The following is a 238346-nucleotide window of genomic DNA, read 5'->3' on the forward strand; positions in this document are numbered from 1 at the left end:
TAGTGTATGATTATTAATATTATTATGAAAACACACATATAAATAGAGAAATCCCACTAGCTGCTTACCAGCCATGTATTTATTACTGCAGCTACAAAAGATGGAAGAAATGAAAATATTTAGGGGAAGAAATCCATACTCATCTCCCTCATATTGCTATCTAAAATCATGTTTCTAAACAGCTATACCAGTTCTTCAAGAATTATAATGTGGTATTACTGAAATATATATATATATATATATATACACACACACATATATTAAAGAAAAACAGAAATAAGCAAAAGGTATTTAGAAGTTAACAAAAATATTTTACTATTCGGTAACTTCGCACAGTTTATGTCAAAAGCTGACAAGTTTCTTGCTACAAAATCATATTTTAATGCAATGTTAACTATGGGAAAAATAACTGAGTAGTAGTTACAAGCAACAAAGAAAACACTAGAATGTTTTGCTAAATAAAATATTAATAAATCTAAAAGCAGAAAGACAAACATGAGAATGCTACTCCATTATAAAAGTTTTTATTATTTAAAAGTAATTTAATAGTTGGGTTCTTGAATTACACAGAAACAGAATAGGTTTGACTTAATCTTACCAACGGCATAGGTGACATTGTACTGCACGGTGATAAATATGATGACGTACTTGGCTGTGACCTGAAATTTAAAAAGAGACAAGATATCAGATATTTCAAACTAGCTAGACCATAGACACCCCAAAGTAGACAATTATGCCATCAACAAATGTTCTCCCACACATGATTTAAATCAAAGGGTTCCCAACACTGCTATTCATCTCTCAAAACCGCAGAGGCTCTCACCATGTTGCAAATCCTTTAATATTTGTTGTGTAGGGTCAGAACTTGATTTATGTTCCCTTAGCTAAGGCTCAAATTACTCTCTGATATACTAAATAACATCTTAAAAAAGTGCAAATGTCTTTCATTTATTTCAGAAGTTAAAAGATCCTTTACACTAACATAGGGGGAAAGCTCCACTTAACCTTGCAAGGTACTTAAAACAATGATATATTGGCTAAGAGTGTGTACAAACAGTGCATTCAAAGCAAGACAGTAAAACCAAAGGACACATCCATAAATTTTCTTGTATAATAAATATAACAAGAAAAAGCAAACTTTTCCTAAAAACTACAGCATACTCCAAGTAGCTCATGGCATACTACCATATTATTTTTTCTCCAGTGGCAAAACTAGTTAAAAAGTTTTATCAGGAGACAAAGATGGCTGAAATTCTTCCCATTCCCACGCTTCAGTCTATTTAACCCTTAGCTATGGCAATGAACCTGCTTATGATCTGGCTTACAATATGGCTTATAGGGTCTATAATTAAGTAATAAGGAATAAACATATATTTAAGCTTAATTGAAAACATTTCATTGATTTGGTTTGCAGGACTTCAAAAACCACTGTACTCATCTAACAGAAAAATCGATAAGCTATGATGTGGAAATAAGTGAGGAAAGGGGAAAAACTAACCATTTTCATTGCTAAAGAAAATGCAACATGGAACTATATTCTCTGCTGCCAATGGTAAATACATTTTTGATTGCAAGCACTCCATTATCTAGGGCATAAAACAGAGATGAAAAAGAGGCATTGACTGAAAAAAAATCAACATGAAGAATAACTTCTTGCATCTTTTACATTTTCCCTTAAACTGTTTCATAGGGGCAACTTAAAAAGAAATATAAGCTAAGAAAAAGAGTTATTTTTCCTCGTATATTTCACAGTCTAGTCTAAAGGTGTAATATCAGAACATAGAGGAACACGTAAAAAAAGCACAAACATAACCAGCTACAAAGTAAGCAAGTGGCACAACAACACCCTTTTTGTTGGGTGTACAAGTACATTGCTTGGGAGTGCACCTGTGAAACTAAACTGCAGAGCAGTCATAATACTGAGGAGCACTTTTAAAATGAATTCTCATTAAGAGAGAGAGAGAAAAAAAAAAAAAAAGAAGTTTCTGGCATGCAAAATTGCCTGCCTGCCACTGCAGTTCACAAGCAAACTAAGTCTGTACAAACCAGCACTGTCATCAGAGGAGGGATCTGGCCTTTCCTTTTATTGCCCCTTGGTTCTTGACTCTGTACCACATTTGTCATCACAAGCAGCTGTATGGTGAATTGTGCAGGTGAATTACATAGGTTATAACACTAACCTAGCAAAACAAGGTGGAAGATAAAGTATTCACTTTAACAAAGATGAGTTTCCATATCTGCTGCACTACTTAGCTACACAGATTCTTGTGTCTGCTTGAGGAGGAGAACTTGCAACTTAAAAACAAAGAAAAATAATTTAAAAAACGGAGCGAGAGTGCAAAGAATTCATTGTCAACTTCTTTCTTGAAGTTCCCTGCCTTGAAGGCAGGGAAAATCTAAATAGTTGCATAGACATTGATGCTATCAGCACCTTGTCAAAACAGAGATGCTGCTGTCAGCCAGGTAGGAGTTGGGACCCCAGTAATAGTCTCCTTTGTAGCAGAGTACTCAGCACCATGGAAGGTCCTCTCCATCAGGGGACGTGCCCGCTTGCTGCCACAGCCCATGCCAAAAGGGAGCTCTCTGACAGCCTCAGCACTACGGAAGTGGCCAACACCTCTGTCCTCGCTGTACTGTTTTTTGAGACTACAGGCTGTGCGAGAAGCCTGGTTACAAAATCTGGAACAACTCAAATTACAAAAACAACAGAAGGAGGAATCTGTAAGTCAACAGAAGTATTGGTCACAACTCCATAACTCTGAAGCCTGCACTTTATTAAAGTATACAGAATACTCATCATTACTTAATTAAAATAAATCCTAAAGTATAGGAACAAATCTCAAACTTGCAAGTAAGTTAATAAGATTTTTTATATATACATATGCGTATATATATATTTGGAAATCTGCCACTGACAGCTGCAGTTGAAATCACAGTAAGCATAAAATGCTGTGAAGAGCATTAATAAATAAGTTTTTTTTTAAAGTAGTAATTCAGTGCCCAAACTTAAAGCCTAAAAATAACTTCATTTTAATACAAAGAGGAAGTCAAGACCAAAAGGATAACAGCTGTGCAGGGTAAATTCTATAACATTTATGAAACACCCAGTATTTTGTCATTAAAAATGTCACAAAATATACTTAATAACCTTGAGATTTATTCAGAGTAGAAATGAGATTTTCTGCTAATTATGTTTGAATTTAACTAACATTGACTCACTCCTCTTCCTATTAAAAAGAAAAAGCTTCATAACCAGGACAAAAACATGCCGGGACTCTGCACAGTCCCTCCTAGTAGTTGTTGACTTACAGAAGCACAACTTTTGTGTTCATACAAGGCCTGAGCTACGACAAATGGAATTTTGAAATTGAACTACAGAAAAAAAAATATTGCTTTTAACAGTAGAGACACACAAGGCAACCTCACTACAAAGCAACATATACAGGAGACGTATAGTTCTACACATGTAGAGGCATCCCCCATTTGTTTTATCCGAGGTACAACCAAGCTCTTTTCTCCTTCAAAGCAAACTAAAAGCCTGTATCACCTTACTTGCCAAACTCCTGGGTAATTTATTTTGAAACCAAACATCTGTATTTCACACATTAACTTGTATACCACAGAAACAATAACGTGTCAACACTGGATTTGTCTATCTCTTTGAAGGAAATTGACTGTCACTCAACAGTCAACTCCTTTCAGCTGAACTCAGCTCTTTATTCTATTCCTGCACAGTATCCTTTATAGTTTCAGATACGGTCAAGATAAAATTTTAAAAATACACTCATAGAGAAGTATTTTCTCTCAGCATTTAAAAGTAGTTTTATTTTAAAATGGTCTTATTCACCTGACAAAAAAAAAAAGTTGAAATATTTTAACCCATTCACAAAGCCCTCCCTCTCATGCATCGCCAGCCTAACAGAGCAACAACACACAACTCTTGTCCCAAAGGCAGGGAAAGGATGCCTGAAAGGGAACACTTGGTACCAAGAAACAGGCAAGCAGCTTGCATATAAACTTTATAGTAACTTTTAAATACAAAGGGAAGCAGGAAATGAGCCCCAAACGGAAATCCTGCATTTTTCCTTCAGGCTACCCAGCCCTACGGGGCTGACGGCAGCAAGTGGCTCTTGGTTACCACTTGGTTTGAGCCTGCTCTAAATATTAGGGCTGTTGAAACTGTCTTTCCAGCAGTGCTCCTAACCAAGTGGACTTCGCAACAGGGAAAAAAAACATAAATATACACGTGTATGTATACACTCTCACAGACGGCCAAGAGACACACGAGTCTGCGTTATGCAAAGGGGCAGGGGAGTGAGGAGCGTTTTTTATTCAAGGGAACGGAACCAAGTAAAGGAGAGTTTAGCGGGGCGAAAAGCGCGGGGACGAGCGAGCAGAGAGGCAAGGCGGGAGCGAACGGAGCCGCAGCTGCGGGTGCGCGCGGGGCACGGCGCCGGGCCTCGGGAGAACCGGGAGCAGCGAATCGGGGTGAGGGCCGGTGGAGCCGCGTCCCGCCCGTCCGCGCCCGTACCTCGAACATGAGCCCCAGCAGGAGGCCCACGGCCAGGCAGGACACGGCGTCCGCGTGGTTCTGGATGAGGAACTCGTGGCTCAGCACGGGCGGGCTCCTGCTCTTCCTGCGGAGCCCCATGGCGGCGGCGGCCCCGTCGAGGGGAACGCGGCGCCCCGACCCCCTGAGGGGCCGCTCTCCCCTCACGCGCAGCAAAAACGACTGGCCCCGGGACACACCCCCTGCCCTACCTCAGCCAATCAGCCTGCGGGAGCCCCCTAACTAGCAGCCCAAGTAACTAATCACCAGGCAGAGCGGCGCCAGGGGGCGGGGCCTCAGCGGCGCTCACGATGGGAATCCGTCAAGACGGGCTCCGATATGAGTGACGCGAGCTCCAACCAATCCCCTGCGTGGGTGGGCGGGGCTTCTCGGCAGACCCGCCCCGCAGTGGGCGGGGCGCGGACCCTGCCGGGGGCGGTTCCTCCGGGCGGCGGTTGTGGGGAGCGGGCGAGGCTGGTTCGGTGCGGTCTGGCCCGGCCCGGCTCGGCCTCGTTCGGTCTTTGCGGGGCCGCGCTCGCCAGAGCGAGGAGCGGCGTCTGGGCTCTCGCCAAGCCTGCGAGATGGGAGGCACGCTGGGCGGTCGGCTGCCCTCGCGACTCCGCGGAGCGCCGCCTGCGCAGGTGCCGCCCTTGGATCGGCCTCGCGGCCCCGCGCCGCCCGCCCCGCCTCCGGGCGGCCTTCACCACCGCCCCTTTCGTATCCCTTACCCCAGCGTGGAGGGAGAGGGGTCGAAAGCTGATCTGAAGGTCTAGGAATGTGCGGATCTGCCCATCCGCAGGCTCTAGCTGGAGCTCGGGACCGAAAGTGAAACGAATCGTCAGAAGTCTGTGAGGGAGGCAGAAGGGGGAGGCTGGAGCAGCAGGTGGCTTCGTAGAGAAGAGGGTTGAAAGGAAAAATAAACCTTAGGCTGCGTCTTACAAGCACCTGCCTCCCCTGCCTGCCTCCCGTGTGGTGGCCGGTGTCGTGTCGGCTGGTTCTGGAGGAGGGATGATTTACCCGGATCCAGGTGCTAAATAGGACCTAAAATGCAGTTCAGTTTAAAGGTTGTTCTGCTACTTGTCGATTGTTAAATGGTTTATGGTCACTGAAAGAGTTTTCTTGTATTCCACAATTTTCTTTCTGTTACTTTTTCCTAGTTATTCAGTCTGACAATGCTCACATTCCTCCCCCCCCCCCCCCTTTTTATTTTGAGTTTCAGGCTAATGTGTTCAGGAAACTGGATTTTCCTGGTGATTTTAAGCGTTTGTATGGCTATTTGGGGAAGCAATGACCATGCACGTTTCTTACCTCAGCCAAAGAGAGATATTCTAAATAAAAATATTTGCAGTAAGTCATTTATCAATGGTTATTTTTTTTCTGAAAAGGAGATGATAAAGTTGTAAGATTTTCATAGTAGACTTACTGTTTTTCTTTTTTCCTAAGTTCATAGTTCTTAAGCTAGAAAAGTACACCCAATTGAAAACTAACTGTGATTCAAAATATTTTACCCATTTTCTTCTGGAAACATACTAGAGATAGAGGAAGGTAATGCTAGATAGGAATGGGAACTTTCAGTTTCAAGAAACACAGACTTGGAGGGTGATTTTGTAGGCTAGAGTATACCCATTCAATGTAAGTTGAACCATCTTTGTCCCTTACCAGGGAGCATTAGTTAGATTTCTTCTATCCAACTAGTTACATATATAGTTCGGATTTTTATTGGCTTTCTAGAGAGAAAAGAAAAACTGTAGGGGCTTAAGAATTGATCTATATTTGTATGGCTTCTACACTTATAGCTTTGCAGATAATCTCACTTTCAGTATAAACTTCATCTATCATAGATTTGCTTAAATTTCAAACGAGCAGTATTGATTAACTTTTTATTTTGAAACAAAACTAAAGAAATTTAGGAGCAGCTAACTTTTATCATCCATTCCTCACTTACAGAGGTAAATGTTTTCTTACACGAGATGGAATTTTAACACGTTACCTGCATTAACAATTTATAAATAAACTAATAGTTATCTCAGAAAAGTGAATCAAGGTAGATTTGCTAGGTATAAAACTCAAAGATTTAGACACTAAGATACCACAAGGCAATGGGGTATGATAATTTACAGTAATATTAAACTGAAATTTGAGTTCAAGTACCTACTTCCAGAGATACTCAGTGACTTAGGGCTTTCTACATGCACAAATTTAAATTTATAGTATTGATGTACTCTGTATGCACAGGAGGAACTAACAGCTATCTAAACTGACTGTTTTGAGTTGATAGAGGTGTTGAACCTGTTTTTGCATTAAAACATTGTGTGTGGAAGGCAAAGGGGAAAAAAAAGATTTAAGTCGTAGACTACCTTTTTACATATCAGAACCCTCTGGAACTCTGTGTTCAAGTTCTTTTTTTCTCTGGCAGTTAATGGCAACATCATGTTAGGGTAATGGAGTCACCTGTTCTTCCTGCTGTGTGCATGATGTGCTTTTTCAAGAAGACTTGAGTTTGCTGGAGTCTGTCTATGGCAACTACATAAATACATAAAAAGAGACTAGGGGAATGCCATGCTTCTGTTACCCGAGAAAAAGTAGTAAATGTAAGTATCTTTCCTGAATTTACATTATTTAAGATTTAGAAACTGAGAAAGCTGTATGTACTTCCATAGCTTTTGTTTGCTTGATTGTTTGTTTTGTTTTTTTTTTGTTACCTAATTTCCTGCCCACTTTGTAATTCAGTGTCTGTGTTACTTAAGCTCTAGGTTGCAGGTTTGGAACCCCAAATATTTTGCCTTCTGTGTTATACTTGGGCATCTTCTCATCACTGTTTCTAAATTACATAAAGGTCATAGCAATAGCCTTTCCTCTTTGTTTCTTTTTCCATGTAGTAGAGCAAGTAGGTTTTCCTATAATATTGATGAATACTTGTCCAGCATTAGTTGGTTGGTAAGGTTGCTTCAGTTTTTTCTACCTCCTAGTGGGCCATTTCCATTGTCCTATGCTTTAAACAAATTAACTTAGCCAAGAAGGCTATTCCTTGCAATTTTACTTGTTTTCATGGATGTTCTTTCTGCAAGAAAAGTAAATAAATGCAAAAGCTTAACCTGCAGTTATTTTTTTTTCTATAGATTTATCATTGTATGTATTAATGCCATTCGCAGAGCTGTAGAAATTGAGCAGAGATCTGACTGACCACGCTGAAGTAGCTAAGAGTGACCACCTTCATTCCTTTATTTTATGCTTCAGTTAAATAAAATGAATTAATTCAGAATTTGAGTAAATTCAGAAAAGGAGATCCAGCCATTTTCATGAGGTGAGTAAACCCGATTTAAAAGTCATTAAGCAAATACATTCAGTTTGACTGCATGATTTGCTTTTGTGTGTGTGAGGGGGGCAGCCAATATTTATTTATTTATTTCCTTGTTGTACTAGACATTTTATAAATAATGAGTAGCATAGAGACCTCCTTTAGGATAATTTAGTATCTAAAAAGACAAGATAAGTTCACTGTGGGGAAGAAACAGGCAAATGTCATGTTACCACTTTGCTGCTCCTGCTAAAGGCCTCCTAAATCACCTCTCTAGGTGATTTCTCCCTAGTCTTCAGCTGTAGTTGTGGAGCACAAGGAGAGGAAGCACCATTTGGATGCGACTGAAATGAGGATCATTTCCCTTGACCTGTTTTGGACCTAGAAATATTTAAGGGTGAGGAATTAATCTATTTTAGCCTGTTTTGTCCTATTCCTATTCTCAGTATACAGGATTTACAAGTACAAAAGGGTCAGGACTTCTAGGCCATGCTTTGTAAAGTATTCTCTTTTCACCAGACTTTCTGCTTGGACTGAATCTTCCTGAAGTTACTGAAATTCCAGCTTATGTGGCAGGAAAGGTCCCAACTTAGTTTGAGAAGGATAATGACAAAGTTTAACAGTTCATGTCTGATGTTTTCACCTATTCCTTACCTACAGGAAAACACTTGAACAGGACAAGCTTATTTGAAACATTTGGAAATTAATTACAAGAAAAATAATATTCCACTACAAGAAAATTAATAGCGAATAAGCAGACAAAGAATTTCAAGTTAAACAGTTGTAGCTGGAATGAGGATCATGGTAGCCCACCATCATTGCCGATTGGAGGATAAAATAATTAGCCGAGCTTAGAGGAGGGTTTTTCTATTACAGTATGATTTTTCACAACTGAAGCTAGAGTTTTGGCCCATTCTCCAGTATTGTTGTTTGGCATATTGTTATTATTATCATTGCAGAGTTAGGCTTCTAAACGGGGTGAATGATTAATATGTTTCCATGTGATATTGCTGGCTTTTCATAAGCCGCTAGAAAACAAATGTTTTACGTTGTAAAGATTGAAATTCAAGATACAGTCACTGAGTAAAAGTGCTACTTGGTTTTACAAAAAAATAATTGTTTGAAAAAAGGAATAGAAGTTTTGTGTTGACTTAAAAATAGTGAATTCTGCATATTCTGTGCTGCAATTTAAGAACCATCGGCCTCTTTCTTGAAGCTCTCTTATCTCTGCCAAAAAAGAAAACAATTAATAATGTACAGGGTAGGTCATATAGTTGTGTGGGGGAAGTGGGTATGGATTTGTGCCTCCGCCCTATAATTAAAATGCTCAATGCGAATCATATATCCCCCCCAAAAAAAAAGAAACCCAAAATTGTTGAAGTAGTTGAAGTCATTTTAGTATAATATGTAATTGAATGGTAATTGTAGAATATTAAAAAGGCAGATAATGCGCTAGATTTTAGGTAGGATATAAGAGTGAAAAGCTATCTTGCTCTTATGCAAAAGGCAAAAGTAGAAATCCAGTTCAATGTCTGCATCTGGTAATCAATGGCTGTGTCTTATGTAATGATGTGCAATTTCTGTGGTGACTGATTGCAGTTTTTATTTAGAATCTATTAGGCAAATGAATATTATACTTGCAGAGCAGGTGGAACAACTGCTGCATGCATTAACATGGTGCATTCTTAAAATACAGTGCTTCTAGGACAAGCTTCTAGATCTCTGGTTTTATAATATTTGCTTTGTTTTGAGGCTGTCTTTCATAGACAGAAATCCTATTTAGCTTAGTATCAATCCTTTGTTTTAAGGGTGCCTATTAAGTGAGGAAAAGCACAAACAAGTTTATAATACTGTATTTTACTGTATTTGGAAGATTTTTGACTTTTTCGTCACAGAATGAGAGGTTCTCTACATGGAAAAGAGGTGGTGAATTTGAAGTAAAATGATTTGTTTGGTGGGAGTTAGTTATATTTAGAAAAGTCAGATTATCTTTTTTGTATAAAATTTTCAAGTTTATTTTCTGAATAATGAACTATACAGTTAAAGACAAGTTGAATATAACTTTCAGATTACAAGAAACACCGTTTTTTTACTGGTGTCACTTTCTGTGGAATGAAGGGACAATATCTAATAACGCTTAAGAAGTCTTTGGGCAAGGCTTCGTAAATCGACTGTGTATAAAGACTAATGAGAAGGAGCCTGCAGAGCTTTTAACAGTGCCAGAATGTGGTACTTTTTATTAAGACCTAAATTTAACCTTTTACAGCAAAATCTATGTGTACCAGAAATAAGTACTGTCCAGCCTGGCTTGTTTTTTTTTTTTTTTTTTTTTTTTTTTTAAAAAAAAAAAAAGGTTATGACCTCTTGCTACAGGTCATAACTAAGTTGATGGAGAAGTTTCTCCAATTATTTAGGTATACCTGAACTCCCTATGATTAGCCTTATTTTCTCCCAAAGTCTTTGCCCAGTGTCAATGTATTTAGTCTTGTTCACACAGTTCAGTGTGTGTCTTGTAACAGTCAAATAAAGGGAATTTTGTGTGTGTGAACAATGCAGACCTGTATGTACTGATGCTAATAGCACTGTGAAGAAGCAGTATGTTCTGCTTGTTACAGAATGGACTTTGAAGTCTTAGTTCTGTCCCAGATCTCTCAAAATGCTTCTCAGATCCTTTAGTTCCTGAGAACTGATATTGTCTAACTTCATTATTTTGTCTTGAAGATAACATATAGCTTTACAAAGGAATGAATAGGCTCATGTTTTTAGTGCTTTTTTCCTATATCTAATGGATCATAAAACTGGAAATCAGATGAAGAAATAACTCGACCTTTTCCTGTATCTTTTGGATATTTAAACTCGAAGGAAAGAGAGAATGCTGCCCTTTTCTTCGGCCTGGTGTGCCTCCTCTTTTATTTCCCAGCCTGATCACAGAGGACTCGTAACATTGCATTTACCTTGGCATATATGGTGGGGAAAGTAAGTTACTCTCCCTGCCTTGTTTTTCCCATTTATTTATTGGACTTGGTAATGCTTTTATGGAGTGTCTAGAGAGTTGCAGAAAAACAAAATATTGGAATTGCAGAGTAGTAATAGTAATATAGGAAAACACAGTAATGAAAATTAATATATGAGGCTACTGTATGGAAAAATCTCTTCCGCATACCTCATACCCTTTTTAAATTTTTAAATTATTTTTTTTAAATAATTTAAACAGATTTTCTTGTCCTGAAAGACTAATTTCCATGCATTGAAAAAGCAGATGAACGTCCTGGGTGAAACTCTGGTCTCCCTGGAAATAATAGGACATAGGACCTGGTTTTCACCCTAGGGTTTTATTTAATGAGCTATTAAACTGACATTTAAATAGATGACCCTGCAATGCAAAGACAAATATTTCATTCATGAATTGGTACATTAAGTATTCTGTTGAGGAACAACTAATGACTAGAAATAATTGGACCTGGAAATAAACAATAAACTTTTTTTAATTCATTTTTTAATCTGTTGTTTCATTATCTTTTGTCTGGATGGATAATCTGCCTTTATTTCTTAGTATTCTAAAGATGGTTCTAATGAATCATTGCTTATAATTACATTTAATACATTATTGGAAATATTCTTTTTCTACACTTGCGCTGCTGTCTATTTAGTGGCGTGTGAAGACATTACATTAGTATTTCTCAGCTATGGAAATACCTAGAAGCAAATTGCCTAAAATGAGTTAAAAATGGAAGAAAAAAGGCTCCTAAAAGTGCAATAAAACATAAGCTATAATAGGGAATAAAGAAGAGAATTTTTTTTTGTTTTGGATATATTGTCATAATTAAGTACTATTCACATTACAAACTGAAAGTTTGTTTTAAGACAATTGAAAACTATGAGACTGAGATCGTGCAAATGCAGTTTGCACATAGAGCCAGAACAGGGCAGCTAATATTGGTTAATTGTCAGATGCCCAGTAACCCTTCTTTTTTGGGAACAAGGAGGTTTTTTTGCTTGTTAGATTTCCTCCTATGAGAGAGAATATTCATTCACAGCTGCTGGCTGGTAATATGTCTTCTACCAGCATCTGCTCTTACTCTTCAATAACAACAGCATCATTTCTTTTCTGTGCAATGGTCACACCAATTAAACACTAGGGAAAAAATGATAATTAGTAAATAGAAGCATTCAAATAAATGTTCTTGTAAATAGAACTTTTATAATCTAAACCCACAAAAGAAAACATGGAAAAAACTATGTATATAGTAATCTATATAGTAATGGGTGTGTGTGTGTGAAGCTTGTATTTGAGGGGTAGTAATGTAGCAGAGTGGTTTATTTATTTCCAAAGTACTGCATGTACATGCAATTATACTTACATTGATTAAAACTGTCTGTCTATTTTCTGTTAAAATGAGAAGGATGAATTATGCTAATGTATTTGTGCTGTATGGGAAGTTTCCCGTAAGAATTTCTCAGAGAGGTAGTTTGCATATTGTGTGTTCACTGTTATCACAGGCGATTTCCTTCCATCCCCAAGAAGAAAAAAAGTCTTTAAAAGATTTTCAGAAAGAGCAGAGATTAAGAAAATATATTAATGACCGAATATTTTTTAAAAATCTTTATAGCAAAACTCTGAGTTTAAAATTGATATATTTGACATATCAAAACCCATAAAATCAAATGTGCTTTGTGCAAGACAAAGCTAATTTTAAATGTCATCTTGGGCTGACATGTTTTTGAAGAAATTCGGTGATGATTTGTGATGAAGAGAGATGTGTTTTGAGGGCTCATATGTCTTCCTTTTCTCAGAAAATGTTTTCATGGGTGCATATATTTCTCGGGGTTATGTGAGTGTCCCCTCGTGGTGGTACTTTCTTTCCTTGCCTGATCCATTCTGTGAGAGGAGCCCCAGTTGGCTATACTGTGTTCTTGATGCTGCAGTGTGTAAGACTCTCTTCTTTCTTCCAAGTTTGCTTCTAGCTTTTGTCTTTTTAATTCATGCTTAGCAAGATTTGCTTATGTAGTCCTAGATATTTTACCCTAAACTTGTTTCTATTACTGCAGAAACATGTTCTGGCTGAGACATGGCAGTAAAACCTTTGCATTGCACTCGTTTGACTTCTCAGAGTTAATTTAACAAGGGCTGGTTGATGTGGCTGAATTATCCTCTAGCACAGTGAGAAGTGTGTGAGCATTTTTTTCCATCCAAGTGCGGGGTGGTCTGTTCCAAGCTACTTCACAAAGAAAACACTGAACACTCAGCTGCCCAGAGTTCCTCACCAGGGCCAGAACATCGAGTGCTCACCACAGCAGCTTGGTCTGGGATGGCTCAGCCTTGGTGTTGACACCAACCAGTAGATGCAATCTGAGTGTAAGGTATAAACATATTTATGATATCTTCATGGTGCCACGGCGGAGAGTTTTCTGATTTCCCTTGAGGAAGCTTCACCTTCAAATTGTGGTTATCAGGCCGATCAGCGAAGCTCAGTTCATGATGAATGATTCTTCCAGGGTCTGGAGTCTTATTTTGCGGTAAGCATTTCACATAATTCTGTAATACAAATCTTAATTTCTACATCTGAGGTCATTAATGAATCTTGCGTCAAAAACTGTCCCGAATGGCACTTTCTATGTGCCCATCTACATGACCATCTTTTGAATATCTGTGTAATGACGGGTAGAGGAACACCAGGGGGTGCTACACTTCTACCGTGGCTCAGAACCGGTGTAATCACACCAGCCCGATCTGAAACCATTACCATTTCCTTCCACAGACAGAGTGAGGAAAACAGCTTTGGGGCATGGGTTTAATAGGGGTGTTTCATCGCAGTGTATCCAGCCGAGTAGAAGTACATCATTTTAAAAATTATTTTCTAAGATAAATTTCAGGATAAAATGTCTTTAATATTTAGACATAAAGAAGTTTGTTTTTAAATATTTGCGCTATAGCAATATCCAAATCAAAATCAGGACTCCATCTCATTAGGCTTCATGCAAAAGTAGGTGAAGAACCGTTCACATATTTTATCTACAGAGCTCCAGAGATGTTTAGTTTAGGCCTCCAGTCTTAAAAACTGACCTTTGACAAAAATAAGGAATGGTTTGCAGGTTTGAAATTTTAAGTTTAGAGGACAGGACTGATTCTTCTGCACTATTACTTGTTTTTCCTTTAAATAGTTTACATTGTTCTAATGTATTTATTAAAAAAAAAAACTATGCAGAACAAATATTTAAATGTTTTTGAACAATTACATAAACTTTCATCATATTAGCATGAAGAACAATGCATGTAGAAATGAATGCAGATTACTACTCTAATTAAAAACACATTCTAGCAACAAGCAGGCATGACAAGCCTAACTTGGAAAGAAATTTCTATTTAGAAACTGTCTGTTAAAGCATTTGCTTTACAATTTTTTTTTTTTTTGCAAATAGAAGCAATGTTAAAGAGGATCTTTTAAACAATTATACCCAAGCCATGTAGAACCTGTTTTTTATGGTTTGGATTATGCAGTCAGTTGTATTTCAGGCTTCGTGCTGCTGGTCATGCCTTATACAGCCATGCTGCTTCGTCCTTAAAAAGAGAATAGTGTTCACATAGTGTCTCGTTGTTCACATTCATGATTCATGGTCCTTTCTTCTTTTCTGGGCTGTCAGAAGAAATGTCAATATGGATTTTTGGGTGCAATCTGAAGTGCTGGTGGTATTCTATGTTATCCTTCCATTGAGATCTAAACTTTTCTAAGCAAATGCATACACATTCAAATAAATCAAGGAGTTCCCTGCAAGTATATTGTAGGGTTTTTGTTTGTTGTGTGTGTGTGTGTATATGTGTGAGTGGTCTTTTAATATAGATTCTCCCAGAGTGAAGTAAGTCGAAGTACTGAAAGGTTTGTTTTATTCGCAGGCATGCAAAGTACTAAGCTCACCCAAAACACTGTAGCTAAGTGACAGGGGTTATGTAGGAATATTTGTAGCCTTGTGAAGTCATGGTACAGAAAATACAAAGAACTGGCTAATGTTTCTCTGTAGTTTTCTTTTGGTAGCAATGTCTTTGGGGAAAAGAGGAGACAGGGATGATTTGAATTGATCCAGCAGCCTGCAGCTGCTGATTGAGCCCACTGAACTGACTCACTGCAGGGTTACACCAAATAATCCCCTGCAATGGAAGGAGTGGGAATATGTGGCTGGGAATTCAGAGGTCAATAAGAGAACCCTTTTCAGGAGCTGTAAGCTCTTGTACAAACTTAGCCTATTGCCTAATTACATACTGCGAGCTCATCTGAGTGCTGAACCTTAAATATATGTGAAGGTAATGCCGTGTTTTGATAAATTTGCAGTTTAGAAAGCATATTCTTATCTTCATGTATTTGTTACCTTTTGTGTAAGATTTACAAGCATGGGATATCCACTAGTGGTCAAGGAAGTAATAGAATCTACTTTGGACTGACTTGGTGGGGTTGACAACATTTCTTTTGGCAGGCTTTGTCTAGTCATCTACTTTATCTTGGATTGCATCCTAAAATCAGTATTGTCACTATAGTTTTTTCTTGTATTTTAAATACTTTTTACCATAGTGAAGGCAATGCAGTCTTAAATGTGGTGTTAAAATAGGTTCTTATGTGGTTGAAATGTTGTCACCTTTGAATACTGTGAACTATGATATCTGTATACTCTAAAGTCATCCAAGGATATTGTGGCTTTAAAAAATGTACTGAAGTTCAGTTAATAATGAGTAAGTCTCATAGCTGAGACTGTGTACCTAGTTAACACCCAAGGTCATAGCTAGGTGTTGCTTCTTCTCAGAGATGTGATTATATTTCAAACACTTTCTTTCCTCCTGACCTTTCACCAATTTTGGAGAGGCAAGGACAGATCTGTAGTGTCATTTAAGTATGAAAAACACCGAGATAGTAAGAAGGATTCTGTAAAACAGAAATTTAAATACAGTGCTTCACCATGATGGTTTAAGTTATCTTCAGTTGCTAATTTCTGCTCTCTCAGTCATGTACTTTAAAAGTTTTTGTAGCAGCAATGTGAACTATTGTATATTATTGCCTGTCTTGGGTTAAAGGTAATCAAGTAGATTAAAAAAAAAAAAAGAAATGTTTAATTCACTAATCCTGTTCTACATAACCATGCAAAAAGTTCTGCTAGTTGTGTGTCTGAATGAACTGTTGTGGCTGGGAGGGATGTTGAGATGCTTAAGCTGGTATTTTTGGTAGAGTAAATGTTTGTGAAACTGTGAGTTAAGCCTTTGTGAAAGTGATTGCTTGTGTTTTTGTAATGGAAAAAGAAATAGACTTTGGTGAAAGGCAAATCAGAGTATAAAAAGGAGATGAGTATAGCAATGGAAATAGCTGATAGGAAGGAGAAAGAGGTGTGAGTATGCAGAGCCTTAAACCTGAGGTCAGACTGTAAATTTACTGTGTTTAGGAACAGAAAGCTGAAAAATAAGAGTGATATTGTCTAGATGCGCAGTGCTGGGTTGTGAGGAGTTCTCGGTCTAGAAGAGAGGACAAGTATTCCAGCAACAGTATTTTTGTAATTCCATCACTTTTAATATTTTGTTCAAGCTTTACCTGAGAGTGTCTTCTGTAAGATAACCAGCTTTTGTTTTAGTGTCTTGTATAAGAAAATAATAACCAATCGATTCCTGATTGCAGGTGGAAAATGAGAAAAGAAAAAGACACCATGGCAGTGGGTTTAACAGAGGGTTTAGTGTTATTCATAGGCATTCCCGGGTAATTCTTCCTTAATAGTAGAGTCTGTCGTCTTGGGAAGAATGCAAGGTCAGAATAAGCACTGAATGAGGAATCTCTCACACTTGGAATTAGACTCATTTGCTACAACACAGACTGCTTTCCGGATTTTGTATGTAATTCTCATGCAGGATCTCTACAGCTCTATACCCACAAATCTGTCTGGTGAATGGGTTGGACGTGTTACCAGGTTATCACATATCAGAGTGTGTGTGATAATTCCACTTGTGCTGCAGGTGCAGTTCAACTGCATGGTGAATGTGCTTTAGGTTGGGCATGCAGTATATCTACAACATGTATCTGCAATATATGTCCCACAGCTGCTCTCCAGGTATCTGAAAAAGTATTTGTTTGCAGATGAAATAGGATATGAAGTATATGCTAGATTTTTCATATAGAACATATAATTTAAATATATAATAATGAAAATACTGTTTTGTGCAGGGTATCTTATAGCCTTGCTGCTAGCTGTTGAATCTTGGAGAGATCATTTCAAACTGTGGGTGAAAAGGCTGAAAAGCATGGGTTATGCCTTAAGATGACATGGTCTGTTAACCAAACTAAAACAAAAAGCTCAGGGAGGCTTTTGTTTTATTAAGGTATTTTTGACAGAACATGAATCGAGATTTCTTTTAGGAGGAAATGTACATGAAATACATTAGGCAGTGTACTAAAAATGGCTGTCAAGAAGACTTTCGTAACACCAGATATTCAGTGTGTATTATAAACAAAATCAGCTTTTTCAATCTGCAGACAATGAGTGATCAGTGTGAGTCAGAACAAATAAACTGAAGCAGAAGTATTCAAAGATACTGTTCACCAGGACAAATGCATGCGTGCATCTGGCCACAAAGCCCTTTATAAGCTTAGATCAGTTAACTTGGCATAAACATGTTCTCCGTTAGAGCATTTGATAATTTACAGATTACCAACCTTCTTAGGCAGTGTGCTCAGCATCCAGCATTCAAGTACTCTTTTTCTAGATCGTTGCTGTTGGATTCTATATCAGGTGGTAGTCATATCCCGTGGACTCCAAGCTATTAATGATACCTTGGCAGATTCAGAATTAAGGAGAGAAGGTGTAACAAACTTCTTAAAGGGAGGAAAGGAACTGAATTAAAATAACATTCTAGAAATTAGGATTCTCGGTCATTTGGAAATCTGGGGCCAAGCTATAAGCCACTAATACACTTTTTCTCTCTCCCCCCCAACCCCACCATTTTCCAATTGTTCTTAGGGAATATGGCTTTCCTCCTTTCCTTTTGCCTATCTGTCCAAAATGTTACCCTTGGAAGTTGGACTTTTGTCCATTATCTACTGTTCCCTCTTTGCCAATGGTGTTTTCACCCCATGGTGTTTTTTATTCTCTGTGGGTTCCTTTATAGGCCTTATATACAAACTGCCTCTTCAAACTAGTGTTTATTTAATTTGGGGGCTTTTCGGTGTGTGTTAAGTAGTATAGTTCCTTATAACATTGTTTTCTGCCTGTCTTTTGGCAGTGATGCTTGGTGGATGTGTCTTCTTGCAGATTTTGCACAATGGTGCAGTTATTTGCAAAGGACCCTAAATATAGTAGGTTGCACTTTTAACACTGTTGTCTTTTAATTTATTGTGACTGTATTCTTGCTTTCCGTCTTTTCTTGGTTTTCTTTCTTTTTCTTTTTTTTTTCTGCTTTAAACCCCTGTTGTTTCTTAACATCTCCAAAGCATTGAAAAGGTCAAATACTAGCTAATCTAATCTCTCCGCCCTCTTTTCTGCTTTAACAAAGCTTTTTAGCTTCCCCTCTCTCTCCTTTGTTTTCTCTTCCTTCCCTTCCCCCTCCAAAAAAATTCACCACTCCTGTGTAAAAGAACTGCTCAGGCTGCAGTAGGAAATGCATTAATTGTGGCTTTCTGTTGAAAGAATCCACCCAGTTTGCCACAAGTACCTGTGTATTGTTTTACAGGATTTGTACCTCCTGTTTAAAATGTGCGTATGGGCAAGAAAACAGGATGAAAGTTCAAGCTTTCTCCCCGATTTGTTTCTAAAGGAGCAGATAGACTTCTTTTGTTAATTTTAGCAGAGTAACCCAGTGGCTGAAGATACAATTGCTATATTTTGTCTGATACACTTTCTATTTTTTTTGTCCCTGTTCTGCAGCTAATGACTGAAGGTTTGTAAACTTTTGGTGTGTATTTGGGCCACCATTTTCTTGAATGAAGAGGATAGGACCTTAGACCCTTTCTAGGGCAGCTTCTGCTTCCGTCTGCTTCATGCTGATTCTTTCCCTTAGGTCCAAGCGTGTCAGTTTGGCAGAGTTCCCAGTCACCATCAGCATTACTGCATTCCCAGAGCCGGGTCTTGGTTAGCACAAAGCATTGACAAATACTCTGTGTTTGGTTTTACTCCCTTGCTGTGTTTCATAGGGATTAGGATTTTAGTTTTTTTGGATAGAATAATATTAGAGTGAAACAGTCAATGGGAGTAAATATTAAATGGCGATATTCCTCTCTAACATACATTTACTTCTTGGAAAATCAAAATTTGGGTGTCTTTGCATTAGAAGCTTATGTTTGTTTTGTGAGTGGCACAGGATTTTAGATCTACAGTAAAAAAATAAGCTATCTTGAATCGTCTGAACTATTAAAACAGCCGCAAGTGTTCAATGTCATGCAGTTCCAGTGTGTTCTTGCTGCTGTAGTGGTCTGTACGATTCCCTTTATAGCAGCTACATTCCTAAAACAGAACAAACTGCCAGTGTAATCCATGAGCCTTCCTGCTCTCTGCCCTGAAAAATGGTGCCAAAGCTAAAAAGGGAAAATGCTTCCAGCGGGGGCTACAGAATTACTTATGAGATGAACGTTTATACCCTGGGCTCTTAAGCCACTGGTGCAGACTAAGGCTCAAATACACAAAAAATTATAAGCAGAGTGATATGATGGTTTGGCAGTTTCTCTGAGATGATCTGAATTCAGTATGGCACAATGCAGAGTAGGATTATTAACGTTATTGAGCTGCATGGGTATGAGTCATGTCAGTTCACAAGCAAAGAGGTTTGTGTGTTAAAATGGTCAAATCGTGAAAGGCGCTGGTGGAAGCTGGAGGAGGGGATTATTTTTATTTTTGGGGGATCATTAGCACTCAGGTAAAGTTAGAGACGGTTTTCTATGTTGCTTTTGCACTATCCTAGATTCTGCATCAAATCAATTGAGTAGTGTGTTTTGCTTTAGTTATTTTAGCTTGTTATTTGCTAAATACTATATTAATATTAAATCTCTCTATAACTTTTTTCTGCATAAATAATTCTCTGATAAAAGGCAACATGTTTCAGAATCAGCTTTTTCATCTGCAGCGTCCATTGTAATTTGCTGATGGCTGTAGAATAATGCCTAACTACTTAACAAATGTAGCACATACAAATACAATGTACATACACATAAAAATGTAAAGGCTGGTCGGGGCCTTTCTAAAAATTTGGCCTTTAAAATGTCCGTCTAGAGATACGGCTTTCTTCCTTCTTGGCTTAGTGATAAATACTCCTACTTTCACTGCATTAGGAAAATAAACTGAATCACAGGGTTTTGAAGAAAGAAATGAAAGCATTTTTGAATATGATGCTTGGGAATTGGCCCAAGATCAAACTGGTTGTTCAGATGCACTGTATTTTAATTCAAGATTACATGCCCTTTTCTCGTTCTGTTTCATTTGCAGATCTTTAGAAGAAGATAAAAGCTAAAGCAAAAAATACGAAGCATTAAACTGCTGTTTGTGTGAAAACACGCTGATGCTGTACCACGTAGAGAAATCTGTTTGTTTTCAGGGCCCATGTCCTAAAAAGTGCCAACTCCTACAGGGTTAATAGACAGGAAGCTGCAGCTGCAGCCGACTCACACGGAAGTCAGATTTTTGTTTAACTGACAGCCTTAGCAGAGGCCGAAAGGTGGGGGCCGGGGAGGGGGGGAACCGGAGAATACAGTATCTGCTGCCATACCGAGATTTTTGATTTGCCTCTGCAGCATTTTTGTGAACAGGGAAAGCATGCATTGAATGCCAGCACTGTATTTGCTAATGCAATACCAATAGGTTTTGTATAGTTTTTTTGTGGAAATCAGATGTGATCTTTTTTTTATTTAACATTTCACTTAGTATCTAAACTACACAGTGTCTAAAGAAATTACATTGTAGGTGTATGGTTGCTACAGTAGGTATTAACATATTTATATTCTGGGATAGGAGCATTCTCTCTAAAATTTCAGTATTTAATTTTGCCCAGTCCTGTGTCTGTTCAGTTTCAGCATTTCCTTTCCTTTGCAGAGCCTGTCTCTCCCTCCGAGCCGCACTGCAGAACAGCCGCGCAGCGAATTTAGCTTTTCATTTAGGAAGAATCGCTTTTGTGACCTGGGCAAACTCTCCCTTCCGCAGGCTTAAAATACCCAAATGCCTTCAGCAGGGACACGTTGAAACACATCTGCTCGGGCAGGCAGCTTGTGATCGCTGCCCTCTGCGTGAAAATCTGGGCGTTTGGTGCGGGCAGCCCGCGCCGGGGCTCCCCTCGCGCGTTCCCCGGGCTGAGACGGGCCTAGCTTAGCCTGCCTGCTCTGCGCGCAGGATGGCTCCTGCTTGCCAGAGCCGCACAAAGATAATCGCTCAGGAAGTGTTTCAGCCAATCCCCTGAAGCTTTACATTCGGATTTACCGAAGTAGCCAATCCAGGATTAGCTTTTATTAGGAAGACAGATCATCAAGCTGAAGTGCCAAGCCCTTTCTGTGTGAGTACTGAGAGCCTGTCCTCCATGTTTTATAAGTATTGACATAACACTGTGTTAACAATGCATCCACAGAGGTAAGCCTTACTTTTTACATTTTTTTTTCTCTAAGACCTATGAGTTGTGGGTTGAGAGTGTGATTCTCTGTGATTTGTTGTGCAAAACTCACACCACAGCACTTTATTAAGTTGAAACTGTTTAAATTTGCTTTCTTGGGTCACATGGTTAGTAGCCATTAGCCACAGCTTTATTTTGCAGACTGGCAAAGCCTTGGCATACCTACTTCTTCACAGGAGGACGGTGTTTTTAGAGTTTATCAAGATCCTGGTATTCCAAAGAAGCTTTCTGTCTCTGAGCAGTTTGCCAGCACTATTGTCTGTTGTGTCACATGCCTGCTGAAGAGAAAATGGAAGCTAGGGAGCAGATGCATTTAACTGCCCTACAGGGAGTCAAGCAGGGATAATGGCAGACAGAAGAACAGGCAAGTTTACCTTTCTAAACAGTGAATGGAATAGCTAAGATAAGTTATCTCTGTGAAAATATGGGATTTTTAAAAACCTAGACATCAGCAAAAAGTGCTAATGGCAGATTGTAGATATTGGGCCTAGGTGGTGGTGTGCTGTTGCATCATGTTTTTTGTGCAGTTTATCTTAACTTAAAATGATTATTGAACTTTTTCTCTTGCAGGAATAATTAATACAGCGTGTTTCTCTTTCTGAGGGACAATGTATGGTTAATATTTTGTTCCTTTAAAAGGGAGTTTTTATGCTGCAGATTTTGGAAATAGGTTGCTGCTCAGTAAAAAGCAGCAATACATCTGTTTACAAATCTGTTTCTTTATGGAAAATGTTTTTGAACTCTTAGCTTTCTTATTTTACATAGTTCAAATAAACTAATGTACCTTTTATCTGTGCCTTTTTGTTTTACACTGTATCAGCCACTGTTCTGTGTTGTGGAGTCCAGAGGATATAAAATCATATGTGGTTCATGACAGTAATACATGTTATTCGTTCTTGTTTTTTTACCTTTTTTATTTTTTATTTTTTTTTAACTTTTGGTTTAATGCTGCGTAATTATTTCAAAGAATTCCTTTTTGATCAATTCTCAAATCTGCCAGCCTGTTGTATCTTCTTAACTGGAAAAATGAGATGGGTGCTTGAACAGTTGGTAAGTAAGCAGCATGCTGCTCTCTGAACATTTTTAATAGTTTTCAAAACATTTTGTTTTTAGTGGGTCATATAGTCCAGAACGTGAAGTAACATTAGTCGTTAGTCATATAAAAAAAAATTGGAGATCTGTTTACTATGCGTTTTAAGGGACCTTTTTCAGGTAAACTGTTCTATTTTGAATGCACTGGGGGTTTTTATATATATATATATATAATTTACTTCTAAAGTTTGAAGCTTATACTTCCTGTTTACCTAAGGCCAGTGAAAAATATTCTACTTGGTCTTTGTTCATAGATCCTTAATTACCATGCTTGTAGGGCAGAGCACGGTTTGGTTGTTCCTTAGGCTTTTGAGGTGTGATGAATGTGCTAGTTCTCAGCAGTGAAATGATCTTAAACAGTTAAGTAAATAATGCTTAATGAGCATGTGTTTTTGATAGTATATGGAATATAATCTGAGATAAACTTGCTTCATTTATAACTAATTTTAAACATTTTGTGCCCTTTATCGACATTTCAGTTGTAACACTTGCATGCTTGTTTTAACAACAGAATGCTTTTCACTGAACACCAGTACAGTTATGAAAGCAGAGAAGAGATGCTCTCTGGTGCTTTTAATGTAATTTTTGTGTAGTTGTAACCCACATGCATTAATGATTTTAAGAAAAAACTTTAAGGTGGCTTTGCAAGTGACTGTTACAAGGCACTAATAATTACATCGCAGCCTTCTATGAAAGTTGTATTTGAGACCATTCTGTAACCTAGCCATATACCTCTGGTTACTTGTTTGCCAGGATGAATGTATTTCTTTGAAGATTTCACTTTTCTTCTTTCTGCTTCTTCCCTTCCCCCCCCCTCCCCCCCCCGCAAAGGATTAGATGATAGGAATGTCTTGTTCAGTTTGCAGCCTAAAACACTGCAGGTTTGTACCACTGAGTTGCATGTGTTAGGAGTTTTATATGCACCTTTATTGCATTTTTCTGCATAGAGATAGGTGCTAACCTGGTGAGGAAGTTAATTCTGTTTTTTTGTTCTTCAGTTGCTAAAAACAGAAATTACATTTGGACATAATTTTGATAGCAGTAGTTCATACACATTAGCAGTTTGCTGTGAGTCTTAAATATTGTACGACATCATGTTTGTTTAATATGAGGAAGCAGGAGCAAGTGATCTGCAATCAAAAAGCTGGTATTAAAATGGCTCCCCCAGGTTTTGTTAAACTAGGATCTGTTTCAAATCTGCACCTCCAGACACATTGCTGACAGTGCAGCATATTTGTATAAGCTGCCCTTGTTCATGTAATGAAACAGAGCATCATGAGTCTGTTGAAGTTCACTATTTTTAATCACTCAGATATAATTCTTTTATAGTTCACAAAAAAATAAATGTCTGCATTGCAGCAAGATGTCTGAGCAAGGTAGAGACAGCAGTGTTGTTTTACAGACCAGCCCAATCGCGCTGCTCCAGGGAGTGCTCGAGCCAATAGAAGCAGAGGGTAGGTTAAAGATTGACAATTGCAGTGGCAAGACTGAGAAAGGCCTTCTGGAAATTTCTACCATCTTTGTTCCATCTAAGTAAAGCAAATTCAGCCAAGCTGAAGAATTTCTTATATTTTTGGTGCTTTGTCAAGGTATGATGTTATCACTTTCCTAGATTGCATAATAAGACGCACTATGTGCTGTTTTCTACTGTTCAGGACAGAGAATGGGGAGTTTTGTTTAAGCGATAGGCACAGGGGAAGAAAAGAGCACGTATTTTCTACTCAAGATTTTACAGGACAGGATCTTAATATCACAATTAAACAGAACATGTATGAAGCAATGTACCTGAGGTTTATTCAGCTTATAGTAAATGGCTGTTATTCTAATGTAACTAGGAGTTAATCGTATAATTGCACTTTAAATTTTCTGGCTACTAAGGAGGAATTTGAATTGCCCAGGCTGAGTATGATTAGCCATTATTATTTAGTGCCAACATCCAGTTACTTTTGTAATTAGCTGGGCAAAGAATGCAGAGGGGGAAAAACAAAGGAGTGATCTGGATTATAAATTACGATGAAAACAGTAGCTTTTTGAAAGCTACATGCCTCTTTTATTCTTTGCTGACAAACTGTTTTAGTTGGAAGCTAAATAGTGTTAGGAAAAAAACTCAGTGACTTTTAAAGCAAATGACACTACTTAACATCCTGAGAATGGAAAAAGTGCAGAGTATAAACCACTGCAAATGTGACACTTCCCCCTACTTCCCCACACTCTTAGGCAGGAGTATTGAAATGTATACAAACCCCTAAAGTGAAACTAAATAGGAGTATACTGAAAGGGACTTCATGTTCTAAAATCAGAAATTTATATCTCTATATTAGTGCCCACAACTTCATTTGGCTCTTCTGTATGAGCTATTTTCCATTGTGGGATATCAGTATTGCATGATTTTTTTTTTCTTTGTTTTCAAGCGTATTGGCCGTGTGGATCCAATAGCTGAAAAGAAATAGGTCATGGTCAATTTTCCATAGTAATAGGGCAACTCCAATGTAATTGGCTAAGGAGTGATAAATCTCAATAAAAGATCCCCTCCTCCCAGTCTGGAATTCAGAGTATTAATTTGAATCTTTAAATATCTTGAAGGCTGGGCATAAACCTTTGTCCAAATGTAATGTTGTACTGTTCACTAGGCCAGCAGTTTTCAGATTTTGTTGTTTGTGGGTCCCTAACATTTTTCTCATGGGCATATGAATCCCATTCTAGTGAATTTAAGCCAATTAGAATAGGTTTATAGGTTTGATTTACTTAATTATTGTTTGCAAACCCATTAGAAATAGTCTGTGGACTTGGGGGTCTGCAAACCACAAATTGAAAACCAATGTATTAGGCTATCTAGCTTGGCCCTTTAATTTTTTTTTTCTTTCTGTATTTATTAACAAATATATGTTGTAGGCATGGGTTAAAGTCTGACTTAGAAATAGCTGCATAGGAGCTGAATTCTTTTTATTTTGATAGAACTTGTCTGTCATTTGGAAGTTAACCCCTTACTGGCAGTTGTTGTGACATCTGGGTTTCATACTTAGGGATTAAAGCTATGTTGTAACAGGATGTTAATATCCTTAATATATCCAGTATAAAACTATGTTTTCAAACATGATTGTTCTCAAATTAAGTTGTTAGGTTCTGAAATCTTTAAATGTTCTTGTTGCCTTGCTTGGGCCTGAGCTCTATAGTTGATTGCCTATGAAAGAATGAGTCTCACCAAAGGTTTCCCTCCTTTCCCTGATTTTTTCCCTGATTTTTTTTTTTAGTTAGTTTAAATGTACATTGAATAGGAATAAAGTTTTATGAAAATTCTAAGTGATCTCTAAGTTGAAAAAAAACTTTGCATTTTATCTGAGATAGCTTGCTTAAACATTGTTATATGCATATAGCTGAACAAGCATTTTGTTTATGTTAAATTAATAATACAAATTGAGCATTTTGCAGGGGCTTCTGCAAAAGGAAACATAAAATATGAGACTGAAACCGGAGAGTGGATCTAAAATTGAGCGATTTCCTTAGTAACCTGTGACTTCACAGAACTCCCTGTCTTGTGCCTTTTTAGTTAAACATTTGGATGTCAGGTGTCCTTTTGTCATACTTTACCATTTCTGATATTTAGATGCTTGCTTCGAATATAGCGCTGCTGTTTAAACAAGAGATACTGTTATTGAATAAACTGCTACCATTTTAGCTACAGTACAGGAATGAGGCAGTGCAGTGCTGTCAGACGCCATTTTAAGAATCCTGCATAAATAGCATAGCTACCGATGAGTAAGAGACTGTTATAGGTGAGTGCTTATACAAAGCTGCTATTTATTCAGCAATGGCATGCAAATATTTTTTTTCATTTTTTTTTTTGTAATTGAATGCAGTTTTTGGAAATCATTATTTGTATTTGCTGCTCACAAATGTGATGTGGGAGAGACAGGAATTATCTGAAGGATGAAATTCAGCTTTAGTGCTGATAGTCTTAAATCAGTAGTTTTTGTTTTATGTTAATTAAAAAGAAAAGAATAATTCCATAAATATATAGCTCTTAAATTTAAATTAACATGTTTATTCCCATATGTAGATCTAGTCTGTGTTTGTGGGCATTGGCTGTTTTGAGTGGTTTTCCATATCTGTCAGTTTTTTCTTGGTTAAATGTCAAGGTGCAGTAGTTCATCCGCAACTTTTAATTGCTCTTCATAGCTAATATAAATTAGAGCAGTTTTAAATATTTTTATTCATGTACATTTTTTCAGGTATGTACTACTGCTGCAGGAATGATTTTCCTAAAGAGAAATGCAGGAATGATTTTCCTATTGCTCTGAGATTTGAAAAAATGGATTTCATTAGAATAAAGCTGTTTTTACTTTAAAGGATAAAATGTTTTAAGTATCCTGCAGATAAGTTCCTTTTGCATTTAAAGACCAATAAATCCTGTATTTTTGAAATCCTTTTTTTTTCCTTTTTGTACCCAGATATCCCTCAAAACAATAATCTGCACCCCATCTCCCCTCATTCAGATGTGCTAAAATTTGTGTGAAACAAGTTAGTATTAACATTAAGTAACAAAATTTAATTTTTAGTAAATCCTGTCAATTTGATTATTGGAAGTTTTACATGACTAATGTGTGTCAATTGACAGTGAAACTGGCAAAGCTTGAATTTCAGTTATTTTCTTAAAATATGTACCTCTGTGTACATTAATTTTAATAGGGAAATAAGGGCAGCTCTCAGAATGATTTAAACTCAGCTAGGTGCTTAACTGAGTATATACCAGTATCATTTCTGATCCGCAAACTCAGGGCATCACATTGAGGATACACATGCATGAGAGTCATGCATCCTGACTGGAAGAACAGCTCTCAGTCCTGCAAAAAATGAAATCTCTTCCAAATGCAACTCTATGGAATTGTCTACTTGAGCACACAGTTACTGTTTCCATAGAACTATGTTTTTGCGCTTATTTTGACACTCTTTTTAAATTTATTTTGTTGTGGGTAATAGTAGGCTGTTGTTATGGGCCTGTCTTTTTTTCTTGAATTATTTCACTTGAGATCTTTAGATAATGAAATTTCTGGGTTCAGAAGTTTGTGATTAAAGCATTTTCAGAATATTGCTCTTACTGGCGAGAGGTGCAAAAGTGAATAGATCTTTCAGCTTAGGAAAAGTTAGTGTAAACTTGCTCTGAATTGCTAGCGTAAACTTCAGCCCTCAAGATTATTATTACAGTCATCACTACCCCCATTCAAACTGTATCATGTGCAAGCTGTAGTACATTAAAGCACTAAAACAATGGGAGAGGCTTCTGAAGGCCAGGGTGAGTTTTAAGTGTCTTTTGTAATGGTATTTAATACATTTATTTAGCTCCTCTGTCTCTACAACTCTTTGAAGTTTTCAGAATAATCTCAGTAATTTTCTTACATACTTAAGAACCCAGTTTGTACCTTTAAAAAATCGAGTGAGATGGTGCGTAACAGAAAATCTAGGTGCTGTCTGTTCTCTGAGGCTCAATTTTCATAATATAGCAGGTATTTGTTGACTTATGTTTTAGTTATGAGTGAAGCAGGGGAGTGTATATGTTTGCATATGATATATGTACCACCATCACAAACTGAAATGAAGAGCGCTTGTGTGTAGTGGAGAATGCATTTTTGGTTCTTTTAAACTTAACACCTTGGAGAAGCTATTTTCAGACATCACATATGTCTGACTTCTATATGATACATCAGAAAAGTGTCATGTTAAGATGTTTTGTTAATCTGTTCATGAATATATATATATATATATATATATTTGAAATAACGCTTTAGAAGGTGATAAAGAAGCTGATTGAATTTCCCATCTTAGATGGTGGAGAATCAGATGCAGAGCTGAAGAAACCTTACATCCAGCAATTATTGTGGAGGAGTCCTGGCCTGTAATATTCCCCCAGTGCTAGATTTGGACCTCAGGGGCAAAACTCCTGGGTCAACTGTGTAACATCCACTGCTACTTCAGTCAGGGAGGTGCAAACAGCTTCTGCTACTCTGTTGCTGTATTGATCTGGCAGTTCTTCCCAGCCGACAGGCTTGCACAGCCCTGATTGTAGCAACTACTGTATCCTCCTTGTATCACCTTCCAACAAAATACTACCTGCTGCATTTGGGTGAGTTTGTAATGTCATGATTCGTTTAATGAAACTTAATATGAGCTGCTGTCAAAGGGGTTATTTCTCTTTCCTCTCACCCCCTTCCCCACAGGCAGTGCACTCCCATTTCCTTTTTTTCTGTATGGCACTGTCGTTCATACAGCTGCACAGAGAGCTAGTCACAGTACTGATTGAGTTAAAATTAGCACTTGGTTTTTGGAACATAAACTCAGGGTTTGGGGAGTCGATACCAGCTAGAAGCAACCTGTGTAAAATGATCCTGAGACTTTTCAAACAGTCTTGTAATTTGTGTGTTGTGATCTGTGGCTGAACCTGGATCTATATCTTAAAAGCAGGTAATGAGTACAGCTAACTTACCTCTTTATTGATAGGATTAGTGTATATTGTTGTATATTGACAAGTTAATTTTTTTTTATTACAATTTGGTGGTAATATTGGGTTTTAAAGGGATGCGGGGGGTGGAAGAGAAGGCACCATGGGAAGAGAATGGTCAACTCATCCTGTAAGACCATCCCTTTCCATTTCTTAGGAACCCTTGGAAAGAGAAGGGGCAGAGGCAAGTGGTGCATGAAATGTTTGGTGTCTGCAATCCACTGCCAGGTTCTCTTGCTGGAGGCCTTCTGTGAAAAGGTGCAACAAATGTGCAAGTAAAGTTGATCTGTCCATGCATTGTAAATTGGGAAGCATTGTAGTGTGGTCAGCTCTGCTATGCTTTTGCCAGAGCTCTGGTCATATGGGTGCCCTTCCTTGCTCTTGGAAGAGCTGCAAGGCCCACAAGTTGGGAGATATGATAACAGCAGACTAGGATTTCACTTTGTTGTTTTATGACTCTAAACAGCTTAATTTGTAGATTATTGATACAGATGCATTAGAAATATAGAATAATGCTTGTGGGGTTGATGGACATTCTCCACTGTGGGTCTTCCATACGTTGAACTTGATTCACGTAAGCGTAATCATTTTGCTGGTGTAACTGTCCTGTATAGAAGTGTGAAAGTAGTTCAGCCCAACCCCTCTGGTACGTTATAGCTGACTAAAAGTAGTTTTGACAAATGCCAGTCAAAAAAGTCTTTCTGTTGGTAAGTTTTACATTTTTTAGGGAACTGTTTTAACTTAAACAAAACTCTTGCTAATATAAACTGTTTGTCCACCTGGAGAGTTTTTCTGTTTTAAATATAACCAAATGTTCAGTGTTCTTTCAGAGCCTTGATTAACTGTCTCAGGGAGGTTTAACCACAGTGGCTGAAGCAGAGGTCTCTAGCTGTTTTCTTTGTCCCTGTGCTAGAATAGCTCTCCCAGTAGGTGAAGAGTCTCCGTCAGCCCCACAGCAGCAGTAGTTTGCAGTCTGACATGTTAATGTAGATGGTATTTGTGACAATTTACGTTAACAAACTAGACAGTAAATTTTCGCTTCTGAGGATAAGGTCTACATCCTACTTGACTGTTTTGCTCTTGTAATTTTAATGGACAGCTGTGATACTTGCTTTAGGCACCATAACTGCATTTGCCTATGATTTTGAGTTTGGGCTTATTTCCATCCTTTGCTTTATCTTTCATCTATAAGAGTCAGCTCTCAAAAACTGTTGAAGTTTTTTTCTTCTCCCTTCCAACTTCCTTCTCCAGAGTTACTGAACTAGCAAAATATGGATAAGTATTCTTGACTGGTGTCACTGGCAGAAAGCAGAATATCAGCTAGTCAGTTGTCATGTGCCATCTCATTGTTCTTTAATCCTACCTGAAATAAAATAAAACTGGATGTTTAAAATTGACAAATGGTTGAATGATAGCAAGTCTGTTCTATTTATTCTGTGCTGCAGATAATAATTGTTGTGATGTCAGTAAGTTATAAATATTTGTGTTTTTTTGTTATGCAGTCTAATTTCAAAATATTTTATACTATTTAATAGTTGTTGGAACTGCATGTTGCATTCTAATTTTGCAAGTTGTTCCATGCTGATAAATTGTTCCTTTTGCTAATTTGTTCACTGATGCTGCTGAACATTTAAACATGATCGGGAGTCTGTCTGCACAACTTATGGAGACCATTATGAAGTATAAGGAACCCAGGGTCTGTTCGTCTTAATCTTCAGTACGTGTTCTGTATTATGAAAATGTTATGTTTATAACAGGTAACATGCAGCGTGCGTGTGGACCAGGACTGTTTCCCTACATGACTAAACTCTAGGAAATGAAAACCTTTGCTTTCATCTTAACATTCTTGTGTTTGACACTGTTATTTTCAAACTTCTATATATACATTTGGACATGGGAATAATGCAGTCCAACACTGTTCTGATTCATTCTTTTAATTTTTGCAGCTTGGCTGAAGAGGAAATAAAGGCAGAGCAGGAGGTGGTGGAGGGGATGGATATCTCTACTCGATCCAAAGGTCAGTGAGGAGGAATATGTTGTCTGTTCTATAGCACAGAAGAATTATGTGTAAAACAAGATAGTGCAACTGTGTAATTTGCCATGGCAAAATCTGGAGTAAGGACTTGAATTTTTGCAACAGCTATTGGCCTAGTTAATGGAGAACAATATTATATCTTAATAAGTTTTTAAATTTTTTACCTAGTTTTTATTATATATTGTGATTTACTCCCACTTCCCCATAATATTATTATTTTTGTTTTATGAACAACAGACTTTATTTATGTCTCTGAAAAAATGTCAGCGTCTTATGTCATCTTTCTGATAACTGATTTCCTTTGAAGTACTTCTAGATTTGCAATGTAGGAGTAAATAATAACATAATAAGGTAGCATTTTCTATAGTAACTAATCCTAACTACCTTCAGAGCAAACAAAAACACTAACATTTCTGTTTCCACTGAAATGGTCCAGTGAGTAGTACTTACTTCAAGGACTGCCATGGATTCATTCTATTAGCCTGACATGAGCTATAGATGTTAGATTATTTTGTGGGCTTTTCCATGTGATTGAACTACTGTAGCAAATGCTGTTATGTCTCAGTACAGAGAAAGCCTAATATATAACTGCTTATATCAATATAAATAATCCCACTGTTTTTTGGAGTGGGCACACAGAAATGCAATTCAACCAGAATGTTTGGACCTTGGGTGTCCACCTCAGTGCATTGTAATTTGCAATCAAATGTCTTTCCATATGCCATTGTACTTGACTTTTATGGCTCAGTTACTTGAAAAGCTATTTCTGTAAAACTATAGGAATGTACTCCTATACTGTAAGGAGTAATACAGTTTTGTTTAAATTCTGGCACATACCCACTTATTCTTCACATTTCTACTGCAGAGGTCATAGTCTTGTTAAAGTCTTGCCCTTATGGCCCCTTTCTTCTTGTTCCTTTCTCCTTGCTCTGCCTCTTGGTCTTGTTTGTCAGTGTCTTATTGCTGCTAATAGGGGGAATTTGAGGTCCTTCCTACGCCCAGGATTGTACTCGCACTACCTCCTCTTAGATGCCTGTCAAATTGCAGCCATTTGAATTTTCTAAGATTTTAAAAACATACTTTGGCAGAAAATGTCTTATGTTTTATATTGTCCATACAGCTCCCTGAACCGGTTTACAGGCAGGCCCTGATTGAAAAGGAAGTTTTGGAAGGAAAAGGCAGAATCATCACAATGCTAGTTTAGATTTAGTGCTCGTTAGTGTTTGCTGGGCAAATATCACTAAGGTAAAGATGAAGACTAACAGAAGTGGAATTAATGGAATGATATTAATGGAATTGATAGAATAGCTAGTTATTTAATTAGCTATTGATTTGTTTTAATTACTGTGTTAACTTTCACATGTATGTTGGGCAGAAGTCATGTCAGCACCATTGGAACAAAAACAAACCGACCCAAACACTCTTGGTTTGTTTTTATTATTTGTCAGTGAGGAAGTGATGCGCATTCTAAAGAAATCTTTAGACTTACCTATAAGCCTTTTTTTTTTTTTCTATTTTATTTTATGAATTTGTGGTAGAACTTTTTATGAACATGTAGTTTGGTAAGTTTGGTATATAGAAGCTGGTGAGAGTTGATCAGATAAATGTCATTTTCTTTAAATGATAATTGGTCACACTATATGCCAGCTAGAATGAATCTCTCTGGGATTCTGTAACTTGAATTGAGGTAAGTTTCTGCTAGTTGAGAACAGTGTTTCTGCAGTACAAAAGTTAAAAAGAGAAATTTGAAACAGGTGTTATACAATATGTAAGGCAGAAGTGCAACAAGGTTCTAAAGGTTCTAAACCTATATGACAGGAAACTTTGTTTCCTCTTGTAACATTAGACTTGTTAAGAATTCTTTCTGAGAAAGAATGTATATGATGATTATTGACAAACCTATAAGGGTTGCATCACATACTGCTCTGCTTGATTTGTTTGCATTTCTTGGTGCTCTGAGAAGCTTGCTCAGGAAGTAAATCAGTGACTGATCTGCTGCAAGGTTGTAGCCTAACTTGCTCAGCAGTAGTTTATTCATGCATTTATGGAAGGTCACTTCAAATTATTTTTTTGCAATTTTCTTTAGAAGTGCTTTAAAATGAGTTAATCGGATGGAGACCTCTTCATAAACATTCCTGTTCAGGCATAAGCAGCTTAATTTTAATTGATACAAATCAATTCCAACTCAATTTAAGTTAAGCTGAAATGTGCATTGTTTGATGTTTACCATAAGTAAGGGTGTCAACATAGCCTTTTGAATTGGTTTGAGTAAGGTGGAGGTTTCAAAGCAGCCTAAGCTAGTTGAAGTGCTGGATGCTGCAGGTTTGTCTACTTCCTTCCATAGCTAAGCTGGCAGGAAACTAACCAAACCATAAAATGCAAATAGTTTTCTATTAGCTCAGTGTACTGAATGGCTTGATAAAGTGCCAGAGTTGCTGTAAGGGAGAGGGCAGGAACACAGCAGTTAGGCACAGGAAATGCAGAGCTTTGTCAGCCAGCGTTGCTGTCAGCTGAGGCATAATGAAAGTGAGCTTGGAGCCGTGGCTAAGGCCTCTTGCGTTTTAGAATGTGCAATACAAGAGCCATTCTAGGGAGAGCAGTGCAGTCCTACACCTGTATACTTTTATCTCTTTCCTATGCTGGCACTGATGCTTATGCTGTCCCATTAAGAAGCCGCTTAGTTGAGAATTAGTCACTTTTTGTAGTATTAATTTTTGTCTGCAACATGAACTGATTAATCATGTAATTACAAGCAAGTGCTTGTCTGCAAAAAGTTGTATGTATAGACATCTGATGGGGTGAGGAAGGGAAGAGGGGAATGCAGGTTACTATAGCAGCTCTGTTTTAGATCTGCTTAAGCTGTAGATCAGCAGTCTTACTCAAGGTGAGATTTTAAATTCTGTTAGCTTGGATGAAAATAAGAAGGCATAAATCTGAGAATAGGAAATGGGGAATGATGGCTTAAAGAGAATATAAGGAATCTGAAAACACAGAATGAGCAGATGATAGCTATTTAGCAAAGAATAAAGGCCATGGATATGTTAGTATATTTAGTCGTCTGCATATGGTGTATTAATTAGTCTGACAAGAGGCATCATGCTATGGTTCTGTTCCAGTTCTATGGACTTCTTTTTAACCTTGTTATATAAATATGTTAAGATGGGGCTTTCAAGGCTTTCTGGAGAACTCTTTGAGTATTTCCAGATTATACTTCCACAATCTGACCAGCTTTATTTTTGGCTGATGCAATTCTTTCTTCACTCCCACTTGCTGTCTTTAGAGAACAGTAGAATCTTCACTGAGCTCTCTCAGTCTATTAATTTGGAAAATATTTTTTTAATTGGGTCAGTTTTCTCTGCTAGTTTATCTGGTTACCTGTTTACAGCATTTAGCTGTGATAGATGATTGACTTCCATGTAGGGTTTCATTTCAGATGTCACTAAAAAAGGAGCTTTTTCACTCTCCCCTTCCTCAGTTCACGTTCCCTTTGCCACAGTGCATCAGTCCTGTTACAAGTTGGTTAAGAACTTGTTGAAGCAGTTTTCTACCTGCCTAGCTCCCTGAACTAGACTACTAAGGAATTGGATAGACATCAGGGCCGGGAGCAGACTTACCCCTGTGAGTGACAGCTAGTCGTGGAGATCTTTCTAGCTGTATGAAAAAAAAAAACAAACATATACTGCAAGACTACTGCTTCATGGTGAGAATTTGACTTGTACAATGTGTGCATTGCTGTAAGTTTGTGTAGGTTTTGGTCTTTTGGGGTTTGTCACAGTTATAAATGGCTGCATGTTCAGATATTCTGAATGTAAATAGAAAATGATTTTCAAAATGAGATTTCCAGAATGAATTACATATTTTATAACAATTTCATAATAGTAGCCTGTGTATCAATTTTTTGTGCAGTGATACCAAGTATTTAATCACACAGAGATGAGATTCTCACTCCCATGTGAAATATAATTTGAGACTGCTCCAGTGAAAAGTAGTACAGCCTGAGGCTTTCGTCTCTAGCGCAGAGGCCTTGTTATTTAGTTACTGACAGGAGTCTTCAAGAGTACCTTGGGGCAGTAAGTCTCCCTGCAGCTGGGGGAGAGGGCTGTAGTTATAAACAGTTTATTTCTCCTGTATTGGAAGAGTTTGCCACTTTCCTTTCTGTTCCTTCATTTTCTTCAGTGGCTTTTTACATTGCCTCAGGAAAATTTCTGTACATTCCAGTAACTTTGTCAGTTGAAAAAATATACGTATTTCAGGTTTGTTCTCATATATTGTCCATGAATCATCCCTACTCTATCTGAAAATCTGTAGTATTCTCAGGCTTTGGCCACGCCATAAAATTACACTGGTTGTGAATACAAGTAGACTTTAAAACTAGTTACTGAAGCACATATATCCGTGTGATCAGTATTACTTCGGTTTTATTACTTTTGCAATGGTACTTTTTAAATTTGGATTCAGCTGTGACTAAATCGTAGTTCAACAGGAGAAAAGTCACATTATAGAGGCAAGCCAGTGGTGAAGGACTGAAACTTTAGATCCATTTTTCCCCATTTTCTTCTTTCCTACAAGAGCCAAATCACCATATGCAGTGTCACAACAGCTTTTTTGTAATCCCCACAATCCAAGGGGAAGCTGCTCTGCTGAACTGGTGGCAGCTTTGTGGCTGGCAATAAGAAATGAAAGTGAAATGGCAGAAGGTCCAAGAGTACTTTCCTGTTTCCCCTTTAGGGTTAAGTTGTGCATGGATATGGGCAGTCAGCGAAGAAATGCTCAGGTATGATAGGGGTCTGCAAGTACTTTCAGGATTCTGTTTGCAGCAGAGTAATTCGGCAAATTTCTGCTTTGGGAAAATGGGGATTAAAGGCAGGGTTAGCACTTCACAATAAGAGTATTTTAGTTATGACTTCACTTAGGAATGTGCAGAATGTCCCTCTTGAGGACTGCAGATTACAGTGAAGAAACAAAGACTTATAGCATGCTGTTTTGTGCCACGTGGTAATGGAAAGTCAAGAAAAGATATGGCATGATGCTGTTCTTGCTGATCACTCTGAATTCAAACATTCAAACAGTTCCCATGTTGAATAGTCTGTGTTTCAATTTGAGGAGAAAGTGAAATCCAGAACTTGTTTTGGTTTTCAGTTTGATCACTTTGGTTATGTGGCAGCTTTTGGTTTAGCTGACACAGATGCTGAAGCGTTTCTTTCAGTAAAGCTCTCTTGGCTTGGCTCTCTAGGAATATATGCAGGCTGTACCAGCCAAGGGAGAGGTTCTTCTACCACCTTCTGTACATGCTTAGCTAAACTGAACCAAGCAAGTCTTCTGTCAGCATGGTCATGTCTACTCTAGGATTCTCGTTGATGTAATTGTTTCGGGGAGGAAGGGCCCAGACATCATGTTTTTTACACTCACAGGTGACATAGTTCATCTGATAACTCTTTTATGTTGTCAGATTAATCTAAATTTTGGCCCTGAAGGAGCCATTTATTTGAACTTGAACTCATTCAAGTAATAATATCGGTCTCAGCCTTCAACTGCCAGTGCAATAGGAGGTAAGTCTGGAGATGCTGACAGTGTCAGTCATGCTCTGCCTGTACCACTCTTACACCAAAGGCTGCATAGGCAGATTAGGGGCATCTTCTACAGACCTGGGAGCTACTTGAGATTAATACAGGCAGTAGGGAACTGTGCTGCCCAGGAGGAATGGGATCTAGGAGGAGATGGCACACTGGGCTAGTCTGGCCTGCTGACAGAGGGCCCTGTCATACATGTGGCAGTGGATTAAAATCAGATGCCGGAAATTTTACCTTCTCAAACCATCTGCCAGTTCCGCCAGTGAGCGTTGTTGCTTCTGAGGCAGGCATCCGATTCACTTCTAAATGAGCATCTGAACTGCCTCAGTTTTCAGCCCAAACTTGATTCAGAATCAGGGTTAAAAACTACTGCAGTTCCAGGACATCTCCTATAGGTGAGGGAGAAGCTGGGAATGTTAACGGCCTCATATGCTTAAGCTGACAAAAGTACAGTTCGGTTAATGAGCTGAACCTTTCGGGGTGTTGTTGTGTTTTTTTTTTTTTTTTTTTTTTTTTGTTTGTTTCTTAAAGAGGACATAAATTTAGCATGAAACAATGCTTTTCTAAACTACAGAATATAATTAATATGTTTTTAAAGATGCCAAAATGTAAGATGAGATGAATAGGCAGAATTTCTTGGGGAAAGAAAACATGTTAATCTGAATGATTGTGGAGAATTTACTTAAAAGGAGTGCTTCCAGTTTTGTGAGTGACTGGGTAAAAGGCAGTTGAGATTGGTTTAGTTTGCTCAGTGAAGGAATGTGAAGGACAAACAATAACTCTGGCCTTTTTTTTTCCCACAGAATAATTTTCCCTGGATTATTGAACACCTTAATTATATTGTTGTATCTGTTACAGATCCTGGCTCTGCTGAACGCACAGCACAAAAAAGGAAGTTTCCCAGCCCTCCACATTCCTCCAATGGCCACTCCCCACAAGATGCATCAACAAGTCCTATAAAAAAGAAAAAGAAGCCTGGTCTATTGAACAGTAATAACAAAGAGCAGGTAAAGGAAGTCATAGTCTTGATGTGCTAGGATATGTGGTAATGAAGAATATAGAGATAGCTTCTTTTTAGTAAGCTCCGTATTTGCAGTATAAGAAGTATGTATTTGTTGAATATGGTAGCTGTAAGAGTTGATGTTATAAGTTGGATTTCTTCTTTTTTCTTCCTGTATGAGAAATAACACTTGTGTCATTTTACACTGATTTCATAATGCTAAAGGAATACCTGTGTTCAGTAAATGAAATTTTGAGCAAAAGGTTTATTGAGGAGAGTATGTATAATTCTAATTTTAATAATAGCTGTTACTAATTAAAAGCATTAATAAGGAAATATTCAGGGATTTGGTAGCCTCGATTAAGACACAACAATGGAAAAGGCTATCTCTTATCTACTCTCATTCCTATTGCAAAATATTAACAAAAGTCCATCTGCTCTCTTGATGCTCTGTAGATTTTCCTCCACTTCCTCAAAATTACTGCTGTTACCAAAGTAGTTTAATCAGAGCATCACAGTAGTGTTTTTTTCATTATATCTGAAACCACTGTTTGGTGTATTCTGAATACTGAATTTATGTTGTAACTCTTAAAAGAAGTTGACTCCAAAAACCTTTGCTGATTCATTGTATGATGAGAGTGAAAAGATTTTTATGAGTTGTGTTGAATAGTGGATGCTCTAAAAGATCTGGGTCATCTTGGAAGTGGTTACATACAAAGAAATTTTTAGTCCTGCTGAAATAGTTTTTAATGTGATTTGTAGGTGGCATGCCTGTGTGTTCTTTGAAGCACTTCTGTGTGCTAAAGCAATGCATTTTGCAAGTGTCATGTAGACACAGAATTAAACGCTCCAGATTGAAGGCACCTATTCTCAGTATAATAGTTTCCATGTTAAATGTTACTAGGATAGAGTTGCACTGGTTAGAAAACCAAAATGAGATTCTTAATTACTACAGTTATTCTGGAAGAAAGCCTGTGGAAGATCACATGTGGAAGATCAGTGTCAAGAGTTTTATTTAAGGATAATTGAGAGGTCTAGTGTGTGCAGTGAACTAGTTCAATGGGGCCAGATTTTACTGAGCTTCATTGCAGGCTGCATAAACCCTTCACCTGGGTGAAGGGTGTTCACTGTGAGGATGTTGCCCTGCTGGAAGTCTGAGCTTCTACCTGTGCAGTGTAGAAACAATTTTATGAACATATATATATACTATAGGTATTTAAAAATTTATGTGAAAACACAGTTGGAGGTGTTGAAGATTAATCCATTCCCTTCAGTAAATCCTTTTCTGTTTTCCAGGTATCTCATATTTGAAATAGTATAGGATAGATTGAAATAGTGTATTTAATGACAAAAAAACACAGACGTATTTCTTTTTTTATATAGGTTAGCAGTAAAGCATATTGTGTTTTGTTTTGTCTAGCTTACCAGTTGCTTTTAATTTATGTATCCTCTTGCATGTTTAGTCTGCATGCCTGAAATGAGCATACCTGGAGACAGAACGCTGTTCTTTGTGGTACTTGAAGTTGCTGTAAAGACTAAGACAGGCTGCTGTGGACAGACTCTTTTACTACTGAACAGATGTGAGCAAAGCAGAGTGGCTTTGCTGTTAAGTTAGACTTCTGATCTAATGGAGCTGTCAGCTGTGATTCTCATAGGCCAGTAAATCCTTTGAGGTGGATCACTAAAACATCAAGAGCACTAGAAATCTTCACCTTAATATTCTAATTCTGAGTATTTCAGGCTACAGTCAAAATTATAGTTTCATGATATTACATTTTATGGATGCAATGGTACATCTTCAGAGTGGTGCCAACAGATATTTAAAGTGTTTAGAAAGTGAAGAGTTAGTGATTGAAGAATTTTGCTAAAACAGGTTAAGAGTTAGGAAAATCTGACTCTTAATTTGAGATCCTAACTTCTAAGCTCTCCAAACACTTTACTCTGACTAGAACAAGTGAAAAAGTCTTTTCATGCAGCTGAGTCATTCATTTTTAGTCCTTCAATTTTATTGTTTGTGTCTTGAATCTTACTTCTAACCCTTTGTTTTGTCCTTAAACCAGTCTCAGATGAATTAAGGTGATAGATGTTTAAGAGATGTGAGCATCCTCAAACTGAAAATGAATTCCTCTCTCCTTTAGTCTACTTAGAAATAATGATGCTCATTTCTGTGTAGTAGATTTATAGTATATTTGTTTTAAAACAAGATCTTTGATTTTATAAATTTCATACCCACATCAAAGTCAGAATAAATATTAAATTCCCTTTTTGGTGAACTGCAGACAAAGCAAATTACTGTTCCCCATTGCTGCACCACTAAGTACATCCCACTGAGATACTGATTTCACACCTGTGGTGCATGTAACTGCAAGCAAAACCACTGTAAACTGCAACCTTCCATTCTCTACCTGGGGTTTAATTGTGCTTTTGTATCTAGGTTTTAATGACTGGCATAGTAATAAATTTGAAATGTGGCCTTAAGCTGTCCAGCTGATTGCACAGGATCTTACAGAACCTTCCTTCTGAAAGGCCTTTTCCTTTGTAACTAGTGGATAGTGGTTTCTGGTCAGTTTTATGTCCTGTGAAAACTGAACATCTTAAATTTCAATATATATTTGTATGTGGATTAAATCTCTTCAAGAGTTCGTGTTTCTGTGACAGAACAGGATTTTAATCTGCTGTTGTGTCATCCTATTTGTGTCACAAATTGCTTTATCGACCAAAATTGGCACTTTCCTAAGTGTAGAAGATTCTAAATTACTGCTGTTCTAGGTTCTAGGTATTCAATTTCTCATTTGAAGACTGACTAGCTTCTTCAGTTATCTCAGGTTTAGCCACCACAAAATATTTTGCAATATTATGCTTGCAAAGCCTTGTGGAATTAAGAATTTTAGGACCTATAGTCTCTGAATGCTGTATTTGCTTGAACATAAAAACGTCTACTGATTTTGTTTGTTTACATGCCTTGCACTCACTTGCATAATGTTATTTTCAGTCTTGAATTAGCCAGTTTTGGGCACCTAAATATGAGAGTGATTTTTGTGAAATAAATACTATATATTGTACCTGCATAAATGTTAATTAAGCTCTGTAAACTGCTTTTTCTGTATATATTGTGAATATTATTATTTGAAAAATGCAAATTTGTTTTGAAACCAAACCTGTTTTTCTTGCCTACATTTCAGTCAGAGCTAAGGCATGGTCCGTTTTACTATATGAAGCAGCCACTCACCACAGACCCTGTTGATGTTGTACCACAGGATGGACGGAATGATTTCTATTGCTGGGTTTGTCATCGGGAAGGCCAAGTCCTCTGCTGCGAACTCTGTCCTCGGGTTTATCATGCTAAGTGTCTGAAACTGACAGCCGAACCAGAGGGGGATTGGTTTTGCCCAGAGTGTGAGGTTAGTTTGATACAAGGAATGGAATTCCCTTTTTGTTCATGAGATTTAAGCAGCTTTTTTAGACTCCCAGATTTTTCTATTTTATTCTTATAATTGCCTTTCGACAAGGAACAAAAAAAAAAAAAAAAGGATTTGTACAAGAAAGGAAACATCTGTTGCTGTATCCCTACTGTGTGTGCACACATGTGTGTGCATGTCTGCCCACATTGTGCTTGTCTTCTTGCCGTAAATCTTCACATTCCTTTTCGTTGCCATCTCTAAAGAAGGCACCTTTCCAGCAGGTCATCCCTTCGTCAGGCACCTCTACTTCTGAAAACATCCTGTACTTCTGAATAGTTTAGTTCATGTTAGCTCAATGTTTAGTTCACCTTTCCAGCAGGTCATCCCTTCGTCAGGCACCTCTACTTCTGAAAACATCCTGTACTTCTGAATAGTTTAGTTCATGTTAGTTTATGCTTTTTTTAGTGGACTGATCAGCTCTGCATCAGTGCACAAAAAAGTGCACTGTACAGTCTGCATAGACAAGAGGATATTGTTATTACTGGATTTCTTTTTCAGGGATAAGGAAGAATTTAACCTTTCATTTTCAGTGATTTTGAGGGAAAGAATACTTTGCATCATAATATCCTCAGTGGAAGTAACATCGCTTAGTCACTTCCCCCCCATTTAATGTACTACTGTCAGCCTTCATTGCACTTGAGATTTTCTTGTATTTCACACATTCATTTTGTGTGAAAGAAGATGATTGCAATTCTTCTTTTTCTTTTCTTTTTCTCTCTTTTTTTTATTTCTTATTTTGGCTGACAACCAGAATTGAAATTGAGTAAAACACATTTCTGATGATGCAGAAGTTCTTCAGATATGTTGAATTTCTTACATGATAGATACTAACATCCATTTGAATAATGCTGGAATATTTTAATGGAAAAGAAATGTTTAATAATAAAATATTTTGTGATTTTATTTTTTAGAAAATCACTGTAGCAGAATGCATAGAAACACAGAGTAAAGCTATGACAATGCTCACCATTGAACAGCTATCATATTTACTGAAGTTTGCACTACAGAAAATGAAACAGCCAGGGGTAAGGAGTATTTTCTTCTCTTTTTCTCCACCTCCCCCCTTTTCCTTTTTGCATCTGGTTTTTGCTCTACTTTCTGGATCATCATCCTATGTTATTTTATCAGCTTTCAAAGCCTCATAGATTATAGGCTATGCTGCTTGCCATTTGTCTGTTACAGACCAATTAATTTAGACTGTATGTACTCAACTGGAGTGCATTTAAAATGTATTTTTTCATGCACTTTATGGAGAAATGTTATGATCTGGCTTGGCTCATCTTTGTAGTAGTAGTATGACTCTTCTGCCTATTTAGTCTGCTTACACTCCTTCCCTTAAATTGTAAAGAATGAACTGATTTGTCCTCACAGTGTAGGTTGATCTTAAATCTCCTTACATGTCCTTCCCTTTACTGATTGGAAATACTGCCACTGAGAGATAAAGTAATTTGTTGTGGTTGCTCAGGATGTCTGTGACGTTGGTTCCCATCCTAGGCAGCCGAATTGAACATTGTTCCTGTACCAGCTATTGGCATTAACTGAGCAATCGAAGAAGGACTTGGGCAATATATCAGTGAGCCTAGTGAAAACGCGCTGGCCCTGTCCAGTGTGACATTGAGCGGACAGGGCCATTTCCCTGATCCAAGGGGCGTTGACATAACAGGAATGCAAAGACAGGAGCTCTTGCCAATCTGCTTACGTGGCCAGGAAGATTAGGTGCACAGATTGCTGTATCAGTGGTTATACCAGTTGAAACCCTCACTCCTGTTTGTCAGTAGCAGTTGTGTTTAGCACAGAAGCTACAATACACTTGAGAAGTAAAATATATTTGTGAAACTGAAGAAATTATCCTTGATGTGCTGAAGACCTGTGCCATCAGCTTTCATGCAGTTGGCTGTTCTATGATTTTAATTTTTTTCATGCAGGCAAAATTGGCTTAAGCTTTACATCTGACTTTTATGTTTCTCCTCATATCTGTCTTAGATTTATTCCTTAAAATCACCATGTGTGTGCATTTCTAATGTTCCCTTCCCCCGTTATTCACTATGAAAGTTTTGTTTAGTTTTCATATGTGAAGGAAAAGGTAAATCAAAGGGAGATGTTCTTGTGATGAAGTGCCAAGAGTTTTCCTAACTCTTATTAATTTGTCTTCTTGTTCAGGCCAGGGGAGGAAAAGCAGTTTCTGCCTGCTATGTAAAAGCTATCTGTGAAAACCAGATGTGCAGACTCATGGCCTCTTTGCAATTCTGATCTCTCTATGATAAGTATTTTAGCAGAACAATAGTGACAGTTTTAGAGAAGGATACTCTTAAGTACTGATAAATTTTGGCTCTTGGAATCCTTTAACTCTGGAGTGGTAAACACTGTGCTATTGGAACGAGCCATTAGAAATTTTAAGTGCTGTTTTTCAGAAACAAAGAGTTGGTGTTAGTTTATACTGAATTTGCAATCAAGGTGTTTGAAAATGCAATTAGAAAGATAATGTGTAATTAATGCTATTGAGGGTTTTCTTTTTTTTTGCTTTAGGTGCTAAACTAACAACCACTTTTTTCCTCTACGGGGCACTTTAATTGGTTATCTTCAGAAAACTGCAGTCCCCTCACATTAATAAAGAAAATCCAAGAGCCCCACTGATAAAAGTTGGCAGGATTTGTGTTGCCAAACACCATTGTCCTGAAAGTTATGATTCCAATGAGAGTCTGAAAAAGAGGTGTTGTGAGCCTAGTTAATCAGAGATTCAAAAAGATATTTTCTTTCTGCTAAAATCTTTTTTCTCCTGCAAGAAGATGATTAAGAGACTGAAGCATCTGTCATATGAGGAGAGGCTGAGAAAGCTGGGACAATTTAGTCTGGTGAAGAGAAGGCTCAGGGGACGTCTTATCAATGTTTATAAATATCTGTGTGAGGAAGACAGATGCAGACTCTTCTCAGGGGTGCCCTGAGATGGGACAAGAGGAGATGAACACAGGCCAAAACAGGAAATTCCACCTGAGCAAAAGAAAACACCTCTTCCCTAGTAGGGGACTCCACTGCAGGTAGCTGAACACTGGAGCAGTTGCCCAGAGGGATTATGGAGTCCTGGAAAACCTGCTCTACCTGACCCAGCTTGGGCAGGGAGGCTGGCCCAGGTGATCTCTGCCAGTCCCTTCCATCCTGAACTATTCTGTGATTTGATGCTCTGTCCTCACCAGATCATTTTACAAAATGCCAAAATTTGTAATTCCTTACCTTCACCATATATTTAAATTGGTTAAAAGACACCATCTAGTTTCTCTTTTTCTGCCTGCATTTTTTTTTTGTATTAGTTTTCCAAATTTTTAATTAACTTAACAAAGAATTTCCTCTGACACACCCATTGGAAGTTGTATTAGAAGAAGAATACCATGTGGTTGGTGAAACAGTTCAGTTTTAATAAATAATTTGCCTTTTTTTTTCTCAAACAGACAGAGCCATTTCAAAAGCCAGTTTCACTGGATCAGCACCCAGATTATGCAGAATATATCTTTCATCCAATGGACCTTTGTACATTAGAAAAGGTTAGTTTGAAGCAAAAAGAGAGTTCCCTGAGTTTTATTTCTGCTGTTAAGATTTCTGGAGTGTTTGGTGTGGAGGGGAGAGATCCTGCTTGTAATTATTTTGCTATTATTTTTTGGTTTTGTGAAAGTTAGTTCCATTATAGCTTAAAAATAATCATTTGCCAACTAAGTCCCTGATTTTGTCTGAACTGGTAGCAAATGCTCAGTAAAAATAGCAACTCAGTAAAATGTTTGGTTAAAAACAAACACATTTAGATTGATGATCTCCACCTCTATAAATCCCTCTGATTCCTGTATTAGTTTTGTGGGGAAATTTCATTAACCAAAGTTTGCATGGGAATGTGATGTTTACTAGCTGTTAGTAGATCATAGTTCCATTAACTTGTCTTAAAAATATTTGAGTATGTGTATGCAGAAACCATCCCAGGCTCATCTTACTGATCACTCAGCAAATACCGCCTGGAGCTGTGGGAGAAAAGGGAAACAGTCAAGAGATTGACCTATGGGAGTTTGATTCTCAGTCCAATAGTATGTTAAAAGTTTCAAATTATGAAAAAGTCCTCCATTCTCCATTGCCTTAATGAAGAGAAGAGTATTGCAGAGCTTTGTTTTGCGAGGACCTGGTGAAAGTTTTCCTTTTCCCTGACCTTACAAGCAAGATTGATGTCTTTGTTATAAATGTGTAGACAACTGTACTGATTTTGTCTTACTGAGACTATTTTACCCAGTATCTTATGCAGAATCATAATTCTCCTTGAGCATAAGTAATCCTATCGATAATATAATTGATGAAATTGAGGAAAGCTATTCAGGAGGGTGATGTCACTTCTAATTCATTTCTGGTTCCTAATTTTTTTTTTCTTTTCCAGAATGTTAAAAAGAAAATGTACGGTTGCACTGAAGCATTTTTGGCTGATGCCAAATGGATTTTGCACAACTGCATTATTTACAATGGAGGTAAATATTGTTATGAACTTATTTCCTGGTGTATAAAACTTCAGAATCGGTATAGTCATAGAGCAACTTGTAGATATCCAGTTAGCTGAAATTATCTTCCTATTATCTACTGTAGCTGTTAAGCACAGGTGAATTTCTTAGCAACTGGCTTATACGTATCTGTTGGACAAAATACTGTTTGTGCCATCACTTGCTCATTCCACCTTAAAAAAATTCACATAGAAAATATGGGTTATTTAAGTGTTTCACATCGTGCAGTGCTTTAGGAAAATTAACTGAGGAAATGAATGATTCCAACATGTTGGTCCCTTAGGAGCATAGCAGCGATGAGCAGGCTGCACTAGAAGGCTTAAAAAGTGACATTTAAAGATTAGTTACTGTGGATGGACCTACCAATTACTTTAATACATTTTTTTTTTAAATTATCTTTTCAAATATTCTCTTTTTGTCTTTAATGTAAATCTTTTTAAACAAATTGATGTTTTTGTAGTTTTAACATAGTTCTCTTGATGATTTTTTTTTTTCTTGTGACCTCAGGAAATCACAAGTTGACACAAACGGCAAAAGTTATCATCAAAATCTGTGAGCATGAGGTATGTGTATCCCAGTCAACTTATTTGTTCTATCTGTATTTTTAAATAATTCTATTCCATATATTTGAACGAAATATAGGCTTAGATCTTCTGATTCCTAGATGCATTTTCGGTGGTTCATTTGCTGCAACAATATGCAAAGTCCTATTACTGAATACAAAAATGACTGAATCTGTTTTTAACTGATCCTTTGCAGTGCTGATTTTCATTCAGTGATAATCCATACTTTATTTTATAGAAAAAGTGCAATTCTAAGTGTAGTTTTTTTGAATTATATTTCATTGATGTGAGTTAGCTGATGATCTGACCCTTTCTATTTATGCAAAATGCTTTCCTGACCATGATTCACATAAATTATGAAATATCTCTGTTTTAATAGTGCAAATTAAAAATATAACTAGAGCTCAATTTCTTAACCAATTTATATAATATGAGCATGAAGAATAAGCTGTTTTCGATGCTGCACAAATTTTTATGGAATTAAATGCCCAAAGTGAGGTTATATTTTTGTCACAGGAATAAACACAGTATCAAAGTAAGGATGTATTTTTATTTTTATCACTGTCATAAATGGCAGAGTATAGTCTGAAGAGGGGTGTAAAAATGTTACTGATTTACAAACTGGAATACACACCTTGTGTAGAAACAGATGGGTGTCACTCAGAACCCCATGGATTTCCCAGGAAGTAAAACTCTGTAGAGGTCTATCTGTGGCCCCGAGCGTGTGGAAAATCGATGTCAGTAATCTGAACAGGCTACGATAATACTAATTGATCATGCCTTTGACTGTGCATAAGCTCTTCAATAACTGTTTTTTTCTTTTCAGATGAATGAAATTGAAGTATGTCCGGAATGTTATTTAGCTGCTTGCCAAAAACGAGAGAATTGGTTTTGTGAGCCTTGTGTAAGTTAGAGTATGGTAGACTAGCTAATACATTAAACAAGCTTCCATTTGAATCCCATTTGTTATCCCTCCATTGTTTTAAAGCTGTGGTGGTTACTGAGTTAAGAAAAATTGCTCTAGTTTGCAAGTGGCATCAAATTGTTCACTTTGGGGAGTTCAGAGAGCCTCTCAACATGTTCAGCTGTCAGAGTACTCGCTCTGTGAAAGCCATCGATTCAGTCAGAAATGACTGTGTGCAGAGGATGTCAAAAACCAGTTGTCAGTTAGTTTCTGCCTTCAGATGTAAGGTAGCTACTCCTGGGTTTGTAGGTGGTACTTAGGATAAGAGTGGTGAAATATGAATGTCTGTTTCTGTAGGTGTGGATCTGAGAATTTAGACCTTATTCTGTTTTATGACCTACTAAGGGGCTGCTTGATCTTAATAATGTGCCAGACTTGGAAAGGCTTCTTAAAATTCTTAAACAGAAGTGTATCCAATCAGAAAACAGAATCTATCCAATCATGTTGTACTTAAGTAGAAATTAAAAATTTTGAAAGATTAGGCCAAATTTAGGTTAAATTTTTAAAAAATTGGGGGACTAAGTAAAAATAAAAAGTGTTGTTAGGATGTGTTTATTTGAGATACTATGTGAATATTTTAGAATTTTTTTCCTCCCTCTATATATTAAATATAGATAATGTATAAATTAAAATGATGTCTTGTATTTGAGAAATGCTTTGCATCTGTTGTGTCTTGATTCAAGTAATACATACAAATTTTTAAAAATCACTTCATTTTTGAAGTTAAAACTATGTTTGCTTTCTTAGTGTATATTTGTGTCTTCCTCCAGAGCAATCCTCACCCTTTGGTCTGGGCTAAACTCAAAGGCTTTCCATTCTGGCCTGCTAAAGCACTGAGGGATAAAGACGGGCAAGTTGATGCCCGTTTCTTTGGCCAACATGACAGGTGGGAATTTAACCAAAGGATATCTTTATGCTTAAGAAACTGTAATTTAGTACTCTGTACTAGTACAGTACTAGTTTTTGATGGTTTTGCACATGTATAATCTCATAATTACACATTTTATATCAAATAAGCTATGTTAATTCATTCTTTAGTTTACCTCTTTATTTGTTTGCCTTTTTAGAATAAATTTTTCAAGACACGATAGAAAACATATTTAAACATTTAGTTGATATTTATGCACATTACTTCCTGTGATCGTGGTTTTGTGCTACAGGGAATTTTATTTGTAAAAATGAAATATTAGTCAATAATGTAATCTTTGTTGCAAGTGCCAGCTTTACTCTAAAGAGGAGTCTGTATTTTCTGTACTTGTCAACCCTCCGCTTAAATCGAAGTAGCCATGATGAATACTAATTCATTTATCATGAATCAAAAGCATGAATCTATACAGTTATTCAAACATGTACTTTAAGACTATATATGGCCATGATACATTTAGATCAGAGTTCCTGATTTTTTTTTATCATGAATTTAGAGTTTTAGAATCTGACTGAAAAAAAAAATCCATCCAAAATTGGATGATAAAAAATTTCTTAGTGTTGTGGAGCTTGGTTACTCTGGCATGGATTGTAAAAATAAAACTTGCAAGTTTTGAAAAATATCTTTAGAAAGTCAGCTTTTTCTGTTTTTCTGTGAACTAATACATCTGAATTGAAAGATTGTTTAGTAGTGGTGGTCGTGCAGTTGTGCAGAATATTCTGATTAGTTGTGTCTTGTCACTTTTGACCAGTGTTCTTTCATTTTGTATTACTGGAGCAGAAGTAGTAAGCTGCTGGTCATTAAAGACATGTAGTTTATATGTTTACCAAGACTAAGCAATGAGTTATTAAAATAAAACCAAAGACTTGAAAGTCCTTTAAAAGAATTGAACGTGTGCATATCCTTCGGGTTAGGATAAAAATAAAGTATGTGCAGGAAAGTTAACAATGTCAAGTCATTAATATTAAATTTGCTTATCTTTCCGTTTTATACATAGGGCCTGGGTTCCAATAAATAATTGCTACCTCATGTCTAAAGAAATACCTTTTTCTGTGAAAAAGACGAAAAGCATCTTCAACAGTGCAATGCAAGAGATGGAGGTTTATGTTGATAACATACGAAGAAAGTTTGGGGTATTTAACTACGCACCTTTCCGGACACCATATACTCCCAACAATCAATACCAAATGTTATTAGACCCTGCAAACCCAACAGCTGGAACTGCAAAGACAGACAAACAAGAGAAAATCAAACTCAACTTTGACATGACGGCATCGCCCAAGATTCTAATGAGCAAGCCCATGCTGAGCAGCAGTACCGGTCGCAGGATTTCATTGACAGATATGCCACGGTCACCCATGAGCACAAACTCATCAGTCCACACCGGGTCTGATGTTGAACAGGATGCAGAGAAAAAAGCAACATCCAGCCATTTTAGCGCAAGTGAAGAATCCATGGACTTTATTGACAAAAATACAGGTAAAAGGGGAGACCTGACTACATTTGGTTAATGAACTGGTTTTATTAAATATATTTTTTGAAGACAGATATTGCTATTAATCATTTTCCAAAGAAATTTTAGAAAAAAAAAAGGCAAACTCAACTTTCAGTTTCACACATAAGAAATAGCTATGCTTTCTGCTGTAGGAATAAATAATCTTGAATGATGACCCAAAACCTCTAGTTTAAATGGCAGGAAATAATTGTAACTGTTAAAGTAAATGGAGACTGGAAATAGATATTAAAACGTTTGTCCTACCATAATTAGGAGTGTTCTATTCACTGTTTAACTGAATAGTCATTTTTGAAGACCATGAGCTTACAGGTTGTTCCCCTATGTGGTACTTACTGAGAGCTAAAATATGGTAGAACTACAGTTCACACAGTGGTAAAGAGGAAAAAGGACCAACAATGTAGTCCAAATCAGCTGCTGGCTAATTTTGTGACGTTCAGGCAAATCTCTTTATCCAAGTGGGCCATACGTTTGTTGTGCATAAAATAATGACCATCCACTTCTGAAAAGAAGTGATATAATAATTAATGTAACTGTTAATAAGACTTTATTTTTGGATAAAAGTATTTTTTGTAAGGCAAGCGAAATCAGTCTGTTGTTAATTGTATTTTTTAAAGACAATACTGCGTTTGTGTTTTGTTTATTTTTTTGCTAAAGCATTTAAAATTAATCGAAGATAAACTTTTGCTAACTCTGCCTAATAGATAGTTTAGTTCCAAATAATTGCTTCAAACTGAACATACTTTTTTGTTGCATATATTTTGAATGGTGATAACCAATAGTTTTCTTACAGCTTTTGTCAGTCAAAGTTTTTGACTTTGCGAATTGATAGAGGAAACTTTTAAAACCACATGTAAAGGGTACATCTAAATATATATAAAAATCTCAAATCTGGAAAAAATAGTTTGACTTGCATGAGAGTGAGCAAAAGTTTCCTAAATTAAACCTTGTTTGATGTGAAAAAAATTACAGAATTTATTTCCAGTTCTTATTATTTGAAATTGTAACCCAAAGAAGAATCAAGCCATGACATACTTCTTTTTCCTTTTGTGTAACTCTTCAGAGCACTCCTTTTTCTTTTTTCTTAGAAGTTTTTGTTTTAGACAGTTTAATATTAAAGTAATCTCCATGGAAATCGTAGAAGACTTCTTCAAACTAGTGGATGTACCTTTTTAGGGAGGTGGTGTCTTACAATAGGAACATGGACCAATTTGTTCAGTTTCTGTGTAGGACCAACAGTATAGTTTCTGTACGGATGCATGTGAAAGGGAAAGATCAGGAACAGCTTGAGATATAGTTGACTTTTGCTTTTGAGGTCCGTAGTGCAGCTAGACAAATCAGAACCAAAATACAGGTACCTTTGGACAAGTCTAATGTTAAAAAAATGCATAATAAAACTGTTGTGCTTATTCCTTTGAGCTTCAGTGTTACATAATTGCTTCTTAAAAACAGACAAACACAAAAATCCAGTTGGGCCTCTGTCCACTAACTTCGGGCACAAAAAGTGTCTTGTGGCATGAAATTTGCATTCAGAACTTTTTATTCTTTTTATTCTTTTATGAAAGTAATATCACAGTAACTGTAATGAATTTAAATATATCAAAATACATGGATTTCTCTACTAGAGAATACCAACTCAGTAGGAGTGATTTCTATCAACAATCATCAAAATTTTCATGTAACAAAGAGAATCTCTAGACTTATGTCAGAAAAAACTCTTCCAATTTATACCATTTTATAGACAAATTATTGTGAGCTTATGTGTGCTTTCGTATGTAAGATTTAGCTGTCAAGTAGTGTTTACTTGTCCTAAAATGTAAATTGTTATTTCTTTGTCGTAGTAGAGAGAATCCTGGAAATACATATTAAAGTTAAGAGAACATGGTAGCTATTACCTATTCTTTGGCTTCTTGACTGTCATGGTAATTCTGGGGATTTATTGTGACTTTTTGTGAGGCCTTAGTGACACTTTTACGTAGAACATGGAAGTGCTGGGTTTGGCTTGACAGCAGTAAACTAATTCTCACCTGGCATTTCTACCTGAATATTGCTTTATACATGCTAACTTTTGCAGTACTTACATTATATTTAAACTCAGTTGCCTCAGCACTGGAATCTGTGGGTTTTGAGTAAAATTAAAATGAAATTACTTCTTGATTGTGTATTAAAAAAAAAAAGTGTCACTGCCCTACACTTCAACATTTGAATACGGTGCCATTGGTAGGTTTCGATGTCTGTTGTGTGAGTGAAAGGAAGAAAATAGCTTGGAAATAGTTACAGAAACAGCAGATAACAGCTCCCTGTTAGGTATCTGGAAATACATAGACGATGCTTTATATTTACTAGGAAAGAGCAAGAGTTCAGCAGTGAGTTTAAGATGACATGCTCAAAGCATTAGGCTGAGATTAAACAGACAGAAATGAGTCTTGCTGGCAGAAAGGATTTTTTTTTTAAAGGTAACAGCCTACAGATGCTTCTTTTTGTAGCCTGCCTGGCGGATCGCAGGTCATGTCTTTCAAGCATTACTTCATGGATATTTTGAAAACCTTTCCTTATCCTGTGTGTGTATTTAGGAATATTCCATTACCCTATCTGAGAGATGTGGTCACTGGTCTTGAGCTGTTATCATGAAACTTGCTGTTATTTGTGCTTTTAATTCTCTGTTAAAGTATCTAGAAACTGGAGTAGGTGAGGTTTTTTAATATTTATCCACATACATGAAATAAAAAGGTGCCAATTCAGGGTGTCAGGAATTTATTAATATTTAAAATAACCAAATCTCAAAGGCTTGGAAACTCTCAGTAACTTTTAAGAGTGTTTTTCAGGGTCAACACACATCTGGATTTACAAAGAAGCTGCAATAAAATTATTCTCAGTACATTTTTTTTCTATTAAACTAGTATTAAAGCAATAATTACCACTTATAAGGGAGTAATAATACAAAGTTAAATTACTAAACAAAATCCTTTCCCCTGCGTGTTCCTACAGGATTTAAAAGCTGTTTTGTCCCAGTGAGTGTCTCCATTCTGATTATTTTAAATCTGTCTTTGTTAATTTTGTGCTTTTTCAGCTTCTCCAGCACCAACAAGAACGGGTCAAGCAGGGAGCTTGTCAGGCAGCCCCAAACCTTTCTCTCCTCAAGCTTCAACACCAATTTCTGCTAAGAACGAAAGAACTTCCACTCCAGGAAGCATTCTGAATCTTAATCTTGGTTAGTCTTGATCTTTGAAAGTCTAATACTGTTATAGCTGAGTAAATTACAGTGGTGTCAATACAAGATAATATGAGCAAACTTTCTTGTATATAGTTTTAAATGAACAAATAGCTTTAAATGAAGCATGTGTATAATTATGGTTTCATCAAATAAGCTATTCTTTTTTTCTTTTTTAAAGTGGAATTGAAAGTTTCAAGTTACTTTTTGTTGATGAAAGGAAGCAATTTAGGGTTGATTTTTACTTGGACTGTACAAAGTAATGTTTGTAAATAATGGAAAAGCTTCTAAAGGCTGTACCCATTGCCACTCTTCACCCCTCAGTCTCTTTAGTGTATTGGTGGCAGTGGTGTTTTCTTGTTAGGACTTAGGATTTACTACAGTGTCTTCTGCCTTGCCACATTCCCATCATTTCCTCACTGGACTTGGTAGAGATACAAATGAAAGGAGTTATAGATGTCTTGAAACTCTTGGAAAGTAAATATAGGGTTTCCATTCCTTTGAAGTCTGGGATGAGTAAGTACTAACTACGTAAAATAGTTCTGAAAACCAGCAGGTTTCGTTAATCATGTTGCATACTCATTCAGTGGTTGAGTACTGGCTACATTTTGTATTCTTGCAATATTTCTTGAAGAGGCAGGATTTTACCCCCTGATCTTAGACAAATCTGAGAAAATTTGAGCTTGAAAGCTGAATTCATGCTTTTGATGAGCTACAAATCTTTCCACTGTGGATACAAGTTTATAGTGTGTTTTCAGTGTTAAGTGTCTGTTTGACATAACCATAGAACCATTTCTTCTGCTGTACTACAGCTGTTATCTGAGGTGGGATTTATTTGCAACAAATCTTAAGAAATAATGTAGTGCTGAATGAGTGTGAGTCACAGATGGGAGATATTAGCTAGTACATAAAACAGTTTGAATAAATGGGGTGAAACTGAAAATCTGGTGTGATGATTCCTGAGGATCACTGTAAAACAACAGCACGTTTTTTCAGATAGAGTATTAGTTATTTGTTCAGCTTTAGGGAAGCTTCTTTTGCTAAATATGCTGGTTTTGATAGGGAATAAAAAAGTCAGCCATTTCTCATTAGATGATGAGCGTCAGTTGTGCCAGATAGATACATCTGGGAGTTGTATGGTTTTCAGATAGTAAAGCAGAAGTGAAATTCCGGAATAGAAGGAGACTGGGATACATCGGCAGAGAGCTGGAAGGGCTCCTATGATTGTCCTCCAGTTCAGCAGTAAGAAAAGAAAAATAATGGATGTGAGCCAGCTGTAGTTACTGGCTGAAGTGAAGAATGGACTATGCAAATGACAAAGATACATTTTACACAGATTGGTTGGAAAAGATACATATATTCCTGCTGGTATGCAACCTGTCCCTGTATGAAGGACAGAAAAGGCAGAAAAAAATAGAAAAACAAGTCTGACACAATAATGAGTGAAAAATTGTAGAGGACAATGGGAAAATTGAAGAGTTTAGAGAAGAAAACCTAAGTATCTCTCCTCAGTAGGTTTCTCTGCCCTTAATTCTACTTTCTTTCTACTAATAGGTTAATGTTAATATGGCAAATTGGAGGTCCACATCTTTTCAATGAGAAATTTTTATTCTCTATGAATTGCACATCGTGAAATGTCCTGCCTATATGTTTAAAAGAAAAAGGAAAAAAAAAACAACACTGACCTTGACCGTCTGTTTGCCTGATGACTGTTTTGGCAAAGGGTAGAGGATAGGACTGTGGAGCAGAAATATCACCTGTGAGGGAAAATGGAAATAACAAAGGCGAAACTTAGACGTTAAAACATTTTTAGCTTTACCATTCTGGTTTGTATGTTTAAGAGTAAAAACACAAGCATATATGAGAGCTCAAGAGAAGGTGGTTTTTTTTTTTTTTTTTTCTATATATTGAAAAAATTTGAATAATTAATTTCTGGTGCAACCATCCACCTTTATATTTTTCTTCCCCTGAGCTTTCAGACCTTAAATTCTGACTATAAGGACTTGAATTTTCAATTTCTTGATCCCTACAAAAATGTACTACTAGTAGTACATAACAGCAACAACTTAGTGGAAGTACTGTCAGATGAGTGACAAACCTAGACTGGTGTTTTCTCGATAATGTCGTATAATAGAGACAGCTTCCATATAATGAATGCATGCAGTTTGAATGTGAAATATGTAGTATCTGACAGGAGAAAACCATTGCTTGTTTTAAAGGCATGTTAGAGTTGTTGTGTAGGACTTGCAAATCATAGTTAGAAAAGAAATGAAATATGTTTCAATTTGTCTACATTGCTGCTCAGTAAAATTTTTGTCTTAGATAGTGTTTTTTTTATTATTATTATAAATCATTTTTCTTAATTCCTTTTTCAGATCGCAGCAAAGCTGAAATGGATCTGAAAGAGCTAAGTGAGTCAGTCCAACAACAGTCCACCCCGGTGCCACTCATTTCACCAAAACGACAGATACGTAGTAGGTTCCAGCTTAATCTCGACAAGACTATAGAGAGTTGTAAAGCACAACTTGGTAAGTATGTTGCAAGAATACAGAACACATCTGCAGGAAATCTGAGGAAACTTGAATTTAAAGTTTTCAAGTTCTAAAACCTTGAATATTTTATTCATAAACACAGAGAATGTTTGAACTGTTCAGGGCAAATAGAATATACTTAGCTAGTTTGAATTTAAAGCATAGTAGGACCTAATTTTTCAAATTTTAATCACAACGCTTTCATCTTTTAATGTGATTTTTGTGCTATTCTGATTTAGATAGTATGGCAGAATTGCAGCCTTACTTAAAATTTAAAAAAAAATCAAGAATGAGCTCATTCCAGGTACACATACTGATATATCCAGTTGTACAGGAGCCAGGTGTTGTTAGAAAACATTAGTGTTGTATAGCACTTGGCAGGTGTTAGACTTTGTAGGCACTAAAAATATAGTGTCTTCTAAAAAATAAAATGGATCTGCAAACATCTATATAAGTAACCTCAATCAGGTAAATAGATTTCAACTGTTAAAACTAACTATAAAAAATTGATTTTTATGGTGGTTTCACATGCATAAAAATACCCATGTGCGTATTTGCCAGCATTGGTCCTACGTTAAACAAATCTGGAACTTTCAAGTAATGGAAAGAAAGCAGTAAAAGGAGAGCTGTTAAATCTAATAGAAATGTGAGTTGGAGTATGTGGAAGGTGATACTTGCAAAATCTGATACTGAGATAGGGCACTAAGGGAAGTGTTGATAGCTTAAGGACTGGCAGTTAAGATAACAGTATGTATGTACTTACTCCAGTATGTTTTTTGGTAATGTCAGTCAGTGTGATGTCAGCATGGAATATACTTTCCTTCCCACAATTAGGAATAAATGAAATATCTGAAGCTGTTTATACTGCAGTAGAACACAGTGACTCTGAAGATTCTGAAAAGTCTGACACAAGTGACAGTGAATATAGCGATGAGGATCAGAAATCAAAGAATGATCAAGAAGATGGAGAGGACAAGGAAGGTGCAAGAAGTGACAAAGAATCATTGACATTGAAAAAAAAATCTAAGCCCCCATCTCAGAATGAAGACAAGGAGGAACTTAAATGCACAAGTCCAGAAGTGGAGAAAACAGATGATCCAGTTAAAGAAAAGGCAATTACAGACACTGAAAAAGAGTTTTCTGAAAAGGGAAAAAGTTTGCAACATCCTGCAAAAGAAAAACTGAAAGGTAAAGATGAAACAGACTCTCCAACTGTGCATCTAGGACTGGACTCTGATTCCGAGAGTGAACTTGTCATCGATCTTGGAGATGATCATTGTGGGCGTGAAGGACGGAAAAACAAGAAAGAATCTAAAGAGCCACCTTCTAAACAAGATGGTAGGATTAAATGTTTTCTTTTTTTTCCCCCCTTACTTTAGGAGTATTATCTAATCGAAGTTACAGAATGCCTTAGCTTTTCACTTTATTTTTGCATTAAGATGCCTCTCAAACAGACTTTTTTTTTTTTTTTAATATTATCAAAGACAAGTTAAATGAGGCCTCTAGCTGTTAGCATCATTAGTACATGAAAATATTTACCTAAACAAGTTGTGTGACTTTTTGGTGTGATTTTTCTTTCTTTTTGACTATGAAGAAAGTGTTTTCAGTCCCTGTTATAATTTTTTTTTAAATAAGAAATCTTTCATTGAGTTTTCTTTCTGCAGCATAGAACCATAAGCATATGTAATGTGCTCTGCCAACAATTTAGAGTTCTTTTTGCAAATTTTTATGATGCTCAGCTGAAACTTAGCATTTTCTTCTTCAAAAGAAACGATGGGGAATTACAGATCAGATGTGATGAGGGAAAGCTCCTATTACATTTTACCTCTGTTTAGTTGCAGGTAAAACTCCACCTTCTTCCAGTGCAAGCACTCAGCCCCCATCAGAAAGCCCAGTACTTACCCGCTCTTCAACGCAGACCCCGCCAGCTGGTGTGACAGCGACTACTAGTGCTACTTCTACTGTGAGTGCTCCCTCTGCAGCCACTGGGAGCCCTGTGAAAAAACAGAGGCCTCTCCTACCTAAGGAAACTGCGCCCGCTGTGCAGCGAGTAGTGTGGAATTCCTCAAATAAGTTTCAGACATCGTCTCAGAAATGGCACATGCAGAAGGTGCAGAGGCAGCAGCAACAGCAGAACCAGCAGTCTCAGTCACAGCAACCTCAGTCCTCTCAAGGGACAAGATATCAGACAAGACAAGCAGTTAAAGGTATACACTTTCTAACTCAATGTGCCCGTGATGCCATAATTCCCCAGTAGTGATCTCAGTGCTGCAAGGCTGCCTAACCGGGAATTCCTTCATATAAACAAAATCTCAAAGTGTGGTTCTTCTCTGATAAGTGACTTTAAAAATACAACAACTTACTCACCATACCTGCTCTTTCTGGTGTGTATTTAGAGTCATGTCTGCTTATTATAATGACGAAAAGTTTGTGTGTGTGTCTCTGTGTGTGTATGTATATTTCTGCCATTATCAGCCACCATAGATTTGGGAGAGTGAGCGGGATTATTTTCTAGATGAAATGATAAAATCATTAACTCTGTTCCAGTTGCATGATTACTACTCATATCTCATTATGTACCAACTGGATCTAGTTTTATCTGACCAGAAGCTGATTAGTTCAGTCTTTCGTAAAGCTTAATTTGAGGACAAAGAAACTACCCAGACTAGGCAGATTTTTGAAATCCCTGTTACTAATGAGAAAAACTTGTCAGGACTGTGCTGCTAGTTCACTGAAACAGCAATAGCATTTTGAAATGTTTCCACAACTGTTTTCTTATCCTCCCTTTGCCAGAGGTTTCCCTAGTACTATGATGTAAGTCCATGCCTTAACTGCTTCACTTCACAACCAGTAACTTTATGGAAATCTAGCTTGCTTAGTAGTTTCAGGTTAATAGACTGGACTGTCGACTGGTGTGCCTGGTATATGCAGGTATTTTCCGTTCTGCTAACAGTGCTGTCAAGGCAGTAATTTGTGACAAAAGAGAGATACAACAGGAAGCACATACAGACTTGTATCAGTAAAATCTGTCTGTTCCCAAACTACTTTTAGACAGTCTCTAAGAAGCGGTATCTTTCTACGTGTAGACTATGTGACTTTGACACAAAGTATTCTTTGAGAAAAATAAATATCGAACTCAGAATTCCTATTTTACTAGATTCATACACTTACATAAGAGCATAATGCTATGGACCGAACTTTAAATATTCAGTATATAAGTTTGCTTTATAAATATATTGACTATTCAGTGCATCATAGCTATGTTCTGTCCTAAGTATTATAGGCCAGAAATATTTCAGATGGAAATACTGTAAAGTATATAGTTTTCTTATATATTAAATCAGTGTAAATGAAAGAATACGGCATGCAGATATTTTGAAGAACTTTTACTTAAAAAAAAAATCTCTTTTGGGGATGCAAGGCCGCTTATATTATGAAAATCAGATTTTTCTCATTTTGATTTTTACTCTCATTTTTGAAATACCCAGTGCAGTCTAATCTTGCGTGCCTTGCTCTGCAGCTAACCAAAGGCTAATGTTGAGCTAGATTTATATAGCAAACATGTCACAACAGAAAACTAACGATAATAATAGCATTAATTATAGAAATAACGTCAGGAAATAAGACTAAAAGGCGTTTGTTGAACAGTGGGTGACAAAATCTTGTTTCAGAATGGAAAAAAAAAAACCCAAACTTTAAAAGCTGCAACAAATGGAAATATCAAAAACTTCACCTGTGCTAATATTTATGATAGTGTTTGGGAATTACCCAGGTTGAGAGGTTAGGAGGTAAATTCCTAGGAAGTGGAATGAAGAAGTCAAAAAAATTCACATTCAAGGAAAGTTTTATATTAGCTAGACTACAAATTTTGAGTTTGGAAGTTGTGTTTACTAGTTTTAATCCTTGTAACTGTTTGTGTGTTCAGAGGCTGGGTGCTGATTATTTATTCATAACTGATTAAATGGCGTTATTTTATAGATAATACAAGCCTTATAAATGGTTGTGTGCATATATTTAATAGGTATTAAAGTTAGAAGTTTGCCTTTTCATTTTCATATTCGCTATGTGATTATGTGGTTGATCTGTGTGTTTTTCTCTTTGTAGCTGTGCAACAAAAAGAGATCACCCAGAGCACCTCCACATCAACCATAACCTTGGTTACAAGTACTCAGCCTATTTCTATGGTTACGAGTTCTGGATCTGCAAGTACACTTTCTTCACTTAATGCAGATTTGCCAATAGCAACAGCTTCAGCAGATGTAGCTGCAGATATTGCTAAATACACTAGCAAAGTAAGTTCTTGAGCAATTTTTTTCATGAAATTTTCTCATGAAATTTCAAAATCTGAAATAAAAATTTTGTTTTGATATCAGTGAGCATTAGGTGGTTGTGTCTGGCAGGTTTATATCTGCTGGACAGTATCAGCAGGATGTTGATTATCGAGGTGAGCCATTCTTGTACAGCTGGCTCAATGCTGCCATTTTATGCCATAGATTTTACTGTAGACTTCAGTTGCCCAGGTATTTTAGATCTCTTCCCTGTCTTGTTTCCCAGGCGTTGTTGTTGTTGTTGCATTGCACTGTGTTTTAAACCACTTTCTGTATGTAAGAATTGTCAAATTTATAGTAAATGTTAATATTTCATCATTTGTTTTCAGTAATATACACAAAAGCAGTGCTGTTTTAAAACAGTGTGCAGCTTAATCAGATGGGAACTTATCACAAGGGTATGTTGACGCTTTAGAACAAGCCAAGTTGTAAATGGGATGTTTTAAAATACATGCATCGTCCTAATGAATAGTGACAGTGAGGGGAGGGAGATCAGCTTTGGAATGCTTTCTTAGGTCTTAAAATTAAAAAGTCTGAATGCTATATAAGGTAGTAAAGTTGAGAACCCAGAAGTAAAAAAAGTAGCAGAATTAATCTCAACTATCAACTCCCAGTGTCCTCAACAGTACGAGTTTGTTGGGATCGTCAGTGATCAGAATTATCAGTAAATGTCTCTTTCTTCTTCATCTTTTTTTTTTTCTGTTGTTGTACTGCATTTCTTCCCTAAATTTACAGCTGTTGTTTGTTCCTATGTTGTATCCATGCCAATATTCTTGGAGGGAAGGAGGTAAACCAGATTACTAGCTCAGGATTGTGATGCAACTGTCAGTCTTGAGAGCATCGCTTTAAAAATCAGAGTCCCGATCTAAAATTTTCTGTGTTCTAAATAAATTCAGCCAAATAGGTGTATGGGTATGTGGCATTGTTGATGCTAATAGTATGTTCATATTGGAGTGTTTAAAAGCAGGATGAAATGGGTAGCTATACCCGAAACATACCCCTAATAAACTTTTTTCCTTTTGTCTTTTAGATGATGGATGCCATCAAAGGAACAATGACTGAAATATATAATGATCTTTCAAAAAATACCACTGGAAGTACAATAGCTGAGGTTAGTCTAAGATTGAAAAAAATAATAATAATACTACTTATATTTAACTTAGAAACTAGTAAAATAGTATAATATATATAAATTCTGTAATCAGTAACTAAATTGTGATACATGCCTTATAGCAAAGTTATCTAAATTAAGACTGTATAAAGATCCTAGTTCCCGTGCTGTTGTATAAAAAATGACTAGTCTGGAAGAGAAGTACACTGAAAAAATATTGGGGTTCTACACATTAAGGAGAAAAAAAGCAGTAAGCCATCAAGTCCAGATCCTTATGGATATTTAAGTGTGGATTTAAGAGTAGTATCAGAAATGAAGTAATGTTAAAGTATCACTTCTTAAAGCAAGTATTTATCTGCCAGAGTAAGAAAATTTTAATTTACTGGTAGTATAATAGCTTATCCAGCTATGTAATTATGATATATTTTTAATACTTCTTCTTCAGTTTGCTGACCATATTATCATCCTTTGTTTGCTGTTCACTGCATATGAAGTGCAGATTGACATTTTCTTCAGGAATGATAGCTGCTATCTTAAATATCTCTTAACTTAGGGAAAGCTGATGATACAGTATGAAACTATGTTGACCCAAATGTGACAATGTATTTCCAGTCCACAGCGAATGAAAAACATACTTTCCTAAACCTGTTCTAGTTAAAAATTATAATAGCATCCAAATGAAAAGAAAGAAAACCTGAGGGATGGGATTTGAATTCAGTCAGAAAAATTCTCTCAATCAGAGAAATTTCAGAAGAAGAAAGAGTGAGTTTTGTAGAAATGCTTTGTGTTTTCAACAGGCTTTGTACTTTATATGATAGGAAAATCTAGCAAGCAGAAATAATTTAGACTTTTTTGGTTGACTCTTGTTCTCCTACTAATGAAAAGGGCCCTTAGTGTAAATTATAATCAGGCTTTTTATTTTGGGCATACTTCACTATGTAATAATTAAGTGTTATATGCTGCACATTGTTGTTATTAAATCTTAACTCTTTAATATTTAGATTCGTCGTTTGAGGATTGAGATAGAAAAACTTCAATGGTTGCATCAACAGGAGCTCTCAGAAATGAAGCATAATCTAGGTATGAAAACAGCAGTCCAAAATAGTTTGTCAGTCTTGGTCATAATAGAAAATTTAAATACCTGTATGAAGTTACCCATATGAAGGATACAAAAGGTTACAGAATGTGCTAGGCTCATATTAATAGACACGTTTCCAGTACATATTCTAAGTCACTTTTATCTTTGCATCTTAGTAATAAACGGAGGTTGTTTTAGCGCTGAGAGAGGAATTTACCTCTACATTAACTGAACTTTATGGGCAGGAAAAATGATGCCCAGATTATATTTATTGAGTACACTGGCTGTGGGAAGAAGATTTTAACTGAGAAGTTAGTCTCCTTTAACCTACATGCCTTAGGATTGTCTCATGCTGTCCTAGTCCACCTTTTGCCTTTTTTTGCAGAGCACATCTGGAATGGAAGGGAGAGTAAGGGCTGAATTTTTGCAGCTGAGTAGGTCCTTATGCTTTTGTTTTGTTCATAGCATTTTGCTCTTTCAGTTCAAAGCAGGCCAGTTTCTCCAACTCTGCAGTGCAGTTATAGCACTCTTCAGAAATACTTGAGTATGGCAACAACTTGGCTGCATCTCGTAGAATGAGTGAATGTCTAGGTGTGCTCAGACTTTAAAAAAAAAGATTAAAAAAAAACACATTTAAATAATATTTTGAAAGTATGTCAGCTTTCAGAGTGTTTCACTCTAACATTCATCCTAAGACAAGGTAGCTGCAATTGCAGTTCATACTTGCCCACTCTCTTAAGTTTTATATCAAGCTTTCTTTCTCTCACTACTCATGATGATTTAGGTATCCATTTACAGATAAATCAGTAGTAGATACCTCTCAGAAAAATCCTAAAATGAGGCTCAAATTTACATGTGGTGGTATTGTTCTTACGTTTTTATCAGTTTCCCTCTTGCAACTTCCATGTTTTCCTTTGTAAGGAAGCCAAGGTACAGTGAAGAAGAAATCACCTGTTACTTATTCCTAAGGAGAGAGAATAAATAAGATTTCCCCTAAGGATGTTTTGGTCTTTCAAAGATAATGTTGGTTAATAGCAACTTTCTGTGTTTATGCTGCATATGGTACACTGGCATTCTGAATCTTTGTGGAACATTTAGGAAAAAAGTGTTAAATAAATGGTAGGTAATGATTAAGAGTAAAAATGATGGTGGCAGAAGAAAAGGGGGTGGAAGATGTTTTTTTTTCTTGAAACATGAATCAGAAATTCCCAAGCTCATGGAGTCTGAAACTGCAATTAACTGCAATTTCGTATTGACACTTAAACTTTAAAAAGCTATTGCTTTGCACATTTCTTTTGGGAAAATATGCAAACTCCTCTTTCCTTTTATCCTGAGTAGAACTGACAATGGCTGAAATGCGTCAGAGTCTAGAACAGGAACGAGACCGTTTGATTGCTGAGGTGAAAAAGCAGCTGGAATTGGAAAAGCAGCAAGCAGTGGATGAAACAAAAAAGAAGCAGTGGTGTGCCAATTGCAAGAAAGAGGCCATTTTTTATTGCTGTTGGAATACCAGCTACTGTGATTATCCCTGCCAACAAGCTCACTGGCCTGAGCATATGAAATCCTGCACGCAGTCAGGTAATGTTGCTCTGGATTGATTATTTCACAGAGGAGGAAATTAGGGGGGATAGAATTTATAATGATCCAGTAATCTTCATTTGCTTGAGCAGTGACTATATTCCACCTTTTTTTTCCTCCTTTATTTTAGCTACTGCAACACAGCAAGAAACAGATACTGAAATTAGCACAGAAACATTAAATAAATCATCCCAGCCCAGTTCAAGTGTGCAGTCTACACCCACAGAAACAGCCAGCACCCCCAAGGAAAAGGAAGGTTCAACTGATAAAAGCAAAGAGAGTGTTACAGTGAGTATCATTGTAGTCACTTTAAACAAAAATAATATGTAAGATATATCTTATATGTACCCTTAAAGATATCCCTGGATCAGCCAGGAATTTTTAACCATTTGCGTATTTCAAAAAGTGTTGTTTTTGGGGAGTGAGATAGGGAGTTGTGGTTTTATTTTTGTTTTTGTTCATCTTGGCAAAAAAACCCTCCTTCTGTCCTCTGGGAACACCCTTTCCCCTCTGCTCATTCCCAATAAAACCTTGTGTTGCCTTGACTCATCCTTCCAGCCAAGGGGGACTGGACCTCTTTCTCTCTCTCTCTCCAGGACCCATCAGTGTAGCTTCTGATCTGGATCTTTCGATACAAGTTGCCTTCTGATAAGCAATACTGACTGCAGCACTTCCAAGCCCTTCTTGCCTGGGGGTTCAGAGGCCAAGCTCAAGACCTGCATTCAAATCAACTTACTTTATCACAACAGACTGCCATTAGGGTACCACAATGTTCCATAACACTGATACAGCAATTCACCTGGATCTACAGTTAACGGAGCAGTGTGCAGTTACGAAAGCCTCCATAGCATCTACTCTGATAGCATTCAGTAGGCAAGGATGAGCAAATGCTCTCATAAAAGGGACTTAACATTGCATATACAGAAAAATGTTTATAGAAAAGATTCTGCTTCATAGGTAGGGCTTGACTATTACCAATGTCAGCAGCATTTTTCTTCTGCCCTTGCAAGATTTATTAAATGCAAAATTTCACAGGGCTCTGATCTTTCAGACCCTTTCACATGATCCCTCACATCAGTAGGAGCCTGTTGTATTTTTAAATATTAAAAGCAAACTCATGTTTTTCAATAGTATTGTGATTCCAGCATGATGTCTCATTGAGATAGTCCTCTAGAATTGGGAAGCATAGTAACCTAGAGAGCTGTGTTCATTTCTTGACACTTTTGGTACTGTCTGGTGTTAGAGCTCTGGATATAACATGTCCTCCAAGGGAGTAACTCGGGAAACAGTTTTGAAGAGGCAAAGAAGGATGTGCTGTTCCACCGGAATGCGTTGGTGAAGATAATTGAATTTCTCTGGCTCGGTCAATGTTCACGTGCATTGTTTGTGGCTGCACATCCTTTGTATTTTGGGGGGAACAGGGGATGGGAGAAAGCCAAATTACCAGGACTTCTGCCAGGGATTATTCCAATTATACAAATCTGGAATTGCTTTCACATAGGCTGAAACATCATGCTGTATACATTGATCATGTTCATAATTTGAATTTTGTTTTATTAACAAAGAAGTAACCTGTGAATTCATTAAGATGCAAATTTTTAACACAAACCAAACATCCAACATAAATTTCATATAATAATAATAACTAGGTGGAATTTATGTAAAAGCTGAGACTTCTACTGAGGTTGCCTGTGCTGTCTCTGCAGATAGCAACAGGTGTGACAAGCAACCAGCCTATAAAACTGGTCCAGGTACCGCAGACCACCACCTATATTCCAACTACTCAACCCACAATTGTAAGTACAACATCATCATTTAAAGTCTGCAGTAGCACTGTTCCTGGCATTAAAATTGCTCAGTATTTCTGGGGGGTTGTCTCCATCTGCTGTTCTATCCAGATATGAATTCACTGGTGTAGTCTCAACTTGCAGTGCAAAATGTCTTATTTTGCTGTGCAACATTCCACCCTTGGCATATCTTTCATTTCATCGTTGATGATAACAGATTCAGACGTTGGCATTAAGTAGAGCTAAGGGGCTGAGGACAGCCAGACCTCCATTGGACATTATTGTGTTAGTTATTTGTCCGTTTCATGTACTTACTTGACCACGACATCAATGTAAATATATAGGATTCATTTAAAATATCCTTTTATCTGTGGTATCCTAAAAAAAAAATTTGCATAATCCTGACCTATGCTTGATATTTCTGTGACATCTCAGTACCTATGAGGGAAAATACACATTTATCAGTAGTGCATCTCCTAGGCAGCCTTGTACATTAGCATTATGAAATTATGAAAAATAACATTTAGGATCAGTCGTGTTTTTTCCATTGAAAAGTAACCAAGGACACTCGAATTACCTAATGTCAGTGACCGGTGATGGGACAGAGTAAGTTCATTTTTGTGTTTTAACGCACTGAAGTATCACATTTTTAAACTGGTCGTGTTCTGCAGTGCTCAGAGGCAGTATGGGATCTGAGCTGACATTCTTTCCAAAAACAAAAATACTCATATTGCACTGGTAACTCACCTGCACGGCCCCTCTCAGCAGTGGGTTCAACAGGAGAAGCCCATTTTTAGGTAACTTCAGTTCATCTTCTGGCTGAAGTTAAATAGTTTTCATACTGTGATTGTGAGGTCTATTGTGCTATAAAAAGTTACTATATACATATATATATATATGTATATATGTGTGACATATATGTATATATGTGTGTGTTTATACACACATATATATGTGGCAGGTGTAACATACATGAGTGGATGTGTATATATGTCTGTGTACACACACACACACATGCACATTTAGTACTTCATAACCATCACACTCCATACTAAAATGTTAGTGCTTTTAGTGGGTATCCTGATTTTTTTCACATTCCTAACAGCCTTTTAACTCATTTTATCTCAACTGAGAGCACTATGCATTCACAAGACAGGCCCTAAATTACTCGGACTGAGTTGCTGTAACAACAAGGTTTTTATGTATTTTTAAATCAATAGCAAGCATCAAGCAAGTTAGGTTCTTTGTGAATAGCTGAGAGGTTTTATGATCATAATGTGGTTTCATGTAATATTCAGAAATATGGCCATTATCTTGATCAGTTTTCTGTAATACAAAGCATATTGAGTTTATGTAAAACATAATTGGAAAGTTTGAAAGGTTTCAGCTTTTATTTGTGCATGTTTGAAACTTTGTACACATATTTGCATAAGTCTTGCACAGCTACAGACACCTCTGTATGCTAATGATTGCACGTGCAATTTAAATACTTTTAAACCTTAGTGCATGTTAATATGTATGCAGAATGTACATTTGTGAAAAACTGGCAGAGGTGGAAAAATTACCTCTCAGGGAATGATCCTAATACATTTAAGGAGTCTTGCACATTCCATATCCTGATCACTATAAGAACTGAAACTTATTTTTTCATTTGTCTGAGTGTGTATATTTAAAAGATCACTGTGGCAACCTTAAGTTCCCCACGTGTAGTGCTATAATGGCTTATATAATGGCTTCTGTAGGCTTCAGCTTGCACTTTGTTTCCGACTAGGAATTCCTTTCTCTGAACAACTTCCAGTAAATCTTCTTTGTACCATTTCCATTGATCCCTCATTACACATCTGAAATCCTTTGGTTAACAAATAGCAGTAGTCTTGAATTGATCTAGAAAATTGATTCCATGTTTGTTTTTTACTCATTTTGCAGTTAAAATATTGTCAAAATACTTATTCTTCATCTTTGCATTCCAGGGCATGGAATGGTAGGCTTCTGGAAGACAAAGACTTTGTCACAGAGGCACCAATAAACACTCTAGGCTGTAATATCAGTAGGAATAGCCACAGCCTTTGTTGAACTCCATCAAGACACTAATGTAGTTCCTTAATACAGTGTGGGGAAACATTAGGCTTCAGTGAACTTGTATTTCTTCTTCCATATTCTCTTGGGAATTTTACACTAACATCATGGGAAAGGCCTGTACATCCCTTTCAGATTCCTCAAAATCCCACTTCTTGATTCTTCCACATTAAAACACGTGAACTGAAATGGATGCATTTGTTTAACCACCAGTCGTGCATCAGTGGAGCTGTATCAAGACATACTTGCAGTGTGTATGGTTTAGAATTGCTGAACTTCCTCAAGGTTCTGGAGGTTCAGTCTCAAGAGTCAATAAATCCTTTTCCAGATCTTCCAGAGTGATGTGACCTCGACCGGATTGTTTAACATTCTTGTGCCTTTGTCTCTCCATCTGTAGAATCAGTGCTATAGAGTGAATCAATTACTGTGGAGATGTCCTGAACTTCCATTGTTAACATTTCTAAATCATGATCTGTATGATGAAAGCGCAAAGTTTATTCTATATTAGTATTTTTGCAGGGAGTACAAGACAGCTTCCAGTGATGCTGATGGTTTTGTTAAGATTTGTGCAAAAGTTAACTTAAAGTACTTTTTTGTTCAAACAAATGTTTTATGTTCTCTTCTATGTCAACTGAATGCATGGAGGAGTTCCTTTTGATGAAAAATATTTAAGTAATGTGTAATGAGAATATACTTTTAAATAAGGGTATTTTTGTACTCCAGTTTGATTTGTCAAAACTCTTTTTCAAATGACAGAGCATTTTCTTAGCCCTTTCTCTTTCCTTGTGTATTAGTTTTGAGCAAATACATAACTGGATTTAATAACTATGAAAACATAATTCTCCAAGCATAGGCAGAATATGTACAGTACCTATAGGACCACCTTCCCCTGTAATTATAAGGTAATAGTAATAAAAAAGAATTGGTATATAAGGAAAGTCAGTAAAACACTACTTTCTGTCTTGGACTTAGGTAATACTGCGGTAATAAAGGTATTAATTCTTGCACAAAATTAGACCTTGCTCTGGATTTTCCATGGAAAATAAATCTCTATTTCTGTGGTCATGTTTGTGTGACCTTTAACATAACAATATGTCTCTCTTGGTTTTAATCCACAGACCATTCCTGTAGTGGTAAGTCCTTCTGCTGGGACAGTGGCAATGAGAACTGGAGTTCAGTATGTTCAGACCACAATGCCAGTCCAAGTACGAAGAGTCTAACTGCTAACGAGAAGCCCATACAATTGTTGGAATAAATAAATCTAATAGAAATGTGAAAAATAAACACAGTTCTTTGGATTAACCTCAAAGGTTCAGACTTTAGCTTTGTATATGTGTACAAAGCATTTACTACACTACATTAATGTAAAGCATTAGCACTGGCTTAAAAAAGCAGAGGACAGGTAAGATCCATGTTAAATCTATGCTTCTTTTGTAAATAATGTACAATTTGTGGATGTCATTAAAGTTAGAGTACCATCTCCTTTTTATATTTGTATTGACTTTAACTTATAAAGAGTGTCTGAAGTTGGTAAAGGAAGGTTTAAAAGAGCCTTATCAGAAGCTAACACTGAAGACTGGTCTGGGGAAATTGCAGCTGTGCATCAAATCACTTCATGTTTGGTAATCAGGAGAATCTGAACAACTTGATTTGCAATTGGATTGAGAACAGTTTCTGCACTTTGAAACTCTATTAGAATTTCCTTTTGTGCAACCAAATGATGAAGTGTAACCTTCAGTTAATTGTCTTAGGCAAATTATGACATTTCCAATCTGTGGACCTGCAATGCATAAAGAAGGTATTTACCTTGTTTTTTTTACAGTGACCAGAGTGTTAAAATTTATATTGTTTACAGGAAACAAAATTTCATTCAACCTAATATCAGAAAAGTGGGAAAGAGTAACACCAGCTGGTGGGTAGCATGTTCTGATCAGCGGTATCAAAGACAAGAAAAGTAGAGCTTTTTCCTATGCTTCACAGTTCAGTGTTGTTGGGTTTGTTTTTTTGTTTTGTTTTGTTTTTGTTTTAATCCTCTAGAAAGGACTTTGTAGCGTTTTTCAGATGGAACAAGAACTAGGTGTGGAGAATATAATAGATCAGGAAACATGGGCAAAGGACTTTTGATGCTGGGCCAGAGCATGTATTATTTATATGATGGAATTTATGTTTTTATGTAAGCATGAAACAGTACAGTATGAGAGAAAGTAACCCATGAAAATGCTGTCTGTTACACTTATACTGTAGTACCATTTTGTATGTTGTGTAAAACGAAAGCATTGAACAAAGAAAAGGTGATGTATGTATATGAGAAAAATAACTGTATGATATCATTCCAGTACATTTTGTTGTACATTTTAGTCATGTTGATTTCTCCCATTGTTTATAAAAGAATGCGGTTTGTACAGTCTCCAGCTAGTACCCATATTAGAGGGAAAAAAAGTATTAGAAGAAAAAAGCGAGAACAGAATATTCGTGAATTGCAGTTGTGTCAAAAATAGCCTAGCTGGCCTTATTTGTGAAGCATAATTGCTTTTAGCATATGGAAGTATTTTTTCACATTTTCTTTGTATAAAATTTGTATTAAACTTAAATATCTTTTTCGATGATTGTGTTTCTTTGTGACTGATACAGGTGACACACACAATATGCTTTGGGTTTCTCCGATTTTTCAAGAAACTTCACGATTTTTTATTAAACTGATTTAGAAAAATGGTTTGTGTTCCTGGATTTCCAGTTTCCTTCGGTCTGGACACAGATGTATTTCTGCATAGTCTCCAGATCATAGTGCCCATCAAATTGAGAAGGATCAAAGCAGTGTGGGCAGTCTGTAAACAAGTCACGTAAGCATAGAACTCGGTAGCGCTCATGTTCTTGTTTAATATCGGCAAATATCCGGTGTTTTGGTGTAGCATTTCACTTGGTGTGATGTTTCTGCAGTGCTTGGTTTATGGTTGTTTGTTGGATACGTGGGTTAGAGACAGGGGATTCTCGGCCTTTCAGTGAGGAAGGGAGGGGACACCGACACCAGCATTGCTTATGAGGGCCCCTCAGCTCGGGGTCGATGGCTCTAGGCAGTATTTTCTGAGCAGAGGGAAAAAGCTGCAGTGAACTTGAGCGATCCTGCATTGTTCAGAAAATACGCTCTGCATTCAGGGCGCCCTGAGGGTTTGTTGCAGCTCGCAGAAGGGCACGATCTGGATGCCCTTGCGCAGGGTGATGTTTCAGAACAACCTGGTGTCGAGGTGCCGGTGTGGCGCCGCGGGAGGCCTCACAGGAGCCCTGGTACTCGCGGTGCCGCCGCGGCCGTCACCTCCTGCTGCTGCTGCCGCCTCCTTGCGCTCCCCTGTCCCCAGCCCTGGCCGGGGCCGCGTGGTGGGAGTGTGGAGCAGGCACGGGCAGTGCCAGAGCCGCAGGCTGGGGATGCGCCGGTGCAAAGGGAGCGCTGTGAGCTCTGCCGCCAGCGCTGGGGCTGGGCTCCTGTCCGCCCTGTGCCTTGCACGAGAGGAAGAACCAGAGACCACCCCCCTATGGTAATGCTGGTGCTGTGTGCGTGAGGGTGGCCCATAGCAATACGCAGGATGGGGCTACCCAGCTTCAAAAGTGCCTGCAGAGCTGCCCCGTAATTGACAAAGACACTTGGGCAGTGCCCTGGTACCTGCATCCTTGCGCTTGCCAAGCTGTCCGGTGCCAGTCGGCTCCTCTAGGCTTGCCTTGTCTGTCCAAGTTTCATAAAGGAAGTGCCAAACACTGAAGTTCTTTTTTTGTTTGTTTTGTTTTGTTTTTTAATGTAACATTCATTAAGATTGTTGTGACATGGACTTTACTAAATGAGTGTTTTGCTGCACAGCTCTGGAGCAGGACGGAGGTTTGTCCCCATTGCCACAGTGTGTGGTTTGCTATGAAGACCAGCTGCCCTCGGGTGGTTAAAGAAAGAAGTGCGGGGAAAGATTCAACATAAGCAATTGCTAAAGCAGAAAAATTACCATGTGGGTTTTTTTTTTTTTTTCTTTCCCCCCATCCTCATTTGTGAGGTGCATTTCACAACTATTTTCTTTGCAGTTTTCTAGTAACTTAGCAAAGTGCTATTATGTTGTGTTTTGGTTGTTGGGAGAAGTGGAAATTGAGAGTGGATGGGTGGAGAAACTTAAGGACCAAGTCAACGTGACAAAAATATTTTTTAATTTCAGTTTTGCACCTGCAGTGGCTGTGGGGAAACCAGCCCCGTGATGAGGATTACTCATGCTGGCCAGACTCGGAGTTAGGCCTCACAGGAGAGCTGCGTTAGGAGGGTGAAGTTTCCCAACAATATAGGGAAGAGGCTTAAAGCTATGGATGGACACAGGAATACTGCTGATCAGGTAAAGCACGTAGAAGTAGGGAATGTAGCTTGCTGAGCTGTAAGCATGGGCAGAATTAAAATTCGATGTACTGAGAACAAGGTTCTCTTGGAAAAAAAGGAGCAGCGTGAGCAATTCCCTGCTGACTGTCTCCTGTAGGGTCTAGCGGTGAAGGGAGGAGCAGCCGTGCCCAGGAAAGCCCGGTGCTCCACTGGGAGAATTCCCTGGAGCCTCCTTGCCCGTGGCTAGACCTAAGTCATTACTGTCTCCATTTCTGAATATTTTGTCTGGGTTGTAGTTTTCCTCAGCCATTGCTATTCTGTTAATTCTCTAAGTATTTCGTGTGTTCCCTCTTCACAGCTGAAGTTGTACGTTTTCCAACAATATACAAACCACTGAAACTTGAGAAAAGGTGATTAATCTCCAGGGTTTTCCTCTACTTAATTTTTACATACCGATATACATGTCTTGCTTTCTATAAAATTTATTTGCTAAAAACAAACTCTTCTTATTTAGCGCCCTGGCACACAGGAAAACATCATTGTGCAAAGTGGCAGATCAATGAGGCTCTGAGCTACTGTGATAGACTTTGGCGCAGTACTAGCAACGTAGCAATGACTCTGTTTCCTGAGGTAAAGGTGTTTTTAGAGCCTTGGAGCATCACTCAGTGTGTCGCAGTGCAGCACTGGGGTAGCACCAGCAACTTCTTGTTCACACGTGATGGGCAGGGGGATTAGGTTACTCACTGCCTCTCTATTGCCTTTACCAACAAGGCCCTGTGCCTGCGGAGGTTACTGGGTGCCCAGCAAGCCAGAAAGAAGTTTTGAAAGGGATTGAGAGATTCATCCAGGCCCAAAGAGCCAAAATGTTTTCACAGCAGGGATTAACCAGCCAGCTCAGCAAAAATCCTAGAGCTGAATCTTATTTGTAGATGCATTTATTTACACAGAAATAAATACGGACAGCTGCAATAGTTGCTTGCAGTTTCTCTTCCTTTGCAAGACGAGGAGGATTTGCTGACTGTCCCGGTCCTCTCCCACGGGACACGGCCCCCACGCGGCTTCACGCTGCTCCGCCACGAGGCCCTGCACTCCGAGGGTCCCTCCAGTCCAACCCAGCTTGAAACGGGGAGCGCGAGGCCACAGGCATCCCTAGATGCAGAGGGGCTGCAGAGAACGCAGGTAATCCAGTCCCCCAAAATGTAAACACTTTTATTTAATGCCTTTCACTCATCACAAGGTATTTTTTCCCCTACCCCAACCCGCACACCCACAATGGCAGCATAAGGCACCGTGTAGGCACATGCACAGTCCACATACCATCGATGCAGGGTTTTAAACACAGCTATAGTTCTTACCGACAATTCCATGTGTCATTAATGTACACGACAGGATTTTTCTCCAGAGTTGTCCTGGAGAAGCTATTTAGGATGGCAGGACTTTCCCTACCCACCCACCCCAAAAAGCCAGATTAAAAACACAGGTACAGAGTTTAATACCAGAGTAATGAGATTAGTTCATAAATTAAAAAATACAAAAAAAAAAAAAAGACACAGTTTCACTCTTATTTTCAGAAGGTCCCATGTGCTGCAGAGCAGTGTGCACAGAGCGTGCTCGGGGATTCCTTACTACATCCTTGCCCCCTTTTGGGGCAATAAAACAGGCGAGCAGACCCCAAATTTCTAGTCTTTCGTTTTGTTGTTGAGGCTCTGTGGATCCAGCAAACCAGAAACCTGCTGCATCCCCTGGGGGTTGCCTGAAGACTTCTCCTCTGTTCAAAGGAAGAAAGACTTGACACAATGTTCTTTGGCTGCAAGTTCTTAAGGGCTTCCACGGAAAAGGCTCTCCTTCCAAAACAAAGAGAAGCTGCAGGTGCTGTGGGACTTTTTAGTAAGGAAATGCCGCGGAATAGGTGGAACCGACGTGCTGGTTTCGAGTGAAGCCCTCACAGTGCTAAGGTGTTTGGGTCAGCTACAAGTATTCAAGTTCCAGGGCGTGCCGAAGCGCTTCCAGGTCAGCGTGACACGAGATTCTCCAGAAGGGCATGTTGTGCTAGAGCGAAACCAAGAGAGGGGTTTGGGTTTTTGCTTGTTTTTATTAAATAGCGAGAGCAAAACAGCCCCCCAGGCGCAGAGCTGCGCACGGGGCCCTGGCGGCTCCTCTGGGCCAGGCCAGGCCATGTCCTGGATGGACGGCAGGATGGGCCGTTCGGACGCACCGTTAGGAACGCGCTGGCTGCTGCACTTTGCCCCCTGATTCCTTCCTGCATTAATTAGGAATGTTTCTAGAGTTACATCGCTATTAGAAATGATTTCCATGCCACGTAACGCTACACTGCCTACAGGAATCTTCAATGACTCTCCAGCAAGTGCCAAAATCCTTTCCTATAACCTATACTCCGGTGCTGGTCTGTTTACTCCTCTTGAAAGCTGTTGTGAGTGCTTCGTAAGACCAGTAAACTCTGTGCATTTGTGTGCACATATACAAAAAGAATCATAAAATACTGGAATGTAAACCAAAGCTGTAATATCAGACAAAGCCAAAATGCTTTCTAAGAATTAATTTCCCTTCCAAGTTAAACAATAGCTCAGAATGTATTTCTGGTAATGTAGAAATTAGTTATCTGCTCAGAGCAGTTGTTCAGGTGCAATAGAATAATATGATAACCCATCTTCCAGGAAGGCAATGAGGTATCACTGTTAAGAAACTCGTATGTGCTTCCCAGCCTGCCAGTTCTTCAAATGAAATTTACTCTGTTAAATCTGGACTCACGTATTAGCAAATGCTAATCAGCCACTTCCTCCTGCACTGCCTCTGGTGGCTGGATTAAATCTGGAAAGGGCAACGATCTGGGACCTACGACCTCTTCTTTATAGTAGTAGTAGCTTGACTCAGTTCAGGAAAAGTGTGTAGATGCTCTTGGAAAATAAGACTTGCATCTGAAAAGGAGGAAATATCAGCTTTTTTGTGAGTGCTGTGAGGTGACTGAGGGTCAGTTACACCGGGGAGCTGAGGCAGAAACAGTCATCTAGAACCCTATGGGCAGAATGCTAGAGATGCAGCTCTGACCCGCATGTGCAATTTGTAACAACATTTGGGATTTCTCTTCCTAAAAAGCTGGTGTCTGTATGCAGTTATAAAGGTATGGAAAGCCTTAATCAGCAGATGTTATTTTTCTTCCAGGGTAGGAATCATTTCTCTCCCCCCACTTTTTTTTTTAAATAAAGACTAATTAAACTATAAGCATACCGCCACCAGTAAAAAGCCTGCACAAGGCTTTGGACAATATGTATTTCCTAGACAGATGATTCTGCTGAAGGAAGCTCCTCTTCCAAGTGCACCTACCAGTGCTTCTAGATGCCGAGTTTACAGCGTGTCTGTTGACACAGCTCAAACCTCCCTCTGCTATGTTGCCTATCAGTAAACAAGGATTTCCTTGAAGCTACTTATCAGTGAGACAGCAAGCAAACACCGACATCTGAAGTGACTGGAATCCACTGCTCCATAATTTCACTTTAGAGAGAAGTTATTTCCTTCTCCCATGCCTTTCCATGGTGGTTATTAAACCCATTCCATTAAATTATCTATTTTTCTCTCTTTAAAGAGAAGAAAACTTGCCCTCCCAGCCACTCCCATTGTTCTGCTTTTACAGATTTATCACTCATCAGACAGGTGAAGAAAAATGACCCACTAAAATGGAGATATTATCAGTGCTGCCGGCAGAACAGTGAAAGGCTCTCAGCTTCTTTTTTGTACAAAGCTCAGGTGTGTGGCAGCCTTGACTAATGATTGTCATCAATCAAAGGAAGCGATAGCCCAGCAAGGAATGTGCTCCATTAACGGGAGAGCCGCTCAGGCCAGGAGACACAAGCAGGAGGGCTCCTGAAATCCTGCCCACAGAAGATCACTGAACCTTCCCACTTCTTCCTACTGCCCCAGAGCCTGGCAGCCTTTGATGCCCTCCTGGTCACTGACCCACTACCTTTGAAGCAGGCCCTGGGCTGTCAAAAGCAGCAGTCTATTATCACTTCATTCCCAGCCAGGCACTTGGGATTCTTCTGAGGACTCCTTAACCCTTCATGAACTAGAGAACCAGCTACAGCTGTGGCTAACTCTCAAAAGGGAGGTTTATTATCCCCATTTTCACTGACAAGAGGAAACAAATACACAAAAGAGAGTGTTTCTGATGCTTTAAAGATGAGGTGAGATAGAACTCTGGGGACAGGACAGGTGCTTTTTGCCCTGCTTGCTGGGATCCCACCCAATGGGACTGCCTTTCTTGGCAAGCGCTTGCAGCAGCTTCACTCCAAAGGGCCTTTCAAATCTTGCAGCACAAAGTTCAGCTGCACCACTCGGCTGCGGTGATAAAACTGTCACACATCACCTGAGCTGCAGCAGCTACCTGGGTGCCTATTAAAAAATATAACTCGCTTGCTGGAGGAGAGGTTCACGCAGTCGGTTACTGCATCCCAACTTACGTGCAACACGCACTGCACAGTGAGCAAATGCAGCTCAATCACCTTCCCACAGTCATGTCAGCAGCATAAGACCCAGGATGCACAAAATAATCCTATGCTGCAAATGCATTTACTCTAATGACTTTAGGCCCTGTGACCCCACTGAGCAATATACATCTATAGTATGAGTATGTACATATAAATACACATATATTTTTAAAAATCACCAAAAAAATCCAAAGGTTTGGAATTTATAGGAATAATGTGTATAGAGCAGAAGCTGACCCTGCTTGCTGACCTGAGATCACACACATGGTGTGTTCCTTTTCGTATGTTCAAAGCCATGTTTATTAAGCAAGAATAAACCCTGGAACACATGGCAGGATAGGGACCACCTGAAAAATTGCACTAGCTGCTGAGGTGGGGAGATTTACAGTAAGAAATTTCTCCAAAAGTTGTTGAGTATTTTGCATATGAAGAAATGCGACCAACTGCAAACTGTTTCAAAGGGAAGGAGGTTTTTTTAAAACTTAAATAAAGACAGGGCCACTGAAATGAAAACTTGGAAGAATCCAGGATGGCATCCACAAACTGTACCTTTTTTGCTCCCTGTTCCTCTTCAACACCATCTCCTATTACAATATACACGGCTTTTCTTCCAAACCTTTGCATTATTCTTTCAAAACAGCTCTCTTTGCCTGAGCAACAGAAGAGAAGACACATTTGTTACCCGGACACGTGTGGCAGGTGGAGCTGGCACTGAGCTGGAGCTGGGAGCTCGTTAAGTTTGCCTCTACATTCCTCATTTTCTGTTGAAATGAGGACCTGACTGAATCTCCACGTGAGAGGGAGCCTCTCCATCACGACAGCTACTAGCACTTTCTTTATCAATTAAGGACTTCCAAGTGCTGCTGGAAGTTTTCCGTAAGCTAAGGGACACCCGATCCTCTGCTTAGCCCTACAGTTGGCAGCGTGAAGTGACAGTCATGGCATTCAGTCTGGAGAGACCTTTTCAGTTCATTCCAGTTGCAGCCAACCCTGCCAATGTTCAGCACTCACACAAGTCTTCCTAAGCTCGCTCCATCCCTCGCCCTCAGTAACAGGATCCCGTCTGTGCTTTTGCAGCAGGTTGAACCCGACTGTCTTCCTCCTAGCTGGATGCAGCGGGGCATCCTGCATGCCAGAGGTGCTCCCAAGGCTGGTTGTTGTTAAGGCTCTCTTACCCACAGAGATATTTGGAAAGACTTAGATTTTCGGCAGTCTGTATTCAGCTTAGGTATGAGTGGTCAGGCTGTGAATTATGCACGTGCAAACAGTGCCAAAAACAAAGCTCATATGTCACTTGTTGCAATCAACTTGGCAGACATGTCTCATTCAAGGACAAAACTTCAATCAGTCATTGGCTGAGGCCTTAATTACTTTGCTCTTACCTGTTTTTGTTGCGCTGTAAATATTTTCAATGGGAAAGACAGTGCCCAGTCCATAGAGAAGCACTTTCGCAAGAGCTGGTATAAGCTGCGTTGTGGTGACCAACACATTCACACAGTTAGCCCTAGAAGACAGAAACGTGAGCAGAGGTGGCAATCCATGTCCCTCTTCTGCTCTGAGCTGAAGGATGGCAGGGAGCAAACCCCTCCTGCAGCGGGAGGGACGTCTCCCAACCACTGCGGATTTTGCAGCTCAAGGCAGACCCAAGTACTGGCCATGTCACTTTAATAAATTAGTGGAATGAAAAAACTCACAAAAGAGAGCAGCAGTGATGATGCAGTCTTACTGCTTGCATCCATTTTGTGGGAATTCAGACACTGCAAAGTTATGTCCATGCTTGTTTCTTTGAATGAACATATTCAGGGACCTTTCCTCCCTTTCTGTTCTCTTGGAAACCTGCTCACATGACAGGTGTGCCACAAATAATGTAGCCAAAGACAGGCAGGAAGCAGGACTGCTTTTTCTTTTGCTCAGTTCATCATCTCGAGCTCACTCAACCCTTGATAATACAAGTCTGGCAAACACGTGCAGACAGGCCTCCCACAGGTTGGGCCAGCAAAGTCCCATAAATGTGTCTCGATTTGTTTAGACGGGGGAAAAGAAGGGAAGCAAAGGAGATCCTGGATCAAGCCTGGAGGCAATACTTTAAGCTGTTCTTACCGGGAATGTATCAAATTCAGAGCCTTCAGAGCATGTGTGAGCCAGAGATCAGTCAGCGCTTCAAGCTCTGCTCTCAGCTGCAGCCAGGTTTCCCTCTTCGGAGCACCTATTAAACCTGCAGGCAGGAGAGCCCTTTTGTAGGCACAGACCAGCACGAGGCTGCGCAGGGTGACGGCCCCCGGCTCCCCCCGGTGACGCTCCGTGCCCGGCCTTTCCCACCGCCCTGCTCCCGATCCTGGGGCAGGAGCTCTGCCCACCCCAGCACCCTCCTACGCTACGAGTTCTCCTGTGGAAAAACCATTAGAATTGGCTTGGGACTCCTTGTGTGTTTACTAAGCAGCTGGGAAAACTGGGAAAACTGGGAAAGGGTGCTTCTCTGCCGAAGGAATTCTAAGCAGCTCAGGTTTTGCTCCTTCTCCACGCACCGCAGCAGGCACCAGTGGGCAGCGCTGATTTAAGGCTGACGGCTGCAATAGTTGCCCAGCTCAGTGGGCAGTGTCGGCCCGGCCGCCCCGGTGCCTCCTCCGGAGCTCCCAGCAGAGCGGGGCCGGGAGTCGGGAAGACAAGAGGCCGCGGGGCGCCCGGCGGCGACACTCACCGCCCACGTTGTTTTTGTAGGTGTTGTACATCTCCTTGACGCGGCGGTAGCGGAACGCCAACTTCCTCATCCAGTCGACTCCCCCGTGAACGCCCGAGCCCAGGCACAGGTTGGCGCTGGCCGTGGAGCTGTGGAAACCGTCCGCGGAGAAGTTGTACGTGCTGGGGAAGGGAGAGGGCACGCGGTCAGCGCGACGGCAACGCTGCTGCCCCCGGGCTCCTGCAAGGCCCCGCGAGGCGCCCTCTGAGCCGAGGCCTCCACAGCCTCATTTACTGCACGGCAGCTTCCCCGGCCAGGAAGCCCTGAGGCCGCTGTATTTCTGTATTAGGGAATTCGGGCAAGAGTTTAACGTGCTCAACACACTTCAGTCAGCTCGGCTTCATTTCCCACGCCGACCAGCCCTAAGCAGCTAAGGAGCACTCCTGAAATGACTGCAGCCATTTAGGCTGGGGTTGTCACAGGATCTAAGAGCTGCTGTTAGATATTGCCTTTTCTCACTTGCTCAGCGTGGGCAAGCGCAGTGATTTATTTGATGGAAAACTCAAATTATTGTTTTAATTACTGGCTGAAGAGATATCCAGACTCACAGGCTGCCAGAGCCAGTGGAACTGAGCACAGACGAGCAGCTTCAGCACGTGGCAACGCACAGACCTGCACTTCAGTTACACTCAAATCCAAATGACGTTCCCTGCAGGAAGCCTTTTCCCTAAAACACTTATGTTGCTTTCTGTGCTGCTTCTGCACTAATTTATATATCCAATTTTTATACCAATTATACAACCATCCATAAAAACCCAAATCATAAAACTATATTTGAGCTCTGCACATCTCACTCCTGCACCAGCTACCACGACGTTGCAGGAAACATTGCAGGGAAAGGACTATGTAACTGTACAGAAGTAGCTTTTGCTTACATGATGAGCTTAGTTACACACAAAATATTCGGTGCAGTTTTACTACAAGTTCCTCCCATCCACAGCAACCCGCCTTGGCAAGGATCCCCACACCTTAGGAGCAGCCGTTCCCAGAGAGCTGGGGAGCACCTGAGCTGCCTGGACCAGGCTGGACATCCCCTACCTCAGATCCTGTCCGTTGTCATCTGACGACACATCATCGATGTGGATCTGGTCACAGTCCTGAGAAGCATATGAAAAAAAAGCACACACAGAAGTAAATGATTTGCAAAAGAAAACCTGCAAGAACATGTTTCATTAATGAAAGAGACTTCCAGGGTCATATTGAGAAGAGGAAGCCTTACACACCACCAGTACTGCCTAGTGTAGTCCAGCTGCTTCCTTGTTACAAGCAGCACACAGCTTGTGCAATCAAAATTTGTATGCATGATAAGGCATGGATTTCGCAGCCTCTTCCCCTGGGAGACAGGCACATTGGAGAGGAAGTGTTTGCCCAAACAATTTCAAGATTCGTTCCACAGAAATTTCCAGAGGCACCTGCCCTGCTGGCATTTCCCCTGTCCTGAGGAGGGTGTTGAGCACCCCTTGATGTGCCGAAGCACTGAGCAAGGCACCTTTCACAGCCCTGCTCCATGGACAGAGCTAAGAAGCCGTGTGTGACAGCAATGAGGAAATCCACGCACAGGAAATTTAAACTGCTTTTCCCCGCGGTGCTACGCCTGCACGAGGCACGTCCCGGAGATCTTATCAGCCAAAAATCCTCATCATTTGAATAGGGGAGGCCTTACCTCAAAAACTTGAGATATTTTTTCTATGGCTTCTTTGTAGAAAGAGAAAAATCAGGAAGCTTCCCCTAGCACTTAATCTCCCTTCTCCGTGACCCTTGCAGGTAAGGACACAACGCTGACACGAGCTGCCCTTCACTTGGGTTCACTTTGGGGGACGATAAAAGCACCAGGTGCCCCAGGCCGCCTCAGCCAGGACAACTGCTAACCAGCAGCCACGGCCTTCGCCCCTTTCAGTGCCCTGTAAGCTACAGATCTGCTCTCCCTAATGAGGAATTTTATGATTTACTTTGAATAAGGCCCTTTCCAAAACAAAAAAATCCCCAAACAAGCAACCAAGCCTGACATCCAAAGCACAGTGCCACAGGTGCCTGTGATCTAGCTCTCTCCACAACACGACATTTGCTGCAGCACTTACATGGGGTAATTCTCAACAAGACGCCCAGTTTTACCCTCGTCCTCTTCAGCCCCGCAGGGAGCCCGCGCGGAGCCGCTCTCGAGGGCACCCCTCTCTCCTGCCCCTCATCTGCAGGCGCCTCCTCCGCTGCGCAGGGCCCCGCCGGGGCAGCCCCCTCCGCGCGGTTGTGCGTCGCAGAGCACTGAGTCAGGGGAAAGGTATTTGCGGAGGGATCTGCTTTTCTCATTTGTGAATGAATTGTTCTGTACACTGAAGTGTGACAACAGTAGCTATCGCATTTCTGACTTAATAAAATACCGTGACACTCGGTGAGACGCTACCTCATAGCGCGGCGGCTGAGCCGATCGTGTTACCGGCCGAAACGCAGGGAAGCTGCTTACAGGAAGGACGCGGGCCGCGTTTTACTACCCGGTTACGAGACTAATTTTTCATTCCTGCCGAATTTCCCTGAGCTCTCAGCGAGCGGGGAGCCGGGGCGGACACGGGGGCTGCCGAGAGGCAGGGCCAGCCCGTGGGAGCGGTGTCAGCAGCGCTGCCCCCGCGCGAGGGCCGGAGCCCTGGGCTGTTCCCCCTTGGAGCACAGGGCAGCAACTCAGTGTGTCCTCACGGCTACACAAGTGCTGAAGAAGTGATACACAACTGGGGTAAACAGTGGTGGAAAAACGTATATGATTTGAATTTGACAAATATAGGCCCTTGCTCACCTGGGTTACGCTGATAAAACCCTCCAGGATGGGGCAAACCTTTTGCCGCTGCCTGCCCCACAAGTGCTGCACAGGGGCTGGCCCGTGCCCAGGTTTGGGGGCTTTTGGAGTTACCTTGCGTGGCACAGGAAGCTCTGGAAAGGCCTGTTGTCAGCTTGCCAGCACCTGCTGAGCGGCCAGGCTGTGCCCCTCGCAATCACCCCTACCCTTGGGTTTGCTAATTTGCAGTATGAGAGCAGCAGTGCAGGAGGCTGCCTGGCGTTTTCAAAGACAAGCACCAGAAACCGCTGGCAGTGCCTCCTGCTTTGCGCAGCCCTGCAACCTGCAGCCACCACAGTTAAGCTGCTGCTCTGTTGCTAAAACAAGCTGCAAACTGACTTCCCAGGCCGCGTGCGTTGCCGGCAGGCGGGAGTGACATCCCCCCCCCACTGCGAGCGGGGCCAGCGGCGCTGCCGGCGCGGCAGGGAGGGCTCCTCGGCCTCCGGAGCTCCACAGATTCGTGCCACAAAAACATCCTGGGTGTGTGTCGGTCCCTAGCAGGAGTCCTCGTGCTCTGGCCTTGACCAGGGCAACTGTCCTGCTGCCTCCTCGCTGCAGCCTGTGCGTGTACAGGGCAGTGCTGGACCACACGATGGTGCTAACGTGTAGGGCAACCTCCGAGGTCTAGCACTGCATCAAATCCTCTGCTGTTTTTGCTGTTTCTAGTTTTCCTTTTTTCAACAATATCATTCATTGCATCTTCTTCAAGCATGACACTTAGTGACCTATCATCCTTAAGCAGCCCTCGCTAATGCTGCACCTTGAAAGCCTTTCATTTATCATCCAAAGCGAAGGCGCTGGGTGGCTGCTGGACAGAGATGGATGAACGCGCTGCTGCTGCTATGGCTGCAAATACTTCCAAGCAGAAATGGCCCTTTTCTGAATGCATGATTTTGTAGAGGACATTCACTTTGCAATTCTCCTTCATCCCCCATTGCTTCATTGAAAACACTCAGGTAATACAAAACACCTTAATTTGGTTTTGGTTTGGAAAACCTATCAAGCACAGGCAAAAGGGGAAAAATGAAATTTTGGAGTAGAAGATGCTCTTCTCTTTCCAGCTAGATGGACAAGGCATATTGGCTGAGGACTGAACCGGTGCCAGAGTTGAGATAAAGCTGTCTCACGAGGCATCTTCCCGGCTGCCTTCTGCTGTGGCTGGCTGCAGAACTATCTTTTCTCAAATTTTTTTTCATCATTTTGAACCATCCAGGTCCAGTGGGGCTTGTTCTCACCCCCGAGGTGCCTGTGCTGCCACTTTACTCCCTCTGGAAAGTCCACTGGGGTTATGCTCAGCTGCCTATCCAGCTGCCCCATTTTGTGCTTCCTCCACTTTTTAGGAACAAAAGGCAAGCTGATAAGAGACTCCAGGACAGCAGCAAAATTGCTTCCATTTCTCATGCAGCAACAAAACAGCACTAGAAACAGAAATGTTATCTAGCATCTTTGTAGCCCAATCTACTTAGAAATGCTCCCCCTTAGCATTTTGGTGAATGGATTTGTCTTGCAGCACCTGCCTCTCCTCCTGTCCTGGATATGGAGCCCAGAAATTTTGCATTTTTTTCTGAATGCTACTGGAAGAAGCAGTGCTAAAATTTTGGTCTAGTTTTCACTCAGCTACCTAGGCCTGCTGGATGAAAAAGTCCCATTTCTCAGTGAATTTTTGTGTAGCTTTTGCTGCTTAAGGTTTAGAAACCACAGAAGAAAAAAAAACTCAAACCAACTTTTTATAATTAAAAACTTTGCTCTGCTCCAGTGGTTAAAGAAGAATTTGAGAGGCCTTGGGAGACAAAAGTGACCTAAGGAGTCTTCTAGCAGCCAAAGCTGTTACTGACTGACAAATGTGCAGAACTTGACTGAGGCCAGACAATCTGCTGCCTTATTTCATGTTTAGAGTGATAAGTGAAGCCAGGAAAAAAAAAGTTGTTTTAATATGATTTGCACACTTAAATCTTTTATAAACAGAGGAAAAGTCTAAATTGGCATAGGGTTTCTGAAGAGGCTTTGGGCAAGACACTGAGATCTCACGGGTGAAAAGTGCTGCATTTTAACACACACTCAAAAAGGTTTTGGCTTTGCAGACAGGGCTGTCAGACCTAACACTGCCCCAGACAGAAGGGCTTTTTGCTCCTGCTGTTTAGTGCATGAACTCACCTCAGCTCAGCCTCTCTGCAGAATTGAGCAGTGGTCACTGGAGCAATGACCAGTTTTCAAACCTCTGCACTGGCTCGTAGTTAATTGCTACGTGCCCCCTAGGATCTATGCTAATTTAGCTTAATAAACTTATTAAAGAGCAAATTTCAGGAGAAGCAGCAGCAATGTCCTCATTATTAGATTTACTAAAACTGCCAAAAGCCATCATTGTTACTCTGAATTTAGAAAAAAAAACCCTTAACAGAATGAAGATGTCAGAGGGACACACAAAGGTATGCTTCCAGAAGGGCCCACTTGTTTGGGGTCACTAATGAAAGTTTCTCGGCCAGAAAAACAAGTTTGTAGACCAGATGCAAATGATTAGAAAAAGAAATGTTAAAGAATATAAGCAGCTACATACCTCCAGGTCATTAAAGAACAGATGCGTATCTGCAAGGTTGAAGATCATTTCTTCCATCATAAGGCCTATCCGCACAGACGTTGTAGTGTCCTGTTAGGAAAAAAACAGCCTTTTTTTTCCAGTCACTGGGATTTTCCTTTTTGGGGGAGGAGGCGGTGGGGTGGGATGTCTTAGAGCAAACACAGGATCTACGGATTCCTGTTTCTATAGATTTGTTCGTTAAAGCCGTTTATTTCTCAAGTATGTCTTAACGTGATTTCCCACCCTTTCTTTTGCTCTTTTAGATAATCCAATTCTGCTCTTTCAAGGATGCATATGACCCTCCTTGACCTGGAACAGGCCTCCCGTTTCAGAGGCGGATAACAAGAAGCTTTAAACACTTGGAAGAACTGCTTGGCAGGTTGGAGCAAGAATAGATTTCCAATAGCATTGGCGGTGAGCGGTTATGGGGAAAAAAAGAGCCACAGAGCCCAGCTGTGCCCTCTCGCCCCGTCCTCCAAGGCTGCCATAGGAGCTTGGCATGGCTCTTCCCACACCAACACGTCTTTACTGTCCAAGGGCTGTAACTGCCCGGCAGCAGCAGGGGCTGCTGGAGCCAGAAGCGCCGGCCGTTACGGCCAGGTCAAGCGCCCCAAGACACCAGGGGCTCATTGGAGGGGCAGCTCGGCCAGTTCGTCCCAGGCGGCCGCCGCGTTTGCCCTTCCCGTGGGTTTGTGGCGCCGACGGCCCTGTTGGGCCCCGCGGCGCCCGCGCTGCCACCTGCGGCGCTTCTGAAACGCTTTCTTCAGGATTAAAATAACGTGGAAATGGAGGTATGAGCTGCCTCAAAACGCCTTCCACACGCCCCTAAGCGTGTGTGAACTTCCTCACATCCCGGCTTGCTCCTACCCAAGCTGGTGGTAGAACCGCAGCTGCATTGCCCCGTAGGGCCGTGCTACCTGCAGGACTTCAGGACGCGGCTCAGGGATGGGGATCCCCGGGGGAGGTACAGTTCTGCAGAGCTGCCAGATGGGCTCTGCACGTCTGTGGTCCCACACGTGGGAACGCTCCCAAGAGCCCTGCTGCATCCAGCCTCTCAGCCCAGGTGCTCTGCTTTTTTCAGTCACTTTTCCAATCTGTCATGCCTAAACGCGACCTCCGGGTAACTCACCTCCTTCCTACGCCCGCTGCAAAAGCCCAGAAGTGCCCTGATGCAAACAGGCTCTGCAGCAGCACGTTGGCTTAAGCATTAAGTACTCCAAAAATGCAAGGAAAAATAATCTGTGGTTAATAATCTGTTCAACCCCAGTGCAAAAGCCTTGCGCCTGCTCAAACTAAACAGACAACTCGAAAAGGGCTCCCACCACAGGCTTTTATTTGCAATTCATCTTCATTAGGACAGGGATCTCTCATCTTTATGTTTATGTGGGTGGTTTCCCCTCCACGGCAGTTACAAGCTCTGCTAAAACGAGGCAGATTTATATGCAGTCTCTCCTCTTAATTTTTTGCAGATTTCGGCAGAGCTATGTTGTTTTATGGCAGGACAGTAACACACTAGCCGAGGAGCTCTAGCAGGGCACCCGATGCAGGACGAGGACATTTCAATCGATGTATTCGTTTGCTCTAGGAGGCTCCAGGCTTAACCTTCACTTAACCCTCTCCAAATCTCCTGTGAAGCCCAAACGCGCTCGCCGACGAGCATGGGGGCACCGGGGGAACCGGGGCACCCGCCCGTGGCCCCTGCAAGCCGCACTCCATCAAGTTTTACTACCCAGGTGTAGTGACACGGGGGAGCTGTTTGGGGGAATATCTGCTGCTTGGAAGGAGTGACTTTGTAAAATAGTTTTTAATGAAGCAATTTATTTTTATACATTTCAAGGATCATTTGCTGTTAAAACCTCTTTTAGGAAGTCTCACTGGTTGGTATCTGTTATTTGTCCTCTAAATTTTGTCTTTAGCTTTATTGGTATTAATCACTAATGGAGAGTAGAGAATGTTTCCACAGTGTATGAAGTTACCTTCTCTTAAACCAAACAATATGGGGATTAAACTATAGATGAGGGAGAAAAAAAAAGTCTCTCTCTTGAGATAGAGAATGTGATGGAATGAAAATAAAACAGAAAAATGCACTTTACCACCCAGAGGGGAAGCCGTCTGGGGAGATGATTTGGCCTCGGTGCTTTCTCAGTATGGACGTTTCCTCTAGAGCGAGGCACGTTTCCAAGCCTTGAATGGGCTGATAAAGTTAAAAGCAACTCGGTGCTCTCAGTACGCGAGAGGTGTCGAGCGGCACCGGTCGGGGCTCCGGGGTCGTTATTTATGGGGTCACCGCTGCATCGACAAGCCCTTGTACCAGGCTTGAGCCCCCGGCTGCACCCGCACAGGCCTCAAACCCCGAGCGCGGGGTAAACAGGAGAGTCGCACCGGCGGGAAAGCACAAAACCACTTGAGTGTTTCAGTCAACAGGCTGTCAAATTTCTCCGTGTGGTTCGTAAAGGGTTTGAAAGAGATCTGCGATGCTGTTCAGACGGATAAGGGGGACAGAGGCCTTCCGAAGGGACCGTCCTGCAGCACCGATGGCTCCTTGGCGCCGCAGGGGGATGCCCTGGCAGGCAGCGGACACCCATGCTCGAGCAATGAGCTCAGCAGCACGCGCTGGCTCCGTCCCCGCTGGTCACTGGGACCTGTCCCTGGGCAGAGGTGCAGTCCGCAGGAGCACAAACCAAGTGCAGGAGCAGAACGAACATCTCCCGCAGCCACCGCTCGCCACGCAAAGGGATTCACTGTAAACAGCCCCGAGCGCCTGCTCGGCAGCATCAGGAGCAGGGTCCTACCCCTGGCTAACCCCCCAGACGACGCGAGGCAGGGCTGGAAAGCTGCTACTAAACCCCTTCTGCAAACCAAACCTGCTGTGAGCCCCTGCGCCCCTCTCGGCCATGCACTGCCCTCGGGGCTCGCTCCACAGCACACTCACCTAGTGCTTCCAGCCGATAACATTTCAAAATGGCCATTTGAGACAACGTATCTCCCCAAAAGCTAATAACATCCCACCTAAAATTAATTTTGAAAACACAAAATCTTCCATCAAAAGCTTACTTCAGCTCTGCAAATGTAGCTTTTTATCAGTAGCTTAAAGGAGAAAAACCACCATGGAATTGCTTAACCCAAAGCACACCAAGCAAGCGCTCCAAGGAGCGTGTCTGCACCGAGCCGCAGCCCGGGGCTCGCGGGAAGGCCCCGCGCAGAGTTCGGGTTCAGGCCTCCCCCTGCCCTCAAAGAATAAAACACAACAATAAACAAAATAAAGCCCTACTATTTTAATAAAGCCCTACTACTTTAACCCAATCAGTCTCTCAAAATCCCTGCCAAATACCTGTTTGTGCTGTGAGCAAATAATTGCTTTTCTACAAGGAAGTAGGTATTAATTAAGAGCACTTGTCAGACTGCCATCCTGCAGGCTTTATCTGGCCCAGGTGTCAGCCAGGGGTGAGGGCCAGATTAGGGAGCAATCACGGGATTTCCCAGCCAAACCCCACGCTCAGCCCTTGATAACAACATTGTCACCGAAGGGGAGAGCTTAAGAGTTTTAATTGAGTTTAATTACTTGGAAAGGCCTGGAGAAAAAAACAAAAAAGGCAGACATTTTTATCAAGTAGTAGGAAAAGTTCAAGCCCTCAAATTGAGAAATATTTTCAAAGAAATGGTGGGAGCTGAGCCCCGGGCTCAGTGACGTGGGTAGCCCTGTGCCCAACGGCCCCGCAGGACAAGCACAGGCGTTTGCTCCTAAAATACACGCTGGGCACAGCCGAGTGGCTGGGGTTATTTACTTCCCTATCTCCAATAATGAGCTAATAATTAATAGAGCAACATGTCTAAAGTAACAATCTTTTTTTTTTATTACTACCTGCGGTGATTGAATGCTGTTTTAATTTAATTTAAAAAGGCATTAAACACGAGGTTTAGCCTCCAGCGGGTGTAAAAATCTCCAACTTCCTCAGAAAATCCCTTCCAAATTGGATTCATCTCGACTTAATCCACGATGTGCTGAGTGAATTAGGCCCTGTTTGGTTTGCAGCCCCGCGTTACGGCGTCGCAAGGCCCGCATTCCCCCTTGTGCTGTTGTGCTGCCCGCCGGCAGGCCCACGTCCACCCCTGCGCCTCGCAGCGTGAGCAAACACGGCTGGGCCGGGCACAACGGGCCGGTTTGCCCCGTGGAGAAGCCAAACAAACAGAGGTGCCGCCGCGCTAGGGCTCGCGGTTGTCTGAGGGACGGAATCGCCTCACGTGAGGGCAGGCCGCAGCAGGGCGCGCGGAGCTACGTGCCCGGCCTCACGGACGGCGCCTTCCAGCCCTGCGACACCCGAACGAGCCCGCGAGGGCCCCGCAGGGAAACGGGGCCTTCTGCCGCCTCGGCTCGCGCAGGGCTGGCCATGAGGGGCAGGAATCGCCCTCCACCGCGATCCAGCCCCACGGTGCCTCTGTCAGGCACCAGCGTGGGGGTCTGGGAGAGAAAGGAGCAGGGAAAAGCAGGAGCAGCTTTAAGTGTTCAGTGAGAGCAGAGAGAAGGGATTTTTGCCTTTTTTAAAGGAAAAAAAAAATCGGTGAGAACCTATCCCTGCCAGACAAATTTTGGCAGGAGACAGTTTCTTACACAAAATTTTCTTAAATTCAAGTCAACAAAAGATGCCGAATGATGTCAGAAAATGCTATGCATAGAAAGGGGAACTTTAGAGATCATAATCCTGGGGCTGGCCTGCATTGTCAAAGGGCTAATAAAGATCCCACAAAATCATGTGTTTACACTGACTCCGTATTCTGTTCTTTAATTTGGTGCTAAAATTAAATCCTTTCCATTTGGTTCCAGGATTTTAGAATATCAGTTTCACCAAAATATGAATTTGAGTTCTACACTTCAATCACAATCCAGTTTGACACTAAAGTTTTGCTCGGCAGTGTAACAACACAGAGTGAAACAGCACATGCTGGGGAAGCACTGGGAAAAGTACAAAATACTAAGGAGAATCTGCACAAATCCCTCAGCAAGGGAAAACAATAGACTTGGTGCTCCCTTTCTTCTCCATTTTACTCCTTTTAAAAGCATGAGACTGAATCTGTCATACAATACATAATTTTCCTTGACTCAATGAGATGCAGAAATATATTTTTTAAATGCTTCGACAATGAAGATTACGGAGAAAGCTTGCAGCAAAGTGCTCAGGAGTCAGGGAAAGGGGAACAGACTTGTGGTTTTCTTTGGCACAGGAGGGCTTGCAACCTCTTTTTATTGTGTCTGAAGTTAATACCATAAAAAAAGGCCTTCCGCGCTGTGTCTCGCTGCCTCAAACAAAGGGCCAAAGCCCCCTACGCGCTCCGGCTCGGGGAGAGCGGCGCTGTGAAGCCTCTTCTCTGTTTCTGCCATCGCGTTTTGTCCGTGGCTCTTTGCAGACGTGGCAAGGTCGGAGTCACCCCTTGTGGAACAGGCATCCCTACTCAGCACAGCTCGGGGGATTAACAGGGCTGGGGGGGCAGTACCTTAAGCCACAATAGCGCCCGATGTCTGTCATGGTCTGCAGGCGCAGGGTAAATATTCTGCACCCATACAGCAATGGGAAGCCTGCAGAACAGGTTCCTGAACATAATATCCAGGGCTAATTAGATCTGGGACATTTTCTTCTTCTTTTTCCCCTTCTCTTTGTCAGAGGGCCTCCCGTCGAGGAGCGGAGGGGGAGGCATCGCCAGCGCGGCCGCCCTGGCCAGCTCGTGCGCGACGCGGGTGCCCGGCAGCTCCGCGGCCGCCACAGGGGAACGTAGCAGGGCCGCTCTGCAGAAAGGCCTCCGCACCCAGCACAGGAGCGTCCTCCTCCCCAGAGAAGGGTTGTCAGGACAGCCCCCTAGTGCCAGGGCCACCAAGGAAGGGACAACAGACAGAAACTTCAAGAACGCAGTCCCAAATCTTGGAAACCACAGCTACCTCCCTGTCTCCTCCGCCCAGAAAACCCCTCCAGAAACGTTCAGCTTCACCAGCTGCACTGCCCGGTTCAGCGAGCAGCTGCATGGTGGCTGCAGAAGCACGATGGAGAGGACGATATAGGGGCTTACTATGTATTTAACGTACACCCACCAGAGGAACGGTGAAGATCACATAAGCTGTCACTTCTGAAGGAACACGCAGGGAACCTCTACACGCGAGATTGGATTCTAAGTAGGTACTTGTCTAACTAGAGGCATGTGAAGCCATTAAGGAAGAAAAAAGTAGGAATTTTAGGCCCTGATATTAAGACTTTACTTTGAGATTAACACTTCCTACATGATTCAAGCACGAAGTTCGGAAACTCTCTGAAGCTCTGGCTCACGGCTTCACCTGTGCTTGATGATTCAGCTCACTTAAACATTTCTGAAGTGCATTTACTCCCTAATGGCTCCCAGGACAGTCTACCTGAGCAGCTCTAGTTCCCTCTTGGTTTAAGGGCTGCTCCAAAGCCCGCTGAAGTCTCAGGTTGTCTTTGGATCAAGCTGTTAGCCTATAATGCTTTCATAACACAACCATTTCCCTTAGAGAAAAGCCCCGTGGAATTTAATACTGATGAAACAAATGAAGGAGCAAGAAAAATCCTTCTGCGGAAGTTTCTCCAAAAAAAGCTCAAATGAAAAAATAACAGCCTACAAAAAAAAAAAAAAATCCTTCTTTGTACCATTCCTTGCATTTGTGTAATGCAACCAGACAGGACAAGTTTGTCACTTCTCAGCTCTGAGAGGCTCCCAGCACAAAACCCCGAGCTCCCCTTTTCCCCTCTTGCGGGCAGCTCCTGCGGCCTCGGCCCGACCCGGCTCCCCGGCGCACGGCTGGGAATTCCCGGCTGCTGCCTCCGCTCGGCCCCGCGGCGCCCGCGGAGCTGCGCTAAGTCACACCAGTTTGTGCTTCCCAATCGGCCGTGTTCTTGCTACTTTGAGCCGGCAGCTCGCTCCGAGCATGCACGTGTATGCTCATCCTTAGGAAAAGGAACCACTGCAGCCACCCTGGACAACACGGCCTGAGCAAAGCCCTGCTCGGAAACACGCGCCTGCTTTTCCGAGAGCCCTGCTGGAAGTGTTAGCAGCCTTCCCAACGCCGCAGTAACTTCCACACCACAAACACCCTCCCATATCCTTTACAACCGCGCACGCCTAACAGCAAACAATAAATCTATCTCACTAATTACACGTTCAGCTTGTTATAACCGTCGTAAAACAGGTACAGCTGGGAAAGCCATGAAATGATGTCAAATCATATTTCTGCTTTCTCGAGAGATGCAGGGTTATTTTCCAGCCTCTGACTGTTCAAAGCCATGTGTGGAAACAGCTGCCAAACAGGTCATCCACCTTTAATTAGGTAACGATATTGTCTTTTTTCCTACCCATTTTAAAGTGTTTGACATTCCGTAATTCAAAGTGACTTAAGTGTTTATCGTAAAAAAATGCTGTAGGAGGAAACTGAAGCACATAGTACTAAAGCCAAGCGCCAGTGTTTTCCCTGTAGCAGCCAAGTTCAGTCTGTTCAGCCACAGAGTTGCCTAAAAACTTCACCTTATCCAAAACACCCAAAGGGGACAGTTGAGCAAGTCCCACCTAGCAGCCCTCCAACAACACCGGCTCTTGGAAAACAAGGGGCTACTTGCAGCACGAAGGGGAAGCAAATTAAATTTTCACATGTCAGGAGGAAATACCACAGGACATATTTATATGAGTGTGTCTGAACAGGATTGGCAGCCTCTGTTTGAAAAGCTGCCTTATTAGCTGCCCCCACAGTTCCCGATGTGATTTGGCTGGACAAGCTGTAATGGTAAAAAAAGAGACAAATCAAATATTACCTTCCCATATCTGGATGCAAAGGTTCCCGTGAGTAAGGAGTGAAAAATAATTATCGTCTCATCCAAGTCCCACACAAACACACGCTGCGATGAGAGATGAGGTGGGGGGAAAAAAAAGAAACAGTGGCACGTTAGGCATTTGCAGGAAGCAGGTCAGTGAGGAAACACGTATGGCAGCTTTGGGAGACATCAGACCACAGGGAGCACCAGGCAAAGGTGCCTCCTGCACACCCACCTGGGGGGACACGGCAGCCCCGGAAAGGGCCCAGAGGGGAAAAGAAGAAACAATTTACATGTGACAAAGCGCCCAAGATGTTGCTCCTACAGACACCAAACCACGATGCTGGTTTCCCAAGTTCTCCCCCTTGCCCGACGAGGCCGGCAGGGCCGCGGGGCCCTCACCTCGATCTCGCTGTCGGCGGGAGGGCAGGGGTCGGTGCTCCTTTTGGAGCGCGTCCGCACCTTGCCGTCCGCCCCGCGCTGGTGCCGCTCCGCTTCCGCCTCCTTGGCTGGCGTCGTCGCGTACTCCCCTGTTGCAGAGACCAAAGGCTTTAAATTTGCACGGCGTCAGTACAATTAAAGCGGGGAATCTGCCAGCAGACAGCAGCAGATGCACAAGAAAACACGCTCAGGGAAACCTGCCCTGTGCATCCCACAAACATCAGAGAAACCACTCAGAACGGCTTGTCATTCATTTTCACTCATTCATTCCAGCTAATTTTTCATTGCAAAGGTTTGTGTTAAAATAAATTCAAAAATAGCTGAGATTACACGCATAATTTCAAAATGGCACATTAAAAATAACCGTCATATTTTTCAAATGAAAAAAGCATCTTTTTAAATTTTATATCCCACATCCGAACTTTTCCAAGAGAAAAATTAGATAGTAGAAAAGAATACTAGTAACCCTTACATTTTTGTATTTTTTTTTTAAATTTAATGAACATTTATGGCTCGAAAGATATTTTCAACTTCTATTTCTATGTAAAAATACATAGTCCTAAATAACAATTTCATAGGGACAGTAGTCTAGAAATAACTGCGAAGAAACAAAGGTGAAGTTCCCTGTATAACGTATCTGTTTTTGTTGGCTTGGGTTTCACAAACCTGTCCATATCTCACTTACCTTCCACCACACATCCTTTTCAAAGAAATTTTTCTTTTCGCCTAAGTTCCGATCTCCCAAGCTTCCTAACACAGGCATACACTTCTTCAAAAGAGCCTGGGTTGGGGCTAAGACGCCCAATTTAAATGTTCCTTCCTCAAAAAGCCCGAGATAAGATCTCAAGACTAGAAAATCCTCCAACTGCTTTTAGAGCAGTCAGTGATCACTTATTAAAAAAAAAAATAGCTTATTTTTCTTTTAGAGCAACCACAGATGTTCAGATTTGTTCCATAAGTCAGCAGACCTGCAATGGGTGTCTACCGTGCTCATCTGCAAGTTATGTGGTGTTTGACACAAATGTTACTGCCTGCCAATGAAAACCTCAGTAGGGAAACGATACGTGAAGGCCGCACTCCAGCGGTGCATAGGAGGATAATAATCCGTCAGTAATTCCATAAACCATTAAAGCCTTGAGACTTGCAAGAGTTAAACACTCAAAGGCCAAAAATGTTGAAGGTTTAGGTGCTTCTCCGTGTGGAATTCATACCAAGCTTTCAACTTAGACGGTGTTGATTTTTTTTTTTTTTTTTTTAAGAAAAGCTTTCTCTTCCTGTACTTATTTATGAACACACAGATTACACACAGTTGTTAGAGGTGAATGTAAATCTTGATGGAGATGTGGGCTCCAAAGTCAGCATGCAGTAACATGTGGGGCTTTTTCAGAGCGTGGACATTTGTTTTGAGCTCCCCTTTGCCACACACAGTACTGATCTGCTTTTGTTTTATATTTCTGTACTGCTTTTAAATAGAGGAGATCAAGCCATGGGTACTCATGAAAACCACGCAGGTTGGCCTTAGAGAGCCTCTATTTTCTACTCACTTCCCTACTCTGTGATCTGTTAAGTGTCAGTAATAAGAGCTGGGAAAATTGGTTTATCTAGGTAAATACTTACAAAAATCCAACAAATAGAAAAAATACTTGCAAAATAATCCAAGAGCAGACATTAGGGGCACCTACCAGAGAGTGATTCTGTGCTCTGGCTGGTGATGGTGTGGGATGAGTCCTGCAGCGAGTAAGCGGACGTGGGGATGGCCGACGGGCTGATGCTGTTTGCCGACACGTAGGGAGAGCTGTAGGAAGAGCTGTAATACTGAGAGTACTGGCTCTGCGGAAAGCTTGGGTAGGAGGAGTATTCCTTCGGGGAAAAAAGAGACACGGACCTTCTGCATATCATGGTTTTCATCTCAGAAACAAACGAGCCAGGCCCTGCATACAGCCAGGCAGTGTTACCCAAGCACGCAGCAAGGCAAGGCTGAGGAACCCTCTCGCCAACGGACTGTGTTTTAGTCACTTTGGAAATTACATTTCTGCCTCTCCTAAATACACTTCTGCTTTATTCAGATCAGCTGAATCAACAAGAGGTCAAAAATCAGGAAAGTCTGTTTTTTCTGTAGGATTTTATTTATCACCGCTGACACGTTTGGCACTACAGGGTTTACCAATTTCATATAGGAGCGAGGCAGGGTGGTATTTTGAGAAGGACAGCAAGCAACGTGCAATCTCCACGACAACACTACACCTAGAAAACCGGCATGAATAGCTGGTGAGGGAAGGAGCAATCAGGCTGCATTTTCCCATGATCAGCAACTTTTTCTGATCAGCTGTTTGAACGGGTTAGAAAAGTGAAAAAATAAATGCAGTAATGGTTTTGCAGAAATGTTCATGCTTGAGATTTTCCAGCTAGCTCAGCAACAACTAAATGCCCAGATGAGTGTCCTTGCCTATAGAAATATGAGCTAATAACAAGAGGTGTGAGGGAGCTTAAGAGACCTGCAGTAGCTGAACCGAGGCAAAATGGGGTGTCATGATGCCCTTGTCTTGATTTTAAGGATCTCGAGAGTGAACTTCACACCACACCCCGCGGGCAAACACTATGTGTGGCCATACCTGATGCACAGCGCCGAATCCTGCCGAGTTTGTCAGGCCATTGGCTCCTTGGTAAATCCCTGTTGTGCCTAAGAGGAAGAATATTACGTTCACAAACTATACCAGGAATCAAAGTTGCTCTATAGATTTATATAAAGAATTGACAAGAGTAGGTAAAGTATTTGTAATAGTTTTGTGCGACAAAGATAAACTACAAGGATTTGGGGCTATTACAGGGGTCTGCTTAAAATTATTCAAAGACAACCATCACATACATACGCTAAAAAAGTACTGATGGAGTTGCAAATCAAAGCTGCAAAACAAGGATTCAAACTGAATTTAAAGCTCAGTGCTTTCCTCTTTCCCGTAAATAATGGAACATTTTTTTTTGTTCTTCCCATGTTGGAAACTCCACAGATTACACACTGAAGTGCTCATGTATCCTGTCACATGCAGGCACGTCCTTATGCAGGCAAGCACAGGAGAATTTCAAAAGCCATTTGAAAATTTGTGCCCTGGTGCTGTTATCCCAAAGAATGGCATTGCAGAGGTTTCTGGGGAGCTAAAGCAGCCGATGCGCAGCCAGCCCTTCGCAGGGGCTGCAGACGCTCCCCCCGGCCCCGCTCGCTTGTTTTTCTTTCAAGGCACCAGATGAGCTCGGGAAGGGGCAGCTGAACAAACTCCGCGGCTACGAAGCCCACGGGACCAGCCATAAAGCACATGCCCGGGAGGAACTAGGGGCAGGAGGACTGAATCTGCTGCCACATGCGGCCCTCGAGGACTGGGCACACAGCAGGGAACAGAGGGGACACCAGTGGGGACAGGTAGCCAAAGCCAAGTCCTCCTCTTTCCACCCCAAAAGGTAGTCATAGAAGAGCCCCTCAGGGCAGCATCCTCCCTACCTGCACCGGCCTCCCCTTTTCTGCACTCTTCCCAAAAAGCCCCTGGGAGGCAGCAGGACGAGCACGTTGCTGCGGCACCTCCGGCTCCCGGCGCGGGGGAGCCGGCCCCGCCGCGGCTCTCGGGCACAAACCACTTTGTGGTACTCGAACACCCGCGCGCCAAGTGGCATGGGGGGACCGCGGAGCTTCCCGAAGCGCCGCTCAGGAACCATCCATCATCCTTTATTAAAGCTGTCAGGAGGCGGATGAGTTACCTCGAGGGACTCACGCTTTATGTGTAAATTGTGATGAGAACATGTTTATTGCTGTGCTACCTGCACTCAATACTGCCGCTTCCCAGTTTCCAAACAATTCAAGATAATTATATAAAAAAACCCAACAACACTGCAATTTTGTGGGGTATCTTTGCAAAGGCTCCCCAGTACGAACATGTCCCAGGAGGGCCTCCCCCACCGGCACATCCGTTGTGTCTCCCTCTGCCCAGGCAACTGTGGTGAGGAGACAAAATTCCTGTATTTTTACCCATGTATTTAAATACTGGTGAAGCAGGTATTTCTGAAACCTTAAACCCAGGGTAGGCAGAGGTACAGATTTTGGCAACGCAGATTTTTCATATATAGACTATCTCCTGTCGTTGCATCCTGATCCAGTGGAGTACTTGGTCTTGGAGAAAGGACGTGGTGGATCTGACAGGATCCGCGTGCAGCTTGGGCAAGACGCAGCACGAAACACACACACGCACCAGGCTGCCTACCTGGATGCTGAGGGGTATCTGACCCAGCAATCAAACTCAGAAACACAGTCCCGGACTGGACATCTTGTCAAAACCGAGATCAAACAGAACCACTTTTCTCACCCCTACAGGACTGCATTCCGGAAGGCAACGCTGGGCATGAAAATTCAGTTCTGCATAGGTAAATTTTACACTCAAAAATGCTGCAAAAATATCAATAACCCTCTAATACTGGCATTTTCAGTTTATGCCTATCCTCCACAGCTGTTCCAACCATTTACCCACTCATTTTCCATTCTTTCCCAGGTACCAGCACTTACTGTAATAATTGGAGGGCGCCTTGAATGGGAAAAGCAGTGCTCATTCAAGATGGGGCAGTGCTAGGAAGCCTCTGGATGAGTGATGCACACACTCCCTCCCATTTCTGAATGCACACTGCCCATTTCCATAGGACTTCTGCTTTCCCAGGCCATGACATTTCTTCCTGGCCTCTAAAGACAGCCCAGCACCCCAAGCTGCAGCCACATTTTACATTCACTCTACTGCAGAGGGGCCAGCGAGCGATTTGTTTCCATCTACGTTGGTAGCGCCGTGTCAAGCAGTCGTATTCAAACTCCTGCTTGCAAATCAGAAACAACCCTGGGATCTTTCCCCTTGGATCTTCTCCATATGGAATACGGTTCACATCTGTGTTCAATCAAACCAGTTGCTAAATGTCACAATGCCCTCATTCACAGGTAGCTTAAAGAACATTTAGCTGGTAATAAAACAATCTGGATCCCAGAGAAGAATAGCTCTTCAGATGTACGGCACTGTAAATGTTCCTGTAAAGAATATATATCACAAACACACTTGCACACATAAAGGCCATGCATATGCTGCACATATTCAGCACCACAGCCTTTCCCTGCTAAGTAAATGTAGCCCTTCTCTGAGTGTCTAAGGGCAACATTTAGAGAGAAAATTTTGTGAGCTGATTGATGTTATATTCCTGTTCTTCATAACAGATGGATTTCATTTGCCATTCTTCCCCTCATCCCCTTTTTAATTCAAGCACTTTGTAATCTTTGCCATGGTGAAGGACAGTTTCAATGGTGTGGGAGCTGCACTGTGATCCTGCAGAACCTTTCATGACATTTTCTCCTTCCTCTCAGTTTCTCCATTTCTTTCTTTCCATCACTGCAACAACAGGCTACACTTCCCCGAGCAACCCTCCCTCTTTTCAGAGGAAGAACACAAAAGTTCAGGGTTATTTTCACTATCTTCAGGACTAAGTTTTGGCATTGCCAAAGAAAGCTTTCTTTCAGCAGCAGCGTGTGAATGCAGAGCGCACACGAGTGTCTCGAGGAGTCGTGGGATGGAGAGAGGACAGGCTTGGGGCAGACTTCACGTCAGCCTCGTAGGAAGCTCTGAAAACTGGGTCTGGGCCTTCCTTGCATTTCAGAGGTCCAAGAGGATCTGCCATGAGAGAGCTGCTCCCTCAGTCTCCCATGCCACTCAAAAAAGAATAAATGGCTATACTTAGAACTCAGAGTTCACATTTACATTATTCAATGAAATATTCAAGAATCAGAGCGGGGAGTAGCCATGTCTCAATGCTGTTGGACAGCAGGACACTTCTATGGCCACTGGGGTAGCCAGCAGTAACCAAAAGCCCAAGAACACCCAAAAGACAGAAAGCTGGGCTGGGGCTAGGGAATACAGTGAGCGGCTACCTCGGACACTTCTGAATATGCCTGAAATGAAACAGTGAAGCTATGACCCAGGTGTTTCTTCTAACTTGTGGATGAATCATACAGCGGTTCCAGTGAGAGTTCTCTCAAAGGATTGTTTGATCACTTAGCACTAATAAAATAAATGCCTACAGGGTTCAGTTGAATTGCATGCTATTTTATAAGCCTGCCTATAATGGCTTGTATATTCTTACATTAGCAAGCTGTTCCTACAGGAAACAAAGTTGACTATGAGTGATGCAAGGAAAGGCCCTCGTCTAACTCCCAGCAGAGCGTACATTACTCTACACTATGAACAACATCTGGCTGAAGACTTGCATGGTCATTCAAAGCTCTTTGCAATGCTTTAGCTCTCTGACAAGCTAATGTTTCCTGCAGTAAATATTGCCTTCTTCAAGCTGCTACTTTTTTAGCTAGAGGTTAAGCACTCATCAAAACTACCTCCCACCAGCTATACTCCTGTGCCTTGTAAGGTTCCAAATCCTACAACATCTGCCTGCATTTATTGGGCAAGAAAACTCATAAAATGTTGCATGGCTGTCAGCTGTTGAGGTATTTCAAGACTATCTGACCTGTGAAAGGAGAAGAAAAACTCAACCCATATGTACATTGCGGCATATTGCTCAACTGTTTGCCATTAGGCATAATGAACCCTTCCCCAAAAACAGTCTTGTATTTCTGTCTGGAAAGGCTCAGGCAGGGAAGAGCACACTCTATTAACCCAGATAAAAAGGGTGGTGCTGCAGTGTTGTGGCACAGGACATGAGCACTGTCTATTAATGCATATTGCTCCCAGAAATGCATGCGGCCCCCCTGCAGATAACACCCTCCATAGGTCCCCTTTTAAAATACGTCCTTGGGTCTCCCCTGCAATCGCGCTCAGCCCTGCTGGCCTGAGCAGGTGTTTGTGGGTAGTTGGAGTTGATATAAACCACATTTCACAGCATGATCTTTCTGATCCAAAGCTCTTCCACCGCTGCCAGGAGGACTCAACCCCCAGAGCCTCAAAGAGCCTTAACAAGTGATGACCAGAACGCTGGGAAGGGCCTGGCTTTTACCATCCTTCGGAGCCCGGGCACCTGTACAGCTCCATGCAGCTCAACAGCGGTGTTGAAAGCGCTGCGAGGGTTTATTTTTACTCTCAGGATTTGAGCATGGGGAAAGCATTTCTGGTTTATTATTTCTGAGAAAGTGCTCCTTTTAACCACTCCTGTCAAAGGATGCTGCAGCTATAGAAGGAAACCACGCTGGATTGCCTTTAAAAACAAATTGCAAGAAAACACTTTGGGCCAAAAAGTGAACATTTCAAGTACATAATTTGTTTCTGCACAGTGCCCTATTGACAAAACAATCAGCAAACCTGACTTTGAGAGGCTCCTTGGAGGCAAAAAAAAATCCTCCAGCTGCTGTTTCACCCAGCCACAATCACCCGTCAGACCCACTGACAGGTAATGGGACACCAGGAAGGCAGGTTGGATTTGCCGCTTTCAACCACTAAACATGAGACAGCACAGAGAGAGTCCAGTTCCCAGGTCAGTGTTAAACCTATCCAGCCCTAGAACTTCTGCTGTCGTGGGCTTTCGGGGGTCAGACACCGGTCTGTGCATACCCAGGTACTTAGCAAGTCTGAGCAAGGAGGGTCCCTAAATACAACGTGAGGGGGACAAGGAGGGAGCGAGCTGGGCAATGTGCCCCACTCTTCCACTCCTCACTGTGGAGCAGGTTAACTCTGCTGAGCACCCCCTGCAGCCCCATGACTGCTCCAAGCCTTTCCTTGCCCCCCCAGGCACTGCCTCAGGGACAGAAAACCAGCTGCCAACAGTGGGTGCTTAGGGAAGGGTAGAGGACAGGACAGGAGAGCTTTCCCTGGCTCCTCTGCCCGTTGGAGACTTCCTAAGCCAAGGCTGCATCATCCTCATCTTTATCTTCAGTAACCCTCAATGGTCTTTTCAGAGAGTGCAGGTATTCCCACAGTTCTAAATGTCAGGGGGTTTGCCAAAGTTTCAGCGTCTAAACCCTGCCAATGCCAACAGAAACTGCCTACAAACCACCCAAGGCCACGCGGGAGGGTTTCCCGGCACTAGAACATCAGCCCCCGAGGCGCGACCGAAACGGGCTCAGCGCTCGCTCGCACACGAGCCCCATCGCAGCCTCTCGGCGCATCGCTGGGCGCTGCAGTTCCCCCCAGACCATTATCGACACAGAGCCTGGAAATGGGATACAGAAATCCCCAGGACCAGACCGTGCGGCACCAAAACTCTGACATTTCCCAACTTCCAAGTGTTTGACTATGCAGGGTATGTTTTTTGATGCAGTTTTTTATATGTAATTTTATACTAGCTTTTCTATTGCCTGCTAGACATTTTCACGAAAGCATTATTAGGTGTACCAAATCAATTATTCAGTGAAGCTCCTGTAACATTTTAGCATATTCCATGCCAGCTTCATTTTATGCTGAATTACCAAAACCAAGCTACTAATTTCCCTAGCTGTTAACCATCCTTCATTGCTTTTTCTACTGCAAAAGTGATAAAAATAAAACCACAAAAAGTGCCCCCAAACACCTCTGCAACATGACTTCTATGCTGCCATTACAACTGTATGAAAGAGGATAACAGAGAATTTTAAAATTTGCTGCACATCCTGCATGCAATATATATTGCACAGCATGTAGTACACATTGTATTCCAGCTTCCCCATTTTTCTTGGGGATGATTCCAAAAAAGCAAAACATTCCATCGAATTTAACTCCATATTTAGAAATTAAGGCAGTTCTCAGAATTCATTATCATACAGTACTGCTCCCTCCATTACATAGCTTTTCTAAAGCTGCCTTGTGAATTGCAAACACAAGCTGACACAAGAACATGCCTGATTCTTAGCTACCAAACTTCCTCTTACACATGAAAAATGTTCTTTTTCCTCATCTACTTCTTAATAGCTATATAGCTCTACTCACTTGAGAGGTTGCACTATGACTTAAGATTGCATACCAGAGACTTACTGTTTCCTGTGAGGTAATTTAAGTGTGAAGTTCAACTATTATTCATAAATTTTCCTAATCTCTTTCAATGTACAGGTTTAAACGTATTAATATGTCCAAAGCAGAACCCAGAACTAGGAATGCCACAATCTTCCTAGGCCTAACTAGACTCTTGGTTCTTCCTTTGCACATGTCAAATCATTAAATAAAGCTCAAAAATAGTTAAAACAGAGACTTTAATTATCACCTCTTGTACCCTTCTTCCTTAATCACCAAGACTATCATTATTATTGTGCCTCTCGCTCAGGACGATTCCTGGGAAATCTCTTGCAGCCATCTAGGCTACACCAGAATGAAGCTGTGTTTCTGCCTTAGATATTGTCTGTCCGAGCGATCCAACCCCAAGCTTCTCGATGTGATCCCGCGTCTCGAGTGCTCTGGCAGATCTCCACACCTGCAAACTTCATCTAACGCTGCCCATCTCAGCTGCTGCTCCCAAGGGAGCCAAAGCAGCAGGCCAAGGAAACGACATCACTTCTGACTCCCACCCCCTCATCAGGGCACTATAAACTGTATTTCCTTCCTCCAGCTCCTTCACAATTCTCCCCTCGTTGACTCTCTCTCATTCACAGCTGTGATGCCTGCTTCCATCTCCCTGCTGCCAGCCACACAGCACGCATTCACCCAAACTTCCAAGCTGCTTCCCATGCTGTTCTGCACAGAAGTGTTCCTCCTAAATATTTGCAAAGCTAACGCTTTAAAATTCTCCTCTTCCATGATTCCTCCAAAACTCCTCACTTTTATAGGAAACCAGGATGCCCAAAGTGCTGCTTTTAATGCAGTTTAATGTTGCTGTTGTTCTTCCTTTATGCTTTTCCCATTGCCCTCGCTGTCCCAATCTGTTTGCTCCTCTAGCTCTAGGAACGCCCACACCAGTGCCTATTCCTTCCCATGTCCATTTTGGTTGAGTAACGGTCTAAAAACATATTTTAATGTCAATGCCAGGATTTCTGAAAGGATGCACCAAAAAAGAGTCCACATAAGCAGCAAACGGGACATCTCAGCACAGAGCTTTGTGGGAGCAGCAGTGGCACAGATCCTTGCAGCTCACAGTGCATCACTGTCAACACCTTCGCCTCTCCCCAGGAGTCCCCTCTCCTGGAGGAAGGCTAGTTTTAAACTAAAATAAATGCATCACGGTCAGTCCCTGGGGTTTAGAAATCTTTGAAAGGGCGACTGCGCTGTTACTCTGGGGGAACTTGTATTTACACTGTAAAAAGTGAGGTCTGACCCCTCCTGAAGAGGGGCCTCTCCCCGCTGAACTCACCGTGCAGCAGAGCACAGCTCACAGCCCCGGGTTCAGGCTGCCACTAATGCAAACCAGCTGCGGAGCACGAGCTCCGAGCGGGGCTGCTCAGGCTCCACCGACATTGTAATTTTGCCCATCAAAAGTGTCTGAGTGACAGTTCGGCGAGAACATTTTCTCCCTCTGTGTTCTGAGGCTTCGGAGGGACTGACTGTCTGTATGCCAAAGTGTAATCCACATTTCTCAAGCGTAAATTGAAATTTCCCCATCTTGCACATTTCATCACCAAGTTCTTAAAGAATCAAGCTTACAATTAAACATGCCACTTCCTTTGCAAAATTCATGCATGCAGAGCTAATCACTTGTGCCAAATGGTTATTTATGGATTCATATTACATATGTAGCACACAAACTGGCACACAATTACAAGAAATTCAGGCATCTCTGGAAAAAAAGAATATCTACACTATCCAGATATTCACAAGAGCTGAAACGTTCCCAGCGTAAGAGAACGTTTTGATTAATTAAATATCCAACCTTATTTTTTCTAAAGCAAAGAGAACAATTCATTGGCAATTCATCCCACAAACATAAGCAACATATGTAATTCCACTTCAGATCAGCACTGCACATAAAAAATTCTGCTTTTTACTTATTATTTGACAGATGATCAAAATGCACTCCACAAAGAAAACAAATGCTCAGTAGCAACAAATTTCAGTGCATAGGTCATTGGCCCCACATTTATTGCTGCACTGAACTCAATACTGCCTTGCAATTCCTTGGCCAATGTGAGTTATCCCAGTTATGCAACTGAGTTTTCCTTTGTCATTTAAAAAGTATTTTGTGGGTAAATGGATTTGGATATTAAAAAGAAAGAAATAAAAAAAATAATAAAAAACCTACGGTGGTCAAATCTTTTCCTGGCCAAAGACAGTATCTGCAGCGGTCTCTCGCCACAGTTGTAGCTGTTGTGCAATTTCATAGTTTCATACCAGCTGCCACTTCAGCAGTAACAACTGAGGAGCAGGGAATTGTGCAGGAATTAGTGACAAGCTGAGAAGCGATGGCCTGATGTGCAGGGAAGGGATAACACATGCGCAGGCAACCACAGGAAGGTCTCCCCTGTGCTGGCAACGCGCTCTCTCTGCAGAGCTCATGGCTTTCTGCTTTAGCTAACACGCTGGCAGAGCGTCCTCGTAGTATTTTATGCAGCTGATTAAATCATTTCCTTAAGCATTTGATAATAATCTTGCCCCTTTATATAGCCAAATTCTGTTCCGTTATACTGGCTTGAAGCTTCTTGGAAATACTCCTTCCAAGTCAACAAAGGACCAAAAGTGAGAACGTTCATTAGTCCCCTCTTCATAATGAAATGAAGGATGGTCGAAGTACCAGGGGACAGCAAGTGAACAGATGAGAGACGTGGCTGCTTACTGGCAAGCCTGCACAGAAATGCTGCTTAAAGCTCCCACTTTTAGAGCAGTTTTCAGCCCCAAGAGCCTCCTCTAGGAATCAGGGTACATACACATACCTGGAAAAGTTTTGTAAAACAGGTAAGGCTGTTGCTAATGTGCAAAGGGTGCCATAGCCCAAAGGCTGGAGGGGGAATGGGCAAAAAATGTCTTTAGGGCAGCTATAAAAGGCTCAGGTTTTCCAAGAAAAGTATTTTTAACCAAAACATTCATTTCACGTTCTGAGTAGCTATTTAGAGCTTGTTAAAAAATGCATAAAAATTAAGAATTACCACAAGTTGCAGGAGCGTGTGGTTTTATGAGTCTTTCTGATCAGCTCTACAAGGCACAGTACCACAAACAAGGAGATACACAAGGGAGATCTGGTCAGAAAATATTAGAATTTTCTTTCTTTGAGGCATGGAACTATTCAGGTGCAATCGGCAATTAAAATCATTACTTTTGCCCACAGTTTTACATCTTTTTTTAAACTACATAACTCGCCAATCTCATCTTTTATATGTGTGTATGACCTGTATTAGATATTTGGCTTCTAACCCGTCTACATTTCATTTATTTTCATGGTAGGGAAGCATGAAAATAGATTTCCCCTTCTGGCTATCTGTAAAATATATTTTTTCCTATTTACCACTCAGTGACCATGAGAATGTCCTATTCTCATTACTGCTGTTCAGTGGATTCTGTTCCAGCTCAAGATCCAGAATACAACTGATAATGCGGTTAAAGATGAAAAGCTGAACCCAACCTGATTACACCTGCAGCACCTGTTTTTGTAGTGGAAACGAACAGACATAAAGGAAAAAAACAGACATAAAGGAAAGCAGATCCTGGCTGGAAAAGCACCATCTTACCAGAAACGGCCACCAAGGAGGAGAGGCCTCAACCTCACATGTGTATCTTGGCCAGGACTTCTGCAGGTACCAAAGAGACAGGAGAGCAAAGCTACCAGCACCATCTACATCTGTACTTACGGAAGCAAATTTGTTCCGGAGTCCCATGGGACCACGTTCCTGTCACCCAAGGGGTCACTTGGTGCTCTGGCTGGTGTAACATGCTCATGACGTGCCTGTTCACTGGCTGCACCACAGAATTCTCACCTAGAGGGACTGGGAGGATCTGAGGCCCTGCAGAATGAGCTGGAGACTTGTGGTCTAAGCAAACGCTCCTGCCTGCAGATGACTGCTGAAGTTAGCTTGAGAAAACAGTTTTTCCTCCTACATTAAAAGACAAAACTGACTAGCTCAGCCTCCTGGAGATCCCTTTCCTTGCTGAGCCATGACACAACCCTGTCCTCAAGATCGCTTCTCTCCCTGGACAGGACACAATGAACATTTTGTCCTTGAAGCGGGGCGAAGACTGACTTTTAAAGTCTCCCTGAAATCAGATTTTACAAAAAAAGACATAAATAAAACCTTTCAGCTGCTCCAGCCCATAGTCCAGAGTAGTTTCCTGGGGTCAGCAACAGGGTGGCGAGGACCTGGTGAGGGTGGACATGGCGCTGGGCAGGGCAGCAGGACGAGCGGTGGGGACCGGTGCCCGCGTTGCTCCAGCAGCCGCGGCGTGGGAAGCGCGGGCGCACATTCCTCGGAAGCAAGCGGTGCAGGAAGCCTCCTGCCTTCTCCTGCGGGCCTCTCAGCAGCACTCAGCAGGGTAAATAAACCGTACGGTCAGGGCGCTTCAGCCTTTTGCTCTTGAGCAAGGAGAAGCAGGGTGGGAATGTTTGTTTACAACACGGAGACACATTTAGTCCTGCTCCGTTTGCCTTGGCATAGGCAGCTGCCACTTGCAGAAACTGTTTTCCTTTGTTTTCCTTTTGCATTAAGGGCTTAGGGAGCTGGCTGAAATGATCTGCCTGACATAAAAATCTGAACGAAATGAAGTGATTTCACCTAATACCATAGCATTGCCCTAGGGAACATTATCTGGAAGCACTTGGAGCGTGTTCATGCTCATCTGCGTGTGCGTGAAGCTCCTCCCGGGCTGTTTTACAACACACGTCGTGTCAGAAGTTTCTGCCAGTGTAACGTTTTCAAGTGCCGAGGCACAGAATATACTTCTGTAAACCCCTTGATTGAACATATGGGCCATCTTCAAAAAACTCCAGACTCAAGCGAGCCAAGAGTTTGTCTCCTCAACCAGCTCAGATTCTCCCAACCTAACACAAAGCACATGCAGAGCCAGAGCATTTTCTGGGGAAACAAAACCCAACAGAAACCTAGACAGGAATATAGCAGTGGTAGAAGGCTGCAGTAGAAGATGCCTGTACTTCATCAGTCGTGGTGTTACAGCCAGAAGGATCTGATCAGCTGGTAGCTGGCCAGGAAAGAGCACAGCTGCTGGGGCTCCAAGAGCCCACAGACGCAGCACCGCAGGCCTTAAATGAAGCAGCAGCAACCCAGGACACCCCAGAACTGCTGGTAATTGCAAGCGACAGTTTTCCCAAAGAGGATTTCCACTGCTAACTGAGCGTAACATGGTCTTGAGACAAGGAGGAAACATTCAAGGAGTGAAATTGAAGCCAAAAATCAAACTCTTTGGGACAGGATGGAAGCAGCATGCGGGAGGCAAGGTGAGGAAAATCATAGGCCCCACTTTCTTATTTCTGTGACACATTCAACCCAGCTGCCTCCAACATATTCTGTTAAGGACTCAAGGCCCAAGAATCACCTTGTCTGGGATAATAGACATGAGCTCTTGATGATATTAGCACACCAAGTATCAGCAGCAAGTCACCTTGCCGTTCTCAGCTTTCCAAAATCACTTCCAGTTTAAAATGCTTTTCACTTTTTTTTCCTCGGTCAAATAACTATTCTATTCACATCCAGTATAAGGCACTTTCAAATGCAATGTGCTGAGGCATAGCAGGAGACAAAAAGCTAATTTTTACTGTTTATTAAGCAAGTCCAATCCAAACATCGATGGGAATATCAAGGCATGAGCAACAAACCTGCCCTGCCTCAGACCAAAGGTAGAGAGACAGAGATGAAGTGGTATTTTAAGGCCTCCTCAGAACAAACTCATTACACTTCTCCAATCTAAAGCATTGATAAAGCTATGGCTTTGCTCAATAAAGCATTGATCATGCTATGCTTCTTCTCATCTGTCATTATGCTAGAACCGGTCCTCACTCCTTGCAGGAATCTAGGTTCCTGACCAAAAGGCACCAAAATGCTCAAAGAAATCAAATTCCATCCTGCTATAAATGGGCTAAAATAAATAAAACTACATCATTTTTATTTATTTCATATTTCAGCTCAGTTCAGATTTAAACCCTTTCATAATTTTTGTGAAGTTGGCAACATAGCATTGATTTTCAGGAGATTCTTCATATGGCTGCTGGAATTAAATCATCAGAGAACTCCAACTTTTATTTTTAGGAAAAAAAAGTGCATTTTGACCTTCCAAGGTTGTACAACAAAACAGGAAAACGTGTTATAAACCTCAAAGCACAAGGCACTGTCCTTGAAGCCTCGAGGGGTCTCACTTCATTATTTTATAATCAATTATTATTTTGACAACAGTAAAAAATAGTTATTCTAAACTTACTAAAGCTCAGGAACCTTGGGGGAAAACAGCTGCCTTCAGCTCTGCTGAACTTCACCTCAATAACCTTTAGTTATTTAATGGTGTTGGTATTTTGGGGGTTAAAGCAGGCCAATATATCTTGACAGTTATTACTTATATCTGAACAGTTGCAAAACTAAATGTTCTTATATCATAGTATTATCTTGCTTTTAAGCTTCAGTGGTCACCACAGTTCTACCGGGGAACAATTTGCTCAGGACATCTTAGGGCAGCAGCTGGCACTGCTGTTTGTGTGAGGCTGAAAAGCATCTCTGCTTTGTTTCCACTGAGGACCCAGGAATTTACACTCCCACACAGCAGCAATCCCTGGTAGACAGTCAGAAAAGTCATTTAAAAAGAAAAAGAAAAAAAAACCTTCTTCCTGCAGAAAGGCAAAGCTTGAAGTGGTTGTATGGGAAGCTTTTTAAGGCATGCTGCTGCTCAATCCAGTACCTCAACCCGGAATTAATGCCCTAACAAGCAAAACCCCAAGGCTCCCACTTCCCACCGCCCCGACTGCCTGCACCACGCTGATTTTTGCTCTAATTGCAAAAGACAACGACCAAGTGCAGCGCCGTGCGGGCGCTGGGGCCTGCCAGCCGTACTCACCGTGCACCTGGTAGGTGTAGGGGGCCTGGCCGGCCGCCGGCGTGCCGAAGCCGGAGCCGTAGCTGAGGAAGCCGCTCTGGCCCGGGGAGTGGCTCAGGCCCTCTTCCGTTTTGATGCCTTTGGAGGATGCAGCAGGAACCAAGGCAGAACGGGAGGTTTGGACACACAGAGATGCAAGAGAACAAGTTTAGGAATTTACAAGATTTCAGCTGGGTTTCAGCCTAATAGCTAATCACTTTTTTCCACAATTTCTAACTTAAAAAATATGTATCAGAATTACAGAAAGAACTGTCTCAAATAGCATAGCCAAATATATTAATCACAAATTATTCAAGTCAGCTACAACCTGCATCCATAACTGAGTAACTCTTGCTAATAACCACATCTAATACTGTTTTCAGAAACAACTTTCTTTTAGAATTTATTGCTTTAGAATTAATTAAACCCAATTAAACCCATTAATTAATTAAACCCATTCCTCCAAACAATTTTCATGCAAGCAATGATTTAGAAGACAACAGACACTACAGTGAAATAATCTCAGTTCAGATCAGAGCTATCACTTTAGTTCCACGGTACTTTCAGCTTTTGCAACAAAATATTTATAAGTCATACAGGAAGATTATCACCTATTCAGTTAGATGCAATATGCAGTTCAGGAACAAGAGGTAAATCCCGAGGCCACAGAAGCTTCTCGTTACAAAAATCAGGCAATTAAAAATCCCAACAAATTACAGGTGGAGAGGCAGTAGCTGAATTAAACATTGCAAGATGAAACCTTTGCTGGTAGTGAAAGGGGGCTGATATTTTATCCCGAGGCACTGCTGAGATCCTACAGCTGTATTTTTAAAACGAACAGCTGAAAGGTGCCTCTTGTTATGAGCTCTTTGGGCACGATCCTGAACTGCTTTGCATGCACATTTGCACAACACAAGAAACAGCCACGGTGCACGGGCTGAGCAAAGATCCCAGCAAGGAGTCTGCTCCCTAATCTACGCTCTTTCCAGGCTGTTGTCATCTTTTATTATTTTTTAAGGCACATTTGCCAGTAGACAAGCCAAATACACCTGCCTGTTGCCAATCGTGCTGTTTTCTAGCTTAATGAACCTTAAAAGCAACAAGTCTGCATTTGCTCAGGTGAGGAATAAGGCTCCCAAATAATCTTCTCTACTAAAATTGCTTATTTTGGCTTCAGGTGGAATTAGCAGCCACACAGTTTAAGTTGGACCTGCAGGAGGCAGGCGTTTCTGTGCCCAGCCAGGGGAGTTCACGAGAGCAGGTGGAGAAGCCTCTTCCCGCAGCATCTCCTGCTTTTCACACACATCAGCGCCGCGTGCTAAAGCTCGACCTGCCCCGACTACAATCAATCTGGGCATTTTTGGAAGCCCACAGATTGTTGTCAGACAGTGAAATAATTCAGCACCAAATTAATTTCCACACACGGGTCTGTTTTGTCTAGAAAATGGCCCTGTTTTATTTTTGTGCCAAAAAACAATACTGCTTCATTGTTCTTGGTTGTCAGCCAGGTGGAGTCCCTCATATGTGCTGGGCGTCCCCGTGAGGGTATGCGGCTGGGGGTGGGAAACGCTGCCCAAGGATGCTAGGAGGTCACCACAGGATTTAAAAGCAGCATATGGACTTGACAAAAGCATGGCCCTAAATCCTCTGGGCCACAGCAAATGGCTGCGATTTCACCTGCTCAAGCAGGACAACTGCTATGAGTTTGCCTTGGAAAGCAGCCAGGGGCTGCAAACACAGCAGGAGCTGCAGGAAAGGGACCCGGCTCACGACTCACCAGCCCTGCCCGGAGCGCTAGGCCTCTGCCAAGCCCATTTCCCCGGCCTGGAGGCAGCAGGGAATTGCCCTCTGGTGACAACCTGTCGATGACTCCGGAAAATCTTCTTGCTGGGAAGTGATACTGTATTTGCAGAGCAAACAAAAGTGTTTTGGAGTTCAAGAGCGACCAGGAACCAGCCACGTTAACGCGTCAAGGCTCAGCATGCACGAAACAGAAGCCCAAAGCAGCTTGGCAAGAGAAGCCCCTCTTTGGTCTTCAAGAGGACAAATATCTTCCTGGTTCTTGGCATTTCCACACAGAGCCACCATCTAAATACAAGGTGTCTGCCAAAACCAAGGCACTTTGCAGCATCTCATCATGCCTTGCTCTCTTCTGAGCTTGTTTTTCTGTATTACTACACAGTTAGTTCTTTGAAGTAGCTTATATCATTGAAACTCAAGATGGATTCAATGAAGGCAAAGTGTAATTTACCTAAATATTGTATTTATTACAGGAGACTGTCATGGCAACAAGTCACAGGGTCCCTCACTAGACACTAATCTTCAATGGTATGTCTTTCTAAACGTGAGTTGCTCATGCTGTCTCCTATCTTACTACTGATTGCTTCCAAATCTAGTTTGCAAAACTACAGCTCAAGACATCAAAAGCTGATGGACACCTTCACAAAAATCATATATACACATGTGTGTGTGAATATATATATATATATATATATACACACACATATATAGCTAACAAATTCAGATTTTTCTCTAAGCCTAAGAAGAGATCATTGCTAGGATAGCTATGACCTTTCACTTTAAAGTAAAAAGCTTCAAGCGTACTCTAGGAGGAAGGGGAAGAGGATGCACTCAAGGATAAGGGGATGCTGGATACTCACTGTAGGAGGGAATCCCATAGGGCTGCCCCGGAGGAGGGTAGGCCGTGTAGGCAGCTGCTTGCTGGAGTCCTGCGCTGTACTGAGTCTGCCCGTACGCTGCCATGGCTGGGAAGGGTGGCACCGTCACTATATGGGGATAATGTCTATTCAGAACAAGAAAACAGAAGGTCTAAGGCAATAATCACCATACTTGGTCCTCTAGAGCACAGGTAAGACGCTTCTAGTGACATTTTCATAAAATAGTACTCTTGGGGTGATGGGGAGAATTTGGGGAACTCTCAAGTTACTAGAGAGGGGCAAAGGTTTGTTTCTGTGTACAGCTCCTAATATCATCTATGAAGATTCAATTACCTAAATGCATGAGGATTTAAGGACTGTGCAAAATACGTGCAAACTACTTAAAAGACAACCACAGTCTCATCTGGACTCTTCATTTTGTTTGCCAAACTAGTGTCATGGGAAACCTCTGACATCTTAACATATTCCACTATGGTTGCTCATACACAAACCTATATTCACAGTGATTTGTATCCTCCAGGGCCTGAGTGTAGAGCACATGGTTCCTCCAACCTTCTCTTACTCCATACATAACAAGATTAAGAAATGGCTGTTTCCCAGAGATGGGACATGCAGGGAAACAGGTGGAAGGGCTTACAACACATGCATTTAAGATGATAGCAGTCCCTGCAAAACGGCTTTTCAGAGAAACAAGGTTTTTAAATCAGAGAACTTGGCAGGAGCACTCACTTTGTGGAGTACAGATGGAGAGGACACTGTGCTGCTGCTTTGCTGTTACCTGGAAAGCAAAATTGAAAGGTCTTAGATTTCCATCATAGTCTGTTCTACCGCCAAGGTGATACCACCACTTTTACAACTGCTGGACTGCAAGATTTAGACAGTTATATGGAGACATTGTTTTGCAGTGAATCTCCAAAGAGCTAAAGTAGATAGTGAAGTTATTTTCCACTCACCAATGAATACAACTTTATTTTTTAACGGAGGTTGCTGGTCATTGATGGAGCTACCAGGTTCTGCTCATGAGTTGGGTAGCAATCCTGAAGCTGGACTTTGGTGGAGTAACTCATACCGTGAGTACTGACTCATACACTGAGTGACTGAATTTAGTTATACATTTACTAAAACTATATCAAAGATATTGAAAATATATTGTTGTAGCTCTCCTTACTCTTGAACTTTTGGAATTTGTTATAATCTACTTTAGTAATCTAGCAGTAATCAAAATATTAAACTAGGAGAATATGTATCACACAAATAAGTTAATGTGCAGGATGCCTTCTAATGTACCATACAGTTATGTACAACCACACCAATGGAAAAAACATGACACTACGTTTGTTTAGAAAGGAATTTAGGTTCAATTTATTTAAAATACAATAAAAAAGAATCTAAATTAAACCTGAAAGTTTCCTGAAGCAGGTTGTATCAAAAAACCTAGTGTCTAGATGCCATCATCAGTAGTATACAGTAGTTGCCTCCATAATGCCAACCAAATATTGTTTCTCAGGTCCTAGCTGGAGCCTTTAGATGTTATAACAACTGCATAAATATATATAACTGCATAAATAACAAAACACCTTCAGAAACACCAGTAGGATTTGCCAGTAGTAATAAACCAGCACACCAGTTTAATTGCTTAGTGTTTCTCCATGCAGGGAGAACATCGGTATCAGACCATCCTTGCTGGCACCACTGCCCCTTGCATCAGCTGGTGCCACCATCGTGTGACTTTTTCGGGGCATGCAAAGCCCCGGCCAGGCACAGGAGATGGTCCCTCCACAACAGGTGCAGAGCTGGGGGGACAGGGAGGCTCTGTGGTGCCTCCCCAGGCCGCAGGCCCCCACGCAGGCACGGGAGCATCCGCAGGGGAGGAATATTGGCCCGCGGAAGTCACCCGAGGCTGTGCCGCTTTCTTCCTTTAGCAGTTCATAAAATGGTCAATGAAACGTTTGAAGCATGTTTTACCTAATGAAATATGCACATACCTATATAATCTCAATATATGGAATAGTCCTATGGGTTTGAGTAACTTGGGATATCAGAAACATGGGGAGAATTTCCAAAATGACCCAGCATGCTTACACAGGAAAAGTTCATTCTTTCTGGTGTACCTCTTTAAAAAAAATTACCCTTTCCTCCACAATCTTTTTTTTTAAATTTATTTATGCAATAATTTATGTAGCTTTATAATTTTATGTCATAAAAGAGGTACATCGAAGTATTTTTAAAAACACACTTTTACTCTGATATGATTTTTAACTAAATTTAGACACATGCTTACATCTGCTTTTTTTATTGGAAAAAAAATCAATGGTCATGTATGAGCTTTTAACTAAAAATATTTAGTATGAGATATTCTCTTTTTAGAACCTTAATTGGTGTAACGTCTACTATCAGTAATGATACCATGGAAAAAGGGCTCCATTTCCAAGGAAACAATTACATCTGATTAAAAGATGGAAACATTTGAAAATGGACACAAGTCCTTTTTTCACAACACAGAAGTATTCACACATAACCGCACTCAAAATTAACAAAATTCAGAAAATATCCACAAACTGCTTTCTCTGTTCTCCCACATAATTGGGAGTCTGCTGCTGTCTGCTACCCATGGCACAACCTCCCACTATTAGCAAGGGAGAAATTCCCGCTGGGATACACGTATTCCTGGTGCCTGCTGAATTCACTGCAGGTGCTGAGCCCCAAACTGTTAGGGCTCCCTCTCTGATTTTGGACTGCTCACCAAAGTCAAAAGAAGCTCCTAAAAAACCCACCCCCAAAACCAACCAACCAAACCAAACCCAAACAAGCCCAACTAGGCACTCGACAAACATCCCTGCCCCAGATCCTCTAAAATGTGGTTACACTAAGTTATTCTCCCAGCAAGAGGCTGCAAAGGTTTGCATTTTTCCTAAAAATCTTTTAAAAATGCAGGAACGGGACAGTGTTATATATAAATGTACATTTAGATTTATACATACAGGTACAGAAATAGCAGATATACAAAAAAAAAAAAAAAAAAAAAAAAGAGAGACTGTCTTTAAATCCAAGGGTGGACTTACCTGACTCACTATCAAACTCTCTAGGGAAAATATGTTTTGTCTTACCTGAAAGAAAACAGTTAAGAAAATTAGATTTGTGGATTGCAAAAAACTAAAAAAGCACTATACCTTTTCTGTCAAGCTGTTCCTCATTACCAAGTACAATTGCATTCAAAGAATATGCTTTTTGTTTTCATTATTTTGGCTTTTAAACTTGAAAAACAGAAGGAGAATGGACAGTTTGAACAGAGCTTGATTTTCTTTATAGTTGAAAATTACTGTATCTTCAAGTTCTTAATTCTAAGAGAGGTAAGTATAGAATAAATGTATTTGTTAAGAACGCCAAATGGGGATTTTCCAGGTATCGATAAGCAATGTGCTACTGCCGGTGCCAAAAACAGGCAAGCTAAAATGTCAAGCGTTTCAACCCAAATGGCTAGAACTGAGAGCAAACCGTAGATTTGAAAACTGATATACATTGATAGAATTTCGTATCTCATGACAAGCATCCATAAATACAATACACGTTCCTTAATCACGCAGTTGCTAATGCCTCACAAACATGCACCAAAACACCCCTCGGGCTTCTAGGAGCCTGGGAAGGAAGGGTTAAGCATACTCTGAAAAACATAATAGCCAGGGCCTTCTGCTCGCTCCCCTCCACCAGGAAGGCTGACAGATCCCGACCGCAGCAAACAATAGCTGGGATTGTACTAGCAAGAACTAGTTCAGCTGCATCACTTGCCAATAATTTTTTTAACAGATTTAACATTCTTCTGTTTCCTTCACTGGAAGAGTACGATGGGGGGCAAAGGCAGCATCAGGAGGAGAGAAACAGATACGTTTCCATCAGAGCCTCCCTGAGCCACCAGAAGATTTTGTCCCTGGTACCTGCCAAATGCCAAAGTCCGGAGCACAGACCGGAGGGCTGCCCGGGGAGGACAGCAAGGACCTGCGGCCACCTCCTTTCGCTAAATATATAGGTGCATCTACGTTACACTAATGAACAGCAAGCCGAAGAGGCAGCCTACCTTCTATGTCATCTGGAGCCGCGGCATAGGCGTTAGAAAGGTTGAGCTTCAGTCTGTCGGGGCACTCTCTATTTACAGTCAGGCTGGGTGATATCACTAAATCTAGCATTTCCTTATACCTGAAGGAAAACAAAGGAAAAATATAATTTATTCATTAATTATGCATGCTTACTAATGATTCTTTTTTTTTCCCTAAGAGTATAAATATTAAAACTGATTACCTAGACCCAGGCTTCATATAAATTCCACATAATAGCATTCACTAAAGTTTTCATCAAAGGGAAATGTGGAATTAAAATGAAGTACTTGTTCCCTTGGAGATTACGCCCATCTGATTAAGGTTGTGCTCTTTTTCTTGGATTTTGTCATCACAAAATTAAATTTCCTTATCTCTTAAATACCATCAGAGCAAGGAAGGGCACACGAATGCCCATACAGGCTCCCGAATGGAGTATCACAGACTGAAAAGAAGGCTGAAGGCAGTTAGCAACATTATCTGTCCCCACAGCAGTAAGAAAACTCCCACAGGTGGTGCGAGTGGTTTAGGGGGTCCGTGCTGACCTGGTAACTTTCTAATTTCCCTTGGAAAACTGATCCCAAGTAAAATGTCCTGGCCATTAGGAGGCAGTGACACAAGGACAGCCCTTTTCATACAAATAGCCTCATACAATTTAGCTGGAAATCTCAGAGGAACGACCTGTGTTATGTGGGACTCATATTCCCAGAGAAAACCACGCTTTTCTGAAGCGCCCATCCACGACTTTCACAATATCAAAGGCGCACAAGCAATTCACCACGCAACCCAAACGGAACAGCCAGGTCACTATTTCAGACCCTACAGGCAGAACAAACAGGTCTATTCATCTAAAAACCACAGTGCTCAATACATGTGTATAAGTCCACAAGGACACCTTTTCAGAAGAGGGCTGCAAAGACATCTCTTTCAAAGAAAGTTGCTTGAAGTGTGAGATGTTTTGGGTGCAATCCAAAACATGGCATTAAGAGTGCAGATTTGCATACCTGTGCTTGAAGTTTGGGAGGAAACTTTGGGTCATATTAGATACGCACGACAGACGGGCATGATGTTTTTATGCAAGGCAGGTTTTCCTGGATAACTTCGCCCTCAAAATATTCTGCCCTTGTTCGCTACACAGTCAACTTCAACTTGAACCACGCAGAACTCCCTGTCCAAAGACAAGCCGCAGCTAAACTTGCCAATTTTTCTTGTTTTCAAGCACACACAGTGCCATGGAAACCTGCATGGATTTTTTTTAAGGCTACACCCATGCAGCTTTTGGTTCAGATCTTGAACAAACCATGAAAAGCAGAGGATTCAGAGATGCTACTTCTTCCTCTGGCTTTCTGCAGCCAAGTCACACGTGTCCTCACCTGTCCCTCTGCTGAACACGTCCCACAGCGAATGTGGCCGGGACCCCCTGCCCTCATCCAGGGACACAGCCACCCTTCTGCACCGCATTTCTATGCTTCCCATTGCACACAATTTTTTGTCACCCTCAGATGACATTTGCTAATCCGGGGACTTTTTGCCAAGAGTGACAACCGTTGGCAAGGGTAATCAATGTTGTCTGATTAGGTGCTACAACAACAGGCAATGCAGTAGAAATACTGCAGTCAGGACAGTGTTTGGGGGATCCAAACGCTAGAAATCTTTTAGGAAAATAGCACTAGCGTGGCAGCGAGGCCGCTCCGCAGCTGCCCTCTCACTAGAGGATCTCAAAGTGCCCCAGCTTCTGACACGTCCCTGCAGGACCCACACAGCTCCTGCCCCGGGCATGGAGCACAGCAAGGCATGGGTGAAATGGAGGCGCGCAGGGGCCTTTGCACCCACAACCGTGGTGCATGCTATCGACTGCGCCACACGCAAGGGGGTGACTGAACTGTACAGAGGTTAAAAAAAAAAAAAAAAAAAAGCTTCTTGACTTTGAAAATTCCTCCCGAAGTAACTCAATCTAATGGCCAAAGAGAAAACTGAGGAGCCCTGACACTCACTCTAAATAAAACACACCAGAAATCCTACCCGGGATCCCAAGGATGGACGCTGCTGCGCCGCTAGAACTAACAGCAACGGAGCCAGCTACGTATCTACCCGTTACCTACGTGACTCTGCGCATCCACGTGGCCACCTCAGCGGTGCTGTGCTCTGTTCAGTTATATTTACTCACAGGAGCCCAAAGGCGAGCGCAAAAAGGGCTCCTCATGGTGGGAAGGAAGATGGACGAGGAGGTCAAAGAGTGCTGCCCTCTCCACAGGGAAGGGCGGCAGCCAGCACAAGCTCCCAAAGATGGCTGAGGCGCAACAGGCTGCCCGAGTCCCCATCGCTTCAGAACTCCTCCAGGAAAGCTGGCAGGGCTTGGAAACCCACGCTGGCCCCAAAGGGCTGGGAGCAGGAGAGGGAGCCCTCCGTTTCAGTCCCATCTGCGCGCGGCTTCACGCGTCTCCGCTTCATAGCGGGCTCCGGGCCCACTGGATTACTTTGTTCGAATCCTCTGGCACCAAAATTAAATTTTCCCCACGCTGTAGAGCAGGCTGGGTTCAGACTTTCTGAAAACCAGGTTTTCCTTTCCACTGTGAGCGATGTTCTACCTTCCCCCCCTTATTTCCTTAAAGCTACACCTGAACAGGAGAAAAGCAGCACAATCCCAGATCCTGTCAGGCCGGGAAGGCCGACGCTGTTTCTCAGATAACACATGCCCGTCAGCGCAATCCCATCACTCACGACACTGCCCAGGCGGCTGCCAAGTGAAGGGGAGCAGATGTTTAAAGGGAAACGATCTTTTATAATGATTAATGAGCTCTAATTACATCATTGCTCAGAGATTTCATTTGCTACTCTCTGACTGATGATTTTTCTATTAGTTTTGTTCACTTTTGCATTCACAAAGTCATGACACACTTCCCTGTATTTGTCTTCTACTCTTTTCCTACTTTTTTCAGCTTCCATTTTACTTCAGAGTATTATTAGTTGCATGTGCAAACAGGTAACCTGCCTCAAAAATGCCTGTCTGGCTGCATGTGTCACGTACGTGTTAGCATTAGCAGCTCTGCCTGGTTTGCACGCACCATTTACCGATTTGTTCCTGTGCATTTCTTGGTCATGTCCTTCTCTGCAAGAGTTTCTAAAATTCCAGCTTTAACAATGGCAATCTAGAGAAAAATCTCTAGTGAAATAATGGAACCTGGATGGCATTTAATACAGTAAATGACATGCTGGAGCGCAATCAGTGAACGGATTAGGTCTTTGTTTGCTAGCTTTTTAGAGCAAAAATATTTGCTGGCTTGAGTAGTGTACAGTAAATCAGTAATAGTTTGCTGAATATGAGCTTTTATTAAAACCAGCAATGGCAGCATCCAGCACGTTGGGCTGACAGACATCTGGAAGAGCTTTTGGCTTCTACAATTAAGAACCTTGTGTGAATTTGGTGCTCAGCTTTTCCATTAGAATCCCCTACACAAAACCCAATATTTTGCCCTGAAAGTTGGCCTATAAAACCTCTGCCAAGAACAAATTTTTTTCTTTACTTTAGGAAGGAGAAAAGGGAAAAAGAAAAGCCTTTCCAGTCATTCTGAAGTTAGGAATGCTAAATTAAACATTTTAAGGTTTCAAATTTTTGATTGAGGTTTCAGGGTAACCTACAAGTCACATTTTCGTTCACTGCAAACTTGTGAAGACAGCGACTCCCAAGACCCAACTCAAAACACTCAGTCATGAGCCCAAGATCAAACCGGAGAGCAAGCCCTCTCACAAGAGCGATGCCAACATGGGACCTGCCAAGCACTGGGTGTTGACGGCAATGAGAAACAGAGGGCAACTTAATGAATATTAGTTTGAAAGGCTGAAGCAGGACCCCAGCCTCTGTGTTGTGGGCAGATGCCACCACACGTCAGGGATCGTCTCACGAGTCTGCTCTGATACCTGGCTAGAGGCCAAAGACAAGCTCAAACCATTAGATCTTCCCAACCATAGGCACATGCCAGCACAGAGCCCTAGGCAGGACTGGTACAAGCCAAGTCCCCTGCTTCAGCTTTGCTGGGAAGGGCAGGAGAAGAGACAGAGGTGGCAGCCTAACTACAAAGGTGGCATCTTTTGTCTTGCTTCCATGTCTTTCTGTTTTTAATTGTTTAATCAACTGCTTTCACCTTTATTCTCCTCATGCATAGATCACCAAGTAGAAAGCCGCAGTGATCTCCAGTGGGTTTCATCAGAAAAAAAAAGATGACGGCCTCATTTTCCACTTAGCCCACTGCACTTCTGGAAAGTGTCAAAAAACTTGCTCCTTTTTCAGTACCTTGGGTAAAATTTCCAAAGGAACATGCTGATTATGTCGCACTAATTCTCATCAGAAATTATGGTTTTTAACATTTTAATCCCTTGTGAAGCACAGCAGCTTAGCCAGCTTTCCAGACACGTGGCAGATACAAAACCCCATCCCCCTTCACCCTGCTCCTGTCTCCCAGGGAAAAGCCCTGCCATCTCCAGCCACCTTCCAGGCTGCACAGTAACTGGGAATGCAGTCTAGACTCTCCTGCACTGAAGATATTGGCTGCTTCCATGCACATTTTAAAGCAGAGGAAGGAATTTTTGTTTTCTCTGTCTTTGCTACTTGACTTCAAGGACTCAAAAATGCCTCAAAAATCACTTTTCATATTAACAAGGACTTTGTCCTAAAGTAATGGCATTTCTGACATTTCAACCAACAGGGCCAGCTGCTAAACTGCGACTTTTCCATGCTGCAGATGGAGCATGGCACCGTGGCACCTGGGTGGACACCTCACCATATGGTCCATGATGCTGCCCCCTCCTGCCTAGCCCACTCTGCAAGGGCTGAACACGAGACACAGTTAATAACAGCTGTGATTCTAACCAAGAAGGAGAATAAAAAAAAGAAAAAAAAAAAAAAGATATCTTCATAGCGCTTCAAGTTGCACAAAAAGCTTCAAATAAGAGCTCAAGTAGCCAAATAAGGAATGTGCTTAATTCAGTAACCAAAATAAAAACAATTTTTCCTGCAATGAAAACCAGCCCTTCTCCTTCCATATTAATGCCATGCAAATCTAAATAGAGTCCTGTGATGTAAGGATATTAAATTTGGTTTGGGTTTACATTAAAATTTTCACATTTATTTTCCTCTCCCTTAATGTGTCAATTTCTAAACAATTTTAAGAAAAATAACTGCGAAAATAACAAACTGGATCATTTGTCATGCTTCGGAAACCGCTATTGTTTTAAAAGCGCCCAGAGCAATTTGACAGCTTTAAAAATCCTTCCCCATGATTTTTTTTTTTTTTTTAAATGAGACACTTTTTTTTTTGATAGAGATTTTACTTTCACTGGACGTTTTCTGTCTTGCCCTGACTCACAGACCAGACGGTAAAAAACAGATGAAAAAACCTGCCTTACAAATTTTGAGCCAATTTCATGCCTTTTTTTTTTTCTCTGAAGGAAGCCTTATGCTTTTGGAGCACGCGGGACTGGCAAGGGCCATCATACGCCTTGTTTCTCTGCAAATTCGGCATTTCCAGAAGCCCTGGCTTGCTTTGCTGGCCTTCATCACCTGCTCTTCTAGGCTGCTTTTCAATGATACACATGCTTACATATATTCCTAAGTATATAAAGACCGTTTTTTCCTTGCCTTAAAGCTGTTGGTTTAAACAAAGGCGGCTCTTTTTGGGGAAAACAACGTGATTCCCCCTCTCAGCAAGGCTCCCTCCTCGTGCCCTGCGCCGCTATGGATGAGGCTGCGAGGCCCGGAGCGATGCCCTCGCGCTTCCTGCAATTAACCCGGGAAGAGATCCAAGACAGATAGGCCGGAGGAAGCATCAGCCCAAGGTAAACCTGTGGATAAATACCTGAAAAGGAGCGAGTGCCCATACAAACAAACAAGGCAAGCTGTCTGCCTGCTGCAAGAAGCACACCTGATGGATGAGAGGGAGCTTGAGAACGGGATGGGGATAATAACAGGGTTTGCAGCAGGGGCTTCCAGTTTGGCAGCCGAACCAGGAAATGTGTGATTGCTTTGAGTTTGTTTTTTTTAATCTAATTACTTTTTAATTAATTTCAGTGTTAGCATTTCACTTAGAATAAGTCCAAATGGAAAAAGTAAAATGTTTAAAATGCCTTTTTTGTTTCTTCTATTGAACCTGTTAGCTAAATTGAGCAACGTTTGCAAAAGGACCGACCTCTTGCCAAAAAGTGAATAAAACCACCTCGCACTCTCGCTGCATACAGTCAGGTGCCTCCTGGAACACACCAAGCTGATAAAGAAATACTGTGAGCTCAGAGCCTGCAGTTATCTGAAGATTCAAACTGTTTGTGTGTGTACCACATAAATATACCACCTACATATATATATTTACTATATATATACTATATATATATATATGCATATATTTACTATATATATACTAGCATGCACACTGTCACTGTCCACCAGGTGATGCTTCAGAAGGACAGTTCTCAGCAGCACGTTAAGAACTGGCACCAGCCGAGCACACAGTGCATGGGCCCAGGTATCTTATTCACCCTTGCGGCCACGTTACGGGAAGGGGCCTGGGAAAACAAGACACAGCGAGGGCTCCCACAGCATGGCCTCACTCCTGCCTGCTGAGGGACGCGTAGGCTTTGCCGGCAGCCAAAGCCGCTCTCGTGCGCGGGGCGCTGCGCGTTACAGGGCTGCAGGTGCCCTACCAACGACAGGGTATTGAGGGACATGTTGCCATAGGGCCAGCTCTGAAGCCAGCTGAGGAGAATGGAGTTTGGCTGTCGAAGGAGGCAACCAAAAAACTGCAATTCTGGTTTTGCTCCTGACCTCCGTCACTAACAGACTGGGTGAGTTTCTCACCTCTGCGTTGAGGCCTCAGCAAAATTGGGAAACAGAGTAAGAGCTGCAAATTAAGCTCTTTTTAGGGGCTGGAAAGTGCTCTGAGATCTCCAAGCGGAGTTTGCTGCAATCTTGCACTGTGAGTAACGAATATCCCGAACATGAGCCACCCCAGAGGAGGTGAGGCACGAGAGCTGTCCGTCGGCGCATGCTCTCGCTCCTTCTCGGCCCCGGCGCTCACCATTCCCAGGTTAGGAGCATTTCCTCGCCCCGCTGATTTACGCCGGCAGCTGTCAGAGTCCTGAGGCGGCTCCAGCTCGCTGGCGAGGAAGCCGGGGCTGCCCCTTTACAACGGGCCTGCGTCAGCACCTCTGCTCTCGCCCCGCCAAGGCCCCGCGCTCGGGGAACCATAACTCAAGAGGAGCTGTGGGAAAAGTCCTCTGAAGTGGAAGCTAGTAAAAAGGAAGGGAAAAGTTTAGTGAAAGAGTCCAGGTGAGGCGGGAGCGGGATGACAGGCTCCCTCCTTGGCAAAGCCTCCCCAGCAGCTCCCACGTGGTGGGAGACCAGCACGGAGAAGGTCTGCTGTGTGCGTGCAGGTCTAAAAACATCTTCCTTCCATCTAAACTCTCTTCTTTCCTGCTAGCAAGGGAAAACTACCTCATCTGTCTGCAGGGATGTCGGACAAAATTTAGACCATTCTGTGGTCAACACAAAGTTTCTGGTTGGAACATCTTCAGCTAGTTTGACTCAACCTAGTTGAAGTCTAATAGCACAAGAGCTGATCTCCTCCTTTTGACCCTGCTTAACACATCCTTCACATATGCTGCAGGCAAAGCTTGTGCAGCATTTAACTGCTATCAGGATTACTTTGCCTGCAGCTGATTTTCTAGTACCACTTGACCCTGAAGCATCTCTCTCCAAGTACAAGGTCTGTACAGCTATTTTGTTCCTAAATTATGAGCCAGCTGTACTCAGATATGCTTTCCTGCTGTGATTTCAAGCAAGGCAAGATACCAATCTGGATTTAGTGAATACTGTGGTGGAACACTTTCCCCTGCCTCCCAAAATTAAAAACTTCTGATGTTCCCTTAGTCACAGCCCTTTCTGTTTATTTGAAAAGACAACATGGTGGTCTTGGAAGAGAGAATATCACCCAACTAAACATTTGGAAGATTTAACCTTAAAAATGAAACCTCCTCTCTGGTCCACTGATCTAGTTAAACCATCTTTAGGTTTTGACTGACTCTCTCTCAGAAAAAGAAAAAAATCAAGTCATGAATAACCACCTGAAAAAGTTTATCTGAAGAGGGAAATATTTTCTGCAGGTCATAGCCAGGAAGTCAAAGGTTTTTCACTCCTGAATCTGGCACTCACTCCGGTGCCATGCACAGCACACTGCCACTACCAATTCTCTAGTCTAGGGCTGTAAAGTTTATTTAAAATTGTGAGCTAGCAGTTCTGCTCACCTGTAACTTTTGGTTACTGGACTTTGGGCAGCAATTTCCTTACTACCCATCCCATTAATATTCATCTGTCCTGAAAGTGTGACTACTTTTGTGGATTTTTAGGAGTTAGGTAAACTAGCAGCATGGAGAGAGCAAATCAGGAACAGCTTCACTCCATGGGCTCAAGTGAATTGAGCTCTGATTTCCCAAGAGCTGTGTGACAGCAGGACCCAGATCTAAGCAAGAGCTACCCTGGGCCTGGGATCAGAGAGCTGTTAGTGTTAGCAGCTGGCTTATTTTCAGCCCAGAAGGAAGGGATTTTGGCAGGCAAGACCAGAGGGTGTTATCGAACCCTCTGCGCTGCCCCGTTGTGTGATCCTGCCATGAAGCTACTGAAGCCCCACAAGGCAGTGAAGGAAGTGAAAAAGCCAAACGACAAACAACCCAGCCCAAACCCATTCGAACAAAAGTCTTTGCTTTTCTTTGCAAAGTCTCATCCGCTAAAAAAAATAAAGAAAAAAAGTACTTCCTGAAAATGCCATTTTATGACATTAAACAGGCCTCGAATCACTTACCACAATACAGAGGGACACTGACATTTGAACTGCAGGAGTTTTGTTTGTAGCCTGTTTTTTCCCCCCCTGTGACCAGCACATTTGAATAAGTGGAATTTTAAAAATCCCTTTTCCTCCTTTCCCCATGATGTAACGCGACTGCTGCAACGGCCCAGAGATGCAGCACTCCCAGCACCCGGCCAAGTTTGGCACCGACCGCCTGGGCTGGCACCAACCACAGGGATCTTTTAAATAAATTTGGCAGAGCCGGGGGAAAGCTCTGCCATTGCTGCCATAAACAGCCCACAGCGCGGCAAGTGGGAAAGCACTGAAAGAGACCACAGCTTGGTTACGGAAACAAAGGTGCCCGTTAGCTAACCGTTCAATCTAGCACCTACTTCCCGAGGAAAAAGAGAGGGTTTTGCAGTGATGTATCAAAACCGAGGCCACTAGCAGGAACAGAAGCATAAGAAAACAGTCCAGCATACCAGAGCAAGCCTGCAAAGTCAGCAGGTAGCTCTTAGGAGACGCTCTGCGCATGACTGCTCGTTCCACCAGGTCATTCTGCAAAAAGTACTTGTTCATACTGGAGCGATGTCTCAAATTCTTCTTTGTGGCACTTTTCAGCTGTGCTTCCTTGGGAATTTTGTTCCTAATGGATGACGCAGGAGCGGGCACAGATGTGTATGCATGAAGTGAAGCTACATGACCGGATCCTCAGTACAGCCATGCAGTTATCCCGCGGGTCGGACAGGCACTCCTAACGGGAATCCCAAGCTGTGGTAGCATGGGCAGGCAGCAGGCAGACAAACTTCTATGATTAATGCGACCCATCTTTTCCCCCGAAGGTTTAAAATTCTGCAAACAAAACTGACAAATCTGAAATCTGAGAACAGCCCCAAATGACCACAAATTCTGACACCTTACTGCAAGATGCTTGCATCTTCACTAGCAAAACCAGCACCCTAAAGCCCATTTAGTTTCCCTGGAGAGCAGTTTCCTCCCATCACGTTATCCCCCTCGGCAGCAGCCCCCGAGCCCCAGGCAGAACCACGGGAGATGGGGCTGACCACGAGCACAGGGCTTCAAAACGGCCCCGGGACGACAGCGGCCCGTTTGCACAACCCAAGCAGAGGGTACCACAGTCCTTAGCTCCTGGTGATCCAAGAAGCTCACCCTGCCATTAAGAAGGTGGCTGCCTTAGACTGCAAGATCGGATTTGATCTGCAACATCCCTAGCTTGAGGGCAAAATTCTCTCCCCCACACAGGGCTTCAAAGTAGCAGCAGCCGCCAGGCTTCCTGCCTTTGCATCACATTCACTGCCATTCACCTCTGCTGCTTTTAGGGAATGGCTTCTACAACAGAAAAAATAATAATTTCCTCCCTCTGGTTACTAGGGGATGACAGAGATGCAACCAGTTCACTCACTCTGCTTATCCTCATTGCTGGCAACAAGGACAACCGAAAACCAACAACGGTGCAAAATGGAGCTCTGTGGCTCCCAGAGGAAACAGGACTGCTTGCCTCTGCCCCGTCCCAAAGCGAGCAGCAGTTGGGGCAACTCCAATAAAGGAGAGTGCCTGTTTTTTTTAAGCTCCTGCATATACAAGAGTAAAATAGAGTTTGGAATAAAGGGGTTAGAGCTCAGATAAATTGTCAGGCTGTTTTACAGGGCTGTGAGAACTTCCCCAAACTATTAAAAAGTCATCTAAAAATAATAACACCAATAAAACTGTAATTAGGAAATACTATTTTTTGTCCTGCTCTCTGAAGCAGAATAGTCAGAAATGGTAGATCTGAGGCCACAGACCACTGGTTAGAACTCTCATTAGGGAGACTTGGATATGGTTCTGTCCGCATAGGTTTTCTTTTACTGAGCATTTTAAATAACCACTCATCTTTAATCAGTTTGCCTCTTTCTGTCCCCTGGAAAGTCAGGCTATAACTGCGTTTTTCAGCTTCTGGCCATGCCGAGCTCCAAGCCATGGAGACCACGTGCTGCTCCCAGGCGAGTCAGCCCGAGGGGCGAGGGAAAGCCCCACGGATGCCACAGACACGAGAACCGCCCCACAGAAATGACACTCATTTCTGATGTTCCTTAACACTTCGCAACCCATTCCTGATCTTCTGTCGCGTGAAAGAGTTGACAACTCCCGTACTTGCCTACACAGAAAGGAAACAGTCATAAATTGCTATATTCTACAAGACCACATTACACTCTCTCCTTCCTACACTCAACTTTTGCATAGCAAAATTTTCCCTTCAAATTCACATTTGATTGAAACTCTTCTCAGCTTGTGTGCCTGCTGCAGGGATGCAGCTTCTTCAGGAGCCCAGCAACTGAATGCATCCAGTTTGGCAGCAAAATGAGGCAAGGGGTTGAAGGGCCACAATGGGAGAACCAGATTCACCTAATTTATCTTCTTATCAAAATTCAACATTGGGACTCACTGGACATCTTAAAATCCTGCATCTCATTTCTGACCTGGATCCCGAGTGCTACAAAGGTGCATTTTCAGAAGTAAATACTGCAGAATAAAGGACTTATGGACCCCAAATCACAACCTTTCACACAGCAGGACAGTCTATACCAGAACTTCTTTCCTAGAACTGGGCTAGGAAATACTTTCTCGGGCCTTATGTGCATGTGGCAGAACAGGGGAAGCTGAGACACAAAACTAGCGAGAAAAATGACACCAAACTGCAAGTGGGAGATGAAGTCAAGAAGCCTCCTGGGACATGGCCCTGAGAAGAGCCCACTGAAACACCCAGGAGCGCTACTGCAAGACCCAGCCCTGCGCAGGGAAGAGGGACTCTCAGGAGTTCCTGTAAACCAACCAAACACTTCTCTGCTAGAATTGCACTCCGTTTACCTCCCTTTACCATGGGACTGGCCTCAAGAATTCACGTTGCTACCTAATTACTGCCTTGTTGGGGAAAAGATTAGCAAAAACTATTTGAAACGGGCAACCTTCTCTGTCTGCTGTCAAAAACCACTCTGTGACTAGGTATGTGGGATAGATGCTTTGAAAAGCATCTCCACACATTTGAACATGTATGTAAGAACCCAGGTTTTAAAAACAACAGCCTGATCCTGTGAGCTGCAAGAGTTAAGATTTTTCCTCCAAGCCAAGTATGCATTTTTCCATAAAAGCAGCTGATTCATGGATATTTTTAAAAGTAGTTTATTAAGCACAATATAGCATACCTTGTACTCAGCTATATAAAACGTGGCCAGTGTCATACAAAGCACTAAAAAGCATTTAAGTTTGGAGCTTGCTGGCACCCACTGGCATAGCAGAAGAATCAGGACTGACCTGCAACCTGGCCTGAAACACAACTGATTTAATACAGCAGCACTGCAGCTATAGCAGAACACAAAACGAGGTACAGTAGTCTCCAGCCTAATGCAATATATGGCAACACCCGAAATACCCCCTCCCAGGTGTCCAGATTTGCTCCATTGCTTCTTAGTGGAAGCATTCCATTTTGGTTACCACAAAAAAAGAAAATGTAGCCAGAGGAAAAAGCCAAAATAAAGACTACCTACCAGTTTACTGACCGCCTAGATATGGACTGATTCTGCTGGTCTTCTGCACTGCTACAGCACCAATCTGCAGGTTATACCCAGTGATTAAGTAGTCCAGCATTTATTTCATCTGTAGTTTGGAAGACGGGAAGGGGAAGGAAAGCGGCAGCAGGATAAGCGTTATCCTTAGTTGCCTGGAAGCTTTAGTCAGAGCCCACCGTGCCCATGTTCCAGTACCTAATACCCTGGAAACACTACAAATTGGATTTCATGTGCAAAACAGGGTTCAAAAAGCAAGCTCGACAAGGTCAAGGGAAAAGCAGCCACCCAGGCACCAGCTGAATTCAAGAGTAACTGAAGAATAACTGTGTGCATATATGAAATTGTAAAAAGGTTGGCAAAATTATTCTGCATCAGGCCAAGACTCTGGGTGTTTGCCAAGAAAAGCTCTAGGATTTGGGACAGGAGAGCTCAGGTGGGCAGAAGTTTGGATTTAATTCTCACCCCAGAAAGGGGGTTCTCTCATGGTCTATGTTAAATATTGTCATGCAACCTTCGACCATCTCTGCTCTCCGCACAAGTCAAGCTGCGGAGCAGCTTTCCACTCATTTATTTAACTACATTTGAAGGCTGCTATCAAGGGGAACACTGAGGCAACACGAAAGCCGAGGTCTGGCTTCTCCTCCACCTCCCATCCCACCAGCCCCTCTCTACCTCCGCAGGCTGTTTGGCACCAGGCCGCGCAGGGTCTCATCCAACGATACGGGGGTGCTCCTGAACATGATGGATTTGCTAATGATACAAATCTGCGAGCGGCACGTTAGTGCCGCTGATGATTTATGAAATGCCAGAGATGGTTCTCTCAGCAGCGATAAGCTCCTGCAAGCTGGCGGTTTGCAGGAAATTTCTTGCGAATGTTGGGAACGTTCTGGTCCCCACATCGCCCCCAGCCAGGGGAAAAGCTCAGGGCTGCGGTGAGGATTTCTGTAATGAATCGCAGGTTACGCACACACACGCATGATACCAAGGGGCAGATCCTGAGCTTTGACATGCAGGAAGGGCAGCGTTTGCTTTGGAGCGCGGCCAAGCCTCGCTCTTCCCCCAGGATGCCAGCGGCTACCAGCAGTTGCAAAACTCGGCATCGCGCTTCCTTCTTCACTGCGCTGCCCTTGGCAGCCCACTGGCCTGAGATACAGTCAGAAAGACTCCAGCCTCAGAAACGCCTGTAGTTCTGCAGATCTCTCAGGCAGGGAGTCCCTGCACCCCACAATGTACCCAAGCCCCGCGTGCTATCCTAGCCCAAACTGCCCTAAGCCTTGACTTGAGGGCTCTGATCCGCGACCTTCAGGAGATGTTTTCCTTCAAGCAGCATTTGCAGTCAGACTGCGGTTTCCTCGTGTTTACTCAAATCTATGCAGATTATGAGTTATTTTTACCTGTGTGGAATAATCACAGATAGCTCAATATTTAACACCTGAGATCTTCACTGTCACTGGCCAAAGTCCTATGGCTGCTTCTCCTATTCCAACTAGTTAGACCTTGCATATCAAGAATTTCTCAGAAGTGAAATAGCGTGGATTTATCAGACACTTTTGGAACTTGTCCTGAATTTCTAACAGCAGTTCACAGGGCTAAGTCCTAGAAAACCAGGCTCCGGTAAGACACCATTGCTGAAAGCGATCTGAGCTGGATTTTCATTTGCTGTTTTTGCACCAGTGTGCTGGGTTTTGAAGGGTGCAGCCCCAGCTCTCCCCAGCCTGCTTAGCTGTTGCTGAAAATGGGAGTGCTGAAGCAAAGCTGGAACTTTGTCCAGTTTCATTGTCTATAAAATAAACCATTACTTTATAAGCATTAACAAGCACAACATCTCCCTGGGCATTCGCGTCCAAGATTAGTTGGTGGGAAAAGCCAGACGTTTGCACCACCTTTGACGCCACAGAGTCACTCTGGGACCGTGCTGCGTGTTTTCCTGGCACAGAAACAAGTTAATCTGGTCAGACTTCTAAAGAGTAAACAAGTGATTTTTTTATATATATAGTTAAGGAGAGCTTCTCAGTCCTATCACATTTCCTCCATCCATTCTTCACGTACATTCATTTCACTGAAATATTTCAAAGAAATCCCCCCAGCAATGCCATGCAAATCTCTGCATCTCTATCAGAGCTGCACCGAGACCATCTCAAACCACCTCCGAGCTGCCCTCTCCAGAAGGCTGCGTGTGCAAGAACCAAATTCAGAAGCAGAAAACAAAGACAGGCAACAAGACTGGGGAATTCAGTATGAGATCTCGCTCTTACTTTCATATCGTAACCAAAAACGACAACCCAGAGCTGAACTGTGTTTATTCTGTCTAGTGACTGCCATGACTGTTTAAAAGTACAATTACTTTCGCTTTGCTTTAGCACAACTGATTCATATGTGTGCGTGTAGCATTAATATCACTTATAAAACAAGAGATGAATGTTCAATGGAACAGGTGCCCTAAACCTGTAGGGTTATTTTTTTGTAAATCAGTGCAATTCTAGTCGCATTTAGTAGGCAGGAGAAGAGAATTTTGCATAGACACTTTTATACACGCTTCTGTTTTTGCAACAATCAAAACTGAGCTTGTGTAATTCCACTGTTTTATCCACAGGATGGCAAAGCCATTATTGCCACAGGGACCTCACAAAAGCAATAAAAAGACCCCAAACACCCTATCTTTGCTTGCATGTACACTGTCTTACTGAAAGACACGCACGCAATTAAGCTGCAATCAGCTCTGAACACTCATACAGGCCATGCGCTGGGCAGTGCATTAGGCTTTTAGAAACTACTAAACGTTTCTTTCAACTCCAAATGTGCTCTGCTTCCAGCCCCAGATGATTTGTAACTTCATTCGCCAGAGCAAGTCTGGAGCAGCAGCGTCTCGGCACTGCTGGAAGCACAAATGCTTGAGCAGGGGTGAGGAGGTCAGACAAGGGCAAAGTCCAAAGCAATTTTAAGCAGTTCAGCTAAGTAGCTAAAGCTAATGGGAAACCATTCTAATTTATTACAGTCATCCCTGGTGAATATAAGGACAACGTTTTTCTTCAGCAGCTTGATTACAAAGCAGCAAATTCCTCTGTGTATATAAAAGAGCTATAGACAGTATAGCTCAAATGTCAGAAAAGGTCTGCACTATATGTTGGGTGTGGGGGAAAGCAGAGTTTGGAATAGCTTTTTTTTTTTTTTTTTTTTTGAAGAGTGAGAATGCTCGTTCTTTCTTTCATTTTTATGCTTTCAAATATACATACTCTATATATGAACACATACGTACTTCAACTTTACCGTCCCCATCTATAAAAGACACAAGATAACGCAATTGCTGCAGCACGTATTTTTGGAGCTTCCCATTCCAAACTCTTAGCAAGAAACAAGCTCTGCCTTTCTTGAACATACAGAAACACAAACTTTCCCTTCTGACCCTGCCCCCAAACACTTTCTGCCTCTTGCTGGCAAAAACATCCCATGTGCCGCTTCAATTACCGGCACCAATTTCTACTTTATAGACCATAGACTGCAGTAAACAAACAAAACGCAGCTCGAGGTGACAAGATACTTCAGCAGCATAAACATCCTAGAGAAAAAAAGCCAGAAGAGGATGTTCTGCAACTGGCAGCAGGGACTTTTGGTGTTTTAGCTTGTTTTTCCCCAAACTCCTGCACTCTGATAGACCCATATGCCTGGATGGGTCTATCTGACCCACTGCCTCTTTTTTCACTATGTTGGTCTAGGCTGGGATTGAAGAACATCTAAAAATCAGTAAAAGTTACAGTTGCTCAGGCTCAGTCTCTTCTTTTAAAGAGGATTTATTTTTTAAGAAATTAGATTCCTAGAAATGCAAATAGGACATTTCAGCTATGAGGAGTTATTGAGCTGCCCCAAAGTTGCATAATCCAGAGACATTTACAGAGGCAAAAAAGTAACTCTGTGGTTTACTTAGTAACAAAATAATCACCTGATTACAATTTTTTCACCTTGCATCCACACTGTCTTTCTGCGCGTTTCGCCCGCTCACAAAAAGCACCCTGGGGCAGACACCATGGGGCCAGGAGCTCAGCTTGCTGTGCTAAGACAACCCCACCGAGTCCTAAACACCCTGCCCTAAAGCCATTTCTGTAACAGCTTTTGACTCCTCTCTGCATGGACTTGGCCATTTGAAGGTACCTCAGCCAGTTCTCCAAGTTCCCAGATCCCTGGGAATGCATCCTCGCCTATTTTTAGGACATCGAATATGTAACTTTTCATCTGCTTACTGTCACTAAGAACTCAAGGCAAAGTTTAGCTAAGTTGATATAGAGCCTGGACCAAAGCAGGCCCTATGTTGTGTCCCGCTTGCTCACAGCGATTCCTGTCACCTCAACAGGCAAAAACGTCTCCTACGGCTCTGCAAAGGGTCCTGCCCAGCTTCATCTCTCTTCATCGGTTGGGCTTCATCTCATATCCAGCTCCCCTGAGCCCATGGGGTGGAAAGGCAAGGAGAGCAAACACAGGGGATGGGACCCAAACCTAAACAAATCAAGATTTCTTTGATCCTTTGGGATCAGGATGTTATAAAAACATGGAACTGTGAATTTATTGGTTCTACCAATAAATAGTAGCTGGTTACTGGCACTGCGTTTCAGCAGGTACTTACATTATGGCGCTGTGTACAAAGGGCTCCTTCTGTTTGTGCGTCAGAAATAACCTCTTCCATGTGCAGAGACCATGTGATAATTTAAGAAATGTCCACGAGGTACCGAGAATGGCTGGAACAGCCTGCTCGTTTCAGAGTTTTCATCCAAGTAGGTCATCAAAAGCCTGAAAATCAGAGGTGAGTTTCTCCTAAAACCCTTCAAATGCGTAACTTTGGACAGGGTTCAATAACTAATGGACTCTGAATGAAATTGTGTTTCTAATATCTTGTGTTTGCCTCAATCCTAAGAAAAGGTCTGATCCTGATTATTAAAAATGAAAAAGTAATTTGAAATGTTTATATGGATGGCAGCTTTATATGCAGGACAAAAATGCTCCAACTGCCTTTTCAGTCCAGCTGGAACAGGGTTTTCATTTTTCTCTTTTTCCTTAAAATTTCATTTATTATGAGTACTCTGTCTTAGTAAGGCAGCTGCTGGCAGCAGGCTGTGAAATTAAAGTTGCTAAGAGCCAAGATATAATATACTTTTGTCAGAGCAAAGTTTTTCTTGTAGATATGTAACCTACATTCAGTAATTCGAATAGCTAATCAATCAATCCTAGCAATGCCGCTTGAAGAGAGAGTTGCTGGTACTTTAAAATGGGTTCCAAGCCAGATTGCAAGCAAATAAATGAGATTATTCTAGCTCATTTCAGGGAGGTGTTTAAGTAGCCAATGCACCAATTACCAGGGGAACCTGGGAATTGGGGATTCTGGATGCTCCTAACGGGATATGAGATGTTGGGCAAGTCCTTTCGGACAAGATGCCAACAGGATGGAAACGGAGCCCTGCACAATATCACCCATTCACAGGAGGGCCTGGGAGCAGGAGCAGCTCCCAGCTCCAGAGCTCTGCCACTGGCCACCAGCTAGCCCACAGGTCACAAGCACTCGGGTTTTCAATCTAATAACTAAATTCATTGCCTTCCATCGAGAAGGGTTTGAGTTCTTGTGATTATGGGACTCTCCGGAGGTGGAAAGTTTGGGGCTCTCCTTAGATTCATACTTGGCCTACGCAGAGTCAGTAACGGACTCGGTTTTGAGAAGCAGAATGGCTGTTCCACACGGTTCTGCACCCCTGTCACTGAGACCACACAAACTTTGGCACAACTGAAGAGGCAGAAACCTCTTCAGAACACAATAAAAAGATAACAATCCTTCAACAGTTATTACCATTTGCCCTGCATATCACAGACATCTAATTCCACTACTTTGGAGTCTCCGCAGGCAGAGGAAGGAACTGATCCTGATTTCCCGTATCTTGGCAAGTGCTCTTATCACCGAGTACACGAACACCTCTTTCCTCCTGCTTCTTTGGCTGCTGAAAATAAAGCAGCAGTAACCTTCACATCACGCTCAGAGCCTCACCTGGGGGTGCTTAGGAAGCACATTCCAGAAATATCTCCCAGAAAGTGCCCTTGGGAAGCAGGTGAAGGAACAGGACAAGACTTAGCATGTGCTGTTGGAAGAGAAGAAATCCAAGCCAAGCAAGAGGTGGGATTTTGTATATTAAATGCATCATATAAAAGAGAACTAGAACTGAAAAAGTGTCTAAACCAAAACATCAGGTTCATTAATCCTCAACAACCAAGTCCCTTGCAAACTGGTGAATTCTTCCCCTAATTTTTGCAGGAAGTTCAGTTACCAATAGTAATAGCATAATTACATTATTAGTCTCAGGATATGACTGGATTTAAATGACTAAAAATCAGAAACCTCCTTCCCTACCCTACTCTCAAGCTCCTGCAATCACACCAGGCCCTTCTCAGAGAGACCACCAAAATGACTTTTTCCCTCGATTTCAGCTGGAGCAGCGAGTTGACTCCATTTGTCCAGTTGCACCCACACCACAGGAGAGCAGACCGTGCAGCCAAGCTGAGAGGCCACTTTGGAAGGCAATGCTGCTCTCCATCAGCTTAACCCAGCCTCGAAACCGTACCCGCAGCCCAGCAAAAACCTGCTCGGAGAAAGGTCCTATTGCTCCCAGCTCGGCTAGAACCACCTGCCCAAATGACTCCACTGCTTAGGTGATTTTACTTCCCCTTCCTATAAACACAGGATTACAATTAAATACTCCACTACAGTTGAAGTTGGCACCGCTTCTACTATTTTAATATTAACTGACAAGCAGATTAAAATAACATGGCTTTAAGGACTGTGCCTGCCCCCCTAATGTATTAACTGTGCTTACAATCAGGCTTTTAACTCGAACTTGACATCATCTTCAGCTCTGTGCACTACAGTCCTATCCACGGGGCATAACTGATGCGAGGGTTTACTCCACGTCAAGCAGGCACCCTCACAGCCATCTGCTAGAGTTAAACTCTGAGCTGAAATGCTCTAGTAGATCACTAGAAAAATGGAATAGCATGAGAAATAGAATAGCATGAATCAAATGAGATTCTGCTCACTGGTAACAGTGAACTGAGCGGCTGGCTACAAGTTACTCGTGTGATGTGTGAGATTCTGCACTTTTCACAACTTAACAGCTTCAGAGCATAAAATACTGATTTTTTTTTTTTAAAGAAGTCACTGAATAAAAAGCTTCCCATTTAAATAGAAGTTGGCCTGATAGAAGAATTGCATGGAGGATGAACCTAAGAAGCACATCCCAGCTCCCCAAACAGATAAAAAGATCTGGTCTTTTGAGAAAGAAGGAAGACAGATCCAGTAGCCTTTCTGATTTTCTGAGCAGCTACGAAGTTACAAGCATGGTAAAAACCAAAAACCAAAACAACACACACAAAAAAACCTCTCAGATATAATAAACTGATATCCTGCACCTGGAAAAATGCAAACCCCATTCAGACAGTCATGTAAAAGAACACAACACATTTCAAGAGCCAGCATATTACAGTACAATTGAGATTAGATTTTGAAAAAAAATCAGCCCTTAGACATCAGTTAGCCATGAGCTCAGCTTTCCATTCATGATCATTTGTGCCCACAAGATGCTTGAACAGCATTTTGGCATCACCTCAGACTTTTGCAAAGGTGGATCTAATTTTATATTTCAGAGACCAGGGACTGCTCCTTATTATCAGACTTCTCTCTTATTTCAGTTTGGACACAGAAAAAGCAAGACTTTCTGCACCGCCCTTCCCTTCCCTGTTCTGAAATGCTCTAAAACCAGCAGCTATTCCCCAAAACAAGATGTGCCATCTCTCCTGATAAAAATGCTGATTTTGTCATACAAAAATGTTTCTTATTCATCCGTGTCTTTTTCCATAGTGCTCTAACCGAAAAATATGTTAAAATTACAGGAAGAATGACAGAAATAATCATTCCCCTTCTGATGACTTGCTTTTGACAGAATGTAAAGTCTTCCTTTACTCCAAATAACCATAAAACACATGAGATTCAAACTGTTTCTGGTGAGAAGAACTGTATTAAGGCCAGGAGCTGCAGGACCCGCCACGACTTCCCTCCATGGCACAGGGACTTTCACTACTGGGAAAAGCAACCCAACAGGACCAAGGCCTGATCTTCATCAGCAGGTCAGACCTGTCAGTAGAAGTAAATATTTCCTGGCAGCATTTTCATCGGAACTAAGCCTTGGATCCAGTTCATCTAACACTGCAGTAAAGGATGAAAGACATTAGAAAGTAGAGACTATAAAGAACCAAAAGAAACCCCCAAAACACAGGACAGCTCCCCCCAAACAGCTACCAGGAGGCAGTAGGTGCGGGGGGGAAGCGAGCAGCGCTACCGAGTGACCTTCCTCCTCCAACGTGTCCCAGTGAATCCCAGCGAGCCTGCAGGTAAAATCCCCGCCGAACCCTCGCGACAGCTCCAGGACCCTCCTTCCCGCTCCAGGACCCTCCTTCCCGCTCCTTCGGCTGCTTTCCAGACCTTCATTTCTCTCCTCGCTCCAGGCGTGGGCAGCAGGACGCTGTGCGCGTTGCGCGCCGCGCGTTTCTCCTCAGACATCCTTGTGTTGTAATGAGGGCACCCCTGGGGATTGGTGACAAATTAGTCACCAACTAAAGAATATTTTCCTTTCATTCCATACCAGGTGGAAGATATTAAAATCTCTAGAGGTATTTCCCTACTCTGCTACAATAAATCATCGAACCACTTCGTTTTAAAATGGCTTAATTTTACTACCTCTGAAAGTTCACCACACAAAAAACACCCACAAGTGGGTTAATACAGGATGAGTTTTGTGAACTTGTTCATGGAGACACTTCCATGAAGCAACTGAACACTAATTTTACTTTACTTTGAACATTTATATTAAAAATAACATTTATTTTTAAAAGGAGAAGTTATTTCTTTTGGGAACAAAAAAATAAGCATGCCTACAATGGTGAGAAGTATTGTCTATGGAAAGTTAGCAAATTTGTTTTCCTTTTAATTATTTAGCTTAATATGGAACAGTAACTACACAGAAGGTACCACACAGTTTATTAAAAAAGTGAAATCTTGTGCTGATTCTTCTTTACTGAAGAAATAAAGAAGCAAAAGCAGAAAAGAAACTCTTTAAAAGTAGCAGGCTGAAGTCACAGGCCCTTGAAATACAGCAGTAAAGCCAGTGAACACAGACTTTTGCTTTTACAGATTTTTGAGAAAGAGTATTATTTTAATTGTCCCTTTGTAACCAAAGGTTATATCCAAGCATTAACTTCAGAGCTATACAGACTTGAATCCTTTCAGTGGGATTTTCTCCTTTACTATGAGGATAAAAGACATTTATAAGTTATAATTAATACTAAGTACTACACAAGCAGCCTTACTAGGGACTTCTGATTAAATAACTACACATGCAATTGTATGTGTTTAGTCATCAGTTAATCTACTTTTCCCATGATAAGATAGACTTATTAAGGAAAAAAGTCACCTCTATAGCTGAAGGCCATGCTGGCACCATGAGAGGCACCCGGGAGCGGGTGGTGCCGAGGGGAAAGAGCCCATCGACAAACACAAACTATGGAGCCGACCTGCAAGTGCAGGTTCGTCTGTGCTCCAAGGGAAAACTGAGGAGTGGAAGATCAACTAAACAGCAGCAATGCAGAACCAAAGTGCTAAACACGTCTCGGTAGCTTCACGGCCCACGGTGCTTCCCCCAAGGGTATCTCGTTCCTGGGTGGGATCATTACCTGCCATCTGCCCCCTCCGCCAAACTCAAGTTCAAAACCATTTTCTTTTCCCACTTCCCATCCTAAAGCAGGACGCAAGGCAGCGCTTCCGTGCGCTGTTAAGCGACAGCCACGTTCCACCCCAGATACGGTTAAATTGCCGTAACGATTGAATAACCTTTATTTGTGGTGGGGGATCTCTGGGAAGGGGAAGCCCCAGGGTCTTCGAGAAGGAGAAGGTTCAATTCCAGCATTAATGCATCTCATTTTTGGCAGCAGACTTTGATTTTTTTTTTAATGCAAAACCAAGTGTTTGTCCCTACCCACAGCCCAAGCTTGCAGTGGGGCAGCAATGGCATTTCCAAACTCATCTAGCCCAGAAGTTTCACACAAAAGCAAAACTGTATTTCAAATATTTTACAGAAGACTCAGTTTGCTGCCCATCCATTTCTCTTCCCCAAATTCCAGCCACTGTAACGAACAGGCAGGACATTTGCCAAGCAAAATTGTATCTTTTAACAGAGGGAATATACCTTCTTTCTAACTACAACTTAAATATTTGGGTGCAGAGATAGTAAAGACGGTGAATTCATTAAAGAGAAACCAAAAAGGTCTGACAAAGACCTGCACAGAGTCTTGCAATGTGAGCTTGTTTGGTAAAAAAAAAAAAAAAAAAAAAAAAAAAAAAAAAAAAAAGGCACCTTTGCAACAAGTGCAGAGAATTTAACACTGCTCCCTCTTCAAATGAGGCCAGTCTCTCTGAAATGACTGGGGACTGCAGTGGGAGATGGCTAGATGCGTAACATTTGCCCACAGTTAAGCACAAGAAAGAGGAAAATTATCTTCTTCTATTTTGCTGCAATGTTTAAGGCTAACTTACTCCTAACTCCGTGTTGCAGAGAGAGGTATCAATGTAACACTTAATCTTTAGCTAATAAAAAATAAGTTTCAGGCAGAGTGATTTATGAATTTGAAAAAGAAACTTACAGGAGAAAAAAGGGGAAAAATGGATGCAGCCAATATAACATTAGTATGTTTTACTTACAAAAGCATCTAGTTTCATAAAAGTGGTGCTTTTGGTTTTGAAAGGGTGGAAAAACAGTAACTTCTCAAATAAAATTGCATTTACTATTGAGCAATTTTTTAAATTGTTTGAGCCACATAAATGGGGAATAATCATTTATTTGCATAGCGGGACTTCAGTTTTCCAAGTTTAAGTCAATATCATGAACATTCACTGAAAGCAAAACAAACCTTTTTGCAAATACATTTTGACTTTCTGTTCCAATCGTACAGATTGCTACAACCCGAGTAGGAACAGGGTAATTGAGCACAGAAGCGCAGCAGCAAGGGGGACTGACTGGTGGCAGAGAATTGCATTCAAAACAGCTCAGTTATTTCAAAATATTTGAAGGCAAAGTTAGCTCACAGCAGCAGCCTGATCAAAGTGCCACCAGAAGATGAAGTTTGCAATAGATGTGAAACTTGCCTTTAAGACAGCAAATGAGCAACTGTGCTGTGCAGAGACTAAGCTGTAAATAACCGGGGCCCTCGGATGGCTTTGCTTACTCAACCTATTTCAAAAAAAAATAAAAAATAAAAAAAATTCAGATGCCTGCTCCACTTTCCCCTCGCTGTTTCTTGTGGGTGTTTGAGTAATCCTAGAGGTATTTCCAGTTTTTAAGGCATTTTGCTGAGTTTAAGAAATTTTCCCCTCGTCCCCTCGCCTTTGTTTGGGAAGAGGAGGTTTCCCTGCCCGGCTCCGGCTTCCCCGGGAGCTCTGCCCTTCCCGCACAGAGCAGGGCGACAGCTCTGCCCCGGTTAACCAGTGAATACCTAGCACCTATTTGGGTGTTCAGTCCTCTGGGCTGCTCCCCTTTGCAAAAGCAGGGGTGATAAATCAGAATTTCTGCACCAGGAGACTGACTAGAGCAAACAGCACAAAATAACCGCTCTTGTTAAAGCCGCCGGCACGGTTAGGCGGCGACAAGCAAACCTGCGCTTTCTTCAGCGGCTGCAGCCCCGCAGGAGCCGCATCTGCAGAGCCCCTTGGAGTCTGCGGCACTGATTTCCTTCTGAGCATCCCCAAAGAAGCCTTTTCTTGCTGAAATAATTCAAGACTTCCAGCTGCCGCGTTACTAGCTGGTGCCGAAACGAGCCGACGTTCCCCGGGCATCAATTTCCTTTCCCCACACAGCCCGGAGAGATGAATAACACCGACATCGCAGCGGCGCTCGCGCAGAAATCGCAGGTTTGTAACCAAATACTTTAAATCTCCATTTCCTCACAAGGAAACCAAGTGGGAATAAACTAGAAAGGGGCTATCAGCAAGGAAGTTTCCAACATCTGAAAAGCAAAACCCCGACCAATTTCTACCGGTCCCTGTCCGCCAAACACCTCACCTGCGCTTCGAAACGCGCGGCTCCAGGCTACATCCAGGCTCTTCCCGCCTGGATCCCGTTTTCCATCTCCGTATTCGACACCCCAGCAGTGCTTGGGCCGAGCAGGGCCCACACCCCGGCGCAACCCCACGCGCCGCAGCGACAAAAATGTCAGTCAACAAACAGGCCCGAATTTCACAATGGCTGAGGTCATTCCCTGGGAGTCATTAGGGTTTGCGGGTGAGTTTTCCTGGTGGTTTTACCATTGGTTTCTGTGATCGCAGTTCTGCTTATTTGTACATTTAAGGCGTATGATCTAATACACTTAGGTTTAACTGCTTCATTCTTTTGACATTCTTTCCAAATTATAAAAAGGATTCTTGGTGTTTTCACTGCCTGGGTAAAGAAACAAAATTGCTGTCCACATAATTCTTTAAAAATACAGAACAGAGTAAGAACTTGTTGAAAATAATTCAACAAGAGAAAAAAAAAAAACAAAACATTTTCCCCAGCATAGCACCTATTTTTGTCCTCCTCTCTACCCATCTAAAGCAACATACTATTTTTACCTTGTTCTTTTTTTTTTTTTTTTTTTTTTTTAAAGGCGCAATATTTAGGCCCTCAACGCATTTCAGTTACCACTTTTAATCAAAAAAGAAATTCAGTTCAGTTTTTTTTAAATCCCTTCTGCTTTCATTGTTTTGCTTTTAAAAAGCCTGCACATTAGGAGTAGGTTTCATTCACGTCGCATCTTCCACAGCTGCCCTGATCCGCAATGCGACGCTCATTTTATTCATTGCCTTTTCGTTATATTCTTTTAAGGGTCCTTGCTCGGTAAAAAAGGAAAGAAAAACCCTCAATTTTGTATTTTTCTAATTACAAATAAATTCTGCTCTGTCCTATTTTTTTATTATTATTATGATTTTCCTCCAAGAGGAAACAAAGTCCCAAGCAGCCCCCACCCGCCACGACCCAAGTCAGGCTGGAGAAATTCACGGACTCTTCAGAAACGTTTTCAAGGAGCTCCCAAGTTAAATGGAGCAGTGAGAGTGGGTCCTGCATCCCTCTGAGGGCTACGCAATGAGTGACAAGGAGCTTGTAAACATATTGTAAGGGATTTTTGCACACTTGAGGCCCTGGTTGTTTCTGTAAGGCTCCCTGGTGACCGGGATATTGCCCAGCGCATCCCTGGGCTCCCTGCACGCGCATCCCTCACAGGAGGGGGTGGCAGCAAGTTGGGAAGCGATGGACAGGGCCCGTTCCTGTGTCCTGAGGCACCACCAGCTACAGCTGCCGCAGTCCGACCGCAACCGGCCCTGCGAGCGCTACGAAACCCCGCAAAACGAGCCCAAAACCCTCCCGTGTCCAGAGCCCGCAGCCCTCAAACACCATGATTTTGGTTGTGCATGTCGCACCAGCACAACCCCTCCTCTCCTAATCACACCCTGGATAAACCCAGCATCCACAAAACACCAGCGATCCTGCCTTAAAATTCCTTGTTCCTCCCTGCGTAGCCTCGGAGCAGCGTCTCAGCTGCGGCTGAAGGAACACGGGGACTCCCTGCACTAGGTGCTGTGGGGAAATGATTTTAAACAGGAAGGATTACCCCTACCCCCTCAATCAGGGGTATGATTAAGGCCCAATCGGGCACCAATCAGGCAGAGTGGGTGAAAACGGGGTGGATTATTTAAACCCAAACATTCACATGTTTCTGGCACAGTCCCTGGAACTGTCTGCAGAGCAACCTCTGTTTTAGAGTCCATTTTCTTTTCACTCTGACCTTTAAAACCAAGAGTAAGCAAAACAACCTGCTGAAGGCGGAAACGGGATCTGGTTTTGAATGCTTTGAAAACATTTTGCAAGACGACTGGCAGCCCTGTATCCATATTTACTTCTCTCTCCTGCTTCGATACTCTGGTAACACCAAATCTACCTGCAAAGGGCAACAGCTCCAGGTTCCAAATGACCCAGCCAAGAGGTGGCCACAGTGATTTGCATCCTAATCAAGGGGTTATCCTCACCCGATTAGAACAGTGTGTTTGTTAAACATCCTTATGGGAGTTAAGATCTGCAAATAAAGATGAAGTATTGTGTTAAGAAGTAGACTGCCATGACCAATTGTTTTCCGATTAGACCTCTTAAACCATCCAGGATGATCTTTCTGGCTCTTGAGTAGAAAGGGGAAGGAAGGAGACTTGCTCCGCTCAGTCTGCTCATAAGAGTGAATAATATGCCAAGAGGTTTGAGTAGCTGTATCTTTTTTTTTTTTTACAATTCTTGTATTTTTAAAGTCTTCAAAAAGGAGGATGCATCTAAAATTTGAATGAGTTCACTCTTGCGCATGCCACTGTTCACATCTCTGAACAGTTCTTGGTTTCATATTGATATAATTTATTCTGCCTCATATAGGTGAAATTTAGTGAAAGGTACCGAACTTATCCCAGAAAACTATGCTGTGTATCAAATCCACCTTATCCAGCTATTGCTAAAACACATGCATATGGAATTGAAATGGCAGTACAAGCTCCTTCTGCTCAACCTACCAAATAAACCATTTACTGATGGGATTTATTTTATAATCATCACGTTAAAACTATGAAGTGACAGGGCAAACAAAAAGGATTTCAATTTGCAACTTAATTTAATGGTTTATCCCTAACAAAAGTTACAGCACCTGGGCAAAATTGATTTTTTTTTTTTTTTGCATTCTAAGAACTTTCGTTCTAGCTTTGACGAAATTTTAAAAGCATTTTTACTGCAGAAGTAATCTTAGCAATCATTCCCACAGATTAAGTCTAACAACGTGTGAACTTATCGCAGAAGAAATTTCCTGCAAAGGGTAATTAGTCTTCAGCAGTGTTCCCAGCTGAAGAGACCGTAAGACCATCTGGTTACTGCAAAGCTTGGCACAGAAAACCCAAATCTTCCTGAAGATAATTATAACTGATTTTGGAAGAGCTGTTGTACTACTCCATGTCATAAATAACAGTTGAGAAGGCAGCACAAAATTACTAACTTAATTGTTTTCTTTGTCAGCAGTGTGTACATATGCGCACTGATCACACAAATACAGCAACACTGGCTTCAGGGGGTCGCCTCACAGGCTTGCAGTTAAACATGCACCTAATTTGTGCAGGATTATTAGTTAAACTACTTCATTTTCAGAAAAATCTGGCACTTGCAACCACCCACCTAAGTACTACAAAACAGCAACACAAGGGGAATTATCTAAGTGATATTCTGACATCCCATCCCTAGCGTGAATATCTGAGTTTAATTCCTGTGTATAATCAAAGTATACCCAGGCACATCGTGTGGCTGAATTTGGTTCATCTTCTTGAAGGGAGAATTATCAGCCACGTTTTTTATTCCTAAGCTCTTCTAATGAATGAAATTTAACACTGGCAAAGTTGTAAGATATTTGAAACAGCAGCTCATTTCAAACATTTCAACCAAATATTCAAACATTTCAACCAAATACTGGTGATAAGATTTGCGAGTCATGGGAACTAAGTCTCTATGTGGCACTTTAAAAGAAAAGGAGCTGAAGAGAGTGGGCTAAACAAAACAAAACCATGAGCCGAAAACCAAACAAATACTCCACTGGCTGGTGAGCCGAATGCTCCGGACCTCTTTTTTTTTTTTTTTTTTTTTTTTTGAGTAGGGGTGGAAGGGAAAAATTGAAGCCTAGGAATCGTGTGGACAACTCAACTCTAATTGTACGATTTAACTTTGAATCATTTAGCAGATTTTTTTTTTAAGATAAAGCAATTAAGTCAGGTTATCAAATGCAATATCATATCACATGAATTTTCAAAAGGTGCTTAAGATGAATTTGAAATGTTTCCAAAACTGCAAACAACTATTTTCAAGGTATTTGCACCATTTTCCTGCTTGCACATGTAACTCTAAAGGCCACAAGATGCCTTCAATATCAGATCAGATAAAAATTGAGCTTAAATACAAATAAAGGTTGATATGAGAGAAAAAGAGGAAAAAAAAATAAAACTTATCCCGGGTGCAACAACATCTAATAGACAGGCAACAACCCAATACTAGATTATATGGAAGGAGTTCAGAGCCATTAATTTAGACACAGAACAACGAAGTTCAGTAAATGCTGTCTTTCAGGGACCGGAAAGTCCAAAACACGCAAGCAAAACTTTTACACGGTTTTCCAAAGGATTGGGGCGAAAAGCTGCAGGCAGAGAGCACCCCAGGGATGGGAAACCCGCAAAGCAACAAGCTCCCTACGAGATTCAACAACCAACTACTCCTGCCGCTGACATTGGCAGTGCTAAGGGCTAGGTGCATTTGATAGATCGCTGAATAAAATCTCTTAATTTAATACATTTCATGCAAACCAGGCCCATAAACTGTTTATTAGTCAACCACATAGATTTTAAAAATTAAAATTTCCTCCGAGAGCGGGTATTATTTGAAATAACTAAGAAACCAGCAGCGGTTTATCACGAACAATTTCCTCGAGAGGCCGTTCCTGCGCTCAAGTTGATCGCTCCAGAAGTTTGCTCGAAGCGCACGAGCCGCTCCCCGCGCCCGCGGACAAGCGCGGGAAGCCCCTTCCCCGCGGCGCCCCGCGCGGGCAGAGCTCGCTCCGCGGGGCCGCTCCGCGCCCCTCCGCGCTTGGTGCTAGCGCGGCCGCGCGCATCCCTGCAGCCCCTCCGCGCCCCTGCCCAGGGCGAGCCGCGCAGCGACCCTACTCACCGGCGGTGCAGCGCGGAGGCGCGGCGGAGTGTGCGCGCCCGCCGCGGGCGCAGGGAGCATGTGCGAGGCAGGCGCGCGCGCCCGCGCAAGGGAGCGCAGCGGGGCGGCGGCTCCGCGCTGCGCCGGGGGCTCGCTCGCCCGCCCTCCCCCCCGCCTCTCCGCGGGGCAGCGCGGCCGCTCCGCGCGCCCTGCTGCTTCCGCGCGGGTAAGCGCAGCCTGCGCGCACCTACCGCTCGCGCGGTGCCGCCCCGCGGGTGGCGGCCGCCCGGCCCGGCCCGCTGCGCGGCCGCGGGGAAGGAAAGGGGCGGGAGAGGAGGGGCTTCCGCGGGCGCGGGGCCGGGCAGCCCCGCGCCCGCTCCGCCGGGCAGCGGCACCGCGCAGCGCTCTCCGTGCGATCTTTAAAAGCTGCCGGCGGCGCCGAGCGCGCAGCGCATCCCGCCGCTCCCCCCGTGGAGCGGGTGTAAATAGGCGGTAATTAAAAATAGAGACCGCTCCTGCGCTGCCCCCGCGGGCCTGCGCTCCAGCGAGCGCGCAGGAAGCGCCGCTCTCGTGGGAGCCGCCCTCGCGACCCCGTCACGCGGGTCCACGTCCCCCCATCCCCGGGGCCACCTCACTCCGGTCGGGAACATCCTCAAGGGAGCCGGGACTCAGACATGGGGGTTGCATCCCCCGCGACGGGACCCGAGAGCCCCCGGTGCCCGCACCCACGGGGGGCTCCTCTGTCACCCACGCGAGCTCCTCCGGGCTAGCAGGGAGGCAGCCGGGGAGACCCGCACAGCAGCACCCGGGGGTGGTCAATATCCCTCGTCGTCTCCCCAAGCACTACCTTGCATGTGAGCAAGGGGAGCACGAAGGGTGCGGAGCGCAGGGCTCGCTCGGGCTGCAGCCCACTCACGGACTCAGCTCCAGCTCTTGACAATGGAACACAAACATCACTGCGACGGGGCAGCTGGTTTTACTATCAAACCCCCTCAGATCAGTGTGACTGCAGAGCGTGTTCGTGCAGTCCAAAGGAGACGCAGCTCCAAGCATCAGTGCGGAGCTGGCAGAATTCCTAGCGTGAGCTACCTCCCGCCAGCCCAGGGAGAGCAAAACCCTCCCTTGTTATTCCCCATCGCTTCTCAGCACTAACCCAGTGATTTCCCCACGGATTAGCCACAGTCCTGAATTTACACCACTCACATTAGGCTGGGGGAGCACTCTGGTCTCTAAGGCTTCCTTGCTCCCCAGAGCTGTGATCTTGCTTTTGGTGAGAAGCCTTGAGCACAAAGCAAGCACTCATGGGCTTAGAACCTGTCTCAAAAAAGAAAAAGAAAAAGAAAATCTTTTCCCTCTCCCCCTCCCCACCCAGAAACCCGATTGCCACATTTGCTGCTTTTGGAGCTGGTCTTAACAAGTACATAATCATTGTAAAATGCCTTGCATGCAAAACTCCCCCAACCTCCCATTTCACAACATATTTAAATATATGCTTAAGTTTTATGCATGTGAATAGTCCTGCAACAATCAATACAATTATTTACTTACGTGCTTAAAGCCAGGCAGGTATTTAAGGACTAGTATTGTTTGTGGTAACGCTGTAGAGAGCCAGGCAAAGAGCAGGACCTCCTTGTTTGTACAGCACCCTGCACACAAAGGGACACTCCTCATCCCTTCCAGGGTAAATCATTTTTGTAACTCGTGAATTGGTGCCAGAAACACCTTTCTTGAGCTGATGGGTAAACATCATTTGTCTGCCCTAATATCCTTATTATGTACTAAAAACATTGTATGCATTTTTAAGAAAGGCAGATAAAGGCACAGTGGGAAAAGGGCACAAGGAGGAAGATAAAGGATATTTTTCAATTAGGAGTTTTAAATATTTTTTTCCACCATTGTTAGCAGTTGGCACATACAGCCAAATCTCTGTCTTTCTGAGAAGTGAGGCAGAAAGGCAGGGAGAGGAGGTTGTTCCTGCTCTGTGGATGGGAATACGGCACCCAGCTGGGCCATCAGATCTACACAAGGCGCCGCAGGGAATTGGAGCACCGGGCTCCCAGCTGGGCATGGAGCAGCACCTTCCAGCAGCCAGCTGGATAAAAACCTCCATTTCACCAAACAGGGGCATCATCTTCAGCCATGTAACAGAGTAGGGGGTCTTTTTTTTTTTTTTTTTTTTTTTTTTGGCCAAAGACCAGGTCAAGTGGGTTTTCCCTAGCTGCCACCCTGAGCTCATTCGCATGTGCCATAAAGTCCAACGACTGGAAGCTGTGCAGAAAGTTTGCACATTCACCGATCAGAAATGCTTCCAGTCACCTGGAGGGTGGCAGTGTCCCAGGCAGACCACAAACCAAGGGACCTTGCTCCTTGGACATACCAGGGGCCACAGCAGACAGCCCCTGTCCTGCCCTTAGGCTACATCCCAGCAGTTTGGGAAGCTGCTTCCTCATGGAGCCTGGCACCAAATAATTGTCCCTTTGAGAGATCCCATGTGGGCTGCTGATTCGATGACAGCCCACTGCCAAACTCTACTGTGTGTTCCCAAGGACAAGGAGCTAAACACAAAAGTCCAGGTTCTGTGGAAGTCAAACTTGCCTTGAGAAAATATTCCTGCTTCTAATGTCCACCTCGCAGTCAAAATGAACATTGTTACATGAGCACAAACTACTGTTTCAAACCAAGAAAGGGGAAGCCAATATGAAATTCCAACATCTTCTGTAACTCTTAAGGTCTCCTGCCACCGTCCAGTACAAACCAAGGTGATAAGTTCTCAACAGGCACAGAGAGGACTCATTGCAGTTATTGAATATTGTTAGTCCCAAGCATTCAACCAACTTGAGCCAGACCTCAGGTGTCATGAAATAGGTTTACAAATCACAAGATTTTAAAAGCAATACATTTAGGGTCCTTAATTGCTCCCTGGTCCTCGGGTTCATGTTTTCAATTTCTCCTTGCAACCACAATGCTGAGTAACTCCCTTGTCTTCTAAAATTAAAACCAAGACTCTTGTGTGAAAACATGATGCCAGAGCTCAGGCTTTGTGAAAAAAACCCTCACATATTAGAATACTTTCAACAAAATTGCCAGAGTTGGCAACCATAATATTTCCTAGTACATTTTGTGGACTGCAGGGAAATTTCACTCTCTGGGCTGGTGGTTGCTTTCTCTGGTAAATGCTCTGAATTGCTGTTTTTGTTAAATCATTAATTTATGCAGTGCTTTAAAAACAGAGGAGAGGTACTCTGTCCTCAAGTAATTAGAGGATAAATAATACAGACTAAAAGACTATTTTAAATCTTCTGTCACACAACTAAACAAAACTACTTTAAAAAAGCTAGTTTACAGATTATGGCTGAGCCCTGCAAGGCACTAGGGGGTCTGATTCTGGAAAGAATTTAAGCATAGGTTTTATTTTAACACTGCTGAACCAACCTCAGTGCAACAAAGCGCTTAATGCAAGGCTGTCAGTTCAACACAAGTGTTAGCTGAGGATGCTCGCCCAGCGCTAGACCTCTTCACTCTTGGAATGCCCAAACACTCAGCACCTTGTAGGATGGATTCTTCACGGGACAACCCAAGCACTTTGCAAGGCCCCCCAGTGCTGACATCTCACATCATTTAGGTCTAGAGCTATCAATTTTAAGATTTTTCTTTTTCCTAAAGAAAATACTTGTCCACAAATCCACAGGCCCTAATGTCAAACAAATTGCTAGCTGGCTCTTCAGAAGTAATGATGAACCAGCATGGGTTGTTTAGCCTGGTGCCTCATCAAAATGCAGAACATTTGTAACTGATAAACAAAGTGCATGTTAGCTATTAAAGCTCAAAATTAGGCAGGCAGTAAAAAGTAATCTGAGAGAAGGACTGCAGCTACTGATACCATTGAAACTGGTCTTAGAACATATGGTTTCCAATCATCTACACAATGCACAAAAATCAAGCCTGCAACTGAGGAGAGCCTGATCTTTTCACCACTAAATGAGCAAATATATATATTTTTAAAAAGTTTTATATCCCTTCTTTCTGTTTTTTTGAAGTAGAGGCTTGGTATTTTATATTAGCTGAAGCTAATTTATATTAGCACCAGCAATAGGTAGGCTTTATTAATCAATTTTCATTATTGGCTTGAAATAAAAATTGGCTTTTTTAAAACCCTCACGCTATTCTGATTGGAATTTGTCCCACGGAAACAAAAGAGCTCTCAACTCTGTCCTTCCTGCTTCCTCACATATTAGGAGAAAAAAATGATTTGCATTATGAAGACAATAAAATTTCTCAAGTATATCCACTCAATATTTTAGGATTTATGGCAGGGTGGGATGCTGTCAGTCAACTGGGAGCAGCCATAGCAGACAATGGGAATTGTGACTGTAATGGCATGGCAGCTGGTTTGCATATAAAGCCATTAAAAACTTTTTTCAAACATTTCAAAAATATTTTTCTTGACATACAGGTTGATTTATCATTTTCTCCCTCTGCAAGCTTTTCATGAACTCTTTTATTAAGAAAACAGGAGAGCAAACTTCTCTCCTCCTGACTTGTTAGCAGGTGCTGGGGCATTATATGCAAATATTGCTGCCTTGCTGCTGCCTTGCTTCAGCACATCTGTTTGATGAACCCTTTTCTGGCCATCGGAAATGGTCATGGCTCTCCTGGTGGAATGAATTACAGATTGCAGCAGAGTAGTTCTGTAGAGATATTTGAAAGCCTGACCTGAGACAGAGCTGGAGTAGTATTTTTAAGTTAAGATTTGATATGTTATTTCAATTACCAGTAATAAAAAATCACTAGGAAGAGTTTGGGCACTGATCCATTGGGAGAGGAGGTGTGCAAGTGTTTTTGTGCTAGAGCAGGGCTGGAAAACAGCCAATTCTCAGCTGTAATCAATATGGGCATTGTACATCAGATTAAGAAAACTTGTATTAATTGTTAATAAAATAACCTTCTCTTTGAAAAATAAGATGTATTTGTGGTCTGAAAGGAAGACATACAGTCCATTCACAGCAGCAATCGTCCTGTGAATGAAAATGGAAGGTATTTGCACAGTTGTGCTCTCATGGGTTGATAGCATCCCCCCCACCACTTTTTTAAGCACTTCTAGTGAATATTTTTGTAGATCTCAACTTCTTCCTTTGGGAAGGCTTGGGAATTCCATAGACTGGCAAACCCACTCAAATTACACCATTTGGCTCCATTTCCCCAGGACTGGAACAGCACGCATAAAGTGGAATATAATTCCAGGACACCACCAGAGCTGCTTCTGAAGAAGGGACATTGCATCTGTCTCCAGGTAGCTGATCTTATGGTTAGTTCGAAAACATGCAGTTTTGGATGGGCTCCAAATTAGGCATTGGTTACTTTTTGATGCAAGAGCACTGAAGTCCCTTGAGCTGCGGTGGTGTCAGCAGCACCCCAGGGCAGAATGGCTCCCAAAAGGCCAACCTACAGAAACCTTGTGGAACTAGCAAACATGCGGGGACTTCATTCACACATGAACCAAAACCCCTCCGTTTCCAGCTTTACATCTAATTTTGACTGTGGGTGGGGGGAGGTGGTGACTTGGGGATTCTGAATATAGGCACTTTTGAGATTTTTAAACATGCCTGTCTCTGGTGGGAATGAAGCCTCTGATTATCAGTTTTAATGTACGTAATAAAAGACAAATGCTTCAATGTGTTATTTTAAATGAGCCGAATGTTTACCTCAATTCTATCTACTTTACTTTTGCTCAAGAAATCTCAGCTGGCTTTCTAAACTGAACTCTTGCTTTAGCTAACCTTTAAGTCACATTATACTTGATGGAAAAACTAAGGACAAATTCAGTTGTACTTTCAGTGTAATTTAACTACACCATAGAAACAGGCTTTCAAACCTTTCATCGAACTGATTTACGAGCGGAACTAAGGCTTGCTTAGTACAACATTTTCACAGTGAGAGTTACATTCCCACAAAAGGGAACGCTGTCAGGTAGAATGACCATGAGTCAGTTCTGCCAGACTAATTGCTCTGTTCAGATGAGTTAATCTGGCTGCCTCAAAGTTTCTTAATTAGGAAAAAAATCCAAAACATACCATAAAGTAAACTAAGAATTCCGTACAACATATGCAGCTATTTCAACTATCTGTTTTGCTGTTTCCCTACCATTAATATGGGTTGGACTTTTTAATCAGTTTTACAAACAAATGGAAGGGCACAACATTATTTGATAAAGGAACAGAAATCACTAAAGATGATGTACTTTCACTGTGCACTTATACTACTTTTGATTAACAAACATAGGCAACTCCAAGCTGTAAAAACGCACACCAAGTTAAAAAGAATAAACACTCTTCCCTAACTGCCATGCAAGCACACTGAAATTTAATAAACCCAGATCTAGTCAGATAATGCTAGGAAAACAGCAATAAATACAGTTTATTCTCATTTTGTTTTATCAAGAAAAAAAGTGATTCACTGTATCAAAACAGAGACATCATTTATTTGACACATCTTGCTAAATCTGTATTAAAGTCAAGTCATATCCTCCATCTACAAATTTGAATGCTCCATGCACCCTCCTGATAACTCTTTGGTCACCCTTTAGATGTATAAAGCAAGTAAATCAACATGATTTATAGTTTTGGGAGCAATTCTCTACAGATCAATTTACCTAGGATAATTCTTTCAAAAACCCATTTGGGCAAAATGTTTCCTTTTTGTTCTGTGCTCAAGATAATTAGACTAAAATGTTCCCTTATGCTCCAAAAAAAGGGGAGCTCTCCTGATCTAACTTCCACTTTGCTCCTACACACAACCTTCACCCACTGCTGTGCCATGGTGTGACAAGTCCTTAGACAGGGCTGGACCGTGTCCATCCGGGCCAGGGGAGAGGACAAGCAAACATCTGCTCTACATGACACAGCACAGCCTTGACCCACGAGTTTCACTCATCTGCTCTGCTAGAAGGAGAACAACTTGGGACTTTGAGAGAAGTTATTCCATTCGCAATTGTGGGAGGCACTGCGACAAGATCTCCATCTGGCTTGGGGCAATTTGAGTACTTCTACTGCCTTATTTATACCACTTGAAATATATAATGAATACAATATGCTGCCCCTCAAATAATGTTGCATATAAAGCCTGTAAGCTTAGAGTAAGAAGTCACAGAGAAGTACTTAGCACTTTACATCTCTATAAATGTTAATAAGTATTTTTTGTAATGCTTTTCTGAACTTCTATTGCACCCAAAAATGAATAGGGAAGTGTAGACAGCAGGGGGTGGTGAAACATCGAAGAGTCCAGTGGTCAGCCTTTCTCCCATTACATTATTATTTTGCTACTGTCCTCCCTGCCTTGCCCTGACCTCTTTTTTCACTAAGTTTCATGCTTTTTCAGGACCATTGAGGGCCAAATATTCCCTAGGGAAAGGTAAGCCCAGAGCCAAGGGTGAGTGGGGACAAGCAGTACTCACACTGATAGGGCATCTTCCCACAGGAGCAGAGCAGGGTGCTGGCAGTTGAGTCCATCAAGAGCCACAGAGACAGGGAGGAATGAACCAGATCCAGGGAGCCAGCCCAGCCAGGAACAAAAGCAAAAGGGGCAAGAGAGGGCTAGAGATGAGCCACAGCATACCTGAGAGGGACACATCGCATCGTAGGGGGTGACGAGCTGCCTGTAGGGCTGGTTTGAGGCCTCCCCAGGAGACAAGCTGCCTGTAGCACTGGTCTGAGGCCCTCCAGAGGCAGAGCTGCAGACAATCCCACCTAAACACTGCTCAGGAAGAGATTATGTGCCCCTGTCTGAGCTTAAATCCAGCTCCTGGGCTGTGCAGAGTGTGTGGGCAGAGGTTTCCAGGTGAGGCTGCTCAGCCTGATGAGGCCTGTGGGCGCATTCAGGGCCCTGACAACGCCTGGAAACAGGTGAAATCCAAAATGCAGCGTTTGGAGTGAGCAGGCCTGGGGATGACCTGGAGGAAGGTGCCATGCAAACCAAAGAAATGCCCTCGCGGTAACCCAGGCGTTTGGGTGAGAGTATTTGACATCTAATTATCAGCATTTTCCTGTAGTGTGTAATTAACTCACCAGAACTTAATTAACATATTTTCAAGTAAGAAAATAAATAAATTTGCCAAGTGCTCATTCAGATCAGCCTGGCTTTAAGAGTTATGTTTATGACTGCAGCTATACCTAAAAGGAGCAATGATATGGGAAGGTCCAAACTGTTCCATTAAGCTTCTGGGCCTCTTTATGCTACCTAATGTCTCCGAGAAAATTCAGTGCATTTTTGTTTCTCTAAAACAGATTGATGTCCCTTTATGGCTTTAATGCTTGGACTGAAGGAGACCAATCATTTAACTGAAGGGGGAAAAAAAAAAAGGCAGCATGGTATTTCCATCACTTAGAATATATATTTATAGAAAATAATGTATATATACACACACTCACTTATTTTTTGCCTTTGTGAACTGTTAAAAAATGCCCGTGTAACAGCTCAGTCTAGGCGAAATGGATTTTTCAGTCAGCTTTCATGATCCTCACTTCATTCATTTCAAACATCGCCCATTTTAATGTGAACTTTCAGAGGCCCTCTATGCCAGTACAATACGGATCAGAAATATTGAGTGCATTACAAGTAGCAGGTTACACTTCAAAACACTTGGTTCACAGTGTTCAAGACCATTAATCATTTTTATTATTCTAAAGGACTGAAAGGGCTTAGAAACTTTGCCTAGGAAGCAGTATAGATTCTGAACAGCTGCACTGTGATTCCTGCTCGCATTAGATTTTGGACAGACCATTGATTTTCAGTAAATGTTCTTGGCGGCCAGGAAGTGCTGAAACTGGCAAACTTTCTCTTTGCAAAGTTTTTTTTGCTTCTGAAATGAAAAACATGCTGGTTATTCTGATTTAGATCATCAGTATGGCTCTGATTTACCACTACATCACACCGTCATAAAACTGGAGTATCAGGGGAGTTTAGCTAACAGACCGGACAAAATCCAGTTCATTGCAGGGAGCAAATAGAGACTTTTTGCAGGATTTTTGGCATGTGTGTAGCTGTGTAAATAGGTACTATATATGTAAGCTATTTGCATATGTTTTTTCTCTGTTAAGGCAATCACTAGTAAGGAAGACAGGCATCAGAACTTGTCTGTAGGTGAATTCAGATTTCCTGAACAGAAGGAAATTTCTCACACTTAAAGAAATGTGCTCACAAACTAACAAATAAGTTTCATCATTACCCACATAACAGCACAGGCCCTCCAGTTGCACCTAATGTCTGCATTTATTTTTGCACAGCCTGCAAACAGCTACACCAACCCTGGCACAGAAATTAGACAGGATGATGTATCCAGGATTTCTTTCCTGAAAGTTACACACTCATGCTACCCACTAACCAAAATATACAGCCTCATTGTTCACAAAACCGTAGCAGTTTAGGAAGAAGGGCATGTACAACTAGGTTACGTTTTTAAAAGGAAACGGAACAACAGGTTGGACTTGAATGTGCAGGGCAATCTCAATTCAGTGAAAAAATAGAGTCCTTATCAGAACATTTCTTTTTAATTAAATATTTTCAACAGAGAAATGGGGAAAATAAACAGTGTGTAGTTTTAATAAGGTTTTATCAGAAACATTCTTTAGTCAAAGCAACATTACCTTTTTTTTTTTTTTTAGCTTGCTTTCTCTTTTCACGTTCTCTAAAAACTACTGGGTTTTTCTAGGGAGGAAGAAAATGGAGATAGGAGACATGCCTCCTGCAAAGATGGGAAATAAAATCATTCAGTTTCCAAAATCTGAAATGATGTTCAGTACAAAGAAGCACTATTTTGTTTATCTTAATTTGAAGGGAAATGGAAGTAGAATTATATTGCATTTGAAAACCTCTCTGGAAAAAAAAAGGTACTATCTTTGTAATTGGATTTTTTTTTGGAAAAGAGTTTAAAGGTTCTTGTAAAGAAAATTGAATCTTATGGCATCCCCTGATAACGATTCTGTTTTCTTTATGCAAAAACTAAGACAAAAACAAGAAAAAAGAAAGGAATAGAAGTCTAATAAGTTGGTTAGTGTGAAGTACTGCTGTCAGAAAAATAAAAACATTTTTGTTATTTGGCATTTGCAGTTCTATAGAGAGCCTCATGTAGCAAACGTATGGGAAATCGAATTCAAATGGAGCAGTTGATGTGATTTGTCAAATATCCGACAAAAAAACAACCTAGTTTCTCATCTCAGTAGTGATAAATTTACCAGTACTAAGTATTTTTGCTTGTTTGTTTCTGAAGTCAGGCATTTACATGAAAATCTGAGTTTTCTTTCTCCTTTTTAATGATATAATAAATTTCTAGTTTTCTTTGCTTTCACAGGCTCAAAACCTGCAGCACACCAAATGAAATGGAGAAAATCTCTCAAACTTTGTAACTTTCAGAATCTCATGATTTTTAAATTAATGTCACTCTTTTGAGGGTGGAGGCCTCGGCGATGATTTAATACCCATGCAGTTGACACAGCTGCAGAAGAGCAGCAAGCCCAGGGTGTTTTATTTATAGAAACACACAAGTTTTTCGTCCTCTGATCGGTATTTCTATTTCAGTAGCATTTGTGATCCCACTTTCCAGCACACCGGCACTTCCCACAGAAGACAGGGAGAAGGTGGGGTGGAAGGAGACGGCCTTGGCCTTCCTCCCGTCTCCCCTCAGGGCTCCCAGCGGGGACGTTCACATGCGGGCTACAGAACCCTGCAGATTTGAGACGTGTTTTCTTTCTTTTTTTTAAGGGAATTGTGCAGAAAAACAAATTTGATGCACGGTGCTGCTTAGAAAGTAAACGTGGGCCTTGATAGGCTTCCACCAGAGCCCGGCCTGCTTCCCAAACTGCCAGCATTGTTGCTTTTGGGATGAGCTCTCCTTTCATCGCAGAGAGCCTTCTCCTTTGTTTGGAAAGGCGTTTTCTGCCAAGGAAAGTAAGTGCCTTTTTCAAGCACGGCCCTGCGAAGGCACTGAAGCATGCGGAATACAGAGAGTAATTTGTTCCCTCAGGCAGTATATGTCTTGTATTAAAAATTACAAGATGAGAATCTACGGCTGTGCCGAGAGCACACACTGGATTTGTTGTGTGGGGAGACGGGAACAGGTTATGGCTGATCTTGTTCACTGGTTGCAGATAAGAGAGGCGCTACCCTTTCCGTGTTTTCTTTTTTTGGGTCAGGCCCAAATCCCCGTCTGTCCATCAACGTGAACAATTGTGTCTGAGTCAAGAATGCTTTGATTAAAAATGATATGGTTGGAAACACCCTCTTTGCCGAGAAGAAATGAGTAAGGAAATGGCCCTCATGTGTGAGCTTCTGAGGAGAGACTGTCTGCTCAGCTCACAGGCCAGTCAAAATATGCTTTCTGGCAGGGAAATTAATAAATAGACCAGCTTCAATAGATTGAGATTTAAGGGCAGGAGACTAATGTTGTTCTAAAATTCTTTTGGGTTGGAACATAAATCCAATTTAATGAGGTCATAGTAGAAAATTAATTTATTTTCTATCTTCCAAACAATATTTTCTTTGTTAAGCAAGAAGATTGGAGATTTTTTTTATTGATATATGCTTAAAAATGTGTAAAACTCTGGCCCCTTTCATTTCCTGAGGACAGTCGTGCGATAACCTTAAGTGGACTACATAAATGCATTAATTTCATATCCCTAACTGCTATGGAGAACCAAGCAACCTCCACACTTCGACTTTCCTCTGTATTGGATGTCACGATTGATATGAAAGAGGTGGTTTTGCGGTGAAAATGTGAAACTGCTGAGTAACAGCAACATGACTACCCAGGAACCTGCTATGGAATAGTCTCCAATGGAAGTGTTGGAAACCCCATCATTCCAAACATTAAAGTCTTATGACGACTGAGAGTTTCACAGTGATGGGTGTTTTTCTTAAATATCCAGCTTCTGGAGTCAATGGCTGTGTGAGTATTTCCACTTACTCGACCTGCATAAGCACACGAACAAGGTGTGAGCTCTCCTACGCATGCAGGAGGGCTTGGAAATGCATCTCTAAAGGATGCAAATGCAAGGTGTAACAGTTCCTAATTTAGCAGGACATTTTTTTTTTTGAATCCACAGCTCAACAAATAAAACAGTGTGGACTGCTAAGTGTCCCCAGTGAAGCAACGTGGGCCAGACCTGGTGCTTGGCTACTTCAGCCATCACATGGCAACTGCCACCTGCACGAGATGGAAAGGGGTATTCTTTACCTACACACACAATTTAATGGCTTTGCCAAACTTTTTTTCACCTCATCTGCTCCCTGTGCCATCACCTGCTGCTGCATGTGGTTCTCAGACTGGAGAGTTTTCTTTATGAGCTGCACATAAAATCCACACTTCTGGTCATGCATGAGAAACTGCTGAAAGAGCCCTGTACAGCCCTGAGTGTGTTCGCTGCTTCTATGGACAAGACCATAAGGTTGTTTGTTTTCCAGAAACGCTCTGTCTGTCATGCCCAGCCCTGTTGGCACTCACAGATACTAAATAACACCCTCTTGTCGGGGAACCCAGCTGGATAATTATGCATGCCATGTACCTGCACACTGCCTTTAAAAGAAGCCCAGTTAATGATCCAAGGGATCAGTAGGAAAGTGAGGGCATGATTAGGCAAGTACAACTTTGCTGCTGCCCAGGCAGAACCAATGATATTCACAGTGTTCAGGAAATCTCCAAATAGAGTAAATGTTTTCCCTTTAAAAGGCCACATACGTTGCTCGTTATTGCTGTTGATTATCATCACCCTTGATATTCATTTTCTCCATTGCAAAAGGGAGGATTCCCAAGTTATTTGGATATCATTATAATGCTGATCTTTTTTTTTTTTTTCCATTCAAGAGCTGTCAGCTTCCATTGAGTTGTTTTTACAGAAGTAATACTTTATAAAAGCAAAGATAGCAGCTTTATCTTCTTCTCTGCTTTGGTTGCTGATGGGTTTTGTGACTGGGTTATGATAATGTTAGCATCATTTATGGAATGGGCTTCTCAAATAAATCAGCCTGATTCTGATGAAGCTAAATCAAACTTGTCTGTCTAACCAAAGAAGCAAAAATCTACAAATATTTGTAACAATTTGCAACAAGTATGAAGGATCTTGTAGAGTTTCTTCAAACATCACTGCGGAAGATGGATATTAGTATGAATATAGATGGGTATGCTTTTGGGAGAAACAATCATAACCAGGACAAAGATGGCAAAGGAGGAAAAAAAATCAAGATCTTGCAAAAAAAAAAAAAAAAAAGACATTAATAAAAGGCCAAAAAGCCTGTGAATGTGCATCCTGTTTTTGGAGGTTTCATCGCATGGTGCGCGTGGCTTGTGAGCTGCCAGCAAATGCCTCCTGCACGGGCAGTGTGAACACACAAGCAGCTCAGGCTGCTGCTGTCCAGACAAACCATTTTTCCTTTTGCTGCCTGTAAAAGAAATGAAAAAACTTCTTGAGGGAGAAAGATTTCTGGAAACTCTAAAGCGAACTGAATTCCCCAAGTCATTACGCTTGGTTAGTGTCTTTCACAACACGGCTAAGCCCTGGGTAATGGTATGCATAACCCCGAAAAGCAGAAACAGAAAGACAGGAAATTATGGCTGAACTTGTGTTTTTCTTAGGGTATTTGTGCTCGCTCTTGGAGAAGTCAGTGCCAGGTATTGTGAAACACAGTAAGAAGCCCCTTTTCAGCTAGGTTTCTGTTTAAAATTCAGCCAGATTGTGGGCAGATATGAAACTCTCCAGAAGGGGTATCCTGTAAATGCAGGCAGCAGCTTCCACATGTACCACTGGCATCTCTGGGTGTCTCATGCACCAAGTCCCAGGCCCTGTGCGAATTAGCACTGCTAATCTTTCAAGCACCCGCCTCACAAAAGTGGATCCCTCACTGCAGGGATGCATAAAAAAACTCAGCTGACACTTAAAAGAAGGGTCATACAGGGTTGGTGGTCTGCTCATCACCACAAACATTTTCGATATACTTGTATTTCAGATGAAGTTAAATCTTGTTATTTAGCAACATCTTCTTAGGGGTATTGCTTTAAGGAGAACTTCAAACGTTGCAAAGCTGGGACAAAAACAGCCCAGTTGTCAAGTGAGTGTCTCTCTGCTAAGCTCTGTCTCTCTTGGTCTTATTATTATTTGGGGGCAGGAGACAGAGATTGCTTTGGACAACAAGGAGAAGGGATGAAGCAGCAGTAGGTTTCAGGTCTTGAACCTTTGCGAAGGCTGAGAGCTCAGCCACATGACAGCATTAGGTGCGTGTTTACAATAGCTGAGTAAAGACCATCGGTTGCCTGGAGTGCTGGCAAACAGCAGCTTCCAGCCCCAAAGCTCCCCAGGTAGCAGCGGCTCCTGCCCAGTTTTGGCACAAACACGGAGGAATCTTATTATACCATTTGGCTCCAATTGTTTTTGAAGCTCCTGATGTAGCAGCCAAATCTTTCTACCACAAAACAGATGAGTCTCTAGCGGCCGAAGCAGCCGCGCAGGCAAATACCTGGCATGGAGCTTAGCACGCGCCATACGGAACAGATCAAGCGCCGCTCACGTGTGTTGTTCATTTGCACCTTGCAGCGCCTGCCGCCCGCCGCCTTCATCTCGGCTCCGCGTCGCACCGAGACAATGAGCTTGATTCACCACCGCATTCCTTGATTTTTACCTCGGGATAATTCCATTTAAATCAGAGTATGACTGGACTAACACAGTGTTTTTTGTGCCAAAGACATCAAGGCTACAAGCCTTTGAGCTTCCTGACCTGCTGTTTTGCTTTAGACTTCACTTCTTTTTTTTTTTTTTTTTATCCTACTTGGGGATCTCAGTGGGTTCATATTTGTAGGAGGCTCCTCTATTGTCCCAGGAGAGCACGTTAGGTGCTGGAATTCAATACTGAATGACAGATTTTTCATAGCATGGGAAGAGGAAAACAAAATAGCAGTCTGCATAAACCTGGAGAAGCAGGAACTCAGCTGCTCTTTAAAAATAAACTTGGTGTTGGAGATGGGGACTGAGATAAAGTTATAGCCAAAAATGGTGAATATTTAGGATGCTCAAAAATATTCTTGTGTTAGTGGCTTGCAAATGTGGCAGTGATATATTCAGGCTTTATTTTCTTTAGCATGTTCTTTGGCTTGAAGTGAAGTTCAACATTAGAAACGATCAAGTAATAATGGAACTGTTTTAGTCGCTCTGCTGTTTTTCCGTATTCAGTCACATCCACTCTCTCCTGTGCCAAAACTAAGTTTTTACTGATTTTTACTCCTATTAGCCTGGAAGAACCAAAACAGCAGAAGCACAGCAAACTGAGGATTATAGTGTACGTATTCTAGGGCACTAAATTCACCTGTTTAAACTTATTAAGGCAGTGGAGTAACATGAATATTACTAAGATCCTAATTTGACCACAGAATAATTCATGATGAAGGTACAGGGTTGAAAGAACTCACACACGCATGCACTCACACACCAGACTTTGATCTTAGTCGTCTGCCTCTTATGAAACTATATTTACTTGCGATATGCATATATTTTGATATGGAAATCCAAATGAGAGAAAGTAAATGCTCCGTGATGGTCTTTTTACAAAGATGCTCTTCAGAGCCAAACTATACTTTTGCTTCTACCAAAACTCTCTTTTGCATGTCCCAGAGGAAGTGAGAAGTAGGCAGGAATAACCCACTCCTTCCTGCAAAAGTGCTTCAATCCCGGCTGGGCTGAGCGGCTCCACGTGTGCTCATATGCTGGTGGGGTCAGGAGACACTATGCCAGGTGTGGGGTTTTTTCTACCAGGTCTGAGAATGAATCTTAAGGTCATCCATTGCCATTGGTTCATTTACTTGGAATGCATCTCCAATGCATCCTCCATCTGTTTGGGTTTGGAAACTTTAGTAAATTCCACATCCTCCTTTGCCCACTTCCCCACTCGACATCACCAGATCACTCCTGTTCTCTGCTCTGTCTCTGTAGGGATGTTCTTGAGCCATGTTGCATATGGAGACTCTGAACTACATCGGTGTGATCCACTGGAATCATTTAAGTGTGTGCAAAACTTGCTTATATTGCATTGGACAAACTGTGTTTGAATTGTCAATTCAAGCACTCAAAAATATTCAAGAGCAAAGTCTGGAATTTTAATGAGGACCTTTTTGTCTTGGCTTGATTCACTTAAATCATGATTGCATTGTACTTGCTGCTTCATTCACTGAACGCTCACTGGCTCTTCAGGATTTTTATATCCCCTTTTAATATGTCATCCCAGATATTTCATACTGCACCTTATTCAAATGCTGCTGGAATAGAAAAATTAATTCACTTGTGTACGTTTGCGTGCTGCTATCATGATCATATATGAATGCTTCTCAAAACTAAATACTGCATCTTTGCATCAATGTTGGAATAATACATCATATCATTAATCCTTTTTTACAACCACATGCAGAAGATAGCTACTCACCTTTCAGAAGACTCCTGTGAGCATTTTCAGACTAGCATGAACTGCATGAATTAGCCAGGAAAAAAAATAGTCTCAGTAGGGGCTGCGAATGACCAGGCCCCATGCTGATTTTCACTTCATCAAATTTGGGGGCTCAAAAGAAGGGAGGAGGCAAGAACTTCTCGGTCAAGTGTTTGTGAGATCGTTGTTTTTACAGTATCCTTAAGCTTCAGGGACATCACCCAGGTGAGTCAAGACAACTGAAATGGCCACAGTTGTTAATTTGTCTGTGATGAAAAACTTACATAGATCCCATACTTTTTCTCCTGTTTTGTCTCCCTTTATAGCAGTTGTGTGCCCAGAAGAGCCTTAATTAGCTCTTGAACAAGCCCTTAAACAGCAGGTGGAATTGATTGTCATCATCCCTTTGCACATTTCTTTGTCCCTAAACATTAAAGTCAACATAGCACTGCCTGCGAGGCACCTCCAGCTGGAATTGCTTGTGGATGAGGCCCCATCTATTCTTGTTGCTGATGAAAACATTGAGGGCTGTGCTGACCAACACAACTAACACTCTGCTTTTCTGCTGGTGTAGTCTATATACACCCTTCTGGCTGGAATATATCGCCAGCCCGTTGCACCACAGGTCTGTGAAACCTGGGTGCTGCCTAACATAAAGCAGTGGTGCTGTTATATCAAGCTCAGCCTATGTGGAGTTGGTGGTGCCTTCAAAACAGCAATTCCTACTCTACCATTACAGCTAATACCTAGACTGTAAATGTCTTTACTTTTAAGAGCTTCAATTTACATTTGGCTTTATATATGTATATGTATGTACTTTAACACTAAAGTGTAGCACGTATGTTCCAAATACATTAGTTACAAAAAAATATAAAAATTAAAATATTGGGTGCCTGTTGCTTCATCTTCTTCTGCTGGTCTAATAGTTTTATGCAACACTTTCTCCTACATGATTCCTTATTTTCATGCACTGATAAACTAATCAAGCATTAGCATTAATCAAGAGATACTCAATCCTCCTCTGAACTTGTCTTGCTGACAGAGGAGTTAAGATGCTAGTAGATATATGTGCTTTACTTGTACAAGCATCATTACCAGCAGATCTTGCAACAATCACAGCAATGAGGAAGAAATTTTCAAAAACTAAGTTTTAAAAATCCGAAGTTTAATAGACTGAGCAACCAGATTGATGTCTATCAAGTGGAGCTAAATATCTTCCTTATATAATGTAACCTCTGCCTTCTGGCAACTCATATCACTGGTTCATTTTAATATCATAATATATAGAGAGACCTATTTTCCTTTTTTTCCACCTTTGTAACCATTCATGGATGATACAGACTGGGAGGGAGATTTGTGGGAGAATTTTTTTTTCTCATGTGCTAGGAAAGCACAAAAGCACTTTGGGTGAGGGGTTAGTGTGCTATACGCTAGCCAACCATGCAAAGTGTAACTGAAAATTCTGCTAGCTTCTTTTGGATTTTTTTTGTCTCTGAGAGACTTTCTTGAGCTGCTCTGAACATAAAATGTTACAATAATAATTTCATTAAAAAGCACTTCTTGATGGATCAAGTGGTTATTTAACTCAGTTTCCCTTTGCTGCTGAGAGTGTGTCGCTCTTTGGGTATCCCAAGGAACTCGTCTCCCAGTTCATCACAGTCACCCAGTTGAGATGGACAGTGCGCCCATGTGTCCTGCTTTCCTGCTCATCCTCTGCTCTTTCAGGAATGTCTTACTGCCACTGCGATGCCTGGAGATGGAGGCAGCCAAGGCCAAATCCCCTCGGAAGCCCCAACGTGGGTGCTGGGCTGGAAGTTGACTTCCCAGGGCAAAATGCTCTAAGGGTGACGCATGCTTCTTCCTAACACTTGCTGAAATGACCTTCCCGACTTCTATTCTCAAGCATCTAAGACTTGGCTGCTATAAAAAGGGAACGTGTTATTTTTAACTGAGCTGCCACAAGTATAATAATCTCTGCCATAAATTAAATGGGGAGGCAGAGCAGCTGTTTTATGACCATGCTCCTACAGGGCAGTGTGGAAGGTGAGCCCAGGCAGGGGAGAGCAAAGGCCCGACTGACCCCTGACATCAGTTAAATCCTCTTGATACCAAGGACTTCCTCACATTACGTGGATATTGAAACAAATAAGTCATGGAAATGATTACTGACTCCAGGCATATGGGAATGGAGAGATTAGCTGCTAATATGGAGAGTTACCTGGCCAGAGGAAAGACTAGTCATGGCAAGGAGCAAGGAGATGGCAGGGAGAAGGGCCAAGTGCAATGGGGCCCAGAGGCCAAGGACTTGGGATGCAGGAATAAGGAGCGAGCTCCCAAGAGAGTTGAAGGAAAGAAGAACTACTGAGCATCATCCTGCAGGGAAGTGTTGCTGTTGGTAGGAGCATGTCTCAGATACACCCAGGAGAGACCAATTTAAAGAAAAACATCAGTCAGATTAAAACTGGAAAGCACCTAAATATGTCAAATAAACCTCATAGAAAATTTGGGGGAGGACTGAGTGCATGGGCTGGTATTACTGTTTATTCCTTCATCCCACTGAAATCCAGAAGGAAAACTGAGCAACATTCTCTCTTGCAGTGGGTCAAAGCCCTCAATGAGACAATATTCTCTCACTAGAGATAATTTTAGTCTGAAGTTTTATACCTCCAAGAGCATAATGCCCAGAGGAGAGATTCAAACCATCACTAAAACCTCTTAAAATGATTACATAGCTGAAGCAGGAATAATTGATTAAATCACAAAAAGAAGTCAGCTTCTAAACAAAATTCTGGATGTTTTTATTGTAGAGCCAGCAGATCTTATCTGAAATAAGACAAGTCTGCATTGATATGAATTGCCCTGGAAAAGAATAAAAGATAGTTGCTAGGAGGATGAAAGTTTTAGAAATCTATAGCTCTAGAAAGGCAATACAGGCTGAGAGAAAAAGAAAGTAAGAAGTAACACTAAAGTAAAATTTTGTCCTTTCACACTTGGAATAATCATCACGTAATTCCACTGAAATTAACCTCAGAAAAATATACAAAATGGGAAGATTTTTCTTATGGAGGGGAATTAATTGATCTTGTATGTACTTATGAAAGGTTGTGGCACACAGACTAAAACTCAGGAAATGAGGAAATAGCATGGAGCCATTCCCATGGCCATTCACATTTTCTGAAAGTTCAGAAAAAATATTGTATGGAATAATACATTGCAAGAGATCATTCTTACACTTGTTCTGATTTATTTTAAGATATATGAAGAGACCACGTCTAGATTTCTGTCTGTCTGCCTACTTATAGCGGAACTTCTGGTGAAACCAGATATCATTTTTTTATAATAAGATTAAATAGAAGTTGAATTTCATCTCCAAAATATTAATTGTATTTTCTGCTAGAATGAATCTTTGCCATATGACTGCTTTAAAGCCGTTGTTAGGATCATTAGGTGGCACATAGATCTCATAACCTCAGACTGCAGAGCAAAATGGTAAAGAACAGCAGTGGAACTAGGCCTCTTAAAGCTTCATCTCTCCTTATTTTCTTGTTTGCTTTTCAATCCAGGTAAGTCAGGCTTTCTTAGATTACTAACACTGGTTTACACAGTTTGTATATGCAGTGTGCACTGCGTTAGCTTCTGTTTTTGGTAATTACAGGAAGCTGCCTTCTGCTTTCAGTTTTGTCTCTGACCTTGGTGCCTGAAGTTTTTCAGTGTCATAAAATTTAGGGTTGTAAAATTCATATTGTAACTTTAACAGCCACATCTGTTTTAAACATTTTTGTTTTAAGAACTCAATGTGAATTTAATGACAAGGCAATAAAAGTAAAAGTTGAAGGAAATTATCACAGATTTGTAAAGCCATAAGATATGTTTCTGCACTTCTGTGAGCCATCAAATTACAAAGAAATAACCCAATTGCCTTTATTGTAGCAATTCTGCTCTTAAAGAATTTCATGGTTTAATCTATTAGCAAGAATTAACATTTCATTTACATTGGTATTAATAATGACGATTATACCCAGATGTCGGATATTGTTATTAGCAGACACCCACGCCACAGTCTGAAAAAGCATTTTCTCCCAAATGCTTTCACTGTGTGCTTGAGAGTTACAAATAACTGATAAATTATCCACATAGTTTGTGGGCCATCAAAGCAGTCTAGAGAAACAAGAATTTTGCAGCAAACACTTTTGCTTTCAGATTTCAATGTCTTGCTATAGATCCAGGTTCAGGCAGTGCAAGGTGCAGGGAGAGGGATGTGGGCAAGACAGGTGAGCTCTGTTCCTCCCTGCTCCCCGGATCCCAGTGTCACAGATTGGCTGGAGGCGGCTGGCACCTTTGGAGACCTCCTGGGCCACCCCTGGCCCAAAGCACGGTCACTGGAGCAGCTTGCTCAGGGATGTGAACAGCCATGTTCTGAGTCTCTCCAAGGATGGAGACCCCACGGCCTCCATGGGCAACCTGTCCCTGTGCCTGTCCACTTCACAGTAAATAAATGATTTTCCTTAAGTTTAAAAGGAATTTTCTGCATTCCAGTGTGCATCCATTGCTACTTGTCCTATCCCTGGATACCACTGAGAGGTGTTTGGCTTCATTTATCCCCCATCAGATATCTATACACATTGGCAAAATGCCCCTGAGTGTTCTTGTCTCCAGGTTGAGCAGTCCCAGCTCCCTCAGCTTCTCCTCACGTGAGAAATGCTCCAGTCCCTTCACTGGACTTGCTCCAGTGTGTCCATGTCTTGTGCCAAGGAGCCCAGAAGTGACAGATTTAATCCTGCATCCAATGTTTCCAGCACCAGAGCTCCTGGGTCCTTTCTTGATGTTCATCCTGAGCCATCTCTGTCAGCTTTTTCTCTGCTGATGAATGGAGAACAAATGTGAAGCTGGAAAACATGGCACATAATGTATAACAAATCAGAGCCACATTTATGTAAATCACTCAGCATTCAGCATTCATGTTTTCTTTTGGTATCCCTTTCACACCTAAAACCCTTCTAGGCAGACTGGTTAACCCTGTCAACATGCTATAGACTCTTTGTATGCCATCTTTTTATATATGTCTACAAAACTTACTATGGCAGAGGAAGGCAAGGGGCTTTAAAGAAGACAGTCCAATGCCCAAAGCATTTCAGCACACTGTACAGTTGTGCAATTTCTCCAGGGCATCAGTTTGGCATCAGTTTGAGTTACCAGGGCTGTCAACTTGGAGGCCTCTGTTTTCTGCGATGTTTAATAAAACCATTGCAAAGGCCCCTTCCTTAGATAAGTTTTTGCAAAAAAGCAGACACTGCCTCACTGACAATTACTTCAGATAAAATGTTTTGCTAAGTGTTTAGCAGCATGCTGCTACTCCTGGTGTTCAGAACTCAACAGTTCAATAGTCAAAAGGTTTATTGAAAATAGACCCACTCAGAGGAGATTTTGTATTGCATTATACTGGAGATTGAGGATAAGGAAGATAGTAGCGTGACAGGTTTAAAATGTAATTTGGTCCTTAGAGGGGCAACACTGAACTCAAGCAAGTTTTTGTAACACTGGCAAGTGATGCAACAAGTTAGCAGGATACCAACTTAATGTGCCTAGAGTTCAAGTGTTTTCCTGCTCTGTTATTTTGAGATTAGCTTCTTCATGTGTATGTCACAGAGCACATGCATACATGTATGGCTTTCCATTGCCAAACTGACATATGCTTGTGCAATTTGCCTCTCTTCTGCAAATTTCCATAGATTAAGTGAAAAGAATCTAGCGAAAATTTCATTCTAATAGTCATACTTAGGTATATGAAAATGCCAGTAACTTGTCAAAATTTATGGAAAGCCTAACATCAAACTCTCTGAAGATTTTCTGAAGTCTTGAGCTGATAAACAAGTTTGCAAAACTGATTTTTAAATTATATTCTTGACTTCTGTGTGATAGTTTGTTTCATCTGTGTAAGTTCACTGATTGCACACAAAACAGGTAATTACTTTTAATGCAAGAGTGCACCCAATTTGTCAGTTGTGTGCACAGATTCCTACTTTGCTTGTGCGATGATAATTAAGCACATCTTACACAGGAACTTGGTGTGCCTATCATCTATTTTCTGTTATTTTTGGAAGACATGGGCTGGCATGCACCGTGAAGAACCTAACTTGTTATAGAAAATAGTTTCCTCATCGAACAACAACCTCAGCTTTGCTTTATGTCTTCAAAATCCCAGCTGGAATGTGAGAGAAAAAAATGAAAACAATCAGGCCAGTTTGCCCAAGATTTACTCCATTTCTTGGGAACTGGGGGCACTGAGTTGGTTGTATGACTTATTGGTGTATAATTTTGCCATTCATAATGCAGCAGAGTCATATTCAATCAAATTGAGAGTGAATTGAGTAGTTTTACTTGTCTAATATATTAACCTTCAGCAGTTACACCATAAAAGTATAGAAACCTTTTTTTGGTACTATTTTTAAAGTTATTTCTATCCCTGTAAAGCCTGGGATGATACCTGCTACATTTTAGAGCTGAGAAAGTGAAATGTGGATTGTGCTCTTTGATTTTAATGAAGCCAAGGACATTCAAAATCATTATTTTTGATTTATTTGACTCTAAAGGAAATACCCCAAAGGCCACTCTTTCCTTCAGTGACACTCATATTTGCATCCTGACTTCAATAGTTTTTATTATAGTTTGAAACAGCGATTGGATATTTTTGATTTAAAAAAAGAGTCAGAAAGTTGCAAAGAAAAGAAAAACTGTGACATTTGTTCCGTTTTTATCACTGGCAGTAGGGTTCATGCAGTATTAATGAGAAAAGAATTTGGATCTAAAAATGTAATTTGGTTTCTTATTTCTCTTTTCTGTCACTTCCACTGAAGCAACAGACTTACAATACGTCTTTGCTTGCTTAATGCTATTGCTAATTGCTCAGCTGGGACTCCGGGAGACCATTAAGTGTCTATTGATTGTAATCAGCTTGCCTATGACAGATGAAGTTGGCTCTAGTGCCTTTTTTTTTTTTTTTTTCTTGTCTCATGTTGTAAACTGGGGTCTTTATTCTCTTGCTGACCGTGACTTTCCTACATTTACAGTTGTATCAGTTCGAAATCTCCAGATACTTTTTGTTAGTCGGAGAGCTGAGTGTGTTGGAGGGGATGTGCTCTCCAGAATGAAGCTCTTCATAGTCCTGCACCTGTTTTGCTCTTTTGTCATAGTATATTTCTGGCTGGGTTCAAATGTAGAGACATTTCAGAGGATGAAAATGCTGTTTTGCAGAAGACATGACTGCTCGCCACTTTGCACCAGTGTCTATCCGTACCACTAAAAAGGGATCTGGGATCTGCTGTGTATGTCATATCACCCACTAGCTAAAGAAATTGTTGTGTAAAGACAGAAAATAGAAATTGTCTAAAAATAAAGAGGGAGAAGGAACTAGGGAAGCTCATGATTTTAAGCAAGAGGAGAAGAAAAAAGAGGGGTAATGTGTAGCAAGAAAACATACAGAGGGAAAACAAAGAGAAAACAAAGAGTGTAATAAAGTGAGTAAAAACAGGTGTGATAACAGATAAAACAAAGGTCCTGGTTCACAGTGGCTCTTGTGCTGAGCTGTGGGAGGTGACAGAGATTTCCTGCAACTGCCGCTAGTGGCACTAAGGACTCCCAGGTACGGTGAAACCCTGGAGCTCAGTAGCACATGTGAAAACAAGTCTGCCTGGTCTACTGCATGGACAGTTGTAGCCTTTGCAGGAAACACTGCTTTATAGTGATAGGTCAATGAAATTGTGACAAGAGGCATATGTGCCCTACTAATCATTCATGATCATATAGTCACCTGGTTGGTATCACACCTGGTTGTTGGCCCCTTTTCACAACTGCTACTTTTTAGTCTTTTCCAAAGGCCAGTTCAAATCCTAGTTTGCTGATGCTGACCATTGCCTTGTGTAAACCTCATCTTTTTCTGGCAATTTCCTCAAGAGATACAACTGCTTGCCCCCTATCCCCCTTGTTTTCAATGCAGTTGAAAAATTGTTGCAACACATTGAGCTGTGAGTTCAGATTTCATTCCAGTCCCGGGGCCTATACAGCCTCTTGTGAGATGCCTTATTGATTCAGAGCACTTAGAGTGACCTGCTGGACTCTGCGTAGTGGAAGGTCTGTCTGTGTTGAGGAAATGCTCCATCTGTGTGAGCTTTCCTGCTGACAACTCCTCCATACCAATGGTAGGAACAAAGCCTGCAGAGATGGTGTTCCTGAGCCTCTGGAGCCTCTGGGCACAGCTAGGCACACGTGGGTCTACACAGCATGTGTGAGACCTGCTGATTTGTAACAGTCAACAGGCAGGCAGAACTGGGGGCAAAACGGCATTTTTACAGACAAATCATCCAAACTCTGCTCTCAGCTGCATGCTGGTACCGAACTGGGCCCAAAGGACCACCCTTGTCTTCAGCAGAGAGGAGTCCAGGATCTTCCATGACAGGTTGGGTGGGAAACATTGCCTAAAAGTAATGGCTGATACAAAGCAAGAATCCAGGGTTGTGGGTGAAGACCTGCTGGCCCCTGCCCGAGGAGACATTTTATGGCGACGAGCAGAAACACATTCTCTTGGTCTTCTGGGCTGTGCAGTTCCATGTGCTGGCCTGCCTGAAGGGCAGGCCTGAGAGGACCGAGCGGAGGTGTCACCGCGGCCGCCTCAGCTCCGTCTCCTCCGCGCTCCCCCATGGGGACGCCGCGTGGCCGCCATCTGAGGCGCACAGGTGTGGCCCGCGCCGGCAGGCCGCGTGCCCTGGCACCCGGACACACTGCGGCCATTGTGGGGACGCCTGCCCGGCGCCGCACAGCTGCTCCGAGGCAGCCATCTGCACAGCCGAAGCGGCCGCCGCCAGGGCCACCTCAGCGGGACACGGGCAGACCTGAGGCTTAAGCAGCAGCCATTCGAGAGCTGACGTGAACTAATTTATGAGAAATGGCTTTTAGCAGGTGCTAACCTGTCTCGACCACAGACAACAGGATAGTTGCTATTGGCAATCAAACCAAAGAGCCATAAAACGTGAATATCACTGCACAGCTTGCCAGAGCGCACAGCTGCTGCACTGTCATCATTTCTCCCTGGCAGAGACGCATCGACTTTCACTGAATCCCAGCCAACTCTGTGCCAGGAATTAGAGCCACGCCAACTGTGGAGCAGGAATTGCCACTTCAGTATTATTCAATTAAATTTCTCTTGCTTGTCTACCACGTTACCACATGGTCCTCACAGCTCCTGCTAATCTCTGTTCTTTGTTTGCCCACTGAACACTATTTCCCTTCTAGTCTTAAAATAAGAAGTGAGTGTTTTTTCCCCTTCTGTCTCACATAGATGTCACTAATAGGACTTTTCAAAACTTTGTCAGTCACCTTCTGTAACAGCCCAAGGAATCCTGCAGGGATATCTCTGGTAGCTGCATACAGGATATTGTATTTCTCAGTTTGTCCAGTTGAATAATTGCCTAGCATTGCTTTGTGGACTTGCACAAAGTCACTTGGAAGGAAGAGGAAAGCCAGCTGGGGAATTTTAATATTTCTAGAGTGACTTGCAGGAGAATCAGGTTAAAATCAACAGGTTACGGGTTGATTCAAGATCATAAACTAGGGGCCTGGGGACAATACGATGGGAGGAACAATGTTCAGCACACTGAATTCATTTGAAAAAATACAGCTCTTGTCAGTTTTTCACCATTGAGATAAAATGTTGCTCCCACTTTTTGCATGTAATGCATCATGGCTGCAAGACATGGCTCAAGGAAAGGGTGAGAATCAAAAGCACTGAAGTCTTCTCTTGCTGTCTCTTTTATTAAGGAGAGCGCTTTCCTTCCTTTCCCCTGGCGGATCCTCTTCAATAGCACTTCAGCGAGCTCTGTGCTCATTTAGGAGATAACCCATGGGCACCCAGCAGCAGCAGGGAGCTGGGTCAGGAGAGCAGCTCAGGGGCTGTGAAGGCTGCTGCTCCTCCAACTGCATCTTCTGTTAACACCAAATGTGTAAGGAGGAAAAAATGAAGCTGGAATAGGGTTGAGAGCGAACATATGCTGGAGGTTCAGCTTGGGTAACACAATAAGAGCTTCAAGAGTGGATTCTTCTTTTTTTTTTTTTCCTTAGTGTAAATAAATACTCACAATAGCCCCAGACATATTCATTTTCGCGTGATTCCCTCCCTTCCTTATCTAAGGTGGTGTCTTGTGCCATATTGACGTGGGCTCGTTTACGAGACTCTGCTCTTGTCCATATGTGCTCATCACTTAATAAGATGAGAAGCAATGTGTAAAATAACAAGGGTGTTGATGTAAAGTTCTCAGGTGGCCAGCACTGGGATTAATAGTTAATGGCCTATTGACACAGAATATTTATTGATGAGCAACACAGGGTTCCAGTAACACCAATACAGGGTTGTTTGGAGAGGCTACATCCTTTCTTCAAAAAAAAAAAAAAAATTGTCATTTGATTGGCAAAAGCATATCTTTATTTGGTGCCTGTTGAGGAGCATCTTGCTATGGGTGTGGGGTAATGTTCACTTTGAAGGAAGGAAAGACCCCTGCGTCTCTAGAAATCGTAGCTTTTTTTTTTTAATGAACTGATTAGATTATTATGACTAATAACTCTTTTAGAAGTGCATGATGAGATAATTATGAGGAAAAACAGATATTGTGCTTCAGGGTATAAACTGATCAAAAAAAAAAAAAACCTTTCCCTTGCACAGCTGTCTAGTTAAGTATTCAAAACGCAAATGCATGTGTGTGAGTCAGTGTAATTTCCCCCTCTTGGAAACATGGGGAAAGGGCAGGAGAGGCAGAGGGGACCAGCCCCACACACGGCCAGCCTAGAGGTGCCTGTGTCCAGCGCCAGGAGCAGCTGGAGCTGACAGCACCCCTGGGTGAAGCCGTGCCGAGCTCTGCTATGGCTGTGCTGTCATGAGAGGAAGTAAAGGGATATATTCAGGTAAAGGATATTCACAGATGCCTACGTGCCCATCTGTAAGCAATGTGATAAATGCACGCCCCTGCCCTCTGATAGCAAGCCAGGTAGGCAGCTTTGCACATGGGTGCATAAATGTGCACACAGATGCCACATGTAACCTGATAGTGCCAACACACGTGTGTGCATCTGCCAGCGAGCTGCCACCAAACAGAGAGCAGCCAGCTGACCTCTACGTGTGGGAGTGGAAACCTGGAAGGAGCAAGGCTGGGGCTTTTAATGAAGTGCATGAGAACTGAAAAAAGAGAGATTGAAAGTGCCTGATGCTGTGATACATAATTGATGAGACTCCAAGCAGGGCTTCAGTGTCTAGTAAATTATTAAACACTGACTCATTAGGGAAAGATTTCATTATAGGATAATTTAATTAAATGACAGGCAGAAAGAGGAAAGAGCTTTGAGGGACTGAGGCCTTCTGTTCCTTTTACTGTGCCACTGAAGATTTAAAGAGGGAGCAAGTGAGAAATGATCCCAGAGCTGGAGAAGTTATTTGCTGTGATTCTGAGCACGGGCAGTCTGCGCCTCAGCTTCCTCGTCACTTGCATTTTCATTTACGTGTAGCAAAGTGGGTGCAAGCTTGTTTTGTACTCATTTAGGGGCATTCTGCACACACATTCTGTTGGTGTAAAAGACTGTCCAGGATGGGTACCTGGTTTTCTGTCTAGAGTGTGTATTTATCTGTTTTGTATGGATGAGCATGTATGTACCTGTAGGTTTGCAAGACTTGTGTACATGTAGTTCGGAGACGGACTGTGCCACCAGCTCAAAGAAAGGAAAAACCAAGTCCAAACTCCTCAGCAGCAAACAGTGTGCTTGGATCCAAGTGCTTTCCTCTCCCTATTTAAAGAGGTTGATGAGTACTTTGTATCCCTGAGAGCAGATCTGAGGGGCACCCTGGTCCTCCACCGAACACTCAGGTGTGTTGATTCCCCCATTTTGGTTCATCAAGGACAAGGGAAGCACAGCTGAGGAGAGGCAGCAGCGCTGTCAGACCAAGGAGATCTGTGGACACGCGTAACAGTAAGTGAACGACTCGGAGGGATTTCTTTCTGCATCAGCGTTTCATCTCAGTTTGTTCTGGTGAAGCTACAAAAGTTCTCTCTCTTCTTCAGTTAAATAACATCTTGAACACTTTGACAATGCCGCTGGGTGGTTTGCTTGCTTGGCTTGGGACCACAAGCAGGACGGGTTGCCCAGCTGTTCTCCCTGCACAAGGAGTTTTTCAGGGTGGGACAGACAAGGTCAGGTGCATCTGAACTGATAAATAAAACGACAAGAACTTCCAAAATGACAGGCATAGAAGAACCAGAAAATCCTCATTTCCAAGCAAGCTACATTCAGTATCTGTTTTACTTCTGAATGCAAAGATGTGTGCAGCTGTCTACCATTTGCTCAAGCGCTGAATTTTGGGCCTCTCTTCAATTCCTTCAGTCTTTCCTAGAACCCAAGTGTTTCTTTTGCATCTACAAAACTGGCTAAATTGGATTAAAGTTTACAAAAACTGTGAGATGACTGAAGAACCAATGTCACCTAATTTTATATACTTTTTTTCAGAATGCAATGGTAATGAACACATGAAAGTTATCTTTGATTGAAGGAAGATGATCATCTCTTCATGGGGAAAGCAAGAACAGACAGATGACTGCAGGGGTGACAAAGGCTGCATTAGTAAAAGTGCAGTGGGCAGGTTAAGAAAAGATATTATTGCTGGAGTAGAATGTCCAGTTCTCGGTTCCTGAGGACACAACAACTGCGAGGGAGCTGGAGCAAGCAGCTGAGCTGGGTTTGTTCAGCCTGTGGAAGGCTAACGGGGATCAAACTGCTCCTCATAGCTCAAATCCTGGGAAGGTGCACACGAGAAGGACAAGAGGCAATGGGCCAAGTTGCAGCAGGGCATTTTCCAACCAGATTGGTGGAAGAAATTCTCAATCAGAGTGTCCAAATGCTGGTTGTGCAGAGAGACCCTGAGACCTGCATCCTTGCAATAGGCAGAATTGACTGAGGAACCTCAGCCAGCTTTGAAGCTGGTGCTGCTTTAATCTGGGACAGGAAGGGTTGACTCCAGATGTCCTTTGCAGCCACAGTTATTCTGCAATTTTGGGTTGTGGTGCAGCTAATATGCAAAGCTGCAGATCAAAACCTGTTGGTATAGTGTCTTCTTAACCTTGGCTTCATCTGGTGATTGTAACAGGTAATTTTATCCTTCCAAGGATATTTCTGGCAATTGGATCATAATAAAATCCATGGCTAGACATAGTTCTTAGACGGTGCTGTGTAAGTAGGAAAAATACCTGTCTTTCATCATGAGAAGAGAGTCCCTCTTAAGTAGGATTGTGCTTAACTGCAGTTGCTTGAGTGCAGACTACCCGCAGCTCTTCTCTAGCAATACTGGTCTTTTGAGGTGCTTGTTTAGGGGTTGGGATAGCAAAACAGGAAACGCCTGAGGCTTTATGCTGGAATGCAAACCTGTGGTCAGTGTGGTCAGAAATTTGGGAAGTCACCCAGAAATGCCAATTTACTTGTTAATTATTATTCAGAAAAGAGAGCGCCAAGAAAAAAAAAAGCCTGTCAGAGAACGCAGCAATCTGACAACATCTGTCTTTTTAAAATCACCTATAATTGCCTGAAAGGAAACCAGTCCAAGAAGTGCTTATGTGCACTACAAAAAGAGATTATTCTGTCTGAGACTGACTGTGTCAGTTTTGGTTCAGAGTCTCATTAGATCCTGGCACAAAGCTGAGAATATGCGTGAAAGAAAAAGACTTAGAAATAGTCTTTTCTGCAGAGAAAGTCAAAACCAGACTATTTCATCTAAAAAAAATGCAAGGGATGATAGAAAGTACGGGTTCTTGGCTGTCTGGTAGGACCTTTCCAGGTTAGCAAGGAGACTCCAGAAAACTAGCAGCAGCCAGAGAGTGTCAGATGTAATTGCTGACTGGACAGGAATGTTAAGATGCAGGAAAAATAAAGTTTTGCAATCATACCTGAACCTGTCTTCATTGCTGCTGAAAACAGAAGAATTTACTCATAACCCCAATAAACTTATTTAAGTGGTGACCTTGGAAATGAAGTGGGGATGTTTTATTTCAAAAAATAAACAATTAAAAAATAATTAGGCAGAAAGACAATGGAAGGGATGAGAAAACAGAACTGATAGCAATTAGCATTCTCAATCCTAATTTGAACTGTCCTGAAACATTTGCAACCCTTTTCATTACTTGTGACTGTAGCTCATTTGTGAACTTCCTGAGCTGGATACTATGTGGTTGGACACACAAGAATGAAGTCTCCTTAGTCTCTGAAAGATCAATCTTTGGCACTATGTTTTTGTTTCAATCACTCCCCGCATTAATTCAAAATTCCCGTTCAGCACATATTCTAGGGATTTTAGAGACAGCATGTGATAAAGAAGTGTCTACCCCTGCCCTGATAAAAACTTCCACTTTGAACTTTTCTTGCTATGGTGCTATGATGAGAATGCAGATAGATGCTGGGGGCTGGATCTTGCTTCTTCTAGCTGATAATCAACAGTTTTTTTTTTCAAAAAAGGTGACACGCTGATTACTCATGTTTATTCGCAACAACAGTTTTGGAAACTAGAACAGGCAATTAAGCTGAAGAAAACTGAGCAAATAATGCAAATTAATATTTTTACATGACTGCCCTAATGCAGTGTTTGCTTGGTTCTAAGAATAGAGTAACAGAGTTAGGAAGAACTGAAACATTCCAGATTTATGTTGTGCATTTTGAACTGCCAGAGATTTGGAAGTTTGGCTTGTTTGCATAGATACTTAGAGGATGATGCTCTCTTTGGTCTGCAGAGGGAGTAGAAAATTTTCATAGGAAAAGTGAGAAGAGTTTCAGGAAAATCTGAAATCATGTGAGGATTTCTGATCAGTTAGTGTATGGGAGTTTTTCTTCAGGATGAAGAAGAAAGAGGTACAAAACAGTGAAGGGGAACTGCATTACTCAGGCTTTGCAAACATTCAAAACCAGATATACATTCATAAGGCCAAGTTTTTCTGTTGTTTATCCCGGAATAAATCTAGACTGAGTCTATCAGAGTTGACAACTACCCTCTTTCCTCTAAACCTGGCTCTTTTAACTTATCCAGGCTCTTCTCCCAAGCTGAGGCCATTCTAATGAGGCTTTTAATACTGTCCTTTGACTTCTCCAATAGCTACAGAAGAATTAACACTAATTCTGGCATTTCTTCCTGGGCTCATGCTTGCAGTGGCGTTGGCATCACAGCGTGCAGATGACATTTTCCCTGGCCATCCTGATCCCATGGACTAGCATAGCAAAGCTGTGCTTGGCACAGGCCTCCAGGGACTGATTGGCAGGAATATGTGACAGACGCAGGCAGGGCTGGCCAGGGAGGTATCCCAGCTTCCAGATCCACTTCTTTGTCTTTCCAGGAGTTCCCAGAGCCTCTTGTCCTGTCACTGAACTGGGACTTGCCTGGACAGTTTATTTTGGGGAACCCAGTTCTCTGATGAAATTAGTCTTGGGTGTAAATACCCTTCTTTGCCTTTTTTATTTGGTATATTAAGGTATTTCTTGATCCTTAATGGAAAAGGAAGGATCAAATGGAAGAGGTCTTTTCAAGATCTTTATTCATCTAAGCTTTGTTCCTGGAACTCCCACTGTATGATTGCATGATTTTTAAAAAAACGTATAATTATTTCCTGCCTCAGTTTTCCATACTACAGAATATTAAACTCCGATCGATGTGTTGTGAAACTTACTGGGTGTCTCACAGCTGCTTGGAAATGAAAAAACTACTCCTTGCGCTCCCAGGAGCTTTGAATCGGGGATCAGGGATCCTAGTCTGGATCTCACGCGAGCCCTTTGCCTCCTCCTGCAGCGCGAGGCGTCTCACCGTCTGCGTCGGGATGACCATGTCCTATGGAGGATGTTGAGGATGTTCTTGCCCAGAGGTGGCTGCTGCACACTGAGGTTCAGTAAACGCGTTCTGCAAAGTCTTTAGAAATTTTTTGAGTGAAAATTATGGTGTAAGAGTAGTCTTTAACATTGCTATTCTTCATTGTTACCATAATGGTTGTTTTGAAAGATTTGGCTTGCTGTTTTTCAAAGAGATTTTTTATCTGATATGCAGAAAACCACCCTGAGGGGAAGGAAGACTCCTCTCTAGTGAAAGGCTCCCAGTTATAACCCAGAGCAGAGACAATCCCTTCTTTTATTTGTGAGTCTACCTGCTTCAGCAGGCTGATGACTCAAAAGGACTTTGAGCCTTTCTGTCTCTCCTTTTCACAGGAGAAACACGGGGCTTTTTTCCTCTCACTGTGACCTCCAGGAAGTTTGGCACATTCCCTAAAATTGATCCCAAATTCCTTTTTTTGATGTTTTCGGACTAAGCTAGAGCTGGTATTCACATGGGCTATGATACAGTCAGCATTCCCCAACTGTGAGGGTTTACCATGGTTCAGCACAACTGGAAGTGTCCTTCCGTGGGGCTTGCTTCAGCTTAGCTCTGAAATATGTTACAGCAAGAGGAAGGGAGTGTGTCCAAGTTGGCAGATACACTCAAACATTCTCAGAAATGCAGTAAAAGTTGTCTTATGCAACCTGTTTTATCCATACATTGCCTGATGCAGTACAGGAACAGAATATCTCAATAGGATAAGAAGAAATGTTCTCAAGTTGCACCAAGGGAGGTTCAGGTTAGACATTAGGAAAAATTTCTACACGGAAGGAGTGGTGAAGCATTGGCACAGGCTGCCCGGGGAAGTGGGGGAGTCACCGTCCCTGCCAATGTTCACAAAACGTGTAGATGAGGCACCTGGGCGCATGGTTTAGCAGGCAGGGTGGTGATGGGTTTACGGTTGGACTTGATGATCTTGAAAGTCTTTTCCAACCATAATGATGCTACAATCCTTTCATTCTATAATTTGTAAATGAAATCATACAAACAAAGATGGAAATCTAAGAGCAAACACAGCTTCAAGAACAGCAGGAGGCACAACAGTCTCTTGGGACAATCATAGGTCATTTCTGGTCAGCATATTGATGAACTAGGTAACGCTGTGAGACCCTAAGGAAGGTGTTTATGACACTGTACCAGAGAGTCACATCATGAGTGAAGGAGTCCAGGTACAGGACCAGGAGCTTGGGCAGGAGCAGGTTTGGAGGAGGGAAGCCTAAGGCTGGATGCTCAGGGAAGTGGGCAACTAGGAAAATAATAGCAACAGGCAAAAGGCAGCCTAAGGAGAAACCCGAAGCACCCACTTGCTGTGACCAAAGACTTAAATTCCTCTGGGAGCCCCGGCCATTCCTTGAGCCCTTCCTTCATGGGATCAGTGGTGATATCATCAAGAGCTTTTTTGCTTTGGCTCACTCTGACTTAACCATTGCAAAGTGGTTTCAGCTTCTTGCTTCTTGTGAGGATTGAGTTACTTCAGGATTACATGTTTTTTTCAAATAATTTTCCAGAATAGGCCATAATTCATACTGCAAATCAGAGCAAAAGAAGGAGGTGGGATCAGTGGAGTGGGGTGAGAAGAAAGCTCTAAAACTCCAGGGACCTTGCAGTTACTTTACCTGTCCTAAGATATATGGTAAAAAACCATCACAAGCCCATTTTTTCACCCCTCACTAGGTATTTTGTGAGGATTACAGTCAAGCTGCATTTTATTTATTTATTGACAACGATTCCCAACTGAATAAAGCTTCACCATTTGTAGTACTTGAGTTAAGTCAGTGAAAGACTAAATGCAGACCTGAGGTTGACAGAGAGAATTCGGATTACAGCCAAGAAAGCTGCATTTTTGGCTCCAAATATTATTTTCCAACCCCCTTCATAGTCAGAGACTCACCAGATCCCCATTTAGCTTCTTAAATTATTGTATGTATATATGTAACACCTGAAATAAAATGTAGACATGACTTGTCTTTAAGAAGGGAGTCAGGTTTAAAACTACGGCACTTAAGAGCCAAGGGAAATTTTCTAGGTGCTAAGTTTGGCTCTGGAGCTGCCATTTCCCAGCACAGCAGAATAGTTCACCCCAGTCCAAGAGGTCATGGCAAAGCATGAATGAAGGTGTTAATGTAAAATCCCAAATCCACAGACTGCTTGATTTATGGAGCTGACTTTGCTTTCTAGGAACTGAGAGCTACCCTCATTAGAGACGAGGAAAGTAAAATAGCTTTAATTCTTTTCGTGGCACAAGTTTTAGAAGCGCCATTTGTTCCTGCCACTGATGGTTCAGACTAATGCCAGTGAGCCACGTTTTGTGGTGGTTGGCAGCATCTTTATGGAGTCTTTGTGGCCTTGATGGGTCTGAAGAGTCTCTGCTGGGCGGGGAGAAAGTAGAAGTAGGGACTAGAGAGACTGAATACGCATATATGCCAGCATAAGCACATGGACCCCTATGGAGCAAAAATCAAGAGCGAAATCCTATCTCTGTTACCATCTAGATCTAAACTGTTCCAGTTCTCGGTGTCCTCCTTTGCTCTAGCAGAGGATAAAGTTTACCTCCAATAGATCAGCCCCTGCCCTTGGCACCCATAAGCTACGGTGGGTGACCGCAATGTGAAGGTAAACCCTGCATTGACATGGAGAGTGATGAATAGTTTCTATCCTGAAATCCAATCTCTGAAATTGATTGCACCGTCACACTAAATCCATTACTGGAGCAACCCATTTTACCAATACCACATTTCAATAATTTATTTTAGAATAAAAGGCTTTTTAAAGTATCAGATGAAATTAAGACCAGTTCTATGATATCTGTAAATACTGGAAGCCCTGCTCTGGATGGAAGTATCACAGATACTTCCTGAAAGCAAAATTATATTTTAATACAGATAACAGAAACTAGAGAAGGGAAGAGGGCTAAGGCAAGAGGAAGGAATCTCATAAAATGTATTCACCTATCTGGTTAGGGGTGGCCAGTTTCTGGTCTTTATGTAGGCCGACCTGCTCACAGACTTACAGCTCTTCAAAATCAGCAGGACACACAGTTAATAAAAATAAAGAAAAATGGTTTGGCAGTGAGTTATGCTTGTGCATCAATGTTCAGAGAGACCAGGGTGCTTTTATATAGAACGCATTAGATGGCAGATATGAACAGCCAAAGAGCATAAGTGCTGCAGTTGCACAGAGAACATGCGCCAATCTCATTAGTTAACAAGGGTGAGGAGAAATTGTGAGTAAGAATTATGGCACGAGCAAGTATGGTAGAGGGAGAATACATGAATGGGGACTCAATGAGAGCACGCATGGGAAGCAGGAAACTGGGATATGGTGCTGGAGCTCACCTTCCATGGTGGCAAATACCACCCTGGACACAGGCACAAGCTGCTGAAAACAGGCCCTTGCTTCTGAGGAGGACGTCCTTTCTAAACACAGAGTTTCTGGGTAAGATGCATTAAGCAAAGACTGCGTTTATAACCACAGCTTTTCCTCTGCACTATCCCTGCCGCAGGCCGAGCGGCGCTGACCTGCCGGGAAGGAGCCCGCCACGTTTCCAAGGCCATTGGAGTGTCTGTGTTCACTGCGTGGTGCTCTGCTCAGGAGCGATAGGTAATTGGAGCTGAGTTTAGGAAGTTGAAAGAAAGGAAAAATGGGGAGAAGAAAAAGGATATAACCTTGTATTTAATAAACATGTACCATTTTATCCTCTGCCTGTTTACAATACAAATAAAATGGGTTGCCTTTGGTGTGACATTCCTGGCATTTTTACATCAGCTTAACCCTGGAAAAACTTAATCCTGGTTTAATGGTCTTTTAATAGAAGTGGTCAGTAGTTTGGTAAATGTTTAAGTGACAGGTTGACGGACGTGGAGTTAACACTTTAATCCTGGCTGCGGGCCAAATGGCTACCAAGCTGCTTTTCCTTTAAACCTGAGAGTGGGGCAGTTATGTGCAGCTCAGCCTCTGGGTAGAAGCGGGGGTTCAGGCAGCAACATTTGCCCCGGGTGTTTACAGGCGGAGGACGCCTGTTGTACCCGGTGACCGAGAGGTGCCTTTGGATGGGGGAAAGCTTTTCTATCACAAACATTTGACAGACAATTTCCTTTTCCTCTGCAGAAAAATGATAACAAAACATCAGTACAGGCAGGTTTAAGCAGCCTGTGGAAAGCTTGTGTTTCTCTCAAATCCTATCAACTTTCCCTGTCAGCTATTGGTGTAATGGCTAGAACTTGAAGAGCAGCGTTTTGCACAGAAATTCCCCAACATAGGAGGATACTTTTATACTTTGCAAAGAGCAGCAGCTCTATCTACGCGGCAGTTTGGATGCACTTCCCGTGAGTGCGAAATGTGAGTTTAGACGTGCGCTTCTGTGGCAAAGTCCAGGCTATGGAGCTGCCCCCGGTGCTCTGGACGTGCTCACCCCGGAGTGCCGCGGTCTGGGCACGTGTGGCAGCTGCTGGGGCACCTCCGTCACCCCAAGGAGCCGGCGCAGGCGGCAGCGACGCAGCTGTGGAAGGTGGAGGTGACACCGGGACGCGGCGCAGGCTCCGGCTGCAGCTGCGCTCCGAGCGCCTCTCCCGGCACGCGCTCCTCTTCCAGGACCCCAGCAGGGTCCTACAAGCTTCCCATGCGCCATCCTTGGGTTAATGCCTCTCTTGTGTCAGGAGTTCTCCGAAAGGACCGAAATGTTTCCATGCCCCTGCATGTCCCAAACTGTATTTTGCCTGGGTCAATCTGTTAAACAGCAAATTGTAATTTTATGGGAATGGTCTCCCTGCCTTTCAGAGAGGGTTTAACAGACTCATTACTGGCTACCAGCTCACAGGAGAAGCAGTGAGTTACTGTGAGCAGATGGCTTAAATGTATTTTAACCACAAAAACAAACTTTTAAAATATATTCTTTCATTATTTTTTATATTATTCTTATATTTTATACTTTTCTTTAAATTTACACACCATGTTTTTAGCTGGAGTTTATTTTCCTCTTTATTTTGGGATCTACCTCACAAAGATTTTTGCTATAGGTTCAGCATGTGTGTTTGAAGGGCTCTCTGTGTAAAGCACATTCAGCCTGGAGTGACCTATTCGCAGAGGGGCAGGATTGAAAAAAGTCTCTCACCGTGATTGACAGTTGCACTCAAACCGTGCGGATTATGGGGGATCAACGAGGATTATCTCATTTACTTTCATTAACCCTTGAGTTTACTTTGCTGATTTTCCTCCACATTCTACTCAGCTGAATGTTAACAGTTTCTTTTAACAGTCAACTTTGCTGCCAAAGTCAAAGCATACTTTGTAAAGACTCATTTTAGTGCTCTAAAGTGGTTAGAGATAAACACAGATATTTAATGTTAGAAGTTACTAAGAACTGGTGCTCTGCACAACTTACAAAATATGTTTCAGGATTTGCCCATTTAATCTAATTAGCTCTACAGAAAGAGAAAATTAACTCCTGTAGGTGTTTTCTTCTTAATAACTCAGTTTCTTTGCAAGAACTTAAAGAAGTTTTAAGAAGTTAAAACTAAACAAAACATTTAATTCTCCTCCACTCTGGTGCGCAGTTCAATATCTGTCTGCTTAAATTTGGTACTTCTATTCATGTTTAAATCATTCCTGCTTGTATTTGAATGGTGCATCTAATTCTGCTGTCCTTTCCTGTCCTGGCAGAGACCCGGGCCCAAGACCTGCACAGAGCTGAAGGTAAAGTCCAGGTAGAGGAGATGCTCCTTGGAGGACCTTCATCCTAGGCCTTCGTATGGACCTTGCTAACAGGTGCCAGTTTGTACCAGCAAGACGGTAGTTTTGTTTGTGTTGATATAAATCCAGCACCCGCAGAAGTGAAATCCTGCGTTCTATCATCAATGGCAAAGCAGACATATCTTGGCAGTTTTAGAAGTATGGAATGAAACGTTTGGTGAAGGAGCTGTTTTTGCATTTAGAGCCCTGCTGGCAGAAAGCACTCATTCGCTTGGGCTTGGAGGAGGATTTATAAAAATGTTTCTGATTCCAAACATGCGGTGTATGAATAACCTCCTGCTTCTTTTCCATCCCTGCTCCCCCAGCAACAAAAGAAAGATGATACATGAAACACAAAGCTTTCTGGTATCTTGGAAGAAAGAAATTTCTTTGCTGATGATCGTGCAGCACAGTTGTATATGTGACTGCGTATTACATTTATAATATTGGTAGCAAAACATCCAGGGAAAGCTGCTTGAACCCACTTTTCTCCTGTGTGACTTCTAGGGGAACATCCAGTTTTGGAAAATGTGGAACTCAATACAGAATGGATATACATGTATATCCATGGAGGCCGAGTTCAGCGCCAAATCCCCTGGATTAAAGGCTAGATATATTTTTCATTGCTCATGCTTTACACAACTGCCTACTGTATTTCAAATCCTGTGTTATCTACTTGCAGATTACGACTGAAAGATATGGCTGGATGTGACCAGACAGATGCTAAACCGTACAGTGCTCTGCTAATAAAATGGCTCTGCCACTCGAGTCTCAGTTTATGAGCTGCTTTTTTTAACAAGCACTTACTTAGCAAGTACTTGTATTCAAGTAAACAGACGTTCAGCATTACATTTTGGTGTGTAAATTTACATAGTTCTAAAATGCTCTTATGAAGCACGAACAACTTGATGGATACTCAGAGAATTGTGTATTAAAAGTTATGTTAATAAGCTACTTGATAAAATTACAGATATTACTGGTGTAATCTGACATTATAAGAATACAAGTAGGCTCTTTTTTGGTTCCTTTCTAGGAACATCTTCGACAAAACCTCATTTTATGAGCCCAGCATATGACTAGACCTGCAAAAAATGAATTATGAATAGCAGCTCTTCATCTAAAACTCCAGTTTACTGGAGTCAATGTGACATTTTTGCTTAAACATGAGTGTAAATGCATGCAGAAACATGGCATTTGAAAGCATTCTGATGAAAGAGATGAGATCCTTCCCAACACACATTTGCTTTGTAGCATTATATAGGATTGTTTTTAAAATGTGAACATACATGTGCTCTTGTCAAATCTTTCTCTTAAAAATAAAACAAAACAAAACATTGGAAAATCCTGGCTGCAGAAACTGGGGTGCAAATCAGAATTATCTTATTTTTAAAATCAACTTTCTATTTCCAAACTCACCTCCAGCCTTTTGATTTTTTTTTTTAATTATATTTGAAAGCAATTTCTTCCTTTGGTGTTTTCTTTGGTGTTTCAAACACTTCCAGCTGGAATTTGCAACTGCCTTTATCTAAGAACTTAACTGCAATCTGCTAGGGCATGTCCTTTGCTTAAACAAATAAACCCAGAAATGTTTAGGAATGAAGGAACATCAGATGTCAAAGGCAGCACCATGCTCTTGAGCAACTTTTTACGAGGTGCCTTAAGGTACCTAAAATCAGGCCATGTCCTGCCACCGGGAGGATGTTAGCAGAGCTCCTAATGAGTGCAGGTGTTGCAGTTCCTCTGTAGTTAGGAAATTAAGAAACAAAACAAAACAAAACTGTTTTCTGCCTTAGCAACTCATCCCAAGTGCAAGGAGTAGAGATTTCCTTCAGGTTACACAGTTACTTACTCTCCCGTCAACCAATTAGTGCCAGACAAGGCAGTGACATCTGGATTTGGTTAGCAGAGCATTAGCTGTTCATTGGGATGTTTTGACTGGACTCTTCAATGGGATTTATTGTACTTTATAGTTGTTTATTTTCCAATCAGAGTCAGCCTTTAAGTCAAGATTGCTGCTTCAGCCCCTTCTGAGCAGAAAGGAGCACAAAGAAATAGTCTCCTCTAGCTCTTAGGTAGAGAGGATTTCTCAGCAATTATACATAGGCTTAAAACACAGCCAGGCAAAGCCAATAGAAAGTGCTCTCTGCACTCACACTGATTAGCAAAGCAGAGGTGGCAAGAGCACGAGGCATGGTAGCAACCGAGCAGGTATGTCTGCAAATGGGTTTAAAAATATAATTTACTAATTTGAAGCTGGAAAAAAACCCTGCATTTTATGCTGTCCTACAGAATAGTTACAGCACCAGCAAGTGCTGAAGAGAATGCGTTTTGCTTGCTCAAACCAGGCAGCATCCAACGTCCAGAAATTGCTTGAGGAGATAACACCAAGTCATCCTGAAAAATGCACCTAATATTGACTTTGGAAGTATGTCTCAAAAACATGTATGCAGAGAGTAGCCTGATCATTTCTCCTATGTTAAGATTTGAGCGTTTCCAGCAGTCTGAAGTCCCTAATTTTAGAGCATTTCTGGGGAAAAAAAAAAAAAAAAAAAAAAGGTTATGCCCAGGCTGCAAGCCAGCTGGGAGGTAGGAAGCGATGAAGCTCCTCTGCACTGCCTAGCCCTGGGAGATAGTTTCTCGGCAGAGCACTGTCCTCCTCCACTGTCCCCTTCCCTCTGCTGTCATCCACACATCTATTTGGCATCCCACATTTGGCTTTGATCCCTCCCAGCACATGAAGAGCAATGTCCTCTTTAGAGATTGCAGTGTGCACACAAGGCTACCCAGTCAGTCTGGTAGCAATAGAGAGGTGAGCACAGGAGGCTTCAACAAACAGAAATTATCTCCTCCAGCACACCTGATATTCCTCAAAACTCCAACCACACCTCATCACCTTGCCATAAATTAGCTATCTGCAAAGTAGGTTGTCTCCTAGGAAAGCAAATGCTGACAACTCTGGCTCTCCAAGAAGAGCTCATCAGGAAGCAGGTGAGTCCCCTTTGCCTGAGCAGTGTGTCCTCTGGGGAGGTGGTCCTGCTCATCACAGCACTGCCCGATGGCCTCCACTGGTGCTTGTCCTCTTTAAGCAAGTCCCAGGAGCTGCAGGAGTCTTGGTCAGCAGAGTTTGGCAGATCATCAGCCTCTTTTATTGAACCTCCAGCCAAAAAACTGCAGTTGCAGCCTCACTGCAGCTACCTAGTATCCACCAGCATAGCAATGTTCTCAAATCTTTTATTACCCAGCTCTACCCTTTCTGTGATTTTAATTATATTATATGGACTGAAATGTAGCAGAGGTACCTGTTTTTACTCTGGCTGCATTTCAGTTCCTAATCCTCACTGTAGAGAAAGATAGAATTTCTTTTTTTTCCCCCTCTTTGTCTTTTTGCTATTGATGTTTCCTTTGGGTCTACATGGAGCTGATCAAGTGATATTTGGTCAAGATTAAATATTTTGCACTTAACATCATTTCTGCTACATTTTTCCTCTTCTCCTAAAAAGAGGTGTAATTCAGAAGAATGCATCCTCAAATCATAATTCAGCTGCAATCTTGCTGGCCTTTCCTATACCTATTCTGAAGTGAAAATGACTTGGAGCTCACAAATGGAACCCCCTCAACATCTCTGCTTGAGAGCCCGTATTAAGACTTGACACATTACCAAATATGTCAAAGAAAATAAGTGAAGATTGAGACTCCTAGGGGCAGCACATTGGCATTCAAATTTGGGTAATAGGGCGTTTGGTTTTCACTTACTGCTGTGCTGGTAATTGCTGGGTTTATACCACAAAATTGATTGTATGGCACACACAGAATTTGACCTCTCACTTTGCTTACCTCCAACCACTTGCATATGGGCTTCCAGAGCACTGGCACTTAGGACTGATGCTGAAGGAGACCACACGGTGTGGTTCGGATTATGGGGAGCAGAGGTGATCTTAATTCATTCTGATGTGCTTGTGATTTCTGCCTGTGTCTGCAACGTCGTCGCGAGCTGCTGAGGGGAGTTGCAAACCTTGCAGCCTGTCACTTTTAATGTCAGGGATAACAAGGAAAATCACCTAATTTGCTCTGAACATGAAGTGGCAAATTAAAAATGCCTGTGTCATCACATTTGTCTGGAGGTATTTCCTGACCATGCAAAGCCCCAGCTAATAAAGCGTATTCCAGATTTTCACTAAATAATGTGGGTTGTTACATAATAAAGTCTCAGTGCTTCTGGCCCTGGTAGAATCCATGGGGGAACCTCTCCAGCTCGGCTGTTAGGAGAGGCAGAAAGTATTTGGGCTTATTAGGCCTTTGTGCAGAGGAGGGGATGTAGGTACAGTGCAAATTTTATAGATTTGTCTTGGCTAGATTTATGCAGTTGCTGTGTCTTGCTAATGGCTGCCAAGGCTGGGAAATACATAGTGCAAGCTACAAAGAAAACTTTTGTCCCTTGGATTTTTCTCCCACCTATATAAGCTGAAAATCTTTATATTTGAAGTAAATATTGAAACTTTCAGTTATTCAGGTAAATGAGAATATGATCTTGGGCCTGAGCTTTGGAATTAATGTCAATACACAATAATATTTTAACTGACCTAATGTATGTTCATTGGGAATATGCCAGTTGCCAGGTATGCTTGCACATAGGGGAAAACACCTTGCTTGCACCAGAGCAGCCTGGAAAGCTGCTAAGAAGACTATGAGGTTAAAGACTTTCAGCCTGTGGTAGAGCAAAGAGATGACTTGAGGAGGCCTGGGCTTTTCTCAGATGCACTTTGAAAAGATATATGGGGTTTCCTCTATTCCGACCTCTATGCTAATAATAAAAAAGCCATGCTTGTTATATTGCTCATTTTAGCACTTTTTTTTTTTTTCCTCCAAAGGCTCAAGGAGTGCTCACAAAGGTGTTTCTGAGGGTAGGGTCCTTTCTGAGTGCTCATCTGGATGCTCAGAGCAAGGGTTACTTGTGGAAGTGGGATTTGAAAGCACAGAGATGCCCAGTGAAAATGCTGCTCCCAATGGGTCCCTTCTTGATGGTTATTTTTGCATCTTTAGTATCTGGAAAACAACAATTTGTTTTCTGGCAATTGTTTTCTATGATATGGTTCAGGAACAAAGTATCATAAACCGTGAATCTGCAGTGTTTATTCTGGATGAAGTGGTGCAGATGCCTGTGCAGGCTTCTGGAGCACGAGGATCCTCCAGGACCAAGGTAAGGCAGCCGGTGTCTGCCCTGCCAGAGGCGAGAAAGGACTCGGCACCATTCTGTAACTCCACAAAATCTGGAGGGGAAATGGGCACTAAGGAGTTAGCACCTCACTTTGCAGCAATGGAAGCACTCAGCAAATGCCCTGGCCCGCAGGGCTGATCCAGGAGGAGGCACAGGGTGTGAAGGGTGAACCTGAGGTGGCCAAACGCCCTCCGGCTTCAACAAGGTGCCGCTGCTGAGCAGGAAGGCAGTGACACCAGGGGAAAGCGGTGGCTTTTAAAGGGCTGATTAGGAAGCTGCAAAAAGCAAAACGAGGGAGAAGGTAAAAGGCACAAGTGTCTTCATCAGGGGACGAGCCACAGCCTCTCCGTGTGCCGCTGTGCTGAGTGGGGAGGTTCATCCGAGGGCGCTGCGCACAGCGGGAGCGCTCCGGCGAACGGCAGCCTCGCGAGGCTGGAGCTTCTCCACTGCCATCTGTCTTCATTTTGCTCACGCTACTCGGAGAGACGCCACAAATCAAACTGACTCAGTGCGTCATTCCTGCTCCTGCAGCCGGGCCGGGCGGGCAGCCGCGCTCCAGCCGGGAGCTGGGAGCCAGGAGGAGGCAGGAGCAGGCCCGGCCCGAGGAGGCTGCCGGTATTGTCTGCTCAGCATCGCCTCCTCCACGCTAAAGGTCACTGTGAATGGAGAAGAGGAGCCCTAGTGAGGCAGGAGAGTTGCACATAATATCTGGCTGTTCTAGCTTTTTCCTGAGTTGTTTTTTCCTCTTCCCAGTGGTTCTGCACCAGGCTCAGCACTGAGCTCTGCAGGTGCGCTGCTGGTGGCTCAAAGGTGGCAGCGAGACCCTTCCCATCAGTGGTATCTGCCTGCATAAACTCACTTTCGAGTGCTCAAAAGGCCAAGGAAGTGGGGCGTACTTTTTTTTCTTTTTCTTTTTTTTTTTTTTTTTTCTCCCAACTTTCATGGCTACTGTTACCAGCAAAAAAAACTCTCAGTTTGAAAATCTCCCTTCCTGCATTGATTTTGCTGTTCTGCAGCAACTCTTAAAATAAAAGAACAGAAATGTTTAGAATGGGAAAGAAAGCTTATGTAAGGAAGGAAGTGACTTTTTCCTAGGAAAGCAGATGTAGTGGTAAAGAAAGCAAATGCAATCCTCTGGATAGGCTGCTGATGCTTGATGGGTGCTTGCAAATGATTTTCTTTGGACTTTCTTCTCATTCTCTTCCTTGCAACTGCTTTTCAGTAGTTACGTATTAGGCTGATTTTATTCTAGCTGTAATTCCTATGTAGATTTTCAATTTGTTTTTACGACACTTTTCCAGAGAAATGTTACGATTCCAATTTTAATAGTCAGTGGGACAGGCTGATGGGAGGAACCTCTAGCTGATGAAGGCTGCGGGAGGCAGAGGAAGAGGTGGTGTCCGGTGGTAAGATCTGGGCTTTGGAGCCCGCTCAGGCACGCACGCCTACGCACCCAGCAGCTCGGCGTGCTCTTCAGGGGTCTCTCTCTGCTCAAAATGCTTTGTCTTTACTTTAAAGTACTCATTTCCTGAAACATAATTTGGGAAGCTAGCCCAATTTCTGACTGCCAGCCGTTTCCATCCCCTTTGCAAAATCACAGAAAGACCCCCTCAAACTTAGCAGAATTGTTCAGCTTCCTGCTTTCCTCTTTTATGGCCAGCGGGGTGGGAAAAAAATGCTCTTTCTTGTGTTGAAAACAACACGGAAAGCCGAGTCTGCAGCCAGGTCCCAACAGGGAAGAGGGAACATGATGTCGAGCTGCTGGCGGCAGCAAAATGGCAAATTCCACAGTGGAAGCCAGGGATGCCAGGCGGGAGCGGGGAAAGTGCCGAGCTGAGAGCCGGCAGCACCCACAGTGTCAGCGAGACCCCGATTCCATGGGAATCGTTCCCACCCCTCACACGGGCAGACGGTGCCTTTGGGTGCAGTGTGTGCCCGACCACTGTTCCTGACGTGACGAGCGCTCACCGGGAGCGCTTCCAGGTCTGGCTTTCAATAGCCAGTCTTCATATATGGGAAATTAAGAGATAAAGCAATTGCTTTAGCAAACCTGGAAATGTGAGCAGCTTAATAAATGCCTATCTTGCTTCACTCCCAGATGGCTACTAAGCCTTGTAAAATGGTTTCCTGAGTAGCCTGGATAATAATTATGGAATTTAGCATTATCACAAATCTGACAATTGCTAGCTTGAGTTTCATATTTTTTTTTTTCTTGAGCCTTCTCACCTTCATCCTCCCCAGGAGAGCAAAGTCTAGACTGTGACCTGGGAGCACTGGAGGAAGGAGAGACTGTGGGAGGTGCACCCTGTAGTCCAAGTTTTGCAAATGTGCTTTGTTCACAATTATTTCATATTGCCCGTCTCAATCTGAGGTCTCCTGGATTGAGAGTCTTGGAGGATTTATCACCTTTATGAAACATAAAAATCACTTTCATCATTGCAATCAGCATGATGATTATTTGAATGGTGCTGTTGGCTGCTATGCATGTCAAGGGGTACAAATGAAATGTCCTGTGCAGAGCTGATGTAACCTGCTGGCCCTCACCTCTGCTTTCACACTCTTAATCTCCTTTTTTCCCCCCTCAAGGTTACTCTTAAATTTTGCAAAAGTAGCAATGAGGCACTTCTAGACAAAAGACTCCCGGATATTTGACTTAGAAATGAAAGGCACTGAAAGCCACCTGGAGCATCTCAGGAGGACCGGAGCTGAGCTGTTCCCTGGGGAATTCTCCCTAGCTCAGCCTGCGTGTGTACATGCGCTTGCTTGCACAAAACAGAGAAATAAAGATTAAATAAACAAAGAATAAATACATTTTCTACTCAGAGGGACCTGCCTTAAGCTGAAGAGCATCTGGCACTAATGTAAGTGTGAGAGTTAGAGTGTAGCTAAAAAGTGTTTGCTAAGGTGGATATGTCAGTATATTTGCCTAGAGAGGGAATGATGCACCAACAGCAGCCAAACGAGCTCCAGTTGGAAGTGATGACTTTCATATGTTATGAAAGTAGAGCTAGATCAAATAATATTTTCTGCCTTAAATTAGCTTGCTGTGATCTTGGACACAAGCATTGATCTTGGAGGTGATACTGTGCAAAGCAATATCATACTGACCCATTTTCCATTTTCTTGTTTTCCCTCTCATACACTCTGTTGTCTCTTAGACTTCAAGGATCTTGGAATGTGCTTTACTATGTTTCTTTTGTTTTCACTCCTTTGGGATGCCCAGGAGCACCAGCTCCTCAGCAATAGGCTATGCCAAAGCCTAAGACAGCCCTGCTTGGAGGGCTTGTCCAGCAGAAGGGCCAGCTGAAGGGCCGCAGCACTGGTATTTTTGTAGTAAGGACAAGCAAAATGTTGGAAACTGGATGAGACAGGAAAAAAGACCAACGATAGGCCAGAGGAATATTTTCCTTCCTGATGCCCTTCCCTGTCTGAACTGCAAGGACCTTTTCCACCTGGATTGGTAACATGAAGGGACATTGCAGAGGAGTTTTTAAGTGTTTCTCTCTCTCCATCTCCAGTTTCAGCATCTTGGGGATATCCTTGGCCTCCAGCTCTGGCCTCTCATGGCAGAAATGAGTGAACTCCGGAAGCTCTGCTCCAGGACTCAGATAGGGAAGCTGAGTGCTCAAGTCAACACTTCAAATTTATTGATGTCTTGCACAAATATTTACGGGGCCATTTCCTCCCCCAGTGGTAGGCAGAGAGCCAGCAAGACTGGTAATTTATGGCATGGTGTTTATTGACAGAAATATGTAATTGTTTTATGTTGAAGAAGAAACTGTGGGTGCTGAGGCATGGGGAAGGCATATGTGAGATGGGATGCTGAGAGCTTAGGGAGAGAAAAAATAAGCGTGAGGTGCTTTGAAAACACTGTTCTACCCTCGCGTAGCAAATTAAAACATCCTGCGATGTGCCAGTGCTGTGGAAAACTGTGGGCATCCCGGTGACCCAGTATAGGGCTCTGCTGCCCATCTCCAGCAAACTGCAGTGACCTTGAGCAAAGGCAGATCCTGGGCCCGTCCTGCTGACACGCTCCGTCTGTGAAACTCTGCCATGCACGGTGTGGGCACGTGCACCTTCTCCTGGAGCTGCCGTCAAGGTTTTTTGACAGAAACACCGATGTATCCTGACAGTTGGCCCATACTGAATTTCTCAGTCTTTGTATTCAAGCCAAGTTCTCTCGCCACTGAAAACTGGCTGCTCTCAACTCTGGAAATAGGTGTCCAAAAACTAGAGGTATCCTGTTCTTGTCGAGTCCTGGCTCTGAAGCGGTGCCAGTGCCTTATCTCTGGTTGCAGCCCGCATGGCTGCTGACCAGGCTCCTTCCCATGGCCCTGATCCAGCAGAGTGTTAAGCACAGGCTCAATGTTAAGTGTCCACTTAGTCACCTTGTCAGGTTGGCATTTCCATGAGCGCACTCGGGAGGCTCCATGTTTGGAAAAGTACTGGAAGAATCCAGATATCCCGGTCCCTTGTGCACCTGCTGGGGCAGACAGGCTGACCCTGGTGGGATGGGAACCAGCTCTCTCCATGCAAAGACCTCACAGGGGTGAGCAAGAAGTTACTGCTGGATAATTTCAGTTTGCTTCAGCAGTATGGATGTAAACTGGAGGAAGCAAATCAGCTTGGCTAGACAAGGGACACTGTCACAGTGAGGTCTCCTCTGTCCCTGCAGCAAGTTCAAGCACAGTGATTTCTCTTCGGCAAAGCCTCCACACAAGTCTTGATACAGGAGCTGGAGCAGGAGGAGAGCAAGGAGCCTGGTTGCTCTGCTGGGCGCTCCCAAGCAAGAGAAAAGTCACCAAAACTAAACGTCCCATAATTCTATTATAAAAAAAATGCAATAAAGTATCTTTACAATGCCAGGGCTTAAGTGGATCTTTAACTAGCTTTGTCCCTGGCATGTAAAAAACAAAAGAAAAAAAATCGTGAGCATTAATTTAAAACAGAAACAATATTACAGTAACTCTGTGTATAGTGAGAGTTTCAATTTTAATTTTAGTTCATTATCTTTTTCCTTATTAAGAAAGGTAAATCTGTTTTGTGTTTTTATTATTTCATTAGCTCAAGAAACCTCATCAGTAACCATGAAAGCTGCCAACATAAATAGCACAATTTTCATATGTGAGATGGACTAATTTGCTTAACTACCTATTCGGCAGAGGCTGGAGCTAACAATTAGAGAAAGCAGCGTGATTCAAAAATAAGTTACAATTGATTGTGTTTCAGTGGAAATGAAGTTTGGAATGTGTTAATTGGATTTCACGTACGCATCTGAGCCACAGTAAGTTGACATGAGACTTGGGACACCTCGTGAAAGCAGACCCTTCTTAGGAAATGTACAAAAAATTGTTTAATGTAATATTTAAAACACAATTAAAGCAACATGCTAATGACGCCCTCACTTCTCAGAATGGAATAACTGGTACCACTTTCTTTTAGCAGTCACTCTAAGATGGAAAAATAAAAAACGCTCTGCAGGGCAAGACATGGTGTACCCTGGAAGCCCTTATGAACTCTTTCACTTTGGAATTAGTGTTTTAGAACATTTATAATTTCTCTACCCATTTGGTCAAAATGTCGCGCTGCTTCCATGATGGCCCAGGTGCTGTGGGCGAGGGAGATGCCCTGGCTGCTGCTCAGGTGCGTGATGGGGTGCACGTGTGTCGTGCAGCGGGTAAACCCTAATCACTCCCTCCTAACTCTCCCCAGCAGGTGTGAGCCCTCCTAGCGAGGCAGTTTCACTCTCTGCAGAACCTTGTTATCTGCTTCATTTTTCTTTTTTTTTGCAGAGTGTCTTTCGTTACATTCGCTTTAATGTGCAATTATGGCTTGAAAGCAATACAGCACAGCTAGCTCCTGGGTCTGCTGCCTATGAGCTGGCCAGAGGTGATCTGCTCAAGTCACTGCATTGTCACAAACACACTATGAAACTTGCTCTAAGGACTGACGTGCCTTCGACACCAAGCTCTGTGTTGTATTGTCTGGTCTCCTTTTCTGGTGGAAATGTGTCTGTGCTGCAGCAATAGCAGTGACTGCAGCGTAATGCAGACAGTTTGCTGCTCGGGCACTGGTAGTGGTCTAGCTGGACAACGTGGAGTTCAACACAGAGTAACTCGTGCTGCGTTTCAGCATACTCACTAGAGCTGAGCTCACTGGTGGTAATGGCCAGCGTAGTGCTGAAACCTGAGCTGGCTCATGCGAAAAGAGCTGGGTGTCCCTGCGCCATCCGTCCAGCTATTGCGTAGACAACCCCTTGGTGTGTGATAGAACATGTTGGCTAATCTTTCCTAAGGGTGCACCTTTAAATCTTCATTGCTCCCACCTCCTTTCCTATCCCTGTGCTGTCTTCCAGAGTGACCAATAGTGAAATAATTTATGGGAACATTTAGCTCTTCATGATCACAGTGACAGTTGTACATCTGCTCTCTCTGACCATGCTGCATGTATCCCCTCAACTTCATTGCTTAAACACCCTCTTTTTCCCCAGCTTGAAGGTGCTGTCTTGCTTCTTCCTGCTCTCACTTGAGGATATGGTGTTTCAACTTTCTTCTGGACCTACTTTTTGATGCTGGTGGGTCTATCTCCTCTTGGAGCCTGTGGCCAATGGCTACAGCGACTGCCTTAAAACTGTCTCCTGTATTTGCAGTTCTTTTACTATCCTAATCTTGTCATTTAATGACTCCAAAGCATTTGCTGAGAAGAGACTTATCCTGGATCACACTTTTGCTTGCTTTTTAGTTTCTCCAGAAGTCTGTATTAAATTAAAGCCATGGATACATCACTACCCAACCCACCAGCCAATTAGTATACGGTGTTCTTAAATTGCTGGGCTGCTGGAGGTACTTGTAACACTTTCGAGAAGGCTTTAAAAGCTAGATGTACAAGATGGGGAAGTTCAGATTTCAGATTCTCTGCAGATTTGGGAAGACAGCAGTACATTGGTTACCCTCAGGGTTTCATTCCACAAGACAGTTTCTGCACAAGCAAATCTGGTGTAAAAGGTTTCCACTTCTCCTGACACTCCTTTCCTGTCTCCATCGCTTCTACTCCTCTCCAATGAGCTTATGCCCCTATTTGTCGGGCCAGATTCCAAATCAGAAACAGGGACATGGTTCAGATTAAAGAAAAAAAAAAAAAAAAAAGGGAAAAAAGATTAGTTGTACCCTTGTTTTCCAGCAGCAAGCTCATCTTTGTTGCCAAGAAAGTGATACTTTCTATGGCCTTTTTGAAAGAATCCTTAGCATTAAGGGACTCTGCACTGCAACTGTGGGCAAGGTTGGTATGTTTTGCAGGCAGAGTCCAACTCGCTGTGTGGGTATTTGATATGCATCAAAAGAAAAGACCTTTTAACTATGTTTTCCACCTTATCTTGCCCTGATTTGGCTTCACCTAGAAGACCTAATACCATGTGTGAGCAGAAGGTGGGTCATTTTTGTAGCTTCACACTAATGAACTTCTACAGGTAGTTCTATTTTGAGTGATAATGACCTCAGACGTGTACAGGTGAGGATGTATAAGCTGCTAGTGTATAGGCACTGAACCCTATGTGCACAACCCTTCTTAACATGCAGAGGCCACTGAGACAAAAGCAAGGAGGTGTTTGTTGCTAATAGCTATATGTGCATTGCAGAAACCCATCTGCAAACCAGAGGACCACCCACAGATCATTGTTTGGACACTTAAACTGTAATTTTCTTTTATAGATGTCCTGCAGTACAGACTCCACCAGGATTCTGGTCTCTGGCACATACATATGTATTGAACACACTGACAGAAACCTAATGACTTACATGGCTCAGCCATTAGAAAAATATTTTAGGGGGTTTTAAAGGAGAAGTCCTGAATTGTTTATGGAAACTTCCTTGGATCTCCTTTTCCAGGAATGCATTATTTATTGCGCTGGTGCCACAGAGGGGTGGGCAAGGCCCATGCCCGCCGGAGCGGAGGCCGCGCTCCCCGCGGTGCTCGCTGTCGTAACGACGCGCCAGGGCCCGCTTCTGATGTGGGCCTTGTCGGTGTAAATCACGAGCAGTGTGGGCTGTGGACACGCGTCCTCTTGCTCCAGCGGTGCCAGCGCAGAAGTGCTGCTCCCGGCTGCTCCTTCCTGCCTCCCGGCTGGCTGAAGGGGACACGGCTTGGGACTACCATCCAGCGGGATGGAGGCTGCTGGGGATTCCTCTTTCCTTCCGTGCCCTTTGCTGTGTTCCCTCTCACAGACGTAGACAGAGGATGCAGTTACCTGGCAAATATTTTCTGGCTCCTGCCTTTGCCAGGTGGGAGATTAGCTCCCTGCATCTCTGATGTGTTAGAACAGAATGTAAAGAATAGCACAGATTTTCAATAATAAAGACATGGGGGAAGGTCAGATCTCAGCCCTTATTCATTTCTGCCTGAAACCAATGGGGTTATTTCCTGGGAGTATTAGGAGTAGGTCCAATAATACAAGGTAGGCATTTAATCCTTACTGGCAAAGGATTCTTTAGGAGAGATACATCCATATTTGTCTTAAATCCACCATTACTCCTGCTCTGTTAAAACATGATATTGCAGACCACTTAAACTGCACTGAGATATGGATGGAGGGAGAGAGGAAACATTATCAAATCCTGTGACAGAGGCGTCCCTAGGAGTCCGGTGACAGGAGAGAGGGCCTTGCATGTAAACTGCAGCTTCCCCAGCGCTGCTGAAGCCGTGCACTGACCACTTCATTGAACTGCTCTCTGCCTGCCTGGGTTATAAACTGTCATGATTTCTGCATTAGATTTATATTAAGAGACTACAGGGACCCTCTGTCAAGGGGTTTAGCTCATTTCTTCTGCCTCTCTGATCTAGGGACTTGATTCTAGCAGGGCAGACAGTAACGTTAGCAACGTCTTGCAGTTTATGGGGGGAATTTGAACTTGTAGCAAAGCCAGTCATTCTTCCCACCGTGTGCATTCGTTATAACCGAGGGCGGTTATGCAGCTGGTGGGATGGAAGAGGGGACCATCTAATGGCTATTACAGGACATCTTTTTTTCAGTTAGGGTAACTCTGCAGAAGGCTTTGAAAAGGCGTTTAATTAGACTATGACGCTACAGAGACATGGAGATTAAAGGATATATGACTTTATTTTCTAGCGTGGTATTTTGTTTTTAAAATGTCACTGCTAAGTGCTTTAGGGCCCTGTTTCGTCACTACATTATTTCTCTTCTGTGCCAGTGTCACCTCATTGATTTCTGGATGTCAGACTGGAGGGTTCAATGCACCATGGAAATTCTGAGGTTGGCTTTGAAATGAAATCTGGGATTCAGCTCATTTGTCGTCTTGGTGAGCTTCCAGGCTGTGGTCACACTGTGTGTGTTCGCCTATGCAGAGAATGAAAATTCTGCCAGTTTGAGGTTTCTTCCTGGACTAATGACAAATATTGCTGCCGAGCCAGTGGTCCCATGGCTCATCTAATGTCAGGTGCCTTCAGAAGTAGCCAGGCCAGCTGTGGGTTGTTAGGAAAAATTACTTTTTTTCATCAATATTACTTTTAAAATTCTTTTTTTCCTCCTTCCCTTTAAAAAAATCAGTCTTGGCATCCTAAATAGAAAACTCATAAAAATTAAAAAATGAATTTTGAAATTATATTTTCCCTCTGATCTTGGACAGTTTTGTCTTCTTTCATGCCTGCTGTCTTGCTCCTTATTTCCTCTTATTCTCCAGCACTCGGAGCTGGTGCAGGGCACGAGAAGGCAGCTCCATGCGGCAGCCCCAGCATCTCACAGCTCGGAGCAAGGGATGCTGTGGCTGCTGCTGGGGGGTTACAAGTCCCCAGGCCCAAATCTGGTAAAGACGAAAGGAAAATAAACCCTGAGGGTTTCAAATAGGTACTTCATGCCTCCAGACTCCCATATGCGGTATCTCTGCGCGCCCGTGTTTGTGCACAGCCCCGTACTTGCACTTAGTGCATCTCTGCGTGGCGGGAGGCAGGGTGTGAGTCTGCAGGAGCTGGGCCCGGTGCAGTGATGGGCAGCGTGTGAGCACCTGGTTGTGGCCGGAGGGCATCGTTGGGAGTGTCTGAATGTGCACTTGTGAGGACAGTAAAAAGCATTCGCACAGAATGGCAATAAATCCTTGCTTCAGCCTTCATTCTGGCTTCAGCTGCCAAGTTGAGGATGGGAAATTATTCTTCCCAGCACGTAAAGCAGGAAAGGATGTAGTGGTTAATCCGTAATAGCCCTGTAGGTTTTAAGAAAGAAGAGGCAGCCCTAGTCTTTATTTTTCCCTTTTCATGATTGGGCTGAAATCTTCTGCCGTGGGGGTGCAGGATTGGTGGTAGCATTAACAATAGCTTGATTGCACTGTAAAGAAAGGCTCTGAGTTATGGTGACCTAGAATATATAGAATATATAAATCCTATAAGCTATAAAAGTCACATTCAGTCAGGAGGCATATTACTGCCAAAGCAGCAACACAGGACAGGGAGCTCTGGCTTCCAGCTGGTCAAACCTTTGGTTTTGGACATCAGTGGTGTAACATTTAGGAAGAGAGAGAATTTATCTAACAAATTTAAGCCCTGATAAACTGAATGGACTCTAATAAATACACATGGACTGCTGCTACATGGCTATCAAATACTTTAAATGCAGCAACTCTAAAACTGGATTATTTACATGTAGATTATTTTGAATATAAAGTTATATTATTATATTATCTAAATATAAAGTACCTTCTTATTAAGTATAAAGTATCCTCTTATTACACCACTTGGGCTCTTCATTAAAAAACAAAGCAAAGAAAAAGATTTGATGATTTTGCAAGCTCTGCTTTTTCTCTGGAGATCTAGTGACAGAGGAACAGCGCTGCAGGGACACTGCAATAAAACGTCTGATTTGTAGATTCTAGGTGGCTATGCTGTTCTTCAGATCTTTAAGAACAGCTTTACATGTGTTTTGTGAAAATTGTATCTTGCTGGAAAAAATGTAGGCTGATCCATGATGGTTTTTTTTCTCACTAGGTAGTCTGAACCTCTGTCTGAAGTTAGATAATAAGAAGATTAAAGTTAAAGGCTCTGAATTCAATTCAAAGTGTCAATATGTAACTTCATAACAAATGAAACATTTTTCAATTACTGGTAATATGAAACAAAATAGTGGGAAATAGAAATGGCAATCTTTTTAGGTAACCCAAAGGCCATTTCCAAGAGGCACTGTGCATTAACAAAGCAGTGAAAATTTTTACATCACCATTTTCCCCAGTGCCCATAATAGCATAAAATAAAAAGATTTTAGATAAGATTTCATTCAGTGAATCAATTGCAAAACCACACAGAGCCTTAGTGGGCATTCAGTGCTCAATCTAATGGAAATTTTTACGAGGATGTCAATGCTAAGTTGATTCCTATAGCGGAAAGCACATACAAAGGATCCAATTACAGCTGGAAACCTTTTGCTTTCTAAGAGATACTATTAACCCCTCAATCACTGAATATATGAAGGGCTAGTGAAAATTCTGCTGATGAACTGGGTGATAGTTTATAGTTGATTGCTTTTTTCCCCCTCCCATCTGTTCATTTTCCTGTTTTGGTCTGTGAGTAGAAGATAATACTCTGTTACTTGCAGTAATTAAAAGTCATCCTAAAACACAAAACAAATATATTGGATTCTAGGAAAAAAAATAATAATAAAAACTAAAGTCACAGACCGGTTTTATTAACTGTAAGTGAGGTGTCAACTTAGCAGATTTTAGACTTAAAAGGGTGTCATGCCATGAAACTAGTCAGCAAAGAAGGAAGAAGAAAGCAGGCTCATAGCCTCACCTCCCAGCCTCCCAAAAGCTGAGTCCAGGCAAAGATGAGGAGTTGAATGAGGAGCTGAATTTTCAGCAGCGGGATCACAAGAGACAGCTTTATGGAGCAAATGTACCTGGGATTTGAAACCAGCACAGGGGGCTGCATTTGTGCCCTGGTGCTGGTGACAAACCCTTGGCAGAAGAGGCAGATGAACGTTGCATCCGCTTCCAAGCACTTTCTGCTCGTGTGCTTCTGCTGATCTTCATCCTGTTTGAGTTACCCTTCTCCTAGCACTGCATTGCCAATCTTTGCCCTAGCACTGTCCACACCGTGTGTGTGTGTATCACTAAGCATATATTTTACCCAGAAACAAAAAAAAAGTGAAAAGTTATGGCTGAATATATGAGTAAACTCAGTTCTAATCCCACCTGTGGTCAGGTCTATATTAATTTCATAGCAGTAGCTCCTGATTCACGATAAGTTAAGCAGAGAAAGGCCATGGCAGAAGCGTTTATGAACTCAACTCCGAACTGAAACCCTAGAGATGGAAACCCAACCACCTGCTTCAGATCTGCGTCCAGATTTCCAGTACCCCAAAGTTGGGGAGGGTCTGGATCCAGGCGTTGTTCGGAGCCCGTAAGCCCTGTGCAGTCGAGCACAGTGTTTGTCCAGCACTGCACAGGCTGCTCCTACTCACTGAGTTGCTGAGCAGGCAGATGGGAAGACAAGGGCCATGTGCTCCGAGCAGCCTGGCTGCCTCCACAAGGGATTTTTCTCTCTGGAGATAGGATAAAAAGAACCTGGACAGAGGTCCTGGGTGAGTGTGTGTGCTCATGACGGAGTGTATGTGGCTTCTTGCTTCTTTTTTGAAGGGAAAGGCAAGAAGAATATAGGATCATTTTTTTTCTTAATCTCTGCAGATTCTGTTTGCATTTAAGCTGTGGACATTTGAGACATGTGGGAATGTCAAAAATGCCGTGTGGAAGCCAGAATTTCTCACTTATCCCCTTGCATATTTTGAAAGACTTTTATCTCTCTTCTCCAAATCCAGCCATGGTTTCCGTCAGGATGGGCAGCAAAGTCATTTACTGCTTGTTCTTAGAGGGCGCTGCCGTGTTCTGAGGAAGGCCCTGGGTTATGGTCACAGCTGGGGTCCTCGAAGGGCAGGTTCTTCATTTGTCCCTGTGATGGGGCAGGGGAGCTGGGCAGAGCGGGCTGCACGGGGGGGCGCAGCAGCCCCTGGGTGCTCACACACAGCAGTGCTTTTCCTCAGGGAACGCGGGTCAGGCTCCCCCTCTTGTGTTGTGGCTTCCCAAACAAACGGAGAGCCGAGAGCTTCCTATGAACAACATATTTTGGGTGAGAATAGGATGAGCCAGAAGGCAGCTCTAAGGCTGGCTTAGTCCCCTTCCTCAGCTGCCCTGAGGGACAGGCAGTACCGGAGGTGCTTCCATGAAGAAATGCCTAAATCTTGTTTCTGAACCCTGCGTTTTTTTCGCCCTGCCTCTCTGCCACTTGCATTCCCACTTCTGTTCACAGGACTGAAATAGATGTAGAGCAAACTTCAGCATGCCATGCACCTATGAACCTTATTTTTCTGTTCAAAACCGTCTGCGGATACTGTATCCTAAGCCACTCCTCCAGCTTCATTTGGGCCAACTCCTTTGACCCATCTTCACTGTTTTATGTTTAACTAGTTTAAACGGAGCTGCCTGTACTTGGGGGTACTACCAGCATCAAAGTCTCTGTCAACACTCAATAAATAAAACAGCACACAGGCTATAACTTTTAATGATAAATACTACCAAAATCCTGCGATAGGCTTTTCAGGGGGAGTGATGAAGCATGCTGGCATTGTATACAGGGTGAGAATATCCTGCAAGTAAGAGCAGCTATATTTAGCAGAGAGACAACTGCAGCACTGGGGAGTGCTGAGGTAGCTGTAAGTGATACCCCAAAATGGGGGTCAGTAATTTGACCTTTCTGCTTGGCAGCCAAGCAGCTGAGCCTCGTTGTTGTCCTTTTAGACTAATTACAAGAGCGGAAGAGCTGATGCCTGCTTGGAACTGCTGTAATCAAATTGCTAGAAAAAGATTTTACAAGAAATTTAGCAAGTTCATCACACGATAGGTGGATATGGGTGTTTCTGCTGAAGAGTTGTCTTTTGGTGGAGAGGCATACAAGATTGAATTCAGAGATTTTTGCCCCCTTTCTTTGTAATTTTGAAAGCTTCCACTCAAACAAATTCCAAATAGCTAGTCATGGGGTGCCCAACATGAAATTCTTGGAGAAAACTCTTATCTAATTCAGAGACAGCAGCCAAGCAAGGTCTGAATGAAGACTTCAGTGTGTGGTCCTGGACTCTGCAGGGCATTGTTTCAAGCTGAAAGTTGCCCTCAGTTTCCTACCATCTATTTAGAGTGGTTGTATGAATCTACACAAACCTCACACGGTCTGCGGGGCTTGGGAATTGGCAGGAACCACCTTGTAAATTTGACAGACCAGAATTCCTGTTGAAGAGGAAATGCTGAAATTTAAAATGTCCAATTTGTGTTTCAAGTAAACACTGCTGTTTTTTCCCCAATAAAAGGAAAATAAACATAAACACTCAAAAACCTTTACAGAGGGAACATGTCCAAGCAAAGATCTTTGAACAAATTCTTTCAATTTTCTTTGTGATACCTTGAAAGAATTTATTTTAACTAAAACATATTTTCTGAAGGCAAACGGCTTTGGCATTTTTTTTCTGCCCAGCTTTAAATCAAAGCTTGAACACATTTGTTAGAACTGAAGTATTCCAAACACTAGAAAACATCTGAAGTAGTTTGAATAACAATAAGAACAGGAAAGCATCTTTTGAACAGGTCCCAGTCCCTAAGGTTCTCTGAGTTATTGAAAGGGGCTTTGGGACCACAAGAGGCGTGAAGAGCAGCAAGATCCCTTCAGCAAGCTTCTCCCAAGGATGTCCTGCAGCTGCAGAGCCGTCACCCTGCAGCAACCAAGGGGTCTCCCTGCTCGTCTGTCTGCTGGCAGTGACAGGCAGGGATGTGTATTCAATAACATTCTTCAGCTTTTGCATGTGTTGGGATAACTCCACTGCTGGAGTTTTCATCACCTAGTTTTCAGTGACTATTCCAGATGAAGACTTGTTTTTGAGGAAACGTGGTCCTCGGTTTTCTTGTCTCTTTCTTGCACTTAGTAATTCTTCCCTGCACCACCCTCAGTCTTTAATTAAACAATTCTCATAAATGTAGATACTAATGAAATCACCTCTTCATGAAATGTTAAAACATCCGAGTGGCTTGCTGTCCATCACTTCGCCATGATCATGTCTAACTTCTTTCATGGACCAGACACAGATTTTTGATGCATCTGTCCCCAGAAGCAGGTGTACAAAGGATCACACAAGGGATTGCTGAAGAAATATTTGTACTGCCTTCACTGTGTGGCTGGTGTTTGGCCTTTGTGTACACGCTGCCATCAGATTTTTTTATGGCCTTGCCTCTCCTGTGCTGTGAAGAAACTTCAGCCCTGATTTCTTACATCGCTCCTTGCGCCACAGCTCATGGCACTTCCTCGTCATTAATTGCTTCGTTCACGAGCCCTACATGAGTGTCACTTTGTTCAGCTGCCAAGGTATGTAGGATATAACACATCTAGCTTGTTTTCTTTTCCTACTCTCCTGGAGCCCAGCCAGAGAAATGCCATCACCTCATCACCTGCAGCCCTCCCTTCTAATATCTCTCATTTTTAATCAAAGCGTGCTTTTGTATTCCTCAGCATGGCAAGAACTGTGTAGGGTTAGCACTTTGAAGATATAACTTTGACAATGCTGGGCAAGGATGTCTGTGCTCTCCGCTTCCTTTCCGCTGCATGTGCGCAGATGGAGAAGTTCATTCCTTCTGTGTTTTCCAGGGATAAATACTGGGCTGGGAGAAACTGTATGGGGTAGAAGACCTAATTGGTTGCTCTCAAAGTTGTCTAGGCCCATGGATGAGAAATGACTTGCATTTTTGCTGCACAAAAAAGAGCTTTTTTATTAAGAGGGTGAAGCGACAATTCCTTTCCTGCTGCAGGGCTCTGTCTGTGGTTCTTGGTCCATTTAATTAGAGTCAGGAAGCTGTGGTTGGCCAGATGAGCAAAGATCTCAAGGACTTCCAACTTCTAGATATGAATTGTGCAGAGGTGATGCTGGAGCTACAGAGAGACCAACTGAGATACAACCTACGTTTTGCAGATAATCAAGGTAACTCAGGAGAAAAGCTCAAATCCCCATCAGGACATTGTGGCAGTGGTTGTTGTGCTATCTAGGTGTTTTATCTTCCTATTTCATAATCCAAGCTAAAAAATTGCAGTAGGCTTCAGAGTATCCTACTGGTGGTTGAGTTGTGCTGTTAATTTTTTAATGCAGGGACCCAGCCTGGGCTAGATTGAACTTGGGTTTGGAAAGTTTTTCTGTACCATGCTGGGCAAATATATGTTTGGATTCTCTTCTTGTTTATGTATTTTTCTTGGCCTCCGCCACAGCATCTACATTGTGATTAAAAAGTATTTAATTAACATACAAAAATAAAATTAAAAAGTGTAATAGTTATTGTAAAAATAAAACTCTACCAAACCACTCAGGCAAACAGCACCCTGGGGAGCTGGTAAGCTTGGAAAAGCTGGAAAAATACGACTACAACTGTAACAACTTCTCCCAAGAGGAGTACAACAGGCTAGAAAAATAAAACCCACCATCTACTGCAGCCAACAGCCACCCTGAGGGCACTGAGGCAAGGAAAATAAAATCAAGACCTAGCGCTAAAGCAAAAAAAGTGCTTTCCCCCATCCTTGCTCCTGAGTCTAGAGGCATGAGCAGTCAGCAAAGCCAGCAGGACTTTTCCTGGGGTTGCATGGCCCAATGGCCCCGGAAACGTGGCCTCCATCACCAGAGCCTTGATGCACATGTTGTTCCACAGCCAGCTGCTCCTGCCGGCGTTGCTGGTCTCTCCTTAAATGTCTTGGCATTTGCCATTGCTTCCTCAGCTCTTCTGCTCCCCAGATGCCGTGTGATGATACAGCTCGGGCAGCCGTGCCACAGAGACAGGCAGCGTCTTCCCCGGTCAGCCTAGGGCAATATGTGGAGCCCAGGGGATAGCACCTCTCTCAGCCTCAAAAAGGAGCATTTCCCTCACCGTGTTTTAGTATTTTTGCCAGCATCCTTTCCAAATAGCGAAAGTTCTTTTTTTTATTTTTCCTGGTGTAGCTGGGATTAAAATACTTGAACAGATTTCGCAAGTGAATCTGAGAAACGGAGAAGGGCTTAGAGAGGGAGGTGTGGGGTGGGAGGTGGGCTTTGCAATTAGTCCTGCATGCCGGGAGGCCTGGCCTTACTGATCTCCCCCCAAGAAGCCGGGCTTTTGCGGAGCCCTTTGGGGATGCTTTCCCTCCCGGCCTGCCATAGGGCCGCCTCGGCTGTGCAGCCTCTGGGTTTTCGGGATGCAGCTCCGATGCGGGGCCGGGTGGCTCACATGGATGGAAGCCCAGACCTCAGTGCTGCCTTGGGGATCCCTCATGTGGGCAGAGCCACCTTTAAAGCACTTTTGTCAGCCCAGGATCCCTCTGCCATGCAACTTCTTGCTCTCCTCATTGCCTCGAGCCTCACCAACCAACTACTGCCTATTTCTTCTTAGCGATTTAAACCTCTCTAAGGCCCGAATACATAAACTCCTCTAAATTGCTACACATTTTGCTCTCCTTAAAAAACAAGTGTAAATTCCTCATGGCCAGCCACTTTTTATGGATCCCTTTGGTGCTTTTGCAAATTGCAAGGTCCTTGGGCCCCAGCCATGAATATCAGGTTTGCACCAACTGAATTATTTTCATGATTAAAGATAGTAAAGGGTTTACAGGCTTTTTTCATAGCACTCTCTCTTGGTTGCAGTTGTCTTGAGCTCTGTTGTATTTCACTGAGAACAAGATGGGAATTCTTGCCAAAGTAAAAGATTCGTTTCAAAACCACAGTAGAATTGTGAATGTCAGGACATAGATTAGGCTTTATTTTTCTGCTAGTAGCTTTGGTAGCAGAGTCACTGTCTTCTGCACTCAGGAACTCATTTTTACAGGAGTAATGAGAAAAAAGGCTCTCTACATCTTCTGGTAGGGAATTAAAATTAATACATCTTTCCTCTACAAGAGAGGACATCACCTGTCCAGGTCTAGCCTTCCTCTCCCCATCATGTGGAGTGGAAAAAATGTTATATTTTACATATTCTTTCCCCTTTCTTTGGGCAGGCTTCATGCCACTAGTTTATTTTACATGTTTTTCTGCTGGCTGAGATGGTATTACCGAAACAGCCATGGAGGCATGAGAGTGATAGCTGAGTGCAAAACGGGTTGGGACGGCTGAATGAGCCATGATGAAGTAAGAACCATCCTGGATCACTGGCCAAAATACAAACCAACAGTTTGATGTGACAAAATTGGTTGGAGGTTAATGTTGCCTGGCTGGCATTCATTCCCACTGCCGTCTTGGGCATTTCCTGGTATTATTCCAGGACGGAAGCTGCTGTATCCAGATGCTGGAAGCTCTTGAGGAGCGCAGGGCAAGCCAGCGGTGTGCAGCGCCAGGATCCCATCCTCTCGGGCTTTTCTGCTCCATTCCACTCCCGGGAGATGGAACAAGTGCTGGGGAGCTCCAGACAAGCGCCCGTCAGACGGAATCGCATCCCCTCCAGACAGGTGTTAAATTTGGCCTTGCTACTATATGCTACTAGAAAGCAGAGATTTATGTCCCACTTCAGTGATATATAGCATTTGATTTTGGACCTGATGGTTTGCAAGATCTTGGACCTTAAACTGTTTCTGATCCCTTGGCCTAGCAATGCTATGCTGGCACTGATCCAGGAGGGAATTTGGCAAGACCTGCAACTCAGGTCAGTAAAACTTTTTAACTACTGACAAATGCGATCTTCCTTTGCTCCTTTTACTTGGTTTGCCTCCATTTATTTTCCTGTCACTGAAATCCCTCATTACTGCTCGCTCAAGCTGTTCACCAACCTTGCTGAATTTCTACAGCCATTTTTTTTCTTCAGGCTGAAACTTTGGTCTGGCCTTATAATTATAGCATTATTAATGTATTTTTATCATTGTTAATTATTTTTACATGCTGAAATTGATTCAATATGCCTGGAGCTGCCATGCTAGAACATGCCTTGATTCTTGGCCAAGTTGGAGCCCGTGCGCACCAAACGTGAGGAGTTCCAATGGTTTTAAATCACTCTAAACCTCACTGAGTGATTTAAGTTATTGGAGCACGTTCAAGTTTTTATAAGGCCTCAAATGTGAACCCTATTTGGATTTGGGGTATGTACAATGCAGCAGGATCTAAAATGATTTGAGTGCCTGACATATTTTCTAAGCCCCTGTACAGCTGGGGAATAATCAGCCTTGTCGGGCAGTGCACTGCATGGGGACTTTATATGATGGGAACCGTCACATTTTAAAGATGCTTCTAATTCCTTTAAATTGAAACATTCCTGCTTCATTGAAGGGACTCTGGGCAGGGCTTTCTGTGTGGCTGGAGGACTGGCAGGGCGATGAAGCACGTTCCATGCTGGGGCTGGTTGACCGACTCCTGCACAAGGTCAGTAGTAATGAGAGTCGTTATCACCTGGTGGCTGGTCACAGCTCGGGAGAGTTATGGCCTGTGTCAGCAGGCCGAGTGGTGGACGACAGGAGGCCTGAGCCCTCTTCTAATCTCCAGCTGAGGTTAGAGGCCAGAGTCGGGCGGTGTCAACCCTGTCCCTGGCACCACGGGATCCGTAGGGTGGAACAACAGCCCCTCAGGGGTATTTTCTAATGAGGAGAGCAGCAGGGATGGCAGAAGCCAACAGCTGAAAGGAGACGTTTCATCTCCTTTCCTTCTGTAATGAACCAGCTCAGGGAGAAGGTGTAAGAAGCAGACCAGAAGGATGGCCATGTTGTGGAGGGAGGAGACAGTCTGGATGTGATGGAGAGCGTGTCAGGACACACGGGGAGGTTGTCCTCCCTCTTGCCCTGAACTCCATCGCTCCTCGGCTGCTGATTCAAAGCTGCAGGCCCAGACTGTCCTCAGGGTGGCTTGTAATGTCCCTGTCCCCTGCTGCAGCACAGTCCAGGAGAAATGAGGTTTAGGGACACACTACCCTTCCAGCAGCTACTAAACTAAGTGAAAATGCAAACTCTTCCAGAGTCTTCCCCAAGTCAAAAATGCACATGGAGTAGAGGTATCACTGCAGAGCAGCACGAGTCCTGGCTATGGGACACGGCTGCAAGGCTGGGTAGATTGGAGACAGCAGAGAATCCACGCTCCTGCAAAATATTTGCTCGTTTCAGATTTCAGTTTTTATGGACAACTGCAAAACAACTCTACTGTAATTTCTCGACCTCGCAATCAAATAGCAAGCTCTCTTTATATTCACAAGTGCAGCTGCTGAACACATTGCTATGTTTTAGATTTTTACCTTGATGAATTGTTTCATTTAGTTTGATATCATTAGTTATGTAGTATGTGTATGTGAACCTGTGCAGTAAAACAGTTAAGGCTTGTACCCATAAGACTAATTCTTGCTGCTCCTACTCAGTAAATAATGACAGCCTTGAGAGCTGTGAGTGCTGAGGACCTTAGAAAAAAATCAGATGCTTTTAGTTAGGTGCTTATGTATGGAATTAATAGTCTCAGTTTACTAAAAAAAAGGCAAGTTTTTTAATCCTAATGAACTAAATTCTGCCCTGAGTTACTAAAATGTATATTCAAAGTAACTTTGAATGAAATAGAGAAAACTTGATTTTTACCCACATATAGATGAGGACAGAATTACTCCCATTATGTGACTGAAAAAGTCACATTTTAATAGCACAAGACAGCATTATTAGTGGTCTTATTAATAGTGACAGTGCAAAAGCTGAACTGCTGTACATTCAAAGAACAGATTCTTACATTTTAAACAACGTATAATTCTTCTTAAAACCCCTTTTATTAAAAAGTTTTAAGAATAATATTAAATACATAAACAGCCATGTTAATTAGATTATATAGTTAATGTACATTAGAACTATGACTTATTGCAGAGTTACTGACCATGAAAGCAAATTTTGATCATTCCAGGCTGTAATCCCCACTTAATCCATCCCCCGTCTGTCAATCAGTGGAATACAATCGGGATATTTACGATCACATCAGACCAGAGATCTGGAAGAATTTAGCAACTTTGCAGAGCTGAATCCAGAAAAAAAGAAGGGAGAAAAATGTTTCCACTGGCAAAATGAACTGTTGCCAGGAAAAACATTATTGTTGACTTGGCCCGTGTAATTGAATTTTCTACTCAGAAGTGACTTACAAACCAGCAACTAGGAGAAATTATCAATACTGGAAAGTCTCATAATAACAAAGCAGAGGAGTTTTACCTGGCACAGCACTTTTTAAAATCATGTTTTTCTTTTTTAACATAGTACTGTGGTTTTTCTCCTCTCCTAGTTTTTGCCATCATGAAATAATTCAAATCACTGCAGCAGCAGAAGGAAAGCATCCCTTTCACGGGGCCCCCACCTCCCAACATCCACCACAGCCCCTGTTCCAGTGACTGCAAGCGCCTCCCAGGAAGGGCTATGTCTCTGGAGGCAGTGGAGACCTGGACAGAGTTGGAACATCTGACCACCTCCCCTGGTGAGTGAGTCCTTCAGGAGCCATGCTAGTTGTAGGCATCTGACCCCCATCTCAATTTTTCTGCAAGAGATGTGCAATACAATGCCTAATGGCTCTGTGTGATGTGTAGGTACCCAACACTTCATGGGAAAGAAGGGTCATGAGTTTTGTGCAGGCAAAAGGAAAGGGGTGTCATGTTTTAGGGATCACCAGGGTTGTCTCATGGGTTACTTCAACACCCTCTGTCCTTGAAAGCATTTTTCCTCCATGAGCTGCCGTGATTGGAGCTGTGCTGCGTTTGGATAGACAAGCCTTTAATGAGTTTTAAAAGCTCCAGTTGGCTCTTTGACAAACTCCCCGTCTTTAAGTTCAGAGGATCATTTAGATTGCACTCCAAGAATGATCTTGCTGGGCTCTTGATGCTGACTCCTCCAAGGCATGTTTTTCTCAGCTGTTGGTTTATCGCCTATGACTTAGAACAATCCCAGTGACATTCTCAATATGAGGAATGGACACATTTGTCTTAGTTTTATTATTATGATTATGAAATAGAAAAATACAAAATAGAAAGCCACAGGATAATCAATAGTGCCTATGGTTTACCAGCATCCATCTGATAAAGAGACTCAATCAACACCCTTTGCATGGTCTGATAGCAATAAAGTTCCTGGAATAGAGCATTGTTGTGGGATTAGTCTTCTGCTTGTAAAAGAAATGCCTTAGCAGTGAGTTAGCAGCATGACGCCGTTATCTTGTTGACAGTGCTCTGTGTCATTGAAACCCTCTCTGATGCAGCTTCTGTTCAGCTACGACTTGTCTTCGCTAGGTTTTATCCAGGCTCTCCCTTTCTTAAGATGTTTTCTTCCATTTCCTTACAGGTGGCTGGAGGTTCTATGGCCAACTCTGCAATTGCAGCTGCACTGCAGGCGTTTAATTTTAACTAGGCATTAAAAAGGAAAGTTTTCACAAAGTAGCTCTGGACCCCTTGCTGCCCTGCAGTGCAAGATGGCTTCTTTCCCGGGGACTTGAAGTATGTCATTTGTAGTTTGTTTCTATCGGAGTAATGTGGTAGTTGCAAACATGCCACTTTCCCAGGAATGTAAATGCTTCGTTAGTTCTGTCCCTGTCCTGAAAAATCTAATATGGCACAAATAAAGTGCGGTAAATGGCTTCATGGAAAGCAGATGTGAGTGGAAGCCTAGATTCCTACCAAGGCTTTAGAGGACTTCAAAGACTGAAAGAAAGAGCTGAACAAAATATTCAACTGTGCCAAATTTTCACTGTTCTTGATGAAAGAGCAAAAGTGATGAAAAAAAAAAGGAAAAAAGAAAATCTGTCTCCTTGTTTTAATTTTCTACTAGCCTAAGGCAAGACTTTTAGAAGGAATAAATTACAAGCAAGCAGGGAGAGCCGCAGACTGGAGCAACCGAGGGCTAGTGCAGAACAAAGGGCATTCTTGGAAGGGGCTGCTTTTTAGAAAACCTAGAAATTGCCAGCCTAGAAATTGTCTATCAGAGGGCCTTGTCCCGCCGCACAGCGAGTCCGTCGCTTCGAGCATTGCCCCAGCCCTGGGGCTGCTCTTGGGTAGCATCCTCTGCGGGTGCATTTGTGGGATACCCCAATGGAGCAGGTTTGAGAGTTTGGCGCCAGATGTGACTGCTACATGATGGAAAGAGACCTTTAAAGTTGTTTTCCAGAACAAAGTGTTGGGGCTGCACTTGGAAGTGATGGAGGATATAGACGATGGCAATCAAGAAGCTAAAATATGCCAACTCCAAAAGTTAGGATAATTCATTCCTGTTGTTTTGGGTATTATGTGCTCTACATATGGATAAAGAAAACACACACAGAACAATCAGAGATTTTGTTTTCTTTCTTCTGCAGATACTTTATGGGAGAAAAAACTGTGACTTAACAAGATTTGGCTGGAAAGTGGAGAGAACACACAGGAAAGAAACTGAGCTACATTGCTTCTTGCAGTTCTTTTGTGTAGCAATATTACAAATGATACTTCATCTGTTTAAGGTCTCTTAAACAGCTCCACTGCTTTCCAAGCTGTCCTTCAGGTTCCATCCATGGTAAGGATGAGGCTGGCACGACTTTGCTTATTGGAATTGTGACGAGAGGAGATCTTTGACTAACCTCCTGCAAACATCTCCATTGTCGCTGCAGTTGATGCTGGCTTTTTCTTTGCTCCCTGTGGGCACAAGTTCCTGCAGGATCTTCCTCCATGATAAACTAAGAGAGCAGCAACCACCCCTCCTTCCTCTTGTCAACCTGGCACAGTTTATCCATGCATACTGTGGTCTTGCAGCAGCCACTACACAAAATCAAGCCTCATTATTCCATGCTGGCACCTACGGCACTAACCGTGCAGAGTCCCCTGTATCCACAGCCAAGGCCAGCTGGTGGTCAAGCTGAGACATGAGGATGAGGGACTATCTAAAACGAGGCCAGTCTCTGGTTGTTTCTTTGGATGGCCCCATGCCACAGGCAGCCCCAGCGTTTCGTACTCCTCCTTCCTGAGCTAGCTGGGACGGATGCAGCTCTCCTGCTTTCCCTGCTGTCTCACACTTCCTTCTCCAGCTCCTAAAAGGCAGGTTCTTTGTGTTTGCACAGTTCAAGCTTAATGCATATAGATACCTACTGTGACTGCACATGACACTGAGCTAATGGTCTGCTGGAGGCATTGCGCAGATGGACACATAGCTGCCGATTAGCTGCGGGACCTCGAGGCACATTTACCAAATACAATTGTGTAGCTGTGTCTGAAAAGAATTACATTTGCTTGAGTTTGGGCCAGGCTTCCTAAAGATCCCTGCATTGCTACAAGCTGCTGGCGAGCTGACCTGTGGTTTGGGGGCAACTGTTTTTCTTTAATGACATTTTTAGTGGTCATGTAGCACATGAATAAAAAAAAAAACTCCAACAGATAGCAGAAGTGGATGAGCAGTGATAAAGAAGAAGAAAAATCTGGTGCTTGCCAACCGACTTAACGCTCATTTTTCTGCAGCAGCCCAAATACCAGGCAGTATTTGCTTGCTGCTGCCTGCTGAAGCCTCCGACCTCAGCCTGCCCTTCTCTCCCTCGGTGCTGACAGTAAGTGAAGAAATGCTAAATTCATTCATCTGCCCGAGATGCCTTTGAAGTCCGCCACTAAAAGCTCTATTGTTTTATTAGCTGTTAATGCGGCGCTGGGGAATTGGGCTGTGCGCGGCGGAGCCGGGGGCGTGGGGAGCCCTTCCTGGCAATTTGTCACTCGGCAGCCGTGCGCGCCGGGCTGCCGCACTCCGCAGCGCTTCCATTGCGGCCCGCGGGAGCCCTGGGCACGGCGTGGGTGAGGAATCGGGTCCTTGATACCCCCCTCTGATGGAGGTTCTGCAGGCCAAGGCCAAGTTAACGCTCAGGGCTTTGCAGGGCGGATTGTGTCCGTAGGGAGCGTGCCCATCCTGGAGTGGAGATGCAGCAACTGAGTTGGCATCGGTGGCTGCTGGCGCTGGGACCAGGCTTACGGTGCCTCTTCCCCTCCCTGGATTAGGATGGTTTGCAGGGAATGCTTTAGCACAGCTAATCCAAAGCCCTTGTGTGCTCATGGTGCTTGTGTGCAGAGCTGCAAAGCAGGCGCCTGCCCGCAGCCGTTCCCTTTGCTTTGCTATCGGTCACCTCCTGCTCACCCTGCGGCTCGGGCAGCCTGTGGCCACTACCTTTCTCACCCTCTGTTCTTCCTGCCAGGGCACGTGAGTTAAAAGCAGAGTCAATGGGAGTGAAAATTTCTGCCCGATTTTCATCATGTGCTGAATGCTCTTGGGAACAGCTTTCTGTGCAGCTTGCTGGTCGACCCAACTGAGCAACCTCTGCCAAAAGGTGCCCTTTCTGTGATGGAGGAATAGTCCCTTAGGCAGGACTTAAGTATAACTTTCTTGTGATGTGAAACCACTGCTGTTTGTTCTGGGAAACGACCCTGGCAGGATTTTCCCATGGCAGAGAGGTGAGGGGTCAGGGGGGCCTTGTTCGCTAACACGCGTGGCTGGTGCGGACGCAATCGATTTGCGCTGCTGAGCCCTCACCTGCGGGCTGGGGACACGGCCACAGGGGCGAATCACGTGTCTTTTACTGCATTTCCAAAACAGTCCTTTAGCATGACCTTTGCTTGAAATTCAAGGTGCAACAAGCTCCTAATTCAAGAAGCTTTGGGAGGATGACACAAACACCTGCAGGCGATGCAGAAACGCCTGTTGCAGGTGGCCCTGCTGGACAGCCAAGGTTTCATCAGTACAAATGGACGTATGCTACATCCAGGCTTGAAGGAGCTCCCTGTGGCCCTAGTGTAGCTGCTGGGGGAACTTGGAGCTCCCTTACAGCAGTGCAATAGGTTGTTTCCTCACCATTTTGCTTTCCAGAAGTTTGAGGGACATTTGAACCCTGTCCCAAGTTTTTTTCTGCTATAATACTTGGAAAATGCATTTGAAGAAGGCATTTGCTCAAACTGCTACTCTACAGAAATGGTTATTTCATCACATTCCCATTAATCTTAGAATGCTTTTAAGTGCTTTTCTCTTCCACGGGAATGAACATGAGGAATATTCTCAGCTACTCAAAAAATTTTGAAATCAGCTCGTGGGAATTGGTCAAGCTCAAAATATCAGCTAGTAACAAAACCTGACTTTTTGTCTTCTGGAAGCACCCTCAGCTTGCTTGTCATGTCTCTCTGAATTCAAAGGCTGTTTCTGAAGCTCAGGGAAGCACTATGTGAAGCTCAGCAGCACTTCTAGTGATGGCAAAACGCATGGTGTCTCGTTGCTGCATTACAAAGTCACACTCATGCTCACCATGTTTCTTCAAGAAAGGGTAAGAAAGAAATTTTTTAGCAAGTGATTTGGTGTTTCATGCATCTGACTTTCAGCAGAAAAGCAGCCTGGGGTTGTCCCGTGTGACTTGTGCCTACGGCAGCTGAGCAAATGCCACAGAAGGGCCCCTGCTTTTCCTCCTAGAAAATCACCAAAACATGCACAGGGCTTTTCCTTCTCTCTTTCCTCTTTCTTTAATCTTGCAGCTACTGTTTAGGGTTTGTGAAGTAAATTGAAGGTGAGGCCAAGTATTTTAAAGGGGAAGGTTAGGTATTTCCTGTGTGTAGCTTAGACTCTAATTACATCAAAAGGATCCATGTAAGACTGCTCCGCGGAGACCTTGGCATTGGTCTGCGCATTTAAGCAGAAGGCAAAGACTGGAACCAATTCCAGACTTTCATTTCTATCAGAGAATTTGCAGCAAATCAAAGTTAAAATGTTAAAAATGGCCTGTGGTTTTGGGTGGTGTGAAGAAGCAGGGTCATAAATCCGTCATGTCCAGAGCCAGTGTTTACAAATGCTTCTCCTGAGTTAATTTTAGACTTGTTCATCGCAACTATTCACCATGAACACCTCTCCTGCAGGGCTAAGAGCTTTCCCCAGAACAGAACCTAATGCCCATTCCTGTTTGCTGGCACGTTTAGGCCCTGGACAGCTGATGTGAGCCAGCGCAGTGCATGCAAGCCCCTTCCCAGGCTGAACTTGGATCGTGAATATGCCATTTGTTCCTTAACAGAATGAGACCCTACAGAAATGGAGATAAGGAGGGAGGGAATTCACATTCCCCAATTCCCAGCATGCAGGGAAGGTGCCTGGTGAAGAGCCCCTGCTCCCTCTGCCGTTGCGCGCGGAGATCGGCTCCCTGCAAAGATGCTCTGCGGCTCCGTGCCCGGCGCTCGCTCCGTGGGGACCAGCCACTGAGCATCCTCCCGGTGCTGCATCCCAGCGGCTTCCCTTTGTTTTGCACCAGAAAAAGTCTTTTCAGCTTCAGTGGGAGGTTTGAGAAGTTAGAGACGAGGGGCGGCTTTTCCATCCCTGCATCCTTGCAAAGCCCTCAAGCTACCACAGTTGCAGCCAGTCATGTTTCCAGACGGCTGGACTTCCCCAGGAGCTATGATGGATTTGGCACATCTCAAATGATGACAGCGGAGCTGCTGACTCCCCCTTTAATGCCTTCCCTTAAGAGATGAGGTCCCTGAACTTGACCCGCTTCACCAACACGCACAGTCCGTGTTTCCCTGCAATGTGTCTGGTCGGCTTTGCCTTCCTCCCCCACGTGCAAACCGGGCTTCTTTCCTTCGGGGAAGATTAGGATGGATAGGAAGTCGTCTGTGCAAAAGGCATTCCCAGCCAAAGTAAATACAGGTCACAAGATTAGGCTTCATCCGAACTTTAAGCCTGACCCAAGCTAAACAAATGAGCTGTCATACTCTGGTAAAAGATCTAGTATGAGTGAACTGGCACGACTGCAAAAACGGTAAAGCAGCTAATAGGTTTTGCAATATAAAAGCTCTAGGTTTTGTTTTTAATGCCGCATTCCTTGTAGTCAAGACGCGCTGAACTTCAAATGCCATTAAATCTGTGTGCTGGCCTCGCTTGCTGCTCTGCAAACCCACTTCCCAAGCGCAGCGGTAGCAGCAGGACAGCGCCAGGAGGTTCTCCTGCCCCGGAGACTCCTCGCAACACCGAGGAACAAAGCGGGATGGTAAGAAACACCCCGTCTCAGCATGAACTCTGGATGTCTTGGCTGTTGCCACTTTGAAACTGAATCTTTGAATGAATTACAGGTCTGCTTTGAGGGGAGAAAAAAAAGGCAAAAAAGAACCCCCACACCCTTTAGCTGTTCAAATATCCTACTGTTTGATGTTCAAATGTCTGCATAACCTCCACCACAGGAGCCATAGCGGTAGATGTCGTGGTGTGTGCGCGTCAGGTGGGTTTTTCACAAAAACGGTTAATTTAAGTGGTAAAGGGGTGTGATCTCCCAGGGCTCCCTGCAAAGACTGAGAGGGTGATTTTCATGAACAGAGCACTGAGAATGCTGTCTCCTGTGAGGCACAAGGCCATGGCGCAGGGCTCCTGCGTTCGCCTTCCGACTCCGGCATGGCTGGGCAATGCAGGACACGCCGCTTCCTCTCCAAACATCCTGGTTGCACAACGGGAATGACCTGGGACCAGCCATGCTCTCAGATCTGCGAGTGCTGTAAGATGCACCGGGCTATAGAAATGCCCAGTATTGTCATATGTTCAGTATTTACTTATCACAAGCATTATTTGAAAAAAAAAGAAAAAGAAGGCAGCAGTCATTAAAAGTCTTTATGGAATAAAAGTCAGGGTTTTAATATTGTTTTAATATACTTGACAAAGCTTTATTTTTGAGCCAAAACCAATCTCTTGTAAGCATGCAAGAGCTGAGACAATTTAAAAACCAAAATATTTATCCCAACAGAGACCTTGCAGTTTATCATGTAACTGCAGGACGTATTTAGGCCATTCTTAAATGGGCATTAAAAGTCTTTTTGACACATGCTTTATTCCCCTACAATAGACCCTAACAGCCCCTTGGAGGCCTCCTGCAGCCTGGTGTGTAAAAGGTAATGGAGGTTGCTTGAAAGAGTGGAATTTGACTGGAGAGAGAAGTGAGTATTTGGGGACTGCTTAGCCCTCAGATGTACCTGGGGGCTCTTTGGAGCACTTTGTTACTCATTAGTGCTTGGGGACTATGCTGTGCTCATTAGTGTGTGATAGGGCTTGTCCTGTGGCCGCCTGCGCTCCAGCACTGCCGAGCGGCAGCAGGAGCTGCAGGATCTGCCTCCTCCAGCGCCGACCCAGGGTCACATCTACGGGTGCTGTGGGACACTCTGTGGGTCTGTGCATGGCACCTGTGGGTGGGAGAGAGCCTGTCTATAACCAAAACTCCTTCTAGCACATAAACACAAATGCATCCACAGGCAACTGGAGCTTGTGTGGAAGGAAGCTGCTCACGATGGTGGTGCTTCTGCATCACTTCTGCCCATGCACCGCTACCCATTGGTGTGTGCGGGAGAACTGCACGTTCTAGTCTTGTCCTCCTAATACTTCTGGAAAATGGCCCCAAAAGGCAGTGCAGGAGCTGATCTCTGCTATAAAACAGTGGTCAGCAGTGGAGGTGCCACCTCGGTGGTCATTACCATCCTCCACCTGCCACTTTGCATGGTCATTACCATCCTCCCTGGAGGGGCTGCATGGTGCTGATGAAGGGATCAAGATGGGCTCGGGATAGTGGTAGTCTTTCTCACTTTTATTTTTCCCATTAGCTTAAATTATTCCCAGACTCATGAACTCAGCAAACACGGATCAAGTTTTCTCCACAAGGCAAGGTTTACTCCAGCTCTGGAATAGTGCCTGAGCTTCCCAGTGGTCAGGAAAAAGCTTGCAGGGAGCAGATGAGCGATTCCTTTTGCATTTTCCATCCATCAGGAAAAGCTGCATCTGAAAAAATAATAGCTGAACTGGAAAATAAAATTAGACAAGTCTGAACAAATATGGAAACCATCCCTGACCTGATATTGGAAAAGAGTCTTAAGCACTCGAAAGGATAGAGGCAGAGGGAAGGAACAGCCTCTGTTGGGAATATGGAAGGAATTATTTCATTCTTTTTCCCCATCTATTTGTTCTCTATACTGTACTGTGTGTGGTTAACTCTGTCTTTGTCATAATATATGTGGCAGAGACAAGTTTTTCAGAGGTTTCAACCAAACCATCTGTTTTGCGTCTGTGGTTTTGCATATGTAAATATTATTATTAATAGTAGCAGAAGCAATCATAGTGGCAGCAGGAATAGAAACACTATTAATAGCAGTAGGACTGACATTTTTATTTGTGCTGCTGCTGGAGGTCGCAACACACATCAGGGCTCAGCCATGAGCAGGACTGCATGAATGAGAACACAAGGATGCTTGTTACCCCAACAGGCTTTCAAGGAGCACAAATACAACCACGGTGTGAAGAGCTCCAGCAGAGAAGCTGAAAAGCTGAGGATGTGGTTCCTGCTTATGCAAAGGCATAAGCCTTTCTGCTACTGGATCAGGGACATAATGGTGGCTTCTAGACTGCCTGGACCTGAGCACTTTGCAGGTCTAAGTCCTACTCTAGTCTTAAGCATCTTGTCTGTAGAAGGACAACAGGATTTTCTAGGTGTGCTCTTTGTCAGAGCAAACATTCATCTTCCTGGGGCTTGGGGGAGACGAGGCTTCTGTCCTGGTCCCATCTGCCAACCCCTTCTCCTCACTCCTTAGACTCTCAATTTAGCATGGGCAGCAAGACCAATGCAGAAACACAAACTGTTGCCCTGCATTCTCATTTAGTGAGCTCTAAAATGCTTAGAGAAGGAGCTGCTTTATTCCTGTAATTAAAAATGATAACTATTCTCCTGCTGATTTAATAAGCTTCAGAACATCCGAGCGGCTCAGAGGCACCCGGCAGCCTGAAAGGAGCTGCAGAGGCACCTTCAGACAGGACCAGGAGAGACAGGCAGTACAAGGAGAAAGTCCAGCCCTCAGCTCTGTTGGGGTCTGACCCATGCAGTGCCTAGAGCCACACACAGCTAATAAAACACATCTCAACACACACTTCTCCTCCCGGGTTCTCCCTGGGTCGTGACGGTATCTTTGTTCTAATAGGAGGAATGTTTTTTGTTCAGCTCTGGTTGTTTTGCTGGATCTGTAGTGCATTAAACAGCCCATCTTCTGGTTTATATTTTTTCCAGTTATCATATTTCATGTGTCCTGGCTCCTTTCATCCAGCCCTGAGCAAGTCCCCCCAAGCAGAGACCAGGCGGGATGCAGTCCCTGAGCTGTTTGCTCTCACAAGCGTGAGGAGGACATGGACCTCCATCCTTGCACATCTCTCTCGAGCTGTGGAAGTATTTGCAACGGGAAATGTGACACTTCCCTGTGTTTTCTGGTAAGTTGGCCACCCAAGTCATGTTACCACGGGCATGTTGAAGCTGAAGGCAGAGATCCCACTGGCCTTGCTTCTGGCTGTGTTTATGATGCCTTCAGAGCTGATAGGAAGCTCAAAAGTGGGAGATGTCCCTCCTTGTGGACATGGTCTGAGGTAAAGCTTCCATCTTAGCAGGTGGATTTACACGGCCCCCTGCCCCAAAATCCTGTTTCACAATTGCATGTGGGTCACCAAACACGTCAGTCTTCGTGGCCACCCATACGAGCCTTGGCCCACCCCAAACCTGTGCTTTCCCCTGGTGCAACCCATGCTGTGCCAGCACAGTCGAGCTCAGCAGGGATGCTGCGCTTTCCAAAGGCCGTGTCCGGCCCAAATCCTTGGGAAGACTTCCCCGTTCCGGCTCCCGATAAATGCTCAGTTAATCCTTTCCTGCCCACTTCAATGAGCAAGTGCTCCGCACGGGTGGGCTGGCTGAATTCCCCCAGCCGGCAGCTATTAGCCAGCAGCTCCGCCAGGAAGGCCCTTCCTAATCCACCGTGCGCTCGCAGGGATACCCGGACCCTTCCAGCTCCCTCGGGCTGTGCGTGCAGGGCCCAGCTCCCGCCTGCACAACCCGCCTCGCAGCAGAGCATCCGTCACCAAAACCTGCCCGCGTGGACGCCTGTCTGCACCGCCGGGGAGAGAAGAAAGGCCTGACAGCACAATTAGCAAGAGCAAATGAAAGCCCATTTGAAGGGGAAGAGGGAGGAAAGGGGAAAGCTGCCTAAATCCCTGGTGGGGTTTTGGGCTTGACATCAAAACCCCTTAGCAGTGTATTACTTCAACCCTCGATGTGGACAGATGTTGAGCTGTGGCTCAAAGGAAGTCAGAAATTTTTCCTCAGGAAAAAAAAAAATTGGCTGGGAAACTAAAGAAAATATTGTGAAAGAAAAGGAAATAAAAGCCCACTAAAGAAGATTTATCACCGCCTCAAGCATTTCTGTATCCTCTAGTCTTGCGGGGTCTCGGCCTCAGGGGAGGGGAAAAGAGAAACAGTCTGTTTCTGCTCTAATGGGCCACAAATTTAGAGAAGGGACATGTTTGTCCAGCTAGATGGTTGTGGAGGAACCTAGTTCACGTATCCCAGGGACTCCTCGAACCTGCCCTGCTGACCCCAGAGGCCTTTCGGAGGCCTCAGTGGCCTCTGCTGTGGCTCGGGCCTGTGACACAAGCCTCCGATGGGAGCCTGCAACTTTCCTTGGCATCCCCATTGCAAGTTCTCCTGTCCCTTGGCCTTGTGGGCTGAACCTTCACCCTATCCCAAAGCACTGACCCCTCTTCAGATCCCAGTCTCTACCTGCAAGGAGCCAGAATGTTCCCAATGGCACCAGCCACAGCTTGGCCTGTCAGCCCCTTTCCAGCATTCCCATCATGAAAGAAATGCTCCCTGGTTCAGACCAATGGCCCAAATGCCACAAACTTCCATCTCCTGCAATAGAAGATGACATGTAGGGAGAACTCACAAGCCTCAGCGCTTTCTCTCGATCCCTTGGCTATGTAAGCTTTTTTAAACAATACCTCCCCAACCTTCCTATTCAGCCAGACAGGCTGTGTTTTAGGACCTCTTGGTTTTCTTTGAGCTGTGGCACAGGTTTTACTTTGGCTTTAATAGAGTATTTTTTAATCACCTCCAGGCTGCTTGCAGCCTTCTCGCTTTTCGGCATTTTGTTGTTGTTATTGACTAATCACCTCATCTTTTCAGAGTTCCCTTTCTTGAAATTACATAGCCACATGCTGGATTTATTTGGTGTGCTCCCTCCCACTACAGCATTAAACTGGTTGTATTGCGGTCACCGGTACAGAACAGCTCTCCCACAAACACCTTGTGAAGCAGGTCTCGTGCACCACTGTGGACCGAATTAGCAGAGCAGCTATTCCTGCAGGTTTTAATCCTGGCTGTCCTGGGATACTATTGTTTATTGTATACAAAAATGTTATTGCATCCTGAAGAATTACTGAGCCAATCTATATGTAGACACCTTAAATCTCTCACTATTACAACCTGACCTAAATTTCAGCTTCCCTATTCTCATTTTATATTTTCTGATCACTACCTTCATCCTGATTAGCAGTCAGGAGCACAGCCCTGGCTCTAAATTTTACCTGTTGGGGTCTGGGATTCCCATTTCAAGGATTCTCTAGTGATGCTCTGCTGCTGCTGCCCTACTCAGTGCAATCCTCCACCCACAGGGCCACCCATCACCCAGTAGGTCCTGCTCCATCACCCCACTGCAGTCAGTAGCACAACAACATTGATCCCTCTAACTATTCCCCTTCCAACAGCTCACCAAGATGCCCGCATGCTGGCATCATTTAGGGCAATGAGAAGGACTCATTCGTGAGTATATATGTTTTAAGTTTCTGGTATTGGTAAAATTAAATCTGTATTAAAGGTTAAAATCTGTAGGTTTTGTCTTTGCTTGGTTACTTCACACTGTTGCCCTGTCTGGAAAGCTCAGATTAGCTGACTGTTTCCATGAAAAAGCAGGAAAGATGGCCCTCTTACTCTACTCTTATTAAGCCTCCCCTACAGAAAGCTGGCTTAAAGCTTTCTATACCATCTCCCACAAAACCTGGCAATATCTGCAGCCCTCCTTAATGGCCTTAGTCCAAATTGTCCCCCTTTGAACCTGAGAGCCCTGCTCACTGCCTCCATCAACCAGCCCAGCTCAAGGGGCTGTCAGCTGCAGCCTTCCTCCTCAGGGGCCACCTGCTCCTCATCAGCCTTCACAGCTCAGAAAAAGCTGCAGGCTCCTCTTGAGCCTGCCTGTAAGGGGTCAATGGGATGGGTGTCCGGGGAGGAGCTGCCAGGAAGCGCAGACTGGAGCCAAGCTTATGTATGTCCCCCAACTCTCCTCCGAGGAGGTGCTGTCCTGTGAAGGCAGCACCCTGGAGCATGATGCACTGGCTTCTCTGAATCTGTGTTAGGATTTTCCCCCATCACCCATGGGCTCCTTCAAAACTAAGGACACAGGATGGAGAAGCACCAGCATCCCAGCTTTCCAGGACAACGGATCTCTCTGGTTCAGAAGGATCTCTCTGTGTGCAGAGGATGAGGTGAGCTGAGGTTTTGGTTGTAGATGCTGTGCCAGATGGGATGTGTGTCGAGGCTGGCACTATTAGAACCAGTGTGAACTTGTAGCATCAGATTCAGGAACAAATTAGAGTCAGGCCTAGAAGGAATGACTTCTGCTGGTCTCTCGGTGTCACCTCGTGGGGACACGAGGCAGTGCAGCTTGTTCTCCTTGCTGAGAAGCCTGATGTGAGTATTAGACCCCCTACTAGGGGTTAAGCCCAAAATGGAGCTGTGGCTGCCCATGCAAGGCTGCAGTTAGCACCAGGGAAGAGCACTCCTTAACACCTTTGCTGCTGGTGGCAGGAAAAGGTTACCACCTGTAAAGAAAAGTCCTTGCAGCACATACAGATGTGTGCATGCAAGCACATAGGAACAGATCCCCTTGTGTCCAGGGATCCCAGCACGAGAGTGTGACCCCATTACCAAGGGCTGAAGGACCCAGCCAAAGTTGGGAGGCCTCAAGTTTTGCTTCTGGGGCAGTTTTTTTCCCCAGGAATGCAGTGCTCCCCATAATCCAGCTCAGCACTCATGGGCTTTGAGAAAGGCTCAAAGCTTTGGGAAGACAACATTCCATTTTATATTTTACAGGTATCACTACATCCCTTGAAGCAACACCTACAATCAATTAGCTCATTGAAACAACCTGGTGGTGTTCCCAGCTGAGGCAGAGGTGAGTAAGGAAGGCTAGAGGCGTTCGCTCAGGAATAGGATGAGATGAGCAATTCCAAAAAGCGATTTGAGCAGTTGTAGAACAGTCATGGAATGAACTGCAGCCAAAGGCAGGAGAGTATTTTGCAGTGCTTTTATGGACAGATCTCTTAGATGAGGACTTTAGCTGATGTGGTCAATGAGTGTTGGTTCTAAAGAGCTGCCCAGTGGCATTTTCAGCTGAATTCACTGACCTTTGGGACTTGGCTCTTTCATGGCTCAGATGAGGCAAGGCTGGATGGTCAGTAGGATAGGAGCCAACTTCCCTTGTCTCAAACTCTTGGAAGTGTGTGGTGTTAGTGGAGTGTGTTGGGTTTTCTTGTTTGTTTGTTTGTTTGTTTTTTGTTTTTTTTGTTTTTGTTTTTGTTTTTCAATAGTGTATATGTATCAGTAGGAGGAGTAGCAGGACTTAAAAAAAAAAAAAAAATCATCTAAGAAGTTACAATTGTAACAGGTGGAAAGCCTGTAGTAGGCACCAGAATACTGCATGCATTTTTCTACATGCAAGCCCTGGTTATGACTACAAAATTACCTCTGTTTTAAAGAAAAAAAGGCCAAATATGCATGTAAAGTGTACATCTACATCTGTGTAGACCTAGGTCTTGTGAAATCTGACGTGCAAGCTGCATCTGACATGAGCTGCAAGCTCATAGACTGCACTTTGGAATGTAGCAGTGTGAGCTAGCACTCAGTCTGTCTCCACTAAAACAGGGTGTTCAGCTGAATTAGCTCCAATTTCAAACTCCAGGCTCCTACGTGAAAGCTATAAAGGGAGATGACATTGATGTTTGACGCATTCCTCCCGCAATAGCCTCCCCTCTCTAAAGCAGCGAGTACTTTGGATAACTAGGTAATAATACACTTCATTTACAGATGAATTGCATGTATAGAAACTGGTGTCTGCCAAAACTGTGCTTTATTTCCCACATACAAGACCAGTAATCTCTTAAATGACGGAAGACCTAGACTATGGTGTCCTTTGTACAATAAAGGATATCAAAAGAAGGATGTGTTCCCTGCCTGCAATCAGGGATCCTCCAAGGACCCAGAGGATACCGCTAATCTCACAAGTTATAAGGTCCTGTGGTGAGGCCCGTCTCTGAGCTGATGGCCACTGAAGAGGTCTCTCCTGATGGCCCTGAGGCTTCTCCTTTCCTAGAGCGATGCTGGCAGCGTGTCAGTAGTCTCACGTGCTGTTGTTGTGCTCCACGCGCTGGTACTGAGCCTGGGTGCTGCTTGCCCTTCCATGTCTTCGTCGAAACATGTTTTCTTTCCACAACCTGCTGGACAATGAGTAGGGACAGCTGAAGCACCTCCTGCTCACAGCAAGGAATTGAACAGGCCTGGATATACAGCAGGTGTTAGCTGTGCCCCGCTATCAACCCTGTCCCCGTACAAAGTTCCTGCTTCTTGCCATCACCGCTGCCTGGCAGCACTGCCTCTCTTCACCCTGGCATTTCTTGCCCTGTCACTTCCTGGGATCTCCCTTCAAAAGCATAATTGCACAAATCTCACATGATCTTCTTGAGCCCAGTCAGGAATTGCAGACTTTGCATGGAAATCACGGTAATATCCTATGGCCTGTGTTAGGTGGGGAGATGCACCTGCCTCAGAGCTCAGTGATTGATCTAAGATTACTCTAAGGAGGGGAAATGACAAGCAATTCTTCCCCTTTTGTTCCTTCCTGCTCCTGCTGTCCACTCGTGACCCACAAACCTCTGTTTCTTGTCCTTCTTCCTCCCCTGGCTGTCATTAGTGCCCTTCAGCAGCATGGCAGCAGGGTCCAGGGCAATGAGCGTGTCTGCTGCAACGTGCTACTGAGCACATGCTGCACTGCACAGCCCAGCTATGAACCAGAGATATTTGCAGTAGCAAATATACAACAGCAGATACACTTATACAACAGGCCTTGACACTGTAGGCCTGGCCTGTGTGATGTTATAGACTTCAGGTACTAGCGGGATCCTGGGGTGGGCATTCTAGAAGCTGCAGAGGCTTAAAGGCATGAATCACCCATGGTTGCTTTGGCACAACAGCACACGTACCGTTTCCGTGAGAATTGCTGGTCTATCTCCTCTAAGGACTGCCCTTTCGTTTCCGGAACAAAAAGGTAAATGAATATAACGGCCACCACTCCTATCAGTCCATAGAGAAGAAACATCCAAGAGAAACCAATGGCATCTGCAGAGAGATTCAAGTGTGTGAAGGGTTCATGAGAGGTAAGTCACATCATGGGTATGAAGGAAACTGGCACACTGCAAAGTAGTCACTGGTATCTGGTAGGGACATTCTAGAGTCCTCAAAAGGGCTCATTGTCAAGGGCTGTACCAGGAATCAGCTAGGGAGAAGGACAGCTCACACATCTGACACCCCAGGCTTGGCCCAGCAGAGCTAGGGCACAGCAGAGTCTGCTGAATGCTCAATTAGGAGAGCTCTGGCAGCGAGAAGGGCTGAAAAGCTACAGATATTAAAACTGCAAACTCCATGGTCCCCTGATACTGCAGTATCATAATACAGCCCATGTCCTTCTTCTGAAGCACGTGACAGCGGCGCTCAGAATAGCTTCTGCTGGGTCAGCAGGTGGATGTTGCCTGTTTTGTCTTGTAAATCTGCTCTGAGGCATCAGTTACCCCAAAATGGATCACACCTATTCCAGTGCCAAGTCCCCATGGCTCAAAATGCACTTAATGCCCAGATGGCTTATGGTGGCCACCTTCACATACCTATCTGTGGGAAAGGAAGGGATGGGGGGGACACTCACCAATAAGATCCAAGAACGACAGGCTGATCAGTAAATTAGCAGCCCAGTTAAAGCTGTTACAGAAGGCAAAGGCTCTTCCTCTTATTCCAGCAGGGTAGATTTCACTGAGGACCAGCCAGGTCACTGCAGAGATTACAAAGACAGTCACATGGTTTGAGCAAATTATTTGGGAAATAGGCAAGCAAGCTTTTGAGAGGGGCGGTTACAGAGCAATAAATTTTGGCTTCACCCAGCACCCAGTGCTGTTGGTGGTAGAACATTCACAGATCTTAGCACCAGGTTATAGCTAAGCACTTTAAAACTTCTACCTGCAGCACTCTGGGGAGGAAAGATATAAAAATGCAGAGATACAGGTTCAGTGAGCAAACAGTAATGCAGGGAAGCTGGTGTCTGGGCAATGATCTAAGAAATCAAACTTGTTTTCGGGATGTGCATTTTGTAAGGAAGTGAGAAAGAGGCAGCAAAAGGGAGACAATGCTGCATTTGGGCTAAAAGCAGAGCTGAAAGCAATGTATATGAGAGACCCTCCTATCCTAGGGTTATTTTGCTTGAAATAATGTACAAGGTTACTGTCAAATTCGCAAGACTTGCTGTGCACTTAAGGTCTTCCCCAAGTTCTTTCTATTCATTCTTGCTTTATTTCTCCTCGCAGAACATTTAAGACGATCAATGCCCCAAAATGCTAGAAGTCACAAGGAAGTAAGAACTAGTTTGTATTCTCATCCAATGAATGAACAATAATTTCAAACAAACTGGTAGTGAGAAACCTTCAAGAAGGAACAAGATTAGGAAGCGCTTGTGGAATACTCTGATTTTGCAGTGAGTGTGACAGGAAAAAGTCTTTGCTAGGGTAGTGATCGTGTGGAAGGGAAGGTTGCCCTTATGCCACACCAAACTCATAGCTGACAGAGCTGAACTCCTAGGAAATCATTCAGTAGGCAAAGGACTGTTTTTTTGTTTTGTTTTGTTTGTTTGTTTGTTTTTTAGTTTCTGGATGCCCAGCTGCTCAGTAAAGAGATGTGCAATGGCCATTTTTCTAGAGGGCTATAAGTATCAACCTCAGTGTTATTCTCTGGGTTAATGTGAAGATAAGTGCAGTACTTACTTGGTCCAAATCCAATGGAGAAGGCGCTCACAAAAGCCATCATGCTCAACAGCGTAATCCAATTTAAAACCATATGTTCTGTAGAGGGGACTCCGCTGACGGGAGACCTTGTGCCTTCCACCGTCTCTTTTTCAGACTGACCTACCAAGTCCACTTTATGAAGGTGGGAAGAGTCCGTAACAACACCTCTGCTTTGGGCAGCCCTTGCAGCAGCAAAACCAGGGCCTGCCTGGCTTCTGCCAGCCCCTGATGCGAGTGCGAAGGGTGACACAGGGATCTGGGAGGACACTGGTGCCAGGAGATGTTGTGTGTAGCTGTGGGAGGCATTGGGCTCTGTGGCTGCTTCACAGTCCCTGGCCACGGCCAGAGGAGCAGAGCGGCTCGTGAGGCCAATGGTGGTGACCGAAATGGCCATCACAACACAGCCAGCAATGAGCAACGCTCTCCTCCCAGCCTTGTCTGCAAACGCCATTGCAACGAGTGTGGCAACCACCTTGATCGCCCCCAGGCCCACGGAGGCCAGGATTGCAGAAGAGTTGCTCTGGAATCCCACCGAGTGGAAGATTTTGGAAGCGTAGCCCAGGACATTTGGCTGCCCAGTGAATTGCTGGAAGAGCACCAGGCCCAGGCCTACCAGAGTCCGGCTTCTCATGTTGTCTCTGGTCCTGAAAAGGTCAAGAAAAGAGTAATGCTTCTCCTTATATGGCTCCCGCTTTGCTGCCTCTCTGTCTTCCATGGTCTGCAGTTGAATGAGACCCTTCTGGGAATCTGAGTCCCAAGAATTTAATTTAACGGGGTTCACTGGGAGAAAAAGGATGCTCAGGAACTGCATGGCAGTTGGGGCAATGGCCAGTCCAAACATGTACCTCCATCCCTCAACCACATCTGCAAAGATGTAATTCAGAGCATATGAGAGTAAGATGCCTACAGTGATGCCTGCTTCATAGAGAGACACCAGCAGTCCTCGTTGATGAGCAGCCACCATTTCTGAGACGTAGATGCAGCAGGCCATGGATGAGATAGAGATTGCAAAGCCGACGGTCATGCGCCCAATGACCAGCCCAATAAAAGTCCTTGCCAATGTCAGAATAAGGCTGCCAAACAACAGTACCACGTTGCTCACCAGGATTGCTCTCCTCCTGCCGTGGCGGTCAATGAGGATCCCCCCAACCAGAGAGGCAAGTAGAGCTCCGATGAGTAAGGAGCTCACAAGAACTTCCTGCTTGAAGCAGCTGAGGTGAAAGTCTATTTGCAGCTGCAGCAGTGCACCAGAGATGATCCCAAACTCATATCCAAATATCAACCCTCCCAGGAGAGAGACTGTTGCAGACAAGAGGAGGACCAGCAGTGCACGACCTGGAAAAGAAGCAATCAGTGCTAAGTTCAGTGTTCTGGCTCTTGCAGGAATGCTATCAAGCATGCACAAACCAGAAAAGAAGCTATTCTGGCATATCACACAGTGAAACCATCCCAGTATCTCTCCATGGTATGTGGGGAGGCACTGCAGGCATGCATACAACTTCACAGTTCTATATTCACCAACCTTCTTGGGAGAACAGATGCGTCTGAACTTAACTTTTAGTGCTGTGAAGCATTTACCACAGAAATACTAAACAACCTTATGTTCCACTGATGCGTGGCTCTGTGCTTAGGGCTTACTAAACCAGAATTTTTTTATTTCCTTCCATTTCCTGATCTGAATGTTGGCGTAGAGAGAAATGACTGGCCAACTCCATGAAAATAAGGGTTGCTATATTTTATATAGCCTTTCTTTCCTTTCCTTTTTCTGCTGAAATATAAATAGTAATAACCAAGGCAGTGGTATTTCCCTTTCAATATGTCTTCATGAGATGATGGTATCCTACTGGTAGGGCTCTATTTGTGATGTGACTATGTGACCAGATAAATGACTGCAATGTGTGGACTTCTCCTCAACTGCAGCCCAGATGCAACTCTATAACCTAAGCTCTTGCTCAAAACAAGCTCTTCTGATCTCAGGACAGCGGGTTAAGGAGTGTGAATACAAGAGCCTACAGTGAGAGCTGATAGATGCCACATGCATTTCAACCTCACATGGAAATCTAAGGAAACTTAAAATAGTGGCATTAACTATTTCACTGATTAATATTTTGCTGGGAGGTTGAGGGCGGGTCCTCACAGCTGGATGCAGAACAAACCTGGTGGGAGATAGCAGGGGTCCATTACTCGTTGTCAGAATTTGCCAGGGTGTGGGGATTTTAACCAGTTTTCTCTTTGAGCAGCAGGGAGAGCAAAGAGAAAGTTTTCTGCCCCCAGGACGACATCCCTCAATTCCTAGGGTGCCCCATAAGGCTACTGGCTGCTGGGTCTGCCTTGGATATTTGCAGAGTGATTTGGACAGCTTTGCTAGAGACACTACAGAAAGCAAAAATAGTCTGGGAAAAATCTGACTTGCAGAAAATAAGGATGAATGAGTAGTGTAGTTAAAAATGCTGACTGCAAAAGGTTATTTCTGCTGGTTTTTCTTACACTTTCAGTGTTTGTGGGAATGACCCTGATTTCTTCCTCCCTCTGTAACACTCAGCACCTAGGGCACCCAAGCCAGGCACAACTTTCTTGAGGCCCCATTGCTACGGGACGAACTTCACCACGAGCCGAAAACCTCACTGTTGCCTGCCACAAGCACTAGCAGCATTTCTTTGACCTTGTGCTGCCCGTAGAGCCGAGTATGTAACTTCAGTAAGTATGTCAGTTTAGATAAAATAAGAAACAACAGCAAAAGCAAAGCAAGCCAACCAATCTACCCCAAGCAAGACTGCAAAAACAAGGTGCTTGATGCACGTGCTCCTCACCCTGGGGAGAGGATGAAAGGGGAACCTTGGTGAGCAATGTGTTAGTCATGCAGCTCAGCAGGCTGCTAGGAGATGCTGACTGCAGGTGGGAGCAAACCAAGCACCAGAAGCCCCATGGCCAAGAGGGACTGGAAACCCTGGAGGCAGTAACAGTGACCTCCTGCCCCCATTGAAATTTTGGAGGTAAAATGCATTAGCTTAGATGCTTGTACTGTAGAATGCTGGATTATAGCATGTGATGGTATTGGCATTCTCACATGAGTTTTGTTTAATTAGAAATACTCACAATTTCAGTGCAGTGTATATGGAAAGAATGCAGACACAACTACCAGAAACGGAAAATTTTCTTCAGTCAAGGATGAGAGCTTTTTTCCTCAAAAGCTGTGTTTAAAAGGAAGTGTCTCTATTCAGCATTTAATTGTAGCTAGCAGTAAAGGTGTGATGGCTGCATTTATATTTGTATTTGATCTGCAACTCTGTGTTTTGGTTGTTACTTGTGCCATCCAGGCATCCCGCCCATGCTCTGTGTGGCTGCCTGCTCTGCTCTTATCGCTTTTTGTACACACGTTAGGAAGATAGTTAGAAACAATATTTGCCTGGTGAAAATAAAAGGCTTTGCATAAAGTGGGCAGGCTGCTACTTTCGAGTCACAAACTCAGTTAGATGTATATGGTCCTGCTGAAAATACCAAAGCTGGTTGGTTGGATTTTGATACATTTTCTGCTAACTTAATGGGCACTAGTGATTCATGAACTTTGATTAAAATCCAGCTTTGTACAGGGCTAATTCTGATGCTGTCAGGAAATCCAGGGATTTTTTCAGACCTTTGCATGAGGACAGAAAGTTTGGAGCGTCTCCAAGGAAGTTGGACAGGGATTTTGCCCATGCCAAAATCTGTCCGCAGGGCTGAGTAACAGCTGCCACTGACCTGGCTTGCAACCGGGCCAGCTTCTGAGCTGCCAAGGACTTGATGTGCGAACACCATCTCCTTCAGCACAAGGTGTGACTCCTGGTCCTCTCGGTCTCCTGTTCTCCTGCCTGCAGCCCTCTCTCTTTCCCCTTAATGCTGCTGGAATCGCCTCAAGGGCTCTGTCACAGGAAATTACTTGTCTCCTAACGCTTGCTGCTGGAAGTGCTAGGGAAAAAGAGCGAGAGAAGGAAAGAGGGCGCGAGCAAGCGCCATTCCGCGCCTTTAGGAAAAGTTTCGCTGAGAAGCCCCGGCTTTTCCCAAGGCACAGCCTACCCGCTCCCGGCCTGGCCGCCTCCCCCGCTCCCTCGGCATCCCGCGGCGGCCGCGCAGCCCCCGGCACCGGGCTCGGGACCCCGGGCTGCCCCGCGGGGCCGGCACTCACCCATGGCGCGGCGGGGCTGGGGGGGTCCGGCGCGGCGCCACGTCGCTGCGGGACGGGACGGGACGGGAGGGGGGCCCGTCCCGTCCCGGCTCTGCCCGCCCCATCCCGGCCCGGCCCGCTGCGCTGCGCTCCGCCCCGGGGCCCCGCGGAGCCGCTGCGGGGCCGGGCAGCTCGCGCCTCCCGCTACCACCGCCGGGCGAATGCTCAGGGTGGCCCAAACTCACCGAAAAGCTGGAGCTCGGGAATGTTCCTAACGGCTCCGCGGGCGCCTGGGGGGCAGCTCTATGCCCTGTCTCTGCCATAGGTGACTTTAGCCAGAGTTGGGGATCACCTCTCCGTGCTGTATCCGGACACTCCCTTCACGCAGAGTTTTACTTTTCTGCACCACAGAGCCTCCAGAAAGCTCTCCAGGCACTGACAACTCGTGATGGGCTTAGAAGGGCTGCTAGAAAAGGAAGGCGTCATTTCAAGCCTGGAAAAGAGCTGCGCACCGGAGCTGGAACTCTGCTTCACTGGTGCAGAGTCACCCCTGTGGCTGCACAGCCCACACACCCCTCCGGGGCAAAAAAAAAAAAAAAAAAAGAATGCATTGGGTCAAAGAGAACGCATGATACTGTTAAAAGAGCTTTCCAGCATTTATTCTGCATATAAGCTGAGCCGATAATTTAGGAAAAATATTTAAAGACCGTTATTCTTGCATGTAGATGCAAGAAGGCCCTGCTCTGGAGCCCAGTAGGGCTCAAGGTTTCCTTTGCTGCTGCGCATGGTTTTGGCATGCTCAGGCTGGACCGCGTGCGTCCACTCAGCTTTGCCCTTCTGACACCTTGTATCTAATACAGACTCGGAGCTGTGCACGGATCATACAGGGCGAAAATGGCTTCAAACGCTGAGCGCAGCCAACAGAAACCAGCCTGTCGGGAAGGAGCTCCACAGTAGGGTTTATAACTCATATTAAGGTATTTTAAATAGGTCTGAAATCATGGTTAGCACTCATGACCCTCAGAGGAAGGAGTGGCTTGTGTTTTTCTCCCAGTATGAGAAGAAAAAAATACACTTTCCTCACGCTCACTCAGTATGGGTGCATCTACAGTCATAACGCCACCTCTGCAAACATAAAGCCACACAAAGCCACATTTCCTGGAGGCTTCTCATTCCCTGGCTAACAAACATTATCAGGAAGGCAGCAAGGAGGCGAGAGCCCAGGGACGCAGACACAGTTTCATGGGGTGTTTACAAAAGGCGGTTGAGAAGATTGCACTGAAATGCAGCTGCCCTCAGCCCTGCGCCGGGTGACGGCCACTGTCACGGGCCCGTGTGACGCTCCTGTGATGAGCAGCAGGGATGAGCCTGGCTAGAGGGTCGGCGGGCACTGAATAGGGCACATGGCCATTTTCCATGGGCCGTGTTGTGCGTAAGAGGGGAGCTGGGAGCACTCGCAGCATAAGCACATTCCTGGGGAGGGGTCTCTGGGGCCATTCGTGGTTCAATGCAACCCCCGGGCCATGCTGTAAATATTGGGACTGGCTCCTGCTCGCTCCCAGGAGCTGCGTCAGCTGCTTCGGCATTTGAAGGGAAAAAGAGTAAATGGAATGGGAGGGGAGATAACAGTTAAATAAATAAAACAATGGGGGAAAAATAAAACAAGAATATTTGCTTTTGCATTTCAGAGAAACTCGGGAGGATGATTTTGGCCAGTGTGAGGGACGACTGCTGCGGTCGCCAGAATGATGAAGTCACAGGAGGCACCCGGGTGCGTTCGCTCATGGGTTGCACACGTGTGTACGAGGAGGCTGCAGAAACCTGTCCCTACAAGGGGAAAGGTGCATCTGCCTCGGGGTTGCTCTGTGCTGTCTGCTCATCCCAGAGCTGGGGCCTGTTTCCCCAGACAGGTTTGGGGGCATTGCACACTCCCACCAAAGTCGGCGGGGCGGGATGATTCCCGTGCTGCTGAAGGCTCGGGAATGTTCTTTGGAAGTTGTTCCTGGGATGGGACCAATGTTTGCTGAGCAGGATCCCACCGGGCGCACAACAAGGCAGCTGCAAGGAACGCGTTAATAAAACATAAATAACGTGAACGAGAAACAAACGCCGCGGGCAGGAAAACACAGGCGAAAGGGACTTTTGGCACGTGCAAGGGACACAACCCGAGAGTTATTCACGGGCACTGGGGCCGATGACTCTTTCTGCCGCCGGAGGCTGCTCTGGCTCTGGGCGCCCCGCGGCGCGGCCGGGACGTGGGGGCTGCCGCGCGCATCACACGGGGGCGCGCTATGGCGGGGGCGATGCGGTCGGTACCGGCGCGCTATAGCAGCGGGGTGGGTGGGGAGAGTCGGTACTGGCCGTGAGCGCTGTAGCGGGGATGGAGGGGACAGTGCGGACAGTGCTGGCCGTGAGCGCTGTAGCGGGAGCGCCGGCCGCGGTGCAGGCGGGGGAGCGTTCGGCTGTTTCCGCCGGGCGCGGTACAGGCGGGGGAGCGTTCGGCTGTTTCCGCCGGGCGCAGTGCAGGCGGGGGAGCGTTCGGCTGTTTCCGCCGACCACCCCCGGAGGTTGCCGAGGCGGCGGCGCGGCGCGTGCGCAGTGCGGCGGGCGCGCAAAGGCGCCGTCATGGCGGCGGCAGCGAGCGGCGCGGGGCCGGTAGCGGCGGAGGCGGCAGCGCCCGAGCCCGAGGCGGGGGCTGAGGCCAAAGCTGAGGCGGAGGCGGTGCCGCCGCCGCTGCCGGGGCTGCAGCTGGTGCAGCAGGGCGCCGAGGCCTGCGTGTTCCGCGGCCGCTTCCTGGGCCGCGAGGCCGTGGCCAAGCTGCGCGTGCCCAAGCGCTACCGGCACCCGGCGCTCGAGGAGCGGCTGAGCCGGCGGCGGACGGCGCAGGAGGCCCGCGCACTGCTGCGCTGCCGCCGGGCAGGTGCGTGAGGGCCTCGGGCTGCCTGCGGAGCCTCCGCGGGCAGTGCCCGGTGCTCACTGCCCTTTGCTGTCTTTTAAACCAGGGATTCCCGCGCCCGTGGTCTACTTCGTGGACTACGTCACCAACTGCATCTACCTGGAGGACATCGTGGGCTCCGTCGCGGTCCGAGACCACATTGACTCCGTGCAGCAGCGCGGCGGCGACGCCGGCAGCCTCCTCCCCCTCGGCGAGAAGCTGGGCGCGCTGCTGGCCAGGCTGCACGACGAAGACCTCATCCACGGGGACCTCACCACGGCCAATATCCTCCTGCGCCCGCCCGTGGAGAAGCTGGACTTGGTATTGATAGACTTCGGCCTCAGTTTTGTTTCAGGCCTTCCTGAGGATAAAGGAGTTGACCTGTATGTGCTGGAAAAGGCCTTTCTTAGCGTTCATGCTGAAGTAGAAACTGTGTTTGAAACTCTGCTGAAGACCTATGCAGCTACATCAAAAAAGTCCGGTCCTGTTATCAAAAAGCTGGATGAAGTGCGGCTACGGGGCAGGAAGAGATCCATGGTTGGCTAGGAGAGAGCAGTGATGGAGAAATATTACCAGTTAGGTTCTGTAAACATGTTTATTTATACTTCCAGTTGGTTTTATTCCATAGATGGCTATTTTGATAATGCAGTGTCTTAAATAAATTTACTACATGTGGTGGTAATCTTTGTGTAATTTCTTAACACAGTCAAACAGTAACAAAAGTATTTATGAAAGATGAGAGCTCAGGCTAGAAACAGACAGCTAAAGGTTGCTTTCCTAAATGTATCATTTTTTTAAAGCATCTTGCAGTGTCATTCTGCTGTTGTGTGGATATTGTTGTGTAGATAGAATCACAGTGAATAATCTCTAGGCTGTGGACTGCACGTTGATGTTTCCTAATGCTAAAGGAGCGTGGGCAGGGCGTTCTAGGAGCAAAGCAAAGGGAAGGAGCTTCTTGCTCTGCTGCTCCTCTCTCTGCTGCTCCTCTCTCTCCTCCTCTCTTCCTCTCCTGCTCTCATCTTCTCTCTGCCCCTCTCCTTTCCTCCCTCTTCTCCGTTTTCCCGCTGTGCTCCGAGCAGCCCCGGGGCCGCCCCATCGCGCGCGCCCCGCAGGGTTGCTCGTGATGAGGCGGTGGCGCGTGCGCAGCGCTGCCGCCCGGCAGCCCCAGGGCCGCGGGTTCGCGCCCGCCCGTGCAAGCGTCCTAGCGCGCCGGCTGCCGTGCCCCGCGCGCATTCACCTCCTTGCCAGAGGAGCCGCCCTGGGCGAGTGCCCGGCCCCAGCGTGGGGCCCGGGTTCCACCGGCCCAGCGACAGCTTTGCCGCGGCTGCGGGTAGGGAGGGAACACAGTTGGGTGGCATTTTCATAGATGTTTCCATCATGAGTGATTTTTTTTTTTTCCTTTCTCCTGCTTCTGCAGGATCCTGTTCAGGAGGCAGTGGAAAGCGCAGAGGCAGCAGGTAAGGGGCAGATCCCTGCGGGTGCGGATGCCAACCCCTTTGCCGAGTGTTCCTGGCCCTGGCGAGCCGGAGGGCGACTGTCCTGCCACCCCAGCGCCTGGTGATGGCCGATGCTGGAGAGCACTGCCAGCCTCCCCGGAGAGCTCGCGGGCGTCGCGCTCCCCTTCGGCACCCTCCTGCCTGCCGGGAGAGCCCCCGCGGTGGCTGAGGAGCAGCCACCCCCTCCAAGGGCTCCCGAGGGGCGGGCAGGGCGCAGGGCGCCGCGCGTGAGCCAAGGAGGCCGGGCCGGAGCCGCGCCGAGGGGAGCAGCGCGTGGGCCCCACGTCCCCCACCTGCACAAACACTTGTCTAACCGCCTCCCGGTGACGCCGGCGTTAGGTTTTGTTTGTAAAGTGCTTTGAAGGCACTTGTTTCCAGCCATCTTTGTGTTTATCAGAACGCAGCCGTTGGCTGCTCTCCATACAGGCCGGCAGAGCAGCAGCAGCAGCAGCGCCGTCACCTGCGGGTTTTACAGCCAGCGCGATGGGCGCGGAGGGGACAAGCCGTCAAGCTGAGACCCCGGCACCGGCCTCTTTTGAAACCTGCCCTTTGGGGTCAGGACCAAGGGGAACGTTGTTGGTGGTGGAAAACAAAACATTTTGCTTTTTGTTGCGTGACAAAATTCTTCCTTGTTACCTAACTTATTTTCACACAGCTGTATAATGGCCAGTTGATATTTCCTCTTGGTCAGCAAGTTAGTTGTGTGTAAACTGCTGTAGTGGGTACAGAATAAATGATGTACAAGGGCAGAAGGATCACAGCAAGGGAATATCCAGCAAAGTGGAAGCTTTCTGCAAAAAAAACAGAGCTGGTCCCATGACCTATTCAACCTGCACCTTTCTGCGGCCTGGGCCTTTTCACGAAGGGTTCGAGTAATGCCTGCTGCAAAGGCGGTTTCAAGCCACCAATATTCTTTGAAAGTTTGGTCTGACCTTGTAAAATAAGTTGTAGCAATATATCTCGAGACCAGGTTTAGCTCAGCTGAGTTTAACCGCAGTTTCTCTCTCTTCAGGACATGGGAGCAAGCACTGCACGTTGCTGCAGTTCCATGGGCCTTCAGGATAGACGGTGATGTCCTGGCTCATGCAAAGGGATATTTCCCTGCTGTAAAGGGTACGTTGGCCTTCGCACACACTGAAACATTCCAGCCCATCGCCTCAACACGAGTGAGAGTCAGAGGGAATATGACCAGCAGTTGCTGATATTGTGCATAACCACTGGGTGTCTCTCAGCCATCGCCACCAGCACAGGAAAATCTTAACATCTGGGAAAAAACTTTCTTGCAATAGCAAACTCTTATCACTGCTTGCCAGACAGGTAGTTGTCCACTTGGCTTCTTTTTTACTGCTCAGATATTCCTACTTTTAAGAATTACTGCCTCAGGGGACCAAATTTAGGCCTGCTGTGAATAGGTTAATTTCCAGGGACCTTGCAGCCAGCCAAAAAGCAATGAAGAGCAAGTGTGTGCTGGTAAAATACGTGAGGAGTAAAATAGAGAGAGAACAGCAAATGAAACGGAAATAAGAGGGTTTCCTTAGAATTACAGAGTCAGGATTTTAGAGAACTGCTGGTTATTGATTAAGTTACCGTTTTTTACTTTGGTGTTTGGCCATCGTCGGTGATTCCTCTTCCAGAGTGGGAAAGTCAGTCCCCCCGCTCTGAAGACCGAGTCGGGCATCAGCCTGTGGCTACAATGAGCAGTTCTGGTTTGCCCACTCGTGCTTAGGTACAGAAGTGAAATAGCTTTGGAGGAGTTTGGAGGTGGATGGTGGTTGATTGTAGACCAATAGGAGTGCTGAGAGGAAAAGCTAATGAAGAAAGTCTGGACTAGTGTGACAAGAAGTAGGAATGAACTTCTTGAATGTACATAATCTGGGTATGCTGTTACCAGGGCTTTTGGACAGTGTCTTTTGGGGGTGTCCAGTTACTGTGTATATATGTAAAAATTGTGAATGTAAGTTAAATGGGTGTATGTTTTTTGAGCTTTTTTTTTTTTCCAAGTCTAGGCCTCAATGTTTACAGGAAATGGATATTTTCCAGTTTTTCCAGATGCAAAGCATTGATAACCTCCCACAGCCCTCCTCTCCCATCAGTGCTGATAGGAAACCAGGGCAGTGCAATAAACATAAAAGTGCATTAGTAGCCCAGAGTGCAGCATGTGAGGGCCACGGCAAACAGATAAAGCCTCTCCCTGGCCGAACACAAGCCCGTGTGCCCCAGCGGTGCCCAGACTGCTGTGCAGCACCTCTTCCTTTTGCACGAACAGAGCTTGTGCACAGAGCTGCTCTCTGGGGAGGTGCTGACCCCACGGCAGAGAGAAAATGCAGCCCATTTGGCTGCCTCCTCCCTCCCTTTCCCCTTCTCCTGCTCAGTCCAGTGAATGGATCTGCTGCTCGCTGGCCTCTCTGCCGCCATGGGCTGAGATCCTTGCTGGGATCAACATCGGAGCGATGGAGGCGATCCTGTCCCGACTGGCAGCAAAGCCTGGAGCAGGAGTCGGGCAGCGCTCGTGCTGCCTTTTCGACTCGCGGTTGAAGCATCCTTAGCTGCAGCGTCTCCTCCACGCCAGGTTGTGTTAAGGCCCGCCAGGGCAGGGTCATACGCTCCTCGCTTACTTTCTTCGGCTCACGCTGGTGCGAGCCAAGGCTTTGCCTCTTGCTTTGTGGATATTTCCCATGGTCCTATCCCGATCTGCATCACTGGCTTTTTTGTTTGCTGCTCCTCACTGCTGTCTAACGCAGAAAAGCGTTTCAAGCGGCATTGCAAACAACTCCACAGGCATCTGAGACACTGGCTAAGCTCAGCTGATGGAAACAAACTCAACTCCCTATTTTCTCATGCTTTTGATTTTTTTTTTGATGTATGTTTGTATATTATTTCTGTCTGCTGCGAGAAATGCATGGGAACTAAAACAGATATTTAAACTGGATTTTTTTTTCCTTCTAGCAATCCCTTGCACTCCCTCTCTACTTACATGAGGAGCGTTGAGCCTGAGTTCCCAGGATAACTTGATGCTATTTTATGGCCTGTGCTATCCTGGTGCTCAGCCTGGATGAGCTCGTGTGATGCTGGAGTCCTTGAGTCTGTTTGCCAGAGCCCCCGCTGCTCCCCCCGGCTGCAG

The 238346-nt window shown here is 43.2% G+C and overlaps 5 protein-coding genes across 9 annotated transcripts in view; 2 read left to right on the forward strand and 3 right to left on the reverse strand.

The window, feature by feature from the left end:
• The window catches only part of LOC104571379 (translocating chain-associated membrane protein 1-like 1), an 11800-nt gene extending 7120 nt beyond the window's left edge, over positions 1–4680 (reverse strand). The window contains exons 1-2 of the mRNA XM_010218471.2: positions 4532–4680; positions 599–659 (exon numbers count right to left, since the gene is read on the reverse strand). Coding sequence (XP_010216773.2) covers positions 599–659; positions 4532–4651 — 181 coding nt within the window. The 5' untranslated portion in view covers positions 4652–4680. The remainder of the gene's footprint in view (positions 1–598; positions 660–4531) is intronic.
• Positions 4681–21349: 16669 nt separating this feature from the next.
• On the forward strand, positions 21350–69898 carry ZMYND8 (zinc finger MYND-type containing 8). Of its 4 annotated transcripts, XM_010218495.2 has the most exons (22): positions 21350–21416; positions 30988–31058; positions 37505–37653; positions 40829–41047; positions 42019–42132; positions 44551–44643; positions 45513–45600; positions 46138–46193; positions 47020–47097; positions 47928–48043; positions 49080–49561; positions 52666–52806; positions 55182–55334; positions 56172–56675; positions 57173–57544; positions 59442–59629; positions 60696–60776; positions 61778–61856; positions 63193–63432; positions 63563–63720; positions 65139–65228; positions 68414–69898. In XM_010218495.2, the coding sequence occupies exons 1-22, from the start codon at positions 21403–21405 to the stop codon at positions 68513–68515; spliced, it is 3588 nt and encodes a 1195-aa protein (XP_010216797.2). In that variant the 5' UTR covers positions 21350–21402; the 3' UTR covers positions 68516–69898. The 4 variants fall into 4 exon arrangements, with proteins under 4 accessions (XP_010216797.2, XP_010216841.2, XP_010216792.2 ...); XM_010218539.2 differs by lacking the exon at positions 65139–65228; XM_010218490.2 differs by lacking the exon at positions 68414–69898 and having other exon boundaries at positions 65139–65584.
• A 3662-nt stretch (positions 69899–73560) lies between these two features.
• On the reverse strand, positions 73561–144689 carry EYA2 (EYA transcriptional coactivator and phosphatase 2). Of its 2 annotated transcripts, none has more exons than XM_088528909.1 (16): positions 144658–144689; positions 115180–115298; positions 111837–111885; positions 111090–111232; positions 108412–108528; positions 95128–95195; positions 94198–94375; positions 92477–92604; positions 92075–92158; positions 84249–84338; positions 79912–79970; positions 78835–78995; positions 78237–78351; positions 77519–77640; positions 76686–76786; positions 73561–73683 (listed from the first exon to the last, which is right to left on the reverse strand). In XM_088528909.1, the coding sequence occupies exons 2-16, from the start codon at positions 115286–115288 to the stop codon at positions 73603–73605; spliced, it is 1605 nt and encodes a 534-aa protein (XP_088385035.1). In that variant the 5' UTR covers positions 115289–115298; positions 144658–144689; the 3' UTR covers positions 73561–73602. The 2 variants fall into 2 exon arrangements, with proteins under 2 accessions (XP_088385035.1, XP_088385032.1); XM_088528906.1 differs by lacking the exon at positions 144658–144689 and adding an exon at positions 144428–144473.
• Positions 144690–223898: 79209 nt separating this feature from the next.
• Positions 223899–230834, reverse strand: SLC2A10 (solute carrier family 2 member 10). The gene is made up of 5 exons (XM_088527899.1): positions 230816–230834; positions 226633–227988; positions 225528–225650; positions 224812–224947; positions 223899–224046 (listed from the first exon to the last, which is right to left on the reverse strand). The coding sequence occupies exons 1-5, from the start codon at positions 230817–230819 to the stop codon at positions 223953–223955; spliced, it is 1713 nt and encodes a 570-aa protein (XP_088384025.1). The 5' UTR covers positions 230820–230834; the 3' UTR covers positions 223899–223952.
• A 2251-nt stretch (positions 230835–233085) lies between these two features.
• On the forward strand, positions 233086–234411 carry TP53RK (TP53 regulating kinase). The gene is given in 4 exon segments (XM_088527612.1): positions 233086–233102; positions 233316–233384; positions 233386–233714; positions 233797–234411. Coding segments are annotated over 4 exon segments (894 nt in total). The 3' UTR covers positions 234276–234411.
• The last annotated feature ends 3935 nt before the right edge of the window (positions 234412–238346 follow it).

The sequence above is a fragment of the Tinamus guttatus genome, unplaced genomic scaffold (genome assembly GCF_059628265.1).
Source record: "Tinamus guttatus ecotype Peru unplaced genomic scaffold, ASM5962826v1 Tinamus_guttatus_pri_ptg000027l, whole genome shotgun sequence".
Taxonomy (NCBI): Eukaryota; Metazoa; Chordata; class Aves; order Tinamiformes; family Tinamidae; genus Tinamus; species Tinamus guttatus.

What these genes read in the sequence shown, in the direction of transcription:
- ZMYND8 (XM_010218490.2), top strand. An exon ending in TCAAAATCTGTGAGCATGAG is followed by an intron (nt 46,194 to 47,019) that starts GTATGTGTATCC and finishes TTTTCTTTTCAG; the next exon opens with ATGAATGAAATTGAAGTATG. An exon ending in CATTCTGAATCTTAATCTTG is followed by an intron (nt 52,807 to 55,181) that starts GTTAGTCTTGAT and finishes TTCCTTTTTCAG; the next exon opens with ATCGCAGCAAAGCTGAAATG.
- EYA2 (XM_088528909.1), bottom strand. Translation starts at nt 115,288, where the DNA reads ATGCTAGATTTAGTGATATCACCCAGCCTGACTGTAAATAGAGAGTGC. An exon ending in GGCTCCAGATGACATAGAAG is followed by an intron (nt 111,886 to 115,179) that starts GTAGGCTGCCTC and finishes TTTGCTTTCCAG; the next exon opens with GTAACAGCAAAGCAGCAGCA. An exon ending in GATTCGGCGCTGTGCATCAG is followed by an intron (nt 94,376 to 95,127) that starts GTATGGCCACAC and finishes TTTTCCCCGAAG; the next exon opens with GAATACTCCTCCTACCCAAG.
- SLC2A10 (XM_088527899.1), bottom strand. An exon ending in CTCCATTGGATTTGGACCAA is followed by an intron (nt 225,651 to 226,632) that starts GTAAGTACTGCA and finishes TAATCTCTGCAG; the next exon opens with TGACCTGGCTGGTCCTCAGT. An exon ending in GTCGTTCTTGGATCTTATTG is followed by an intron (nt 224,948 to 225,527) that starts GTGAGTGTCCCC and finishes ATCTCTCTGCAG; the next exon opens with ATGCCATTGGTTTCTCTTGG.